At 40.1% G+C, this 240,515-nt stretch overlaps 2 protein-coding genes across 3 annotated transcripts; one reads left to right on the top strand and one right to left on the bottom strand.

Annotated features, from left to right (window-relative positions):
• Window positions 1-28,354: 28,354 nt before the first annotated feature.
• Window positions 28,355-93,858, bottom strand: LOC124716921 (acyl-CoA:lysophosphatidylglycerol acyltransferase 1-like). 2 transcript variants are annotated; one of them, XM_047243492.1, is made up of 8 exons: window positions 93,645-93,858; window positions 92,806-92,977; window positions 87,794-88,002; window positions 67,664-67,878; window positions 67,035-67,171; window positions 55,447-55,664; window positions 47,044-47,189; window positions 28,355-33,335 (listed from the first exon to the last, which is right to left on the bottom strand). In XM_047243492.1, the coding sequence occupies exons 2-8, from the start codon at window positions 92,850-92,852 to the stop codon at window positions 33,093-33,095; spliced, it is 1,215 nt and encodes a 404-aa protein (XP_047099448.1). In that variant the 5' UTR covers window positions 92,853-92,977; window positions 93,645-93,858; the 3' UTR covers window positions 28,355-33,092. The 2 variants fall into 2 exon arrangements, with proteins under 2 accessions (XP_047099448.1, XP_047099450.1); XM_047243494.1 differs by lacking the exon at window positions 93,645-93,858 and adding an exon at window positions 93,439-93,548.
• Window positions 93,859-94,178: 320 nt separating this feature from the next.
• On the top strand, window positions 94,179-176,803 carry LOC124716920 (fumarate hydratase, mitochondrial-like). Its single transcript, XM_047243491.1, has 8 exons — window positions 94,179-94,489; window positions 107,582-107,716; window positions 107,949-108,149; window positions 123,377-123,574; window positions 156,819-157,059; window positions 159,506-159,709; window positions 169,805-170,097; window positions 176,239-176,803. Exons 1-8 carry the CDS (start codon window positions 94,367-94,369, stop codon window positions 176,368-176,370), a joined length of 1,527 nt encoding a protein of 508 aa, XP_047099447.1. The 5' UTR covers window positions 94,179-94,366; the 3' UTR covers window positions 176,371-176,803.
• The last annotated feature ends 63,712 nt before the right edge of the window (window positions 176,804-240,515 follow it).

The following is a 240,515-nucleotide window of genomic DNA, read 5'->3' as shown; positions in this document are numbered from 1 at the left end:
CATTTGTACACTTAGAGAAAGTTTTTGACAACATTGACTGGAATACTCTCTTTAAAATTCTAAAGGTGGCAGGGGTAAAATACAGGGAGCGAAAGACTATTTACAATTTGCACAGAAACCACAGGAAAGGGAAGCAGTGGTTGAGACGGGAGTGAGACAGGGTCGTTACATTTGAAAGGCTGATGTAATATCCTTAGCAAGCAAATACAGATTGTTCATAGTTCCTTTGTCTCTACTGCAGCCATATTGACTCCGAGGCATCAAATTACAATTTTCAAGTCACCATTTCAATCTCATTTTAACCATTCATTCCAGAGTTTTGGCAACACATGGTGACAAAGCAATCAATTGCTAATTAGAATCCAAATTTCGATCTTTTCCACTTTTCAGAATTAGAATTATTACTTGGTCTTCCATGTTGCTAAGAGGTCCTTGCGCATCCAGTACCGATTACAAATGTAAAAGGGAAAACCTTTCTCTTCTGTGGTCAGATACACAGGCATAGAATAATGAATAAAATAAGTACCAGGACAACTGTCACTCGATAATTTAATAACTTCATTGAGTTATTTTGTGTCAGTCTTCTTCAATAGGAGATGGAAGATGCAAGAATGGGGCAGTGGGAGAGCAAGTGTATCTATAAATTCTTCTAGCCAGGCAGCGGCAGCAGGGGACAGGGAGGGCGGGAGAGACAATCGACTCATTCTGTTAGCCTTTCTTTTACGCCAGATGCTTACACAGTCCTCCAACCTCGGATTCCTTCACAGCCATGGTTCATGAGGACACATTTGGACTGATCCACAATTTCTACTACCATACAACTTTGCTTCAATCACACCTGTTTTCCTCAACATCTACATCAGATCAATGTTTACGCTTTTCCTGCATGTGAGTTTGATTCTGAGTCAGAAGCTGATGTCAACTACAGCTTGTTTATCTGTCCCAAATTTGACTGGGAACAGTTGGACTTTCTGAAGACATTGCTGAGTATGGCATATCATCTTCCCCAATCAGCTTTTTCTTTTATTTACCAAAGACATTCGTCATTATAAAGTGATTGTTACGTTCCTTAAGAGCATGGGCCACAATCTGTAGGTTTTAATGGTGTATATATTCACTTTTTCTGTCTTGTTTCTGAAGATATTTCAGGAATGTTGTGAATGGTAACTGAACACAATTTTAACTAGGTACCTTTTAATCTAGTTGTTGCACAAATATAGTTGACACAGCTGTGATGATATGAGCTTTCTCTACTTGTAAATATGTGTTTCTCTATTCTTTTATTCAATTATATGTACAATGTAACTATGAATTATTGATGGCTAAACCAAGATGCTACTCAGAAGGCCAAATAAATAAAAAATGGTTATTAACTGTTTTTATACACTAAGTGCACATATGCTGAAGTCCGCATTTGTATGAAAATGACATTTATTGGACCCAAATGATTTACAGCACACATCTTAGAGAAAGAAGACAGAAATGCAAAACAACACTAAAAGAGTGTGGGTCCAAAAAACATCTTTAAATGGCACAGAAGAGGAATTTCACACATACACAAAGAGCTTGAAGAAGAGCATCTTCATTTTATATTTTAGGAAGTCAAAGCATTAGTTTTTTCATTTGTTATGTCTGACTGCACCCAGAATTACTAAAAGGAACACAGAAGCTGCCATTACATCTCACAAAAAATTGGTTTGTTTAAGGTTAAATTTAGATGCTGGTCCAATTTTAGTGCAATAGTCATATCTCCCTCAACACCTTTCCCTTCAAGATTTATAGATTTTCTTTAAGTCTTGTTTTTGGCTTTGGCTTGTACTGGGTTAGCTAGTGAAACCACATAAATATTGACACTTGCTAAACTGTTTCATACACAGTCCAGAGAGCTCCTTAACAATAAAGAAGACTGTTACAAAAATATACTTAAACAGACAACTTGCAGTGTCTAGATGTTTCAGTCTAGAGTTTAGGAAATGGTAAAAATGCCAGACAAGATAGAAATAATCCACTTACTAATCAATCTGATTCTACCCACAGTACTTTTTTCACTTCAAATTGGAGCCATATTGCAATGCATTTCATTGTAAGGTCTTAAATATTGTATCAGAATGATGCATAAAAATACACTTTCTATTTGTAATTGAGAGCAAGTAATTTAGTACCTTCATCTTGTACAATTCAGATTGCTGGCTCACTGCTTCAATTAATCTTTCATCATTTATTATAAGTTTTAACAAAGGAAAAACAAAACAATTTATAACAAACCATGAACAAAAAACTGATATTTACCATGAAAACTACAATGAAACAGAATACAGACATTTTGCATGGCCTTGTATCGAGAAGAAAAAGGAATGATCTTGGGGGGATCATGTGATCAGCAATGGACGGATGATATCAGTTGGCAAAACTTACTTCCCAAGAAACCATAACAGTGCTATGATACCACATGACGGGACAGCCAGCCATAGCTAGTGTGAATTAGCCTTAACTGAGTAGACAGGATTAATGGATAATGAACTGTATGGTCTGTGCTTAAATAAGTCAAATGCAGCTTCTAACCATTCCAGAGACAGTTTATTGAATATTTTCATACTCACCACTTAATAGTTGTTCATGATTTAAGGCCAATTCACACTGTCTGTCACTGCACCATTGTATCACTGCACCATCACATTACAGGACCATCAAGTACAGATATATTCACACTGTCCATCATGGGACAGCACGTCAAGTCAATTCAATTCACATGATCTCAAGTCACATGGCCAACTGGCATTCTCAACTGTTCTTTTGCAGGCCTTGCAATCTTCACAAGGTGATTTTCAACTGTTTTTATGCACGAAGAGCATATACATAATGTGGTAGCATATGTTGTAGCCCATATTTCTATGAAAATAACATGTATTGGGATCAAATGGTTTGCAACTTGCAGGGTTAAGTTGCCAGTTGCCAGTACAGTGCAAATTTTTGAATAATATTCATATCTCCCTTAATACCTCTCCCTTGAAGACATATAGGTACTTTTTCTGTCTTGTATTCGGCTTTTAATACACCAAGGGCCTTTTTTGTGCTGAGGTTGGTTAGTGAAACCACATAAATATTGACCACTTATGCTTGCAAAACTGTTTCACACACAGTTCAGAGAGCAACTTCACAATAAAAAGCCTGTCACCAGCACTTATTTAAACAAACAACTTCAATACATTACTTGAAGTATACTTGGCACAAAAAGGCATTTTTCCACTGTTGGAGTGCCTGATGGTTTCAGTCGATTTATTTGTGGATTCCACTTACTAATCAGATTTTATCCACAGTACTTTTTTCAGTTCATGTTGCAGCCATATTGCTATCCATTACATTGTAAAATGTACAATGCTGTACTGGTATGATTAAAATTCCACTTTTAAGTGTAGTAGAGGGCAAGTAATTTAGCACACTCATATCCTAAAATTCAGACTGCTTCAATTAATCTTTCATTATTTATTACATATATTAACAAAAGAAGTAATGAAACAAAATAATTTATAACAAATAATGAACAACATACAACTGATGTCAACATTAAAACAAAATATTGAAACCTGAGCCTGGCTGTGTATCACTAGGAAATGAGCTTGGGGGTTTGGTCAACAACGGAAAGGTGACGTCAGTCGTCCAAACTTTCTTCCCGAGATACCTTGATGGTGACATGACATGACAAGACGAGGTGGCACCATTTCAAATGCCTTGCAGAATGTTTGGACGTGATGTGATGTCACGGACAGTGCAAACTGGCCATTTTTAGACAGTCTGCACTAAGGTATGTCAATTTCTAGGTTGGTAGTTCTGCCGGCAGTATCAGGAAGTTCCAAATCAGCAGCGGTGGAAAGAGAGCAAAGTGTAGGAAAGAACTGGATCTAAGCAAGCGTTCACAGATATTAAGTGTTTTAGAGCTATAAAAATACTAAATGTTTCGCATTCCTATTTCTTTGTTACAAGTGAAGTAAATTGACACTTTCCTTACCATTATAAGAAATAAGCTAGTTTCATTGTAACCTCAGTGTTCAATATTTTCAAGGTATATTTGACATTGAAGTGAATTTTCTTTTTTTTACACCTCTCTTTCACATGACTGCTTACACTCCATGATTATTGTAAGGTTCAGTATTCAACATATGTGCACAAGTGTAAGATAAAGACTTATTGTTGGAATTTCCTCCCAGAGAGAAATAATAAGCAATACTTGTTCTTATTTAATCGCCTAGACCCACTGGGAATGACAGTTCAACAGTTTTATTTCGATGCTTATGCACTAATGGTAAAGTTTCTCCTGATGCTACCTGTTCCTACCTGCCTGATTGCAACTTTGTTCTGCAGTGGTCCTTTCTAAGTTACAGATGTTATTCACTATCTGTCTTAGAGTCTTAATTATTTATGTCAACACCAATTCCTCTATTCTGTGCTTGCACAGAGGTGGTGTGGCATTTTTTTAGTTACTTGATCAGGTGGTTGGCAAATGGAGGTAATTTTTTCAGTGACTGTTCTGGTACGACGCTCCGCAGCATTTGAATACACGCCCAGACGTCATGGACGTCGAAGACCCATAGAGGTCTCTGCACCATCGCGCCGTAAGGTGTGGCGGCATGTGCCTCTTTGCCCGCTTTTAGAGTGAGGGTGTCACAGTGGAACACGTGGTCCCAGCGGCCAACAACGGCACCCCCGATAGCGTACTTAAGCGCCTGCCTCTCGCTCAGTCAGTCAGTCTAATCTCACGCATGTCGGTTTACATCTCGCTTCGCATTAGACAGCTTATTTCCTTGTTCTGTGTATGAGTGGACATGTTTGTTTCCTTGTGACTCCGTTGTTCAATCTGGTTGTATTCGTTCTGTCCTTCATTGGTCATGTGCGTCCTCTCCCGTTGTGTTGTTGTTTATGGGCCTCTCCGCAGGTCCTGCCGTGCTTTCCGTCACTGCTACCCAGCGACCGCCCTGGTCGCAGTTACAACATTTTGGCGACTAGGTAAACGGTGGTCTTTGTTGGTATGGAGGCAAAGTTGGTCTGTCTGTTGGAGCAACAGCAGCAGCTCATGCAGCAGCAGCAGTTCCAGTTAGACATCTTACAAAAGTTGCTGCAGTCGCTAACGGACAACGTCGATGCCTGGGACACGTTATCGCACCAGCTTCAGAGTCCTCGGGTGTCCAATGTTTTCCCGCGTCCGCCGTCGTTTCCACCCTTTAATGACGTTAAAGAGGACTGGGAAACCAGCTTACATCGGCTGAAACATTTCGCGGCTTTTCAAGTCATGGACGACCCCTTGCAGCGGTCGTTGTTTTTGTCTTGGGCCTCTCTGGACACGTTCTTTCTTCTCTGCAACTTGGCACTGTTGCTCTCTCTTTCCAGGAGATCTACCTTTTGCTGACAAACTATTATTCCCAACGCTACCATGTAATTGCCTCTCGGCTGGAGTTCCACCAGTACCATAAACAGCCTGGTCAACCGTATTATTCTTGGGTCACGGACTTGCAGGGTCTCAGCCGTCGATGCGATTTTACGTGCACTAATCAGCAGTGTAAGGCTTTGTATGCAGACTCCCTGATCCAGGATGTGTTGGTTCAGCTGGCTCCCGACCCTGAGGTCCGTGCTGCAGTATTGAAACTCGACAACCCCTCCTTGGAAGAGATTCTCCGCATTGCCCACTCCTTTGAAATTGCTCAAGCGGCTAACGGGCATCATATGGCGCGACCGCAGGTGGCAGCGATAACGGCGTCACAGCGGGTTCTGCCCTCACGACATCGACGTGGCCCAGCCGACAGGGGCCAGTGCCGTCGGGACTCCTCGTGTTCCAATGTCTCTATGGCGTCGGCGCCTTTGGTCGCCCATTGCTGCCGGTCGCACAGCCCACTGCCAGCTTACCACAGTGCTTTACTGTCCATTTGTGGGTTGATTGTCCCCACTGCAGGAAAACGTGCATGCTGTGTAACAAGGAGGGCCACATCCGATCGTTTTGTCGTAGTCACTCGACTCGAACCAGTCCTGCCCCTCCTGGGCCTCAAGATACCGTACATGCTCTGCACTCAGTCGTCCCACAGGATGACCCATCAGCGCGGAAGCTTTTCCTCACACTCCGCATTTTCACAGAGGATGTCAGTTTTCAGGTCGACACTGGGGCCACCGTCTCCCTCATTAATTTGGCACTGTCGCCTCTCTCTCGGCGTTTGGTCTCCTATGGAGATGGTTCCATTCCCCTTTGTGGGCAGTTCGTCACCCAGGTGACGTACAAGCATGTTCCACGGCTCCTTACCCTCTTTGTCGTTGACCATCCGTTGGCTTCGAATATTTTTGGCCTGGATGCACTTCAACTGTTTGGCTTTTCAATTTCCGATGAAGTTAACGTCATTTCCACGGCTGTTCCCTTTCAGGACTTGGATGATCTGTGCTCTGCTTTTGCGTCGTTGTTTGCACCAGATCTCGGATGTGCTTCCGGCTTTCAGGCACACATCATCCTACGGCCGGATGCACAGCCTTGCTTTTTCTGGACTTGGCCCCTTCCGGTGGCCTTACAGCCAGCTTCAAGTAGGAACTGCTGTAGGAACCTGTAACTTACAATGCATGGGCGACACCACTGGTAGTCATATGGAAACCCAGTGGGTCCCTTCGGCTGTGTGGGGACTTTGGCGCTACAGTCAATGCTCAGTTCCTCGTTGATACTTACCCCATTCCCCGACAGGAAGACCTTCTTGCCAAGCTTGCTGGGGGAGAGTATTTTTCCAAGATCGACCTGGCTGAGAGGCATACCACCAGTTGCCCTTGGATGCCAAATCTCAGGACATCATGGTTATCAACACGCCTTTCAGGTTGTATGAGTACAAGCACCTTCCCTTTGGTGTCTCTTCGGTGCCGACATTTTCCAGCGATTCCTGGAGCAGCTTACACAGCCTATCCCTGCATGTGTGAATTATCCGGATGACATCTTGGTCACCGGGCATTCCCGCCAAGAACATCTGCAAAACTTCAGTGCCTTATTTCACGCTCTGCAGTCTGCTGGTCTACGCTGTCAGCTGGACAAGTGTTGTTTTTTTTTCAACCAGAAGTGGAACACTTAGGCCACTGGCATAGCAAAGATGGCATTCGCCCTTCGGGCCGTAATGTCACAGCCATTGATGCCCTTCCTCATCCCAAGGACTTATCTGAACTGCAGGTGTTTTTGGGCAAGGTTACTTATTACTTAAAGTTCTTGCCCCAGGCTGCCTCCGTTGCTCAACCCCTCAATCACTTGCGTCGCAAAGGGGTACCTTTTGTTTGGACTCTTGCCTGTGACCAGACTTTTCTCCATTTAAAGGCAATGCTGAAGTCCGCCCCTTGCCGTACTCCCTGCCCCTTGGTTGTGGCAGCTGATGCGTCGGCATATGGCATTGGGGCCGTCCTCACCCACCGGGATTCCGATGACTCCAAACAGCCCATCGCTTATGCCTCTAAGACGTTGACCCCAGTACAATGGAACTACTCCCAGATTGAAAAGGAGGCCCTGGCGATCGTGTTCGCCGTTCAAAAATTTCACACCTATCTCTTTCGGGCAAAATTCACCCTTCTGACGGACCATAAACCCTTGGTTGCACTTTTCGGACCCCACTTTCACCTTCCCGAGTGGACGGCTCAACGTCTCCATTGCTGGGCATTGTTTTTACGTAATTACGCTTACACCATCCAGTATAAGACCACCATGCTAATGCGGACGCTGTGTCACATTTCCCAGCAGGCCCCAGTCCTGCCTTTGACCAACAGGAGGTCTTCTGCTTTCACATTGATTCCGACCGGCGGGATGCGATGGACAGTCTTCCTCTTATGGCTGCTGACGTTGCTGCGGCTACCTGCCGCCACTCTGTCTTGTGGCAGGTTCTCAACTACGTGGTCCACGGGTGGCCATCCTATGTTACTCATCGGATGCAGTCCAATTTTGGCCCCTGGCGCCACCTGTCCCACGGGCTATCTATGATCGATGATGTCCTCCTGTTGGCCACAGAGTCGGATGCCCACCGGGTGGTCATCCATCCGGAATTGCGGCTGCGGGTGCTCAGTTTGTTACACCGTGGGCACTGGGGTGTGTCCCATATGAAAGTTTTGGCTCGCCGGCACGTGTATTGGCCCGGCATGGTTGGCGATATTGAGTGCCTGGCCCGTGGGTGTACTGTCTGTGCATGTCACCAGGCAGGCCCCCCTCAGTGTTTGCACCCTGGCCTGTGCCTCGCCAGCCCTGGGATCGCATCCATATCAATTTTGCAGGCCCGTTTTTGGGGTCCATGTGGTTACTCATCGTTGATGCCTACTCCAAATACCCATATGTTGTCCAAATGGCATCCACCGCCACGGAGGCTACACCCACGGCCGTGGCCCAGGTTCTCGGTATTGAGGGCCTGCCCCACACGTTGGTCTCTGATAATGGTCCCCAATTCACAGCATCCTCCTTCCACTACTTCTGTCAGGCCAACAGTATCAAACATATCCATAGCCCCCCTTTCCACCCTTCGTCCAATGGCGCGGCGGAAAGGCTTGTTCGCACTTTTAAACACCAGATGACTAAGGTGGTCGACACATCTCCAACCATGTTGGCCCTCACCCTGTTTTTGAGCATCTATCACACTACGCCAATTGACGGACACAGTCTGGAAGGGCTCCTTCAAGGGTGACAGCCGTGGACCCTGCTCCATTTGCTGATACCGTCCTCCTCCCACCCCCACTCCCGGCCCTTGCAGCGGTATGTCCCTGGCACGGCCGTGTTGGCTCGCGAGTACGGGCGCAAGGCGGGTTAGACACCCGCCACGGTCCTCGCGGCCCATGGGCGGCGTGTGACGGTGGTGCAGACGTCGAAAGTGTTGGAGCGCCGCCATTATAATCAGCTCCGCCCTCGTGCTGCCACAGGACTCGCGCCGCCGCCTCTTTCCCTACCTCCTTCGGGTACGGACATGGTCCTCGAGTCACCATCCCAGCCACCAGTTGCTGTCTCCCCGCGGGCCTGCTGCCGACCCTCTCCTCCTCCGGGTGGATCGGCGGCTCCCTCCCCTGCCCTGGACTCTGGATCGGCTGTAACGGATATCTCGGGCGTCCCTTCCTCCCCGCCCAGTTCCTCTTTCCACTGCTGTCCACCTTAGCACTGTCCAGGGCATTTCCGCCCCTATGTGCAAGTTTCTGTGAGGGATCTGGTACCGCACGCTGCGGAATTTGAATCGGCGCCAGACGTCATGGACATCGAAGACCCATAGAGGTCTCTGCACCATCGCGCCGTAAGCTGTGGTGGTGCGCGCCTCCTGGCCCGCTTTTAGTGTGAGGGCGCTACAGTGGAACACGTGGTCCCAGCGGCCAATAGCGGTGCCCCTGATAGCGTACTTAAGTGCCTGCCTCTCACTCAGCCAGCCAGTCTAATCTCGCGTACATCGGTTTACAGCTGGCTTTGCGCTAGACAGCTTATTTCCTTGTTCTGTGTATGAGTGGACGTGTTTGTTTCCGTGTGACTCCATTGTTCAATCTGGTTGTATTCGTTCTGTCCTTCATTGGTCGTGTCCATCCTCTCCCGTTGTGTTGTTGTTTGCAGGCCTCTCCGTGGGTCCCGCCGTGCTTTCCGTCATTGCTACCCCGCGACCGCCCTGGTCGCAGTTACAAGTGTAGTGCCCCATATTCATTTCTGCAAGTTACATAAATCCTACAATGAGGAGAAGAGGCCAGGGGGCACACCCTAAATGAAATGTGTGAAATTTGTAGGCATACCAATGACTAACAAACCAGTGGCCCCAGCATGTATATCACTTAACCAAAATGATCAGTTCATTGTGTTCCACAGATCATATACACAATAAATGTTACAATATGGAATATGTCAACTGAACAAACATGGAATGTATTTTCAAAAACATGAAAAACTTATTTATGTGGCTCCATATTGGGCCATTGTAACTGGAAGCATCTGATTCTACCCATCTGCCTTGACCCATGACATAATGGTGTTGTGGTGTGGAGTCACTACGGTGTGTATTTGTGAATGTTGTGTTGTCATATTTGATGATACCCTTTGATGGTTGATGTTGACTTTAATGTGTGGTATTGTGGGAACATGAGTTATATGTCAACCATGTTGGACTGTTTTTTAAGGAAAACTGCGACTGTTTTGACAACAAAAGTTTAAATAAAACAATTTCTCTGTGTCAGTCACTTTTTATTTCTCCCATGATGAATTTTGAGACTTTATGATGTCTGTTCAAAAAATTCCAGAACTTTATCCACAAAATTTTTCTACGCTTACCTTTTACTCATTGTGCATGGTCTCCTTTGAATACTCTCTTCTACAATTGATACACTGCTCCCAGCAGCATTTCTACTTCTGAAAGCAGTCTTACTATGCTTCTTGCTAGATTGCATAAAGTGCCATCTGAGAATTTTCTTTTGTCTCCTCTACTGTTGCAAATCTTTGTCCTTTCAATGGGTTTTTCAACTTTAAAAAGTCCTCAGGGGCCAGGTCTGGGGAGTAGGGAAGATGAGATGGCACAATGATTTTGTTTTTTGTGCAATAGTCACACACCAACAGAGATGAATGTGTGGGTACGTTATCATGATGCAAAAGCCATGAAGTGTCTCGGCACATTTCAGCTCAATACCGTCTCACATTTTTTTGCAGGTGTTGCAACACATCCCAACAGTATAATTGATTAACAGACTGTCCCTGTGCCATTAATTCATGATGAACTATTTCACAGTCAAAAAGAACTATCAGAATGGCTTTGACATTTGACCTGACCTGACGAGCTTTTTTTGGTCTTGGAAAAACTTTCCTGACCAGTTGTGAAGATTAAACCGTTGTCTCAACATCATAACCCTAGACCCATACCTCATCATCAGTTACGATTCTCTTGAGGGACGTTTCGTTCTCATTTGTGCGATCCACAAGCTCTTCACAGATTGTGAGGCAGAGGTCTTTCTCATCTTGACTCGTGAGCCATGGGACCAACTTGGATGCAACACGATGCATTCTAAGATGTTGTGTCAGGATTTCATTACATGATCAAACTGAAATGTTACATTCTTCTGCAATCTCTTTGGACAGTCGGTTTTCCATTGGCATGCACAATTTTGTTGACGTTCCTGACATGAGCGTCATTGGTAGACATCGAAGGCCTCCTGAATGAGTATCGTCTTTAACTTCCATCCGGCCATTTGTAAACCGTGTCCATTAAACACAACGTATGTGCAGGCATGTCAGCCGCATTTCACTCCAACACACCATTGGTGCGAAATGATGACTGTTCTGGAATTTTTTGGACAGACCTTGGATACTTTCATCTAAAAGTGGAAAACAGCAATATCTTGTTACATGTGTACCAGCTGGATGCAGCGAGCTGCCACATCACCTCTGATGCAGACACAGAATAAAGGAATTAGGTTTGACTTAAATAATTAGGACTGTAAGGCAGATAGTGAATAATATCCACCACGTAGAAAGAACAACTGCAAAACAAAGTTGCAATTGGTCAGACAGGAATGGGTAGCATCAGGAGAAACTGTGTGAATGTCAAAATAAAACTGATGAACAAATGTTTTTCCTAGTGGAATGAGAGTATACACTGAAGATGAGAGTATAAACACGTGAAACGCTTTGTGGGAAAAAATAAAAAGTTACTGACACACAAAAATTAATTTATTTGAACTTGTATTAAAGTGTGTTTGTTTGAGCCCAGGTCATCAGTGCTGTAATGAGGGTTTGGAAGTGTTTGCTTTGCTTCCAGTGAGCAGTTTTTTTTATGTGTTTGGTGTTTTTGTTAGGTCTGATCAGTCTGGTGTTTGTCATCGTATTTTGGGACGTTTGGGGAGTGACCGATTCCACCTGTCTGGTTTGACCCGGAATGTCATCAATATGGCGAAAAAACCTACATCCAGCATATACAAAATGGTGACAATGTTGTCATTATATAAAGACCCCAGCAAATGCGACCAAAAATAAAAACAATACAAGAATTTTCCAATCCAAGAATAAAATGCAAGTAATGGGACAAGTGTGGGAAACAGGGGCTTTAGGACAAGCTAAATATATAGCAATACAAAACACCGCACCATCCAAAAAAAATATTATTAAAAAGCCTCAGCTTATGACATAATGCTGTAACCACAAAACCAATAGTAATCACATACTTTACTCGACCTATATAGCTCAAGTTAAGCCCAAGATACAAAAAACCGTCTGCAATTTCAGAAAGTGGAATCGGTCATTTCCCTTGTCCTAGGTAGATCAAACGCAGCTCTTGACACCTAATGGCAAATCACAAATAAAAAAATCACAGCCACAAAGTTCACATACCTGCAGCATAGCTCGCAAAACACCACCAAAACCCAAAAAACTTGTATACCCAAAAACCTCCATATTCACTAGATCAATTAAAACACAGCTGAAATACCATAAATATAAAAAAAACACAAAACATTGCAATCACTATAGGATTGTAAAATGGCATAATCAACTAACGTCAAAAAAGTATTTATTCTACAGTAGTGTCCGATAAGAACATTACAGAAAGTTGATAAACAAACAGCTTTATTTATTTATTTGTCCTTTGACCATTCAAGACAAGAGTTTAAGACATCTCAGATATGTTATGGAAATAATATATATATATGCAAAACAAGATACGATTATGCAAGGGTAGGACAGGATGTTGGCCAAGGCCACCAGCAGAAATATTCTATTACAAAAACACACACATCATAGATGGTACACTTCATGAAAGATTAAAAGGTGCTCAACAGTAAATGAGGGCCTTGTGGCGACGCTGCAGCGCGCTAATTCAAGCTCGCCCGTGTGTGTGTGTGCTGTGCGCGTGTGTCAGTGCAGTGGTGTGCGGTCGCAATTACTTTACGCGACGTTGGTGTAGTTCCGCGCCCAGCCTCTAGAGGCGCTGTGTTTTCTATCTTTTATATACGTTCGGTTTATTGTTATTATTCCTTGTTTTTTTGAGTGAGTAGTTCCTTGCCTCCTGACTTGTGTGGACGAGTACTGTTTCCTCTCCTAATTACGGAAGTTTTCCGAGGATTAAGGATACTCTGTATAGGCCGGAAGCAAATTTTATAGCTCCGATCTGTCCATGCATGCCGGGCGTCACAAGATACGCGCTCGCAATAAAGTTATTGTTACTCAACTGAAGGTCTTCATTTTTCCGAATCACGTTAAGCAAAGGTCGGACAGCCACCAGTTTAGCTGTACCCGACAAGTGGTGACCCCGCCGTGATCCAAGCAGAGACCGACGTGATTAAGAAGAAGCAGCCGTGAGCTACGTACGTAACGAGCACATAATGACCGAACAGCAGGCCGTCTCCAGGATTGCAGTCCGTTTGCCGCCGTTCTGGCCCGACAACCCGGTACTCTGGTTCGCGCAGGCAGAGGCAAGTTTTAGCTGCGCTGGAATAACGGTCGAAGCAACTAAATTTGCGCTGATTGTGAGCCAACTCGACCAACGTTATGCAGCCGAGGTGCAGGACATAATCACAGCACCGCCCGAGGCTGGAGCTTATGCCAGGCTAAAATCAGAGATGATTCGACGGGTGGCCGCGTCACAAGAGGACCGGATACGTCAGGTTCTGACACAGGAAGAAATTGGCGACAGGAAGCCTTCTCAATACCTGCGACATCTACGCAGCAAAGTTGACACCGTTACTGTGCCAGACAGTCTGCTCAGAACACTGTGGAGCAGTAGGTTGCCGCCGCAAATAAAAGCCATAATCGCCTCACAAACGGACATGCCGCTGGATGACGTGGCGCAGCTAGCAGACCGGATTCAGGACGCGATCACACCGGCTCCGGTCAGTGCAGTCGCGGCGTTGGACAACAGTGCAAACAGTACCGCGTCTGTAGCACGAGCCGACCATGATTCTCTCGCTGCCAAGGTTGAGCTTTTGTGCGCCCAGGTCAGTGCGCTGCTGGCACGTGACGACGACAATAATAGAAGAAGCCGATACAGACGGCGGCGTTCGAGAAGCAGATCTTCCGGCGGTACTACCACTCCGCAAGGCGAGGTACCGTTGTGCTGGTACCACCGACGATTCGGCGATCAGGCAAGGAAGTGCACATCGCCATGCTCGCACCCAAACGCCACCGGCGGTCGACAATAGGCGCAACCGACTGCCAATTATCCTCCAAGCGCCTGTTCGTTACCGATAGGAGTTCCGGCGTTAAGTTTTTAATAGACACGGGGTCGGACCTGAGTATCATACCACGAACAGCCATACATCGTTGCCGGCCGCCAACTGCCTTCCGTCTGACGGCTGCCAACAATTCTTCCATCGCAACATATGGCACACAGAGGATGGAGCTTAATCTCGGCCTACGTCGCGCGTACGGGTGGAATTTTACAGTGGCTGACGTCACGGAGGCGATCGTCGGGGCTGATCTTCTCGCACACTACCACCTGCTGCCGGACGTCGCGAACGCACGCTTGGTAGACAGCGTCACTGGCTTAGCAGTCACGGGTTTCCGTCGCGACACCGCAACGCACAGTGCCAAGTTGGTCCATGCTACGGAGGGTGAGTACACTGAATTACTGCTTAACTATCCGAACTTGACCAGGCCGCCCGGCGCTCCCAGGTTCATACCACATGACACGGTGCATCACATTCAAACGACGGATGGTCCCCCAGTAGCATGCCGACCTAGGCGTCTCGCTCCGGACCGATTGAAGATAGCGAAGGCAGAATTTGACGCCATGATTCGCGAGGGCATAATGCGGCCATCTAAGAGCCCGTGGTCCTCCGCATTACATCTTGTTCCGAAGAAGGGTGGAGCTTGGCGCCCATGCGGTGACTACCGTGCGCTTAACGCGCGAACAGTGCCGGACAGATATCCCGTTCCGTTACTGAGGGATTATAATCACGCTTTACATGGTGCCACGGTGTTCACAGTTCTGGACTGCGCTAAAGCGTATACACAGATTCCGGTGGCCAATGACGACATTCCAAAGACTGCAATAATAACGCCTTTCGGTTTATTTGAAAGCAAATTTATGACTTTCGGTTTACGCAATGCCGCTCAGACCTGGCAAAGGTTTATAGACTCGGTTCTCCAGGGGCTGCCGTTCTGTTTCGCCTACCTGGACGATGTGTTAGTGTTCTCTGCTGACCACGATCAACACCGACAACATCTGCGAGAGATTTTCGAGCGGTTGGAGCGTTACAGTGTCGTCTTGAACGTGGACAAGTGTGTTTTTGGGCAGTCAGAGGTGACATTTCTTGGCCATAAGATTTCTGCTGAAGGCTCTCTTCCTCTGTCCGAGAAGGTGGACGCTATCTTGCAGCTACCCCGACCAACTACGATCAAAGAATTACGTCGTTTTTTGGGGATGCTCAATTTTTATCGACGACACCTTCCTCACGCTGCGGAGCTGCAGGAACCTTTGACGGCGGCATTATCGCGCCCTAAAGTAAATAGCAAGTCTCTGATACAGTGGACAGAGGACATGTGTTCTGCATTCGAGGCAACAAAGAGGAGCATGGCCGACGCGGCGCTTCTCGCACACCCACGGCTCGACGCGCCATTAGCAATTGTCGTAGATGCGAGCCAGACGGCGATCGGTGCCGCGTTACAACAATGGTCCGACAACGCATGGCAGCCACTGGCGTATTATTCCCACAAGCTTTCGCCTGCACAGAGAAAATGGAGCACATATGACCGTGAGCTCCTGGCAGTATACCAGGCAGTGAAATATTTTCGCCCCCAAGTGGAAGCGCGAACTTTCACGATATATACAGACCACAAGCCACTCACGTTCGCCTTCCGTCGGAATAGTGTCAACTGCTCTCCCCGTCAATTTCATCACCTTGAGTTCGTGGCCCAGTTTACTACCGACATTAGACATATTTCTGGGATCGACAACATTGTTGCGGATTGCCTTTCACGGATCAGCAGTGTTTCCAGTACCATAGACTTTCCTGCACTGGCACAGGCACAGAGAGACGACGAAGAACTCCTTGCCTATGTCAAAGACACGGCTTCCGCATTGCAACTGAAACTCGTTGATGTTCCGGGGGAAGATACACAGCTATACTGCGACGTTTCTCGCGGCCGACCTCGTCCCTTTCTGACGCCGGCTTTTAGAAGACAAGCCTTTGATATAGTACATGGATTGTGCCATCCCGGGGTACGCCCGACATTCCGCCTAGTATCGCAACGTTTCGTGTGGCCAGGCATGCAAAAAGACTGCCGCGAGTGGGTCCAATCTTGTCTTCAGTGCCAACGCTGCAAGATTAACCGCCATGTACACGCACCGATCGGCGATTTTCCGGATACCACCGCCCGCTTTGCCCACGTTCATTTAGATGTAGTCGGACCACTTCCACCTTCGAACGGGCAAAGATATCTGTTTACAATGATCAACCGTTTTACACGTTGGCCGGAGGCAGTGCCGGTGGATAATATCACAGCAGACACATTAGCTTCCGCTTTTGCAATGACTTGGTTGGCAAGATTTGGATGCCCACTACATATTACCACTGACCGCGGACGGCAATTTGAATCAGACCTGTTCTCACAGCTGGCCAAGTTTTGTGGTTACACCCACCATAAGACCACAAGTTATCACCCAGCAAGCAACGGAATGATCGAACGCTGGCACCGTTGTTTGAAGGCCGCGCTGATGTGCCACGAAGAAACCTGGACAACCGCACTACCAGTGGTCTTGTTAGGCTTACGGACGACTTTCAAACCAGACCTGGGGTCGTCAGCGGCAGAACTGGTTTATGGAGAAACACTGCGCCTTCCTGGTGACTTTGTAGACGCTGATGCCACAGAGACAGTGTCTACTGGCCAGCCGGATTTCTTGCGACGATTGAGGGACCATGTATCAAAGATTCGCCCTCCGAAAGCCACACGTCATGGCAAGCCGCCCACTTTCGTGCACCAGGACCTGGAACAATGTCGTCACGTCATGCTCCGCACTGAGGGCGTTAAACCGCCTCTACAAGCTCCTTATTCTGGTCCATATGAAGTGCTACGGCGCGGTGCCCACACCATGGATATCCTAGTGAACGGCAAAACTACGAATGTCGCGTTGAATCGGGTTAAACCTGCGTATGTTTTTCCTGACACCCCACTAGCGGCACCTCGTCGCAGGCATTCACCTACCGCTGTTCCAGACACTGACGCCACATCTCCGGCGCCGGCTCTTCAACATCCGCCGCCCAACGCAGCACAACATCCACCTCCTGACGTTGTTCCTCCTCCTCCGACGAGGACGACCCGTTCTGGACGTCGGGTGCACTTTCCGGCGCGGTATCTCGACGCCGACGCTCCGCTTCCGCCCGGGGGGCTGATGTGGCGACGCTGCAGCGCGCTAATTCAAGCTCGCCCGTGTGTGTGTGTGCTGTGCGCGTGTGTCAGTGCAGTGGTGTGCGGTCGCAATTACTTTACGCGACGTTGGTGTAGTTCCGCGCCCAGCCTCTAGAGGCGCTGTGTTTTCTATCTTTTATATACGTTCGGTTTATTGTTATTATTCCTTGTTTTTTTGAGTGAGTAGTTCCTTGCCTCCTGACTTGTGTGGACGAGTACTGTTTCCTCTCCTAATTACGGAAGTTTTCCGAGGATTAAGGATACTCTGTATAGGCCGGAAGCAAATTTTATAGCTCCGATCTGTCCATGCATGCCGGGCGTCACAAGATACGCGCTCGCAATAAAGTTATTGTTACTCAACTGAAGGTCTTCATTTTTCCGAATCACGTTAAGCAAAGGTCGGACAGCCACCAGTTTAGCTGTACCCGACAGCCTAATATTTCTGTAAGCTAATTTATTCACTTAAACTATAGGAACATTTCTCAAAAGGGTATGTTTTTAGCTCTGCTCTACAAACCACTGTCTTCTAAAACTTCATTATCTATGTTGACAATGTATGATAAGGAATGACGCCAAAGTGGCTCACAGGTCTGTGAGCACGAGTTGTCATACTTATTCTGCACAGAGGAGCCCACCACAGAAAGCGTTATAACTATGTTGTAATCAATGTTGGTTTGCAGGTATAAAAATTTAATTCTTGTCATCAAACCACATTTATATTTGCAGGTATCAAAGTACAGTTCTTGTCATCAATGCACGTTTCTATCCATAGGAAGTGCATAGTAAGCATGCACAAGTTTTCAAATAGGGACTTGCAGAGAGTCCTTGTAGAGTTGTGTGACAAGATTCAAATAGACCTTTTCCATAAAGTAAAAATTTCATTTAATTGACAACTAGTTTACCCCAAGAACTATTTCATAAGCTGCAAAGGAATGGAAGTAACCAAAAGATGCCATCGTAGCATCTTCTGAGGAGCATACTTGGATATATTTGGCTGTAGGATAGCACCCTGTACTTTCACCTGAGCTGTAGTTGTGAGCTGTGCTGTTTGATTTACAGTGGAAGCGAAATCATGTAGAGGGCGCAGGGTATGTGGTGGCAATGTGGTTGGAGGTATGTTATTATGTCATTTAGTGTGCTACTATCGTAATGATGGGGAGTGTATAGAATTACACAGTGGCACAATGGAATATACTGTACAGAATGTTGTCATATTAAACAGAGTATGTTGTAAACTTTAAATTGTTCTCTTTTTAATTAAATCATGGGAGAAGGTGGGTGGATCAATGTTTATTAATATATCAAACATGTGACAGTTGCTAATAAACGGTGATCCACTTACCTTCTCCCAAGATTTAATTAAAACAAATGATCCACCTATTCATATTCATGATCTCACATTTTCATTGAAAAAAAAACCATTGATTCTCCTACCTTCTGCCAAGAGTTAATTATAAAACATTGATCCACTTATGACATTTTTTTATTTTCTCATCCTATCCAACTGATGATTCGTCATATTCATTTCCCACAATTCACCGCTCATACTGTTACCAACTGCAAAAAGCAACAGAAAAGTCACCAACACCGTAAGTGCTCTTTTACTCTAGGGTTGAGCTATACAAGTGAACTGGAGATTTGGATGCTGGTTTTTGTAATTTTGTGTGTGTCGTTTTCTTTTTATGGTGTTGGGGGGGGGGGGGGGGGGGGAGGGTGAGGGTGGGCCTCTTATTGGCGTACTGGTTCCAGGTCTAGGGTTGAGCTATATGGGTGAACTGGAAATTAGGAGTCTGGCTTTTGTAGTTGTGGAGAGGGTTTATTGGCATCCTGGTCTAGAGAAGTTAACTGGAGATTGGGGTACCAAGGTCTTATGGTGTGTTTTGTGTGGTTCTGTCAAGTTTTATTTTTTGGTAGTTTCAAGTGGTTTTTTTTCAGATTTGCGCCCTGAATGGAGGTGGTGTTTTTAATTATAGAATTTTTAGCTTGCCATCCCCAAAGCCCTCTTACTTTCCCACAGTTGTCCCACTAATTTCATTGAGTTCAGTCAGTGTATTGGTTCGCATGGTATTTGTATTTTTGCGAGTTTTGTGGTCGATGTGTTAGTCACAGTGTTGGATACGCATGGAATACGAGTTTTCGGCATGGTGATGATGTCATTGATCACGCATACTTCTGAAATGATTCTGAGAACAAGAAAAGATTAACCAAGTATCTTGGAGTTTTTTTTGCTTGGTCTTTCATTTTTTAAGTCTAGATCAACAGACATTTTTAAAAGTTTTGTACATTGAACTCTATCTCATTTCCACCCAGTACCATATGGAGATCTTGGTTTCGATTTGTTTTTCCAAATTTAATGTCAATTTTAGTTGCAGTTTCTGAGGACTGTTTGTTGTTTATATAAATAAGGAACAGAGGGGGCCCTAAGACAGTACCCTGTTTGACTTTCTTTGCATGAGATCTGTGTTTACTTCACCCAAATATGAATCATTGCTTATTGCTGATAGAAAACTCTCCCGAGGAAAGTAAATACAATGGGTGGATTCAATTCCGTTATGAAACTACACATAATGTTACACATTCTGTTTGTAGACTCTGTTTTTGATGTGTTACAGAATTTTCTGTATAACTAGCATCCGTAAGAATTAATGTAGTTATTAAAGTGTTATCAGATTGTTTTTCATATCACAAACATAATTTGTTGTATGGCACCCACAGACCACAGGGTTTCGACTATAAGAGGTAGGAAATTGCTGTACCGAAACAAGTTAGCATAATTTGAACTCACATCTCACTGCCGACAATAATGATATGATGGTATAAGAAACTATTTAGGACCTATACTGGAATCTGAATGTAAGCTTGTGAAGATCAAAACTGTTAATGTCTATATTTGTATGAGATAAAAAGGAGCAAATAACTGTAGCTTGCTATTGACAGTTAAGATAAGATTCTGCTGTTTCTAACCTTACTGATATACACCTGCTCACGATATCTCAACCAATACCACAAATTGCCATAAAAACTACGTGTGTGTGTGTGTGTGTTTGTGTGTGTGTCAGGGAATTAAAATTATTCATTCACTTATTTATGATGTACTGGAATGAATGAATGAATCAATCAATCACTCTGGTAGGCCTATGGATGCTTTAGTATGGCCTAGTCCAGAAGATGACCATATCAACCGAAAACCTATGCTACTCAGTATTTTTGAAACCATTATCTGAAGAGTGGCAACGATTATTAAAAAGCTAGAAACAGCAAACTGTGCTGGTAATGATGAGACGGCAAACTACCCAATCGAGCAAATGGCAGCAGGGATAATTAGATCACTATTGGATATCATCAACTGTTCATTCCAGAAAGGTGTATTTCGAGACTGACTGACACTAAAAAAGAACCTGTGCACTAAAACATAAATAATAATTATCCTAACAATTACAGACCAATATTTCTAGTACTGGACTTCTAAAAATAACAGAAATGCCAATGCTTAATGTACTTATTGCTTTTATGAGGAAAAAGCACAACATAATGCAATAATTATGGCATAGTACGGATGCCAAAAAGAGAACTCAACATACAGTAATTGAACATTCAACAAAATTCAGTGTTCATGCTTTGGCTATTGTTGTTGATATGGCCTTCAGTCCAAAGACTGGTTTTACATAACTCTCCGTGCTAGTCTATCCTACGCAAGTCTCTTCATCTCCCCCCAAAACTTTGTCATGTGAAAAATATAAATAAAGATGTTGATATCACAAATATTATGAGGATAATGCTGGTTTCACACCACTTTCTGCAATTGTGATATAATTTTGACATCACGAGCAATATCGGTGGCAGTACGATCAGTTATCAATTTTTTTAGCATTTGATACGGGCCTCTCACAAGACTTCATGTGCACATACCAAAGATTTAATACAAGTACGTTCTGCAATATTCGACGTTATTTACATTCCGTCTGATTTGAGAAGAAGGATAAAATAAATATCTAACAATTTCCAAGTTTATGGTTAGGCAGGAACCTAAGAGGGCAGCTTAAACTGCTGCTACTAAAATGAGCATCAATAAAATTCATATTCTGTCTTCACACAAATACTTGGCTCTTTATTTCTGATATGTTATGACTTCTGGGTCTGTGGTTAGGCAGGAACCTAAGAGGACAGCTTAAATTATTGTGAGTGATTCGAGAAGCAACAACATTCGTATTCTTCCTTGTCACAAAGTCGAAAGCCAGTCATGTGACCGTCGATGTTGCACATGACGTAAACATGATGTCACGCTTGTGGGAAATGTTGTGAAATGAGCATTACCCATCTACGCCCACTATCTGTTTATTCTCAATGGACAAAGATGTGTTTTGGTTCGGACTTACACCATACACTGTCCAGCCACATTAATGTGACCACTGCCTATGTTCGACATCAGTGTGCAATAACCACTCACATATGACAGGTGGCTACTCTAGCAGTGGAGGGTATATAAAGCATGTATGGGGATACAGAAAATAGTGCAGACGTTTCTGTAATGTGGAAATGGAGGCATTTCCGTAACATCCAAAAGGGCATGATCACTGGCTTTCAGGCCAAAGGTGGAAGCATTTCTGAAATGGTTACATTTGTACTGTTCGTGTGTTGCTATGGCTACAGTATATCATGCAATGCCACTATCCAAAACTGGCACTGAGGCAACTGTAGTGCACCACAGGCCGTAGATAGTAGGGGCAAACACAGCTGTGGACATGTGGTTGCACGAACAGACATGCAGCTGTTGAGAAACTGATTACCCAGATGAACCAAGGAGCTACCAACAGTGTCACCTTAATGACTGTTCAGTGGATGTTGCTGCATATGGGCCTCCACACCAGGCACATGGTTCGTGCACCCATACCAACTGCTGTTCATTGGCAATGAAGTCTGCAACTTGCACACCACTACTGTAACTAGACATCCACCGAGTAGCAACAGCTGGCCTTTTCATACGAATCACATTTTAAACATTATCCTCCATAAGACATATTGCCATTGGCACGAATTGCGTGAAACATGTAAAAGCAAACACTCTGCAACCACAAGGGAGTGTTATGGACTGGAGAATGTTTTCATAGTATTTCCTAGGTGATCTTGTCATTTTGGAAGACACACTGGATAAACACAAGTATGCCTCTATCCTTGGGGACTGTGTCCACCTCTACATGCAAGTTTTGTTTCCTCAGCAAAATGACATCTCCCAGAAAGACGATACAACATGTCACACAGCTAGCAGTGGATGTGCGTGGTTCAAAGCACACCAGGATCAGTTTACCGTAACCCCTGGGCCACCAAACTCCCCGGATTTAAACCCAATTGAGAATCTGTGGGACCATCTTGATTGGGCTGTTGGCACCACGGATACTCAATGGAGAAATCTATCGCAGCTGACCAAGACACTGGAGTCAAAATGGCTCTGCATCCCTGTCAGTACCTTACAGGACCTCACTGACACTCAATATGCACATCTCACACTGAAAATGCTGGTTATTCTGTCTTTTGACAGGCAGGCGGTCATATTAATGTGACTGGACAGTGTCATAATATGTGGAAATAATTACAAAATACAATGTAACTAAATTCCTGGTAATTAAAAACAAGAGAAAAAAATGGTACAAATGAAGGAAGTCCTCTACTCTGAAAGGAATTGTTTAGAAACTTTTATTACAAAGAAATACTTCAAAGCCACTTCCTTTTAAACTTTTGAAGTGCTTTGGAAGATTGCTACACATTTTTATACTCACATAATATGGATTGTTGTCTGCACAGTTTCTATTATGCCCTGCCAGTTGATGAACACAATCTATTTAGTGTTGCAAATATGTACATTGTTGTTTAGACTGTTCTGCTACCTGTATTTTAAATTTAGTTCCTGGTCATTAAAACTATGACAGAAGCAAGGGTATCAGATAAATTTTTCTGTTCGTGAGTATTCAATACAATAAGGTATACCTTACATGGAAGAACCCTGGAGATACTAAAAGGTATCAGATAGATTATATAATGGTAAGACAGAGATTTAGGAACCAGGTTTTAAATTGTAAGACATTTCCAGGGGCAGATGTGGACTCTGACCACAATCTATTGGTTATGACCTGTAGATTAAAACTGAAGAAACTGCAAAAAGGTGGGAATTTAAGGAGATGGGACCTGGATAAACTAAAAGAACCAGAGGTTGTACAGAGATTCAGGGAGAGCATAAGGGAGCAATTGACAGGAATGGGGGAAATAAATACAGTAGAAGAAGAATGGGTAGCTTTGAGGGATGAAGTAGTGAAGGCAGCAGAGGATCAAGTAGGTAAAAAGACGAGGGCTAGTAGAAATCCTTGGGTAACAGAAGAAATATTGAATTTAATTGATGAAAGGAGAAAATATAAAAATGCAGTAAGTGAAACAGGCAAAAAGGAATACAAACGTCTCAAAAATGAGATCGACAGGAAGTGCAAAATGGCTAAGCAGGGATGGCTAGAGGACAAATGTAAGGATGTAGAGGCCTATCTCACTAGGGGTAAGATAGATACCGCCTACAGGAAAATTAAAGAGACCTTTGGAGATAAGAGAATGACTTGTATGAATATCAAGAGTTCAGATGGCAACCCAGTTCTAAGCAAAGAAGGGAAAGCAGAAAGGTGGAAGGAGTATATAGAGGATCTATACAAGGGCGATGTACTTGAGGACAATATTATGGAAATGGAAGAGGATGTAGATGAAGATGAAATGGGAGATATGATACTGTGTGAAGAGTTTGACAGAGCACTGAAAGACCTGAGTCGAAACAAGGCCCCCGGAGTAGACAATATTCCATTGGAACTACTGACGGCCGTGGGAGAGCCAGTCCTGACAAAACTCTACCATCTGGTGAGCAAGATGTATGAAACAGGCGAAATACCCTCAGACTTCAAGAAGAATATAATAATTCCAATCCCAAAGAAAGCAGGTGTTGACAGATGTGAAAATTACCGAACTATCAGCTTAATAAGTCACAGCTGCAAAATACTAACACGAATTCTTTACAGACGAATGGAAAAACTAGTAGAAGCCAACCTCGGGGAAGATCAGTTTGGATTCCGTAGAAACACTGGAACACGTGAGGCAATACTGACCTTACGACTTATCTTAGAAGAAAGATTAAGGAAAGGCAAAACCACGTTTCTAGCATTTGTAGACTTAGAGAAAGCTTTTGGCAATGTTGGCTGGAATACTCTCTTTCAAATTCTAAAGGTGGCAGGGGTAAAATACAGGGAGCGAAAGGCTATTTACAATTTGTACAGAAACCAGATGGCAGTTATAAGAGTCGAGGGACAGGAAAGGGAAGCGGTGGTTGGGAAGGGAGTAAGACAGGGTTGTAGCCTCTCCCCGATGTTGTTCAATCTGTATATTGAGCAAGCAGTAAAGGAAACAAAAGAAAAATTCGGAGTAGGTATTAAAATTCATGGAGAAGAAATAAAAACTTTGAGGTTCGCCGATGACATTGTAATTCTGTCAGAGACAGCAAAGGACTTGGAAGAGCAGTTGAATGGAATGGACAGTGTCTTGAAAGGAGGATATAAGATGAATATCAACAAAAGCAAAACAAGGATAATGGAATGTAGTCTAATTAAGTCGGGTGATGCTGAGGGAATTAGATTAGGAAATGAGGCACTTAAAGTAGTAAAGGAGTTTTGCTATTTGGGGAGCAAAATAACTGATGATGGTCGAAGTAGAGAGGATATAAAATGTAGGCTGGCAATGGCAAGGAAAGCGTTTCTGAAGAAGAGAAATTTGTTAACATCCAGTATTGATTTAAGTGTCAGGAAGTCATTTCTGAAAGTATTCGTATGGAGTGTAGCCATGTATGGAAGTGAAACATGGACGATAAATAGTTTGGACAAGAAGAGAATAGAAGCTTTCGAAATGTGGTGCTACAGAAGAATGCTGAAGATTAGATGGGTAGATCACATAACTAATGAGGAAGTATTGAATAGGATTGGGGAGAAGAGAAGTTTGTGGCACAACTTGACCAGAAGAAGGGATCGGTTGGTAGGACATGTTCTGAGGCATCAAGGGATCACCAATTTAGTATTGGAGGGCAGCGTGGAGGGTAAAAATCGTAGAGGGAGACCAAGAGATGAATACACTAAGCAGATTCAGAAGGATGTAGGTTGCAGTAGGTACTGGGAGATGAAAAAGCTTGCACAGGATAGAGTAGCATGGAGAGCTGCATCAAACCAGTCTCAGGACTGAAGACCACAACAACAACAACAACAAGGTATACCGTGATTCATTCCACACACCTCAAGGTTCTTCTTCTTGGTGAACTGTATGGAACGTGGTGAACAAATGTACGAATACATGATTATATTAGGTGATTTGGGAGTGTAGAGGAAATTTAGTAAATAGGGCTGCCACCTCTAGCAGCATCAGTGGCTCTAATTCAGTTGTTTATCAAGTTGAACTCAGATGGATGACAGACAGAGCTACATCATTCAGTGCTGCTTGAAACCAATGCCAGGTGACGTCAGTCATAGTAGGTGTCCAGAAATGGCAAGCTAGTCTCTTAGTGAGTTGTGACCAGATGGTTCAATGAATGGCATCTGGGTGTGGTGCAGAATGACTTCCCAACCCACCTTTTGTATAGTATTTTTTGTTAGTCTGGCAGAATGCAGGTGGGCATTATCATGGAGTAACGTCACTTCACGTAGTTTTCCTGGTCATTGTTCTTGGACTGTGTTCGATAATAAATGTCAGCAGTTATGGTTACACTTTGGGGAACCAATTCAAAGTACACCACATTGTCACTGTTCATCAAAATGTATAACATTATTTTTTGTCGAAGTGCGCTGGTGTTTGTATGGGGAGTTGCTGCTTTGTTTGGGCTCAACCATTTCTTTCTGTTCCTTACATTGGCATAAAGGGACCATTTCTCATCACTAGTAATGCTATAGGATAGGAATGATCGTTGTTGTTTATCAGCCAATTGATGACGAGGAAGTAGAGATGCACATGTGGCGACCTGTTGATTTTTGTGGTTCTGGCTTAGAGCATGCAGTGTCTATACACTGATTTTTTTAACCTTACACGTTGTATGCAAATATTGCACGAAGGTGTAATGATCACAGCTCATCCCATATGCCAGTTCTCGAGTATACTGACATTGATCATTGTGGATTAAGGCATTTCAACAATCTTCATCAAACCCCAAAGGTCTTCCCGAGTGTGGAGAGTGGCTAATAATGTCAAAATAATCCTGCTTAAATTTAGGAAACCACTTCCTTGCCGTGCTCCGTCCCACGGCATTATCCACAATGCATGGTGTAAATGTTTCTGGCTGCCTCTGCTGCTGTCACCCCTCGATTGAACTTAAAACTGAAGAATATGTTGCAAATGGTCCGACTACTCCACTTGGCACACCTTTTCCAAGTGTCCACAGCTCCATTCTCATCTCCAAATGACAATATGTAAGCTCAAATAGCAGTGAATTACAAATAAAAAATGGTAATTGATAAATAAACTTCATAGTGACTGGAATAAATAAAAAACTGTAAACTCATTCAACAACCTAATACTTCATCTCATCATGTATAATCTAGTCTTATGTCATGCATTCACTGGATGAGACATTATTTCCATGCCCAGTGGAGCCATACCACTTGAGGCTACACCATGTGGTTATCACTGGAGTTGTAAGGATAATTGCTGAATGGTATAAAACAATTAGTTTGCCAAATGCCATATGTTAAATAAGGAATTTACAAAAATTGGAAAAAGGAGGTTAAATGTTTTTGTGAATAGATTTGTCAGAATGTAAGAAATAAAAGATTAGAGAAACATTTGACACACCTGTGAATGATGTTTGAAATGATGTACAGCTGCTGAGTGACGTAAGAAGGCCACTGAGTGAAATTCTACCAGACAAAATATCCTGTACTACCCTCTGAGATTCTAAGTTCAACATTGACCTTAAAATTCTCTGTCAGCACATTTTATGTACATGATTTCAGTTATCATTCAAAGGCAAAACAAAAGTTTCTCTAACTTATTTTATTTCACATTTGTAGCAAAATCATTTCATAAAGCATGACCTTTTTATCAAAATTATTTTTTTACTTTCAAGTTTTGTTCAGATAGCATGAAATACAATTATTTAAATATTGATCCAACGGTCCATTATTATTAGGAGTATATAGATCTAGAGAAAGCAGAGAAGTTTCAATTTGTGCTTTGATTTGATATATTTAGACATTTTATTTAACTACCACGCCACAACTGTTAGAGAAATATTTCTATACACCCTCAGATCACTAATTAAGTTTTCTAAATTAACATGATTACTGCAAAGTAATTAAATCTTCTGTTGCGAAACAAGATGACATACGGGTCAATTTGGTACCTCATTTGCCCATTTCCCACTCTTTGTTTGGCTATGAAAATTCCACAAAATCCATTATGTTATTTCTAGGGAGTCTTTTTTTCGTCCAGTCAAATGCAGCTGTCATGCAATTGATTATTTGGGGAAAAAAGCCACACTGACACATTACCTCATCACCCGCATTCACCTGGCTTATTGTGTAACTTACTTTCTGTTCCCTTATGTAAAACAAAAAATGCAGAAAGGACGAAGTTCATCACCTGTTTAGTTCCACTTGTACTGAGGTTTGGATGTGAACTTCAATGAGCTGGTTGCCAATGGTGGTTGAGGCGGCTTTAGATTTAGACAGGATCAGGTATGTTGGGGTTTGGGAAAGGAGTTTAGTTATTGCAGGAGTCAGTTTTTTCAATGACAGTCCACACCACTTGACCCAGCTTGTGGGTGTTGAAGGATCCTCTTCCATGTGCCTCATGAATAACATGGCATACAATGAAGTCCTACTGGTTCCCATAACAGTACCCCTAATTTGTTTGTAGATCTGGCATTACATAGTGAAGCAGTTATGGATAAGGATGATGATGGCTCGTGCAACAATAGTTAGTCATGTAGTTTGCATACTACTGCAAAAGAATATCAAGCATAAAAAAAATTTACCACAGTTTTATTGTTTTTTCCTCCAGAACTTAAAAACAATATTTTCATATGCAGCAACAGATTTTAAGTCAAAAATGTACACAGTCCCATTATTTTCAACAAGCTATGTCAATTTTATTCAGAAAGCCAGTACTTTAAACACACAAAAAACATACTTTTGCAAAAACTCACAAGAGGGGAAACAATAGCTGAACTACTTAAAATGGCTAGTTTCTAAATGTGGCAGGAGCTCACACAGTTCAATGTGATTCTCGAATAATGGCAAGATGGAAAATACATAATATTCAGTTATTTTGGGTGAGCTATTCTAAGTGCCACACGTATTTTCCCAACCATAAATTGTTGTGAAATTCGTGAATTAAATTGTGGAATGTGGCGCAATTGTAAATCTTGTTTAAGACATTTAATTAATCTAAAATCATTTAGTCTAAGAAAGTTTATTTTTCTCTAACTGTGAAGAGTCTTCACTCTTGTGAGCACAATTTTCGAAACTTTTACGTCACAAGCCAATTTCAAAATCAGTTCTAGAAGTTTGCTTCTAATAACCATTAACGACTGTTTATTTCTATACTTAAAATGTCTGATGCAGACACTTCCAACTGCACAAGAAAATATAACTCACTTTCCTTTATAATTTCCACATAACTAATAACATTGCATAGCATGTATATGCTACTGGCAAGATACAGAACTTTTTAACAGGAAGCTCTGACATGCTTTTGCATCCTTTTGTTTTCTTCTCCCAGCTACCACATGATTTTGTAAGTGGCATTACATGTGTCCTTTTTACTGTCCCAGACCACACAGTTATTCGAAATCCAGTGGTAATGCTTCAACAGCTCTCTTTACTGTTGCACTTACTGCCCAAGTCTACATTCTGTTAGAAGGTGTCAAGCTGACAGAATGAACTTTACAGTGATATCAGAAGCGTATCTGCACCAGATTTATAGCACCAGGGACATTACGTCTATTTACACAGTTAAAATTACAGTATTTGCCCTCCTTTTTTCCACAATAAATATCATTACAGTCATAAAATAACTTATTACCCAATATACAACAAGCACATCACAAAAAATTACCATATTCCCATAAGACTTTCACTAAAAACACAAGTTCTAGATCGATATGTACAAATAATAGTGTATCACAAGCAAGAACGGGGGAAAATGTAATTTGTACATGGTCTCCAAAAATTACAAAACTACATTAAGTCCAATTATTAAACACAATCTATATCCTGGTCAGTCAACATTCTGCAGTAATTTCTTTCCACACAGGTAAATAAACACAGAAAGTAATCACTTGAATGACTAGCATTGCAGAAATGAACACTGATCTAAATCAAGTGTTTGCAGATTAATTTTATATCCCATGCCACCATTTTTTTTACTTCTGTTATCTCATTGCTGAATTTCAGAATAAGAAAAAAGTTGTAAAAATGCTGCTAATTTTATATGGAATGTACAAATTAAAATGTTTAACTATGCCCTTCATGCACATGAGAAATGTTAAAAATGCTTCAAACCATCATACCTCATAGTATATTTGCCCCACTGTCAAATACATATCCCACGACTCATGACATTCAAATCTGCTGGACGACCTTACACACAATTTGTGTAATATAATAGCAAATTTCTAGTCTATTCCTATACAAATACCAAGTGAAACACAGATGCCCGAAGAATGCAATTTTCCCCCTCCAACTAATTATGCAATTATTCCAGAAGCGAACCGAAACTACACCACCAAACATCACTTTAACATGGAACTGTAGCCAGTAATAAGAAATTATATTCCATATAAGGCACTCGACTGCTATGTCATAAGATTAACTGTCATCTGTGTCACAAATTGTAAGTGCAGCAACTTCTCGTGCAAGATGGGCATAGTTGCAGCACAAGATATTCCAAACTTACATTAAGGCACCAGAGTACAGAGTACACAATTTTGAACCTATCTGCAATCATCACTGTGACAGTCAGTATTTATAAACAACTTCTCATGGAGGGAAACAATATTGGCAGCCTATGGATCTCAACTCAAAGTAGCAAATGTACAAAACTATATTAAAATTTTTTATTCAACACTGCCACTGACTGGACTGTTCATCATACTGCAACATATGCTGCAAGGAGCACATTGGATCAGACCAAGCATTTTATGCCCACTGCTTGCATTAAAATTCAATTAAAACTGTCAATCTTCCACAAAAAATATTTTAAAATTAGTCTGGTCAGCTGACAATCAACAAAACTACTTTCAACACTAAATCATTTACGCATTGAAGTCATGAGTCTATTCTCTTTTCCCCTGTAGATTATAGTATTTCAGCAAGAAAAAAGTATTTTGTAATGAAATTAGGTATATAGTTTTCTGGCTCTGATAACATCTAGTCCACTCTGGCTGCATCTCATTCTCACAAGTTTCACTTCCAGTGATAGCACTGTTGTATTCATCAACCTCAGAATTTTTTGTCTCTGACTAGGCAACGTGAAAATTACACATCACAAGAAATGTAATAAGTGATATAATGCACAATATTACTAGGAATTGATATTTATAAATAATTCCAGCAAATAAAGCATATTATAAATGTGAAAGTTATTTAGAGTCATTTTCCATACCAAACAGCTAGTACCACTTACATTCTTCAACAATATTATATCTAACTTCCAAATAGGATGAACAAAACAATTTCACAAAATTGTCTTTTTCACATACAGCTTGAATCCTTATCAGTTTGTCTACTAATAGTGTAAAACACTTTAGGACGGCAATACTATTTTCAACCACAGAAGCAGTAAGATAATAAATAAATAATAACAATAATAATAAACGTTTCCGTCCCAACACTGAAGTGGGTATAAGGAACACTTCGCGCAAAGTTTAGCAGACATGTTTCTTGTACAGATACTGATTTCACTCAGCAGTCTCATTTACCATTCATCTTCCAATTTAACGCATCGTTATTAACACTATGAATCTATCTGCTACTGGACTACAATTTGGGCAGAGCATCACTGCAACAAAATTCATTACATAATAATTCAGTTGGGTAGAGGGAGGAGACATTGTTTGTTCGGCCACACTCGTACATACATGACCGGCGGGAGGGAGGGGTTGAGATACCTAAGGCTATGTGATGTATGCTTCCGAACTCATTACAATACCAATGTTAAAGCAATGTTGTATGACAGTTTTGTAACCACACAATGTATAAACAATAAGGAAAGTTCAATTTGCAGCTGTAGTATTTCTGATAACTACAGACTGAGGTCTAAAACTTAACAAGACTTTTGTACAAATGACCAAGTTTTCATAGCATTAGCACAAACCATCACCAATCTTTGCTATCGTTCATCTACAGTTCCCAAATGTAAAATAGCTTTGTGGTTAACATTATTGTTATTAGAGAAGAAGAAAGTATTATTTATAAAGGTGAAAACTTAAAAGGAGTAAGTATTCATACCAATCAACAATGAGATTTTAACAGATACGCAGCAATTTCTGAACATTACTTACTATATGATGCTAACAGGAACGTGGTAACAATAATGTTAGGAAAAAAGGGGCTACGAATATAAGATAGATTGATTTTTTCTACTACAGAATATTCTGTATCACTTTCTCAATGATACAACACAATGTTGCACAACACCATTAAAATTTCATCTACAAAAACATGAAAACCCATCTTAATGTCCATTGTGATGTCCCACACTACACAATATGAGAGCTGTGGAAATAATTTACAGAAGTGTAAAATTGTGGATCTAAGTTAATGAGCAAATCAGCATAATTAAGATCAGGTTATTGCACATTTCATTTGTCACTATTCCCATGAACACAACAAACATGTTTCCTTACAAAATGTATTCCATTTTATGTTACAGCACAGGAATTAACACAAATGTTCTCCCATACAGCACTGTTCTGTCTCCAAAACAAAACATACTCCATGTCTAAAGCACAAATATTTTTCCTGCTTTTAATATAATCATAAATTAATTTTACAGCAATCTGACAGACTCTTTCCTACAAGTACGTATATACAATCCTCATCACAGAAATTTTCTCAGTTTTTCTCCCAACTGGTCTTTTCCTACCGTGATAAAGATTCTACTTAAATCACATATGATCCCACCACAATCTTGCCAGCCAATAACAAATCACCTGCACATCAAAAGGAACACCGAATGTTTATTCACAAAGTATAATTAACTTAAGTGTAGATATTCCATCACATTCCATGTATTTACAGCTCATGACAACATTTTCTGTGCTTCTGCATGATTGATGTAATTTAATATACGGCTGCTGCCAAGTTCCAGTCTCAACAATTACTCCACCCAAAATGATACAAACAATCTGATCAATTATCGGTATTAAAATCCAAAGCAACATCTACACAGTGTGTGGGTGATGTGTGGTGGGTTGCAACAATATACCAGCTATGTGCCTCTACATAACAGTACTGCAGGACTTTACAAGTGATAAAACAAACAAAAAAGTAATTTACCATCACAGTCGCTGCACCCAATACGAGAGTCTCGCCAATAAGGACAACTCAGTATCTCTAAATGTCAAAAACGTTAGTATCAAATGAGGTGTAAACCGACAGTTACACCTCGTAATCGGTCCTTTCCTTTCCTTCTCCGTTTTACAGGAATTGCGAGACTCGGCGAGACTGTTGAAAAATGACTAAAGTAAGGCCAGCATTCACTACCACACAAAAGATGCTGCATACGATAACAACCGCAAATGCAGAATTGTGGACGTAATGAACAACACATGCAGCACAAAAAATCTGAAACCATCTTGCTGAACTTCCTGTGGTGGCTTCGGATGGGAGCAGAACTCTTGGCTAGGAAATTCTCCTGTTCTGTAGAAAGCTTCCAGCAGTTTCTCCTTCTCTGCAAAACGATCATACAGCCAATGAGCCATGGCATCGTGTTCCTGAGGTACCTGCAAAAGGAAATGAGAGCACAATTGAAAGAGAGCAATGTGTGGAATCTTCTATTTGCCCTTGTTGCACCTTCACTAATAATGAACCCATTTTTAACTTTTTAGTCAAGTATCTACAATAAGTAATAAGTACTTTCACTGAACTTTGCCTCACTAAAATTCATTATTCAGGCTTTTCTGTTCAATGTCCTGCTTTTATTGGGGTAATTAATTTTGCTGAAGCCAGCATTAACTAAAAATTATTAACACCTGAAAACTTAACGACAGTATGATACAGGTAGCTTTGACTGAGCTAATACGTCGAGTTAGGTACATTGACACCACGCATTCAGACTTTGTAGTAGCACAATACTTTGATTTTCCTGAAACTAGTTAACTTGAGAATACAGGCCACTCCAATTATTTGGGGTAATGTGGGGGAGAAGATGTACAAATAATCGAAAAACACAAATAACCAAGATATTCTGAAGCGTGTATTAGGGATGATGTCTGGAAAGGTAATAGCAGCAGCGTTGGTGGCCGATGTCGGCGCACACGCTCATGTGCATCTCGACACAGTCGTCTTTCACTTCTGGCCACACAGCTTCTCCCACTAATATTTCAACTTTGCTGTGTGCTTGGCATGGGCCTGATGGGCATGTATGCAGCACTTTGTTCAAAAGACTGCCTATCTAAGTTTATACTGATCCATGTTTAGCATGCCCTTATGTCCAGACCTTTGTCCTGCTCTGCGAGAGGCTTTCAGCCAGGCCTATGTTTTGAGAGGGACTCCTGTTTTATGCCATCTACCACGAATGTGCCATTTAAAACTAATTTGACCTCTGTTGTTTAACTTTTATGGGTTCACATTTTATACACATCTGAAGATTGGACACAGGCCCTGGAACTGGGTTGTGCATTCCTTCTAGGAAATAAAAATGTTTACAACAGTGGCGGGTCTTGTCACTGATGATTAAGGAAATCAGCACTAATGATATTCTTGAAAATAAGTTTTATCATCAGAAACATTATACAATCTTATATCATTAACAGTTACTGAAAACGAAGAACATGTACCTTTCAATTTTTACTTTTATACTTCAATAGACCCAGTGCATTCCTCATGGCGATATCACAAAAACGTCCAAAGTATAAAAATTTGGAGGCACACGAGCATTGTGTAAATGCACATATTCTGCAGTCACATCTTTTATTATGAATATTATTATGAAAAGCAACCTCGTTAATGTTCCTGAATGCGTTGCGATCTGTCAATTATTTTGAAGCAAATAGCACGTGTTTCAAAGCATTTTCTACAAAGCTGGAGCCTACAGCTGACAATGGTCGACGCATGTATTTTAGTTGCATTGCTTCTATTTGTGACTTTCCTTTGCCGTGCCATGGGCATAGGCACTTCAGTAATAAGCGGATGTAATTCTTCACTCGCCAGTGAAAGTCGCAGGGCTGAAGCAATGGTGTACAATTTAATGGAATTACTTTTAACACTTGAGCAGCAGTGCTGGTGCAAATATACTACCAGCTTTGCCCCCCCCCCCCTCCCCCCACCCCCTGCCCCATAAAGCTTTAACAATGAAGCTAGTGAAGTTTCTGATTTTCTTGTGTGTCTGCCTAAATAAAGTTGAATTAGAAAATGCACAACTGGTGCAGATTTGCACTGCACTGTCTGTCATGAAAGTAGATTTAAACTGTTTAACAATGTGTATAGTTTTCCTTGCAAATCGATTTTGTGGCTCTGTTTAGTAATTACTCATTATAGAAAATTTAAATATATATTAGGATGCTCCAAAAATTAACTTCATTTCATAAAGATATGTTTAACTCTTCACAAATTTCTTACACAATGCAAAAATGAATATTACCCTACTGTACAATTTCCTCATCAGATCCCACAGAAACTGTATGGGTCTGCCAGATGACGAAATACAAAATCTTTTGACAACTAATGAAGATCTTCGTCAAATTTGTCTGGACTCCTTATCAGATGACCAGGAGGAAATTGTAATTCATGATAATAATTCATAATTTGGATTATGAACAGTTTTTCAGTGGCAATGAATCTGATTAGAAGACCATGCCAATATTTACCGTATTTACTCGAATCTAAGCCGCACTTTTTTTCCGGTTTTTGTAATCCAAAAAACCGCCTGCGGCTTAGAATCGAGTGCAAAGCAAGCGGAAGTTCTGAAAAATGTTGGTAGGTGCCGCCACAACTAACTTCTGCCGCCGAATATATGTAGCGCTACACAGGCATGGTTTGTGGGCACAAAGATAAATACTGGCGCCAAAACCTCTTCGTCAGTAAATAAATTTAAAAAAAAGTGGAAGACGAGCTTTTTTTCTCCGCCCCGAGTTTCAATCACTACATTTTCATACATTATCCAACGAAGGAAATACAAATTCCGTATTGTTCATCTTCTAATGTAGCAGAATTTCAATGTACTACGAAAATCCGACTGGCAAGACTGTTTGGGATGTTTGTGAATATGGCCAACTCTACGTTCTGAATTTTTTCCTACCTGTGAGAGGAGATGGTTGCTAATAGGAACCTGATGAAATGTGAATCACATACAGTATTCTCTTCACCATAAGAATAATACGAATATAAACATTTTGCCATGTATTCTTTCGTGTTTGCTGCTACCTCATTTAAATCCTGTCTGCCTAATAAACTACGAAACTAGAGTGAGACAACAGCAAACGCGGAAGAATATACGTATCGTGTCATGTTTATATTCGTATTATTCTTATGCCTCATAGTGATACAGTCAGAAATGAAGCACGGCAACTGACTAGATTTTTAAATCTTAAGATGACTCTAATTTCAGTGCAGAATTTGATGTACTAAAGAAGCGGCCGCAAAGATTTTCAAACGGAGAAAAATTTTCGCCTAACTCTCGTTCAGAACATATTCTATCATACGTAGTCTATTATTTGGTTCTTGTTGATCATTATCAAAGAAAGCAGCAGTGTAAGTAACAACAAATAGCCGTCTCTTGCCATTGTTTCGCTAATGAGACGATTCCTCTCTTTTTTTTTTAATTGTAAGCGGCGGTAGCGCGCACAAAAGCAAGCCATGCCGTGAGCGGCGACAGGCCGTAAACACACACTATCAGAATGCGACAAACAATGCATGACACAGTACAGTAATGCATTTTCAGCTTTGAGTGACGTGAACACCTATAACAAAGAAAACGGCACTTATCAGATCAAAGAAAAATAAGCAATCCATTCAAACCAGACGAAGCACGTGAAAAAGGAAGGGTACCCGTATAAATACGGAGCACCTGACGCATATGCAAGGGCTACCTGGCAAAGCGTAACTGCTAAGCTTACAACTCTAACCAAACTACTGTAGGTGTATCATCATTCATTCGACCTAAATTGTGTCTCATATTACAATGGACCAACTTTATTTCGATTGGAGGTGCGGCCTAAAACACTTTTCTCTCCTTGAATTTCGAGTCTCAAATTTCAGGTGCGGCTTAGATTCGGGAAATTTTTTTCCCTTTATTTTGAGTCTCATTTTTCAGGTGTGGCTTAGATTCAAGTGCGGCTTGGATTCGAGTAAATACGGTATGTGCTACTCTGTGGAGTAAAACTCCAGACAAGCAGTAATCCCAAACACTGAAAAAGAAAGCAGGAAAATCTTCCCCAGTCCAGGAGAGAAAGCAAGTGGGAATGAGGTCAGAGACGCAAACACTCTCATTTGTGATAGATTCTAATATGAGTGGTGCAGTAATTACATCTACTACATATGACAAAAACAGACACTAATTATTCAAAAGATAGGGACTTATGAGAAGTAACAAAAGAGGAAATCAAAGCAGTAATGGGTTTACTCTGTATGACAGGAATGAAGAAAGGAAAGGAAATGTATGAGCTATGGAAGATTTTTACAAGTTTTGACATCCATAAAGTTTAATGATAAAGAACTACTCAGAAGCTAGCACCATTACAAAAAAATCCTTGATCTACTTACACAAAATTGTCAGAGCTATTACTACTCTAGCAGATATTTAACAATCTTTTTTAAGTCATCAGTCTTCTGATTGGTTTCATGTGGCCCGCCACAAGTTCCTCTCTGTGCCAACCTTTTGATCTCAGAGTAGCACTGGTAAGCTACGTCCTCCATTACTTGCAGGATGTATCCCCATCTCTGTCTTCATCTACAGGTTTTGCCCTCTACAGCTTCTTCTAGAACCGTGGAAGTTATTCTCTGATGTCTTAACAGATGCCCTATCATCCTGTTTCTTCTTCCGTCAGTGTTTTCTGTATATTCCTTTCCTTGCCGATTTCGTAGAGAACCACCTCATTCCTCACCTTATCAGTCTACCTGATTTTCAACATTCTTCTGTAGCACCACATCTCAAATACATCTATTCTCTTCGGTTCTGATTTTCCCACAATCAATGTCTCACTACCATACAATGCCATGTCCCAAACATACAGTCTCAGAAATTTCTACCTCAAATTATAACCTATCCTTGATACTGGTAGACTTCTCATGGCCTGGAATGCCCTTTCTACCAGTGCTAGTCTGCTTTTTATCTACTCCTTGCTCCATTTGTCATGTGTTATTTTGCTGCCTATGTAGCAGAATTCCTTAACTTCACCTAATTCGTGCTCACCAATTATGATGTCAAGTTTCTCACTGTTCTCATTACTTCCTATCTTTCTTCGATTACTCTCAATCAATATTCTGTACTCATTATCCTGTTCATTCCATTCAACAGGTTCTGTAATTTTTCACATTCAAAACATGGCTCCAAGCACTATGGGACTGAACATCTGAGGTCATCAGTCCCCTAGACTTAGAACTACTTAAACCTAACTAACCTAAGGACATCACACACATCCATGCCCGAGGCAGGATTCGAACCTACAACCGTAGCAGTAGTGACATTCCGGACTGAAACGCTTAGAACCGCTCGGATACAGCGGCCGGCCTTCACATTCACTGAGGATAACAATGACACTGGGGAATCTCAACATGGACATTCATTCACCTTGGATTTTAATCCTACTCTTGAACCTTTCTTTTATTTTCATCGTTGTTTCTTTGGTGTACAGATTGAACAGCAGGGGCAGAAGACTACAGACACCCTTTTTAATTCATGCACTTTGTTCTAAGTCTTCCGATCTTATTGTTCCTTCTTGGTTATTGTTGATATGGCATATTATCTTGACTTTCCCTACAGCTTAGCCCTTTCCCTGTCTTGCATTCTAAATAAACCTACCAAGTGTGACATGAATTTTTATGCTCTATGTGATACTAAAACTTTCTTTATTTCCAATTTAGAAGTTTGTTGTGGGAAACAACCAGATGTACCTTTCTGCCAATCAAATAAGCCCCCTGATGATGTACAGACAGACAAAGCCAATTTCAAGGTCAAACAGAAATATGACTACTGATAATTGGTACACTGATTATTCATTAGCTTTCTATCTCCAACAGAAAGGCATTGTTACTTTTGGTACACTGCATAAGACGATAAGTGTCTACGCAGTTTCCACCATACAAAGATCGTGCAGTTGCTTCTAACATTTTTGGCTTTCAGAAAGCCATAACTCTAGCCTCGCATGTTTCTAAAAAGAATCTGTGTTATTCCTTTCAATGATGCATGATGATGAAGCTGAGGATGAAGAGAGTGGGAAGCCTACCATAATTTTAGATTATAATTTGATGAAGGCAGACGCATTATACCAGTTATGTGGCACACACAGCATTTCCTGAATCACAAGCAGCATTTCGAAGTGACAAGGAAATGGACACTGGCACTACTCAACATAGCATAATCTACAAAACCAATCATAAAAATGAACCAGTCGTACAAAAACATTCACAAAAATTTGGCTTTCAGATGATGAAATCTTACTAATTGTTACATCAACTATTGTGGTTCTGTCACTAGGTGTGGAGGCATTTTTGAGGTGGTTAGGCCACACGATGAAGAAGTACAAGAAACTTCACCAGCAAGGAAGAGAGGAAGATGTGCTAAGCACACATTTACACCTATAAAATGTAGTACCTGTCATCGTTTCAGGTATGCAGATCACTTGAACACTACTACTGAAAGTGAAAATTGTGAGGATGGCACCAAATACCAGATTCTGAATAAAATCATTGTATCTGACAAAATGTGTAACAAGTGAATGGTATAGTTCTGTTCTGTTCATGGATTATATGGTTTTCTTTCCATATAAGCCTAATAAAAAATAATTCTGTTTTTCTTATTAGTAAATACTATTACCTTTTGTTATATTTACTGCTTTATTGTGCTTTTAAGTTTACTTAAATATCTTATACGTAAAGATTACTGTCCAATTTTGGAATAATGTTACATTTCTTTTATTTATAGGTCTAACATAATTTTTGTACCAATTCAGACACTATTAAATATTATATGCCCACATTTACATTAAACTGTTCTTTGATTATGTTTATTTTGTAGCTACATCTTATGTTTATAACTCTGAAAACACAGCTGTAGCTAATTTGCACCCTGCTGGTACCGCTGAAGTCATAACTGTAGATGCTGCTGAGTGAGGGTTACTGAAAAATATCAGTATTCCTATTTCATCAACAAACAATCCATTGTTTAATAATAGTATAAAGTTACATATGATTTTTGATGATGAAATCTGTTTTTAGTGAGTTTTCAAATACTTATTTCTTTTGTCAATAATTCCACTGTATTTCACAGTGTGTCTAAGAAATATTGATGTCACTTCCTTCTGCAACAACAGAAGCTAGATAGACAGACAGATAGAGAGAGAGAGAGAGAGAGAGAGAGAGAGAGAGAGAGGAAGGAGGGCACACGTAAGATTGGATTTAAACATGGGGCACAAAATCCTGAAACTGTGTCCTTAGCCACTATACTACCAACTTACTTGTTTTTACACTGTACGAGCAGACTGATAAACTGGTACTGAAACTTTAACGATCATTTTCTTGGAAACTATTGAGTGTTGGCACCAAAATAGGTGTTCCTTTACTTTTTCATTTCTTTCACCGTGCTAAGGTTAGTCTAAGCTTCATCTGTGTCAGAGTGACCTATGCAGGGTTTCCCTTGTAAGACCCATTGCTCATCTAATTACAGTCCTTTTTCGCTTCTATTAAAGCTTTTTTGTTTCTCTTAATTTCTACAGGCTCTCTCTACATGTTATCACATCAATGATTGAACCTCAATAAAACTTTAGCATTGAGGAACCGTATGTGGCGATTCCCTAGTCCCAGTTAACAATCTCTTACTTTCAATTTACCTGTGTAATTGCTACCCCCCCCCCCCCCCCCACCAACCACTTGGTAATGCACAGAAGAGGGTACTTCTATTCCACCAATTATTAAGGCTTCTTCTCATTCCATACGTGTCTGGAGCACCGGGAGGAATGACTGCTTAAACATCTCCATGAACACTCAATTAGTCTAATCTAATTTCCTTGACTCCTACAAGAGTGATACGTAGGAAGTTGTAGTTTGGGTTGTCTCCTAAGTTTGTTCGCTTTTTGTTACAGTGCAATCACAAAGAATGTCTGGGAACACACCTCCCTGCAGCACAGTTGTTTTGTAAAAACCAATCTGCCTATATTGTGCATGACCTTTTGAGTGAAGTGTGTAAGCAGACAGGCCGGCAACCACTCTGTTGTATCTGTGCTGCAGGGAGGTGTGTTCCCAGACATTCTTATTTCCTACTGTATACACGGTTATTGCCAACAATACACTCCCCTGGAAGCTTATAAATGCCAGCATTCGAAAATGTGGGGATTTACAGGTTGGCAAACTCTTCAAAGTTCAGTCTGCAGTCCTCCAAGGAGCTGATAAGTTCAGTCTGCAGTCCTCCAAGGAGCTGATAAGTTTATCATTTACGAAATTTTGCAGGGAACGGTATAGGTGAAAGTTGGAAGGAGCAACATCTGGCAAATATAATGGTTGGAGTAACAATCCCACTCAAAAGAACACAGCTTTTGATGAATCACCATAGAGGTATGTGGTCCGGTGTTGTTGTGTCGAAGGACGACAGTGTCCCAAATCCGGTTGTTTCTCACCAATGGCTCCCTTGAGATCATCCAATATGAATAGTATCGCTCAGGAGTGATAGTCTCATTTGGACAAAGTTCGTAATGCAGCACACATTTAAATCCCACCAGATGCATAACAGAGCCTTTCTCGAATGCAGCTCTGGTTTAGGAACCAATAGTAGTGGCTGCCCTGTCTTGCACCACAATTTACTCTTCCAGGCATTGCTGTACGCGATCCACTTCTCATCTCCAGTTACCAGTCATTTCAGGAAAGGAGCATTCTGGTTGTGTCTCGATAAGGAGTCATAGATGGACACACGCTACATGAAATTCACTATAGTTCACAAGGACCCCACACATTACGAATATTTATTTACCACAATTTCTTCAAGTCCCTGGCTACAATAGCACGAACAACTGAGCTCCAATGCCAACATCTGTGTTGTCACTCATAGACTGTTGACTATCATGTCATTAAGCCATGCCATGCCATGCCATGCCTGTACCCATCGGCTGTCCAGACTGAGGTTTAGCTGCTAGGATGAAATTCCCAGCCCGAAATCAACTAAACTACTTTTGATGCATTTGTGTCATTACTGCATTGTCACCGTATTCAGCACAATCTTCTACCAGCATTGTGAGAGAGTTTCCCCCTTATGATAGTAAAATAGCATAAGATATTGGAAATGTTCCCTCTTGCTTTCCATAGCTTGTAAACGCACGTTCACGCTGTTCCAGCCAACACCGGGAACAAAACACAGAATTGTATCGCAACTGCGTATGCACAACATATTAATTAGGTGACACTGTGTTAACTCCACTGTGTTTTGGCAAAAGAAGCAAATTTTAACAAAGCAACAAGAGAAATGTAGGTTTTACTCAAAATACACCATTCATGATGCTTCTCTGAAAGTTACAAATGGTTAACAAGTCAGGTGAAAATAAATTGCTGCCTTTGTTCCATTTTCAGTGAAATTTTAACCAAAGCAGAGCTGACTGTAGGTCTTCTTGAATGGTCACCATTTAACTTTGTTGCACTTTCAGTGGAATTTTAACCAAAGCAAAGCTGACTGTATATCTTCTTTGAACGGTCACCATTCAAGTACGGGCTTGGAGGTGCTCCATTTAACATTTACAAAAAAATGTGAGCATAGGCTTCAGTTTAGAATGGCACTTCCCCTCTAGCGCTCGACATTTCCCCCACAGTGCCCGCCCACAACAACCCCCCCCCCCTCCCCCACCACTGCTCTCCGCACTCATTCCATGCCGACAGCAAATGGCCATGTTATTCTGCGCACACTCTACCAATGAGACAGAAAAGTACAAGATGATGAAATAGATGAAATACTATGATGAATAGGCGAGGAAAGAAGTCTGTGCGGGACTGACTTAGAAGAAGGCATCCGTAGTAGCATCCATAACAATTAATTGGGAGATGTAAGCAGCTGTAGAGGGGGAGGGGAGGGAGGGGGGGGAGGGGGAATACGGATGGTAGTCAAATGAAAGCCGAACACCTGCCAAAACAGAACTGTGGAATGTCACTCTAAAGTTATCACCACATGTGTTAAAGACATTTATCCTGCTGAGATACATGACAATCTGTTCCTGTTCAACAGAATGTGGTTGGATATTGAAGGATCCATAACCACACCCATCAGTGGTCGACCATGTTCTATGAAACAGGGATCAATCATCTCGTCTCCCACTGGGATAAATGTCTACACTTGAGCAGTGATGGCGGGTGTCTGGTTTTCATTTGGCTGCTACATATAGTAATGCAAGAGAGATTATAAAAGGGGTTGAGTATAGAAGAAAACATTAGCACAAGATAAGAAAATGTGGAGAGTAGCATCAAACCACTGAAAGACTGAAGAACTACAAATAGTCCTGTCTCTGCAAATGGTTAACTTCATATTTTCAATTTTTCTACGCTGTCTCTCCCAGGTTTTCTCAGAACGACTCATTAATGGTGTGCTACCTTGTATTCAGCCAAGCTGTCATTTCCATTTTACGCACAATATTTTGACAATAAGTAGCTTTCTTGACATGCTGCTAGGGTTGTGTCAGTACCTGTAGTTGATCTGGGTCTCCAAAAGCTGGTCTTGTACTGCATTCCATGCAAACGTGGCACGACTACAAGAGCAGCTGAGGAGGGATATGAGGAAATTCAGCAAAACAACCAAATAAAACAACTGAGCAAATCAGCTGTCATTGAGGGTTGCCACAAATATAATCAACACACGAAATATGACGAGACTACGGGAGGGCATTCAATAAGTAATGAAACACTTTTTCTGAGACGAGATTGATTTTATTCAGAATTCCAATACACCACATTATTCCTCAATCGTTTGGCTACAAAGCCTATTTTTCAACATAATCTCCATTCTATGTGACAGCCTTATGCCAACATACTGGGAAGGCCTGTATGGCTGCATGGTGCCAAACTACTAACATCTCAGCCAATGTCTTGCTGTGTCAGTAACCTTCCCATCTCCCATGTACTGCTCCCCATAAAATGCATCATTCACTGGACCAGACAGATGGAAGTTAGAAGCTGCAAGATCCAAGCTGTAGGGTGAATGAGGAAGAACAGTCCAATTAAGTTTTATGAACGCCTTTTGGGTGTGCAGACTTTTATGGACAAGACGAAGTTTCCAGAATGAGAGTTTCACTCTGCAGCTGAGTGTGCACTGACATGAAACTAGCTGCCAGATTAAAACTGTGTGCCGGACGGAGACTGTAACTCATGACCTTTGCCTTTTGCAGGCAAGTGCTCTACCATCTGAGCTACCCAACCACGACTCACGCCCCATCCTCACAGCTTTACTACTGCCAGTACCTCGTCTCCTATCTTCCAAGCTGTGAGGACGGGGCATGAATCTTGCTTGGGTAGCTCAGATGGTAGAGAATTTGCCCACAAAAGGAAAAGGTATGGAGTTTGAGTCTCGGTCCGGCACACAGTTTTAATTTGCCAGGAAGTTTCAAGGAGAACTTTGTTTCAATTTTTGTGGCGATGAACATGCTGAATGAACTTCCAGCATGCTGGAGTTATTTCCGGGCAGCACCTTGTTTTAACCGGTACACTGGAAAACAGCCAAAGATGTGAGTTTTACTTTTTATTTTATTGAGAGTAGTTTTGGGGTGGGACCCATTTTCAAATTATCTATATAAACAAAATGATATTTCCCAAAATTTAAGAACTATGACAAGATAACAAATATATTATACATATAGCAGAGTGCAAATGAGAAGTTATAGTGAATATATATAATAAAAAGTGAAATTTGCAACTTTGGCTGTTTTTCCATTGTACTGAACACACACTGAAGCCGTTCCTTCAATTTCCTGAGAGCAGCAAAATACACTTCAAGAGTTGATCATTGCACTACCAGCAGATACCCCTAGTTGTGCAGTGAGGTGTGTGTGTGTGTGTGTGTGTGTGTGTGTGTGTGTGTGTCGATCGCTTCGGATGAGTGTGTTTGCACATTCCAACATTGGATGAGCCACAGCTGTGTGCGGCCGGCTTGCACGTGGAACATCAGACATGTTTACATGACCCAGTTGTGGTGATTGCAGACACTGTGCTTTCATGCAGTGGCAGTCTCCGTAGACATTCTGGAAGTGCCTAAGAATATCGGCTGTCTTCTTGTTTTCTGCCAAAAGAAACTCGATGGTAGAACTCTGCTTGGAATGCACTGATATTACAGATGACATTTTGAAGGCTATGTATAGTGCCACCACCTACTGGAACTTCATGAAACTACAGGAGCTGAAGCTGTAGTATTTCACGATGTCCCATAACAAATCCTGAATTTTTTCAACCTAAATAGGATGAGAAAAAAAGTGTTGCTTTGCTTATTGAATGGTCCTCATAATATCGCGATTCAAACTCAAAGTTCCTGGGACAGTGTAATTGAGGAATCTTTCGAAATAAAGATGCTGGAAAATCTAATAAATACAAATAGAAGTTTCAATTTAAACAAAGTTTGCATTCCGCACTTTATTTATATGCCCACCAGAACTGGGAACCATTGACAGCTAATGTTTATTTCATGGATTATCAGCGCGAGTTCTGAAAAACAGATGAACCTTAAAAGGCGTAGTGTGTGTCAGAAGTTGAGTTCACAATGAGCTATAAACAGCATGCGAAACCGACAATAGTTTGTTGTGTGGCTAGAATCCAAGCAGAGTGTACACATAATACCACAACTCACAGCATGCAAATAAAACATGTCGGATGTTCACATATTGGGCATAAAATGGAAACAGCGACTTGGCTGAACACCTGGAACTATGCCATAAATTTTTCCATGCTGTTTCCATCCTGGAATTTCCATTTTGTAAACAAGTTTGTCACAAAAAAGGAACCTAACCTACTGATTTTTAAAAAATAAAATTTATTCCACACACACGATAAAGTGACATTGTACAGCTATTTATTTTAAAGTTCCCAAAATTGCACTCCTTCAACAAGAAAAATGATTCTTCTTCTTCTTTCATATATATGTTCTATACTGACATTTCCTCAAAACCAAATTTGCTTTTGTTTTACTAGTCCACTACTCCCATTTTGCTATTTTTTTCCAAATTAACTATTTTATCCAACATTAAAATAATCTGATCTAATTTTTTTACACGGAGATACTGTGTTTTCCTGAACATAATGTTACCTGCAACTTGATACTCAAACATGTGCAAATATAGTACGAAACAATTTTGTCTTTAGGTTTACTATTCATACTAATTGCATGCATAACAATGGGGAAGCCAGATGTTACATGTAGGAAATTACAGAAACCTTTGCAGACAAGAGAAGCAGTTGTATGAATATCAAGAGCCCACATAACAAGCCCATACAACACAAAGAAAGGAAGACTGAAAGGTGGAAGGAGTATATAGCAACAAAGGAAATAAACCTGAAAGGCAATACTCTGGAAAGGAAAGAGGAAGTATATGAAAGTGTGATGAACAGTATTGGACCCCACACCATTTTCTTCGGGTACGCTCAAAGTATGACGATGCCAACTGGAATACACCTTTTTCTAGAAAAATTCTGGAGATAGCAAGGATAAAATACAGGTATCAAAAGTTAATCTACAAAGATTATCAATAAAAGCAAAATAAAGGTATTGGAAGCTTTTTTGAATTAAATAAGGAGATGCTTAGGAAACTAGACAATGAAGGAGATGACTACAGGACAACTTTTCTGAAAGAATTTATTTGGAGGTAGCCTTGTATGGCAGTGCAACATGGGCAATAAATGATTCTGACAAGAAGAGGATAAACGGCTTTGAGATGTGTTGCTGCAGAAGAATGCTGAAGATTGGGGGACCGGGTAGAATGTATAACTAACGAAAAGGTGCTGTATCGAATTGGGGAGAAAATAATGTTATGGCTCAACTTGACTAAGGCATCAATGAGGCATATATGTGTGATGGGGGGGACTGTGTGTGTATGGGGGGAGGATTGTAGAGGCCAAGATGTGACTACAGCAAACAGGTCAAAATGGATGTAGGCCGCAGTAGTTACGCTGACGTGAAAGGACTTACACAGGACAGACTTTATGGAGACCTGTATCAAACCAATCTTCAGATTACGGATCATAACAAAAAGAACTGTTTTACTAAGTTAAGAAATATGGTTGACAAAGTACTGGAGCAAATACTCAGTAAAAACCAATACTTACCTCACTGCAACGAAACAATCTGTAAAACATAAATGTTTTACAAGGTTTTCGATACCCAGTTATAATGTCACTCAAGTCCAATGGCTTGCCTTCAGGATATGCAATTGTGATATCCAGCACCCAATTCAGCTTTCCACTAGTGTTCCCTTAAGCAATAAGAAAGGCACATATTAATTCAATATGAAGTTCTGAATAAATTACTGTAAGTATTAACAATATTAAATGTTTAACATATGACAGTACCACAAATATAATGGAACTTAACACCACAACCAGAAGCATGCTTTGAAGATTTAAAACTGGTGTCCTTTCTATGGGTAATGGTGCGATAAGCTTTTTGGGGCTTGTTGTTGTTGTTGTTGTTGTGGTCTTCAGTCCTGAGACTGGTTTGATGCAGTTCTCCATGCTACTCTATCCTGTGCAAGCTTTTTCATCTCCCAGTACCTACTGCAACCTACATCCTTCTGAATCTGCTTAGTGTATTCATCTCTTGGTCTCCCCCTACGATTTTTACCCTCCACGCTGCCCTCCAATACTAAATTGGTGATCCCTTGATGTCTCAGAACATGTCCTACCAACCGATCCCTTCTTTTGGTCAAGTTGTGCCACAAACTTCTCTTCTCCCTAATCCTATTCAATACATCCTCATTAGTTATGTGATCTACCCATCTAATCTTCAGCATTCTTCTGTAGCACCACATTTCAAAAGCTTCTATTCTCTTCTTGTCCAAACTATTTACCGTCCATGTTTCGCTTCCATACATGGCTACACTCCATACAAATACTTTCAGAAATGACTTCCTGACACTTAAATCTATACTCGATGTTAACAAATTTCTCTTCTTCAGAAACGCTTTCCTTGCCATTGCCAGTCTACATTTTATATCCTCTCTACTTCGACCATCATCAGTTATCTTGCTCCCCAAATAGCAAAACTCCTTTACTACTTTAAGTGTCTCATTTCCTAATCTAATACCCTCAACATCACCCAACTTATTCGACTACATTCAATTATCCTCGTTTTGCTTTTGTTGATGTTCATCTTATATCCTCCCTTCAAGACACCATCCATTCCGTTCAACTGCTCTTCCAAGTCCTTTGCTGTCTCTGACAGAATTACAATGTCATCGGCGAACCTCAACATTTTTATTTCTTCTCCATGGATTTTAATACCTACTCCAAATTTTTCTTTTGTTTCCTTTACTGCTTGCTCAATATACAGATTGAATAACATCGGGGAGAGGCTACAACCCTGTCTTACTCCCTTCCCAACCACTACTTCCCTTTCTTGTCCCTCGACTCTTATAACTGCCATCTGGTTTCTGTACAAATTGTAAATAGCCTTTTGCTCCCTGTATTTTACCCTTGCCACCTTTAGAATTTGAAAGAGAGTATTCCAGTCAACATTGTCAAAAGCTTTCTCTAAGTCTACAAATGCTAGAAACGTAGGTTTGCCTTTCCTTAATCTTTCTTCTAAGATAAGTCGTAAGGTCAGTATTGCCTCACGTGTTCCAGTGTTTCTACGGAATCCAAACTGATCTTCCCCGAGGTTGGCTTCTACTAGTTTTTCCATTCGTCTGTAAAGAATTCGTGTTAGTATTTTGCAGCTGTGACTTATTAAGCTGATAGTTCGGTAATTTTCACATCTGTCAACACCTGCTTTCTTTGGGATTGGAATTATTATATTCTTCTTGAAGTCTGAAGGTATTTCGCCTGTTTCATACATCTTGCTCACCAGATGGTAGAGTTTTGTCAGGACTGGCTCTCCCAAGGCCGTCAGTACTTCCAATGGAATGTTGTCTACTCCGGGGGCCTTGTTTCGACTCAGGTCTTTCAGTGCTCTGTCAAACTCTTCACGCAGTATCGTATCTCCCATTTCATCTTCATCTACATCCTCTTCCATTTCCATAATATTGTCCTCAAGTGCATCGCTCTTGTATAGACCCTCTATATACTCCTTCCTCCTTTCTGCTTTCCCTTCTTTGCTTAGAACTGGGTTTCCATCTGAGATCTTGATGTTCATACAAGTGGTTCTCTTATCTCCAAAGGTCTCTTTAATTTTCCTGTAGGCTGTATCTATCTTACCCCTAGTGAGATAAGCCTCTACATCCTTACATTTGTCCTCTAGCCATCGCTGCTTAGCCATTTTGCACTTCCTGTCGCTCTCATTTTTGAGACGTTTGTACTCCTCTTTGCCTGCTTCATTTACTGCATTTTTATATTTTCTCCTTTCATCAATTAAATTCAATATTTCTTCTGTTACCCAAGGATTTCTACTAGCCCTCATCTTTTTACCTACTTGATCCTCTGCTGCCTTCACTACTTCATCCCTCAAAGCTACCCATTCTTCTTCTACTGTATTTCTTTCCCCCATTCCTGTCAATTGTTCCCTTATGCTCTCCCTGAAACTCTGTACAACCTCTGGTTCTTTCAGTTTATCCAGGTCCCATCTCCTTAAATTCCCACCTTTTTGCAGTTCCTTCAGTTTTAATCTACAGGTCATAACCAATAGATTGTGGTCAGAGTCCACATCTGCCCCTGGAAATGTCTTACAATTTAAAACCTGGTTCCTAAATCTCTGTCTTACCATTATATGATCTATCTGATACCTTTTAGTATCTCCAGGGTTCTTCCATGTATACAACCTTCTATCATGATTCTTAAACCAAGTGTTAGCTATGATTAAGTTGTGCTCTGTGCAAAATTCTACCAGGTGGCTTCCTCTTTCATTTCTTAGCCCCAATCCATATTCACCTACTACGTTTCCTTCTCTCCCTTTTCCTACACTCGAATTCCAGTCACCCATGACTATTAAATTTTCATCTCCCTTCACTATCTGAATAATTTCTTTTATTTCATCACACATTTCTTTAATTTCTTCGTCATCTGCAGAGCTAGTTGGCATATAAACTTGTACTACTGTAGTAGGCATGGGCTTCGTGTCTATCTTGGCCACAATAATGCGTTCACTATGCTGTTTGTAGTAGCTTACCCGCATTCCTATTTTCCTATTCATTATTAAACCTACTCCTGCATTACCCCTATTTGACTTTGTGTTTATAACCCTGTAGTCACCTGACCAGAAGCCTTGTTCCTCCTGCCACCGAACTTCACTAATTCCCACTATATCTAACTTTAACCTATCCATTTCCCTTTTTAAATTTTCTAACCTACCTGCCCGATTAAGGGATCTGACATTCCACGCTCCGATCCGTAGAACGCCAGTTTTCTTTCTCCTGATAACGACATCCTCTTGAGTAGTCCCCGCCCGGAGATCCGAATGGGGGACTATTTTACCTCTATTTTGGGGCTTATGTGAAGCAAATCATGTCCATTACTTTTTTAGTTCTAAATGTAATTTGCATTTGATGGATAACAAAGATATAAATTTCTACATAACACTTTACTTAAGGAAACAACCTTTAAGATTCAGTAAAACCATGTGTTGTCAAAACTTAACATGTTTCAGGACTGATATACCCCGTCCCCATTTTGAAGTCTTATTTTTCTTCTTTCGCAATTTTGTTTAGGAAATACTGTAATTCAGAACTATTCTTGTCTAAAGACACAGCATTCAAATTTTACAAAGGATTGCTTTCAAAAATCCAGTGCTATTATTTTGCAGCCATGGATTTTCTGTCTCTACATACGAATATTATAGCTGGAAAGATGTTTGTTAATGAAATGTCTAAAATATAGGATACTGTGTCTATAACAGTCTTGGAGGGCTCGATTGGATAAGAATGTTAATGCTACTTCGAGAATGAAGAGTCAATAGTCAAGATAAAAGAACTTCATTGCTGAATATATTGGAGTGTAACCTATGATTACTGTCTATATTACTATTATTAAAAATGTAAGTCACCAGTATTTTAACCTTTTGTAAAACCTTAACTATATGAGTGGGCAGTGGAGCTGTTCAAGATAGTCACTGATGAACAATGGTAATTCAATATCAAATCTTTACAGCCGTAATCATATTCTACTGCTACATCATACTCTGCAAGTCACCTAATGATATGTGGCAGAGGATACTTCTGGTACCACTAACTGATCCCTCTTTCCCTGCTCCTATCATGAATGGCGCACTGGAAGAGTGATTGTCGGAAAGCATATGTACTCGATCTAATTTTTTGACCTATTTTTTTCCATCGTGGTCATTTCATGAGAGTAATATGTTGTCCTACTCTTCCCGAGAAGTGTTCTCTCAAAATTTCAATAGTAAACCTCTTCACGATGCACAATGCCTCTCTTTTAATGTATGCCACTGGAGTTTATTAAGCATCTCTGTAATGCTCTCACACTGTCCAAACGATATGGTGATGAAACCACCCTACTATCTTCTCTACCTCATGTATCAGTCCTACCTGGTAAGGATCCCAGATTTATAAACAACACCCAGGAATCAGTCAAACAAGTGCCTTGTAAGCCACTTCTTTTGTGGACAATTTACATTTCCTTCACACTCTTCATACGGTTCTCAGTCTGGCATCCCCTTTTCCTACTATTTGTTTTATGTGGTCACTCCACTTAAGGTTGCTCTTGATAGTTATGCCTGGTTACAGTAGATACTGTTTCCAACAATTCGTCATCAATAGTGTAGTTGTACAGTAGATTTCTTTTTTTACCTACGCGTAATATGTTATTCACGTCCAGGGTCAACTGCCAGAGCCTGCACAATGCATCAACCCTCTGTATGTCATTCTGCAAAATGATACTCTCTTATGGTATTGCTACTTTATTATTGTCAACTGCCCATTGCGAACAGTCTTCAAGAGCTTCTGATGCTTTCTACTACATCATTTATTTACAATACGAACAGTAATGGTCTAGCACACTGCATTGTGGTACTCTGAAAATTACCTTTACATCTGTCAATTTTGATCCATTAAGAGAGACGTGTCAAGTTCGATCTGCAAGAAGTCTCGAATCAAGTCGCAAATGTGGTTCGATACTCGATAAGCTCATTTTTTTTTCGCTAACTGGCACAGTGAGACGCTGTAAAATGCCTTTCTGTAGTCAAGGAACACAGCATCAACCTGACTGGCATTGTCTACATCAGTATGGATCTCAAGGAGAAACAGAGAGCCAAGTTTCGCAAGATCCACGGCATTCAGTCATGTGCTGTAAAATCGCCACAAATTATAATGTACTCAGTTACAAGAATATCAGAACAAGCACTATAAATTGCCATTCACATAAATATGCCAACTTGTGAAGGATTTGTAGATTACTGACCCAATTATGTGGCAATTAAAAGAAAATGTGAGCTGCAAGCTGACCAATATATAGGGCTACTACAAATGATCCATTCCTTTCAAAGCTCTATATTTTCCAAAGCATTAAGTACAAGTATAACTCTTGCATGAATAGACCCATTACCACACAGAGTCTGCATTGCACCCACCAGTTGGTGTCAGTGCAGTGCCTTGACAAAATGATGACAAAGTAAAAAAAGATTTTTTGTCTGTTGGAATATGAGGGGCATTTGAAAAGTCCATGCAAATTCCGAGAGATGGCACCACTGGCGCGTATTGAAGTCATGTTTAGTTAGTAGCATCTTTGGAAAGAACGCACACCAAATTTCAGCCATATTGGTCTATTTCTTTGTGTTTGGCATTCGTGTGAATCAAAGAAGTTGAATGATTGTCATAAAATGGACAAAACAGAATTTCATGTGATGATTAAACATTACTTTATGAAAGGCAAAATGCCTCAGGAGACTAAAGAGAAGCTTAATAGACATTACGATGACTCTGCACTTTCGATTAGAACAGTTTATACGTGGTTTTAAACTTTTCGGAGTGGCCATATGGGCACATGTGATGCTGAACGTTCTGGATGCCCTGTGGAGGGTACGAATCCAGAAATCATTGATAAAATTTATGATATGGTGATGGATGACAGAAGAGTTAAGGTGCATGAGATAGCTAGTGCTGTGGGCATCTCAAATGAATGGGTACGTAATATTTTGCATACACATTTGGACATGAGAAAGCTATTCACAAGATGGGTTCTGCGATTGCTCACACTTTACCAAAAATGGAACTGTGTGAAGTGTTGCAAGGATTGTTTGCAGCTGCTCAGGAAGAATCCGCAGGACTTTAAGCATCATTTTGTCACTGTGGATGAAACATGGATACATTACTATACTCCTGAGACCAAACAACAATCTAAACAATGGGTTACCAAGGGAGAATCAGCAACAAAAAAGGCGACGACCATTCCTTCGGCCGGAAAGGTTATAGCGACTGTTTTTTGGGATTCACAAGTGATAATCCTCATCGACTATCTGGAAAAGGGTAAAACTATTACAGGTGCATATTATTCATCGTTATTGGATCATTTGAAATCAAGGCTGCAAGAAAAACACCAGCGATTGGACTGCAAAACTCGCTTTTCCATTACAACAACGCACCAGCACACACCTCAGAAGTTGTGGTCACAAAATTAATGGAAATAGGATTCCAACTGATTTCACATCCACCCTATTCTCCAGAATTGGCTCCCTCAGACTACTATTTGTTCCCCAATTTGAAGAAATGGTTGGTGGGGCAAAGAGTTTATTCAAAGGAGGTGGTGATTGCAGTAACTAATAGCTATTTTGTAAACTTGTACAATTCCTATTATTCGGAATGGATCAACAAATTAGAAAAGTGTTGGACAAAGTGTATAAGTCTAAAAGAAAACTATGCTGAAAAATAAAAAAGATTTACCCCAAACATGTAAGTAGTTTTTATTTTTGCATGGACTTTTCAAACGCCCTCGTATGTGAGATGTTTACCTGTTATGACAGTGCAGCATGCATTCAGAAGGAATTATAGAAAAGAACAGCCAAATAAGCAGAGGATTGTACATTGGTACTGACAATTTACAGACACTAGTTTTGTCTGTAAACACAAAAGAACTAACAGCAGTCTGTGCAAGCCACAAATTTGGAATACTGCAGCAAGTTGAGTGGAAGATTTTGTAATGGCAAGTACTTTTCAAACCATACACCTGCAGGCCATGCAACAATTAAAGTCCGAAGATTATGGCCAGCACCTTCAATTTTGCATCACCCTGTAGGAAGTGCTTGAGGATACTCCAAGATGATATTCAGCAATGGAGCAACCTTCCATTTAGCTGGAAATATAAATCACCACAATGTGAGTGTGGGGCAAGAAATTGTGGTGCATAAACGAGATTTGACAAAGGTTAATGTTTTCTGAGGAATGTCACACATGAAGTTGAACATGCTATTTTTCTTCTGTTTCCGCAACTAACTGGTGAGTCTGAGAATTCAATCTTCGAACAAGATGAGGCACCTCGTCCCCCTCATTCGAGCATAAATGTTTGTTGCTACCTGAATGACGAACTTCCGCTGGGTTGGGCACCACTGTGAAGATGATGTGGCTCTATTCCCTTGGCTCCCCAGGTTGCATGACCAAATGCCTTGTGACTTTTTCCTTCGGGGGATACAGTAAGGACTATCTCTACATACCCCCACTGTCAAGAACACTGGAATAACTCAAACAATGCATCAATACTGCTGTGATGACTGCTGACAGGATATTGCTACATACAGTATGGAATAAACTTTACTACCACTTGGACATGTGTCATGTGCCCAGACGGGCACTCATGAAACTTTTGTAGAGTACAAAATACAAACTTTGTGAGTTTATGGTTCTATTCAAGCATCAGTCATACTAGTACATGTAATACACCGAAAAATATAGAGCTTTATAAATGAATGTATCATTTGTAGTAACCACGTATGTCAGTGCGAATGTAATATATATATCAAGTAATTTTAATATATACGCATCATCACACCGGTTATTTCAATGTTGACAGTGTCTGTTCCTTCAGACATGCAATACAGACACGGGGAAAACAGAGACACTGTAACCATCAAAGATGTACCCACGTCTCAACGGGTTAAAATGTTAAAATGGGGACATAGTATTTGTCTCTGCGTGGGAATCAGGAATTGTGCAAGCATAATGGCTTTGACTACCAGACACATGGTAGTATGGAGATGTGTTCAGATAGCTGAAGTGGTTAGGGTGACCTCTCGTGGTAAGCAAGAAACCCACATTCGAGTCCCAGTCTGCTACAAATTATCACGTGTCGTAAACAGCTAAAAACAATGCATTGTTTCAGAATGCTAATCTATTTTGTAAGACACTGTAAGATCACAATCTTACAATCATAACAACACAGTAACATGTTATAAAAATTTTGGTAGCGCCGATCATTAGTAGGGTTAATAGGAATGTTATAATGCAAGGAAAATCAAAAGTCAAAATCAGTCTGTTAGAGTTAAGGTTGTAAACAAGCTCTTTAATGTGTGTCCTCATTTGCTGTATCCCACAGAGCAAGGCTTGTTAATCAGATTCCACAGAAGCATTAGCTCACCTTCTGATGTCTGCAATGCAGCCAGAATTTCAGCAGGGTCAGAAGTAACTTTAGCCATTACATCATTCTCTATAGAGTTGGGTATATCTGATTTCTTTTCACTTTGGCGTACACTCGCACTCTCCACTGGACCCACCACGTCGATAATTGTTTGGAGGGCGCCCACTCGGGGCAGCGACACGTGTTGGAGGACGGGCAGGTTGTTTTTCAGAGCGTACCTGAAATTTATATGCACGAAAGTGAAGATCTCTGTTAGAATTATACATATGGATTCAAAAGCAAAACCACATTATAGGACTCTGAAAAATGAGAAATTAATTGTTTCTCTTATAATTATGCTGACAATTACAACAACATTTAATACTTATTTGTTAACTTGGAAAAGCAGTGGTTTCTGTTATTGTCTTCTGTCCGAGGTCTGGTTTGATTTAGCTATATATGCTAGTCTATCTTGTAAAAGCTTAATCATTTCTCAATAGCTACCACAACCTACATGCTTTTGAATATGCTCACTGTATCCAAGCCTTGGTCCTCATCTATAATTTTAACTCCCCCCTCTCCCCCCCCCCTTCCAGCCCCCTCCCCCAAACACGCTTCCCTCCACTGCCAAATTGACAATTCCTTGATACCTCACGGTATGTGCTATCAATCAATTGCTTCCTTTAGCCAAGTTGTGTGATAAATCTCCCCCCCCCCCCCCCCCCCAATTCACAAACCTGATTCACCATCTCTTAATTTTTTACATAATCTACTCACCTAACCTTCAGCATTCTTTGATCTGCCCACCTAATCTTCAGCATTCTTCTGCAAGACAAAAAATTTCAAAAACTTCTGTTCTCTTCTTGTCTGCAGTATTTACTGCCTATGTTTCTATTTCATACAAGGCACTGCTCCAGACAAATAGCTTTAGCAAAGGTTTCCTTACATTTCAATTTATATTCAATGATAAAATATTTTATCTTCTTCAGGAAAGGCTTTTCTTGCTACTCCCAGTCTGTATTTGTGTATCACCTGTACTTCTACCATTGTCACTTATTTTGCTGCTCAGACAGAATAACTCACCTACTATTTTCAGTGTCTCATTTACTAATCCAGTTCCTTGAGCATTACCTTATTTAATTCGACAACTTTTCAATACAGTTATTTTACTTTTGTTGATATACATCTTACAATTTCTTCTCAAGACACGATCAATTCCGTTCAACTTATCTTTCAAGGTCTTTGCCTTCCTAAACTGCTGTTGCAAAAATAAGATCAGCAGTTTTATACAATGCTCCTCTTGGTCAGCGAGCAAGCTGGTAGTGGGGGGGGGGTCATTAGTTTCCCAACATGACCATCCCCAGTTTCCTCTGAGAACCCAGATGAGCCGTGGCAGATCGTTTCTCCTTCCCACTATTGATAACTTTTAGCTGACCTCTCACCAAGGGATGTGGGTTACTCCTTTATGCGGCTATTGCTGCCTCGTCTAGTCTTCAAAAAATGCCACTAGAGTCACATATGTGGAGAGGCCTCCAAAGAGCACAGCAGTCAGCTGACTGGTAATTTTCGCACAGTGTGGAGTGGGGGGCAGCAACAGTGCTCTTGGAGCAAGGAACAAGCTGTGCAGGTTTTCACGACCCTTTTTCTGGATCACTGTCCACTTTTCTTTGCCAGGACTGGACAGCAGGCAAAGGCCTGGTTTGCTTATGTTGTGTGCAACCAGTTGTTAGTTCTGTGCACGGATTTCCCACTCCATGAGTTGTCTGACTGAATGTTCATGTTTATGTTCATTCAGTCTTCATGCACGTTGGTTCTGTGATTCTAGGACTAGTGTATTGTCCTGCCTGCTCTGTGTGATTTTGAAGTAACTTGTCTTAATCTGCTGGCCAGCAATCTCTCTCAAAAAATTTGCCGTGGTTAAATGTTGCTATAGTTATGTAATGTGCCCAGTTGTCATGCATAGCTATGGCTTATGCCTGACCTCCTTTTTCTTTTTTTAAAACTGTGTTTGTTTGAAAATTCTTATGTACGAAAACCACCTGTTTCTAAATTTTAATATTTGTTTTTACAATATTTTAAAAGTTGATGGGATCTCTGGTATCTTTATTATCCAGACCCCCTTAAGCATGTTGTGAGTTCCGGCTACTTGTAAAACCCTTGGGAGTTGTTTATTGTAATCCTTCCTAGAAGAAATTACAGTTCTCTTTCTGTATTTCCCTGGTAGCGGAGCTTACTTCCTAGGGCATACCAACTTATCGCAATCACGGTTACATCATAACTTTACTACTAGTATAATCCAATCAGATGCTTATCTATCTTATTTGTTAACAGCAGTTACTAAGTTGCTGGGAGAGAGTTCTGTGTCGGCAGCTTCTTGACGCATGGACCTGGCTTGCCTGGTGTGCACAGCTCTTGAGCATTAACTAGTGCAGCTTGCTATTTATTTGCAGTAGCGCATTCTGGCTGGCTGTGCTCAAGCTGAGTTTCTTATGTTATCTGACTTGCATTGTAAACAAAATTTTGTCATCGGCTAAGAGCCCTTTGATTAATTGCCTTCACACAAGAAATTTTTCCTGTAACGTTTAAAATGTATTGTATCCTTGTTCTAAGTCTTATTGTAAATTTTTTGGTGTTAACCTCTTGGAGATCTGCCTAATGTCTTGAAGAAATTAATATAGAACTATTTTGTTTTAATTTTCTTGTTTATTTAGAATTGTTTAATTCAAAAATTTTAAAAAGGTCAATATTTTGCTAAGGACTTATTTCTTGAATTTTATTATTATTATTATTATTATTATAGTAATTCAACTGCTGTCTCATTCACCATTTTGAATGCTTTCATTTTTCTAATGGTAAATTAACTTCAATTTTCCTACATGTTTTTCAAATGGGACCTGTTGTTAAAAAAAATGTTGTTGTCCAAGGATAAGTGATGTTAGTTAACACTAGAAGTACTAGACTTCACTATACCTCTTGAAGTATCATGTGGGCTATCTTTGACCTGAAGTAGGAACCACCTTTTTATTGATATCTGAGTTAACAATACGTCCAGGAAGATTCTAAACTGTAACCGAAGGATAATTTGATCTCTAAAATGAATACTGAACTGTCATAAATAAATTTTCAGGAGTAAACTTTTCTTTTTATTTTAAATTTAACAGAATAAATTGCACGAACTTTTGTTAAACATCATTAAAACAAGTAAATAAAACAATGTTACACATTTTTTCTTTATAAAAAGATCACCACAGCAGCAAAACATACTGTTTATTGAGAGTTCTAAAACTACTTTTACAGACAAATGAGGTAAGTACCGAGTATTTATAAAAGATTTTAAAATTAAGCATGTGACTTAAATGCTCTGAGTGTTTTCTTGCTTGTTGCACTCAAAAAACAAAAACATCAGAACTAACAATTTCACCTTAGAATTCTAAATATTTGGAAATATTTACGGACAATGGAGTGGACAGAACTGTCTAAGCTTATGTTTGATACGAGGGCACTGGTGCAGAGAACTCGACAAACCTTCATGAGTAAAAAAATGACCCGTGTCGTACTCTTAGTGTTAAAGGTGCCTGGTCCTCCCACATCGGTTCCTTCCAGATCATTTCCTCCAGCATCTTTGTGACCATTCATGCCATCCTTCTCTGTATGCATTCATTACCACCATTTGTCCTATATGATACAGTACCCACACACCTGAGCAATATTTACACATTTACACAGGTTGAACGAGTGATTTGTAAGCACTCTCCTTTGTAAACTGATCCCACTTCGCAGTATTCTACCAATATACTGAATTTTACCACCTGCTTTACCCACAACTGAGCCTGTGTGATCCTTCCATTTCATACCCCTACAAAGTGTTACACCAAGTGTTTGTATGAGTTGGCCGATTCCAACAGTGACTTGTTGATATTATAATCATAGAATACTACATTTTTTCATTTTGCGAAGTGCAAAAATGTATATTTCTGAACATTTAAAGCAAGGTGCCAGTCTCTGCACCACTTTCAAAGCTTATCAAGTTCTGACTGAATATTTACGAAACTTCTTTCAGACAGTACTTCATTATAGATAACTGCATTATCTCCAAAAAGCCTGAAGTTAGCATTAATACTGTCTGCAAGGTCATTACTATACAACATGAACAGCAAAGGTCATAACACTATTCCCTGGGGCACACCCAAAGTTATTTCTACATTTGACAATGACTATGCATTGAAGATAACATGCTGTATCCTCCCTACCAAAAAGTCCTCAACCCAGCCACAAATTTCAATTGATAGCCCGTATGATTGTATTTTTGGCAATAAATGTAGGTGTGGTACTGAGTCAAATGCTTTTCAGAAATCAAGAGATACTGCATCTACCTGACTGGCTGGTTTCAAAGCTTTCAGCATGTCACGTAAGCACAGTGCATGTTGGCTTTTTGACACAACCGCTTTTTATGATGCAGTCTTAACCAGTGTCAGCTCACAATGGCTACCTTCAGATGCTACAGGGACAGCATTTGTTGAACAAACATTGTAAAAGCATGAATGTTTGTTCACCAAATGCAACTAATGATATCCAGTGATGACCACTTGTGCCTAAATCAATAATAAAAATGTCATTTTTTATGACTATGCAAAAATAAACAAAGCTATAAATGAAGGCAATGCTCATTGTGTTTTTCAGTTCTAGTGGTATCATCCACCACAAGTTTGTACTTGGGTGACATAACGACAGCATTGCCTTTTATGTGGAAGCACTCAAAAGGCAGAAACAGCGTCGTGCACTTGACGCCACACATTGCCAGTCCAAGGAAGCTTAATCAAGACAATGTGTACAGCCACACTGCCTCCTCAGCGACAGACTGTCTGGTCACAAATGATGTGGCACTGCTGCTCTGGTGGCCCCTCTAAAGTCCTGACCTCATTCCAGCAGATTCGACCTCACTCTGCCCCCCTCCCCCCCCTCCCCATTGACATCATCTAAAGAGCACATTTTTTGGGGTCACTGACAGCAAGAAAGCTGCTGTTACACGTGCCCTCAAGGACATTCCAACACAAGCCTTCCAGAATACCTACAAATCTTAGAAAACTCGCAGGCAGAAAATATTGTATCATGAGGGCCCCATTCTGAAGAATTTTAATGTGGCGTACCATTCTCAAAAATAAAATAGTTTTTATAGACTAAGTGATATTACTCCCCGGACAAACCTTATTATTCATACTATAACTAGTAATTATGTCAGCTGTACAGACAATTATGAGCTTGTGCACATACAATGTAGCAATGAAGAAAACATACTTTATCAACCACTTTAAAAGTGAAACTTCAGCATCTCACTTCTCCTTCCCTAAACCCTTTTTACAACTTTCCCAAGTTTCCTTCCACTGACTTCTTATTCCTCTTACACTTTGATCTAGCTTCTTTTCTACTGCTGTAAGCATTGCCATCTTATTTTTCCTAGACAACAAAAAAACAGCAACAACACAAATCACTACCACCAATCAACTCAGTTTGTTGGCAAGATCATGAAGTTAGAGGTACTCAGGTTGAAATTACATTTACTAACTTACAGAAGACATTTGGTACATATACACACATTCATCTGTGTAACGAACTGCAAGCTTGATGACTGGATTCCAATTTCACAGTAAGCTGAACTCTGTGCATCTTAATCTTCTGATGTGGAAATAGCTTTGACATTTGTCATCTTCAGCAGAAGACTTGGCTTGATGCAGCTCTCTACACCAATTCATCCCATGCAAGTCTCTTCATCTCTGCATAATTACTGAAACCTGTACACACTTAAATCCATCTACTATAGACAAACCTTGGTCTCCCTCTGCAGTTTTCAAGCCCCCACTCCCCCTATCACTAAACCAAAATCCTACACACACGCCTCAAAGAGGAGTTCTGCTGCCCACCTACCTAAAGAATATCCTTGTGCATCCCTATTCCAATTCTACTCCCAATTCTATATACATGAACCACTCAAACATATCGCTTCAAGGTCACTCCCCAAGTGCTATACAGTTGGCAATATAACTAACAATTGAGGAATGTGAGGTGCTGTGTCTTCTGAACCAATAACAACACCGCAACAAAAGCAGGTTCAAGCGTCAAGGCTCCCATGTTGCTGGCTTCTGTGTAAACAATGGATGTTAGTGCGTGACTGCCTGCTTTTGTGTTGTGTTACCACCTCGATTACAGTTTCTGTTTACGAAACAATGTCACCAAAACGACGATGTTCACCAAGTGACAATCCATTGCATCGTAGAGTGCCATTAAATAGTCAGGCTTATTGCTACAGAGGATGTGCAAGTTTTACAAGCAAGAAAAAGTATTTGTTTCCATTCATGAGCATGCAGCGATTTCTGCCGATAAAGTTTTAGAGCGTACCTCGAAAACTCTACGACTCAGTCAAAGAATGGTTGTAAGGAAAGTGTGCTACTTCAAGGCCTACCAGATACTGAAGTAAATAGTGTGGAACAAAGCACCTGTGTGAAATACAGTGTGTTTTTAGGTACTCCTGGAAAGAAAAAAAGCAGCCTCATCCAGTTACAAATATTGATTCTTTCCAATCTGACGCAATTTGTTGATACATATATAGATACTATAGAAGAAAAGAATACCCCACAACAGCAAAGTTGCTAATTTCTTTAAAAGAAAGTGAACTTTGCCCCGGGGAGGGGGAATGTCATTTAAGATGGTATTAGAAAGTATAGGCCTCTGTTTTAAAAAGTTAGATGGAAGAAAACAGTTACTTGAATAAGCTCGCGTCATTTCAGCTCGTAGCATTTTCTTACACAAAATTGTAGGAAAGGATAAATACTCAGTCATATGGTTAGACGAAACCTGGAGAACCAGTTGATAAATGCTGGACAAATTATACTCCAAATAGCAGTGGTCATCAGCCAACAGGAAGAGTATCCTGATTAATTGTGACCCATGCAGGATCTTCAAACGTCAATGTGCCTGAAGGACTTTTAGTTTTTCGATTGAGAAAAACCGGTGACTATCAGAGGATATGGAGATATGGACCACTCACAGTTTCTACAGTGGTTTAAAAAGTTGTTGCTTCAGTTTAGTGTTCCTACAGTGTTTGTGAAGGACAATGCACCGTACCATTCTTTGATTTTAAACAAAGCTCCCATCACTAGTGACTGTAAAGAAACTTTGGCGCATTGTTTGCACGCGAGACACATGGCTGCTAACATGAGCATGACAAAACTGTTGTTACATTCGTTCGTAAAACAAAATAAGCCTGTGATGCTTAAATACGTTGTAGATGAAATTGCAAGTGAACAGTGTCACATGGTAATTAGCCTACCACCTCATCACTGCCATTTTAACCCAAGTGAATTGGTTTGGAATGATATCAAGATACACATTAGAAGTAACTACAAGAATTTTACAATAACAGAAGTGGAAAGACTGCTATGTGAAGGTCTTACTACTGTAGACACTACCTCATGGAGGAAGAAAGTAGACCATACCGCTAAACTCCTAAGAGAAGCTAAGACTATAGATGGTTATAATAGTGGGAAACATTCCACGTAGGAAAAATATATTTAAAAACAAAGATGATGTGACTTACCAAATGAAAGTGCTGGCAGGTCGACAGACACACAAACAAACACAAACATACACACAAAATTCAAGCTTTCGCAACAAACTGTTGCCTCATCAGGGAAGAGGGAAGGAGAGGGAAAGACGAAAGGATGTAGAGGGTAAGGAGTCATTCCAATCCCAGGAGCAGAAAGACTTACCTTATGGGGAAAAAAGGACGGGTATACACTCCCACACACACACACACATATCCATCCGATGGATATGTGTGTGTGTGGGAGTGTATACCCGTCCTTTTTTCCCCATAAGGTAAGTCTTTCCGCTCCCGGGATTGGAATGACTCCTTACCCTCTCCCTTAAAACCCACATCCTTTCGTCTTTCCCTCTCCTTCCCTCTTTCCTGATGAGGCAACAGTTTGTTGCGATAGCTTGAATTTTGTGTGTATGTTTGTGTGTCTGTCGACCTGCCAGCACTTTCATTTGGTAAGTCACATCACCTTTGTTTTTAAATATATAAGACTATAGATGGAATCATAAACAAAAACCAACAATTAAAGATTTCTCTTGATGATGATGAAGACAACTGATTTTGGCACCGATTCCAATGATAGTGAAGGAGAACTGGATGGATTGTGCCACTGACATCGGAAACTGGTGAGTGTAAATGTTAACAGAATTTATTCTTTCTCTCTGCAACTGAGTAGGCTTTGCATGTTTTGCTTTATTTCTTTCAACGAGTACGGATAGCGTGTTCTTTGGTACGCTTAGGTTTACATTATTATATGATGTTTTATATGCAGCTATTACAGTAACAATTTGGAATGACTTTTCATAGATATCGTCATTAACTTTGGGTGTTTATATTTCCCGGCTTCGTCTCCATCGTTGTTCTCTCCATTCTTAGAAAAACATACTTTGATGTGCTTACATATAAACGTTGGTTGTAGCTTACATTTTCAAAATGTACTTTGGTGCTGTGGCTGTGTGCAGTGGCAGCTATTGCAACCTCACAATCGCAGTACAGCCAACGATACGCAAACTGCCAAGTGACATGTTTCCCCAGACCAGGTATACATCCCACCGATCATTCCCTTGCGGTTAGCCTAAGTGCAAGATCTGCCCACAGGCCCACCCGTCACCACCAACTGCAGTCAACTCCAGGCATTTACCATCTAATTAAAAAGGTATAGCCACAAACGAAAGCAGTCATGTTATGTATCAGCTACACTGCAATTACTATGCAGCGTTCTATGTGGGCTTGACTAGTAACCAACTGTCTGCTTGCACAAATCTCCACTGCCGAAGTAAGGCAAATGGTAAAGTTGACCATCTGGTTGGTGAACATGTTGTGCACCACAACTCTAATGGCTTCAACAGCTGCTTCACTACGCGAGTTATTTGGATACTCCCTTCCCACACTAATTTCTCTGAACTACACATGTGAGTATTGTCTTGCCAGCATTCTCTGTGGCCTTGCAGTTCCCCTGTCCTAAATCTCTACTAACCTGTTCCCTCTGCCTCACCTTACCTTTCTCCTTCTCTCATGTTCACATAACACCTCCACCATCCGGATCACGCACCGTCTTCTCCTCGTACTCTTTCCCTCCTTCTATCTCCCTACCACCTTTTCAACCACTTTCCCTTCTCCCTATCTCCTCCTCCTTTCTCTCTCCCTCTTCCTACATATCTTTTTGCTTTACCCTCTGTACTCCTTTTGCCCATCGTGTGGCCGTCGTATGTCCGGGGCCTGCCTCTTTGCCACTACTCCCTCCTTGCATTCCCCATTCCCCCCCCCCCCCTTTTCCCACTTTCATCGCCTCATGCAACTGTTTGCAACAACTTTATGGTAGTGTGCGCGAACGTGTGTGCTTTTGCTAAAGAAAGAGCTAGTACTCGAAAGCTAGTGTGAATGTTGTTTTCCGATATTTGTTTCTGTGCTCCACACATTCACCTGCTATAAATGAGTGGTTGCTTTTCCCTGATTTTACATATTGTTGAAATTCCTAAATTAATTATTCCTTAAAGCCTTGGGATGTACCCATCAACAAACACCTTCTCTTACTCCAGTTACACCATAAATTTATTTCTCCCTGATTCAATTCAGTACCAGCTCGGCCGGCCGGTGTGGCCGTGCGGTTAAAGGCGCTTCAGTCGGGAACCGCGTGACCGCTACGGTCGCAGGTTCGAATCCTGCCTCGGGCATGGATGTGTGTGATGTCCTTAGGTTAGTTAGGTTTAATTAGTTCTAAGTTCTAGGCGACTGATGACCTCAGAAGTTAAGTCGCACAGTGCTCAGAGCCATTTGAACCATTTGAAGTACCAGCTCATTTGTTACGCACACTACCTATCTAATCTTCAGTATTCTTCTGTAGCACCACATTTCAAAAGCTTTTGTTCCCTTCCTGTCAGAACAGTTTATCATCCACATGTTACCTCCACACAAAGATACACACCAGAGCAATACCTTCAGAAAGGCTTCCCTTCACTTTAATTTCTATTCAATGGTAACAATTCTCTTGTTTTCAGAAACAACTTTCCTGCTATTGTTACTCTTGAGACTATATCCTCATTTGCATCAAATCAGCCTCTGGACCGAATACCACAGCACAACACATTGATACCATGTTTTTTATTTGTATGAGGGTGGATCAAATATAAACCAGCAATTTTTTAAAAAATTATTTAAGATTAAAAAAATCACACATGCAAACTTATTTTCCTATATAGTCTCCTGAACAGGAAACGTGTTTTTCCCTGTAGATACACAATTTCTTGATCCCATTTTTGTAAAATGAACGTGGCTGTGACACCAGCCAGCTGTGCACGAATACTTTGACAGGTGTGTTGTTGCCATATCATGTGTCCTCTGACTGCTTCCTTTAGAGCCCAAATACATTAAAATCACGGGATGACAAGTTCAGACTGTAGGAAGGATGTTCTAGCATGCTCCACAACTATTCCTGAGTTTTTTGTCGAGTATGGCTAGCTATGTAGTATGTGGTGTTGTCACAAAGCACTAGTTATTGGTTGTTCAGTCAGTATCTAGTGTACTTTTAATAGGTACAAGATATCTGCTGCCGGGAAGTTCTTGTTTCTGTTTAGTTCAAAAGAGTAACAGTCTGCTATATTCTGAGTTAACTGTATAACCATTCATTTATCCACAAATAGCTTACCAGTCTGTTCTTCCATAATTTTTTTAACTAGCACAGCAAATCCAGCTTGCACTCTTTGACAGTGTTCTACCCCATTATATATTATAGTGTAATTTCATGTATCACAAGTTCCATTCGTTTTCTTCTTGGACTCTCTAATGACTGCTGTATCATCTCTTCTCCTATTATTTTTTGTAATTCCCTTCTTTTATGGATACACTTCTGACTTTCATGTTATTAAGTTTATCTGTTCCACTGTACTGAAGTCCTCGTCCTTTTTCTTTCTGACATGCATGTTTTTGTCTGTCTTTTTCTTTTATGTAGCTTGCCAATAATATTTTTGAATTCACCTTGGCACATTACAAAGGTATAATAGGATAGTGCAACTCCAAATTTATGGCCTTCCAACCTGGCTGATTCTCTTGTAAGGGTTTACTCCCCTCAGGAAGTAGCCTCTTCTACACCGCTTCACGACTCAGAGCAGCCCAACCCACTATTTTGTGGGGAACTTCATACGGCTCCTCTGCCAAGGCCTACCCAGCTCAGGTGACCCTGCTCACAGCCGGCACAGCCCTCAGCCTCACAGAAGCTCGCATTTCTCACATCCAGCATAGAAAGTGCTTTCATTAAGGACGTGTCCTCTGGCAAGACCCTGAGATTTATTTGTACTTTATAAAACCTGTGATGACGAAGAAGCAGTCTCTTACTTCCACGTTAAATGTAGTTAACTACACAATATGCTGTATTTATTCTATTTCACTAATACCACCACCACCACCAGCAGCAGCAGCACAAATTATATTTGGAACAGGGTTAATATAGGTTTCTGATTCTCATGGCACAATAAAACTTTTAAAATAGATCTCTGTATTTACCATTATTTTTGTCACTAACCTCTGGCTCGTTTCTCTGCGTTTCCGCAGGAAGCCTCCTTCTGGGAAGAGAACCATCCACTTGCGGCCACGTGGAATGTACGACTCATACAAATGCCGCCTCAGCCCCTCCAGTGACTCCAACCGCTTCTCCTTTCCCTAAAGAGAAATTTCTGTTAAGTTAACAGATTACTTGATGTGCTCTATCCACACAGTTTTGGGATTAACTTCATTACCAATACAAGATAAAAAATCCTTAAGAGTGCAACACAGAAAATAACCTTGTTAAATGGTCTTTCATATATGGCATCAAACATGCACTCTTGCCTAAGTAAACAAATTCCAAAAACATGATTCATCCAAAATAAATGAATTGCAATTAACAGTAATTTCACTGCTTCTTTTTGAGCCTGCTGGTTTCAGGGAAAATTTCACAAGCATTTTTACCTATAGTGCATATGTAATCTTTATAAAATTATGTACTGGAGGTTATTAATGTGTTTCATCACTATTTTCTATCACAAATGCCAAGAGTTTCATTACCAGCCTTATAAAGAAATCTCTCTCTCTCTCTCTCTCTCTCTCTCTCTCTCTCTCTGGAATCTCAGTTTTCTGCAATAAAAGCCATGCAATATCTCTCCCTCCACTTACAGAAACAATAAAGAAATCCTGGTGAATGATGGAGACTATACCAAAATTGGTATATTTGAAGATACGATCCATTATCCACATGAGGTTTGGCAGGACATTTGGTTTAGCATTAAACGTTGCCATAAGCAAAGGCACATCAGCAGTCGACTGATGATTTGCTATCACCAACGTCCGTTCCTCGAGGCACGTCTGGATATCGTCACCTTGCTCCACAACTGGAAAATAAAAGTAAATACTGCATAAGCATAACAAAAAAGCTTTACTGATTAAAACACAGATTTTTCTTAATTTCCTAGAATATGTCATTTAATGTCTTTCTAGTGACCATTCCATTTTTACAACTGTTTTGTGAGAGGGGGCTATAAATACACAATCTGATTTACTTTAAATGATTTTGACCCATCAGATGCTGCCTAGAGATTGATTGCACACTGCTGAAAAATTATTCCTATTTGAAAGAAATTGACAACTGCATGTAGCATTCGTCCTCTGAGTGTTCTATAGACACAATTATTTATGTACAGTATGTTTCAGAATTCATGTTACACACTTCAAGAGGTTGTAGAGGGGACTTAATAGATCAAGTTTTAGATAGGAATCCATGTCTGGAAATGTCATCCAACTATACTAAAGAATGTCAACGTTACAGTCACCGGCACCTGTAAATACATGTATATAGAGGATAATTCCATGATCATGTTTCAAACTTTGAAGAGTGATGGAGAAGGTATCAATTTGAAGTAAGGGTACCTATACCAGAAACAAATAAGTTTAAAGTTCTAAGCGAAAACCATTCTGATATCTCTGACAGTGGAGTACATGTACTGGTACTGTTGTTGCTAAGATTGTAGGGAAGGCTGATGGTAGTATGGTCCAAAACAAGAAAAAAATATCTAGTAAACATGGGCTCTAAAATGCATAAGTTAAAGAGCTATGAGCTGTTCAGTAGAGGAGATGTATTTTACAGTAGTGAAGATGAATGGTGCTCATAGCTCCACAGGTACGCATTTTAGAGCCCATGTTTACCAGACTTTTGTCCTTGTTTTGGTCCATACTACTGCCTCTGACAGTTGAGTACTCTACAATCCTAGCAACAAAAATACCAATACATGTATGTGTTCCACTGTCAGAGGTATCAGAACGGTTTTCGCTTATAACTTTCAGCTCTGTTTGTTTCCAGTACAGGGACCCTTACCTCAAATCGAAACACTTATCCTTCTCCATGATCCCAAAAGGTTTGTAATATCAAGGTATCACCCTGTATATACATACATTTACAGGCACCAGCACCTATAACTATTTACACTCTGTGGTATTGTTGGAGGAAGTTTCCAGACATGTGTTCCTACGTAAGACTTGATCTACAAAGTCACCTCTACAATCTCCAGAGGTGTGTAACATGAATTTTGAAATATCTTGTAGATAACAGTTATACTTTGTATGGCTCAATGGCTTTGTGCGCGTATCAAAATATGTGGTATAAATGGCCATATCTTTTGATAATATCGACTTAGAATCGTATATCTTTTACAGTAGAAAAAGACTATAGATCTTATTATGTGATATAAATTTCAACTTGATACCTCTAACTGTTCCTGTGAAAAAGGGGTCTTAACAGACAGACAGACAGACATACAGATGGAAGGCAGGCAGACAGGCAACAAATGGAAAAGAATGTGATATAATTACGAATTAAAATTTTTTGTATTTTTTTCCTTTACTTGTACTGTGAGACCTTGGTTCTTGTGAAATTTCATCATTCTAGATCAGCAGGAAGTACCATATAGGTTTTGACGAGTTGATTTGTGAGTATCAAATGTACAACGAAGTGATCTCTTAAGGATTCCATTTCTACCAATAAATGAGGTACAGAACTCTAAAAATGTCAAGTTTATAAAGTTTTTTGCGGGCTTTGTAACTGCATTGTAAATAAATAAATGTATCTGCAGTTGCAATATTATGAGAAGGAAAGTTGCCACTCGCCATATAGCGGAGATGCTGAGTCGCAGATAGGCACAACAAAAAGATTTTCACACTTAAAGCTTTTGGCCAACGGCCTTTGTCAACAATAGACTCACAAATGCGAGCGCGCGCACACACACACACACACACACACGACTGCAGTCTCAGGCAACTGTAACCACACTACATAAATTCTGGATTAACAGTGTGTGTGTGTGTGTGTGTGTGTGTGTGTGTGTGTGAGAGAGAGAGAGAGAGAGAGAGTTGTGTGTCTATTGTTAACAAAGGCCACTGGCTGACAGCACTAAGTGTGAAAACCTTTTTGTTGTGCCTATCTGTGACTCAGCATCTCTGCTATATGGTGAGCGGCAACTTTCCTTCTCATAATATTGTTACATTCCATCCTGGATTTTCCACTGTTTGATTGTATCTGCAGTTGATTTTATCAAATGAGCAAAGCAACACAAGGGATTACTTTTAATTATGATAGTTTATTCATTAAAAGACAACTCTGTTGTTAGTAGCTAGCTCAGCAGCGCTAACTGACACCCAAATTCGCAACAGCTGACTCAAAATGTCCCTCACAATTCTTGAATAACTAATAAAACTGTGAATTAACTTCCCCTAAAAAACTCTCACGTCCCTCTATGACCTCACATATGGAATAATTCTAAGTCACAATTTGAATTTTAATCGCAAAATAACATAAGACCCAACATTTGCAATATGCGCCTGGCCACGCGCCACTCAGAAATCACCTCGAACACAAACTTATGTAAATTACAACATTTTGGTCTTAAAAGGACCAGCAATTCAAAGTGTACATTAGTCTTTTGAATGTACCTCTTCTGTATTATGGTCATACCATTTCCATATTATGCCCATACCACATCTGTTATATGGATCTGTATTATCAGTGGAATTATCCTTTAACAAACAGGTGAAACGCCCACTATGGTTTGAGAAGGAATGTTAATGTTCAAGACACAGTCACCACTAAGAAACTGTACACAACTATGACAGAAACCCGAATAAATAATAAACACAAACTTCATAATACGTGTCCTCAAGGCAGAGCACACACACCCAGTTCTTCACAATCTCATCCACCAAGTATTGACACCCAAGTCTGGCTTACTACATTTTCCCCCACTATTTCTATTAGTTTGCTTCCCACTATTCTGCTCCATTCTAGCGACACACATTACATTATAAATTAACATTAAATCTTTTGAATCAGTCAGCCAACATTAACGTAAGGAGTTTCATAAAAATTGAGCTCAAATGTGGATCAAAACGATATCAAACTTAATACACCATCCATCTATAAAAAGTTCAAAAACTGCTTTTATTCCTGGAGTGTAAGTGAAATCAGAGCTGTGACTATCGTGGAACTTGAACTAACAACTGTAAACAAAAGATGTGCATTTGACTAGTCAGCTGTGAGTAAGGACTGTTAAATAGTGTTGTGTCACAAATCAAAGTGGCGCAAAATCTCTAAATCAAGTGTTCAACACAGTCTACAGAATGTTTCGAAGAAGAGAAAAGTGTTTGCAAAGTCTGCCCTGCACACCTCAACACCCAAGCAAAAAACAAGTGAACACACGCTGCAACTTGCTTGAAATGCAAAACATAGACAATTCTTTTCTGAAAAAATTCAACAATAGTGACTTGGCTCTGTCATATCAATACGGACCTACCATAAAATGACAAGGTGAAGAAATTCACATGAAGGTCAAAACATTGATGACGTAAGTAACATTCAAGCAAATGTGAGATGTGAGTCAAACAACATCCAAAAGAATGACTTTTCTGACAGTTTCATATGGTCATATGAACGTCCTGTGCATTGTACTCAGACGGAAATACTATGTAGAACACCTGAAGCACTAAAACCACCATCTTAATGTTTCCCTATTTTTTATTAATCCAATCTCTGAACTTTCTGAATTGACAGAGTATATCTAAATGAACTGCTTCTCATGAAACATTACGTTAATGTGAATATACATCTGGGAAAACCAGCACATTTTCAATATTAAGTAAGGATGAGGAAATTTAGAATTAAGGTGACCAAGTTTTGCATACTGTGGTGGGCGCATTCAATGTTTGTAAGTTTGCTATTGAGTAAATACTATCAGGGATTCTGATAATGAACGGGACCCCTAGATACAGGTGTATGCCTTACTGAATCAGCTTTCCTGTGGCTTGCTACGATCAGATGCCACAACCTGCCTTTAAGCACCTTCTTGACTGCTTGAAACTGCACACCAGAGCACATTCAGTACAACAGCAGTCCTTTCCATCTTCCATACAGGAATTACTTTTGTCACATTTGCACACAAACATCCTGTCTTCTTGTATTTCAAAAGGAAACTGGCATCAAAATTTTATAAGTTGGGCTATGAGCTTGTGGCTTAACTTGTGCACTGTCTCAAAAGGGTTGAAACCACAACAAAATGAATCATTCACAAGAAGAGTCACCTTCATCATTATCGCCAGACTCTTTTGAAAACATTGCCACTTTCATTTCTTTACAGATCTAATGATTCCACTCTCACTTAAAATGTCCTCAAAACCACAAAAACTCACATTTGCAGTCATCCAGATCTTCATTATCATTATGAACATCTGCATAGTCATTGTCAATAACCTCTGAATGTGCTTCAGATTCATTCATTTCCTTCTGATTTCTAGGCTGGCTACTCAGACTTACAGCCCCCCCCCCCCTCTCCCCGAGAATTCCAGGTACAGGGGAGGAAGATTATGTCATGTGAAGCTCCTAGAGGGAGAGGGGGGAGGGAGATGGTTAGCATTTCACAGTAACAACTTTTCTTTCCTCTCAGCTGTAGCTTAATCACAGTTTTTAAACATCACAAATTTATATAGTATTATTTTCAAATAATCAACACACTTTGAAATATTGATATTTTAAAACTTATGATTTATAAAGCTCAATAAAATTAAATTCCAATGTTAGGTCCAAAGTACAAAATTTCTGAAATTCCCCGAGATTTTCCTGATTTTTTCCTTGTAAAATGTAATAATCTGAGTTTATCAGGAGAATCACCATACTGGTTTTCTTAACAGGGCCATCTCTAAAAGCAGGAATATCAAAATATGATCAAAATAATAGAAGGAAACATTCCACGTGGGAAAAATTATATATAAAAACAAAGATGAGGTGACTTACCGAACGAAAGCGCTGGCAGGTCGATAGACACACAAACAAACACAAACATACACACAAAATTCAAGCTTTCGCAACAAACTGTTGCCTCATCAGGAAAGAGGGAAGGAGAGGGAAAGACGAAAGGATGTAGAGGGTAAGGAGTCATTCCAATCCCAGGAGCGGAAAGACTTACCTTATGGGGAAAAAAGGACGGGTATACACTCCCACACACACACACACATATCCATCCGATGGATATGTGTGTGTGTGTGTGTGTGGGAGTGTATACCCGTCCTTTTTTCCCCATAAGGTAAGTCTTTCCGCTCCCGGGATTGGAATGACTCCTTACCCTCTCCCTTAAAACCCACATCCTTTCGTCTTTCCCTCTCCTTCCCTCTTTCCTGATGAGGCAACAGTTTGTTGCGAAAGCTTGAATTTTGTGTGTATGTTTGTGTTTGTTTGTGTGTCTATCGACCTGCCAGCGCTTTCGTTCGGTAAGTCACCTCATCTTTGTTTTTATATATAAAAAAATATGATCAAATTGCTAAATAAACAAAAAAATACATTAAAGGCAATCAAATTTCATAAAAACGACTACAGTATTCACGTAAAAACCTAAATATACAAAATAGTTAAAATATATCACAGCAAATAGCATCTACAGACAGTGTGCACAAAACACTAGTTACCTCGAGATCTGTCCATAATGGATGATACATGGATCCCAAGTAAACTCAGGACCTGTTGACAAAGTGTTAAGTTTGTTCTCTAAAGTGCTCTGTATTCAGCATTCCTGTCAGAAATTTTGAACATACTGAAATCCACATCCAAGAGTTCCCCCAACTTCCATTTGCATTGCTTGGTTTAGCTGGCAAAAAAACTCGGCACATCATTCTTCATAGTGAAATCACTCTTGGAAATTTTCAGTTCCATTCGAAACCAGACTCAGGGATTCATACTGTAACCATTCACCCAATTATTGCGACCATCTTTTCAGCAGCCTGTTAAAATACAGTGTTCATTCCACTACTTCTGTTTTCTCGTGCATGTGCATTTTTTTGATTAATTTGGGGAACAAAAGGGACTCAAGTCTCATATGGAGGACAAGGATATGACATCTGTGTTTACTTGCCTTGGAGAGTTATATACACCTCACCTACAGATAGCTGCTACCTGAATCACATTCAACAAACAGCAAACTATTTCTTTCTGTAGTTCAGTTAAGGTTCAACATGTCCCATTTATGAGTGGATTATGAGGAACAAAGCCAGGTAGAACATTCTCACTCTCTCCGATACAATTCTTTGGGTAAGTAAATACTATTTTTTTTTTGGTAGTTTACTTCAAACAACAGTTACAAAATAAATACAAAAATTCTTTTACAGCCTATTTATTCCAGCTTATTCATACATTAATTCATGTGGTGCTAAATTCTAAGGTGGGGTTAGTTTACCAGAAACAGAATGATTTTAATGACAAACTTGATACATATTTAAAATTCCATAGTATCAAATGCTCAGAAAGTTTTGACCCCATTAAAAATATTTTGCTGTAACACTAGTGCTTGCTGATTCAAAATATTCAGTTTTTCCATCATATAAATTTGTGTGGTTTTATTTAACAAGCAATTATTTGCAATTAATTTAAACATTTCATTATTTATATAAAATAAATGAACAATGTTAGAATGACACCCCAAAAAAGTAGGATCTGTATACAAGGTGGTCCACTGATTGTGACCACGCCAAATAACTCACAAAATAAGCATCAAACAAAAAAAGTACAAAGAACAAAACTCGGCTAGCTTGAAGGGGGAAACCAGGTGGCGCTATGGTTGGCCCGCTAGATGGCGCTGCCATAGGTCAAACGGATATCAACTGCGTTCTTTTAAATAGGGACCCCCATTTTTTATTACATATTCATGTAGTACATAAAGAAATGTGAATGTTTTAGTTGGACCACTTTTTTGCTGTGTGATAGATGATGCTGTAATAGTCATGAACATATGGCTCACAATTTTAGACAAACTGTTGGTAACAATAGGTTTTTTAAATTAAAATACAGAACATTTTATTTCGGTTGTTCCAGTGTGATACATGTACCTTTGTGAACTTATCATTTCTGAGAACGCATGCTGTTACAGCGTGATTACCTGTAAATACCACATTAATGCAATAAATGCTCAAAATGATGTCTGCCAACCTCAGAGCATTTGGCAAGACATGTAACAACATTCCTCTCAACAGCGAGTAGTTCACCTTCCGTAACGTTCGCACATGCATTGACAACGCGCTGACGCATGTTGTCGGGCATTATCGGTGGATCACAACAGCAAATATACTTTTAAATATGTTATCTGCAACTGAGTTAGCATAAACCATATAAACTCTAACCCATTTAAATAATTTTTGAAGTAATTCAAAAATTAATTTCAGTTTAGGCTATGTATAGAAAAAGACACAAGATGGATTGTGAGTAGTTGTACAGTACTGTTCGTAGCAGCACGTAATGCTCCATATGTGGGTCTCTGCAGAAATATACTTAAAGGTAGGAGAAACAGAAAGTAGTGAGAAAGAGTAAAACAAGGTACTTTCTTTGCAAGTCATTCTCACTTCCACATTTTGAGCTCACTGCTGCTACATGCAACATAGGAAGCTACGGAAAAAAGTCATGCTATGGTGCCACTGCCATTTTCAATTATTTGACACACTGTTGTTAACTTGACTATCAGCACAGCTAGACTGCTGTGCAATCAAATTCCCCATATTGTTCATCGCTAAAACATAATGTGGAATATAGTACATCCTACATCGTTTCTTAAGTCCGAGTTGTTAGCTAAGCATGTACTACATTACACTCTCTAAGAAGATTCTTGGCAAGTTGGCCAAAGGGACTATTTGACTCATCAGAAATAAAATGAAGTCTACCAATGTTGACCGATTTCTGACTGCTGCTATCGTGAACTGACAGAAGACAATTTTCAGTGCATCTATATCTACAGGAGCAGAAATGCTTTGTGTAATTGATTGTGGAACCATGTTGATATGTTGGAGCCATTACACACAGAGTTGTTTGTTGTCTAAAGTTGGTAGCAACTGGAAAGGAATCAGTACTAAATATCAGCGTTCAATTGCAATCGAAGCAGCTATTCCCACCAGTTACCTATCAAGCGTCTTCTTACAGTGTGAATATACCACTATTACCAACAAATGACACACTAAGCAATAAAATAAAGCTTCCTTTGCTGAAGATATTGTTTCAGGCTCACTTACAGCCTTTCAAAAATAATTAACGATGATAAGAAGTATATTTCACAGTCAGGTCACAAGTAAACAATGAGATCTATTGCAACACCCCTCCCAGCTCTCACTGTATAAATGGCTACACAAAGCATAAAAAGTGGTTAATTACATTTAGTTGCAAAAATAGAGCAAAACAATTGACAGCAAGTTGTAAACTATGATTTTTTTCTGCAACCTCAGGAAAATTAAAACTTTTGAGCAGTATCAACAATATTGCAAATGCTATGGACTATACATTATACAAAATGTGTGTATTAATGTTTCAGAATATACGTACTACCTTACAGGCAGCTGATGAGTTTGCACAAAAGCCCTGTTGTGACTGAAACATGCACAACTTACAGTATAACACAAAAATGTTTTTCAGAAGCCAGTACAATGATGTCCCATCTAAAACTGAAGAGATTCTACACGATGGGCCTACACCCAACAACAGTGGGTGCAAGAAATTGACAGAAAAATGCTTGGGGGCTCTGATTCAGCACTGTTCTGCAGATGTTCGCATCGACCTCATATTTAAGTCGACACAAGAGTGCTCCTGGTCACGTGTTTCCAAGTTACTGCTATGTTAGTGACAACTTGAGAACAGTGACCATGAGAGCCATGGAAATGGAGGCACCCCAGCGCATCACAACGAGACTGCCAGCCAGAAGAAAAATGTGAATGACCATTCAAAACATTTTCATGCAAACATCAGTCCTGCTTCCAAAGTGACATCACCTCTTACTAAGTTTTCTCTTCTTCCACAGGATGACCACAGCATTTACAAAAAGACTACGTAACATCAGTATGGCCTTATTGTAAAGTTGTTTTTGTAATGCAATTTAGCCTGAAGATGAGGTATTACCTGGAAACATGTCACTAAATAAATCAGTAATACAATAGTTGACAAAGTTTGTGACTGGTAGCAGGAATTAAAAAAAAATAAAAAAAATTTACATATGATATGACTACTATGATAAGTGAAAAAAATTGAGACGGGACATTACACACTTTTCTCTCAATTTACTGAATAGTTACAAAATCAACATTTCTTGAGTAATAATTTGATAAAATACTGTATTGTAAGCAAAATGTATTGCTGGTATTTGTATTCATTCGCACCCAAAAATACATATCAGATTCGATTCCATAGGGAATTGGGGTACTCAGCGACTGCACAAGGTAGGTGCTATTTATAGTGACTAGTCCTATAGCAGTTTGGTTCTATTGCAGACCTAGACTTCAGCTACCCTATAGCTAATGTCAGTGCGTTAAGAATATTTAACACAGACCAATTACGCAGAGCCTAAATCAATACTTCACCGCAAAAATGTAATTATATTGCTTTGTACCAGTGCAGAGACTATTACAATGAGTAGCAGAGGCCTATGTGACTATGAAGTGCAAGTGACTTATGACCCGGAAACACTGAACTAACAGCCACCAGCCAGTATGACTGACCAGGGCTACTGTAACCATCACTGCTTAGCCATAAAGATTCTCAAAAAAGTATGGATTAATGGTGCCAAATGAAACCATGCAACACCACGCAGCCACACGTTCATGCTGCCGACATTGATCACCTCCACTGTGTAGTGTTCAGCACCTGAAATTCTATTTATTAACATCACCGTCTAGATGAAAATGGGCCTCACCCAACATCACTATGTTGTTTCACATCTGCTAAATGTTCTAAGCACAATGCAAAGCCTCATTGGCCAACTTTATTCAGTTTATTGAGCTTCTGTAAAGCCTGAAATTTTTATGGATGGAAGTGCAGGTTATCACCGATAATGATCTGACACTATCAGGGCCAAGGTACATCTGACAACAGAAGGGTGAGGACTTCGGATGAGTACTTTATGCATCACCTCCACTCACTCCACAATATGTCCTTTGTCACTCTGGGCTTTCCTTCTTTGCACAAGATGCAGTAGTCCTGAATCGTCGTACCCACCGTACTGTCCTCCAATGATTTTGGACTTTATCATGTTGTTTTAATTCAAAATGGTGAGGAACAAGTTGTTGAGCAGTGATGGGGACACGTATTATCTTGAAATATGCCTCAATGGTGAATGCTCAATGCTCTGAACTCTACAAGGGCATATTTACAAATGACCATCCTTCCTCAATGCAGTAAACGAATTATTCTTTCACGCAGACAAAACAGTGACACCATAATACGTGATTGAAACCCTACTGTCCATTCTATCAGACCCCTTATGAAGATTTCTGTGGACAGCAATGTCTAGTTGACTATTCAATTACTTAACAAAATGTGATTGTGGAACTCAGCAATGAGTAAACCTTCTAATGAATGGAAATGCCAATTAAATATTTAATCATAATTTTTAATAACAGTAACATATATTTATTGTAATCAATCATCAAAATTCACTCTAGTCATTGCTGAGTGTCATGACCCCAGAAACCAAGAATCTCCAACATGGACAGTTAACAGATTATCTCAATTTGGTCCATCCACCTGCTCACTGTACCCCTTCCCCCAGTGTCATGCACTCTTATCTTTCCCACTGTGATTTTTTTTTTTACTCATTTTCTCTGCCTCTTCTCACAACATGCCCAAATAATTGGAGAATTTTTTAATTTAACCCAAGAAGAAAGGTGATGTTAAGTTGCTTAATAATGGGCACATTTATTGAAGAGTCTGGTCCATTTTATGTGCAGCATTCTCTGCCAGCACCAAAGCTTGAAGGCATCAGTGCTCTGCCTTTCTCTAGACTTGAGGGTCCATGTCTCACAAGCGTAAAAGAAGGCTAGCCGGATCTTTTTACAGTACATTGTCACTCTGTTCTGATATATCTTGGCGAGCTGCTTGGTAGCTATTTGCCCTAGTGTGATCCACTTTTCCCTCTCATCTTCACAACTTCCTGTGTCGCAAATGGCTGACTCGGGATATGGGACAGAATGCACAATATTCAGTTCCTTTAATCTACCTGTGATTTAGACATGTGCTCCTCAATCAATTATTACAAGTTTCGACTTTCTGAGATTGATGTTTAATAAATACAGTAGACTAACATCCTTTACTTTTGTTATTAGTTGAGCAAGTTCATCTTCGCTGCTGGCTAAATGCACAGTGAAAAGTCACAAATCCAACATGAGAGAGGCCTTTAGTCCTACCACTGACAGCTTTCACAATTACTAATTAGTAATAACACAAAAATGCAAGTGTTCACAATAATTTAAAATTTTGTATAAAAATGTAAAACATTATATATAAAAACAAAGATGAGGTGACTTACCGAACAAAAGCGCTGGCAGGTCGATAGACACACAAACAAACACAAACATACACACAAAATTCAAGCTTTCGCAACAAACTGTTGCCTCATCAGGAAAGAGGGAAGGAGAGGGAAAGACGAAAGGATGTAGAGGGTAAGGAGTCATTCCAATCCCAGGAGCGGAAAGACTTACCTTATGGGGAAAAAAGGACGGGTATACACTCCCACACACACACACATATCCATCCATTAGATTAGTACTTGTTCCATAGATCATGAATACGACACTTCGTAATGATGTGGAACGTGTCAGGTTAATAAAAGGTGTCTATACAAGATATTACATTACACAAAATATTACATGACACTTAATTTTTTTATTTTGTGTGTGTGTGTGTGTGTGTGTGTGTGTGTGTGTGTGTGTGTGTGTGTGTGTGTGTGTGTGTGTGTGTGGAGAGGGGGGGGGGGGGGGTTGGGAAATTACCCACTTACTATATCCAAAAATTCATCTAATGAATAGAAGGAGTTGCCATTAAGAAATTCTTTTAATTTCCTTTTAAATGCTATATGGCTATCTGTCAGACTTTTGATGCTATTAGGTAAGTGACCAAAGACTTTTTTGGCAGCATAATTAACCCCCTTATGAGCTAAAGTTAGATTTAACCTTGAGTAGTGAAGATCATCCTTTCTCCTAGTGCTGTAGCCATGTACACTGCTATTACTTTTGAATTCGTTTGGATTGTTAATAACAAATTTCATATGTGAATATATATATTGTGAGGCTACAGTGAAGATCTCTAGTTCTATAAATAAGTGTCTGCAGGATGATCATGGATGAGCTCCAGCAATTATTCTGATTACACGCTTTTGTGCAATGAACACTCTTTTACTCGATGATGAGTTACCCCGGAATATGAAGCCATACGAAAGCAGAGAATGAAAATAGGCGTGGTAAGCTAATTTACTCAGATGTATATTGCCAAAATTTGCAATGACCCTAATAGCATAAGTAGCTGAACTCAAACGTTTCACCAGATCCTCAGTGTGTTTTTTTCCAGTTCAACCCCTCATCAATGCATACACCTAGAAATTTTGAATATTCTACCTTAGCTACCGATTTCTGATCAAAGTCTGTATTTATTAATGGTGTCATTCCATTTACTGCGTGGAACTGTATATACTGTGTTTTGTCAAAGTTTAATGAGAGCCCATTTGCAGAGAACCACTTAATGATTTTCTGAAAATCATCATTTACAATTTCACCAGTTAATCCTTGAGTATTGGGTGTGATAGCTATACTTGTATCATTGGCAAAAAGTACAAGCTTTGCATCTTTGTGAATACAGAATGGCAAGTCATTAATATATATTAAGAACAGCAGAGGACCCAAGACCGAACCTTGCGGCACCCCATTCTTGATCGTTCCCCAGTTTGAGAAATCACCAGTTTTTTGCATATTATGTGAACTGTTTACTTCAACTTTCTGCGCTCTTCCAGTTAGGTATGATTTAAACCATTTGAGCACTGTCCCATTCATACCACAGTACTTGAGCTTATCTAGAAGTATTCCACGATTTACACAATCCTTTGATAGATCACAAAAAATCCCAACGGGTGACTTCCGGTTACTCAGAGCATTTAATATTTCATTAGTGAAAGTATAGATAGCATTTTCCGTTGAAAAACCCTTCTGGAAACCAAACTGACATTTTGTTAAAATTTTATTTTTACAAAGGTTTGAAGCTACTCTATAATACATTACTTTTTCAAGAATTTGGATAAGGCAGTCAGAAGAGAGATTGGGCGCTAGTTGTTGACATCAGACGTATCCCCTTTTTTATGCAGTGGTTTAACAATGGCATACTTCGGTCTATCTGGGAAAATACCCACTTCAGAGAGCTATTACATATGTGGCTAAGAATCCCACTTATTTCTTGGGAACAGGTTTTTATTATCCTGCTGGAAATGCCATTAATTCCATGTGAGCTTTTATTTTTGGGAGAGTTTATTATCTTCCTAATTTCAGAAGGAGAGGTAGGTGGAATTTCAATTGTATCAAATGGTGTGGGTAAGGCCTCTTCCATTAAATGCCTTGCTTCTTCTAATGAACATTTAGATCCTATTTTGTCTACAACATTTAAAAAATGATTATTCAAAATATTTTCGACTTCCAGCTTGTTGTTTATCAAGCTTCCATTCTCTTTGATGGTGATGCCATCATCCTGTACTCTTGGTTGCCCTGTCTCCCTTGTAATAATATTCCAAATTGTTTTGATTTTGTTATCAGACATGATGCACATGCTTCTAGACTTTTTAATAACCTTTCTTAATGTAGCACAGTAGTTTTTATAATATTTAGCTGTTTCAGGGTCATTACTCTTTCTTGTTGTTCGATACAGTTCCCTTTTGTGGTTACAAGATATTTTTATTCCTTTAGTAAGCCAAGGTTTCTCGCATGGTTTCTTATAATTATATTTAACTACTTTCTTGGGGAAACAGTTTTCAAATTCTCTTAGAAATGTATCATGAAATAAGTCATATTTTAAATTAGCATCGGGTTCCTTGTACACCTCATCCCAGTCTAACTGCTGAAGATTTTCTCTGAAACACCTAATTGTTGAGTCATTAATTGAACGCACAACTTTGGAGGGTAGTTTTGAATTACTGAATGGAGCTATGTCATATACTGTAACTAGCTGAGCACCATGATCAGAAACGCCATTCTCAACAGGACAAGAATTTATGTTTTTAAACCTATCTTGGTCTATAAAAGTGTAATCTATCAATGTGCTCCTGTCCTTTACTACCCGAGTAGGAAAATTAATGACAGATGTCAAATTGAAAGTACCGAGCAAGCCTTCCAGATCATTCTTCCTATTACACTCTTTAAGTGAATCAACATTGAAGTCCCCACAAATAATAATTTGCTTTCCCCTATCTGACAGATAGCACAACAAGGCATCCAAGTTTTCCAGGAATAAATGAAAGTTTCCTGAAGAGGACCTAGATACTGTTACAATTATAAAAGAGCCCTCCTTCAGTTTAAGTTGACAGGCACATGCTTCTATATGTTGCTCTAGACAAAACTTTTTTGTATCTAAGCTTTCTACACAGTGATAACTTTTGACATATATGGCAACTCCTCCTCCCACCTTATTCTCTCTACTCATATGTGCAGCTAGTTTATAACCACTGATATTTACCTTTTCCATATCAGACACAATGTGATGCTCAGACAGGCATATTACATTATCAGATTCAATGTCATCTAAACAAACCAGGAGCTCATTTACTTTATTCTTCAATCCCGGAATATTTTGGTGAAAAATGGTAACATTAGGTTTTACTTTACTTTTGTGAGAATCTACTTTTTTCTTTAATCCACTAATATTTTGGTTAAATGTGGTAACATTATTATTTACTTTCCTGTTGTGAGAATTTTGAGAGTTTTGGATCTCTTTAGCACCTGCCTGCCTGCCTGAATTTCTCATTGGCCACTGAAAAAAAGAGGTACATCCATGAGTACTAGTGTCCCACCTTATGGATTTCGCTAACAACCCTGCCAGTTTACCCTTCCCTTTCCTATTGGGATGTAGGCCATACGTTGTGAAATCCCCTATATCAATAGCCTCGACAGGAACCAATCCAATGTCTGACAGAGTGGCCGCCCTACGCAACTGATCCAACTCCATATTTACCCTCCTGACAGAGCGGTTCAACCGGGGCTGATCATGGCACACAAAAGCAGGCACCAGCCCAACACTGGTATGGGTCATTACCGAGGCTATTTTCACCACAATGGGGAAGAAGTAAAGAAATCGGTTCTTGAAAATTGCCGAATCACCATTAGAGATGTAGCTGGTGATGCTGACATATCCTTTGGCTCATGTCAAGCATTCTTTTGGAAGCTTTGGGTGTGAAACACATAGCAGCACAGTTTTGTTACAAAAGTGTTGAATTTCGATCAAAAGTGACGTCATGCAGACATTGCTTAGGAATTGCTGAATGAAGTAGACAATGATCCAGAACTTCCAAAGAAGGTTATAACGGGTAACAAAACTTGAGTATACCGATATGATGTTGAAACCAAGGCTCAATCATCCCAAATGAAACTGCCTGAAGAGCCAAGGTCAAATGAAATTCAACAAGTTTGATCACATATGAACATTCTTCTCACTGTGTTCTTCAATTACAAGGGATAGTGCATCAGAAGTTCCTGCCTTGTAATCATATGGTCAATAAGAGATATTAAATGGAAGCTATGCGCCATTTGCATGAAGCAATCCTAAGAAAACTATGACTGTGGCAAAGCCATTTTTATAATGCCAATGTTTTCATGTGATGAGAGTGTGAATTATTGGAGATTTTGGACCTTCATTTCAACTAAATGGCTGGTAAGAATTAGCATATCTTTATTTATATTACTGTTACATGCCCTAATGAACTGCAGAACGAGTGAAAAACTGAAGTGGGTAAATTAATGGTTGGGATAAATAATATAATACAACAGCGTGAATTTTCATGTACCACGAGTCACTTTAATGTAATTTTTATACCAAGAGAGATATTAGAATTATCTTTATCTTGTTCAGTAATTTACTTCTTAGTGTGAATGTATAAAAGTATATTACTAAAAATTTCCCATTTTCAACCAATATTGTAAACACAGAAAATTAAATGTGTAACCTGAGTCACGTAATCCGAGTCACAGTTGTATTATTTTAAGGTTAGAAGAAGAGGATGCCCTTAGTAGCAGCAGAAAGACAGAGTAGGAGGAGCGAAAAGTTAAAGAGTGAAGGAAAATATGAAGAATTTGAGAAGAAGCGTCTGGAAGAAGCTCAAACAAGCCAGCAGAAGCAGAAACAAAAGTTTCTACAGTTGAGTCAACATAAGCAAGGACTGTTGTTAGAAGAAACAAGAGCTAAAAATAGGAAGATAGATAGAAAACATTGGCAACATAAGATGTGAGACCAACAACCTAGTAAAGCGAATTTGTTACCGTATAAGACACTTAGTGGTCTGGATAAAGCCATGGCTTGAGTGCTGCAATTGGTTACATTAGCAAGGTACTGTCAACTATACCGGAAAATATGAAGGTACTTTCAATCTGGTCCATCAATCTGGTCAGATGGACCTGCCTCCTAATTTAAAAACAAATATATTACTGCTGCTGTACCTCAATTTCAGTAATTTCATAATTTGGAAACTTATTGGAACTTATTTGCTACATCCCATGGTAAAGGAGTCGTAGATTGAATTGGTGCAGTTGCCAAATGGCTAGTGGGGAATGCAGTAAAAAAGCAAAAATTCACAGTAGGTGATGCATCAACTTACGCTCAGGTAGCTGCAAGTACCACAACTATGCAGGTCTTTCATGGTCTGTTAAAGCAATTCAAGGATCAATGTGAAACTTAATCTGGCTTAAATATTTTCTTCAGCACCATCAGTACCAAACACAAAAAGCATTCACTGCTTTCACTACAAGAAAGGAGTGCTGCAAACATATCTGCTGTCTCCAAAGAATTTTGCTGCTGCAGATCATCATACTGAAGAAACTATAGTAAGTGTGAAAACTGGAGACTGGTACAAAGTAGAATATGACAGTAAATTCAGTGCTGGAGAAGTACATGCAGTTTTTGGAAATTCTTACTTAATCAGCGCAATGGAGTGTGCTGGTCACTATTGGAAATGTGATGAAATTATGAAGAAAATTAATACACTTGATGTTGTCAATGCAAGAGGATATTTTCATTTCTCTGACTTAATTGAATTTACACCAGTTGTCATGCTCTTATAATTTCTCATAGTGTTTGAAAAATGAAATGTTAATGTTAAGTTTATCTTATTTGGCACATAGTGTCATATTTTCATTTCTCTGCTTGCAGGAAAAAAGTTTTTCCAACAACAAGTAGCAAGTAACATTGAGTCACGTATAACATTGAGTCACGTGTCTTTTTCAATATATTATAGTATTTGTCATGGTATAATTCTTTTTTAAAAAAATCTGTAACTCTGTCATTTGAATGCCAACCTAATACGCATTTTCTGTGATAAAAACCAGATCCATACTCCTAATAGTTTGCGGACACTTTTGACCCAAAATGCACATTAGGAATAGGATGTCCCAAATTTGTAACACGAGTCACAACATAAATTACATTCTTGTTCTTTAATTTTAATACTCTTCCCTGCTTAAATAACACTAAGATCTTTGCCTGAATGACACAATTTACAATGATACTATAAAAAAAGAAAATATGGGTTTATAGATTGATAATAAGTCAACATAATAAAATATTGGTTTCAAAATGTACTGTGGGTTACCACGGAATCCCCTTGTACGTGATTTTTTGACAAAAAAACGAAACCATTATGTTGCCTCAGCCATCATATTCACTGCACATGGACCACTGCATCTTCTTTCTAGTACCGACACTGAAGAAAATCGTGAAAGGACGTAGTTTTGCCACAACTGATGAGATAAAAACAGAATTTCTGAAAGAGCTGAACACCATAACAAAGAGAGTGTTCCAGAAGTGCTTCCAAGATTGGAAAAAAAGCACTCGCAGAAGTGTATTACATCTGAGGATGATTACTCTGAAGTGGACAAAGTTGATGTAGTTCAATAAATACAGATTTTCAAAGAAACACAAAAATTCCTGTTACTTTCTGATCACACCTCATATTGCACAAGCCACCATATGCTGCACAGCAGGTGGTGCCTCATACCAATACCACCCATTCGCTTTGCTGTTCGACTCGCAAGTGGACCAAGCAAAAAATAACTGCCTATATATTTCCGTATGAGTCCTTATCTTGTCTTCAAGATCCTTAGACAAAATGTACAATGACAACAGTAGAACTGTTCTGTGGTCAGACGCAAGTGCCTATTCTCTAAATTTTCTTAACACCATCTTTGCTATATAGATTCCCATCCTAGTTCCTGAAGCATCTCCATAATACATGCATGTTGGCTTAACCTACCAGTAACAAATCTAGCAACATGCCTCTGGACTGGGTTCTGATGTCTTGCTTCAATAGAACTTGGTGGGAATCCCAAACATTCTAGCAGTAGTCAAGAACGGATCATATTAGCTTTCTGTACAGTGTCTCCTTCACAGACGAGCAACACTTTCCTAGAATTCTTCCAATAAACAGATGTTGACCATTTGCCTTCCCTACAGCCTATCTTACACGCTACTTCCATTTAAAGTCACCGAATGAGGTGCATGCAGGGGTTAGCACACTGGACTTACATCGGGAGGACGATGGTTCAAACCCACGTCTGGCCATCCTGATTTAGTATTTCTGTGATTTCCCTAAATCACTTCAGGCAAATGCTGGGATGGTTCATGTGAAAGGGCATGGTAGATTTACTTCCCCATCTTTCCCTAACCCAATGGGACCAGTGACCTAGCTGTTTGGTCCCTTCTCCCAAATCAACCAACCATTTCACATCACTTTGCCCCTCCTAACAGTCTCTGATGAACACTTGTGTCCAGGGTAACATACTGGGTTCTATTGCTTAAGAAGTCTTAGAGTCAACTCATGTACCTGGGAACCTATTCTGTATGCTCAGACCTTTATTAACAGTTTGCAATGGGCACTGCATCCAGTTCTTTCCAGAAATATAGGAATATGGAGTCTGCTGACTGGCCTTTATTTGTGATTATCAGGAAATTGTGCATGAGTGATGCTTTATAAATCCATGCTGATTTGAAGACAGAAGCTTTCATGTATCACAGAAATTCATCATATTCAAACTTAGAATATACTCAAGGATTATGTGGCAAACTGATTCGACGACTTTTACCACTCTACCAGTAGTCACCTGTGATTTTTTCCACGCATTTGAAATTTTCCACTAAGTGAGTGATTTGCAATAAACAGATATCCATGAGACTTGTATTTTATATACAAAACAACAAATAAAAGTAAATATTAGCAAAATCCAATCAGTTTACAAAGCATACTGCTAACAAAACTGTTAAGAAACTCATCCTAGAATACTGCTGAAGTGTGGGGGGACCCACACTAAAATAGGACTAACGGGGGACATTGGATGCATACAGAGAAAGGCAGCACAAATAAAAAACAACTGAAGGTATGCGCAAACTGTGAAACACTATTTACGAAATTTAAAGAACCAGTTTTGACTGAAAATCTAGAGATATTCTTGAGCCCCCTAGATCTTGCTCCCATAATCTAGTCATGTTACTAATTACAACTGTCCAAACTCTGTATTATAAGTGAGATACATATTTTATTTGTAATATATAGTTCAAAATTTTCTTAATGGCAGGTATTTCATCAAATGTAAGATACAAAGTACTAGACTCACACCTGAACGTGCTAGCATGAATTTCTGTATATACTGGTACAGCACCTTGTGAGCTGTCGGAACACAAAAACATCAGTATCACCATGAACAAACAACAATCACAATGGAAAGTGAATTTTCACCTACTATCATATCCTGCTGACCAACTCCACATAGCAACCATAGCAAGGAGCCCATGAAAAAATTGGCCTTCTATTTTCCAGTAAAGATCCGGATTGCATTTCCTCAAGGGTGCAAACAGCACCATCCACAGAACATATGTTGGTATGCAGTATATATTGTTCAGTAGCACGAACAAGATCCGCACCAAGGACTTGCAAACTGCTGCGACTTTACTGTAAATAAGTTTAAAAGAGATTTCAACATTGTTCCACAGTAAAAAAACTGTTAGTTCTAATTTACAATCAGAAGTTCTAAAGCTACATTTCATATGACAACTTACTGGAAATGTTAACAATACATACAGGGTGACAATTATTGAACTATATGAAATAAAAGTGTCATAACTTCTGAATGGTTTGCGTTAGGATGCTTAAATTGCATAGTTGACCACAGAGCATGATGAGAATTTGTATGCGCTGTATGGTTTGGTTTAGTGATGAAGCACCTCTCTCATTTGGAGTGTTTTGTCAATATGCAAAACTGGCACATTTGGGGGACTGAGAAACTGTATTTCATGATTGAGAAGTCTCTTCACCCTCAACAGGTGACTATGTGGTGGCAATGTCCAGTCACAGAATAATATTCCTTGATCGCTTGGTTTTGAAAGATGACTTCATCCCCATCATCCAAAGTGATCCTGATTTTGACAAGATGTGCTTCATGCAAGATGCAGATCAACTCCAACAAAGCAGGAGAGTGCTTGATATCCTGGAGGATCAATCTGGGGACCGCATTCTGTCTCTGAGGTACCACTAGCATGGCCCTTGATTGGCCGCCCTATTCTCCGGATCTGAACACATGCTACTCCTTTTTGTGCAGCTATATTAAAGACAAAGTGTACAGCAATAACTCCAAAATCATTGCAGAGCTGAAAACAGCCATTCGCCAGAGGTCATCGACACTTCAGCGGGCCATGCAGAATTTTGCTATTTGTCTGCGCCACATCATCGCCAATGATGGCATGCATGTTGAACATGTCATAACCTCAATCCGAATATCTGTAGTGATGTTTACATATTGAATAAAGTGTGTGCACACTGTAGCATGTAACTAATTAACGTTTTTTCATATAGTTCAGTAATTGCCCCCCTGTACAAACCTGTGCTAAAATGTCTATTAGCAAAACATTTACACGATAATGTTCGTATTGGTGAAACTCAACTAATCTTTGTACCACAGCTGCATTTTCCTTATGCAGTGATTTGATTAGTGAGTGGATCTCTATAATTGGGTTGGCGTAAGTTGATCTCTGACAGCTGTAGTGGAATGAGTATGGCAGCTTCGTGGGCCTACCTCAACCAATAACATAATATGATTTTGTAAATGTCTCTATGGTAATGCTCAGTGTTGTCACAGCTCTGTAGATGTGTAACATTTTTGCCTGCAGCCGTTAGTGCTTTGCAGTTGAAAGCTGGCAACAGTGCTGCGAACTGTCAAGGATTGTTATGTAGGATGCAGTGGAAGGTGTGAGCATGAGAGGAGCGCAGCAAACCTACCACAAATAATAATTTAACACTATTATGACAGGATAGATTGCTACTCACTGTAAAGAGACACATCGAATTGCAGATAGGAAAACAAAAGGACTATTACACACTGAACTTCCGGCCAAAGCCTTCTCCAGAAACGAAAACCACAAAAGCGAGAAAACCTCGTGCACAAATCGGCAAGAGACAGTGGTCGTTTGTGCATGAGTGTGCTTCCTTCTGTAAATGTACGTGTGTGCGCATGTGTTTTACTTTTTGGAGAAGGCTTTGGCTGAAAGCTTGATGGGAAGTAGTCTTTTTGTTGTGCCTGTCTGCAACACACCGTGTCATCTTTACGGTGAGCTGTGAGCTATCCTTTCATAACACTGTTGAAATTCCAACCTGGACACTCAATGATTTGCCACAAGAGGGGGTATGCAAAAATACTGATGCTGAAAGTACATTTCTAGTGCCAGATTTCTTTTTTATCGAAAAGGTAGGAACTTAAGGAGGTGGACTGAACAAAGGGGAGCAGGGACAGAAAATTCTGACAGGAAGAAAACAACAAAGACCGTTTTACACTGGGAAAAATCAATTTCTATCTTGATCTTCCCTTAATTTCTTTAAACCGCTAATCGGTAAATAAAACAATGAAAAACCTAAAAATCAAGAATGGAATAAGACAGTATTATGAAAAGGATAGATTGATATTCACCTTACAGCAGAGATGGTGAGTCACAGACATGCACAACAAAAAGAGACTACTAAACATGCACGCTTTTGGTCAGAAGGTGATCTTCCAAAACACACAACAAACACGCACACATACACAGCTCACATGTACATGACCACTGTCTGGCTGCCAGGGTAATAAATAGTTTGAAATATGAATGAAGGAACAAAGCTGTTGAAATGCTGTTACTATCTCTTTTATAAACATACAATATTAAATTACTTTTGAGATATAGGACTAGAAAAGAGGATTAGTTGTCAATCAAAAATGATTTCTAGTTTAAGGTGTATTGTGATAAAGCCACTTCAGAATTCTGCTTACTTCATTAACTTAGCAGAGTCCAGGATGTAAATAATTTTGTTTATGATGATAGAATTTTATTGGTCATCTGTCTTCTTCTTCTTCTCCTGTGCAAACCTCTCCCTCTCATTGTAGCACTTCCATTTAACACCCTCAATTATTTGTCACAAATATTCCAATTTCTGCTTGCCCTCAAATTTTTGTCCTTCTACAGTTTCCTTCACTCAGAGCCATGGAAGCTATTCTTCAATACCTTAATACATGTCCTATCAGCTTGTGCCTTCCCACAGTAAATTTATTCCACATGTTCCTTTCCTTGCAAATTCCATAAAGAACTTCTTGAGTTCTTATCAGACAACTCAATTTTCAACATCCTTCTGAAACATCTTATTTGAAACACTCACGCTCTTCTTTTCTGGGTTCCCTCACCTGTAAAATGCTGGGGTCTAGTGCAGCAGGGGATACAACCCGTCGGCTTTGGACAAGGACGTCACAAGCCGCCAGAGAGCAGTTTACCATTTTCGCTTTTGCTGTTATGTTTCAGTTTAGTTTTTTTACTGATTGCTTAATAAAGTGGATCTGTTTATTCTATCTCGTGAGATTTTTTTTTAAAAAGTCAAAAAACACTTATCAGCCACTGAAGGGAGCTACAACACTAAGAAGAATCGCTTCTCGATTGGCCACTTGTGACGTCATTGTCCAAAGCCGACGGGTTGTATCCCCTGCTGCACTAGTCCCAAATGCTGTGCTCTAAAAAAAAAAAAAAAAAACACACACACACACACACACACACACACACACACACACACACACACACACAGATATGTTTTTCTTACATTAAGATCTACGCTCGATGCTAGTACATTTTTTTGGGAACGAATGCATTTTTGCCTACACTAGTCTGCTTCCAATATCCCCCTCGATTTGTCTGATTATTACATTCTTATCTGGGTAGAAGACTTTCTGCACTGAGTCTATTATGAAGTCCCCAGTCCTGATTATCTCATTTCTGCTCCTCTTCAATACTTCGAATTCTTCTAGTTTACTTTCAAATCATATTTTGTGCACAGTAGACTGCCATTCCATTCAGCAGCTCCTGTAATTCTTCCTCATTTTAAAAGAGAATAGTAATGGCATTGCTGATATTTTTCTTCAATAAACAGGTTTAAAGTAGAAGAGACAAGATTCTATCTGTGCATTTACATCGTTTATTTATTTACTAATCTAAATACTTGTCCAGAGAGCAGTTATTTCAATCACATTTCAAGCTGTAGGTAGCAAGCTAATTTTAAGCTTGGCTTGTTCTCTATGTTCACATATCAACACAGTAATTCTTACATGTCGTCTTTAATTTCTTTTCTTAAAGTCTTACAACAGAATACTTTTATCCAAACGAATTTACTTTGAATTTTGATTTTGCTTTTTATTTTATCTGATCTCTTCAAAATTCTTCCAATGCCATATGCAATGCAGCAAACTTAATAGGAAGGGAGATAAGAATGCATTGAGGCATGTGAGTTGCCATTAATGTCATAGCATTTTACATTCCTAAGTAGGCTATAAGATAACAGTGCAGACAACCAAAAGCCATGGTAAGGTCACAGTGCACTACAACACAATAGTGTCTATTTAACTCTGTCAAAACTTAATATGTGAGATCATGGACTTCGAGTTAGGCCTATTACAAGACATACGGTTTACTTACTGAAAGAGTAGTTTCAAAGTGTAGCTGCAAACTATCAATGTTTTTCCCATTACAATGAATACTTTGTACCGGAATGTTTAACACCCCCTCACACAACTTTACATATTATCAATTAATTATAATACATAAAGCCTACTGATAACTAAAATGAGCGAAAACGCACTGAGAACTCTTGGACTGCATTTAAGAAGACCCATAATAAGTGATTGTTAGCTCAAATCCTTCAATCAATACGTGTTACAGTAAGTACAACCTTTAACATTAACTGAACTACATTTTGAATTGCTATTCCATTCATTCAGAAAACACTGTAATAGAGGAAGTTCATTTCGTAGATATGTCTATCATGAAATCCACATGTTACACAATGTAATTACCTATTTTTATCATTAATGCCGAGCATTTAAAAAATGTCACATTCGCCACTACCTTTCCTCTCCTCATTTAACACGTCTATTTGTACATATTTGTTTGAACGACTCACATTTTCCTTGGATTAAGCTGACAATCTATATCACTGCAATATCATTCATGTACAAATAAATTATTAGGCCTCTACTAAACTAAATAGGTGTACAGCTGGAATGCACAAGTCAAAAGTTCAGTTATTCATTTAACATTTCTGGCATTTGTATTACCCTGTCCTCACTACTTGCTCTATATACCTACATTTTCAAGCAATGACAATTTACTTATGCAACATGTTTAAACAAATAATATGTATCAACATGTCCAGTTCTGTAAGAGGCACACACAAGTAATATTATCTTACCTTAAGTTCTCCATTTCAAGTACTTGCTTAAATCTCTCAATAAACATACTAAAGTCAGCTACTGTCAACCAAGACAAAACACTAAATTTCACGTTCCTGTCATTCGCATGTCAATAAAGGAGGCTTCTGTAATGATGAGAGCTTTTAGAAGCCATGGCACCTTGACTGCAACCTGTAAATAAATAATTATCATTGTCACTGGTGTTTTTTGATTTAATGCAAATCTTGCACTATATACATCCCAGACTGAGGATGTCTATCATCATATTTCAATTAATATAATGTATAATTTCGAATTGTTGCTTCAAACAGAGCATGTGCTTCTCACAAGTTCCTAGCCGGTCTGGCAAAATTAAAATGTAACATGTTATACATGGGTGTCAAATTAAATTCCCATGCGATCGCAAACTCTTCTGAGCAAGGAATCAAAATTGATCTGTGCCAAGCATGGAGCCAATAGATATAATACACGTAATCTAACGCATCAGTCCAAAAGCCGACACACGAGTTACAGCGTTGCATTGAAAATCACATTCCCTTTTTCCTTCACTTCGATCTGTACACTGCGTTAGAACGCGGCTGTCGTATTTATACACACTCGAATTATGTACAGAAGTAACTTGCCTTTCATACCTGCAAAATGTCGCCGATATTTTGGAAACCGTCAACTGACCGCGAACACACACTGTAGCATGTAACACATGAGCGCGGGTATTATCTCGCGCTGGTGGAGGAGGGGGGACCGATGGGATGAAAAAATTTACATCTATTCTTCGGTTGATAAGACGGCTTATCGCTGTGGCACTCACATTTAAAGGACTTGATTTAACAGTACATACCTTATCTCGGCAACGCTATGCCAGTCCTATAAGTGAGTACCAGAAACCACCTTGTCTTTTCAGCAGAGCTCTGTCATTCATTATTAGCCTTTATTTGATATGTTTACGTTAATCTTATGTTTTGTTTCCTTCTTGATAACTCTGACTTCAGATCAAGTTGTTATTTTTCTCATTGCAATTCCGATCTCGTAACAAACGTCACAGGAAAAGGAAGAACAATTGAATAACACATTTCTAAAGGGAGGCATTCCTAGTAAGCTAGCCATAACATTATAGTTTTATTATATTACGCTGACGGAGTCGAATTTTTCTACATATAAATAATTTCAAATACACAGTGTAATTTGTGATTAGACAGAAAAGGCTGGTGCTGAATTCCGTAATATATGAATGTGCCAGGTACAAGGAAAGTGGCACGTGCCTTTATCGCCCAATACGCGTATGAACGATGACAAGTAAATGTATTTTTGTATTTAGTTGTCTTTAATCTGTTTACGTTATTCATTCACATCTTTCATTTCCCTCAGAGACTTTTCCCCTTTGGTAGGCCACACTGGAAAGTCTCCAGTGCTACACATCTTTGGACGCCGTGTGTTTCAACTGCCCTCTATCGCCGAACACAGGCAACAAACCGGTTAAGGCTGTCTGCTGCTGGTGACCTGCTGACCTCGGAATATCTTTGTCCTTCCTCAAATCAGCGTTAAACACCATTTAATCCAACTATGGCAACGAGAATCAGTTATCTGTCGCGTCTATGTCGCAGGGCAGCGGTTGCCAGGGAGCATCTGCACGAGATTGGTGTGCAGGATTGGAACAGGGTCCTCCTCATCGGTTGTGTCAGAATGGTAAGTATTTATTCCGCTAGAGTGTTAATTAAACTGTTTTTAATTGCCTTAATAAATAAATTCGGTTATAGAGCTGAATCGTGTGAACTAAAACTTTGTAATATGGCACCCGGGCTCACTGAATTTCGCTGGGTGCGACTCTGTTATTGTGAGGCAAAAAGGAGCAAAGGAGTGTCATTACGTTAGCAACAAATTAATGAATTCGCGAAACGGAAAATTTTGTTTCTGTGTCAATAACTATTGTTCAAAATTTACGATAAATGAAAGTGCGTCTCCCAAGTCACTTGGACATAGATGCTACACATCTAGTTTTTCCATCTAGATCGTTTGTATTAACTTTAGTGAGATGACTGTCATCAAGAAGAAATTTAGTGTAATTCATTTGTGGAAATGGGTATATGCTTCCAGTGTACCACTGAACTGTACAGCTGAATATGTATACAGTACAAAATTTTTAACAGCGTTTAAGACTAATTCGTGTTGTAGTGACTGTATTACAAAATTGCCGGCATGAATGGAGTATGCTAGCATAGTTTTCAGTTGCATCAGCAGCACCAAAATTTTCTACAGAATTATTAGCAAGCATCAAACAAAAAATAAAATTTCTGGACATTGCAGAGAAATTTTGAAAAACTCGGGTTTTAATGTTTTTCAGACGGATTATTATGTGAGTGGCCTTATAAAATAAGCTTGATTTATTTTCAGCACAAAGTATCAGTCTTTGTTCTAAAGTCCATGAACATACAGCAGAAAAGTAGGCCTAAATCCACTCAGAAAATAAGCTACTAAGAATGACTAAAGAAGTAAATGAAAATCCTGTAATAAGCCTAAGAAATGTTGCCTGCAGAATGGCTTGTTATTTCTTTATATTAAAGGACAAGGAGGTGACACAACTGGAAGGAACACAATTAGCCCATTCTAGAAAATTAAATATATGATGAAATGAGAATTCGAACTAACAAAAGAAGAGAAAGGCACTGTATAAATATGTACCTGAAAATAACATTTTTACTTTGTTTACTAACAACAGACCAGGAAATGACCAATGGCAAAACTTTAACAAATGATATGATTTGACAGTGAAGAAAATAGGGCCCATACAAGAAGCAAGAAGAAATGTCACAAATGATCCTTTCACAGTTTACATAATTTATTATTTCCTAAAAGACAAAATGGAGTGACTCAGTGTAAAAGATTATCAGAATGTAGGCCTACACAGTTTGAGAAGACCAGTTTCTGCATAATTCCATCCAAAACAAAAATAATTATCAGAAGTTGATGTGGGATTGTTTAAGAAGTTGGGAAAGCATAGATATTGATGGCTATAGATAGTAAACGTAAAATTTGTTGGAGAACCCTTGTTTTCTGTGTTAGCCGTGACACTCAATGTACCCCTCTCATGTTCAAGCCATTGATGATGTGAAACAACTCTACAGCACTGTCATAAATATAACAGAGAGCTCTACAGAGTTTTGAAACATACGTTGTTCTGAAATACTATTTATGTTTTAAAGGTCCACATCTTTTAATGCCAGTTAATTCATAATTATCTAATAAATATGCCAATATAGTGTTCACCAGAACACAGTTTGTCTTGCTATTATTCCAGTTTGTACTCATAGTCCTGTAAATAATGCAGGAACCAGCTGCCTGGAAATGACCCCTTGAGTAAGATTTATCCCATTCTTTGGGGTAATTTCCAGGCCCTGTTTCAATTTTCTGTAGGATCCTGTGTGAGGCAACAGTGTGAAATTTTGTCCAGATGTTTGGTTATGTGGGAACATCACAGGAAACATGCTTATTAAAAAAGAACAGGTACCAGAATTATAGCGAAAATCACATTTTTGTCAGATAATCACCCCTCGATGCCATACCTTCATAGGTTTCTGTATACAAAGCCTATGTGTACACATTTCAAACTCATATCAGCAGCTATAATACAGTAGCCCACAAGTATGATACTGCATCACTACACATATTGTACGTAAAACTTTCTTGCAGTTTATTACCATTGCTAAGAGGAGTAGTGATTACAGAAGTGTAAGATTCCACCAGTATGCTTTGATTCATGATGTCACCAGTATGGCGAAAACGACCACTCTCAATGCCTCATATATGGTGCCTACGATGTCATTACATAAACATGGCAACAAACGCGAAAATATATATAAAAGCAACAAACAAAACTCCCTCCAAAAATATAATCAAACTAATGGGATCAGCTTGGGAAATTAGGGGTTTTTGGGTGGGGACAAACTAAATATAAACACACAAAGACACACACCAGGACCCCAAACTGCGCAAAACGACGACATAAAAACAACACAAAATTCCCACATTCCACTACACTCACAATATCCACAGGAATCGGTCATTTCCCTTCACATACATAGCTCAGGTGCAGTTGTCGGTACCACAAAATAAAAACCAGCAACACCCAAAAATTATAATCAGACCGCAAAAATCGATACCACAAAACCAACAACAAAAACTGGAATCGGACACTTCCCGTGACCTATGTAAGTCAACAACTACTGACCAAAACATATTGAGCTACGACAAATGGGAATCGGACACTTCTCATGACCCATATAGGTCAATTAGAACTGACGATACAAAAACCTACCGAGCGAGGTGGCGCAGTGGTTAGCACACTGGACTCGCATTCGGGAGGACGACGGTTCAATCCCGCGTCCGGCCATCCTGATTTAGGTTTTCCGTGATTTCCCTAAATCGCTCCAGGCAAATGCCGGGATGGTTCTTCTGAAAGGGCACGGCCGACTTCCTTCCCTGTCCTTCCCTACTCCGATGAGACCGATGACCTCGCTGTTTGGTCTCTTCCTCCAAAAACCAACCAACCAACCAACAAAAACCTATGACAACATACATAGGAATCGTGATATGTGAACAAACACTTTCCAGCATGCATAGTGGTGCACAAGATATGATGTACAGACTGCATTAGACTGTTGAATATGCAAATTCCGTGTTTGCTGTGCAACTTAATATATGTGCATAGCCAAATGTATTAATATGTGTTGTGCAAATAAAGCATAAGTTTATTTTGCCCCTTAAATAGTTGTTATTTGTCACTTAGCTGCGTTAATCTACATAAACTGCAACAGGTTATAGGCCCAGTTACTGGATTAAAGTGAAATAATAAGCTTTAAGATGACATGTATTTGCACAAAAGGTGCGCAGAAGTTCATATAAAAAAATAACTGTAAAATGAGTACAACACAGATACCGCAAATAGATCGGCTTGTAGGGTGTGAAAATTACGCGACCTGGAAATTTGCTGTTGAGGCGTATTTGCACTTGGATGACTCATGGGACGTCGTAAACGATAAATTAGAGCCTACGGAATCAAGTTTTGCTACTAAGGATCAGAAGACGAAATCAAAACTAAGCCTTTTGATTGATCCAGTGAATTATGTTCACATAGAAATGGCTACGTCAGCAAAGGATGTATGGGACAAACTGAAAAATGCATTTGAAGATGAAGATGGCGGTTTAATCAGAAAAGTAGGATTAATTTGTGAGCTGATGTTTTGAATAAGTGTAAAAGCGTGGATGAATATGTGAATCTCCAATCATCTGAGGAATATTGGTTTTGAAATTGCGGATGAATGTATTGGAACTTTGTTAGTTGGATTACCAGAGAAATATTCGCCAATCATTATGGTTTTGGAAAATTATGGTTTAAGGAACAGTTGAATGGAATGGGTATTAGGCATCAGACTACCATTCGATACAGTCCTAGGAATGGAGTTGCAGAACGAGCCAACAGAACCATTGTAGAAAAGGCAAGAAGTATCTTAAGCAATGTTGAGCTACCTAGGTGTTTTCGGGCAGAGGCTGTGTCGACAGCAGTGTATTTAATTAACAGATCACCTACCAAAGCTGTGAAACATAAGACACCTTATTAAGTATGGACTGGGAAGAAACTGGATCTAAAGCGCTTAAATCTTTGGATGTGAAGCCATGGTTCAGATTTCGAAACCATTAAGAGGAAAATGGGGTGCAAAATCTCAAATATATTTTTGTTGGCTACTGTGAGGATTCAAAAGGCTACAGATTTTGTAATCCTGTGAATAAGAATATAATAAGTAGTAGAGATGTAGTATTTTTAGAGGATTATAGACCTAAAATAAAGTAGTCAAAATGATACAGTAATGCAACCAAGCATAATGTGTGATGGTGCTGAAACAGAGTTGGAAACTGAATCAGAGGAAGCTGATGTGCTACCTGAGAATCAAATTGAGAAAGTAGATTCAACAGAGGAAGTCAGTTTAAGGCGTTCTTCACGTATAGCAAAACCAAAAGAATATCCAGAGTATGAAATGTATGCTGCCCAAACAATCAATGAACCAATCAGTTGATGAAGCTTTAGCAAGTTCAAATGCTCAAGATTGGAAAAAGGCTATTGAAAAGGAGCTGCAATCTTTTGTGGACAATGATACATATGAGTGGGTTGACATGTCTGAAAATAAAAAGCCACTAAGAACAAGATGGGTGTTTAATATTAAAAATCCTGAGAGTGCAATACCAAAATTCAAAGCCAGATTGGCAGTTAAAGGATATTCCCAGAAAGAAGGAATAGATTACAATGAAACTTTCTCATTAGTGGTGAAGTATTCATCATTAAGATACCTTTTAGCTCTTGCAGTAATTTATTTTAAGCAATAGTGAAAGCCAGTTGGACTTTTTTTTTTAAAAAATAAACAGTTACAGTCAGAATTTAATATGCATGATTTAGGGGAAATTAATCAATACTTAGGCATGAAGATTCTAAGAAGTGCCATCAGAGAAGAATTATGGCTTGATCAACCTCTGTACACAAGGAAAATCTTAGAAAAGCTCAGTATGGAAAATTGTAGACCTATTTCTGCTCCTGTGGAAAATAATGCAAATGTATTAATATGTGTTGTGCAAATAGAGCAAAAGTTTATTTTGTCCCTTAAATTCATGTTACTTGTCATTTAGCTGTGATAATTTGCATAATCTGCATAAATTAAAACACTATATAGGTCAGTTACAACTGACTATCCCAAAACCTACGACGACATGCATAGGAATTGTACACTTACCTTGACCTATATAGGTCAACAACAGCTCACGATACCAAAATGCATCTACAACTAAAACATTGGAATCGGATACTTCCCGTAAGTTCCTTAAATCAACCACAAGAGGCGAAACCAAAACATCAAACACCTACACCTGCGATAAATAACACTGAACCAACAACACATGAAAAACCCCACAAAACATCACAACTCGCGAACAATAGACCCGAAAAAAGAGACTATCCTAAAAAAAATTCGGTGGTACACACTAGGTCAGCCACCCCAATCAAACGCACACACACACACACACACACACACACACACACACAAAACAACAACGAAAAACTCTCAACTGCCCACAACCTACCAATTATCAACCCCTCCGCCCACCAACCTTCACCCTCCCCTCAAAATAAAAAATCTGACGACAAATAAAAAATCAGAAAATAAACAAAACTCGATCACACACTCAAAAACAACTGCAATGAAACAGATCCTCCGCAACATAATCATAAAACTCTCTGTCCCATTGTAAGTAACATAGGAGCATCTACTTCTTTTTGTTGCCAAATATCTGACATCACTATTGGGACCTCTCGTAGGCAAGTGCGACCATCATATTCGAAACTCTGAAGATTTCATAGGTTGCCTGAAAACTCTTAGATTGCAATCGTTGAATCTCTTTGTAAGTTTTGATGTTATGTCTTTATTTGCAAAGGTGCCCTTGCAGGACTCCTTGGAGCTCATTAGCAACAAGTTTGAGGAGAACATAGTAGTGTTATTTAAACACTTCCTTCAATGCACCGGTACTTTGTATTTCATGACCAATATTTTGAACAAGTGTAGCCATGGAAAGCCCTCTCTCCTGTGGTGGCCAATTATTTTATGGAGCACTTTGAAGAATGCGGTATGTGGGTGGTACATTTGTGGTGTGGCCACATGGACTTCATACTCTGCCTGCGTTTCTTCAGTAACTGAATTCGCTCCATCCAAATATAAACTTCACAGTGGAAGTGGAAATAGATGGTACTTTACCTTTTCTTGATGTTCTGGTACGAAGGAAAACAGATGGAACCTTGGGACACAGTGTCTACAGCAAGCCCACACATGCTGCCATCATCCTGCACAATGCGGTATTGCACTACATATGTTAGTTCATAGAGCACATGTGGTATCTGATCCTGAAAGTCTGTCGAGTGAAATAAAACATTTGAAGACAGTGATCTGACAAAATGGTTATTCTGAGAGACAGATATGTAATGTATTCAGGCGCAGGCGAGTTCAGTCTATGGAGCAGAATGAAGATACGAAGACACCCACCACTTTTGCCTTTTTGCCATATTTTGCTGCCATGTCGTCAAGAATCAGAAGAGTCCTTGGAAGATATGGAATTAAGTGTGTTTTTCAACCATCTGCACAACTGAGAAACCTGTTGTGTTCGGTTAAGGATGACCTTGGCCTGAGGAAATGTGGTATGTACAGGATTCCTTGTCAGTGTGGGGTAGCATATATAGGCCAGACTTGCCGCACAGTACAAGAACGCTGTGATGAACATCAGCGTCATACACGCCTTCATCAACTGGAAAAGTTGGCAGTTGTGAAACACTGTCTGAATACAGGACATTGCATGATTTATGAAAAGATGGAAGTTTTATCCCGGGCATCATCTTTCTGGGATTGCATCATTAAGGATGCAATACATATCCGTACCGCTGATAATCTCATCAACAAGGATGTGGGATTTCAACTGAGCACAGCCTGGAACCTTGCATTTGCTGCTATTAAATCATGGTGTGAAAATAAAGATTCTTCGATAACATTGGTCTAGTACGCTTGTCGGTGAGTAATGTCTGGCTGTACTGTTGGCAAACGCAGCGTACAGTGCATGCGCAGGAGAGCCGCTCTGCAAGTTTCGGTAGAGGGAGTTTGAAAATGGCACCATCTACCCGCAAGTCATTGCGCATGCGCAAGTTCCGCATCTGTGTATTCTTCGCGCACGTTCTACAAACGGGGCATCTACGTTTGGATCCCATCAGTTGTGCCTAGCCACCAGCAAGGTTGAACCACCTGAAGATGAAGATGTCGGACAGTTGCTCCAAGGAAATATTGTGGAATTTGTACAACGTGATCTGGTGGAAAACCCGTGAAGTCTATTTACAATACTGAAGTTGCTAATTCATGACTACCATGTCACCACTACATTGCTAAAGTTGGCTACACTGAATTTCCTTAGGAACAAATCATATCTGAGAACACTGTTTTAATGCCACTACATGTATAGCATCATCCAGTTCCTTTGTTTTGAATTGTGTGTTCTGAGCTCTTGTACTGAGTTGTGTCCAGAGTCAGTTACTGGTTAGAGATTCAATTGTTGCGGTTTTTAACTATTCATTCAAAAACAAAAGTAAGTTCCCTAAGGTTACAATAATAATGTGAAATACTTTTGTAATGAAACAATGGGATGGAATGCATTTTTAATATTTAATTACTTTTTAGGTTACACCAATCATCTTTTGAATTATTTAAGACAAATGTTGGTTTTATGACTGAAGCAGTATGGGAAATATAAGTAGACAGTGTTTTCTTGGACGGTATCTACAAGATATATGTGATAATACCCTGACTTTTGTGAATGAACTGACCAGTGAAGTATAAGAACTTTTATTGTGATGAAGCAACAGCCATTCATACTGTGATCTAAGTGTTTCATAAACACAAAGACAGATACCTGCATCGATTCTCTCTACATAAGAAAGCACCATAAGCAGATTTGTTTCATCTGGATTGTGTGAAATTAGTTTAGAAAAGGCAAAGACATTCAGAATGAGGGGATTTAGCATTACTCCTGGGGAGAAGATATGCCCAACCTCCATCAAACTTATTAATGAAAAACAAGCAGGTGACGACTCATCACCAGACTATATAAATGACAATAATGTGAAGACTCCTGAAAAATCTGTGCTCAATACTAGCTTAACTAGTTTCGGGGTATCTCCTGCAAAGTTGCATTCAGTTGCTCAGCATAGTCGGTATGGAGCAGCCAAACAAAAATTGGAATCAGCAGCTGAGGCTCTAAAAACTAAAATTTCATATTTATATCAAGTTGAGCTGGCTGCTGATGCAAGCACTATCCCTGAGACAGTGATTTAACAGAACTGGAAGAAAAGGCAAAACATCATGTTGAACTTATGGACAAAATCAAATAGAAAATTGAATATGCAAATAATTGGGGAAAATTCAATTACTTACTCTTGTGCCACCAACTTGGTCTCAACAGAAAGTCAGTTCCAAATTTCAGGTTTTTGAATATTTGGTACGACAAGCAAGAGCTCTTTTAACGGAGAAGGGTATTTTATCAATGGCTGAGCACTAAAGGGAAAGACATTGCCTCATGATACAGTGCAGAAAGAAAAAAAAGTTTTTATTTGGATGACAAAAACACAAGAATAATGCCTGGAAAAAAGACAAAAGTGATCACCAACAAAAATGCCAATGAACAAAAGTGCCTTGTTTTAAGTAATTTAACTGAACTGTATTCTCTCGATAAAAAAAGAAGTATCCTGAAGACAAAGTAGGAGTCTCAAAATTTGCTTCTCCTCGAACAAAACAATGTATACTTGCAGGATCATCAGGAACACATACTGTATGTGTGTGCATTTACCACCAAAACGTTAAATTGCTTCTAAATTCCATTTCTATTAAAGAAACATACCAAGATCTAATTAAAATAATATCATGTGATATAAATAACCAAGCCTGTATGCGTCGTCTGTGTGAAAAATGCCCCACCAGTTCATTGCTTCAAACCAACTTAGAAAATGAAGAAATAGAAGACTATGATTCTGATGAGATGGTTCAGCACAGTCAATGGGTATCAACTGATAGTATGACTTTGTGTTCAGGTCACTTCTCTATCAGAATTCTGTGACACACTGATTAAGAACATTGAAAAACTTACTCCATGCTCTTTTATATCTCAATCAAAATCTGAATATCTGAAAATGAAGAAGGAAAAATTTGAAGGAACAGTGTTAATTTTAATGGATTTCAGTGAAAATCTCAATTTTGTTTTTGAAGATGAAGTACAGGGGTACCAATGGAACAGTGGCAGCTGCACCCTTCACACTGCCCATATATATTACAAAAAGGACAAACAGTTGCATGCAAAAAGTATTTGTATTGTTTCTGCTAATCTAGAACATGATGTTGCCTTGGTGTACCGGACTCAGAAGACTGTGTTGAATCTTTTTATGTGTGAGTTTCCAGAAATTCATCTTGCGTACGTTGAATATTTCACTGATTGTTGTGCTGCACAATATAAAAATTGTAAGAATTTCGGAAATATCTGCTACCATGAACACAACTTTAACATAAAGTGCAGCTGGTTCTTTTTTGTTACCTGCCATGGCAAATCTCCCTGTGATGGTATTGGGGGCACTGTTAAAAGACTGGCCAAAAAAAAAAAAAGTTTGCAGAGAGTTTATAAACGTCAAATACTTACAGCTTCACAGGTATTTGAATTCTGTCGTGAGAACCTGCAGTGCATTTCAGTTCTTTGTTTCAAAATATGAAGTGGTACGAGTCAGACATTATCTTTCTCAGTGCTTCCCAAGTGCAAAAACAATTCCTGGAACACGGTCTATACATCACATTGTACCAATTTGCTCCAACCAAGATTGGAGCAAAAAGGCTGAGCTGTGATACAGATTTCAGTATCGTGCATGTTTTCACAGATGCACTTTCGCCACTAATGCCAGAATGCACTGTGCAGCGCAACTGCTGTGTTACGTGTGCATATGACTCTTCTTGGTATTTGGAAATTGTTGAGAAGGTGAATTGTGAAAGAGGAGATGGTACAGTAAGGTTCATGCATCTTCATGGACCATCCCCATCCTTCTATTGGCCTGATAATGATATTTGTGATGTTTATTTCTCTCTTATTCTGTGTGATGCTGATATCACCACAGCAACAAGCTGTGCTTATTCTCTGAGCAAAGAGTCCTCAAAGTTGGTGGAAGAAAAGTGGTTCTCATACAAAAAAATGTTATCTAAGCATCAAAGTGTCTCGTCACATGTGTAGTTCCTAATCAACTTGAATGCAGTGTTCATATGTCATGTAATGTACAAGTTGCCCTATATTTTATACTGTGCAATTTTGTTTCCTATATAGATAGTAATTGTATTTCTCTCCATATAAAATTTTTCCCCAGTGCCATTCATTTCTCAAAACTGATTTTTTGTGTGATGAAACTTTACTATTTGTAGATCACTTTCTAATTTTTTCAGTGTTTCCCAGAGGGGGGGGGGGGGCAATTGTCCAAAATATTTTTCTAATTTAACAATAAAATTAAAGTACAAAAATTTAATTGGGCATTTCTAACATGTTCTCAGAAACTACTTCTTGTCCAAAAGGATATTGGGGGGGGGGGGGGGGGGGGAATTGTCAGCATACCATTTTTTGTTTAAAACCTGCACCCAGTTTTCAAATTTTTACAGTTTGCTGTGAAGTAACGCATTGCATCAAACTTTCAGCAATTGCTACCAACAGAATGTATATAAAGCAATAAAAATTGGCAATAGTTCATGATATTAGATACAAAAGCTCTACACAAAATCCCATTTCACAAGTAGATAATAAGTCTCATGGCCTGGATGACTTGACATGGAATAACCCATTGGCTTTCTCTCTTTCTTGGCCTCAGCAGTGTGTTCACAGTGCTGCACACATTCCCATTTTCATGTTCTTTGATAGACCTGCTGCTTCGTTACCACTATCTGGGCTATAGATAGAGGTATGCTGAATGAAATGCATTTGAGTTTCAAGAGAGCAATGTGTTATGCCTTCAGTGACTACCATAGCAGAATATTGTCAAATGATCTTTCATAAAATCCAAAGAAATTCTGGTCATATGTAGAGACTGTTAGCTGCACCAAAGTTAGTGTCCATTCCTTAGTGAATGAGACAGGAACTGAAATTGAGGGTAGCAAAGCAAAAGCTGAAATGCTTAACATTTTCAAACGTTCCTTTACAGAGGAAAATTCAGGTGAATTGTCCCAATTTAATCCTTGTGCCACTGAAAAGATGAATAAAATAAGAATCACTGTTAGTGGCATCAAGAAACAGCTGAAATCGATAAAAGTGAACAAAGCTCCAGGGCCCGATGGAATGACTATTGTATTCTATACTGAATTTGTGGATGAGTTAGCCCCTGTTCTAACTATAATATATCGTAGATCCCTCGAACAAAAAAATGTGTCCAGATGTTGGAAGGAAGCACAGATCACACCCGTCTACAGGAAGGGTAGTAGGAGTGACTATTGTCAAATATCCTTGACACTGATTTGTTGTAGTATCTTAGAACATGTTCTGAGCTCAAATGTAATGAGGTATCTTGAAGAGAATGACGTCCTCCGTGTCAACCAGCACAAATTCCAAAGATCTCGGTCTTGTAAACCCGATTCGCACTCTTCTCGTGTGAGATGCTGAAAGCTATGGACCAAGGCAGTCAGATAGATGCAGTATTTCTTCACTTCCAAAAAGCATTTGTCTCAGTACCACACCTACTCCTATTGTCAAAAGTATGATTATATAGGGTCTCAAGTAAAATTTATGACTGGATTGAGGACTTTTTTGTAGAGAGGACACTGCATATTATCTTGGATAGAATGTCGTTGTCAGATGTAGAAGTAAAGTTGGATGTTCCCCAGGTAAGTGTGTTGGGACCATTGCTGTTCATGTTGTGTATTAATGATCTTGCAGGCTGTATTAATAGTGACCTCAGACTTCTCACAGATGATGCAGCTATTCTCTGAAGTATTCTCTGCAAGGAGATCTGACTGTTTTGTATCATTTCAAGCGAGTTCCTGGCTTATGCCTAGTAATAATAATAATAATAATAATAATAGGAATGGCCATCACTGTATCACATCTCCCACCAATTTTTAGTCATTTCACATTAACATATAATTTTAAATTATTGTTTTTAATGTATTTATTATTATTTAATGTTTTCTGTCAGCAAGATGCTGTGGTTCAGTGTAAACGAAATTTGTTTCTCAAGTAATCATTGAGACCTTGGATGTGAGACAAAGTGATTTTGTGCAGTCCTAAGGTATTAGACTCATATTCAGGAAGACAGCGGTTCAAAATCCCATTTGACCATCCTGATTTAGGTTTCCTGTGATTTCTGTAAATCACTTGCAGCAAATGGTTGCTCTGAAAGGGCATGGCCAATTTATTTCTCCAACCTGAGCACGAGCTGTGCTTGTAATGTTCTCATTGTTAATAGGACCTTAAACCCTAATCTTCATTCTCATTAGGATGCTAAGTACAGTGGTTGAAATGTTTTTTGACTAGAAATTGCTCATCTACACTGCTAATTACCGTGGAAAGGCAATCACTCAGAAGAGCTGCATGTACACACAGACTCTGCCTGCAAGGTCAACTTCAGTCCACCATGAGCAGTGGAGTCAATTCTTTAAGAATGCCTACTGACAGAAGTCAATTATGGACGAAACTTGTCAGTGGCTAAAGAACTCAAAACAAAGCCCTTCATGTGAAATTAGTTGGTTTTTCTGTTACAGTATACATGTTAAAAGTTAAATTCTAAAACATTAGCTTTGCTTTAGGCTGGAGGAATTGACAAGAAAATAGTTCAGTTTGTTTATAAAGTTGTCTTTGCTGTCTGTTGGGCATTTTACATTTTGAGCTAGTCACCCGGAAGGTTTTATTGAAGATTAATTCATCTGTTTCAGTGGTGAATTTCAATATTGCTAAAACGAGTGAGAATCTTTTGTTGTACTGTACAGAAACATGTAATAAATTGTTGTTGTATGTGGGAAATAATCTTGGAGTTATTAATTACTGTTACTGATGATATGAACATTTTGTTGTGATGAAAAATATTGTGAACATTGAAATTATTTCTAAATAGAAACTGTATGGTGTAATTAATCACATTTTTTATTGGCTTTCAAGTATAAAGTTTTGCGTACTTTAAGAAATACAATCTTTCTGCTATAGGCGTCGTCATCCTCGCACAGAGTCGAGAGAGATACATTTGGGGAGCTTCAAGTACCTGCTGATAAATACTATGGAGCACAGACTTTGCGTTCTGTCATGAACTTTCCAATTGGAGGTGAAACGGAGAGAATGCCAGTGAGTGAGTTTACGCATATATCAATGATCTTGTTACCATGAACAGATTTTAATCTAATACTGAGTAATGACTCTAAATGATGAATTTAGTGACCACATTTTTTTTTATTTTCTGAGGACTGTGATAGGTCGCTTAAATCTGATTGCCCTAACATTTGTTTTCTCACAAACTTGCAAATCTATACAGTGTTACTATATAGTTTACTCACATTTTGTCTTTTATATTTAACAGAAACCTGTGATTGTCGCTATGGGGATTTTGAAGAAGGCAGCAGCCATTGTTAATAAAGAGTACGGCCTGGACCCAAAGATTGCAGATGCGATTGCGAAGGCGGCAGACGAAGTGATCAGTGGGGAGTTGTATGACCAACACTTCCCCCTTGTTATATGGCAAACAGGGTCTGGCACACAAAGTAACATGAACACAAATGAGGTGAGTTGCTACGTGTTTGAATGAGTGTTTCTTAACTGTGCAGCTCTGGTTTGCTGAAGTTCACCCAAAACTATAAGGTTGAGAATTTTCCTGATGTATTTGTAATTTAAATTCTTCTCAAGTAGAGTATTTTGCATTAAATTTTGACAAAGGGTCATTTGGCCGTTTCATCTCTCTAGATGAATATTTAATTTCACCAGTGGGATGTCCTATACACATATCACTGTACGTGATACATTTATCATGTTACCTATATGGTGCAAAATTGTAGATAATTTTCTGCAGCATTTGATTTCACTTCATAACAGTATAGAGGTCACTGTACATGTGGGACGATGTGGAGCCAGGGTTTTTGTCCCTATGAAGAAATCTTGTATGTACGTGAAGCATTATGTCAGCATGCTCAGAATTTGATGTACTCAGAATGTGGAATTTAAAATTTCCCCAGTGAATTGAGTCTTCAAAGAAATTTCAGTCTTGCATCTGGTCATCATAAAGTACATTCAGCAATATTTCCACTGGACACTTGCTAATCATCCTCAGTTGACAATCAAAGACTGGCAGAAGTCTTCCATTCTGCAATATGTAGTGCACTATGAGTATTCCATGTGTGCATCAAAATTGTGTTGACAGACAGACCACACTACCTGGTGGCAGCTCCTTACTGACGGCACTGCGAAACTCAGCTGCCCTTTGCATTACCACTTACCACTCACCGTGATCATCAGTGTGCTCTGTCATCTTTGATTTGAGCAAATCGTGTAGCTTATGGTATTCCACACATCATCCACCTGGTAGCTGTTGTCGCAGTTCATCAGATTTTCAATTGTGCACATTTTCTTGGGTTCTTTAGCAGTGGTGTCCAAAAAGATGTTACTGTGACCAAAATTATTGCTTTTTTGTAATCCATTGAATGTCCAATGGAGATGCAGTGTTCAGCAATAGCAGACTTGCTTGGTTGCTAAAATGAGTCATGTTCAGCTGACAAAGACTATCTCCATTCTGCCTTATGTAGTGCGCTGCAAGATTCCACATGCATCAAAATTCAAGTTCTTCCATGGTGCGGGTGATCTAGGTTGCACAAATGAATCTGCACTGTGAGGTGTTTTGTAAATTCCAGCCTTCTGAAATAATAAATTATCCTTCACAGATCAGCAATCTTTAGATGGTATAAAGAGTTCAGAATATTCAGTCATCTTTGATGTACGAGAGCCTTCCGGAATGTAAAGAACATTTTGGTATAACTAAATAAAAATGAAAGATATCAACACAAAACTTTATTTGCAAAGGTTCAAAAACATTTTGGCCTATTTGCAAAAGTTCAAAAACATTTTGGCCCTGCAGCCAGTCTTCGTTAAATTCATAATACGATATGTAGACTGTGCGACTGCCAGTCAGCATGAGGTGAGCCATTGAAGACTGACGAAGACTTTCTCCATTCCGCCATATAGTGTGTGCAGTGAGTATTCCGTGCATGTATCAAATTCAAATTGACAAACGGATCACACTTTCCAACAGCAGCACTCTCACTGATGGACCCGTGGAACTCAGTCAACCATGTGTTATCATGCTCTGCAGCCATTATTGCACTCTGTCATCTTCGATTAGAACAAATCGTGGAGATTACGGGGTTCCACACATTGTCCAACTGGAAGCCGCTATCATGATTGGTTGGATTTTTAACCAGGCGTATTTACATGGATTCTTTAATAGTCAAGTCCTAAAAAGATGTTGCTATGAATAGAATCATAGTTCTATCATACCATTGAATGTGCAATGGAAATACAGTGTTCAGCAACAGCAAACTTGCTTGGTTGCAAAAGGCAAGTACAACATTGATGTTCAATGCAGCATTTTTAACAGTATGTGTAGTCTGTCCAATGTAAGCCACATCACACTGGCAAGGCAATCTGCTGGGGAATACCCATTTCTTCTGAACATTTTCTTTAGATGGGTGAGCTCTTTAGGTGATCTATCTAGATCGGAGAAGGTGTGATCTCTGTGTAAGACTTTTAAGCATGCTCATAGTTTGTGAAGGGTGATGTCAGTTTGACTCTTGCAAAAACGGTGTACGAGAAACTGAATGGCCCAGAGAGCCATCATTCTTTCGTTTAACCAAGACATCCAAGAATGGGAGGCAGCCATCTTTCTCTATTTCCATAGTGGACGGAATGTTGTTATGAATGGAGTTGGGGTGGTGAAGAAACTCCATCAGTTTGTCTTCTCTATGAGACTATGCTATGAAAGTATTGTTGACACGGCTACAAAATACAGTTGGTTCAAGAGCAGCTGACTCATTTCTGTTCTTGAAATCCTCATAAAAAGTTAGGCCTCCAAGGGAGACTGAGCACTGCCCATGGCAATGCCATCAGTCTGTTCAAAACATTTTAAGTTGAACATAAAATAGGTTGAGGATAGAGCTAGCTGAAACAAAGCAGTGGTGTCTCCTTGAAATTTTTTGCCACTTAGTACCAAAGAATCTCTTGAGAGGTTCCTCTGTAAAAGTGATATCACATCAAAGCTAACTGAAAGGTCAGAACTGCTTAGATGGAGAGCCCACAGTGTGTTGATAAGGTCAGCTGGGTTACGGATTTGATGTGGGCATTTTCCCAAATTAGCATTTATTTACAAAGTACCTTACTGTATTTTTCAATGTAGTCGCCATATCAAAGCACTTCTTGTAACATGGGATCAGTTTATCAGTTCCCGTATTGTAGTCCTGTACCGCTAAAGATCTGAGCTAGGATGTCTCTGCATGTTTGAGGACTTTTTCATTTACAAACTGTTTTCCACCAAAAGATTCCCATAGTTTCAGTAATGGGTGAAATTTATTGGTGCGAAGTCAGTTCTGTAAGGATGGGTGTCCAATAATTTCCCACGTAAGACATCAAAAGTTCCTCCTGTCATGAAGCTGATGCACAAGGCTGCATGTTGTCCTGAATCAAAAAATCTTTGCCAATCATATTCCATGTCACTGAAATCTTTTTCATTGCACTATCACCAAATACATTCTTCGTTTGTCTATAAATTTTAATAGATTGAACATTTTATGCATTCAGAAAATGAATGACAGTATGCACTTCGCACCTGGTGGGATTTTCAATGGATGTTGTTATTTTGAAAGCTTACAGAACAAAGAGGGGTGACCGCTTGGCAACAAAACTCTTTAAACACTAAGATGAGGAAAGAAGCTAACCAGTACGCTAGCAATTATGGTGGTGGAGGATAGGCCCCAGGCGTGGTACACAATTCTTATTTACATTCTGGATGAGACTCATAGTACCTTCTTTTGCAAATGTCCTCTCACAGATTCTTTGTCTATAATCAGCAATAAGTTTCAGGTAGGCATCACTGCTTTGTTTCGGTATGTTCTGTCCTCAACTTATTATGTTCAGTCATGGATATTTTTAGCAGGCTTATGGCTATCCCACAGTCTCCAATGGCAGCTAACATTTTTATGGATGACTTTAAGGACAGAGTGCTTGAATCAGCTTACCACGAACCAACTGTGTTTTGGAGGTATGTGGGTGATAGTTTCATAGTGTGGCCTCATGGAGAAGATGAATTAATGGAGTTTTACACCACTTCATCCCCATTAATAACATCTAGTTCAATAGGGAATTACATAAAGATGGTTTTCTGCCTTTCCTGAATGTTTTGGTCTGCTTATTCTAAGTCCACACATGCCAACTTGTATTTGAAATCGCAAAGTTATCTTAACAAGTTGCAAACTGGATTCTTAAATACTTGTACACAGAACTCGTGCAGTCTCGGTTGTAGATAATTTGCCTAAAGAGCATGCCCTCCTAAAGACAGTTTTGAAGGAAAATAATATTTTACATGACATTTAAACAGTGCACTGTCGGTTGAAACAGAGAACCAGGAAGTGCATAAAGATGAGAACATGTTGGCAAAATCTCTAGCTTTTCCGCCCTGTGTTAGCAATATTTCATTTGAAGTAGCAAGAATCCTCGTTAATTTTCAGGTGAAAGTGGTTTTCTGCCCACCATCTGAGTTTGCCTACCTTCGGGGATCAGTGAAGGACAATTTTTTATTGCATATGGCTGGAATGTACAAAATAGCTTGATAGTGTGGTATGTCTTACAAAAGCCAGACCACACGGAGAACAGTGTACCAAACTCAGGGTTGCCACAGGTTCTGGAAATCGGGGAAATTTGGAATGGCAGGGAAAGGGGGGTGGGGGGTGGAATTGTCAAAATCTTGTTTTTCCTCCCATGGATGAAATGATTTGTTTACTGAGGTGTCATGCATCGTCACTGGCTGGATGCAGCCGAGTATGTGCACCGCTTCCCTACTCCCTCATTCCTATTGCTTCTCCCCTTCCTACCACTCCCCTCAGCTTGCAGTCAGTGCTGTCACCACATCTTTCTGCTAACCTAGCAGCTGCCGACGAAGGGTATGGAGGCATGAGAACTGGTTTGTTTGGATTTGATTCTCAGAGACTGTAGACGCACCAGCCAGAGACAATGGTCATGTGTGTTTGAATTGTCTGAGTGATTTTTTGTTCTCATTTCCTGACAAAAGTTATGGCTAACAATTCAGTTGTGAGAGTGTGATTGTCTTTTGTAAATGCCTGTCTGCAGCTCAGCATTCATCTTTACGATATGTTGCTACCTATCCTCATTATTATTGATTCGCAGAGTATTTGAACACGTTACCTGTTGCATGGATAGATCACCTTGGTCTCATTTCATCAACTTGCTGTGTGTGGCTTGTGAATAGCTGGTCACACAAGTGGATTTCCGTGACAGGCCAAAACAGGAGGCCGTTTCTGCGGGTATCTGTAATGGATTGGGCTTGCCGATCTGGAACTTCAGCCGTGTGTGTGTGTGTGTGTGTGTGTGTGTGTGTGTGTGTGTGTGTGTGTGTGGATTTCCATGGTTTATCCATGGACCCAGGACTGCAGTGCTTCTCAGCAGGCCGGAGGCCATGGGCGATGGATTTAAGGAATTGCAACTGTCTCACTGCAAGTAATTTGTACAGTGTGGCTTTGTTATAGATGTTTTAGGTGTTCTAGTATATTTTGGCACTTCAAAAGTAGTTTATATGTTAGGAAGTATGGACCATAAAAAGAAGAAAATTGTCAGTAGCTGGTGGTTTGCACACTACGTACTCGTATGTTTCTTGGAAGAAAAACCACACAATACCGGTAAAATAATAGATGTAACACAGTGGGTAATAACCGACAATAAAGAACATAGTAGAATCAACATTTTATTTGTGGTCTCCTACAGTGTTAGTTTACGCAATTCTTCCCCTCCTTAAAACACACTTCTTTCAAGAGGCATTCTTGTTTCTGAGGTTATTTCTGATATCAGTGAAAGTATTTTAAATCCGTCATGCAACTCCATGGAAATGTGTGGTTTTGTCACCAATGTGTTTTGTTTTACTGAAATAAAATAACCTCAGTGGTCTTAATGAAACACACATACTATTTGTCTTGCTCTTTCCACCTAAAAACAATTCATTACAAAAGATGTTGATGTTAGCACTTAAGATTTTTTTCTCACACCAGGAAATGCCATCTGCTTGCCAGTTTGTTTTAGATATTTACTCGTTTGAACTATTGTTTCTTGTACTGTAGCTGCAAAGACAGATTGTCAACCTATGTTTTAACTTACCTTTGAGATCTCAAAATTTGTCAGGGAAAAATGCTAAAACCTGTCTGGAAATTGGGGGAAATAACAGGGAATCTCACTTGGGGAAACTTGTGGCAACCCTGGAACATCAACACATCACTCACCGTGTGCGAACAAGTGAGTCTGCTATTGCCAAACATTGTATATCCACTGGACGTTCAGTGAAGTATGATAAAACAATAATTTTGGCAACAGCAACATCTTTCTCGAATTAGCATTATTGAAGAATGCTTGGAAATATGTGTGGCAGAAAATCTGATGAGATATGACAATGTGTGCAAGCCTGTCATCAAATCAAAGGCAAAGGAATGTGCTGATGGCTGTGGTGAGTGGTAGTGCAGAGGACAGTTTAGTTCTGCAGTTTCAGTAATGGTGTCAGCTGCGTGGTGTCGTCTGTATGTGAACACTATTTTGACACACATGCAGAACACTCCCAGCATGCTATATGTTATGGAATTGAGAATGTCTTCACCAGTCCTGGATGGCTCACCTGAGGATGATTGGTAGGTGCCCATTTGAAATATTGTAAATTGATTTTTTTTTTACAGAAGGTATGAGTGCAGGTGTGTATTTGACCATTAAACATAGGTTCTGTGACACTGATCATTGCTTCTTCAACTACTTCATTGTCACTGAAAGCCTTTTTCCTTTTTGCAAAAACATAACAAGCTTTGTAAGAGGCCATTTTCACATTACTGGTTTGTTGATCTGGCTTTGTAAACACACTTAGCTGTAATGTTAATGTAGATTTTAAGTCTCTGGCGTTACATTTTCGTAACTCAGTATTAACAGGGAAGTCACCATTAAAGTTTGTGTGAAACTTCCTGGCAGCTTAAAATTATGTATTGGCCCAAGACTTGAGCTCAGCACCATTGTGGGCTAGTGCCTAGGTTATGAGGTTGAGTACCAGTCTGGCACATAGTTATAATATGCCAGGAAGTTCCATATCTTTACACACTGTTATAGAGTGAGAAATGGTGGTCTACATTGCTTTTCTTGGGATCGGGCACACTACTGTTACACGGAAAATACATGAGTTTTCCTCTGAATTTGACAAAACAATACTGCTCCTTCTTGTCACCGTTAAAACTGAATGTTCTTTGTCTTTTGGCCATAACGTATTAAGAATAATCCATTAGACGCAAGACATGTAACTGAACCTACACTAACCAGCTCTCAAGTTATACTCGATACGGACTAAAACACTGCACAGAAGGAAGCAATTTGATTTAACAGTTGACCTCTTTACATTGCTGCACAGGTGATCAGAGATTTTTATGGGAAATTTTCGCGCTCCTTTCTGTTTCACACTAAGGCCGAGTGATGGAATGTGTAATTAATTTCTGCTTATTGAATCATATTTCTGAATGTTGCTGCTGTTTTCATCTGTGCTTGATTGTTGACAACAGACTTCATAAATTTACTCTGAGACTGTTGTTAGTAAGCTCAGCTGTTTAGAGTAGTCAACAAGAGGTTCTAGAGAGGACACCACATAATTTCCACCCCCCACCCCCTCCCCTCCCCTCTCCCCCCCTTGGTGAGTTATCCTCAGAATGGTACTGCAAGACATCAGAGAATGAAAATAAGAAAAGTCAGTCAATTTTGTCATTTTCAGTGCCAAATCTGATGACAACTATATGATTTGTTAAATAAACAAAAATGTTGCAATGATGTAAAAACATTACACATTATAAGCTATACAATGTAAAGGTCCAGTAACATCATGTGACGAATTATGTCCAGAAAGTTCACCGAATGGTGACATACTGCTCACAGTTGTAAGTGTGTGCCACTGTCAAATCCTTGCTTATCATGTGAAACGACACATCGTAGAGTGAAGGTGTAGTGTGCATGGTCTAAAGCCAAAATGGCTCAGCAGATGAGTATGCCATTCTGTTAAAATCTGGAAAATAACAAAAAAACATTTGGGAAATGCTGACAAGAGTTAACGAAGAAGTTGCTGTCTTCTTGAAGTGTGTTGAGTGGTTTAAACACTTCAGAGGGGGCAACACACTGTAGAAGACATCTCCCGAACTGGCTGGCCTGCAACTACGTGCACCATGTGCAACGTACAAAAGTAATGTAACGTTTGTCCCAGAATTGTCATGTGACAGTGTGAATGATAGCAGGGGAAGTATGTGAAAATACTGAAACGTCAGCTGCATCAGATCAAGTGGGTACACCCCAGGTACATCAAACTATGTGACTTAGTGTAAGGAGGGCTATAGACAAATATGAAATTGAAACTATCTACCATCTTAACTGAAAATCTTGTTAAGTTCTGGTCTTATGTGAAATTGGTAAATAGACTGAAGCCATCTCCAGACACACTGTGAGGGTAATGGAATTCAGAGAATGACATAGTAAAGGCCAGAATACCAAATGTCTTCATACATAATTGTTTCAGTATGATCAGACTGTAGTTGCTCCTCTAAATCACTGCATAAACAACATAATGACAGATATCAAAATCAGTGGCTAGAAAGCCAGCTGAAATTGCTCAACAGAGAAAAAACCACTGGACCTATTGGGATACCAGTCTGATTCTACACAGGGTCTGCAAAAGAACTTGCCCCTCTTCTAGCAGCAGTGTGCCATAGGTCTCCAGAGGAGTGAAGCATTCCTAATGTTTGGAATTTTGGAACATGTTTTGTGCTTGTGTTTTCTGACATTTCTGGAGACCGAAGATCACCTCTACATAAACCAACACGGGTTCAGGAAACAACACTCACATGAAACCCAGCTCGCTCTCTTTTGTCTGTGAGACCCAGGAAGCAGTAGATACAGGTTTTGTGTAGATGCCGTGTTCCTTGACTTCCGGAAGGCATTTGATACAGTCTTCAGTGCTACCCAGTGAACAAAATGAGCATACAGAATATCAGACAAGCAGTGTGATTGAATTGAAGAGTTTTTAGCAAACAGAATTATATGTATTTTGTAGCAAAATACAAAAAGACCTGCAGAGGTTCTATGCTTGGTGCAGGGAGTGACTTTTAACCCTCAGTGAAAGCAAATGTAATGTACTGCAAATACATAGACAGAAAGCCCCTTTATTGCAGGATTACACAATTGCTGAACAATCACAGGAAGAAGTTACTTCCACAAAATATCTTGGAGTATGCGTACAGAATGTTTTTGAAGTGGAATGACCACATAACATTAATCACAAGTAAGGCAGATGCCAGACTGAGATTCATTGGAAGAATCCTTAGGAAATGTATTCCATCAACAAAGGAAGTAGCTTACAAAACACTTGTTCACACAATACTGCAGTATTACTTATCAGTATGTGATCCATACCAGATAGGACTGATAGAGGAAATAGAAAAGATACCAAGAAGAGCAGCGCGTTTTATTAGAGGTTCATGTAGTAAGCACAAAAGTGTCACGAAGATGCTCAGCAGACTCCAGTGGCAGATGCTACAAGAGAGACATTCTGCCCCACAGTACAGTCTGCTATTGATATTCTGAGAGTGTATGTTCCTAGAAGTGTCAAGCAGAATATTGCTTCCTCTTACGTATATTTTGCGAAAACATCAGGAAGACAAAATTAGAGTGTCAAACACATCCGGAGGCTTACAGTCGTTCGTCACATGAACCGTATGTGCATGAATTTGCAGCTGAGTTATCCTCTCTTCTAACTATAGTCTATTGTAGATCCCTTGAACAAAAAACTGTGCCCATTTCTTGGAAAAAAAGCATAAGTCACACCCATCTACAGGAAGGGTAGTAGAAGAGATCCACAAAACTACCATCAAATATCCTTGCCATTGATTTGTTGTAGAATCTTAGAACACCCTTTGAGCTCAAATGTAATGAGGTATCTTGAACAGAATGACGTCCTCCATGCTACCCAGCACAAATTCCAAAAAAACGCCGATCTTGTAAACCTGACTCGCACTCTTCTCACGTGGCATACTGAAAGCTATGTAGCAAGGCAGTCAGATGCAGTATTTCTTCACTTCCAAAAAGCATTCGTCTCAGTACCACACCTACCCCTGTTGTCAAAAGTATGATTATATGGGGTCTCAAGTGAAATTGATGACTGGATAGAGGACACAGCATGTTATCTCGGATAGTGTGTAATTGTCAGATATAGAAGTAATGTTGGTTGTGCCTCAGGTAAGTGTGTTGGGACCCTTGCTGTTCATGTTGTGTATTAATGACCTTGCAGACAGTATTAATAGTAATCTCAGTCTTTTCACAGATGATGCTGTTACGCATAATGAAGTAGTGTCTGAAAGAAGCTGTTAAATGTTTAGTCAGACCTTGATAAGATTTCAAGGTGGTGCAGAGATTGGCAACTTCCTTTAAATGTTCTGGAATGTAAAACTGTGCACTTCACAGAAAGAAAAAAACCTAGTATGCTATGACTATAATATTAATGAGTCACTGTGGGAATCGGCCAACTCATAAAAATACGTGGGTGTAACACTTTGTAGAGGTATAAAGTGGAATGATCACATAGTCTCAGCCTTGGGTAAAGTAGGTGGTAGTCTTTGGTTTATTGTTAGAATACTGGGAAATGCAATCAGTCTGTCAAGAAGATTGCTTACAAATCTCTTGTGTGACCAGTTCTAAAATATTTCTCGGCTGTGTGGAACCCACACCAAATATGGGATTATTAAGGGACATTGAGAGTATACAGACAAGGGCAGGACAAATGGTCACGGGTTTGTTTGGTCCATGGGAGAATGTCATAGACACTGAAGGAATGGAACTGAACTGGAAGGATCTTAAAGATAGATGTAAGCTGTCTGTAGAAAATCTGCTAGCAAAGTTTCAAGAACTGGCTTTAATTGATGACATTAGGAATATACTACAACCCATTATGCAACGCTCACATAGGGATTGTGAGGATAAGATTAAAATAATTACAGCAAGCACAGAGGCATGCAAACGATCGTTCTTCCTGTGCTTCTTATGTAAATGAAACAGAAGAAACCCTAAGAACTAGTGGAGCATACCCTCTGCCATACATTTCACAGTGGTTTTCAGAGTATAGATGCATGTGTAGAACAGGAAAAGTGACATCTGCCACACACTGTAAGGTAGGTTGCACAGTATAGATACAGATGGACCCTGCAACATAACATTGCCCAACCATGTGCTGCCTTTCTGGTGCAGCAGTTCCTGGCCAGCAGGGTAGTTAAGTCACTTAATCCACCCTATTCCCCACACTTGTCTCTCTGACTTCTTCTTGCTCCACAAATTGAATACAGTCTTGAAAGGCTAGAGTTTTTCAGGCCTTTTGGACATCTGACATAATATTATGATCCAACTGAAGGCTATCACTAAAGATGACTACACTAGGAGTTTCTGGGACTCGTACAGCCGTTCCTAGAAGTGCATTACCTTTGATGGGGATTACTTCGAAGGAGAGTAATGGCTATTTCAGGTAAGCCAAAAATTCATTTGCAATGTACACACATTCACCAAAATTTCTGGACAGAGGTTGTAGTACATGATCCTCTCATAACCACCTTTTTAAAGTCAGAAAAAGAATCCTCAACCACTAACTGAAAATTTTTTATTGTAACACAGCAGTACACTCGGACAATCCTCTAAATCTATATGCTTCCATTGATTTTTTTTTTTTTTATTTCTTTGTCATAAAGTTTGTGCAGTGCAGTATTTACAACATTGCTTTTACAGTTAATTTTCTCTACTAGTAGTGTCTTCATTATTTGGCAACATAATTGCCTGCAAAATAACTTCTACTTCGCAGTAAGTTTATTTTTGTGGCAGTATTTTTCTCTCACTTATAGGCTAGTTACTGTTCTCTAAATAAATTCCGGTGGATGAGAGGTATAGATTTGGAGCAGCATCAGACTACAGCTTGTGTTTCAGAGAAGGGTTCAACAGGTCACATTTCAAATACGTTGTATTCTAAATCGGAAAAATGTATTGATCCCACACAAGCATTAGCAATTGGCACATTTAGAACCATTTGTCCATTTTTGTTTCATCCCGTTGTTCTTAGAAATTATATGAAACTTAATACCTGACATTAGGTTGTTGTTTGCAGTGGTTAGTAGAACTTACTTTTCGGCAAATGTTAGAGCATCAAGGGGCACATATGTTTTTGTTTGGTCAATGTTTTTAACACTGGTATCAATGGAGATATTGAAACAAGTACTTTTTTAAATGGAACTTTATACGCCTTGAAACTTCATTTAATCCTCTTTAGAAGACAGTTACAGTGATATAGCATTTGTTAATGTTGGAGGTGAAACCTGCCAAAAAAAAAATCCGAGAAATGTCGTTGAATGTGAGAGCACAGTTGCCGGAAATAACATTTGCGGGCAAACACTGCGAAGCAGGCATCTTGGATCAGGCTGCATAGTTGTATACTGTAAGGTAGGTGTGCACTACAAGAATAAAGCTTTATTTTTCCTTGAACCAACTTAGACCTAGGTGCAAGTTCACCAACAAATGTTGTATACGGAAATAAGACAAGGGCTAGAATCTATTGTATCACAAAGGGCTTAGGAGTACTATTTTACATGTGTGTATTCTCCCAACTTTATGTGAGACGAGACAGAAAAATAAAAGAGGTCTCATAAGCAGCAAAAAGCAACTAAATATTAGAAGAAGGAAGATTTGACCCCTCTTTTCCTGTGCATGGCTGTGTGCAGAAAATACGAGAGTAAAATACATGCTGTCAGACAACTGTCTCTACAAGATATGGGATACATCCATTGAACTAAACATTTTATTAAAAATACTTTTGTGACCACCTGTACACTGCAAAATAAATATTCTTCTTAATGAAACGTTGTTTCATGCTGAATGTAAGCACCTAATGACGGTGTTACCAGCTACATGCAATGTATGCTATAAACTTATTTGACATTACAGTAAAATTTTGTACACAAGTAAATGGAATAAACAATTTACTAACAATGATTTGTTAACCACCCAAATCACATAACATAAATTTTGTCTTAAAAGTATCTTATTCTTTATTTAACCATGTGTTCGAACTGTTGACCATGGGCTGAAAGGCACATTTGCAATTGCCTGTCAAAAGAACGGTGAACTACAGATGCATATCATCTGGTGTAGTAGGGGCTTCATCATAGACTGCATCATTTAGTGCTCCCCAAAGAAAGAAATAAAGAGGCGGCAAATCGGGGACCTCAGAGACTATTTGACAACAGAATGTCGTCGTATCCAATGCCCAGGAAAGTTCTCATTCAGTATTTGTGTTGCAACACGGGACGAGTGAGCTGGATGACCGTTGTGTTGCAGCCATATACACTGTCAAACATCCAATGGTATCTTTTCTAGAAGATATGGTAGAATGTTTGCCAGCAAGTATGCATACAAATGTCCATTTAGAATGCCTGAGATGAAGTAAGGTCCCACAATCTTAATTTCTTACGATGGCGCACCATACGTTTATGTTCCATGGCCATCGATGTTGCACCTGACAGAGCCAGCATGGATTTTCGGCTGCGCGTAGTGCATGTTATGTAAATTTACAGTAGTGTGGTTAGTAAATGTCGCTTCATCAGTAAAGACCACTCGCTGGAAAAAACATAGGGTCATCTCTCACTCGCTGAAGGGCAAATTGACAAAATTCTGTATGACATTCAAAATCGTGATCATAGAGTGCCTGATGTGATGACAGATAATAGATGGAAATTCTGTCATGCAGGATGCGAGTGAGACTTGTCTGGTTGATTCCACAATCCTTGGCAATATGTCTCATACTACTGTGTGGATTCATTAAGTGTCATAACCAGAACAGCTTCTTCTTATTCTGTCAGTTGCAGCCTTCTTTCGTGTCCTGTTTTAGATGTTCCAGCAACCTGTCTTCACTAGCCTCTTAATAATTCATGCAATTATCTGGTGCACCATACATTGGGAATCCGTATAAATAGCCCTGTATTGCTGTATTGTTTCTACAACATTTCTTTTATATTCACCACATAAAGGTAGTATATCCAGCTTCTCCTCATTGGTATACATGCCTGCACACACCAAATGTTGCAACAGATATAAGCAGTGCAAACAAGTAAACAGTCAAATGTGTTGACATTCTGACATAGTGTAGCATAAGAGCTCTGCTTGGTGGTCTTTACACTACTAATGCCGATTCCAGCCACAGTGCTCTCAAATTCTTAGACATTTCTCAAATTTTCTTATGAAAGGTTGCAGTGTCAACATTAACAAATGCTAATCAGTGTAACTGTCTTCTCAAGAGCTATTGAATGCAGTTATAAAAGGCACACGGTACCATCTAAAAAAATGTATTTGCTTCAATGTCTCCATTGACACCAGTGCTAAAAACATTAGCCAAACAAAAAAGTATGTGTCCCTTGATGCTATAACATTTGCTGAAAACTGCATTTTGATATGTGTAACTGTTCATAAAATAAAAGGGTTGCCATGTGTTACATTATTCACCCTGTATATACAGGGTGAACCTTAATAAAACGGACAAACTGCAGGTCCTATGAACACAAGTCTGGGAATGGATGGTGTGCTTGCAATGACAAAAAATCCTCCCAGAACACAGCACAGAGCTGCATCACATCCATGCAACAACAGGCGTGCAAAAGTGGCCTTCATTGTATTGCAGGTGATAAGGGTAGTAGGGGTTGTCATGCATTATACACAAAATCATACTTTGCCTTAGACCACGTTGGCGGGCCAGTTGCGTGGAGCTTGTACTAGGGATTGCCTCAATATTCTGTAGAACCTTGTCCTCCAGATCTGGTGTATACACAGTCCACCATTTTTCTGCACATTTATCTATTTGAAAGGACTCGTGATTACACAGATACCCAAAAAAGGCTCGAAATGTTTTGTGATGTGATTGGTGTCTGTGAGGGTACTTGTTTTGATATAGCCATGCTGCATCTTGTCCATTTCCATCTCCTTGGCCATACACAAACACAGTCTCAGCTTGTTCCCAACATGAATGCCGTACTATTCTGCTGCTTACAATATGCTGCGTCAAATGCACATGCTGCAACGCACAAGGAACGTGCGATACGTGGCCAGAGGAACAGTCATACGTCAGCGCCATCTACTGGGGCAGTGACGCATTTCCAAAGACGTGTTCATAGGACCTTTCTTCCTCCATTTCCAGTCAGTAGTCTGTCCCTATAGTTTGTCAGTGTTATTAATGTTCACTCTGTGTAAGGAAACTACAGTGCTATAAAATTGCTGCAAAGGAAACGAGCAGAGGAGCAATGCTTGGAGGGACTGACAGTAGATCCCCAATATAAACAAATGTAACATATTACTCACAACTAGGTAGCAAGAGGTCCATTATATGGTCACATGAACAATCACTGGAAGCAATCAGATCCATTAAAATTATGTATTCACCCGAAAACACATAGACAACACTGTTGATTGTGGCAGTGGTGGACTAAGAGTGGTGCTGGGTCAGTTGTGGTGTCAGCAGTCACAGCTTGCTACTGCACACACATACCCCTGCAATACCTACTGTGAATTCTAGCAATTGTGATTAGAGATGTATAATCAGCCTTATTTGTAGTGAGATTAATACTGCCGAAGTATTCTGAAGGTCTGCTTTCTATCTTGCAGGTGATCAGCAACAGAGCCATAGAGCTATTAGGAGGTGTTCTTGGGTCGAAGAACCCTGTTCACCCAAATGATCATGTAAACAAGAGTCAGAGCTCCAACGATACATTCCCTACAGCAATGCACATTGCTGTCGCAACTGAAATAAACAAGTCACTCATTCCTGCCCTTGAGGTCCTGCACAAGGCTTTGGATAACAAGGTAAGTAATTCAAAATTGTGCGCCGTTTGTTGCATCTTTTCTGAGGTATGGTAAAAGAATAATTCTTTGTCTTTTTTTATGGTTTCATTCCATGAACCACAAGCCAGGAATAAGAAAGTAAATTCATCAGATAGGCATTCAATATAGCCACTACAGCTGGTGAACTTTCTTCGAATAAGAGTTTTGTTGTAGTGTAAAGCGAGTGTGTGTTTAACACCAGCACTTTGAGAACACTACAGACATGAGGAACTCTCCTCCCTCCCTGCCTTGCCACCTCACAGTTGGTGTGCGTATACAAGAGTACGGAGATAGGCTAAAGTGGTACAAACAAAATAACAACATTTAAACATTTGTAAAGTGATCGGCAGCAACAAAGCGCGGAATTGGGTAGCAAAAATAGCCTAGCAGAGTATTCATTAAGTTACCGGAGCTTGTAATAGAAAAGTATAGCCCACCAAGATATGAGGCCCAGTCCAAAAGAAAAGCACAATGTTTTGTTAAACATCAAATTTATTTTCTGTATTTTTTGATATTTTTATATAGGGTGTACATGTCCCAGGAAATCTGGGAAAAACGCAACAATTTTTTAGAGCACCAGGAATTTTTCGTAGTTTCAGTTTCCAGTTAAATTTTTGTACTTGTGACTTGTAAAAACTGACAGTCTACTTTAGCCCTCAACTGCAGAATAATACTGCACCGATAAAACCTAAATGAGAGAATAACAGCTAAATAAAATTGTAGTTGCAAAGAAAATGTGCCATTTACAAAAAACTGTGCACATGCAAGTGACTGCAGACAGCAAAATGTGTCAAAAGCTTTAGGATGAAGACTGTGCAATGCTTTGTAACAACGAACTACTTTCAATAATGGTGATGTTTAGATTTCTAACAAGTTGCAAGAAAATATTATAAATAGTGGTTTGAGAAACGTGACTTCAGAAGTAAATTTCATTTCGTCAAAGATAAATTGTGTTATGTGTGAGAATGTGCAATGAATTTCTTAAATCACAGAGAATTTGACTGTAAGTCAAAACTGAACATTTTTTATACCATTATTTAATATTTTACTGGCACATTTGTGTTTGATATATCTGTAAAGGTAACACACGCACTATAAAAGACCAGTATTATGTGTGAAAGCCTAGCTTTTCTTGTAGCTATACTGCATGTATGTTAATTTAAACAGTGAACTTTTTGTATTTGTGTATTCATGTTACTTAAGTCACAGTACTATTGGCTGACTACGTCACATGTTCCATTCTCTGAATATCTGCTGTCATTAGCTGGTGAGATGTCGTGACATGATCTTCAACTGGCTGACAAAAGTGCATTGCAATCAAGATTTCCGTTTTTGGGAGCTACTGTGCTGTATTTGGTGGAATTCATATTGACATGTTGCCACACATCAAAAAGCTTTCCAACATGCATTGTATTTTACTGGGCTTCGTTTTGCAAAGTGCCAAAAATTTCTACGCCACTGTATAAAACCTTTGCCATTCAAATGATTTAATTTTGCAGCTCCAAGGGAAAGTATGTTGCCACAAAGAAAGTATTTTCATCTGGGATATTGTGTATTTTCACCCTGGAAACAGTGTATTTTTAACTGGGAAATCCGAAAATTCTTTTTTTCTTTTCTGCATATACACATTGTTATAGTACAGTGATATATATTCTTGAGACAGAATGCCAATTTTTATGTTATGTCCATTGCGTTCAGCTGTCTTATACCACTGTGGAACTGAGACATGTGTACTTACAAGGTAGAAGTCAGGAGCAGCATGTTTGAGCCACTATTCAGCAGTCTTAAGAAGAGTCATTGTCTTCAAATCTTGTTTTGCGAAGGGATTCCTTCAGTTCGCCAGAGAGGTGGTAATCGCACAGTGTCAGATTGAGGCAGTGGGGTGGATGTTTGTGTTGCCGCCTAAGTTTTGTGATTTTTGTGGTGGTTTTATCACTATATGTGATGCACTGTCATGCAACAGCAAAACATTGTGCTTTTGCCAATGTTGTATTACACAACACATGAAAATTTTTAAGGGTTACCATGTACACGTGGCAGTCAATAGTGGTTTCATGAGGTGTGATGTCCACTGTCCACAAGCAGCAGTCCTTCTGAATAAAAAAGAAACCATTAGTCACCACTCTTCCTCCTGAAGATGCAGTTTTGAATTCCTTCTTCTTCAGCGAATTTGCATGATGCCGTTCCAGCGATGGCATTTTCATATCCAATTCAAAGTGACACAACCAAGTTTCATCTCCTATAGCAGTCGTTGCAATAAAGTCAGCTCCAGAATTATCGTACTATCCCAAAAGTTGGCTTGCCTTGTTTTGTGGCGGTGTTCGTAGCGACAAACACTTGGCTGTAGAAATGGCTTACGAAGTCACCGCCACACTTTTAATAGCGGGCCGACCGGTCCGCTGGAACAGTGAACAGAAAGATGAAAGCCCAAACACTCATATTAAATAAAAGTCGGTACTTATCTTTTATTACAGAAGATACAGAAACACAATAGTGAACTCGGTGTCTACAGAAATCTGTCTAGTTCGAGTCGGAGCGGCTAGGTCAGCGTCGGCTGACGACAAACAACAACTCTGCCGCGATGAACACACAACTGACTAGCAAGTACACAATTCGGTGGCGAGTATACAACTGAGCGGCGAATACAGAACTGTCCTAGCGCTCGCGACTCCAGCGCTTAAGAAGCCAGAAGCCAGCGGTGGCGCGCGCAGACTTGCGGCGATTTCCTGTCTCGCTGGCGCTGCTTATGCGGACGGCGTCCGAACTTTGATGCTGCCAACCTTTTGGCAGCGGGCTCGGTTGGCATTACTGGCTAGGACATAACACTCCTCCCCCCCAAATCGCCGCACCGTCGTTGAATAATGACGTGGCGAGCGTCGACGGCGGGGGAGGGGTCTGGCCGCAGGCATAGCAGAAGAGACCGGGACGGAGACTGTTGTCGGTGGCAGTCCCCGGTCCGCACCCCAGCATTGGCTGCGTGGGGCCTCGGGAAACACCGACTGAAAACCGAGGTCAGGGTGCACGCCTGTGACCACGGGCGCAGCTTCTGGTACTGGACGCGACGGGGCGTCGGGGCCCACGAAGAGAGGCAGCGTCTCCTGACGCTGCGTCTACGGCTGCTGAGTGGGCGCCGGACAAGGCGCTGCGGTGTCAGACTCCTTGGGGGTGCCCAAGGAAAGCGGCTGCAGGACAGGCTGCACAGCCACCGCTTGGGAAGGCGGCCCGGCTGAGGGGTCGACGTCCATCAGCTCCGAAGGCGGTGGCGACTGAAGAGGGACTGCAGGCGGCGGAGGAAGCTGCGCGGGAGGCATCAACAGGACGGGCTATCGGCGTGGTAGCGGCGACCGCTGCTGCTGCTGCCCCGGGGGCGGCAGCGAAGTCGGAAGGCGCGGCTGGAACCCGCCGCGGACCAAATCTGTGGACAAAGAACGAGCGGCAGAATCCTGGCGGCCAGCGCGGCGCAACTGGTTCTGATGCCTCCTGTGCACCCCAGTAGCACCTTGAACAGTATAAAAACCGCGACCCTGGACACTTATCACGGTACCACGTTCCCAACGACGGCGACCGTGATAAACTCTGAAAAAAACAGCGTCGTCGCGCTGAAAACGCGTGCGATGCTCAGAAGCGGCGGGTCGATCCGGGGGGTGCAACAACCGTAGTAGGGTGCGATGACGACGGCCGTGGAGAAGCTCCGCAGGCGAAGGGCCGTCGCGTGGCGTGGTCCGGTACGACGACAGGAACGTGATGAGGGCCTGCTGACGAGAGTGCGTAGCACGAAGGCGGTCCATATGATCCTTGAATGTGCGTACAAAACGTTCCGCTGCACCATTCGATTGAGGGTGGAACGGCGGAGTAAGAACATGGCGAATGCCATTGGCAGAACAAAAACTTTCAAATTCAGCAGAGGTAAATTGTGGACCATTGTCAGACACTAAAACTTCTGGAAGACCCTCAATACAAAAAATTGAAGTCAACGCCTGTATAGTTTGTGCAGACGTTGTAGACTGCATGGGCACAACAAACGGAAAATTACTAAATGCATCTATCACGATGAGCCAACGAGAATTCCAATATGGACCAGCGAAATCAATATGCACTCGCTGCCAGGGACCGGCAGGGCGTGCCCACTCAAAATAGCGTTGAGGCGGAGCAGCTTGGTGTTCGGCACACGTCGAACAATCTGTAGACATCTGCGTAATCTGCTTATCAATGCCGATCCATGTACAATGACGGCGGGCAAGCTGCTTGGTGCGGACCACTCCCCAATGACCTTGATGCAACAAGTCGAGGACCTTGGATTGGAGCACTTGGGGAACCACTACACGAAGCTGGTCATTCTCGGTGCGTAACAGCAAAACTCCGTGCGAAACAGACAACAGATGACGTTGCGGATAATAGCGACGAACCACAGGATCCGATATGTCCTTTGCCTTGGACGGCCAACCACGTTGAACAAAACGTAATAGTAAACTCAGATGAGGATCCGTAGCTGTCTCACGTGCCACCTGACGATAATCAATCGGAAAATCCCGGAGGGATTGATGCTCATCGGCGTCAATCTGATGGCACGAGTCTTCAGAGGAATCGAAGACATCATCCGCAGCAATCGGCAATCTAGAAAGCGCGTCAGCGTTTGCATGCTGAGCTGTAGGGCGATACAGTATCTCATACTGGTATTGTGATAACAAAAGAGCCCAACGTTGTAGTCTCTGAGCTGTCCGCTGAGGAACTGGTTTAGACGGATGAAACAGTGACGTCAGGGGCTTGTGATCTGTTACTAAATAGAATGGTCTACCATAGAGGTAGTGATGGAATTTTGTGACACCGAACACAATAGCCAACGCTTCCTTGTCCAATTGGCTATAATTACACTGAGCTTTGTTTAGCAATTTAGATGCGAACGCAATAGGACGTTCGGTGTTACCAACTCGGTGAGACAACACAGCACCGAGGCCGAAAGAAGAGGCATCACAAGCTAACACCAGAGGCTTGTTAGGGTCGTAATGGACCAGACAACGATCATTCAATAAAGCCTCTTTAAGCTGCTGAAAGGCTGATTGGCAATCAGCTGACCACACAAACGGAACATTCTTACGGCGGACACGATGCAACGGTGCAGCAATCTGTGATGCATTAGGTATAAACCTAATATAATATGTCAATTTGCCAAGAACTGCTTGCAATTCATTCAGATTGCGAGGGGCGGGCAAATCACGAATAGCTGCTAAATGTGACTGGGAGGGATGAATGCCTTGAGCATTAATAACATGTCCCAGATACTCCAACTCCGTAAGGAAAAATGAACATTTATCGATGTTGCAACGTAGGCCTGCCTGAGACAACACTTTAAACAAACACTCCAAATTACAGAAATGTTCAGCAGGCGTCCGACCGGACACAACAATATCGTCTAAATAGTTGCAACACGATGGCACATTAGCCAGAAGTTGTGACAAAAAACGCTGAAAAACAGCTGGAGCTGACGCACAACCAAAAGGCAAACGCAGAAAACGGAACAACCCCAACGACGTGTTTATGACAAAATACTGTTGTGATTGCTCGTCGAGGGGCAATTGCAAGTATGCTTCACGGAGATCAATTTTGGAAAAGAAACGAGCTTCCCCTAACTTATCCATCAGCTCGTCCGGTCTAGGCAAAGGAAAAGAATCAATGACAGTCTGAGGATTCACTGTCGACTTAAAATCAGCACACAAACGTAACTTGCCAGACGGTTTCTTTATAATAACTAAGGGAGAAGCCCACTGGCTCGCTGAAACGGGTTGAATAACACCGTTGTTTTGCCAACGATGAAGTTCATCTTCTACTGGTGCCCGGAGGGCGTGAGGCACTGGACGAGCACGACAAAATCGAGGCTGAGCATTACCTTTTAACGTAATATGAGCGGCAAAGTTCGCAGCACAACCTAGTTCGTCTTTAAATATGTCACTGTATCGTTTACACAAATCGGTTATGCTGTCTTGAGGAACAACAACAGAATTAATTTGCAATACATTGTCTTGGATAGACAGGCCAAACAAGTCAAAACAGTCCAATCCGAAAATGTTTACACTGTCTGTAGCGCGGAGCACTGTGAATGAAACTGTTTTCGTATTGCCACGGAATGTGGCTGGCACGCTACATACACCTAACACAGGAATTCGTTCTCCACTATAAGTAGCCAAAGAATGTTTTGCCGCTGAAAGTTTAGGGCGGCCGATAGCCGCATACGTAGCACTATTTATGAGAGTCACAGATGCACCAGTGTCTAATTGAAAATTGAAGGTCTTATCCTGGATGCGTAGCTTCACATATAGTTTATTACACTGTCTGTAGATCGGTGCAGTGGAGGCGGAAGACACAAAATCAGCGCGTTTAGCGCGTGTTCGCTGCTTACGACATCTCGTGGGTTGGGCGGGTGGAACAACAACTCCCGCTTCACTTGCAGACTGTACATTACTTTTTACAGCGTTTGAATTACGCTTGGGTCGCATAGCAGAGGGCTGGGTGGGTGGCTTATTGCGAACAAGTTTATTACCCACACGAACCGTGGAAGAGTCTTGAAACGTGACCTTCTGGGCGGGCTGGCTTTGAAGAACATGAATATCCATGGGCTGGGCAGCATTATAATTGTTCTTGCGTTTACGCAAACAAACGGTCTGGATGTGTCCTTTCATTTGACAGAAGTGACAAACCGCGTTTCTTAACGGGCAACGTTCACGAGGATGAGCAAGAACACACCTAGGGCAAGACTTAACTCTATTATTTTGCACACGCGGCTGACGAATGTGTTTAACATGACGCGGCCGGCTAGTGTTTACAGTCTGACTCTGCCGGTGGGGCCGCGTGCGTGACGTAACTTGCTTAGCACAGGCAATTTGAGAAACACATGGCTGATCTAACTCACACTCAGCATAGTCAAAAGTATCTTGGGCTTCAATGATGTTCATCACAGTCTCTAATGACGGGTCAGGCAACTTTAAGATAGCAGCACGAATACGAGAATCTGCAATGTTTTGCGTAATAGCGTCTCGTAACATGACATCACTGTAGGAAGCTCCACACACACAATTAAATCGGCACTGACGGGTGAGGCCCCGTAAATCTGTTAACCACTGTTTATTAGATTGATGTGGCAGTTTCTTTAATCTGAAGAACTTGAATCTGGCTGCTGCCACATGAACTCGCGACTCGAAATACTCAGCAAGCTTGTTAACAACAACGTCATAGTCTAAAGCTTCTGGCTGGGATTCCGGGAACAACTTACAAAGGAGTCGATAGATTTGCACGCCTGCAGTGGAAATTAAATAAAGCTGCCGCTCAGTACCTGTGATTTTGTAGACTGTCATGTGCGCCTGCAACTGCGCGAAATATTCTTGCCATTCTTCTCTGGATTCATCAAAAGCCCTGAACGGTGGTGCTGCCTGTGCTTGTTCCGTTTGCGTTGGAGGATTAGCCGCTTGTTTGGCGATTGCTTCCACCAGACTTTGTATTTGCTGACTCTGTAACAAGATCAACTGTTGTAATTCGGCAGACATAGTGAACACAAATTAAACCAGCCCCCAAAAGTTTATCGCTATAATTAGGAGAACCAGAAACAAGTTGAACCAGCCCTGCACACGAGTTCGGACGTCCTCGTCGCCAGTTTTGTGGCGGTGTTCGTAGCGACAAACACTTTGCTGTAGAAATGGCTTACGAAGTCACCGCCACACTTTTAATAGCGGGCCGACCGGTCCGCTGGAACAGTGAACAGAAAGATGAAAGCCCAAACACTCATATTAAATAAAAGTCGGTACTTATCTTTTATTACAGAAGATACAGAAACACAATAGTGAACTCGGTGTCTACAGAAATCTGTCTAGTTCGAGTCGGAGCGGCTAGGTCAGCGTCGGCTGATGACAAACAACAACTCTGCCGCGATGAACACACAACTGACTAGCAAGTACACAATTCGGTGGCGAGTATACAACTGAGCGGCGAATACAGAACTGTCCTAGCGCTCGCGACTCCAGCGCTTAAGAAGCCAGAAGCCAGCGGTGGCGCGCGCAGACTTGCGGCGATTTCCTGTCTCGCTGGCGCTGCTTATGCGGACGGCGTCCGAACTTTGATGCTGCCAACCTTTTGGCAGCGGGCTCGGTTGGCATTACTGGCTAGGACATAACACCTTGTTTTTCATGTTATTTCGTGGGCATCTGATGACATTCTCAGAACTCATCTGGAGTAAAGCTCTGTCAGCTTCACCTGTCTATATGTTCGTTACACACTCGCTGTTCCTATTTCGAGTAGGATTTACAGTTCATTCACTATTACGTATTAGTCAGCCAAACTAGGATTGTGAATACACTGCATGTTTCAGGAGTCTGTGCAATGCTCGTTCTACAGCTGCATGTTAGGTCCAGAATGTTGGTGTGGTGTCATTCACCAGATGATCTGATTATCTTGCAACTAACTTTCAATCAGCATTGTCATACACACTTCCTTTAATCTCATGTGAATGTTGCACCATCCCATTGCCACAACACAGAAACTCTGTAACAGCATGTCAGTTCAGGTGAACATAAAGTGGGACACCATCTTTACAGTGTGGTACGGCAGTGTGAATTATGGAAACAGGTCGAATTAAGTTTGAACACAGGTGGACCTCTGTGGGTATCGAAAATTTAGAGCAGATGTTGGACTAATACATAAAATAAAACACACCTAGAGCTGATTGATGTATGGCACACAGGAACATGCAACAGGAAACAGTATTCGTACTCACTTTCGAGCTCTTGCTGTTTCTCTAATAAAGGTACACACATTCACAGATAGCCACAACCACACAGACACCCAAACATGCACATGCCTGTTTCCACGAGACAGTCTCACCACTGCCGAGGTTTGTGTGTGCTTGGGTGTTTTTCTTTCATTACAGAAAGAGAGTGAGCTCTAAATTTAGTGTGAATACTGTTTTAAGTTAAGGGAGACGAAAATTTAATAGTCATGGGGACTGTAATTCAATTGTAGGAAAAGGAAGAGAAGGAAAAGTAGTAGGTAAATATGAACTGGGGGTAAGGAATGAAAGAGGAAGCAGCCTGATAGAATTTTGCACAGAGCATAACTTAATCCTAGCCAACACTTGGTTTAAGGGGACCACACCCTGCCTATCTAACCCGTGTTAATTTAGGCAAGTATTTGACCCATTTCTGAAAAAAAACTATTTGATGCAGGATCTTAATATTTTTACTGTGTGTTACATGATGCTAATAGTCAACTGTACTAAAACCTACTTTATCCATGTTATAGTTTTTAAGAAATACTTTTTTAAATTTATTAACAAAAAATATTAAGTTTTTTCTGCAGAAAATATTTTTTTGTGAACTTCTTAATGAGGGAATATTAATGAATGTTGTACCAGAGGTGGCTTTTTATGTTATGCAGAGTCTCTGAAAATTTCATTCATTTATCTATGATAGTTTCTGGTATAATGGGGCATATGTACTGAAAATTTTAGTTTGTGGAAAATTGACTTTTGAAATTTTTTACTTACAGTTAATTAAAACTGTCCTGCTGCATATGATGGCCCTTCATTGGCCACTAGCATGTCTTCCAGCTTCTTTTTCACCTTCCTGGATGTTTGCCTTGCTTTCTTGGCCATATTAGACGCAGACCTGTCTGCATCGGCTATCCTCATTTTATCGCAGTGTTGTAGGCCAGTGATCATATTTTCACCAGGATTAATTCCCAGCTTTTTCAGTACCCAACACTTTACAATATTACCACAATTGAATGTAACAACAGCATCATGAACTCCTAGTTTCATTGTATGCATGCGTACAATTACAGTTTTAGGAAGGCGGTTCCAAATTATGCTGTTGAAACATTCATTTGGATTCTGTGTCTGTCCATGCAGATATTTCCTTAGGTCAGGATGAGCGAAGTCTCCGAAAATAGGTTTAATTGCTGTAATAACAGCAGCAGGAAGAGAATGCTGGTGAGAATAAGATTCTCCAGTTGCCTGAGCCCTATTGTATTTGCACCACAAATTTTCTCCTGATGGACACAACCCATGACATGGCTTATCATCAGTCGAGGACTTGTGGAAGAATATGGCTGAAACATCTCTCTTCATTGCCTCCAGATTTTCTTTATTTCTCCTAATTGCCTGCAAGTTTTCTACTTCAGTTTTAGTTAACTGACCCTGTCCTGTCAACAATTTTCCATCTTTTAATTTTTTTTTCCTCATATCAGCAGTTAGTTTTCTCACCCTTGTTCCCAAACGTTTTTGAACGTGGGCTACACATTCTGTTATGCTAATAATGGCATCTCCATATTTCTTAGAGTTCACCACATTGTTGTGTGCCTTACTGTCATCATTGCCCAAATATTTGGTGTACCGTATGCCTCTTGTTTCTAAGGAGCGATGAAATATTTGTTGTACTCCATGAACTTCCATACCACCAGTTGCTCATATAAAATTAGTCACACAGTTGTGTTCTTTATGTTCATTAACTTTACAACATTTGCAATTTTTAGACATTATCTCCACATCTAACACTTTACCGGTGTCAACACTCGTGGCAGTCACTACTCCATTCAGAGAAGTATGTCCTCTTTTCTGCCAACTTCCATCAAGTGCAACTGCAATATCCAAAAATCCCTCATTTTCTTCCACTGCTTCCCTAGCAGCCAGTTTCATGCTTTCCTCACTGACCTCACATACAGCTTTCTCTAATATTGCAGTCAGTTTTTCAAATTTATTTGGTGGTTGATATAAGTTCATCACTAAACAAAATGTTCTCCCTGCAGCCATGCCCTTGACAATGGATCGTAAGGCATAAACTAATCTAGTGTTGATTTCATAAGGACCACTTGCATCTGGTTTTAAAGAACTCATAAATGAAATCACAGCTGAGCATTTAGTGCAAATTAAATCCAATGCAATTGCTAGGTCTTTTCTCCCACTGGCACTCTCACAAATTTTCACACTCTGTGACTCACCACACTGTCTACATTGTACAAATTTAAAAATTTACATCTGATAATATTCTCAGGTTTATAATAATGTTACTGCACCCCTTGTCACTTACAGTAAATTCATTGTAACTCTCTTGAAATGATGTGAGCTTCTTTGATGATGCACGTGGTGAAGAATTACAATTAGAAACATTGTTGCCAGGTGACATAACCTCTTGTACAGAAAGCTTTCTGAACTTGTTTCCTCTAAATTGTCGTTTCTTGAAAATGCCTTTACATTTCGTCATCTTCAATAAACACAACAAACTCACGTAAACAAGCACTTCTAACGTAAGTATAACAACTATTTGCAATCACAGTTGAACAAAACTAACCATGTGTTTGAAAGCGTGTTGTTTACAAACAGCAGAAACAAAAGAATGCAGACCATTGCATTCCAAGGATAGCCAACACACTCGGGAGTAAAAAAAAAAAAAAAAAAAAAAAAAAAAAAAAAAAAACTAACGTGCAATGTAGGGGATATAAAGATCTAAAATATATGCAGAAAAGTCGATGACAGAAAAGTGGGCATGACACATAAACACACATGGTAGGAAAACACACTTAGATTTTTTCGACTTGAACCATGGTGTGGTCCCCTAAAGAATCATGAAAGAAGGTTGTATACATGGAAGAAGCGTGGAGACACTGGAAGGTCTTAGATAGATTATATAATGGTGAGACAGAGATTTAGAAATCAGGTTTTAAACTGTAAGACATTTCCAGGGGCAGACGTGGACTCTGACCACAATTTATCGGTTATGAACTGTAGACTAAAACTGAAGAAACTGCAAAAAGGTAGGAATTTAAGGAAATGGGATCTGGATAAACTGAAAGAACCAGAGGGTCTAGAGTGTTTCAGAGAGAGGGTTAGGGAATTATTGGCAAGAACAGGCGAAAGAGATACAGTAGGAGAAGAATGGGTAGCTTTGAGAGATGAAATAGTGAAGGCAGCAGAGGATCAAGTAGGTAAAGAGATGAGGGCTAGTAGAAATCCATGGGTAACAGAAGAGATACTGAATTTAATTGATGAAAGGAGAGAATATAAAAAGGTGGTAAATGAAACAGGTGGGAAGGAATACAAAAATCTCAAAAATGAGATCGACTGGAAGTGCAAAATGGCTAAGCAGTGGTAGCTGGAGGACAAATGTAAGGATGTAAAAGCATTTATCACTAGTGTTAAGATAGATACTGTCTACAGGAAAATTAAAGAGGCCTTTGGAGAAAAGAGAACCATCTGTATTAATACCAAGAGTTCAGATGGGACCAAGCGAGATGGTTCAGTGGTTAGCACACAAATTCGGGAGGACGACTGTTCAATCCTGCGTCTGGTCATCCTGATTTAGGTTTTCTGTGATTTCCCTGAATTGCTTCAGGCAAATGCCGGGATGGTTCCTTTTGAAAGGGCGCTACCGACATTCGTCTCCATCCTTCCATAATCCGATGAGACTGATGACCTCGCTGTTCGGTCTCTTCTGCCAAATCAATCCAACCCCAGCTCAGATGGAAAACTGGTCCTAAGCAAAGAAGGGAAAGCAGAAAGTTGGAAGGAGTATATAGAGCAATGTACTGAGGGCAATCTTAAGGAAATGGAAGAGTATGTAGATGAAGATGAAATGGGAGATATGATACTGCGTGAATTTGACAGAGCACTGAAAGACTAAGTCAAAACAAGGCCCTGGGAGTAGACAATATTCCATTAGAACTACCGATAGCCCTGAGAGACCCAGCGCTGACAAAACTCTTCCATCTGATGAGCAAGATGTTTGAGACAGGCAAAATACCCTCAGGCTTTAAGAAGAATATAATAATTCCAATCCCCAAGAAAACAGATGCTGACGGGTGTGAAAATTACCAGACTATCAGTTTTATGAGTTACGGTTTTAAAATACTAATGTGAATTCTTTACAGACAAATTGAAAAACTGATAGAAGCCGACCTTGGGAAAGATCAGTTTAGATTCTGTAGAAATGTTGGAACACGCTAGGCAATACTGACCCTATGACTTATCTTAGAAGATAGATTAAGGAAAGGCAAACCTCTGTTTCTAGCATTTGTAGACTTAAGAGAAAGCTTTTGACAATGTTGGCTGGAATACTCCTGTTTCAAATTCTGAAGGCAGCAGGGGTCAAATACAGGGAGTGAAAGGCTATTTCCAATTTGTACAGAAACTAGATGGCAGTCATAAGTGTCGAGCGGCATGAAAGGGAAGTGATGGTCGAGAAGGGAGTGAGACAGGGTTGTAGGCTATCCCCGATGTTATTCAGTCTGTATATTAAGCAAACATAAACAAAAGAAAAGTTTGGAGCAAGAATTAAATTTGATGGAGGAGAAATAAAAAAAATGAGGTTTGCTGACAACATTGCAATTCTGTCAGACAGCAAAGGACCTGGAAGAGCAGCTGAATGGAATGGGCAGTGTCTTGAAAAGAGGGTATAAGATGAACATCAACAAAAGCAAAATGAGGATAATGGAATGTAGTCAAGTTACATCAGGTGACGCTGAAGGAGTTAGACTGGGAAATGAAACACTTGAAGTAGTAAATGAGTTTTGCTATTTGGGAAGCAAAGTAACTGGTGACTGTCAAAGTAGGGAGGATATAAAATGTAGACTGGCAATGGCAAGGAAAGTGTTTCAGAAGAAGAATTTATTAACATCATATATAGATGTGTGTGTCAGGAAGTCTTTTCTGAAAGTATTTGTATGGAGTGTAGCCATGTACGGAAGTGAAACATGGACGATAACTAGTTTAGACAAGAAGATAATAGAAGCTTTCAAAATGTGCTGCCACAGAATGTTAAAGATTAGATGGCTAGCTCACATAACAAATGAGGAGGTACTGTATAGAATTAGGGAGAAGAGGAATTTGTGGCACAACTTGACTAGAAGAAGGGATTGGTTTGTAGGACACATTCTGAGGCATCAAGGGATCACCAATTTAGTATTGGAGGGAAAGATGAATGGTAAAAATTGTAGTGAGAGGCCAAGAGATGAATACACTAAGCAGATTCAGGAGAATGTAGGTTGCAGTAGTTACTTGAAGATGAAGAGGCTTGCACAGGATAGAGTAGCATGGAGAGCTGCATCAAACCAGTCTCTGGACTGAAGACCGCAGCAGAACAGCAGCAGCAGCAGCAGCAGCAGCAGTAACAACTGTTTTCTGTTGCATGTTCCTATCTGGCACTCTCAAATCAGCTCTAGCTGAGTGATTGCCTTTATTTTACCTGTTAGAGTGAAAGTAGAATTTTTGGCAAAAACTGTGCATCTCATTTGGAGTGATCCTTATAATTGCATTGGAAGGATGCTAGTTATAGAAAAGTCTAAAAACCTTTAGTGAAATTATAAATAAGAGTGGTAACGATAAGAGTGCAATTGGATTTCCTCTGTTAAATGTAGAGAACAGAGCAGACAGGCGGAAAGAGTACATTGAAGGCCTCTTTGAGAGGAAAGACTTGTCTGATGATGTGATAGAACAAGAAACAGGAGTCGATGTAGAAGAGAGAGGGGATCCAGTCTTAGAAGCAGAAGTTAAGAGCTGTGAAAGACAAAAGACTGAATATGGCAGATGGGGTAGATAACATTCAATCAGAAGCTCTAAAATCATTGGGATGTGGCAATAAAAAGACTATTCACTTTCATGTGCAGAATGTATGAGACTGGCGATATACCATTTGACTTTAGGTAAAATAATCATCGTCCACGCGATTCCCAAGATTGCAAGAGGGGACTAGTGTGAGAATTATTGCACAGTCATCGCAGTAGCTTGTGCATCCATGTTGCTGACATGAATAACATACAGAAGAATGGAAAGGAAAATTGAGAATATGTTAGGTGATGATCAGCTTGCCTTCAGGAAAATAAAGGCATGAGAGGCAATTCTGATATTGAGGTTGTTAATGGAAAGACTACTAAAGAAAAGTTAACACATGTACATACGATTTGTTGACCTGGGAAAAGTGTTCAACAATGTCAAATTGTGCAAGTGTTAGACATTCTGATAAAAATAAGATTAAGTTATAGGAAAAGAAGGATAATATATATAGTATGTCCAAGAACCAAGAGGGAGCAGTAAGAGTGGAAGATAAGAATGAAGTGCTCGGATTAAAAAGGGTGTAAGACAGGGATGTTGCTATTCGCCTGTACTGTTCAATCTGTACATTGAAGAAGCAGTGATGTAAATAAAAGGTAGGTTCAAGAGGGGAATGAAAATTAAAGATGAAAAGATATGTAGGATGCAACTTGCTGCTGATATCACTAGCCTCAGTGAAACTGATGAAGAATTACAGGTTATAGAATGAACAGTCTAATAAGTACAGAATATGGATTGAGAGTAAATCAAAGAAAGATTAAAGTAATCAGAAGCAGCAGAAATGAGAACAGTGAGAAACTTATAAGAGTAGATGAAGTTAAGGAATTCTGCTACCTTGGCAGCAAAATAACACATGACGAATAGAACAAGAAAGACATAAAAAGCATACTAACATTGGCAAAAAGGGCATTCCTGGCCATAGAAGTCTACTAGTACCAAACATAGGCCATAATTTGAGGAAAAAATTTCTGAGAATGTATGTTTGGGACATGGCTTGTATGGTAATGAGACATGGAGTGTGGGAAAACCAGAACAGAAGAGAATAGAAGCTTTTGAGATGTAGTGCTACTGAAGAATGCTGAAAGTCAGGTGGACTGATACGGTGAGGAATGAGGAGATTCTGTAGAGACTCAGTAAGGAAAGGAATATGTGGCAGTACTGACAAGAAGAATGGAAAGGATGGTAGGACATTTGTTAAGACATCAGGGAATAACTTCCATGGTTCTAGAGGGACTGTAGAGGACAAAAACTGTACAGGAAGACATTGGAATATGTCCACAAATAGTTGAGGACACAGGTTGTAAGTGGTACTCTGAGATGAAGATGTTGAAAGAGGAGAGTAATTTGTGGTGAGCCACGTGAAACCAGTCAGAAGACTGATGACTCAAAAAGATTTTTTGCAGGTGCATGTCAGCATTCCTGGCACACATTTAAATTGCTCTGCCACTGTACCATAGCACTCGGCTAGAAAGCCAAAACAGTGGAGTCCCCATCACCAAAATGGAGAATCGTGTGGTAAATTCTTTTTGACAGCAGCATAAGTGCTGCATTTGAGCAAATGAATCGAGAAGGCTGAGAGAGCCATTTGGGTCACCCAGACACAGTTGCAACAATTCCGCTGCTGCCTCAGTTTGGCTGGCTTTTTGAACTGGTGCGGGCAGTTGTGAAACATGGCAGGCGGAAATCTTTGTCGCTTTCAATATATTGTGTAATATGTTGGAAACTGATCTGTGGCTCAATTTTCACTTTTCAAGTATTGCCTCAATTTTGCCGGTCTTCAAGCACCAGTATGTCTGCTCCTCTTTCTTGTTATTTAGAGAGATGGTCTACTACTTAGTTCTTTGTCATTCAGTCATGTTTGTCCACACTGTCAGCATCTGTGCCACACTGTCAGCCCTCCACCCCCACCTTTTGACCACTGTGTCATACGATGGTACATTGTTGCTGTACACTTTCACAAACTCGTTGTGGATTGTTTTGGCATTGTTTCCCTTTGAATGAAGAAAACTAATGACTGCACAATAAAGTTGTTGGATTACATATCCAAATGCAGTGTTGCATTGTCGTTTGGAGTTCACTGTAACTGTACATCCCCATAACTGACAGAGGTGGGCAAGTGCATGCCACTTCCAATAGAACTGTGCCTAGTAAACCTCTGCTATATTGGGCTAACGTATACGATTTTGTTTTGTCTTCTAATTGCATGCTATACCATATTTTACAGTCTATAAGACACTATAGACTATAAGCTGCACCTTAATCTTTAAGCAGTTTTTGAGAAAAACTACATTTTTACCATTTCTGTTATGAGAGTGCAAAGCCAGACTAAAAAAAAAAAAACATAGTGTAAAAAATGGAAGTAACCTTTAAAATCCCTAAAAATCATCATTTGTTCTTTCTTCCTCTTCTTCTTTGTTGTTGTCATTGTCCTCTTCGTATATAGCATGGTCTTAACTGCCACTGAGTGTGTTACTTATGCCACACTTCTTTAATGATTTAACAATAATGTCGTCTCTTACTCTAGACCACAATTGTTTTATCCACTGACACGCTTATTTGATTGTATGCTGATTTAAAGCTTTCTTACACATGAATTCATGTTGGGCTTCATCCATGGCTCTCGGACTGACTGTGGGGTTAGGTGTGCCTTTGTCATTGGCACCAGTGTCTTTCGATATCAGCTTCCGGCACACTGCTCAGCATTTACAGCCAAGCTCTTGGCCCTGTATCAGGCCACAGAGTGCATCTGGTGACACAGCCTTTTCAATTGTGTCCTCTGCTCAGACTCACTCAGCGCTCTTCAAAGTCCATGTGCACTGTACACTGCTCACCCTTTAGTGCAGGAGCCAGTGTGATGTTTCTGTGGGTTCCTGGTCATGGCGGTCTGTCAGGAAATGAGGCTGCTGACACTGCTGTCCTCATATCTCGACCCGCTAGTTCCTATATTCCCTCTGATGTTCTCTGTGTTGCCACCTGTCAGGAGGTAGTGTCCCTTTGGCATTGGCAATAGTCCTTCTTCATGGGAATAAGCTCCGACTCATTAAGCCTCTCCCAGCAGATTGGCCGGCCTCCTCTCAGCGCTCTTGCCGGGAGGAGGTCATTTGAACTAGGCTGTGTATTGGGCACTGCTGTTTTAGCCATTGTCATTTGATAAGTGGCTCTCCCCCACCACTTTGTACACATTGTGCCCAAGTTTTAACTGTTCACCATTTCCTTATGGAATGCCCATTTTTTAATTGTTTACGTTCCCATTTGGGTTTTCCGTCTGAGTTATTGGCTTTTTCAGCAAATGACGTGTGGGCTGTCAACCGTGTTTTACTTTTTATCTGCCAAAACAATATGGCAGAGGCAATTTAATTTTTAGTTTTGGTCTGTTTCTGTATGGTGTCTCTTTTAGCCCTTTCTCCACGTGCCTGTTTTTAACTATCTTCTCTTATGTCAATTGGGACTGACGTATAGTCTTTTTTTAACTCCTCTGTCTTCATGTTCTATAGTTTTGACTTGGGTGCATATAACCCAAGTTGTTTTTTGCGCCTTAAAGCAAAAAAAAAAAAAAAAAAAACAAACCAATCGTCCATTTGTTCCATTCCTATCTCTCAGATATACTTTAAATGGTTTATTGTCTTTCACAGAATTTTTCAGCTAACTGCTAAAGTGATTGAACACAAGAGGAGAACGCTTCTTCAATAAAGCACCTTTCCCCCCCCCCCCCCTCTCTCTCTCTCTCTCTCTCTCTCTCTCTCTCTCTCTCTCTCTCTCTCTCTCTCTCTCTCTTTTACACACACACACACACACACACACACACACACACACACACACACACACAGAGTTAATCCAGAATTTATCAGCCTCGTCCCTCCAGCCCCAGTCATGTACATGAATACCACCATCTGGCAGTATTTCAGAAGGTTTTAGCATTGTATTGTGCTTGAAAATGATCGCTGAATTAAGTTTAGTGCCGTCAGTACATGGAAGGACAATAGCGTAGTGCATTTTTTCAGTCCACTTGTTTTTATAGTTACAGTTTTAGTAGCACTTTTCATGAAAACAGTTCTGTTACTTGGCTCATCAAATGTCAGAGGAGTTCCGCCCATATTCGCTATTTGGTGTAGTTTCACAATGGTTTTCTTTCAGTGTTGAATGATAAAGCGATGGAAAAACAATATTTTCTCTTCATACTCTTGTGTCATTTTCTGAGATATTTTGGTTTGCTTTCAGTCCTCTATTGACACCTTTAGTCTTCCTCATTCTTCAGTTCTGTGCTAGCTCACCAATGGCGAATGGTTTTTTTCTGTTGTTGGAGAGCCAAAATACCACTCAGCTGCTCTGTTTACATGTTCTTCTGCATACACTATGACTCTGTCTTTATAGCCTGTGTCGTATGAATATCTTCAATTTTTTTTCCATTATGATACTGGCTACTAACAAAAATATTGTACTGTTACAATAACACAAATTGCTTTCAATTCACTGGCACTGTAGACTGTAATGACGCATCATATGGTAGATACTGTTCCGGGTTTATGATGGCGGGGCGAGAGGGTGGCAGTGTTTGCAAGCTTGCAAATCTCTGCAACACAGGTTCGATGCGTCGGTGCACTGCTGTTGCCAGCTGAATCCATTGCTGCATTGCTATCATATAGAGATAGGTTTTCCGCGGCATTGAATATATGGCCCGTTTTTGAGACTGGCAGGAATTTTAAATGAAAAACTGGACATTTTAATTTTAATTTAAAGTATGAGATGCACCTGAATTTTTACAGTCCATAAAATACGGTTGTACTGTGGTATGCAGATTTTAATGTCTATCAGGACTTCAGGAAAAAAACGTTAATCAAACTGTTGATTACCCCCCCTTGTACACCCTGTTCCTGAATCATAAAACTAAGTATCAGATTGGCCTTAATACCCACAGTACATATTGTCACACTGTAGATTGTTACCTTGAGTAGTTATCCATTTGGCCAACCAAATTTAGATTAGTTATTTTCTAATTCGCTGAAGACCAATGTTGGGGCAGTTCCTTTGGATAGGCCACAGTGGCTTAGGCAGGTCATCGATCATAAATTTTTAATGATTTTTGTGTATTTACATGTTCCATAGTGTGAAATCTTGCTATCAACTTGATTCTGTTAGCTCTCCTCCATAGCTGTTCAGAGGTTGTATGTAGTCTGGGTGACTAGGTAAGTATCAGGCTACAAATCCAAAAGCCGGCAGTTAGGTCCCAAGTCAGTCTGTCACTTATCTTTCGCTTCTACCACTGATTTGTGTAAGTGAGAAATGCTAAATGGCTCTGTGGTTTGGAGTATAGTTTAAATTTTAAAACCACCTCCACTCCCACCCCGTAACTGGCTACTAAATGCTTTCAAAAGTCACATCCAAGTAAAGCCGAATGTCCCTCAGTATAATCTGCCCAATAGAACATTGAAGTGTTTGAAGGAAGATTCTGGCTTTGGGGTATTGGACAGGATAACATGACTAGATTTATCTTCAGATGTAGGAGAATAGAGTTGCTTTATATATAGGGTGCCCATAATTAAAGTTAGTTTCAAAAAGGTGTAGATAGTGAACCACTGTCAAATTTGAACAGCATATTGTTGATGCAGGTACAAATGTTGATGAACAAAAATAACAACAATTTTACCGATAGATGGCACTGTAAGTGTCTTAATGAAAATGGGGTTGGCTACAAATGACAAATGAATCACAAAATGCCAGCTATGGTTTGAATCGCACATAACACCATCCATGCTGTTCAATGTGCATGACTGTACAAGTTAAGCAGTAAACAGTTGTGGCACTGTTAGGCAAGCCAGTTCGCCATGGCAAAGTTATACCATGTCAGATGAGAAAAATCTGTTTTTAATTGTTCTGGGGCCAGAAACAACATAAAAAGCAAAATGTTATGTTCTAATTGTTGCGAGACTTGCAGAAGACATGTCTGATATGCTGTCCAATGTTTTCTGCCACAACTTGATATAGATAAACAGCACATCCACAACAGATCGGAGTGTCTCAGGGGTCATGATCAGAATTCGTTGCACAGTGTGTGCCTTCAGTTCAGCTATGCTTTCAAGTAAACCCATAGCCAGAAGTTGCACGGATTAAGATCAGGCGGTCTGGACGGCCAGACTGTAGGGATATGACAGCTGATAATTCTAACATTTCCATAATGCCTCTCAGCATCTGCTTCACTGGCTGTGTGATGTTTGAAGGAGTGCCATTTTGTCCAAAAATGGTCCTACCTGTACATCCATGCTGTTGAGGGTTTGGAATGATGTCGGTGTGCAAAAGACTCTCATAATATTAACAAGTGATGTTACAGGTAACAGGATCTGCAAAACTGATTTCCTCAAAATACTATAGTCTTACAGTAAACAATGCCATCACCCTGCACCACTCTGTCACCTTTTGCAGAATGAAGTCATGCTGTGTGTGTGTGTGTGTGTGTGTTTTCTGTTGCCTATATTCTGCAATTCTGTGTATTGATGTGTCCTTGAAGAGGGAAATGGGGTTTGTCTGTCCACAGAATGTTCCAAGACCATTCATTGTCCACTTCCATGTGAGCAAGAAATACCAGAGCGAAAATTTGTCTTGCTGGCAGGTCAGCAGGAAGCAACTCATGGACACTGGTGATTTCTTATGGCTGGCAATTCAGGAGGATGTTTTGTAGGATTTTATGCACTGTGCATGCAGGCATGTCTAAACATTGGGCAGTTCCTCACGCACTGCATGTTTACAGGCACCACTCGACCTCTACCGCAGTGCTGTGGCCACATATTCGACAGATGTCAGATACACGAGAGTCACCATTCTTGTAAGAGCGATACCAGCAGCACACAATCCTTCATGCAGACAGTCGTGTTGGGTGTCTCAGATGCAGACTAAGGAACAGTTGTGTGCTGGTTGTCTGTTGGTGTTTATATTCTGATGCTCATCTGTTGATAAAATTTTTGTTAAACCTTCTTCTGTTCCATGACATTTCACTGTGTGTCAATAATATACTGTTCAAATATGACATCATATTGAGTAGTGGTTGTCTTTTACACTGTTTTGAAATTGGAACTGTAATTATGGACACCCTGTACTTAATAATTTGTTTGCACTGTGCATTTTGATATTAGGCCAGTTAATACATTCAGTCTAAAGTTTATGAAGTGAAGTGCGGAGGGACAGAATGGTCATCAGTCAGAATATTGTTGTGTATCCCACGGAGCATTATTAACATTGAATCTACTGAAGTTATTATGTGAGGGCAACACAGAAAACTTTTAGAAAATCAGACAGATTAATTTTTTTAAAAAATAAATTAATTTTGTGTTCAAAATATTCTCTTCTAACATTAATACATTTCTGTATTAAAGCAGTGATCAACTCTTCCTGGGGCATTTCAGAAATCAGGTTTTTATAATGTTCCACTGTTTCGTTTTATACAAAAAAGTGATTTCAAGCATTCTGTCTTTAATTTTTGGAAACAAAAGGAAGTTGTAAGGTGCAAGGCCTGGGGTGTTTGGTTTACAGTCCGTGGTGTTCACCTTTAGAGCATCTTGGTACTCATTTGTGAGTTTTTCTGCGTGCGACGATGCATCATCCTGATGTAAAACTCTAGTTGTGGACATTTATTGCAAACTTTTTCAAAACTTTGCAATAAACACACATTTCTGTTCCAGTCATCAGTAACAGTACATCTGTCTTCTAGTGCTATAATGTTTATACAATCAGTTTTAGAGGGGGAAAAATAAAGAACACTAGCAACCACCTTCTTTCTACCACTGCGAATTTGTTGGACTTCTGTAGCCTTAGCTTCTGTTAGAGAGACCCATTGAGCCACTTGGTTTTTCCTTTCAGGATAATAATTATAAAGATTCATCGCCAGTAACAATATTCTGAACCATATGTGGAATTCCACGAAGGAATGTTTGCGGGGTTTCCTGTATGAGTCGATGCATTGCTCCCAATTGGGAATCAGTTAATGTGGGATCTGTAAACAATTTTTGGGCAATGTTTTGGATTTAACTTGTACCAATGCCCAGTGTTGCCTGAATAAATTTGTTTGATGTTCGTAAATCATCTTTGAGCATTGCTTGAACAGGGGCAATATCTTCATCAGTAAGAGCTAAGAAAATGCCAACTCACTCACTTACACACACACACACACACACACACACACACACACACACACACACACACACACACACACTAGAGAGCTGTTCACTCAGCCAGTTACTGAGGATCTTCACCTTATGCGTAATCTGTTGTTTTAACTTTTCACAAATTGCATATACAAAAGTGTTTCGGAGGCAGATGTCTCATTCAGATGCATATGAAATGAAGCCAAATATTGCATCTGGCTCACATAATTGTAATTTGGGCCTTTGTGAGCAGTTGATAGATGAAAGTATTCAGCACTCAAGCAGCCACATTAGAAAATGGTACTTACTTCCAAAAAGCATTGTATCTACATTTCCCTTACTGTGTCAGGGGTTGCGGCGTGTCAGGAAGTACGTAATACCTGTACAAAATACCTTATGCTATGCTTTGTATTTTGCCTTGTAGATTATAGAAGTCCATGTACGAGGATCATTCAGATATAAAATGGGATATCGTAACATTGCTGTATTGGTGACTCGTACCAATAAAAATGGAGTGCCTTATTGTTCTGCATAGCTTCCAACAACATAAGTATATTTTCTGTATCCAATAGGAAACTTTCTTGTCCATTGAGGGAAGAAAGAAGCTGGTTGTCCCAGTAGCCAGTTGGATTTATACTGTTCGACTGCATACTGTGTTTGAAATGTTCTCTTCCTAAAGCTGCCTCCAGTGGACCAGCTCTGTGGAGGTCACTAGAGATCAGGAACTGAGCGAGTACGAGTCTGGTGTTGAGGGCTGCATATATTAGAAATTAAAGTGCCATTTTTAAGTTAGTGCTAAACTGGAATACTTCCAGTCTCTGTGTGTCCATCTTTTCAGAGATCAGCTGTTCGACATGGGATGTCAAATTAAACATATTTAAGCCGTATGGTTTCCAAACTTATTTTATTTGGGTACCAGTTTTGGCAATTTCGAAGATGATGTAGTAAACTGCCAAAACTGATAGGCAAATAAAATAAGTTTGGAAACTAGAATGCTGAAAGGTGTTTAATTTGACATCCTTCCTTTCACTATACTTGTGCAACACACAAATCTATATAAATATGTTCTGCTGAGTGCCCTCAGTGCTTCTTGCAAACTTGTGGATGTGTTCTCCTTTCTAAGCTGGTATAGTCCACTTGTGCCGATAACAGACTCAATTTTCAGTTAAATAGGCAGCAGTAGAATCTGGAAAGTTGAGTCTTGAGTTGTCAGTGATGGTGAATTCGAAGATGACGTCATCGGACCTGCTGGTGGATAACGTGTGTTGTCCATTAGAACCTCTTGAAGACAGTTCAGTAAACAGTTTGGCATACTGACAACAGCCTCACAGTACATTTATTACCATATGAAGTTGTTCAGCGATAAATTGCAATTTGAAAACGGCAGTAACATTCATTACAATAGTAGGAAGAGACATTTTTTACACTGATCATCAATCATCCACAATGTGATGCAGAGACGAGGTATTTCACCACAAAAATCTGTGACAACTACCGTATTTACTCGAATCTAAGCCGCACTTTTTTTCCGATTTTTGTAATCCAAAAAACCACCTGCGGCTTAGAATCAAGTGCAAAGCCAGCGGAAATTCTGAAAAAAGTTGGTGGGTGCCGTCACAACTTACTTCTGCCGTCGAATATATGTAGCGCTACACAGGCATGCTTTGTAGACACAAAGATAAATACTGGCGCCAAAACCTCTGCGGCAGTAAATAAAAAAGGTGGAAGACGTGCTATTTTCAATGTACTACGAAAATCAGACTGGCAAGACTGTTTGGGATGTTAGTCAATATGGCCAACTCTACGTTCTGAATTTTTTCCTATTTGTGAGAAGAGATGGTAGCTATAATAGGAACTTTTATAAATTGTGAATCACATGCAATATTCTCGTCACCATAAGAATAATACGCATATAAACATTTTGCCATGTATTGTTTCATGTTTGCTGCTATCTCATTTAAATCCGGTCTGCCTAATAAACTACCAAACTAGAGTGAGACAACAGCAAACATATCATGTCATGTTTATATTCGTATTATTCTTATGCTTAATAGTGATACAGTCAGAAATGAATCACGGCAATTGACTAGATTTCTAAATCTAAGATGACTCTAATTTCTGTGTAGAATGTAATGTACTAAAGAGGCGCCTGCAAAGATTTTCAAACGGAGAAAAATTTTTGCTAAAGTCTCGTTCAGAACATATTCTATCTTGTTGATCATTATCAAAGATCATTATCAAAGAAAGCAGCAGTGTAAGTAACAACAAATAGCTGTTTCTTGCCATTGTTTCGCTAATGAGACGATTCTTCTTTTTTAAAAAAAAAAAAAAAGCGGCGGTAGCACGCACAAAAGCAAGCCATGCCGCGAGCGGCGACAGGCCGTAAACACGCACTATCAGAAAGCGATAAACAATGCATGACACAGTACAGTAACGCATTTTCAGCTTAGAGTGACGTTAACACCTTTAACAAAGAAAACTGCGCTTATCAGATCAAAGAAAAATAGGCTATCAATCCAAACCAGACGAAGCTCGTGGAAAAGGAAGGGTATCCGTATAAATACTGACGCATAGCAATGGCTACCTGGTAAAGCTTAACTGATAACTTATGACTCGAACCAAACTACTGTAGCTGTATCGTCATTCATTCGACCTAAATTGTGTCTCATATTACAATGGACCAACTTTGTTTCGATTTGGAGATGCGGCCTATAATTTTTCTCTCCCCTTGAATTTTGTATCTCAAATTTCAGGTGCGGCTTAGATTCGGGAAAATATTTTTTCCTTGATTTCGAGTCTTATTTTTCAGGTGCGGCTTAGATTCGAGTAAATACGGTAGCCCTTTAAAGTGAAGAATCTAGTGGATGACAAAATTAACTTCAAACACAAACTAAAATCATTATATTTCCAATTAAACAAGATTTTTTTTAAAGAAATATGCGAATTTCATAATTCGTGTGTACGTGGGTGTGTTTGAATATAACAAAATGTAAATCACTGTGTGTTGGCAGAGGTTAATGTAAAAGACTGTAATGTAAATGAGTAGTATGTTGTAATTTTTTTCAGTGGCAGAGAGCATTATGAGTGTTCACTCATTCCATATTACAGTGAGAGAACACACGTTATCCATACAACAACAGACAAACAACTTACCACCTTCTTCAAAACTCGAGGGAGTAGCGGCTGACAAGTATGTCAAAAACCACCGATATCTCAACAGGTGACCCTCCCTGTTATTTTAAGACAAGTTTCCAATTCGTGCCTTGAAAATGAAAGGGGTGTTACCCGTTGAATACTGGACCATTCTGCTGCTTACAGTATGCTGTGTCAAACGCACATGCTGCAGCACAAAAGGAACATGTGGTTCATGGTCAGAGGAACCGTTATTAGTCAGTGCTATCTACCGCGGCAGTGGTGCATTTCCAGACACATATTCGTAGGACCTTTCTTTCTCTATTTCCAATCAACAATCCGTCCTTGCAGTTTTTCAGTTTTGTTAATGTTCACTCAGTTTTTGGCGAATTTATCTTGCTACATTCTTCAATTATTAGAGTATAGTAAACACTGGGGGAAGCTTGAAGTTACAACTACCCATCTGCTTCTCCTCGAGCAATTTATCTGAAATTATAAGTGGGTAGATAAAAAATCTACTCGCCAAGTGGCAGCAGGAGAACACACATGTATATGAAAGTTATTATAATTTGCTAGCTTTTGGAGCCAGTGGCTCTCCTTTTAGTAGAAGGATTGAAGGGGAAGGAAGAAGGTGAAGGAAAAGAACTGGTGACGTTTATGAAAAGGGGCAGAGTTCAGAATAGCCTCCCAGAACCGTGGGTCAGAGGACATTTACAGGATGGGACGAGAAGAAAAGATCTCATCCTGTCTGATAAGTCACCCTCAATTCAGGGTTCTGGGTGACTTCTCTGAACTCTGGTCCTTTCCCTAAACCTCACCAGTTCTTTTCGTTCACCCTCTCACTTCCCCTTCAACCCTTCTGCTAAAAGCTAGCAAATTATATGTGTATTCACCTGATGCTGCTTGGTGAGTAAAATTTTTTATCTATCAAATTACTTTCATTTTCAAACACTGATTAATTTTATTAAAAATTATAGTTATGTTACTGGTAACAAGTGATTGTGTGCATACTTTTTAGGATGCAGATTCTATATCAATAAAGACTAGGTTGTTTTCATATAACGGTTAAATTATAAATGACATTGTCCATTACTGTGACAGATTTCGGAGCAAGGTATGGCAAAAACTGTTCAAGAAACCACTTCTTGAAAGTGACAGTGTTCATTTCTAGATGGTACTCACTGCCGATTTTCTTGCACTTAACTTCAAGTTTGTTCTCAGGAACAAAAACAGAAGAGCCAGCATGCATTACTTGAGAACTTTTTTCTATCAGAACTTTAAAACCACCAGCACCATCACTCATTTACCAACGGGTTTCCATGGGGTGACTTGGATTACCAATGTTTCATCTAGGTAATACACTTTTGAACTACCTTCCTCCATTATTTCATGCATTGTTGTCAGGAATGTGACTTGTGCTGCAGCTGTGTCAGTCTTTCCAGCAAAATCTTTCTTCGATAATTACTTTGAATATATTTGAAACTGATGACTTTTAAAATTCTTTGCATTGTCAAAGCACTACCTTTTTAGGCAATTTGCTCAGGCTTCATTGTAACAGGTTTTTGTGACTTGGGATGTTCACCATTTATAGACATTTGAAAGACAGAATGCCTTAAGGGGAGTTGGGAAGTATTTTATTTTATTTTTTAAATATAATCTACAACAGTTGAAAATGTTAAAATCGGTAATTTTTCTGTACAGAAGGCTGTGGATTGCTGTGTTATAAAGGTTAAATTGCGTGTTTGTATTGGTAGCACTGTCAAAAACAGTATCGAATCGTTTCATAGTATAAACATGCATTGTATGTCGAAGTGCTAACGTTATTCTGAGAAAGAGTGACAAATAGATTGGTAAATCTCTCAAAAAGTAAAGTATGACACCAAAACGAAGTGCTTTTAAGAAACGTGGGTTTCATGGTAATAGATTTTTGAATAAAGGGAAACATTGTGTTAAACATGTGGCATGTGAAGTTACAGACAATGAAATAGTCAAACTCGTCAGTGTCTAGAGAAACACCCACTAGTCCTTCGAAGATTAAAATAAAACGATGTGATACACAGTTTTCTCAAAATGAGTGATGTAAATGGTAGGTTAGGTTATATTCTGATGGATTTACACACCCTGATAAGGGTGTTAGTTGAGTGTGTGTGTGTGTGTGTGTGTGTGTGTGTGTGTGTGTGTGTGTGTGTGTTTTGTGAAATATGTGGATGGCCAGTTAGTTTACATGAAGACAGTGAGGTATTGAACGGACTAGCCAGGAAACTTGTCATTATTTGTGTCAGTTGTAAATATACTCATTCATTTTGGAATGTTGATAAATGTAAAGATAATTATTTTACAGTAAATGTTAGATAGTTTTATGGATTGAGAGCTATTGGCAAAGAACACACTGCAACAGAAACAATGTGTACCATGATGAATATTCCACACCCATCTTGTAAAATCAACAAGTATGCAGGATTTATTGGAGCTGCTGTGGAATTTGTTGCACGTGAGTCAATGAAGGCTGCTGCAAACGTAGCTGTTGAAATAAATGATGGTATGACTGATGTACCGGTAGCTTTTGATGGCACTTGGCCGAAGCATGGCTACAGTTCTAAGAATACAGTGACTAGTGTGGATACTGGAAAGATAACAGATTTCCAGATTTCAACCAAACATTGTTATCATTGTAAATCAGGGAATGAAGAAGGAACAAGTGGTGGTATGGAGGCCTCTGCAGCTATTGAAAATTTTAGTCGATCTTTGAACAAAAGGGGAGTGTGTCACATTAAGTTCTTAGGTGATGGAGACTCAAAAGCCTATAACAGTGTAGTAGCCGCTCAGCCTTATGGTGAGAAGATTACCACAAAACTGAAATGTGTTGGTCATGTCCAGAAGAGCATGGGCACCAGGTTGAGGAAGTTGAAACAAAGTTTGAGAGACAGACTTTCTGATGGTAAAACAATAAGAGGCAGGCTGACAGACAAAATAATTGATGAACTACAGCAGTATTATGGGATGGCCATTAGAAATAATATTGTGGATTTGTTGAAAATGAAGCAGGCACTATGGGCTACCTTCTTCCACAGATTAACAGATGAAAAACTTGTACACCACCTTTGCCCTCGTGGACCTGATTCATGGTGGAATTTAACTGCAATGCCCAGTACTCAAACAGTTCATACAGCCATATAAACATTCCATCCCAGCAGCAGTCACGGATATCAGAGACCTGGCAAATCCTGAATTACTGAGTAAGTGTGTGCATGGTCAGACTCAAAATCCCAATGAGTCATTCAATAATCTTATATGGACTCACTCACCAAAAATGATATGGACTCGCTTACCAAAAAATGTTTTTGTTGGAATGAAGACACTAAATTGAGGGGTCAGTGATGATATTGCAACATTGGTAGGGAGAAAGTGCTACAGCATATGGGAATTAATCCTGGAGCTAACAGCATCAGAGAACTTGAACGAATCGACAAGATTTGTATTGATAAAGCAAAGTATGCTGCAAAGTTGGCCACTAAGGAGTCCAGAAAGAAAAAAAGACTTGGAAAAAGATCAAGAGGGTGCTTCTGAGTGACTGAAAATAAAAATTAAGCACATATTAAGTGAGTCACAGTCTTTTGAAACTTTTGAAGCTGTTCCTGAACATTTACATTTTCTGTTGCATTTTTCCCTAAATATCAGAAACCACTTTGAGTATTCAGATTTTCAGGGAGTAATAACAATCATATCCTGAGTCTACTGAACTAAAAGAAGAACATAATGTTAGGTATAATTAAAATTATTTGGGATAACATACAAAAAATACACAAAATTGTGTTTCCGAAAGCAGTGGCTGAAATGCAATTATTGTAGTTCAGTAGACTCAGAACATACAGTTTAATGTTCTGTAAAATTTTCATGTCAATAGCTACAGCAGTTCCTGAAATATGGGGAAGCCAAGTCACTAAATTTAACACTGTCGGGGTAGAGCAATCCAAATTCCCTCAAAATGTCCTCGTCAAAACCATCCATTTGTGATACAGGTTATTTGAATTTTTTATGCTTTCCATGTGACACAAAACCTATTTTTCAGAATGTTCCTGCTGCTCCGACACTTTTGTCTACAATTCACTGTACTGTTCTCTTGCTGACACCGCATACTTGAGCAGTCCATTGTTGTGCCTTCAAAATTTAATCGATAGAAGGCTTGCTTTCAGATATATATTTCAAAAAGTTGTAAACATGGTAAATAATCCCCATTGCCTGTTCGTGAAGCAGTTAAGGTTATTGCTACCACCTGACTTATTTATTTGGAAATCACACTAACATATTTACCGATACACATTCACAACTATACTGCTGCAAGAAAACAACATTTACAATAGAGTGAATTATTCAGTTACATAATGAAAGAAAGTACGGCAACACCACAACCTGCAGGAGAGATTCTTGTAACTTGTGGATAGCCAATTGGAAAGAGAGTGGATCTTATTGGATCACAGTGTTTGACAGAAGGGAATGTGTTGTATGTAAAGGCTTTTAGTGGCATCAGAGTTAGTGTTAAGTCCGTAATGAATGAGACAAGAACTGAAAGGGTAGTGAAGCAAAAGCTGAAATGCGCAACCTTGTTTGCAGATGTTCCTTTAAAAAGGAAAACCCAGGAGAATTGCGCCAATTAAATCCTCGAACCACTGAAAAGATGAATGAAATAAATAGTGTTGAGTAACAGCTGAAATAGTTAAAATTGAACCAAGCTTCAAGGCCCAATGCAGTTACTATCAGATTCTATACTGAATTTGTGGCTGAGTTAGCTGCTCTTCTAACTATAAGCTGTTGTAGATTCCTTGAACAAAAAACTGTGTGCAGTTCTTGGAAAAAGGCACACATCGCCCCAATCTACAAGAAGGGTAGTTGAAGTGACCCACAAAACTACTCTTCAATATCCTTGACATTGATTTGTTGTAGAATGTTAGAACATATTCAGTGATCAAAAATAATGAATTATCTTGAACAGAATGACGTTGATACCAATCAGCTTGGATTCTGAAAATGTCGATCATGTAAAAAACAACTCGCACATCTCTCACGTGACATACTGAATGGTTTGGATCGAGGGAATCAAGTAGATGCAGTATTTCTTGACTTCTGAAAAGCATTTGACTCAGTACCACGCCTAGACTTATTGTCAAGAGTAAGATCATATTGGGGTATCAAGTGAAATTTGTGACTGGATTGAGACCTTTTTGTTAGGGAGGACACAGCATATTATCTTGGATGGAGAGTCATTGTCAGATATAGAAGTAACTTTGGGTGTGCCCCAGGAAAGTGCATTGGGGTCGTTGCTGTTTCTTGTATATTAATGACCTTTCAGACAATATTAATAGTAACATCAGGCTTTTTGTATATGATGCAGTTATCTATAATGGAGTACTATCTGAAAGAAGGTGCATAAATAGTCAGATCTTAATAAGATTTCAAAGTAGTGCAGAGATTGACAACTTGCTCTGAATGTTCAGAAATGTAAAATTTTGCACATCACAAATTGAAAAAAAAAAAAAGTAGTATCCTACAACCATAATGTCAATGCATCACAGTTGGAATTGGCCAACACGTACAAATACCTAGGTGTAAGACTTTGTAGGGATATGAAATGGAATGATCACATAGGTTTAATCATGGGTAAAGCAGGTAGCAGACTTCAGTTTATTGGTGGAATACTGAGGAAGTGCAGCCAATCTACAAAGTACATTGCGTACAAATCACTCATGCGACCAGTTGTAGAATATTGCTCATGTGTGTTTGACCCACACCAAATAGGACTAAGTGGGGATATTGAACGTATAGAGAGAAGGGCAGCACGAATGGTCACAGGTTTGTTTGATCTGTGAGAGAGTGTTAGAGATATACTGAAGGAACTGAACTGGCAGAATCTTGAAGATAGACGTGAAACTATCCCCAGAAAGTCTATTAGCAAAGTTTCAAGAACCAGCTTTAAATTATACTCCAGGAATATACTAAAACCCCTATGTATTGCTCACATAGGGATTGTGAAGATAAGATTAATTAGTGCATGCACAGAGGCATTCAATCTGCCATTCTTCCTGCCTTCCATACTTGAATGGAACAGGAAGAGACCCTAATAACTGGTACAGTGGGATGTGCACTCTGCCATAGACCTCACGGTGGTTTGCAGACTATAGATGTAGATGTAGATGGCTGAAACTTGGTCTGCCTTCTTGAGTATGGTGGAGTAGAGTAGTCACATAGGGAAAAGTCTGCCCTGTGAGGTGGGTGCTCAAGAGGCTGCCAGTGTAGCTAGGTTAGTTAGAGCTGCTGTACATGGCCATGCGTTTTCCTGCGAAAGGACATTGTGCATTGGTTACCAGCGTTGTTTGTTGCAATAAGCAGTTTTAGCATCATACAATAGCATGCAGTCTTTAATAGGCCACAGTCACTGTTCTTTGTCCTTGCAGGTAGTCAAGAGGTTACAAACCTTTTGAGACGCAAAACTAATTTGCCAAAAATTTCCTATCCGATATTTGAATCTTGACCTCAATCGGTGTCCCCTCTCCAGCTTCCAACCACTCTGTACTCGTCCTTGTTTTCTGAGGTTTAGCGACAGACCCACATTTTACCACAAGTCACAATAAGGTGCAGAAAAGCTTCTCCTCTTTATTCAAAGTAATTTAGAAGTCATTGACAAATATCTTTCACATCTGGGTGAGAAGACATAGAACGTATATTGTCAATATTTTCCCGTATCCGCGTATGTCCAGTGAAATGGTACTACAGACAGTTCCGACACTTATTCCTATGTGTGATGCAATCTCAGCAGCAGTAATGTAGCAGTCACTTCCCACAAGCTTGTGTACAGCTCAAAAATTTTCTTCATTAATGCTGGCCACTTTTTGCTTTCATTTTCCACTTTAATATGACTATCTCGATGCTTCTGGGTCCAGTTAAACATTTGGATTTGACTCAGAGTAGCATCATTGAATTGTGCTTGGAACCTCTTCAAAAGTTTGTTTTCAATTTCACTCTTTCGCACTTTTCTTGGTGAGAAAACAAACAGTGGTGCATTGTGCAGCGGTCACGGGTACTCCTGGTTCACTTATAGCAATTCTAAGGTTACGGACCGTAATGTGTGGGCCATGTGCACAGCTGTCCCTTCTCCATTCTCCTACAAGCAGTGCCCCAGGGCACCACAGTGTTCACATTGCTACACAAGTCAAATGAACAAAATTCTAGTTTACATTTGAATGGCGCTTGTAGAGGACATCAGTGAAAAAGCTTTCTTAGTTTGTAATTTCAGAAATGAAAATTCGTAATAAGATCATTCCTGTTTCTACGCAATTGAAGTACAATTATGTGTTTTAGTAAATGTAAAATACCTACTCGTTTTCAGGCAAAGGAGTTTGAGGACATAATAAAGATAGGACGCACTCACCTGATGGACGCTGTGCCTCTGACACTGGGACAGGAGTTCAGTGGATACGTGACACAGTTGGCCAACTCGATAGATCGCGTCAAGGCGGCACTGCCGAGGCTGTACCAGCTGGCTCTGGGAGGCACGGCAGTCGGAACTGGACTCAACACACGCATCGGTTTTGCTGAGAAATGTGCAGCGAAGATCAGTGAGCTGACATGTAAGGCCACTAAGATTTTTTTGTTTTTACAAACATTTCAGTTTTAATTTCTGTCTGAAGAATAGTTTGGTGTAACACTCTATGCTAGTATGTCTTGTGCGAGCCTCATCATTTCCAGGTGACTACTGCAATCTACACTTAGGTGACAAGTCATGAGATAGCTGTATGTACATATTCAGCTGGTGGTGGTATCACGTTCACGAGGTATAAAAGGGCAGTGCTTTGGCAGAGGTCATTTTATCCAGGAGATTCGTGTAAAAAGTTTAACAATGTAATTATGGTCGTACGATGGGAATTAACAGACTTTGAATGCAGAATGGTTGTTGGAGCTAGATGTGTGGGACATTCCATTTCGGAAATTATTAGGGAACTCAATATTCCAAGACCTGCATTGTCAGAAGTGTGCTGAGAATACAAAATTTCTGGCATTACCTCTCGCTGTAGACAATCTGTGGCCGACGGCCTTGATGTACTGACCAAGAACAGCGGTGTTAGTGTCAAGTTCTCAGTACTGACAGGAAGTAACACTGTGTGAAGTAACCGCAGAAGTTAATGTTGGATGTATGACAAATATAGCTGTTGAGATAGTGTGGTGAAATTTGGCATTAATGGGCTCTGGCAGCAGACGATTGATGAGAGTGCCTTTGCTAACAGCACGTCACCTGCAGCACCCCTCCTGGACTCGTGACCATATCAGTTGGACGCTAGATGACTTTAAAACTGTGGCTCGGTCAGATAAGTCTAGATTTCAATTGATAAGAGTTGATGGTAGGGGTCAAGTGTGGTGCAGACCCCACGAAGTAGTGGACCCAAGTTGTCAGTGAGACACTGTGCAATCTGATGGTGATTCCATAATGTTGTGGATTGTATTTACATGGAAAGTGGTCCAGCTGAACCAATCGCCGACTGGAAATAACTACACTTGACTAAATGGAGACCATTTTCAGCCATTTATGGACTTCATATTCCCAAACTGCGATGGAATTTTTATGGATGACAGCAGGCCCCAATTGGTTTGAAGAGCAATTGATTTGGTGACCCAGATTGTCCAACCTGAATCCGATCAAACATTTTTCGGACATACAGAGGTTAGTTCGTGCTCAAAATCCTGCACTGCCAACACTTTCGCAATTATGGATGGCTATTTGAGGCAGCATGGCTCAGAATATCTGCAAGATCCTTCCAGTGACTTGTCAAGTCCCTGCCACATCAAGTTAATGCACTCTGCCGGTCAGAAGGAGATCTGACACAATATTAGCAGGTATCCCATAACTTTTTGTCACCTCAGTGTATAACCATTTGAGGCTGCTTGCTGTATTTCAGCCTTGGTCTCCCTCTACAATTTTTACTCTCCACACTTCCCTCTATTACCAAACTGACAATTCCTGGATGCAGTAGTATCGCTTCTTTTAATCAGGTTGTACCATAAATTTCTTCCTTCAGAATTCAGTTTTTTACTTCCTCATTAGTTATTCCATCTGCTCATCTAATCTTAACCATTCTTCTGTTTTACCAAATTTCTAATGCTACTATTCTTTTGCCTGAACTGTTTTATCATCCATATTTCACTTTTCTACAATCTGCACTCCAGTCTATTGCCTTCAATTCCCCTAGCACTGTCATTTTATTCACTACATTCTATTATCCAAGTTTCACCGTTGTTAATATTCATCCTATATCTTATAGTAATATTACCCTCCCACACATCACTACTAAAATTCTCTTAGTCTCTGTACTATTTTCAAAAGCTTCATGAGGCATAAGATATACAAAAGAAAAAATTTTTACTTATCTTCATTATCTCACTGTTGTTGGCTTCAGGTCTTGCATCTAGGTTATACATTCTCGAGTCTGTAATTTTTATAACACTGTGGGTTCTTGTTGAACTGAACTGAATAACTGATGATTTGCGTGTTGTTATGAATGTCTTTTTATTTTATCCCATTCTTTTATGTCACACCAGCTTTACAATTCCACTTCAGAACACGAATTCACATTGTTGTTGACAAAATAAGAAATTAGTCTACTTCCATTAGAGGCATGCTCACAACTACTTTACATTCTGCGGTATTCACAATATTCCAAAGAGTTTACAAAGCAGAAGAGTTTACAAACTTTCTTGATAAAAGAAGAATCTTTGCTAAGTTATATTATCCTCATTATTTTTCTGTAAAAGTTGTAAATAACTGTTCAGTCCCTGCATTTTTCCCTGCTACCTTCAGAATTTTGAAGATTGTTTTCCAGTTTACATTCTTTAAATCTACAAATGATGTGAACATAGGTTTGCCTTTCCTTAACCTACTTTTCAGATAAGTCATTGGATCGATATTGCCTTGTGTTCTCCTACATTTATTTGTTGTTTAAATGTTTTGTATTCTATTGTTTTCATGTGGTAGAGTCAGTCATTTGAATAGACTGTCAGCAGTTTTTTTTTAATTATTTACAGGTCTTCCATTTGTGACAGCACCGAACAAGTTCGAAGCCTTGGCTGCGCATGATGCCTTGGTGGAGGTCTCGGGTGCTCTGAATGTGGTTGCTTGTAGCATTATGAAGATTGCAAACGACATCAGGTTTCTGGCGTCAGGTCCGCGCTGCGGTCTTGGTGAAATCAGCTTGCCAGAGAATGAACCTGGCAGCAGTATTATGCCAGGTAGGTATTGCTCCGAAGCAGTTTAAAAGCATCTTATTGGCGAACTGGGATGGTGTAATAACTTAAATTCCTCTTTCTTTGATGCTGCTTATTTTTCCAGTACTCGTCATCTTCTCTCTGTGTTGTCTTTTCCTTTCTCCCTATATTGTCCCTGATTTCTTTTTTCTGCTTTGAAAGCCTTCCAAATTTGGTACTTTATACTTTAAAAAGTTTTTTTCAGTTGTTTACTTTTGATATTGTTAATTTCTAGTCCCCGTCTTATTTCTCTAGTCTGTGATAATGTTTACTTTTTTCCAGAAATACAGGAACATTTGTGTTGTTAGTTTGTTCTCACACTCTGTAGACATCTCCAGAAGAGGTTAACCTTAGCTTTGTCATTTATTCTGATGTTTTCTTTATACAAAGACTGTCTAGAAAGTTTTTGGCTTCAACCAGAGATCACAGCACTACTCATGTAACCTCCCCCCTTCCCATGTCAGTGAAATGGTAGTAGACACTATGTAAAATTGCAAGTTGTTCCAGGCAGAGTTGACTGTAGGCAATTGTCTGAAGCAGTTGTGGTGCACGTGGTGTGGAAAAGGGAAAAAATTGAATATCGTGCAGTGATTCAATTCTTCATAAAAGAGTGTTTAACACCAACCAAAATTCATTTGTGGCTTGTACATGTATATGGCAGCTCTTCACCTTCAATTTCCACCTTGAAGAAATGAGCAGTAAGTTAAAAGTGACCGTGAAAGCATCAAAGATGATCCACGCAAAGGACATCGAAAAATTGCGAGCACACTGGAAATCGTTGACAAAGTACACAATATGATTTGGAAGGTTGCGTATAAAGGTGCATGAAATTGCTAATTCTCTAGGGATATCAAAAGAATTTGTGGGTCACTTTGCGCCAGGAACTGAACACAAGAAAGCTTTGCGCAAGATGGGTGCAATGTGTGCTCGCAAATGCATTCACGTGACACTTTCTGAAAAGTGTTTGATGCATTTTAAGTGAAACAGAAGTGACTTTTCACATTGATGCATGATGGTGGATGAAACACGAATTCACCACTACACATCTGAATTTAAAGAGCTGCTGTCTGTGCAGTGGATAGAATCAGATTCTGCCACTCGAAAGAAGGCAAGAACGGTGCCGTCAGTAGGAAAGATCATAGGCATCAGTGTTTTGAGATGCAAAAGGAATTTTGTTGATTGACTACTTTGAAAGAAGGTAAAATCATAAAAGGAGAATACTACTCTCAACTTATAACAAAACTGGATGCATTTGTGAAAACAGACCTGGTGTGAACAAGGAAAAAGTCTTTCATCAGGACAAGGCACCACCTCCAAAAGTGTCTTGGCAATGGGGAAATTGAATGATTTGCCCAATGAAGTGCCGAAACATCCATTCTGTTCCCGAGATTTGGCTCTCCTGAACTTCCACCTATTCTCAGAACAGGAGAATTTCCTCGCTACTCAGTGCTTTTTGTCCATTCAAGAAGCAGTTGTTACTGTAAGTGGGTATTTTGTAGAACTTAGAGGAACATTAGATAGAGGGGATAGTGGTACTGGAACACTGATGAATGAAATGCATTGATATTAGAGAAGATTTTGTTGGAAAATGAAACTTAATTGAAAGCATAAGCTGTTGTTTTCACTATCAGGTCGACAACTTCTCAGATCACCCTCATACTTTGGCAGATCTCCTAATTTTTATATTGCGTTCTTATTTTTCTAATAATCCATCTTCTATATCTATTTCGCTCAGCTTAGAATTCATGGTTAAGAATTGACATGCATATAAACATTTAGGTGTCATCACCATCGTGTAGTATTTTAGTTTCGTACTTCTAGACGGGCATCTCTTGCCCATATATTTATAGTTGAACCATATGCTCTTTTCTTTATTAACTCTTAAATCTATAGCTAATATTTCTAGTATATTACGCTATGTCCTCTCTCAAATGTATTTAAATTTACTAATTTGTTATATTTTATCTATTTGTGTGTGTGTGTGTGTGTGTGTGTGTGTGTGTGTGTGTGTGTATTTTGGTGCATTTTTATATTTTTCGTGAATTATGTTCTTTCAGCTGAAATTCGAAGGCCAAATCTATTGACCATTCATTCCAACAGATTTTCTGAAAGCACTACAAAATCACCTGCAAGAGCTACACACTTTACTTAATATCCCCTCCCTCCCTCCCTCCCAGACACACACACACACACACACACACCAACCAACCAACCAACCAACCAACCAACCAAGACGGTACGTCCACGTGCATGCACGTGCTGTTAGAATGTCACCGGCTCACCAGCTGAGTTGACGAATGTTGTGATAGCTGAGTGTGTGTGTTTCTACAGCTGTGGGGGCCTTGCTGGATTGGAAAAGCTTTGGTTGTTATCCATACGTGGCAGCAGCCGCCACGACAAAACTGACTGAATAATGAAAATATTAAATAAGGGAAACTCTAAAAACTAAACCAAACTAGTGACAGAAGCCAGTCCCACAGCTTAAAAGACAAAATGTAGGCAAGTGTGTGAATAGACATGCCCTCACTATGAGATTCAGCTTTCAAGTTATTTAATGTTAAATATTTTGGGTATAAAATGATGCATAAAAATTAATAACTCACTAATGCCACAAGTGATTCATACAGATGTAGTGTCAGTGGACAGGTCTCAGTGAGTGAATGGTGATGGTAGATTGTTTTGAATGGTTATGGCATATTTTTTTTAATGTTATGCAGTTTAAATTGCAGGTGGAGTGTGTATTCTACACATGAAAAAGTAAACTGTCTCACAAATAAAACATGAAATAGTGAAAGTGGCAGCGACATTAGTAAACATATGTTATTAGTGATGTATGATTGCATTTAGTTTTACTTGTTTATTTGAATTCAAGACATTGTGATCTAAAATACATCCACATGGACAAAAGCACTGTTTGTGACCAATCAATTATAGCTAAAGAAAAACTACAATCAGCATTGAAAAGCTGATGAAATTTGCATCCAAATTCTTGTATATATCAACACAAATACCATGGATAGATAAAAAATCTGTTCATCAAGCATAGGCATGTAAAAGTATTAAAGTTTGCAAGCTTTCGGAACCAGTGGGCCTTCTGGCAGAAGGATTGAAGGGGAAGGGAAAGGGGTGAAGGAAAAGGACTAATGAGGTTCAGAGCAAGGTAGAAGAGTTAAAAAAGTCACCCATAACCTCCCATCAAGAGGCTTATCACATGAGATAAGAAGGAAAGACTGATTGCTGGGTGCAGTGCCCAATAGTCTGTCTTCCCTTCTCATCCCGTCTGGTAAGTCTTCGCTGACCTGAGGTTCTGAGCGACTTTTTATGTGTGTGTTTCTTCTGCCACTATTTGGCAAGAAGATTTGTTACCTATCCAATTACAAGTTCATGTATATGTAACATTAAATTTATAATTTAAGTATATGTACAGAAGTCAGAAGTTTATGGCTTCCACACAAGTCTATGCGAGGCTCTAAGCAACAGAGGCTATTTTCGTCACGGGCACTTTGCATTCGTCCAGCAGTTAAAGCGGAAAACAGACAAGACTTACACTATGTGATCAAAAGTATCCGCACACCTGGCTGAAAATGACTTAAAAGTTTGTGGTGCCCTCCATCGGTAATCCTGGAATTCAGCATGTTGGTGCCTTGATGACAGCTTCTACTTTCGCAGGCATCCATTCAATCAGGGGCTGGAAGGTTTCTTGGGAATGGTAGACCATTTTTCACTGAGTGTTGCAATGAGTAGAGGTATTGATCTTGGTTGGTGAGGCCTGGCACGAAGTCGGTGTTCCAAAATGATCGCAAAAGTGTTCTTTAGGATTCAGGTCAGGGCTCTGAGCAGGTTAGTCCATTACAGGGATGTTATTGTCATGTAACCACTCTGCCACAGGCCGTGCATCATTATACACAGGCGCTCAATCATGTTGAAAGATGCAGTCACCATCCCCGAATTGCTTTTCATCAGTGGGAAGCAAGAAGGTGCTTAAAACATAATGCAGACCTGTTCTGTGATAGTGCCATGCAAAACAGCAAGGGGTGCAAGCCCCCTCCATGAAAAACACAACCACACCATAACACCACCGCCTCCGAATTTTATTGTTGGCACTACATACACTGGCAAACGATGTTCACTGGGCATTCACCATACCCACACCACGCCATCAGATCGCCACATTGTGTACCGTGATTCATCACTCCACACAATGTTTTCCCACTGTTCAATCGTCCCATGTTTACATTTCATACACCAAGCGAGGCATCGTTTGGCTTTTACCAGCATGATGTGTGACTTAACGAGCAGCCGCTCGACCACGAAATCCAAGTTTTCTCACCTCCCGCCTAACTGTCATAGCACTTGCAGTCATTCGTGCTGCAGTTTGGAATTGCTGTGTGAGGGTCTGGGTAGATCTCTGCATATTATACATTACAACCCTCATAACTGTCAGCAGTCTCTGTCAGTCAACAGAGGTGGTCAGCCTGTACAGTTTTGTCCCTTCACATTTCCACTTCACGGTCGCATCAGAAACAGTGGACCTAGGGAGTTTAGGAGTGTGGAAATCTTGAGTACAGACGTATGACCCAAGTGACACACAATCACCTGACCACGTTCGAAGTCCATGAGTTCTATGGAGTGCCCCATTCTGCTGTCTCACAATGTCTAATGATTACTGAGGTTGCTGATCTGGAGTAGGTGGCAGCCCAATGCACCTAATATGAAAAACGTATGTTTTTGGGGATGTCCGGATACTTTTGATCACATAGTGTATGCACGACTGTACAGAAATATTTATGAATATTTGATTGTGGCCTTGTAATATTTAGCTTGTGTTGATCGCAAAGACTCTGAAACATTTTTAATTCACATGGACTTGGAAAATTTAGTATTTTATCTATCCTCAGTAACTTTAGTTGTATATATCAAAATAATAAGCCATCAGTTGCATGAAAGAAATTTAATTTCTTCACTGGTTTTTGGGCACTTAGTGCCCTTCTTCAGAAGGTTATACTTACTGCGTTATTTGCAAGTGTCAACAATAATATGCATAAAGAAAAATGCCATTGTCATGTGGTTCATAGTGCACTATGCATGTGTTATTGTTGACACTTGAAAATAATGTGATCAGTATAATTTTCTGATGAAGGACACTAAATGCCCAAAACAGATTCAGAAATTAAATTTCTTTTATAAAACTCATTGCAAATTATTTTGATATATAGTTACAAAATTGTACATCAGTTGAACTGGTTGCATTGGTAGGTCTAATATTTTGTGAGAGTTGATCGCAGATACTTGGAAATATTTTTGGCATGTGGACTCTGAATATTTTGGGTTAGGTGATATAGTCTTAACTCCTGCAGTTGACTGGTGATGAACTGCACATAGAATATCATTAGTTCGTGATTACGGAACTTCAGCTTTAGACTTTGGCAAAAGCAACGAATGCATAATGCTGGTCAGCCTATTTAAATATTTGCACATGTGTATATCATTTCTGTAATAATTGAAGATGAAATGTGAGAAGTGATACTTTGTTTTCCCAAATAAACTGTCTGTTGAAAAATTAAAATCCCATATGAAATGAAATTTGTTCCACTGCATTATTTCTGTGTGCATTGAACTTCACTTAATTTATTTAGGGTTAATGCAACAGATGCATTAGTTGGCCCCTGGATAGAAACATAGCCAATATTTTGAAATCTGACTGTGCATTACAGAGGCCATTCAGACAGTTTTTTTTCTTGCTTTTCAATTTTTTTATTCATGCTGACACATGCAGGGGCTCGAGCCATTATTTGGTGGAAGCACCAATGCTGAGCTTAACCATTCATCAGTCATTTATCCATCATGGATCAGCAAGAAGAGCAGAGTCAACACTCACATTTACAAGGGGTAGTCAATAAGTAATGCCTGTTTTGGTTTTAAAAAATCTGGAATTTGTTATGGGACATGGTGAAATATTCCTACTTCAGCCATACAGCCACGTGGAGTGGCCGCACGGTTAGAAGCACCATGTCATTAATCGTGTGGCCCCTCCTGCTGGAGGTTCGAGTCCTCCCTCGGGCATGGGTGTGAGTGTTATTCTTAGCGTTAAGTAGTGTCTAAGTCTAGGGACTGATGACCTCAGCAGTTTGGTCCCTTAGGCATTCACACACGTTTGAACATTTGAATAGCCACTATAGTTTCATGAGGTTGCGATTGATGGTGGCACTATACACAGCCTTCAAAATGGCGTCTGTAAGGGAGGTGTGTTCCAAGCAGAAAGCTATCACCGAGCTTCTTGCTTTGGAAAACCAGAGCATCGCATATATTCATAGGCATTTGCAGACTGTGTACTGAGTCCTGCTTGTGAAAAAAGCTCGATGACTCATTGAGCGAGGTGCCTGTCGTCATTGCAACCAGGTCGCACAAAACTGTGCGATCTCCTGCGTGCTGGCCAGCTACACACAGCTGTGACTCCTGCAATATTGGAACATGTGGGCAATCACATTTGAGGTGATTCTGGATCATAATCAAATGCCTCGCTGTTCGACTGAATGTCTGTTGATAGAACTAGCACATTCGTCCACCAGTTGGTCCAAAAATCTGTGCCTCCCTAACAGAAGAGCGTAAAGAACAATGAAGGATCCTCTCTGCGAAACTGCTTGCACATTACGAGACTGATCATGACAATTTGTCGAGCATGGTCAGAGACAGTGAAGCAAAATGTGAATTTGTGGAGTGGTGCCACATCAGCTCTACTTTGTAAACAAGTTCAAAGCCACATATTCAGCCGGTAAGGTCATGGCAATGGTCTTCCAGGATTCTGAAGGGGTTATTCCATTTAATGTCCTTCTCCATGCTTCAGTGATCAACTCACATGTGTATTGTGCTACCCATAGGAAACTGAAGAAATCACTTCAGTATATTCATCACCACAAAAATGCAAATGAACTTTTCCTTCTCTATGATGATGCAACATCCCATACAAGTCTGCACAGTTGAGAGGAGCTCACAAAACTTCATTGGACTGTTCTTCCTCATCCTCCCTGCACAACATCAGACTTCTATCTGATTGACCCAATGAAGGGTGCACTCTGCAGGAAATGGTACATCAATGATGGGGAGGTTATTGATGCAGTGAGATGTTGGGTCTCATGTGTACCAGTAGTGTGTACCATGCAAATATATGGGCCCACCAGTAATGTGGCTTAAGACCATTGCATTGAATGGAGATTATATTGAAAAATAGGGATTTTTAGCCAAAAGAGTGGGGAATAATATGGTGTATTGGAATCCTGAATAAAAGTAACCTGCTTTCAGAAAAAAAGTGTTACCTTACTTATTGAATGCCCCTCGTACATTCCAAATATATCCATAAGATCACACCACTGTCTCTGGCTGCTGTGGCCAAACTGTGGGCTCCAGCTGCATCTGACATGAGCAACGATCCCCTGAAACACAGTAAAGGTGAGAGGCCGTACCCTTGTCTTACAACAGTTTTTACTTTAATTTACTGAGATATTTCTCCCATAAATTTCGCTTTGGATGTCGTATTGTTAGTTTCACAGATTGTTTTCTGGTTCTGCTTCAAAACCAAATAGTTTTATCCATAATTATTTTCAGAATGTTTCGAAAAAAAAAAAAAAAAAAAATCCTCAAAATAGAGTGAAGGTGGCAATTATTCTACTTCTCGAGATAGGAAACAGAAGGCATCTAAAACAGCTCATCAGTCTCCTATCCCACTGTACAGATACATGCAGTTGATCCAAAGCCAATTATTCTCCTTCCGAATACTCATCACCTTCTCCTTCGATTTGATTATCTTTATTACATGGGCATCTCTAAATAAATTGTAGAGTAATTAAGTTGAAGAGTAAGGTGTCATCTTTTCTGGCCACAGAGCTGGCAGGAACCAGCTATAGTCCTCAATTGGATTATGATTATTTGATGTTTTGCTTGTGGGAAACTGTTCTAAAAATCCCCATTCTTATTATTGTTACGGTAGTGACAAAGAGTAACCATTACAGTAGTGATGGTGACTGTGTGTAAAAATAATGATAGTGGGTGTAAATTGTAGTAAATGTATTAGTGTAATCAAAGCAAAAATATGCATTTTGTGGGTATGTAAGTGAACGTAGTTGCAGTTCTCTGTAATGGGTATAATGGCCACCAGATTATATTAGTTTTTTTTCATCTTTTGTGTTGTTACCACACCTGGTGTATAGAAAGATGTGAGCAGCATCTTATGTAGAATGATGAGCACTGTGAATGACACAGAGGTGCCGTGTACACGTATTTGACAGGGGTGTTGTCGCCTGACTGAGTTTCAAAGAGGCATCATTGTGAGTCTCCATTGTTTGACCAGCCAATCGAATTGTGCAATATCGTGCAGACCGATGTGACAATGGTCTGATATCAGACTGCACAAGAATGTCAGGGCAGGCATACTAGTCATTGAGGTTCCAGTTGGGTCACCACGAGATAGGATCACCGTATTGTGCACCGACCACAGTGTAACTGCTTCAGATCTGCACCTACCACCTGAGAACGAGTAATGGACTCTGTGCAACATTCTGTCATGTCGTAGCAGTGGTGGGAGACAGGCAGCAGCTGGACTAGGGAATTGCCATCCCATGGGTAGGCTGATAAAACCACCAAAGCATAAATGGCTGTGTTTGACCAGGAAATGTGGACCACTGATGAATGGCATGGAATTGTGTTCAGGAGAGAATTATGGTTCTACACTACCCCAGGTGAACATTGGCAAGTGTAGTGACAACCTGTGAAAATGTTCTTTTCTTCAAGTGTTCAGGTGAGGCACTGTCGTGTTACTTCTGGCATTGTGCTGTGAGGAGCCGTTGGGTGTGACTCCAGGTTGTAACTGGTAGTGACTGAGGGAATTTTGAAGGCATAGCTGTATGTTAATCATTCTCTGGCCTCGTGTGTTACCTCTCGTTTGACAGTATTGTGGTGCAATTTTTCAGCAGAACAATGTTCATTCATACATGGCATGTGGTCTATGAATTGTCCTGCAAGATCCCCAAATCTATCCCTGATAGACACATGTGTGTGAGCTCGGACATCAACTCTATCCCATTGCCAGTATGCAGGATATCAAGAACCAGTTACAGTGGTTGTGTGCTAGCTTGCCTCAGTTGTTTTATGTTATACCCTTCCGAACCAAATCAGTGGGTGCGTCCAGGCCCAAGGGTGTGCAGTATCATATTGATAAGTGGCTCATACTGCAAAGTTCTTTCTAAATTTAGCTCGATTTTGTCACTAAAATATCACCACATATCCTTTCAACCTGTGATGTATCATTTCATTTCCTCCTCCTCCTCTTATTCTGAGTGTTTAATGCTATTTGTAGAATTCAGTACAATGGTGTAGCATAAATAAATGTGATGTATGAATGTAATATAATACTCAATTTAAAAAATTATTACAAAGATATTTACGATGCTGGTTTCAGAAAAGTGTGCATGGAAAAAAAAAAAAAAAACTTTCTCAAATCTAAAGAAAAAAGTTCTGTGTACATGAACATCATCAAGATTGAGGAACATAAGTTTTGTAAAATAAGGGTACCTTTTTGTGAACAGTCATACCACTTACGTCAAAAGTAAAGACTTGCTGAAACTGGTGATGTAAGCAGTCATGAAGTAAGCAGTGATTGTGACTAAACAAAAAAATATGTATATATATTTTGTACAATTTCAGTTGAATGTCACTTCACACAAAGGAATGTAATAGTATCTAATTTATGCAGGTTGCTGAACATCTGCAGTGTGCAGCCAGTGTTGCACATCCAGAAAAGTTTGAAATAACTGTACCTATTTCAGTAATCAATCATTTAATTCCAGAAATTCATGAGATATATTGGTTCCTCAGTCAAAAAGTATGCAAATACCTTAATGCTGGTTTCTTAGACCAGACCTGTCTCGTTTCACAATTGATCAGTAGTGTTTGAACTATTTGGATGCACTAAATATGAGGTATTGTGGTGGGTACATTTATATCTTATAAAAGTGTTTAAAATATTTATAGCATTTGAGAGAATTGCTTTGAGGGACATAAAACTTGATAATGTCATTTTGTTGACAGGAAAGGTCAACCCCACTCAGTGTGAGGCAATCACGATGGTTGCAGCTCAGGTGATGGGTAACCATGTAGCAGTGACTGTGGGTGGCTCAAACGGCCACTTTGAGCTGAACGTATTCAAGCCAATGATGGTTGCCAATGTCCTGCGCTCCATTCGGCTGCTGGCTGACTCTTCTTGTGCATTTACAAACAACTGTGTTGTTGGCATCAAAGCGAATAAAGAAAGGATTGCCAAACTGATGAACGAATCTCTTATGCTGGTCACCGCTCTCAATCCTCATATTGGCTATGATAAGGTTTGTAGAATGAAACTCTATTCTTCAGTTCAGTCATACAGGTCTTGAAGAACTATGATTTGTTGTCACGTATTTAAAGTGTTTTTTAATAGATTCAGTCCATTTACGTATGGGATTAGGGTGTAGGAAGAAGTCTGTAAATCATTTTAAAGTAAGGTTAAGATGAGAAAAGTTTCTAAAAAAGAAGAAATTCAGAAAGCTAAAAATGTTGTGAAGCAGTAGGCTCAAATATATCTAAATTTATAACACAGGTGCAACAGAGAGGGTGTCAGCAAGTTGGGAGTTATTGAAAAGAAAAATATATGCAGGAACATATAATGGGCAGAGATGATAATAGAAAGTGAATTTGAGAAAAACAAATGGAAAAATTAAAAGCAGTCAGAATAGGTAAGAATAAATCAAAGTAAAAAGGAGGATGGAAAAGAGACAAAACATTCACGATAACTGGTGTGGGAATAAGAGGCATGTAAGTTGGCAAATACTATCCTCTGCCAGGCACTTAAATGTGATTTGCAGAGTATCCATGTAGATGTAGATGTAGACTTAACCACCCATAATGAAATGTTTGCAAGGACACCAATAGATGTGACAGGAAAAAGGAGAAAGTTGTGAGAAAGCTGGAGAAAATACATGGAAAAATAAACATGATGATGGCTGAGCTTTTTCATTTGTTTGGGGACAAGCTATGCCATGTGAAAACGTAGTGTGTAGATTTGAAGAGAATGTTAAAAATTATAGTACATGCTGACCTTGGCTATCCAGTCTAATTTAAAAATTCGTGTTAGCCATAGCAATGTAACAGAGCTGACACTAAATAAGAGTTGTATAATAACTTGTGTGCCTTAGTGCCCTTCACACAGGGCTCAGCTTTTTATTAATTGCACATGTAAACTACTTCACAGCTCACCTGATTAGCAGCTGATTGCTAATGGTCTCTGTACATGATGGAGCTGGATTTTGTGTCAAGAATGAGATGCACTGGACCACTGCATTGAATCTCATTCTGTTTAGTCAAACACTGTGAAGTCCAAGGTGGATTAGCAATAATGTGGAAAGGATAGATTGCTGCTCACTGTGTAGAGGGGGCAGACAGGCTCGATAATGAATGCTAAAATGTCTAAGCTGTAGGACTAAGTCTTTCTTCCAAAGAAGACAACACACACAAATTCACACAGCACAGCTTATGCACACACAATGCCACTGTGTCCATACCTCGAGGACCAACTTGATAGCCTCAGTGCTACAGTACTTCCATCATGGCAAATGCTACATTGTACTTAGACTCTTTATCCAAGATATTCATTTGTATTTGGGGTAGACAGTTAGATGTTTCTCCAACTGATTTGTGGAGTACACAAACTTAAGCAAGAACTGTAAATTCTGATTCACTGCACATGTACAAAACTGCAATCGTAACACTAACAGCATCAATGGATCTTTAAAGGTGCTATGTAGGATAGAAAAGGGCAGAGTAATCAGTGCTCTAGAAGAAACTGAGATTTATAGCTCCTTCAAAAAATGACCACAATACACACTTGTGAGCAAACTGGCCTCAGAAATAAAAAAAAATGGCTGGGGTATTTTAGGCATTTATTCTAATGATTTGAACAGCAAATTTTAGATATGTAAACCTGTTCCCTTCTATATAACCCCTCAAAACTGCAGTACATAAAACAGTGTGTCATGATCAGTAATGTACTGCTGACTGGCTGCTGTTTATTGTGCTTGCATATTACATTGTTATCTCTGCCCTTTGAAATCCAGCATATCTAAAAACTTGAATTCCACCAGTACCAATGGAGGGCGCCAGGAACTTTTAAGTCATTTTCAGACGGGTGTCCAGATACTTTTCATCACATAGTGTAGATACAGGATCACCCACTCTTTAAGGTAGGCCTACAGTAGCAACCTGCACATTCATGTGATGATAGCACTATATGCTGAAATTCATCATGTCTGCACCAATGCTCCATAATGTGTACTACCATGTTGCTGAAAGACTTTAATTCATCTTTAAGCTGGTGTACTTCATTTTTAATAGGCTGCCCATTTTGATGAATAATGATACTTCTGAGCAAATTTTCGTGGTGCTTGCACACTATAGTGTTACATTCCATTGCCCACATACACAGTGTGGAAATCTATAGGTTGGTTGAGATACTTTGAAGAAAAGTGAGCCATTTCTCATGGTTTATTCTAAGAAGACCTAGAGTTCCCCTACCCTTGGCAACAAGTATTTAACTAAGTGTGACCCCACATCACTCCGCTGTACTCTCACTAGTAAATTCCGCCAACGGCCCTTTCCCAAACATGTCGAGGTGCAGACTGTTCCTAGTGTAGCCCAATATCCCAGTAGTCCCCACTGGCTCCAGCACTGCATTGACATGCCTTACAGCAGTGCCAAGATTAGGTCAATTGCGCTGCTGGAACAGTCACACTGTGCTCACATTTGTGGCACAAGTTAGGGAAGCTGTCTTATCAGGTCACCACCTATTGTGTACACCCTCTCCATGTCAAGGCTGTTTCCTGCCCCCACAATCACTACCTGATCATCTTTCATAAAATTCTTATACAAAGGCCCTAAAACAGTCTCCTGATCCAGCCCAGCATTCGGTTAGAAAATACTGGTGACATGATACTTCTCCCCTAACTTGCCTCGTAATTGAAGGGCTACACTACTTCTGTGACTGCTATGTAAGACCATTCTCTCTTTTTCCTAATAGTGTTATTTGTAACCTTCCTAATCACTGGCAGAGTCTATTGCACATTTACGACTCCTGCATCATCCCGAGGCTCCTCTCCTCTCCTCTCAACTCTGGCAGCTGAAACATATTGCTGGTAACAACAAAAGTATCAGGTCACATCCTCCTCCTGCTAGCCTTCCTACTAACTGTCATTTCTCAACCACCCACCCCCTTGTCATCCTCAGGAGTTTCCTCCTACCTTGATCCAACTGTGCCTGAAGGGCACAGATCTGCTACATTTCTACAGTTCCAGGAGAGGGCCTCAGTGATTTCCCTAGTGTCCTCCCCACTACATCCCCCACTGTGAAACCATTTACTACCACTCCCACAATGCATCCCACTTTCCTACAACAGCTCCCACAGTTCCCACTCATGGTCAAATAATATTTATAGCAACAGAAAAAAGCTTGAATATGAAACACTAAGAGAATATTATGAAATATGTTATGTTTATTTCACTAATGTGGTAGATTTTGGTTTATTGGTAGAATACTGGGGAAGTGCAATCAGTCTACAATGGAGATTGCTTAAAAATCACTTGTGTGACCGGTTCTAGAATATTGCTCAAGTATGTAGGACAGACCACACAGGACTAACAGAGGATCTTTAAACATATTCCTAGAAGGGTGGCACAGATGGTAAGAAGTTTGTGTGATCCGTGGGAGAAAATTACAGAGATACAGAAGGAACTGAACTGCCAGACCTTTGAACATACATATAAACTAGCCCAAGAAAGTGTATTAGTAAAGTTTCGAGAACTGGCTTTAAATGATTAATTTAGGAATATACTACAACCCCCTATGTATTGCTCACATAGGGATTGTGAGGATAAGATTGGAATAATTACGGCACACACAGAGGCAATCAATCAATATTTCTTCCCACGCTCCATATGTGAATGGAATGGGTATAAATCTAATTTAGGAATATACAACAACCCCCTATGTATTGCTCACATAGGGATTGTGAGGATAAGATTGGAATAATTACGGCACACACAGAGGCAATCAATCAATATTTCTTCCCACGCTCCATATGTGAATGGAATGGGTATAAATCCTAATAACTGGTACAATGGGATGTACCCTCTGCCATGCACTTTGCAGTGATTGCAGAGAATAGGTGCATATGTAGAAGGTTGTTAATACTGTAAGTTCTGAAATGTCAGGTAAATGTAAACTAATGTTTGTCAGAAGTCACACCTAACAGCAATTTAAACCAACTTGAGATAGTTCCGAAATATAACACAGAGATGCCACAACTTCTCATTTGTGATGGGAAAATACGCACTAATATGGCTATTTGCAGATAAAGCTATTTATAAAAATATGCGTGAATATACAAGTTACAAACGTTAAGTTCATACAAGTTACAAACGTTAAGTTCAGTATGTAAACAAATGTAAGATTTTTAAAACAACTATTGGAAGTTCATTGTACAGGCAAATCGACAATATAATATGCACTAAATATACTGCAAAAGGTATTCAGAATGGAAAAACAGACAGAAAAGAACAAAAATACAATCAAGGAATATTTGATGAGCACTATAATCACACTTGTCACTTGGCTGCTATCTTATCAAATTTATTAAAAAGGAACAGCACAATAAATTTCACTGAAAGTAAATTGATTTGAATATATATCTATTATGCTGTTTAACATTAAAAACTGTTTACTCACTAATACCCTACTTGCTGCCCTCTAAAAAGCTATATCGTGTCTTAGGAGGAATTGTAGGTGTTGAGAGGAGGACAGGAATGATCATTCAAAGCAAAATGTTCTAGTAAACACTGGCTATAAAATGCATAACTTAAGACCTACGAGCACTTCATCATCAATGCTGTAAAACAAATCTCTTCTAGTGCAAGCTGTTTGCTTTCCATGTGTTGGGGGAAGGTAGTATGGACCAGAGCAAGGAAAAAAGTCCAATAAACATGTGAATACTTTAAGAGCTACAAGCTCTTCTTCAGTAGAAGACATTGTTTTACAGTAATAAAGAGGAAAAAGTGCTTATAGTTCTTAAGGTATGCATTTTGGAGCGAATGGTTACCAGATTCCTTGGATATCCTGTACAGTAGATACTATCAAGTAGTCTGTGACAGGTTTTACATATATTTCACATTTCATTAATCATATTTTATTGACCCTACCTTCCTTATATGTACTGTAATCAAATTCTTGAACTTTTCCACTTACTGCAAACATCAGAAACTATCTGATACATAGCAGCTATTGAAATGTGAAACAATCATTACCATCAATGTCTCCAGTTGTCTGTAATGAGGGTGTAACCAGTAAGTGCTTGATTTTCTTCAGGCTATGTTTGTTAGCATTCTGCTTTCAGATTTCCTCCTCAGTTGTAATGAGAAACAAGTGAAAATTTTGAAACAATACTACGGAAAGCTGGAGTCATAGTTCAGTTTTAAAGACACTACCTGGATGCATTTCATACTTGCTAGTGAATTAAGACACCTGAATTCTTCTTTGTGTATGTAATTTTGCTTGCTTCTTCAAAAACTGTGTACCTGACATGCAAAATAATCTTCTCTTGAATATCAAAGTCTTACTTCATGGCTCTAAAGCTAGTGTTGTGGCTATAGTCCGATTAAAATTACTTGATAGTCTCTCACTTGCTGCTACAGTGTTGCCACATCGGCTGCCGGCTACCATTCAGTTATGAGTGACACAGGAACATGGTGGGTCAATTCACAAATCCTGTTAATGTGTAACACACAGAAATGTTGGAATCAGCCACTGGGAGGTATCACAGAAATGCGAGATGCTCTGCTGACAGTTGATTGTAAGTGACCAGTGACTGAACTGTGGCAGAGTATGAGTTTTGTAGCACTGAATTTAAACTTGTGACTTAACCTAACCATAACCTTATGATGTGCAATATATCCAAGAAAACAGCGATTAGCCATCTTTGGCAGAACTAAAATTGTGATTGCTTTGTTTGTGGCTTCTAAGGCTAACCTCTATGAGCATACTCAAGATGGGAAAGTTTCAGTTTCAGCACTAAATGCAAACTAATTTCTTGCTATCATTGGTTACCTGAAACTATCTTTATACTGGCTACATGAGCTGCCATGTTACCAACCAGTGAGCAGTCCTGGTTGGCACTTGGTTGCAGATTACAGGCAGCACAGGCAGATTCCAGACAAAAAAAGAATGATGATTATAAAAATAGAGCAAATAAAAAAGTTGATACAGCGTAAAAAATGATGCAGCAATGTATTAGAAATTAAAAATAGGTTTAAACAAATTAATTGAATAAAAATAATAATCACTCTTTTTATTACACTTAGAAATAACAAAAAAGTACCTGCAATTGTCAAGATTCTAACCTAAGACCTTCCAAATGACAGGTTTAATTTTCTTTTTTTCTGTTTCAGGCTGCCTTGATAGCAAAGACTGCCCACAAAGAAGGCACAACCCTGAAGGAAGCTGCCTTGAAGCTGGGATACCTCACAGAGGCAGACTTCGAGAGCTGGGTGAGGCCGCAAGACATGTTGGGCCCGAAGTAAAAGGACCATAACAATAGCTGCAGCATTAACCTGGTGCAATTCCATGTTGTGGGGATACAATTTAGCCTCATGTATTCCAGAACACATTTTCTGATAATGTTGGAGAAACATGAGCATCATCAGTTCATAGGGACTTCTGCAACCGTATCCAAATGAAAAGCCACTCTGTTGTCCACTCAGTTTGTGCTAAAGCCTGTTGCTTAAGGCAGTGAGGAGCAGGACATTGTATTCTGACCACTGAGTCACTTGCCACGAGCTGTCACCATATATTATTTTTCAAGTGTTTTCCTTGTGTTTGTCACTCATTTTTAATTAAAAATTTGTAACTAATTTTTAATTAAAAAACAACTGTAGCTAAAGATCTGTATTGTTGTAGTGATTGTGTATGTTGGTTCTATTGTACAGAGATTTTTAATAAATATGTTGTCTTTAATCATGTCAGCATACTTAAAAGTAGACTGTAACTGGACTACTACTTGTGAAAAATAGATTCTGTGTAGTCCACAGTATACACTGCAAAAAAAAAAAAAAGTACTATATACCTTTAGAGGTTTCAAATTCACTCAAGATTTGTTGTTGCAACTGTGCATATGGTGTCACCTCCATTGGCAGCAATGTAGGAGCTGACTCTAGCACCCAGTTGATTGTGCAATGCAAATACTGCAACGCTATATGCTATGCCATGTCTGCCCAACCTTTCCATGTAGTTCTGTAAGAGTTTTTGGTTGATGAATTGCACGAGTCCCTTCTCGTCCCATCGTATCACACACATGCTCAATTGGAGATGAGTCTGGAGATTGTGCTCCCAAGGAAGTTGCTGCACTTCTTGCAGAGCATTTGTAGTTTCACAGGTCTTGTGTGGGTGAGCATTATCCAGTTGGAAGAACACATCACCTACCTGTTGCAAGAATAGTAAAGGAACAGGTCTAACAATATTTTGCATGCACCAAGTGGTGGTTAGCATCACCGTCAGAAACTCCAAAGATGAATGAGAGTTGTAGCTCATCGCACCCCAGACCATAAAGTGTGGGGTATGCCCAGTGTGTGTTGGACAAATGCATTCTATAAGACAAAGCTCACCAGGTCTACATTGTATGTGCAAATGACCATCACTTGTGTGCAGGCAGAATCTGCTTTCGTCACTGAAGACTGTGGCACACCATTCCATCTTCCAAGTGATCCTGTGATGGCACCAGTCCAGCTGTGCATGTTGATACTGTGGCACGAGTGGAAGAGAGGTTAGAGGTGTGTGTGCCCGTAGTACCACTGCTAATAACCCATTCGTAACAGTTCTTGTTGACAAGTCTGGGTTCACAAGTCATCTTATCTGTGCTGTGGTAGCTGTATAATTGGCCACTGCTGCCCTCACAATATGATGATCCTGGTGGGTGACAGTGCTGTGTGGATGTCCAGAACCTCGTCTATGGGTGTGAAAATGTTCATGTGACCACAGATACCAGCACTGTTGCCCAACGGAAACAGCACATCCAACTTTTGTGGCAGTTCTCCAAAAGCACCATCCCCCCACGCCCCCCCCCCCCCTTTTGGAAGGTCACAGTTTGTCCCCTTTCAAACTCACTCATTCAGCTGTAGAAAGCACGAGTGCATCTCCGGGTGATGGTTGCCTGCTTGCTTCACATATTTGCACCAAATGCAGCCCTCTAGCTGTGAGCAATCCCTATTAAAGGAGAGATACAGATTGCATTCCAGTAGCTGTGCCCCTGTGCTACCTCTTTGCGGACGACACTGAACCATTTCAATACGTTTACTCCCTCCAGATGGTTTATGCCATCATCCCATCAAAAATGACGTAGTTTTCCCATTGGCAGCGTACAATGTAACACCTGCTAAATAACAAGATCCACTGCAGCATTTTGTAGCACTCCACAGAAAGTGCTACAGAAATATGCCTAATTCACTTCCCTCTTTAATTTTTATTTATTTATTTTTTAAATGAAGCAGTAAGAGACGTATAAAACTAAGACAGATTCAGCTAGACAAATCTCCCAGTATAGGCAGTTGTTGCAATAGGGGCGTCACTATTTCACAGAGAAATTCTCAGAGTAAATAGTTGAGGTTTTATTTCAGTCTTAGTCCAAAAATCATCGTATCTACTTTCAGTGTTATTCTGTACCATAACAAGTCTTGTGGGGCAGCTGCAAGCTAACAGTGAAGTCATTTTCCTGTAAGAAACTGAATTTTTATTTGAAGCAAATATTTATTTGCTTAGCAGTTAGCTAATTTCTATCCCTTGGTTGTTACCCAGCACCATGGTGCCAGAAACAATATCAGAAGTTAAGATTGCTGTCATGTATATTATGACAAAGCATTTGCCTTACCAACAATCAAACAAAAGGTGGCAAAATGCAAGCATTAATTACTTGAATCATTTAAAAAATGTGTTAAAAGTTGCATATTATCAGCATGTCCCATATTACGGATTGTTTTGCCCAGCTGGAAGCCAGCCGTTGGCGGGGAGTATATTTCCCCTCCACTGTGAGGCATTTATTTGTGTAGAAATCTTGTGCAGGTAGCAGGTGCGTGTTAGGTGACACAGTACAATGTAGTGAGTGAAAGCGTTTCAATTGAAATGGCAAAATGCAGTATTCTTTTCACCTAAAAGTATTCACGTATGATTCATAGTGTGTGCAGTAAGGAGATTATTTCAAGAGGAATTACATAAATTTTGTGAAATGGGAAGTGTTCCTTACAGGGAACATAGACAACCACATACATTACTCACAGAAGAAGCAAAGTAACATTGTGTATGCTCTGGAGCAGTCTCCTAGAAAATCAGTTCGACATCTTTCACAGCAAATAGGAATCTCCTGTGGCTCTGTTTAAACAGCTACAAAGTTACTGTGGTACAAAATAACTGCAGTGCAAGAACTTAAACTACTGACCCTGCAAAAAGGTTGTAGTTTTATTAATGGAATTTTGAACAGAGTGCATGGTGGAGAAATTGATAGTCTCCTAACTTTCTTTTTGGACGAATTGTGATTTGACCTAAGCGGATACGTTATTTCACAAAACACTGTTATTGGAATTCTGAGAAGCCTACCACAATACACAAGTCACCCCAGCATGATAAAAAAAAATATGGAAGTGTGGTGTGCTATTGGTAGTGAGAGAATAATAGGCCATCTTTTTTTGCCCGTGTAATATTTTACAGTGGGAGATATATGAAAATGGTTTTTTTGCCAGTTAACTGAATTTCCTGATATGTTTGGAGTTTATCACTAACAACATATGGTCTTCTCCTTCCCCAGATTTAACCCACTGCGATTTTTATCTTATCTTGGGTGGGGGGGGGGGGGGGGTGCGGGCAACTCAAATCCACACACTTTAGACGAACTTAAATTTTAACATTTTTCAAGAAATTGCTGCCATGTCTTAAAGAAGACACGGCAGAGTGTAATGAGAAATTTCCTAAGCAGGTGTCAGAAATGCTTGGATAATGAAGGGAGGCAGTTCTAGCATCTTCTTGCTTAAAATATGGAATTTACTTTTAAGGGTTTACATTATGTATGTAAGAAATAACTTACATGACAAACTATACTACGTTTACTGTGGAGGACTTCACGTCATCCGAACCGTGGGCACAGCAGCCAGCCGGCCGCACGCCATGAAAGCAGTTGGGCTAATGATTTATCACCCTGTAGTATGTTCACGGATACCAGATTATCTATTTAGAATGGACCCATAATTCTGGTGTAGTTGTAGTACTACCACACAGTATACTACATTAAAAGAGATCAGCATGTCTTAAAAGAAACCCACACTAGGTGTGGTGATAATACTGCGAAAAAAAAGTCTAACCTGAATTACAGGTTGCACTTTTTCGTTGTAGATATACTATAGTAACTAACTTACCACCAACACCTTTAGTAAAAAGACTGATTTCTATGCTAGTGTATTCTGTGTGAGCCTCTTCATCTTTGCATAGATACTGCAACCTACATCCATAAAGCCCTCTATAATGTTTACCCATACAGCAGCCCAGTTGAGAGTCTGTCTGCTAAAGCTGCTGAACTACCACTGTCCTACCGCTGTGACTTTCTCCTCAACAGGTATGCATGCCGTTTGTCTGCCATGCATGGCCACCCCTCCTATGCCGCCTCCTTTGACGATTCCTTAGATCATTAGTATGGGGCTCGTCCCTCTTCTCTGTTACCTCCTGCCGTCCACTTTCGCCACTTGCTGCGGCGGCTTAACTTCACGCTCCCTGCAACTTCCACTGTGGGTGTGAACCCTTCACCACCTTGGCTTCATGAAGAGGCCCATGTTAACCTTGATCTTCATTCGCTTCCTAAGGACACTACTGCAGCCTCGGTCTATTGCCTCCAGTTTCACAACCTTCGCATGGAACTTAGCGATAGAACCTTTGTATACACTGATGGCTCTCGGACTGACCATGGGGTCAGGTGTGCATTCGTCATTGGCACCCGTGTCATTAGATACTGGCTTCTGGCCCACTCCTCAATATTTACAGCCGAGCTTTTCACCTTTTATCAGGCTGTGGAGTACATCTGGTAACACAGCCTTTCCAATTGTGTCCTCTGCTCAGACTCACTCAGCGCCTTCACAGTCTGTGTCTGCTGTACACTGATCATCTCTCAGTGCAGCAGGTACAGGAAAACTGTCACTTGCTCACTCTTGGTGGAGCCAATGTCATGTGTCTGTGGGTCCCTGATCATGTCGGTCTGCCAGGAAGTGAGGCTGCTGACTTTGCTGCCAAGGCTGCAGTTCTCTTACCTCAGCCCGTGAGTCCCTCTATTCCCTTCAATGATCTCTGCGTTACCGTCTGTCAGGTGCTGATGTCCTTTTGGCATCGCCTCCATTCACGGGAATAAGCTTCAGCTTCTGAAGCCTCTCCCGGCACCTTGGATGACCACCTCTCGGCCCTTCCACTGGGAAGAGATTATTTTAACTCAGCTGCGTATTGAGTACTGCCTTTTTAGCCATCATCATTTGCTCAATGCCACTGCTCCACCACTATGTATGCATTGCGCCAAAATTGTAACTGTCTGCCACTACCTGCTGGAATGCCCCTTTTTACTAATTTACATTCCATCTTAGGTTTGCTATCAGCTGTTTTAGCCAATGACTTTTGGGCTGTTGCCCACGTTTTACTTTTTATCCACCGAAGAAATATGGTGAAGACCATTTAATTTTTAGTTTTTGATCTCCATTTTTTTAAAGCCCTTTTTCTTTGTTTAGATGTCTCCTATTCTTGAAGTTGGGACTGACATAGTCATTTTCTGTGTCTCTGTGTTTGCTTTCTACAGTTTTGACTTGGGCGCATATGACCTCAGTTGTTTTTTGCACCCTAAAAACAAAACAAACAGTTTTTACCCACCACACTTTCCTCTATTACATAATTAATGATTCTTTGATGATACCTCAGTCTCCTCTCGTCAATTCAATTCCATATCTCTTCATGAGTTATCCAGTTTGTCAATCTAACATTCTCCTGTAGCTCCACAATTCGAAAGCTTCTATTCTCTTCTTGTCTGTACTGTTCATTCTCAATGTTTCACTTCCAAATGAGGCTACAATCCAGGTATACCATCAGAAAAAACACTACACTTAAACTTATATTCAGTGTTAAACAATTGCTCTTTTTCAGAAAAGCTTTTCTTGTTATTGCTAGTCTGCATTTTATACCATCTTTACTTCTGCAGTCATCAGCAATTTCACTACCCAAAAATTCATTCATAAATTAAATATAATTCTCCCAGTGCAATGTGTCTTGCTTGGGTGCTCTTTTTTACCTTAATTTTACATTTGTTGATCTTCATCACATAATGTCTTTCCAAGACACTATCCATTCTGTTCAGCTGCTGTTAGAGGTCCTTCACTGTCTCTGATAGAATTACAATTTCATTGCCAAATGTAAAAGTGTTTATTTCATCTCCCTGACCTATAACCCCCTTTCAAAACCACCTTCGTTTCCTTTAAAAATGCTAGCTCTATGTACAGAACAACATGGGGAGTAGATAGATTGCAACTGTGTATCACGTCTTTCTCAACTACTGGCTACCCTCCATGTTCATAGTCTTAATAACTACAGTCTGGTTTCAGTATAATTTGTACACAGCCTTTCGCTCCTGTATTTTAGCCTTGGAAGCTTGCAACATCTATTTATGTAAATCGGGTATCTATTTTGTTACGTCTTGTTTGGAAGTCATATTCCTTATAAGTGTACAATGATTCTGCTTATACATGGGCCTTTCCCCCCACTAGATTGCTTGATAATACCAAAGTTTTCAAATTGGATGGTTACCAATATAATGTTGGCTTTAAAGTTTTAAAAAAACCTGATGCAGGGATTTTTTTTTTTCCTCTCCAATAGTTTTAATGCAGCTGTGGCCCAGACCGTAACAAATATGTTAATGACAACTGTGTCACAGCATTCTCCATGCATTGTGACTTTTCTTCTTGTCAATGTAGTTGAATGAGCTTTATAAGTTGAAGCTTTCAGCTGACATGACTTTCCCATTATATAAAGGATAGTCAAATGAAATCAAGGCAGATGGGAAAAAATAAGTAAACTGTTTATTTCAAATGGAACCACAACAACTGTTAAATATATTTATCCCACTGTGAGAGAAGATGTCAATGCCTTCATGGAAAATGTTTGCAGTTGCCTATAGAAACATCGTTGTACCCAGGTGTCTGAAGTAAATTGACAACCAGCAGCAAATGTCTGTCTTCAGGGCTCCAAAAATATAGAGATTACATGGGGAGAGATTGGGAATGTATGGAGGACATGTCAAGGCTTCCCAGCAAAAGAAGATATATATTTGTAGCCATCAGTTTGCTTTGGATGAAGAGGTGCATGCCTGGGTACAATTATTGTGGTTCTGTAAGGCAATCACAAACATTTTTCATGAAGATATTGATAGTCTTGTCTCAAAGTAGGATGAGTGTTTCAACAGTTATGGTGATTACTTTTGAAATAATAAACAGTTTTCTTACTTTTTTCCATTTGTCTTTTATTTCAAATACACATCCTAGAAATCTCTAAGTACTTTTAATGTCATATTCTAGAACAGGGAGCCGGTCTAAAGTTTTGTTATTGAACTTTTCAGTTTTATCTCCATTTATTCTGACCTACTTGGAGCATTCTTTATGTCATCATTACTGTGCACACCGCTTTTATATCTGCCTTTACTGCTATACAGATTCAACTGGCTTTGTATGTGTGTACACCTGTGTGTGTCGTTTTGACATCATACCATATATCGAAGTTTAGTTACTTGTTATAACGGCCTCAGGAGTTCTGAAACATTGTAGACTTTATTCAGCAATTCCTGAGTGATGTGCACGTGGCATCGTTTTTGGACAAAATTCAGCTGTTTCAGAACAAACTTTGCTGCTACATCTGAAAAAAAAATTATTAGGCATGAGCCAAAATATACCCTGACATCATCATCAACCACCCTGTGATAGTGATATGGCAAGTTTCCACAACCATTTTCTTTACATTTTCCACATTTTCATCAGTAAGTGATGTGCTACCTTTCATCTCCAGTTGGTGTCCTGAGGTTTCATTTTACACAATATGTTACAGAAAGAAAACTATTTGTTAGTCAAAGGATAGAAAAGGAAAGCAGCTGAGAACTGAGTGAGATAGGGTTGTAGCATCTCTTAACACATTTTTCAGACTGTACACTGAACAAGTGATAAAGTACATGAGCAGCAATTTGGAAAAGTATTAAAATTCAAGAAACAGAAGCTCTGAGGTTTGCTGATGACGTAATTCTGTGGGATACAGAAAAGGACCACAAACATCAGGTGCAAAGATAGCATATCGAAAAGATATATTATGATGATGATGATAAAAGGAAAACTAGGGTAATATGGATTCCATTATCAATTAGGTGTGCAACCTCGGACACCAATAGTTCGTCTTCCATTGTTGTTAACCTTACAGCCATCTTGATGGATCAGTGACAATTCTGAATGACTGAGAATGGTTATTCATATGCTGAAGTGGTAAAACTGTGCAACACGAAAATACATATAACGTGCAGTTACAGATGCATGTGTCCTAGACAAGTCTTGCATAAATATTTTGTCTGTATGGAGCTAGCACTGATTCAGCAAATCCCCACTACTTACAAATTGCAGGGTTTCGAATTGCCAGGCAGAGAAAATTTCATTAACGACAATGGTAATGGGCTTAGTCAAATTAAATCATATGATGCTGAGGAAAGAACTGGATATTTTTGTTCCAATTTACAGCAGTTGCCAGGTACAATTGTTTGACTATACAAAATGGTACTTTTTGCAAGCTGTTCTATTTTTACATATAACCATAAATAAAGTGCTGGCAGGTCGATAGAAACACAAACAGACACATACATACACACAAAATTCAAGCTTTCGCAACAAACTGTTGCCTCATCAGGAAAGAGGGAATTAGAGGGAAAGACGAAAGGAAGTGGATTTTAAGGGAGAGGGTAAGGAGTCATTCCAATCCCGGGAGCGGAAAGACTTACCTTAGGGGGAAAAAAGGAAGGGTATGCGCGCGCGCGCGCGCGCGCGCGCCCACACACACACACACACACACACACACACACACACACACACACACACACATATCCATCCACACATATACAGACACAAGCAGACATATTTAAAGACAAATATATTTTTCCCACGTGGAATGTTTCCCTCTATTATATTAACCATAAATAAATGTACATCTCGTCAGCTTTGCATTATTTTCATTCTAAATGTTCGGTGTTTGAACATAAAACATTCCTCCACATCATGAAACACCAATTTTTAATGCATCCAGAAAAGTACTAATATTTGTACACTATGATAGTGATGTAACTGTAAACTATATGGAAAAATAATCATAATAATCCACCATAGTAGGGACATGGCAATAAATGGATTATATCACACAAATAAAAAATACAGCTATTTCTGCAGTGTCTAATAGTTGATTTCTTCCTTTGTCATAAAACACCATAAACTGTTTATATTTTGATATCCCACTTGTCTTTCCCTACGAGTAGAATGATGTCACATTTTCTGCTGCAAACTGTCACCTTTCTTCATCCTTGATGTTTCAGGTTCGAGTTTGCTGCGAACTTCTGTTTACCCAAATAGTACCACAGTCTCTGGTTTTGTTTTTCAGTAGTAACCAAGAATGCCTATATGATTGTAGGGGGGTGCAAATATATGGAGCCAAGGAGTATTTTTAATATTTTGGAAGACAAATGATGACTTGCAGGTAGCCATTAGAAAGGTCCAGCTCCAATCCTGTTAAATGCCTTTGTGACAATGACTTTAGAATCATGTTATTCAAAGAAAACCATCTGACTGCACTATATTTTTCCTTTACCGAGAGCTAGGGGGCCGTCCCCCCTCCCTCCCCCTCCCCCCTTGCCCACGGGTGTGGGTGCCCTTGATAATAGCTCTGTAGTAGAGGTATTGTTATAACACCACCACATAACAAGATGAGGACGAAGAACTGAGAGAACAGGTTCTTTCAATTTTTTTTCTCACTAGTGTAAATCTCCATATTGCAGATGTAGCCTGCCACTCACACACACCATCCTACAGGTAATCTGTACTTTGCAATCTTTGCAAGGTTGTAAATTCAAAACTTCAGGCTTCCTCTCCACAGAATCATCCCCTTGGCCAAAGATAGATGGTGCTTTGGTTTTTGAAGTGTCTTGAATTTACTGATTTTATATGTCTCCCAGAAGATTTCCTCAATTTCATGTTGTCATTAAAGTGACAGAATGACCAAATCTGTTGTGACTCAGTGATAATACTGGGGTTGCTGTTGGACATTCTGTTGACCAATGACATTTCCATCTATCTTTTCTTGTTTGTTCTATTAGAAGACATAGACCAAAGGATTTCTTTGTTTCTCTTGGGGCATTTGTCATATTCTCTGGCACTGCTGTGCTTCACCATACTTGACACCAGGTATAACACCACTTTCTCTTTAGATGGTTGAATTTACAATATGTTAACACTGAATAGACAGTTGCCTTTAATAATAGTTATGATGTGGACCTGCTAGTCAATTCCAATGTGACTTCTTGCAATACTTGGCAACTTCTTTCCCAAAGTGTGATTGCTTCACTGAGAGAGAGTAGGGTTTCTGCTACTGTTAGCTATGTAAATTATTTTTGACAGGTACTTTGCTGTAAACACTGTATTTTCTTCCATGAGCTTACACAATTACAATTCACAACCGTATAACAATTACTTTTAGTCTGGACCTTCACCCAAAATCAACCAGCCTGTTTTGTGTCTTTACTATTATTGACATTCTTGGAGAGGTCTGCTTGCATATCCTACAGTGGTCCCTCCAAGCACCTTTAACTGGTGGCAGCATAGCATAGTGCATTCCAGCAGGAAGTGTAGACACCCACTCACCACTCAGTCTGGGCACACCTCTCATCAATATACTATTTTCAGTGCACATCTAAGTTATATATAGTTTTTTGTATTTCGTTCATGCAGCTATTCTCCATACTATGAAGAGCCTTTTTCATGGAAATGTTATGGGATGCCACATACTCCCCAACTTCGAATGAAGGATGTCACTTTAACAATCCTTATACTTCTTTATGTCAGTCCAGCATACATTTCTAAAGTCTTAGATACAACTGAAAATTTACCATTGAACATTTTCTTTAATCTGTAGTAATACTCTGAATTTGTTTTCTTTAGGTATCTCATCAACATTTTTATTTAAGATAAAAATTTATCATATCCAATTTTCTTTTTATTTACAATTATTCATTAAATTACAATCTATTGGCCAAAGTGAAATGTCAGTTCCAAAACTGATAAAGATTCCGAACAGTATTTAATATTTCTCATATGAGAATACCATAAACATTGCATTGTACCCCAAATATGGCAGATTCAGAGATGCACCAACACTTCAACATTACATTTCAGGACCAAATCTCAGCACACAGTACAGCCAGCACAGTGAAGCTCAGAAACAGGTAAGTCTTATAATTCCCGTATTATTGTTATGTCATACTTTCTTCACTCCACAGGAAAACTCATTTCAAATAAAACATTTGCCTGTTGCTAAGCTTTCCTCACTCTACAGCATTTCCAGGGGTAGGTACTCTTTCCCCCAATACACAAGTTCGATGCAATGCACACCCCTCACCTTCTCCCGCCATCCTTAAAAATGTTGTGGAGCTATACATGGGTCCACCCTAACATAACATAGGTTACCATCTGTGGAGTAACCTACCCTACAAACCTCTCTTCTCTCTCTTTTCGCAAGGTGCATCACATCACACAACTACCACTATGAGCACTAAAATATCCTAAACCTTTTATTACTCTTCACCCTTCTTGCCACAAGACTAGAAGGAACTTCAGGACAGAAATGGTAACTATTTGAAATAACAAAGTACAGTCACAATGCTGAATAAAGAAAAGGTACCTGAAGACAATCATGTCTGCTATGTTGTCTGTGGGTGTAAATACATAACTAGATGAAATCCAGAGGCAGTGTGTAGTAAAAACGACGTCTCGTGACCTGTACACAACAAATGACATTGGAAATACAAGTACACTCATGATCCTTCTGCAATGTGTTAAGAATTATTTTCTGTAGGTATTTGTGAGGAACATAGCTTTGTATGGAAGGGAAAGGTGGATGATAAACTGTACAGAGAAGAGGAGGATAGAATCTTCTGAAATGTAATGTTACAGATGACTGTTGAGGATTATATGGGTGGATCAGATAACTAGTAAATGGAGAGAAAAGAAATTTATCGCACAGCTTGTACAAAAGAAAGGATATGTTGGCTGGACACATCTGGAGGTGACAAGGAAGTATTAAATTGGTAATTAGGGGTGTAAAAATTGTAGAGTGAGAGCAAGACCTGACAATATCCAGCACATTCAAATGTCTGTCAGTTACAGTAGTTTTGAAAAGGTGAAGAGAGTTGCGCTGGGTGGATTAATGTGGAGAACTGCATCATACAGTCTTCGGATTGAAGATAACTGCAACATCATACATGTCAACTGAAAGCTGACTTAGCTGTGACCATTTGATACTCATCTTTTTGCAACAAATGTGGGATCTTCTCCATAGGCAGATGTTACTAAAAAATAGGGTATTATTTTACCTAAGGCCAGAGTTGAGCTACAGTGGTTTGAGGAACTTGCTAATAAACTCACAGTGATATCTCACCCACTGAATATGCATAACCTGAATGCAATGGAACACATTTATGGCACTAATCAATTGTACATATCTATAAAATGCTTATAAAATATGAGGTGTGATCGAAAAGTAATGGTACTCATGTTCGTGGTGTCTGTTTACATTTTCAGCTGTTTTGAATATTTAGTTTATTGTTGACAGTCAAAAAGGTTGTGTGTTTTCAAGTGCTCCATGAATTTTTACTTTTGAAAAAGTTGGATCCAAGAATTTCTATTAAATTTTGGTTGAAAAATGGAATAAAGTACAGCACTGCAGTCGAAATATTGACTGTGGCTTTTGGCAACTCTACTATGAGTAAGACGAGAGTTCATGAATGGTAAACATTTTAGAGGGTCGAAAAGACATAGATGACAACCACCTGGGAAGCTTTAGCACATCACTTACTGATGAAAATGTGGAAAATGTAAAGAAAATGGTTGTGGAAACTTGCCATATCACTATCACAGGGTGGTTGATGATGATGTCAGGGTATATTTTGGCTCATGCCTAATAATTTTTTTTTCAGATGTAGCAGCAAAGTTTGTTCTGAAACAGCTGAATTTTGTCCAAAAACGATGCCACGTGCACATCACTCAGGAATTGCTGAATGAAGTCTACAATGTTTCAGAACTCCTGAGGCCGTTATAACAAGTAACTAAACTTCGATATATGGTATGATGTCGAAACCGAGGCCTGATTGTCCCTGTGGAAACTGCCTGAAGAGTCAAGAGAGGGGGGAGGGGGGAAATTGACATGTTCGATTACCTGCGAATATTCATCACACTATTTTCTTGGATTACAATGCGATAGTGCAACACGAGTTCCTGCCTTATGGTTGTATGCTCAATAACGAATACTACCTGGAAGTTATGCGCCTTTGTGTGAAGCAGTCCTAAGAAATTGACCAGAATTATGGCAAAACCACCCATGGAAATTGCACCATGACAGTGCTCTGATTCACATCTCAATGTTTGTCCGTGATTTATTGGCAAAACAACAAAACTGGTACATTGCCTCAGCCACCGTTTTTCCAGAGCTGCGCCCCCCCCCCCCCTCCCCCCTGCGACTTCTATTTCCGAGGCTGAAGAGAACTGTGAAAGGTAGTCATATGTCATTTTGTCACCATTTATGAAATAAAAACAGAATCACTGAAGTAGCTGTCTACCATAATGAACAGTGAGTTCCAAGATTGGAAAAAGCACTGGCACAAGTGTGTTATATCTGAGGGGGATTATATTGAAGAGGACAAAGTTGATTATGAATAAATAAAGATTCTTTAAGAAAAACAAAAATTCCCATTTCTTTTTGATCACACCTCTTATCAGTCTATTTACTCATTTGTTACAGTTAGTTATTCCCCATTCATCTGTGCTCCGCTTATACAGGGTGTTACAAAAAGGTACAACCAAACTTTCAGGAAACATTCCTCACACACAAATAAAGAAAAGATGTTATGTGGACATGTGACTGGAAACGCTTAATTTCCATGTTAGAGCTCATTTTAGTTTCATCGGTATGTACTGTACTTCCTTGATTCACGGCCATGACTTCGGTGCTTGTGTCGACATGTGACTCATTGCTCTACAGTGCATCTACTCTGCATCAAGCACATCAGTATGTAGCATCAACAGGTTAGTGTTCATCACGAATGTGCTTTTGCAGTCAGTGGAATATTTACAAATGCAGAGTTGGCAGATGCCCATTTGATGTATGGATTAGCACGGGGCAATAGCCTTGGTGCGGTACGTTTGTATCGAGACAGATTTCCAGAACGAAGGTGTCCCGACAGGAAGACGTTCGAAGCAATTGATCGGTACCTTAGGGAGCACGGAACATTCCAGCCTATGATTCGCGACTGGGGAAGGCCTAGAACGATGAGGACACCTGCAATGGATGAGGCAGTTCTTCGTGCAGTTGACGATAACCCTAATGTCAGCATCAGAGAAGTTGCTGCTGTACAAGGTAATGTTGACCACGTCACTGTATGGAGAGTGCTACGGGAGAACCAGTTGTTTCCGTACCATGTACAGCGTGTGCAGGCACTATCAGCAGCTGATTGGCCTCCATGGGTACACTTCTGCGAATGATTCATCCAACAATGTGTCAATCCTCATTTCAGTGCAAATGTTCTCTTTACGGATGTTGCTTCATTCCAACGTTATCAAATTGTAAATTTTCACAATCAACATGTGTGGGCTGACGAGAATTCGCACGCAATTGTGCAATCACGTCATCAACACAGATTTTCTGTGAACGTTTGGGCAGGCACTGTTGGTGATGTCTTGATTGGGCCCCATGTTCTTCCACCTACGCTCAATGGGGCACGTTATCATGATTTAATACGGGATACTCTACCTGTGCTGCTAGAACATGTGCCTTTACAAGTACGACACAACATGTGGTTCATGCACGATGGAGCTCCTGCACATTTCAGTCAAAGTGTTCGTACGCTTCTCAGCAACAGGTTCGGTGACCGATGGATTGGCAGAGGTGGACCAATTCCATGGCCTCCACGCTCTCCTGACCTCAACCCTCTTGACTTTCATTTATGGGGGCATTTGAAAGCTCTTTGTCTACACAATCCCGGTACCAAATGTAGAGATTCTTTGTGCTCGTATTGTGGACGGCTGTGATACAATACGCCATTCTCCAGTGCTGCATCAGCGCATCAGGGATTCCATGCGACGGAGGGTGGATGCATGTATCCTCGCTAACGGAGGACATTTTGAACATTTCCTCTAACAAAGTGTTTGAAGTCACGCTGGTACGTTCTGTTGCTGTGTGTTTCCATTCCATGATTAATGTGATTTGAAGAGAAGTAATAAAATGAGCTGTAACATGGAAATTAAGCGTTTCCGGACACATGTCCACATAACATATTTTCTTTCTTTGTGTGTGAGGAATGTTTCCTGAAAGTTTGGCCGTACCTTTTTGTAACACCCTGTATACAGCGGTTTCCTTATGTGCACTGATATTCTTTCCTTACCCTGTCACATGCCCACAGCACCACCAGGCACCATTCAGTCTTGCAGCGGGCAGTGATTGTAATATTTTGGTTCATCTTCATCTGTCTGCTTTGAAACATATGTTCTGGAGATTTCAACAGGAAACTTCTCTGTGATGTACAGCATCTCTCTTGTAATGTCTGTCACCACACACTGACAGGGATCTCCGTAATGCTGTTGTGCTTACTAAACAAACCTGTGACAAAACTTGCTACTCTCCATTGGATTTTCTGTACCTAAACAATTACTTCTAACCATTAAGGGTCTCAGCCTAACAAGTAATTATCGGTCTATTAGTGTTTTGTATGCCATATATTTTGTGAATGAATCAAGTTTCCTTAGGATTCTTTGAACGAATCCCAGCCTGCATCTGCTTTATCCTTTGATTAGTTTTATTGGTCATTCAATTTCAGGTTTGTCCTGAGGGTAACTCCTAACTATTGTGATGGTGCAAATGTTTGTAGTATTTTTCATAAATTCAATGAACACAACAGATACATATAACAGAGACTTTAGTCATCAATACTATATTCTCCTTCACTATTCACAACAGCCTGCCAATGCTGGGGTAACTTTTCAGCTCCCCAATTGTAGAAATAGCATGGTTTCCAGGCGAAGACCTTGTCGAGCCATATTAGGAGTGCATTTTCACCCAGAAACAAGTTCCTCTAAAGGTTGTTAGACAGAGGGCAGAAAATCTGGAAATCTGAGGGCACAAGATCAGATGAAATAGGTGGAAGTGGAATGACTTCCAACCCAATTGCAATATAGTGTTTTATGTCAGTGTAGCAGAATGTGGGTAGCCATTATTGTGGAGTACCATCACTTCATGCAGTCTTCCTTGTCATCGTCCTTGGACTGCATGTGCAACACCTTGGGGAAGCAATTCATAGTACACCACACCATCGCTGTTCCACCAGATGCATAGCATTATCTTTTGTGGATGTGCACAGGTCTTTGTACGTGTAGTTGCTGCTATGTTTGGGTTCAGTCATTCCATTCTTTTCGTTATGTTAACATAAAAGACACAATTTTTTGTTACCAGTATGATACAGGACAGGAGTGCTCAGTGTTGTTCACGAGCCAGTTGATGATGAGCAAGCAGAGATGCAGCTATGGGCACCCCCAAAATATTGTGATTTTGGTTTAGAGTATGTGGTATCCATACACCCAATTTTTGAACCTTCCCTACTACATGCAAATGTCAAACGATGGTGGAACAATCACAATTCATTGCATTTGTTAGTTCTTGAGTAAATCAATGTGCGTCATTGTGGATTAATGCATTTAAATCCCCAAAGATCTTCCTGAATGTTGAGTCATTAATGTCAAAATGTTCTTCCTTAAAATGAGAAAACCATTTTCTTGCTGTGCTCTGTCCAATGGCATCATGACACTCCATTTCTAACATCTTCAGCTCCTTTCACTATCACCAAATGACAAAATGTAAACTCAAACAGTAACAGCGACCTAAAAATAAATAATGAAAATCGATAAACAAACCCATAACAACTGGAATACCAACATGCAAAAAAAAATGATAGGAACTTATGCACCAACATAATATTTTCCAATAGTCACTGTTGCCCACGATTTGTCACCCTTAGGGTAATGGAACAGTAGTGGATGTCTTTGCTTATTTATGTGCAATATATTACATTATTTTTGTTTAGTGTCAACTACCAGTCTCTGCACCAATCATCGATCATTTGCAGATGTTCCTGCATTATGCAAGTCTTCTGGCACTGCAACATTCCCATAGACAATAGCGTCATCTGTGGACAGCCTCGCAGAGTTTTTGATGTTATCAAACTGATCATATATATGCCATCTGATCAAAAATATCCTGACTCCTATTAAGGGACATTAATATGGCATGCCTCTGCTCTTCACGTTTCCAACAGTTTGAAATCTGCCTGGGACACTTTCAATGAGGTGTTTGAATGTCTGCTCATCTTCCTAAAGAGCCAAAACCTAAGTAGGTAGTGATGTCGTTGTTGGACGCTGGAATTTGGAATGATGTCGACATTCTAACTCATTCCAATGGTATTCCCCTGGTTTCAGGTTAGGACTCTGGGTGAGTCAGTCCATTTCAGGAATCACTGCCTCGCTGGCAATGCTTTATGAAAGGGTGAATTGTCATACTGATAACAGTGCATGAGATGTGCCTTGTCTCGGTTTTGCAGCGGTTGTTCCTTTGCATTTCCATTTCACAGTCATGTCACCATCCATCACCTTTGGCAGCTTTAGAAGGGTTGAGATGTCCCTGATGGATCTGTGATTTAGGTGACATCCGATCACTACTCTATGATCGAAGCCACTGAGCTTTCCTGGCTGACCCATTCTGCTGTCACTGCCTCTCTAGTGACAACACAATACTCTGCAGTTCCTTTTATACTGATGGTGCTGCCTCTTGTGACATCTAGTGGTCAATTTTGCATTACATAGAGGTTCCCCCATAATTTTGATCAGATGCTGTAACAGCCCTAAAACAGTTCTTTGGGGTACTTCCAAAAGTACTTTCCCATCTATCAATTTTGCCCCGCTAAGAATGATGTATTGAATTCAATCTGATAAGAGCTACATATTGATTAAGTGCTGTTCAGCACTCTGTCTCACACTACATTTGCATGAGGTGCCCAAATACAGTTTTTTTTCTGTAAACATATTACCCAGATCTCCTTCTGGTCGTTCCTTTAACAGTTCAATATCTATTCCGGAAATGCTGTTTTGGTGTCTGGATTCAGCTCCCACAACTGGTTTCCAGCTACATGTAAATACACTACTGCATTTGACTGGCAGCTCGATTGTCAGATGCTACATTTAAAACATCGGTTAATGTAGACTATGTGGGGGCTAAAGGAAGAGGACTACAGGACTGACCAGGTAACTGTTAATTTCCTTTATTTAACTAGTGAGATCCAAATTGTTTCTTTATAACATGGAAGTTTACATGTGAGTGATAATATTTTGACTGAATTAGCAACTCCAAACTGTTTGCCAACAATGCCTGCATAGTAAACTGATTTTTAATCTGTTATACACACACACTTGCTTTAGGGTACAATAGCTCTTGTACACAGCCCATGGGTGGAGGTGAAATATTTCCAAATTCAGTGCACAGTATTCAAAAGAAGTCTTTACTCACCAGGAAGTTTCCTAACAATTTCAAGACTCCAAAACATTGGAGTGTATTTATCTCTGACCATTTATTCCTTAGCACTTTTCCTGCTACAGGCATGATCTGAGTGTAATAAACCAGTTTTTCACACATCAATTGATATGGTTAGGGTTTTTAAACGTTTTTCATTCAAAATGTTTAAATATGTTTTTGATCTATCATATCCTCCTTGGCAGTTCATTGAGATCATAAGGAAATCGTACTGTCTCTTTATTAAAAAGTAGATGACGAACCTGGCATTGCACAGGTATTCATTTCGCCAGTTTTCTATTAGAAATGAAAATAAAAAATCCCAGTACTTTCCATATGCTGGGCGCAGCTGTTTCACACTTCTACAACACAATATGGCAAACATTCTGTGTTGCAACGTCTCTTCATAGCTCTATAGACTGCTGTTGTTTTCACTTACAGCTAGTTGAAGGATGTAAAAAGTGCTGGGAGATGTCAGGGATTTCCTTAAGTTGACTTGACTGTAGTAGCGTCATAGTAGTAAAGAAAAAATGTGTTAGGACTTTTTGCATGATGAAAAAATGCTGCAAGCATCTCAGTGTTTGACATATTATCTGTTTAACTGTATGTTGTACAATGATATATTTGTCTAGCTACATTTAATGGCATATATGAATAATGTCTGTAAAATGTGTTGGAAATAGAGTTAGTAGCAAAGAAGTAATAAATTTAAATGTTATGCACAATGACACAATTTTTCAGGTATTTGTCTTTATGACAGCGTATACCTGAACTATGATAGTAGGTAGGGAGATGTGGATGTGGAAAACACACTCTTTCTCTCTCTCTCTCTCTCTCTCTCTCTCTCTCTCTCTCTCTGCTAATAATTTGAATGGAACTGGATGACCAATAAAAAGTGAATAAATATTATTGAATATGCTTTAGGTTTGAATTTAACTCACAACTTCATTTCTTTATTATACATGCAGGTCTGTAATGTACACTGAGGAGATAAAAGCCATGGCATAGCGATATGTGGTATACAGGTGGTGGTAGTATCATGAAAAAAAGGTATAAAATGGCAATGCATTGGCAGAACTGTCAATTGTACTCACATGATCAGAGTGAAAAGGTTTCTAGTATGATTATGGACACACAATGGGAAGTAACAGACTTTGAAGGTGGAATGGTAGTAAGTGCTATAGGCATGGGACATTCAATTTCGGAAATTGTTAGGCAGTTCAATGTTTCAAGATCCCTTGTGTCAACAGTGCCAAGGATACCAAATGCCTGGCATTACCTCTCACTACAAACGACACAGAGGCCAAAGACCTTCGCTTAATGATCAACAACATTAACAACTGTGTAGAGTTGTCAGTGCTAACACACAAGCAACACTGCATGAAGTAAATTCAGAAATAAATGTGGGACATTCAACAAACATATCTATTAGGACAGTCTGGCAAAATTTGGCATTAAAGGGCTATGGCAGCAAACAATTGACACGAGTGCCTTTGCTAACAGCATGACATCGCTTGCAGTGGCTCTCCTGGGCTCATGACCATAAAAGTTGGACCCTAGACAGCTGCAGAATTGTGGCCTAGTCAGATGAGTCCTGATTTCAGTTGGTAAGAGCTGATGCTAGGGTTCAAGTGTGGCGCAGGCCCTCATGAAGCTGTGGACCCAAATTGTCAACAAGGCACTGTGGACGCTGGCTGTGGATCCATTATGGTGTCAGCTGTGTTTACATGGAATGGAGTGGGTCCTCTGGTCCAATTGAACCAATCGTTGACTGGAAATGGTTATATTCAGCTACCTGGTGACCATTTCCAGCCATTCCTGTACTTTACGTTCCAAAAAAAAGCAATTTTTGTGGATGACAATATGCCCTGCCATCAGGCCACAATTGTTCGTGACTGATTTGAAGAAAATTCTGGACAACTGGAGCAAATGATTTGGCCATCCAGATCGCCAGACATGAATCCTGTCAAATATTTTTGGGACATAATCACAAAATCAGTTTGTGTATACCAGCACCACTTTCACAGCTATGTTTATTTGTCTGTCTGTCTGTTTTGTTTTAGGGTGCAAAAATAACTAGGATCATATGCACCAATGTCATAACTATAGAACACAAAGTCAGAGAGAGGAGTTAAAAATGACTAAATGTTAATCCCAATCGATGGAAGAGAAAACAGCTAAAAACAGGGATGAGGAAAAAGGTCTATAAAATACGCCATAGAAAAATGGATGTCCTCAACTAAAAATTTAATGGCCTTTGCCATATTGCTACGATGTAGTAAAATGTGGTCAATAGTCCACGCGTCATTTGCCAAAACAGCTGATAACTCAAATGGCAAACACAACCAGGAACGTAAGCTGTTAAAAAAAGGGCATTCCATCAGAAAATGGCAGGCTGTCACAGGTTGAGTGCAATGAGCACAAAATGGTGGGGGAACACCACTTTAGCGATGGCTAAAAAGACAGTGCCCGATACGCAGTCTAGCTAGAATGATCTCCTCATGGCGAGAGGGCACAGAGGATGTTGTCTAAACTGCCGGGAGACATTTAACAACCAGGAGCTTGTTCCCATGAAGGGAGGACCTGTGGTGATGCCTAAGTGACACCACCTGCTGACTCACAGCAACACAGAGATCATCAGGGAGAGTAGACGAACTAGTGGGCTGAGGTACGAGGGCTGCAACCTTGGCAGCTGCGCCAGCGGCCTTGTTTCACATCAGACTGACGTGATCAAGAATCCACATAAACATCACAGTGGTTCCATCAAGAGTGAGCAAGTTACAGGTTTCCTGGACCTGTTGTACTATGGGATAGATGCGGTACAGTACACACAGGCTTTGAAGGACAGTTTCACCAGATGTAATGCATGGCCTGATACAGGGCAAAGAGCTCTGCTGAAAATACTGAGCAGTGTTCAGTAAGCCGATACCGAAAAATGTCCGTTCCAATGATGAAGGCTTACCCAACACCACCGTCAGTCCAAGAGCCATCATTGTACACAAAGGTACTATCGCAAAGTTACACACAGAGGTCATGAAACTAAGGTGACAGACTGAGTCTGGAGCAGTGTTCTTAGGAAGTGAATGAAGAACAAGGTGAACATGGGCCGCCAAGCCAAGGTGGTGTAGGGTTCACACCCACTGGGAAAGTGGCAGGTACTGGGAAGTTAAGCTGCTGGAGCAAGAGCCAAAAGTGAACTCCAGAAGGTAACGGAGAAGAGGGATGTGCCTCATACTGAAGATGAAACCAGTCATACAAGAATGAGGCATAGGATGGGTGGTCATGCATGGCAGACAAATGGCATGCATACCTGCTAAAGAGAAAGTCACAGCGGCAGGACAACGGTAGTTCGGCAGCTTCTGCATACATCCTCTGAACCGGGCTAGTGTAAAAGGATACAGTGGTCAAATGGATGCCATGATCATGGATAGTATTGAGCTGGTGTTAAAAGGATGGATGTGCAGATTCAAAAATGGAACACTTATAGTCTAGTTTCAAACAGACAAGGGACAGGTACAAACAGAGGAAGGTGGTTCGATCCACCCGAGGAAGTACAACTGAGGACATGTGGGACTGCATACAGCTGGCTGCCAATTGAGGCACATGGTAGGACCAAGAGTGTTTCCTATTGAGCATGAGCCCCAGAAATTTTGTAGTTTCAATGAACAGAAGAGCAACAGGCACAAGATGAAAAGACCATGGAAGAACCCAATTGGACCACCAGAAATGCATACAAGTGGTTTTGTGAGTGGAAAATGAAAGCCACTGTTGATGCTCCATGAGTAAAGGTGATCAAGACATTGCTGAAGATGACACTGAATGAGACAAGTCCATGGAGTGAAAAGGGAGCCGGAAATGCCTGGCAGGAGACAGGCCATTATACAGTTAATGGCAACAGCAAAGAGGATGACACTCAGAATGGAATCCTGTGGCACACTGGACAAGGCAGAACCCACATGTACCTTGAAAACTTGGGCCCCTACAAATTCCTGAAGGAAAAGGGGCATATGGCCATGGAAGGCCCACGTGTAGAGAGTATGGAGGATACTAGTCCTCCAGCAGGTGTCATAGGCTTTCTCCAGATTGAAAAACATGGCCACAGTTTGGGATTTCCACAGAAAACCATTCATGACATGGGTGGACAAAGTGACAATATGGTCAACTGCAGAATGGCACACTCGAAGTCCACACTGTGCAGTGTTTAGTAAATTGTGATACTCGAGCCACCACACCAGTGGGGCATGAATCATACATTCCATCACCTCGCATACACAGCTGGTGAGAGAAATAGGGCAGTAGCTAGAAGGAAAGTGTTTGTCCTTACCAGGCTTAAGTATGGGTATGACAGTTGCTTCTGCCCAGTGTTTGGTAAATGTGCCCTTTGCCCAGATTTGACTGTACGTGTGAAGCAGAAAGTGCCTGACCACAAGAGAAAGGTGTTGCAACATCTGAATGTGAACATTGTCTGGCCCTGGGGTGAAGGATTGGAATGAAGCGAGAGCATGATCTAGCTTGCTCATAGTAAAGGTGGCATTGTAGCACTCACGATTCTGAGAAGAGAAGGGTATCGCCCAAGCCTCCTCCACTCGTTTCTGATGGAGGAAGGCAGGGTGATAGTGGGACCATCTCAAAATCTCCACAGAATGGCAGTCCAAGGCATTGGAGATAGCAATAGGGTCCACTATGACATTGTCTGCTACTGTCAGGCTGGAAACTGGGGAATGGATCTTGGTCCCAGAGAGCCATTGAAGGTTTGCCCACATGATGGAAGAGGAACTGTTAAAAGAACTAGTGAATGAAGGTCCAGGTAGCTTTTTGCTATCCCAAATTACACGACAACACTGTACACACAACTGTTTATAATGTACGCAGTTTGCCATCATAGGATGATGATGGTTAAAAGCACAAAAATTGCATCACGGCATGCCTCACTGTGCCAAGGGACCAGGACATTCACAGTTATGGACAGCTATAGAGACATCATGGCTCAATATTTCTGCAAAGACTTGTTCAGTCCAAACCACATTGAGTTATTGCACAATGCTGGGCAAAAGGAGGTCCAACACAATAATAAGAGGTATCCCATAATTTTTATCACCTTAGTGTATGTCTGCCTGTATGTGAGGATGAACATAAAAATAACTTTATAAAATTCACAACACCCCTCTCCCTGCAGCAGTGGTCACTAAAATATGCAGAAATCACAAACTCTTAAACATAGAACAGGAGTAACTGGCCAATGCATCTTGGTTGGATTATGAAATGAGCAAAAGACCAATCTTTTATCTTTTGTTTTACTGTCATAACTTGACATTGTACTTCAAATACTTCTGAAAGCTCAAATACTGATTCAGAGATCCAGTATTTGATACAGCAAACTAGCAACTTCAGGAGTAGCAGCTAGAATTGGTACTGCTTGTGACATAATGACACCAAAATATATAGTTAAACATAAATTTTTTAAAAAATTTTCTTGATTATATTGCATTGTAAATATCAATATTGTGATCATTGATCCTAACCTGTATGTGAAACTGTGTGTTTTCTTCAATCTTAAATATATGGAAGATTTATTAATATGTATAAATTTATAATTTGAATGTCATACAAAAATAAGTTGTTAATTATAAATGACTGTTCAACTCCCAAGGGGACTTTATTATTTGCAATAGCCATTCAAGTTTAATTCAGAGAACTACATTGTCTTATCCCCTGGTGCCTTTTTTGGATGACCTTTGTGTGCTTTTAGAAGCAATAGCAGAACAGCTGCAGGTGCAAACGCTGTGTAGGGTCACACGCAAACATGAAATAGTTCATTAAATACTAATAGTAATCAGTGATTTAATATCATTTCCATATCTAATTCAGGTAAGGCGAATACTACAAATTGTTCTGACTTGAGAAAGTCTAGTTACCAGAAAATGAAGTTGTATAAGTGATGCTCTCATGTGTATAGCTAAAAATGTGCATTTACATGCAACGAAATGTTAATCAAATTATCTAAAAAGTGGTGTGCACAATGCTAAGTTGTGTCTAAAAATTACTGGTCATGGATGCAAGAACTTCAGGACATACATTGTGGTGAAATAATTATATACTAAGCACTGCAAGAACTGTGGCACTGGTTGGCAACAATGCAAGCCATTATTAATCCTCAGTATTTGAGACTTGAAGAAATTATGTAACAAATCTGTCACACCAGGGATGACTGCTCAACTACTCCAAGGAAAGAACTTTCATGTAATTTAACAATTAACTTTGTATAGGGAGCAACGGTCATCTCAATCACATGTTCTGTTTTTTGAATTATGAACTTGATTTAATTTTGGCTCTTATATGTTAGCTATGAACATTCATATTCCTTTTCTTTTGCCATTTTGAAAAAAAAAGTAATTTGTTGCTAAAATATGTCCTCACAATTCACAAAGTGTAGGAATCTGAAATGGCAATGTCAAAATGTCATAATATTTAAAAAAATACTGAATGGAACCAAATACCTCCGATGATAGCATATGAGTGAAATTTATCTCCTTCTTTTCAACTTGCTACAGTTAAATTTGCATGCGGGTGAATCAATATTTAACATAAATTGTTTTCAGTAGTTACACCAGATTAAATTTCTAAATGGTAGCCATAGCCAACATGCTACACAGTCACAGTGTCTGTTTGCATTCATCTTGTTTTCAAATAACTTTGCACCAATAAAAGAAAACATTGTATTAATTCTTTCAGTCATTATTTTTCATTTCTGGGAAGAAAATTTTGTAATTTGGTACCCAAGCAGAATTTAGTTTTAGAAAATTTTTCATAGAGCACAAATCAAAATTAGACTATCCAAATGCAAATTATGGATCATCCAGTACAGGGGACACTGTGGCTTAGAGACACAATTCTTCATAGTTTTCAGAATTTTTTATTGCGTTCTTTTAATTTCTAAACTTACTGTGACACCTGTTTTCAAAGGAATGGAACATTTAGATAATACCTTTGTAAAATAGTTATGAAAATATATTAGTAAAAGCTTTACAAAAGTTAAATGATGTTGGTAAATGTTTCTTCATGCAAAGTTTACTTATATGGAATTGTAGAAAGCAGCTGTACTCTCTTGTTATGCAAAGAAGGACACTGAATTTGGTACAAGGTGTGAGGTCCTGCCCACTCATCTCATACAGGGCGCCAAAGGATGCTGCGTTCTCAGAATGCTGTATAACAATTCAAGCAAATCACATTAATAGGTTTTATTACAATAAAGAAGATTGAGAATACTTAGCTTGTATTTATAAGAACATGTTACAAGTGATGGGTCACATGCAAATAAGTCAGAGTCCTTTGCTATGTACAATGTTCATGCAAGTTTGTCACACAGTTTCTCAATCACTAATAACGGCTTTCGTAGTGCTCTCTTCTAGGGCCGGGCTAGTACTGTCTGGTCGAGGCTGGCAGGAGCGGTGCTTATATTTTCTACTTGTAGAGGCCATTCCAGTCATGGTGCGGTCCTTGTCAGTGGGCTATTGGCTGATGTCATCTCACAGACTTCTCTCCAGTTATGTTCTCAATCTTCGTGCTGGCACTTTCCTTATGCCAGAACACAAGGCATGTGCATCTTAGCTTTGAACCCAGGATTTTCACATCTAGATGCTGATTTACGCTGATCAAAGCATTGTAAATGGTCCACAGTATCATATCTGGTATCCTCTACTATTTTCAGTTCATAGCTATGCTTTGCAGGCATATATACTGGGGTAGCTTCATTTCAGGGTCTGCCTCTCTTTTTTTGTAATCTGGTGTTCTGTCATACTCCATGATTCCACAATATACTGATGAAAACTGTGTGGAGCCAAAGCTTTTTTTTTTCTCCTCCCCACCCTCCAGGAAGCCCAAAACATTTTGCCTCATCCTCATGCACATGCTGTGGCCGTGAATTGCTTATGGTTACAGCCTACAGGTAAAATAAAGAAGCCTGTAGGGAAAAGAGAAGTCTGTATGAAAATCAAGAGCTCAGATGGAAATCTAGTCTTAAGGGGGGAAACCACATTAGGATATTCAAAAAATCTGATTTTTTTTTATTGCATAGATCATTAGCTTAACTGTCCAAGAACACGCTGTCAACATTTCAAAGTGAAATTCGCGTTCTTTTTGATTTTATGAGCATAGAACCGATGTACAGAAGGAAATTCTTCCAGTATATGAATATTTATCAAGGGATGAATTACTGGAGAGATGTTTAGGTGGCCACACAGAAAATGCAAATGAAAGTTTTATTTCCTCTATTTGGCAATCAGCTTCTAAACACTTGCTCTCCTGACTAAAAGTAATTGAATTGGCATCGTATTTAGCAGCAGACTTATTCAATGAAGGAAATGCATCCCTTCTGATGGTCATGAACAAGGTGGGAATTGTAGTAGACATTCAAAGCTTCAATAATGCTGAACAAATGGACAACAAGTGTGCGAGCTGGCAAAATCGACATAGTTCATCAGAATCGAAGGAAGGTCGGAAAGCTCGAAAGGCACTGCTGCAAGTGCACAATGAAGCCTATTAGGAAGAAGAAGGATTACTAATCACAGATTAATTGGTAAGCATTTTACATTATTGTTAATTTCCTTGAATTTTTAGTTTCCGAGAATTTATTTTTTCAAATGCATTTATCTCGACATGATTTTTTTCTCATTTGCGCACGTCTAACACAAAAAGTAAAGAACCAATCATTATGAAAGTTGCTAGTATGATTCTTTATAAAATTACAAATTATATGAACCAACTTGTGAGATATTATCATGATTATAAGGGTATTTTTCTTTGCATAATTAGAGAAAAAAATCATGAAAAATCAAAGTAAATTGTTCCAACTCCTGCAAAATTTTTAATTTTCATTATTTTCATCTGCATTGAGGTTAATATTCTCAGAAAATAAGTTATTAATGTAAAATGAAAACCTTTTTGATTTCAGATGAAAATCAGAATGGCTACACGCAATTGGAGAACTATACTCATAACCTTCAGTGGACATCACAGCGTAACTTTGTTATTTTTGGCTGAAATTATTCGAAAAATCCCAAAAAATTTTAAAAATATGAGTGAAATGATGTCAAAATTTGATTAAATTCTAATTAATTCTTCCACCCAAAAAAATCCAAAAAATCTGTGTCAAACAGCCTCTTAATTTGGTTTCCCCCCTCAAGCGAAGAAGGGAGGGCGGAAAGGTGGGTCTATGCAAGGGAGATGTACTTCAAGGCAATATTATAGAAACAGATCTGGATGTAGATGAAGATAAGATGGGAGATATACTGTAAGAATAATTTGACAGAGCTCTGAAGGATCTAAGTCAAAGCAAAGCCCCAAGGGTATATGATATTCTGTCAGAATTATTGATAGCCTTGGGAGAGCAAGCTACAACAAAATTCTTCTATCTGGTGTACAAAAGGTATGAGAGAGGCAAAATACCCTCAGACTTCAAGAAGAATGTAGTAATCCCAATTCCAAAGAAAGCAATTGCTGACAGGTGTGAAAATTACAGAACTATCAGTTTAATAAATGATGGTTGCAAAATACTAATACCAGTTCCTTACAGAAGAATGTAAAAACTGGTAGAAGGTGACCTTGGGAAAGATCAGCTTTGCTCCAAAGAAATGCAGGAACATGTGAGGCAATACTGGTCCCATGACTTATCTTAGAAGATAGGTTAAGGAAAGGAAAACTTATGTTTATAGCATTTTTAGACTTATGGAAAGCTTTTGACAATGTTGACTGGAATACTCTCTTTCAGATACTAAAGGTGGTAGGTGTAAAATGTAGGCAGCGAAGGGCTATTTACAACTTGTATGGAAACCAGATGGCAGTTATAAGAGTCAAGAGGAATGAAAGGGAAGCAGTGGCTGAGAAGGGAGTTAGACAGGATTGTAGCCTGTCCCCAATTAAATCTGTACATTGAACAAGCAGTAAAGGAAACCAAAGAAAAATTTGGAGTAGGAATTAAGGTTCAGGGGGAAAAAATGAAAGCTTTGAGGTTTGCCGATGACATTGTAGTTCTGTCAGAGGCAGCAATGGACATGGAAGAGCAGTTGAACAGGATGGACAGTGTCTTGAAAGGAGAATGTAAGATGAACATCAACAAAAGCAAAACAAGGATAATGGAATGAAGTCAAATTAAATCAGGTGATGCTAAGAAAATTAAATTAGGAAACAAAACACTTAAAGTAGTATATGAGTTTTGCTATTTTGGGAGAAAAATAACTGATGATGGCCAAATTAGAGTGGATATAAAATGCAGACAGGCAATGGAAAGGAAAGCATATCTGAAGATGAGACATTTGTTAACATTGAATGTAGATTTAAGTCTTAGGAAGTTTTTTCTGAAGATATTTGTCTGAAATATAGCCATGTATGGAAGTGCAACATGGACGATAAACATTTTAGATAAAAATACAATAGAAGGTTTTGAAATGTGGTGCTACAGAAGAATGTTTAAGATTAGATGGGTCAGTCACATAACTAATGAGGAGGTACTGAATAGAATTGGCACAGCTTGGTCAAAGGAAGGGATCATTTGATAGGACACACTCTGAGATGCCAAAGCATCACCAATTTAGTATCAGAGAGAAGTGTGGAGGGTAAAAATCACAGAGGGAGACCAGCAGATGAATACAGTAAGCAGATTCAGAAATACATAGGTTGCAAAAGTTGTTTGGAGATGAAGCTGCTTGCACAGGATAGAATAGTACAGAGAGCTGCATCGAAGTAGTCATCAGACTGGAAATAACAACAACAACAACAACCATGTCAAGGGCCTGAGTAAACGTGCTCTGTTGACTTTTGTGATTGAACAAATGTTCTATAAACTGAAATCTGAGTGTCATAGTTGTCAACATGACTTATGCCACAGTTTTTTTATTTATTATGTAGACTAAAGGTGGAAGGAGGAGAAAGGGAAGGGAAGAAACTGATGATATCAGCTGCATCTGGACTTTGTGCAGAATCAGTGGCGACGAGTGAAAATATGTGCAGGACTGGGATTCAAACCAGAAACCTCCTGCTTACTAAGCGCTTGCAATAACCACTGCACCACTCAGACACAATGTTTACTCCAAATATGTGGACTATCTCGGCACGCTCCACAGCTGACCAACACTCTCGCCTAGCACCACCTATCCACAGGCCCATCCATGTCCTCCACGCTTGCTAATTTTAGATCCCCCTCTGGAGGTCAAATGTAGGTGTGCATCCACACTATAGGTTGTGGATTCATAGTCCATTGAGGTGAATCAATTGTATGAATGTATGGATCTGTCCTTTCAGACATGTCCGAAACAACAGGCACCCCACATTCATACAGTTGTTCAATTTCACAACCTCAAGTCTCAGAACATCAATATACAACTTATGCTTCTTACCCCAACATCTACAGCCACCCTTGGTTCCCATGTCTTTGAAGTTTCAGCCCAAAGTCACTTAACTGTTGTCAAATCATTTTGAGAACATTACAGCACTATCATTGTTGATAACCTCCTGCATAAATCCTTGTGGTTCATTTTTCTTTATGTCTCCATCAGTATATCAAAATGAGGCTGATCGTTATGATTATCTTCATCTAAATCTTCCTCCTCAAGGCAATTCATCATCTGGGAAAGGTCATCATTGCTGTCAGCCTCTGAAGAAGATCATCATATTCAATTTCCTCAATGTCAGATATACCACTATTTTCCAGAACTACAAATCTCTTGCACACTAAGGTTTTCTGCATAATTCCTGACTACTGTTGAAATAATTCGAAGTACTTACTAAGAACAAGCTATTGTAAAACAAGAGAACAATCACTTAGAACTGGCACATCATCAAAACATGGATTGGCATAGGAAACCAAACATGAGGATGGCTATTGACACTTTCTCCAGAATTGTTGACAATTTTTTGAAAATTTTCCAGATTGCTGTAATTCTGCTAACTTATGATGGTAATTAGTTTTGAAATTATGGAAACCTCTTTCAACAAGAAAAAAAAATCAGAACCTCACTGAACATTTAGAAAATATACTATTCTAAAAGCTAAGCAATCACACTCAGCCATATATTTGCATGGCGGACACTTTGTGCATGCTGTGGAAGTTCAGCAGATGGCACTGGGATGCAGACTCATAGAACAGTCCACTGTAAAGTACCCTATGCCCAGTGCCTCACAAATATTTTAGAATGCATGCATCGATACAGTAAAATCGCCCACTACAGTGGCTGAACACACTAAAATGCTTAAAGTAATTCATTTCACTTCAGATGAGTATTCAGAAATTGTTCCATAAGGCCTGGCATGTATCTTATTTGTTTTAGCATTTATTTCAGAAGGATATGGTAATGGTAAGGTAAGATACTACTCTTGCCTTGATGCTAATTAATCACTGTTGGTTTGGTGGATATTTCTAAGTATCAAAATAATACTGAAGGTTGGAAATGAAGTGTATCTATGTGTGTGTGCTGGGTACATGACTGAACCCCATATCCACCTTAAGCTTTGGAATTAAATCTAAAATTGCCTTAAACAATATCTTTGGTACTGGCTTGCATGTGGTTATAAACATTCAGTATTGCTACTGGTAGTGTATTTTCCTGGTGTAGTAATGATTCAACAATAGAAATAGTGTCAACTTTAAAGTAGCAGTTCATTGCAAGTTTATATTTACTGCACACTCTGAAGTCAAGATCACGAAGCAGAGCATGCATTTGGACACACTCAGATGGCCGAAGCATAACCGTAACAGCCCATATCATTATAAAACGTCCACCCCTGGTAGCCGAGCAGTCAGCACAATGGAATGTCATACCTAATGGCCCAGATTCAATTCCTGGCTGGGTTGAAGATTTTCTCCACTCAGGGACTGGGTGTTGTGTTGTCCTTATCATCATCATTTCATTCTCATTGACACACAAGTTGCCGAAGTGACATCAACTCGAAAGACTAATGTGCTGTGAACACATAGAAAGAAAGATCCTTTATCATTTAGCTACAATATAGCAGGTCAGCAACTGGAAGCAGTTACTTCCATAAATTACCTGGGAGTAGGCATTAGGAGTGATTTAAAATGGAATGACCATATAAAATTAATCGTTGGTAAAGCAGATGCCAGACAGATACATTGGAAGAATCCTAAGGAAATGCAATCCGAAAACAAAGGAAGTAGGTTACAGTACACTTGTTCGCCCACTGCTTGAATATTGTTCACTGGTGTGGGATCCGTACCAGATAGGGTTGATAGAAGAGAGAGAGAAGAGCCAACGGAGAGCAGCGTGTTTTGTTACAGGATCATTTAGTAATCATGAAAGCATTACGGAGATGATAGATAATCTCCAGTGGAAGACTCTGCAAGAGAGATGCTCAGTAGCTCGGTACAGGCTTTTGTTGAAGTTTCGAGAACATACCTTCACTGAGGAGTCAAGCAGTATATTGCTCCCTCCTACATATATCTTGCGAAGAGACCATTGAGTATAAAATCAGAGAGATTCGAGCCCACACGGAGGCATACCGACAGTCTTTCTTTCCACGAACAGTACGAGAGTGGAATAGAAGGGAGAACCGATAGAGGTACTCAAAGTACCCTCCGCCACACACCGTCAAGTGGCTTGTGGAGTATGGAGGTAGATGTAGATGTAGATGCAGACGTGCACCAGGTGAATGGTCTAACTGACGGGAAGCCCTAGCCACACGGCCTTTACATTTTATTATAGAACGAGTTTACTCGTGATTTGTTGCTGGAGACCATAGCATATAAGTTACTAAATATTTGTCAAGAGGGAAGCTGGTGGGGTTATATGCTTTCTCTTAGATCATGTAGATGACTGACTGAGTGATGAATAAAATTTGAGTATTGGAACCAGGATTGCCACAGGAAACACAATATCTTTGTTGTCAAAAACCACAATGTTAATTACAGAGATATGGTTTTGTAATGAAAATAACTTCATAAAAAAATTCAGTTGAATGGAATTAAGAACACCAAAGTGGGTACTATGCTATGGTCATCTGATGCAGACAGTCATGGTGTAACACTGGCCTCCAGAAGTACTACTAACCTGTTACAAATCAGGGGCATTAAATACTAAAAACCAAGCACTTTACGAAATGTAAACCATGTGTCTTGAAGTTCTCATCAGGTCTGCAGTAAGAGCTTCCTATGGTGTTCTAGATGACAAATATTAGTGTGTGTTGAATGTGCATGATTTTTTCCCCCAGATTCGAGGAAATTCAGAGACCCTCAGTAGAAAAAGCAGCCAGCATTAGACAAACCAACTATCTGAACATAGCATATAACAAAATCAAAGGGAGAGAATCTCACAATATTACTTGTTAACTGCCAGAGTAACCACAGTAAAGTGCCAGAGCTCATTTTGTAGCATGCAGTTGCTCCCACACCCCGCTAGAAACTGAGAGTTCACTTAAACTCAAAGAGGGCTGGCAAATTTTCAACAATACATGGAACCTATCTCAGAAAGATACATTAGGTTTTCCAAGAGGAAAAATATTTATACAACAAGAAAAAACATTAGGAATCTTAAACATGGCTGAGAATCAGCAACTGTATAAATCTGAAGAGGTTGAAAAAAGTCAGCCAGCCAGTGGCAAATTAGCCATTGATCTAGGTTTCAATAGTTCTAAAAATATCTTCTTCAGAAGAAGTGGTCCTAAAATGTATATAACTGGTTAAACAATTATTTTTATAAACATAACAAAATATTAATAATGGAAAAAATATTTGTGTGGTAAGTGTACTCACTTGATTTATAGATTTATTTATTGATCCTTTTCCATCTACAGCTGCACAATGTGCAAGAGATATTTGGATTTTGATGTTAATATTAACAATTTTATATATAATTATTCCTTTGTTCTTAATAACACACATTAATATATCAGTTAATGATGGATACTTAAATACATGTTGTTATGCTATATACAGAGACATAATAATACACAAATGTTCTTCTGTATGAGATTACATACGGTTAAACATGGAAACATTTATTTTTGTAGATATTCATTTACTGTGTAAAAGCAGTGATCAACCAAGTACGACTTCAATTTAGATTTGAAGAGACCAATGTTCTGTATGTGTTTAATGGTACATGGTAAGGCATTGTATAATTTTATACTATGATGGCTAAGACTTTTTGTTGGCACTTTGAAAATGTATATGCAATTTTTGCCTTATATCACCTGTGTATTGTGTGATTTTGAGTGATGAGTGGTCTTTTTGTGTGTAAGTTATTCTCAGGTATACACATACAAGGAAGAGGCAGGATCATCCTCTTTTGAAACAAAGATCTACATGATTTGTGATTATCTACCCCTTCCATTATTCTCATAATTTTTTGATGGCATCGGGGAAGGCTTTTGACACTGTACCACACAAGCGGCTCATAGTAAAATTGCGTGCTTATGGAATATCGTCTCAGTTATGTTCAAATGGTTCAAATGGCTCTGAGCACTATGGGACTTACCAGCTGTGGTCATCAGTCCCCTAGAACTTAGAACTACTTAAACCTAACTAACCTAAGGACATCACACACATCCATGCCCGAGGCAGGATTCGAACCTGCAACCGTAGCAGTCGCGTGGTTCCGGACTGCGCGCCTAGAACCGTGAGACCACCGCGGCCGGCACTCAGTTATGTAACTGGATCTGTGATTTCCTGTCAGAGGGGTCACAGTTCTTAGTAATTGACAGAAAGTCATCGAGTAAAACAGAAGTGATTTCTGGTGTTCCCCAAGGTAGTGTTATAGGCCCTTTGCTGTTCCTTATCTATACAGGGTGTTACAAAAAGGTACGGCCAAACATTCCTCACACACAAAGAAAGCAAATATGTTATGTGGACATGTGTCTGGAAACGCTTACTTTCCATGTTAGAGCTCATTTTATTACTTCTCTTCAAACCACATTAATCATGGAATGGAAACACACAGCAACAGAACGTACGTAGCGTGACTTCAAACAATTTGTTAAAGGAAATGTTCAAAATGTCCTCCGTTAGCGAGGATACATGCATCCACCCTCTGTTGCATGGAATCCCTGATGCGCTGATGCAGCCCTGGAGAATGGCATATTGTATCACAGCCGTCCACAATACGAGCACGAACAGTCTCTACATTTGTTACCGGGGTTGCGTAGACAAGAGCTTCCAAATGCCCCCATAAATGAAAGTCAAGAGGGTTGAGGTCAGGAGAGCGTGGAGGCCATGGAATTGGTCCACCTCTACCAATCCATTGGTCACCGAATCTGTTGATGAGAAGCATAGGAACACTTCGACTGAAATGTGCAGGAGCTCCATCGTGCATGAACCACATGTTGTGTCGTACTTGTAAAGGCACACGTTCTAGCAGCACAGGTAGAGTATCCCGTATGAAATCATGATAACATGCTCCATTGAGCGTAGGTGGTAGAACATGGGGCCCAATCAAGACATCACCAACAATGCCTGCCCAAACGTTCACAGAAAATCTGTGTTGATGACGTGATTGCACAATTGCGTGCGGATTCTCGTCAGCCCACACATGTTGATTGTGAAAATTTACAATTTGATCACGTTCGAATGAAGCCTCGTGGTACGGAAACAACTGGTTCTCCCGTAGCACCCTCCATACAGTGACGTGGTCAACGTTACCGTGTACAGCAGCAACTTCTCTGACGCTGACATTAGGGTTATCGTCAACTGCACGAAGAATTGCCTCGTCCATTGCAGGTGTCCTCGTCGTTCTAGGTCTTCCCCAGTTGCGAGTCATAGGCTGGAATGTTCCGTGCTCCCCAAGTCGCCGATCAATTGCTTCGAACGTTTTCCTGTCGGGACACCTTCGTTCTGGAAACCTGTCTCGATACAAACGTACCGCGCCACGGCTATTGCCCCGTGCTAATCCATACACCAAATGGGCATCTGCCAACTCCGCATTTGTAAACATTACACTGACTGCAAAACCACGTTCGTGATGAACACTAACCTGTTGATGCTACGTACTGATGTGCTCGATGCTAGTACTGTAGATCAATGAGTCGCATGTCAACACAAGCACTGAAGTCAACATTACCTTCCTTCAATTGGGCCAACTGGCAGTGAATCGAGGAAGTACAGTACATACTGACGAAACTAAAATGAGCTCTAACATGGAAATTAAGCGTTTCGGGACACATGTCCACATAACATCTTTTCTTTATTTGTGTGTGAGGAATGTTTCCTGAAAGTCTGGCCGTACCTTTTTGTAACACCCTGTATAAACGATTTGGGAGACAATCTGAGCAGCCGTCTTCGGTTGTTTGCAGATGACGCTGTCTTTTATCGACTAATAAAGTCATCAGAAGATCAAAACAAACTGCAATACGATTTAGAAGAAATATCGGAATGGTGCGAAAAGTGGCAGTTGACCTTAAATAACGAAAAGTGTGAGGTCATCCACATGAGTGCTAAAAGGAACTAGTTCAACTTCGGTTACACAATAAATCAGTCTAATCTAAAAGTCGTAAATTCAACTAAATACCTAGATATTACAATTACGAACAACTTAAATAGGAAGGAACACACAGAAAATGTTGTGGGGAAGGCAAACCAAAGACTGCGTTTTATTGGCACGACACTCGAAAATGTGACAGACCTACTAAGGAGACTGCCTACGTCTCTTGTCCGTCCTCTTTTTTAGAATACTGCTGCTCAGTGTGGGATCCTTACCAGATAGGACTGACGGAGTACATCGAAAAAGTTCAAAGAAAGGCAGCACGTTTTGTATTATCGCGAATATGGGAGAGAGTGTCACAGAAATGATACAGGATTTGGGGTGGAAATCATTAAAAGAAAGGCGTTTTTCGTTGCGACGGAATCTTCTCACGAAATTTCAATCACCAACTTTCTCCTCCGAATGCGAAAATATTTTGTTGACATCAACTTACATAGGGAGGAACGATCACAAAGATAAAATAAGGGAAATCAGAACTCGTACCGAAAGATATAGGTGTTCATTCTCTCCGCGTGCTATACGAGAATGGAATAATAGAGAATTGTGCAGGTGGTTTGATGAACCCTCTGCCAGGCACTTAAATGTGACTTGCAGAGTATCCATGTAGATGTAGATCTCCAGAATTTCCCCAGAACATAAGCCCATCCCTGAGATAAGATTGCACAACTGCATAATATGCACACTGAAGAGTGCTGTAGTTGGTACAATTTTTTAATGTACACAATACAAAACAAAAAGCACTTAATTTTTTCTTCATGCATCCATATTTAAATTGGATGATGGTGGGACATCAGCTGGTATAATTTTTATTAAAAATGAAACTCCTCCAGCTGTACTTAAGATTTCATGTTTGTTTGGCTACTAGTTTCGATGTTGCATCAACGCCATCTTCAGGCATGTATACTTTGATGATATCAGTTGCGTGTTGCTGAGCATTAGAAGTCAGCGGTGAGACCAATACATGCTCGCCCAACTGTACTCCTATCAACTGCAGCATTACCATACACTGCACAAAAACGTTTATGTATTTTCACCACAGTTTCTCTTTCTGCACCCAAGAATACAATAACAGCAGCTGCTTGTAACGTGAGTCGTATGTAGACGTCATTTGACGCTGTACTACGGCTCTGCTATCTGCCAGAACGGTTTGAAACTTCATTGGCGCACAGAACAAACATCAAATGTGAAGCACCAAGGACGAAAATGGTTCAAATGGCTCTGAGCACTATGGGACTTAACATCTGAGGTCATCAGTCCCCTAGACTTAGAACTACATAAACCTAACTAACCTAAGGACATCACACACATCCGTGCCTGAGGCAGGATTCGAACCTGCGACCTTTGCAGCAGCGCGGTTCCGGACTGAAGCGCCTAGAACCGCTCGGCCACAGCGGACAGCCAACAAGGACATTTGTGTGTGTATATTAATGGCTGTCTTAAAAAATGTGGGGCATTACTAATTGAACAACCCTCATATAAAAGGATCGCAATAGCAGCAGGTAAAGCAGGACTACTCACCAATAAAAAACAGAACATATGCAATTAGGTAGAAATAGATGTGCACAAGAACATTCCATATTTAACAGAGAGAAGTTCAGCTTCGCTAATTTGTTCAAGTAACTGGCAAATTGATGCTGTTGATGTATTCAACGAGATGTAGATGTAAATCTGCATCTAGGTCAACGTCTATACTCTGCAAACCACTGTGAACTGCATGGCAAAGTGTACATCGAATTGTTCCAGTTATTAGGTTTTCTTCCCGTCCCATTCACGTATGGAACCCAGAAAGAATAATTGTTTAGATGCCTCCGTGCATGCTGTAATTAATCTAATTTTTTCTTGGGAGTGGTAAGTAGGGGGTTGTGGTATATTCCTAGAGTCATCTTTTAAAGCCAATTCTTGAAGCTTTGTACCCAAGCTTTCGCAAGATAGTTTGTCATCTTCAAGAAGCTGCTCCTCAGCATCTTCAGTGTCTCTGTGACACTCTCCCATGGATCAAATACACCTGTACTCATTCGTACTGCCCTTCTCTGCATACATTCAATATCACTTGTTAGTCCTATCTGGTACAGGTCCCACACACTGGAGCAATATTCTAGAGTGGGTCACACAAGTGATTTGTAAGCAGTCTCCTTTGTAGATTGATTGCATTTTCCCAGTATTCTACCAACAAACTGAAATCTATCACCCGCTGTGCCTACGGCTGAGCTTATGTGAGCACTCCATTTCTCATCCCTACAAATTGTTAGCCCCAGGTATTTGTTTGAGTTTGCTGAATCAAACTGTGTTTCATTGATGTTACAGCCAATGGATAATATGTTGTTTCGTTTTATAAAATGCACAGTTTTACATTTCTGAACATTTAAAGCAAGTTGCCAAACTTTGCACTACTTTGAAATCTTGCCGAGATCTGACCTTACATTTATGCCCGTTCTTCCAGGCAATGCTTCGTTATACAGGGTGAGTCACCTAACATTACCGCTGGATATATTTCGTAAACCACAACAAATACTGACGAATCGATTCCACAGACCGAACGTGAGGAGAGGGGCTAGTGTAATTGGTTAATACAAACTATAAAAAAAATGCACGGAAGTATGTTTTTTAACACAAACCTACGTTTTTTTAAATGGAACCCCGTTAGTTTTGTTAGCACATCTGAACATATACACAAATACGTAATCAGTGCCGTTTGTTGCATTGTAAAATGTTAATTACATCCGGAGATATTGTAACCTAAAGTTGACGCTTGAGTACCACTCCTCCGCTGTTCGACCGTGTGTATCGGAGAGCACCGAATTACGTAGGGATCCAAAGCGAACGGTGATGGACCTTAGGTACAGAAGAGACTGGAACAGCACAATACGTCCACATGCTAACACCTTTTTATTGGTCTTTTTCACCGACGCACACGTACATTACCATGAGGGGTGAGGTACACGTTCGACGGGCGTTTCATAGGACGTGGAGGATGCATAAATTGGCCAGCACGTTCTCCTGATCTTACACCTCTGGACTTCTTTCTGTAGGGTACGTTAAAGGAGAATGTGTACCGTGATGTGCCTACAGCCCCAGAGGACATGAAACAACGTATTGTGGCAGCCTGCGGCGACATTACACCAGATGTACTGCGGCGTGTACGACATTCATTACGCCAGAGATTGCAATTGTGTGCAGCAAATGATGGCCACCACATTGAACATCTATTGGCCTGACATGTCGGGACACACTCTATTCCACTCCGTAATTGAAAACGGAAACCACGTGTGTACGTGTACCTCACCCCTCATGGTAATGTACATGTGCGTCAGTGAAAAAGACCAATAAAAAGGTGTTAGCATGTGGACGTAATGTGCTGTTCCAGTCTCTTCTGTACCTAAGGTCCATCACCGTTCCCTTTGGATCCCTACGTAATTCGGTGCTCTCCGATACACACGATCGAACAGCGGAGGAGTGGTACTCAAGCGTCAACTTTAGGTTACAATATCTCCGGATGTAATTAACATTTTACAATGCAACAAACGGCACTGATTACGTATTTGTTTATATGTTCAGATGTGCCAACAAAACTAACGGGGTTCCATTAAAAAAAACGTAGGTTTGTGTTAAAAAAACATACTTCCGTGCATTTTTTTTAATGGTTTGTATTAACCAATTACACTAGCCCCTCTTCTCACGTTCGGTCTGGGGAATCGATTCGTCAGTATTTGATGTGGTTTACGAAATATAACCAGCGGTAACGTTAGGTGACTCACCCTGTATATAACTACATCATTTACAAAAAGTCTGAGGTTACTATTAATACGGTTCGCAAGGTCGTTAATATACAACATGAACAGCAAGGGTCCCAACACACTTTCCTGGGGGCATACACAAAGTTAGTCCTACATCTGACGATTACTCTCCATCCAAGATAACATTCTGCGTCCTCTCTTCCAAAAAATCCTCAACACAGTCACAAATTTCGCTTGATACCCCATATGATGGCACTTTTGACAATAAGTGTGGATGTGGTACTCTTTCGTAAAACAAGAAATACTGCAACTACCTAACCACATTGATCCAAAGCTTTCAGTATGTCATGTGAGAAAAGTGTGAGTTGGGTTTCGTATGATCAATGTTTTCGAAATCCATGCTGATTGGCATACAGGAGGTAATTCTATTCGAGATACCTCATTGTTTGAGCTCACAATATGTTCTAATATTCTACAAGAAATCAACGTTAAGGATATTGGACGGTAGTTTCGTGGATCACTTCTACGACCGTTCTTGTAAAAGGGGGTGACATGTGCTTTCTTCTAACCACTGGGCACTGTATTTTGTTCGCGAGGAATCTACGACATATTACAGTTAGAAGCAAGGCTAGCTCAGCCGCAAATTCAGTATAGAATCTGATAGGGATTCCATCAGGGCCTGGAGCTTTACTCAATTTTAACAATTTCAGCTGTTTCTCAATACCACTGACACTAACACTTATTGCACTCATCTTTGCAGTGGTACGAGGATTAAACTACGGTAATTCTCGTGGGTTTTTCTTTGTAAAGGAACATTTGAAAACGAAGTTGTGCATTCCAGCTTTTGCTTTGTTACCCTCAGTTTCAGTTCCTGCCTCATTCGCAAGTGACTGGACATTAACTTAGGTGCCACTAAGAGCCTTTATATGTCCAGTATTTCTTTGAAAGAATTTCTACTGGTTCCAGATGTCTAATTACCCACAGAGACGTGTTCAATTCTAAGGCTATATCAAATGCTGCGAAAATGAAGATCTGCAAGGCCGTCATATACCTGATCGTCCTCTATGGGTCGTAAAGCTGAGCACTAGCAAAAAAGTCGTTGCGAAAGCTTCTAACATTTGAAAGAAAGGCTATGAGAACAATGTCGGCCTTAGTGTAAGATGGAGATAATTGGAGAGCAAGAAAGACAATGCAATCAGAAACCCAACTTCTCAAGCAAGCCGTCATCGTTCACATTACAACAAAAAGACCCCCGGGCAGTCCAAGAAATAGATGGGAAGACGGCATCCAAAGATGCACAACACATGGTCTATAGTACTGCTGGATCAGTAATTATACAAGGGAGGGTTGAATAGTTTGTCAAATTTCCGTGCATGAATGGAACATTTTTGTTGTACCTTCATGGTTGTTAGGCCTTATTGTTCAACAATGTACAGCATACAGTTCATTGTTGACAGCCATCTGGATTGGTCAGTATGTCAACTGCAATTGAAAATGTATGAATCCGAGTTCCTTGTTGATATTAAACACTTTCATTTGAAGGGTTGAACTAGCACAAATCAAATAGGATTGCATAAAGTTCATGCGGACTCTGCACCATCATCGAAGACCATTCATTCACTTTTGGATTAATGAATTCAAACGTGGTCAGACGAGCAACAAAGACAAAGTGCCTTCCGGCCGTGCAATTGGGATCACCACAAAGAAACGATTGACAAAATCTATGTTATAGTAACGCAAGACCGCCGAATAAAAATTTGTGTGATTGCCGGCCGCGCTGGTCTAGCGGTTCTAGGCGCTCAGTCCGGAACCGCGTGACTGCTACGGTCGCAGGTTCGAATCCTGCCTCGGGCATGGATGTGTGTGATGTCCTTAGGTTAGTTAGGTTCAAGTAGTTCTAAGTTCTAGGGGACTGATGACCACAGATGTTTAGTCCCATAGTGCTCAGAGCCATTTGAACCAATTTGTGTGATTGCTGAGACTGTAGGCAACTCAACAGAGCAAGTGAATAATATCCTGCATGGAGAACTAACGCTAAGAAAGTTGTGCGATAGATGCCGCAATTGCTCACAAATGACCAAAAGCGCATCCAGCACAACATTTCAGCACAATATCTGTCGATGTTTAATCGCAATTCGCAAGACTTTTTGCGCCGATTTGTGACTGTTGATGGAACCTGGATCCAACATTACACACCAGAATCAAAACGGCAGTCAGAACAATGGACCAAGGCTGGTGAAAGTCCACTGAAGAAGTCAAAGACACTTTGCATTTTGTGGTGGCCATTATTTTTTGGGATGTCCAAGGAATAATCCTCAAAGATTACTCGGAAGAAACATTATTGGACCCTATTACGCTTCATTGTTGGATCGTTTGAAACTTGCGTTGACTGAAAAAAAACAAGGTTGACACGCAAAAAAAGTGCTGTTTCACCAGGATACTGCCCCTACCCACACATCAGTGATAACATTGGCGAAACTGTATGAATCGGGCTTTCAATTGCGTCGTCATCCACCTTGTTCACCAGACTTAGCCTCAAGTGACTTCTTACTTTCGATAACTTGAAGCTTTACCTTGCTGGGAAGAAATTTTAATCAAACGAGAAGCGATGGCGGCAGACAACGAGTATTTTGCGGAATTTCACAGAACCTGTTTTTCCAGTGGATGGAAAAGCTGGAGTATCACTGGACAATTGTATGTCCCTCAAACGAGATTGTCGAGAAGATAGGTGAGTTGTTTGCGAAACAACATTTTTTCTTTCTTTTGTATCAGACTTATAAAACCACCTTCGTACTGTAAACAGCAAGGTCCTACCACACTTCTTTGGGATCTCCTGAATCGCCTTTATATCTGTGGATCTTGTTTCGTTAATAGCGACGTGTTGAGTTCTATCTGCAAGGATGTCTTGAATCCAGTCACAAATCTGGTTCGATATTCGGTAAGCTCGTATTTCTTTTCTTACCAAATGATAGGGCGGGACAATGTCAAATGCCTTCCTGAAGTAAAGAAACATGGCATGAACCTGGGCGTCGACGACTACAACGCAGTGAATCTCATGAAGGAGTGAGCGAACTGAGTTTCACAAGATCTCTATTTGCGGAATCGATTTTGATTTTTGTAGAGGAAATTTTCGTTCTCCAAACACTTCCTAATGCGTGAGCGTAAAACATGTCCCATAATTCTACGACAGATTGACGTAGGGATATGGGTTTATAATGTGTACAACTTTTCTACGACCCTTCTTCGTAACGTGAATGATCTACGCTTTTTTCTCTGTCGCTAGGCGTCTTTTGTTACTCCAGCGACCTACACAAACTGCTGCTAGAAAGAGGGCAAGTTCTTTCATATAATCTCTGTAGAATCTTAGGACTATCTCGTCTGCCCCTGAAACCTTTGCACTACAAAGCAACTGTAGTTGCTTTCTTCTATTCCACGATCACTTATCCCAATCTCTGCCATTTTAGTGGTCGTGCGATGATTGAAACTGACTGTTTCTCCAAAACAACGCCTTCAGCTTTGCTTTCGACACACAAGCGTGACTTCTGTAAGTTTCCAGCCGTTGTGTTTAGTCAACAGAAGCACGCGCTGTGATATGGTGAGTTCAGTTAAATTGTTAGGGAACACCTTTAGCCGTAGTCAACTTTCTACTTCACGATGCAGGTAAGACGTCGATACCTTGTTGTCCCTCTAACTTCTTGATTCTACTCTTGTTTCACTTGATACAGATCGAGATTGGCTTTTCTCTCAACTGCCTTTTTTTCTGTTGGCTAAGACTGGCACAGTAATTCACTCTTTGTACTTTGAATCATGATGAGTGAATAATTGATATAGCTCAGGGGATACACCCGAAGTTAATGACTCCATTTCACTGTCAATATTTCGGAAAACCTAAATATCTGAGATTGAGTTTTCAAATTAAAAAGGCTTGGAGTCTGTCACTCAGCTTATTAAGATCTCACCAGCCATCACATCCACCACAGCTGAGAGGCTGTGCGTTTCACGGAAGAAAAACAGACGGGAATTAAAGGGCAGCGAGTACACGCAACAGCACAACTCACAGCGCCCTAAGAAGACGGTAGTATCGGTTGTTCAGTAGAAGAGATGTGTTTCACAGTAGCGAAGACAAACAAGTGCCCATAACTCTTGAGCTATGCACTTTACAGCCCATGTTAAAAGAGTTTGCTGTAGAAGAGCTTTGGTTCACATTATTTGGTTCTTAAGGCACCGTAAACCAGGATTACTTGTCCAGTTTTTCCATACATCTCATACACGTTATCGTAAAATCACAATTATAAAAAAACTGGTACTCGTAATTATATTGTTCTTTATTCGATACTTTCTTTTTGTGACAGTTATAACATTTTTATTGCATTTCACGATTTTTAAAAAATAAAACGAAATTTGGTTCAAGTAGCCCTTAGGCTGGGTTACTTGAACTCATATTCTACTTTTCCATGCAAATCCATTGTGGTCTTGAGTCCAGAGACTGGTTTGATGCAGCTCTCCATGCTACTCTATCCTGTGCAAACTTCTTCATCTCCCAGTACCTACTGCAACCTACATCCTTCTGAATCTGTTAAGTGTATTCATCTCTTGGTCTCCCTCTACGATTTTTACTCTCCACGCTGCCGTCCAATACTAAATTGGTGATCCCTTGATGCCTCAGAAGATGTCCTACCAAGCGATCCCTTCTGCTAGTCAAGTTGTGCCACAAATTTCTCTTCTCCCCAATTCTATTCAATACCTCCTCCTTAGTTATGTGATCTACCCATCTAATCTTCAGCAGTCTTCTGTAGTACCACATTTCAAAGGCTTCTATTCTCTTCTTGTCTAAACTATTTATTGTCTACATTTCACTTCCATACATGGCTACACTCCATACAAATACTTTCAGAAACGACTTCCTGACACTTAAATCTATACTAGATGCTAACAAATTTCTCTTCTTCAGAAACGCTTTCCTTGCCATTGCCAATCTACATTTTATACCCTCTCTACTTCGACCATCATGAGTTATTTTGCTCCCCAGATAGCAAAACTCATTTACTACTTTAAACATCTTGTTTCCTAGTCTAATTCCCTCAGCATCACCCGATTTAATTCGACTACATTCCATTATCCTCGTTTTGCTTTTGTTGATGTTCATCTTGTATCCTCCTTTCAAGACACTGTCCATTCCGTTCAGCTGCTCTTCCAGGTCCTTTGCTGTCTCTGACAGAATTACAATGTCATCGGTGAACCTCATAAATCTGTTTTGTGTTTAAGTAAGTCTTATGGTCTCTCAATAATACCTGGATGTGCATTTACAAAATAATTTTATTCGGAAAATTCTTTTAACAACACAATAAAACAATGAAAAAAGTAGAGTTGTGAACAAATTACAGAACATTAAACAACTCTAAACATTTTCTTTGAGTGATACAGAAAATAAGTCACTTTTGATAAGTTTTGGCGGGTAAATTTTCTCCTTAATGTCGCGCCATTTATAGTACAGAATGTCTTTTCGTTCAGGCCACTTTCAGGATTTTTTCTTTTATGCGTATACTCGATGACAGCTCCGTTATTGTCCACACTTGACACAATACCAGGAAATTCAATATTCTGCCATAAAACGATTACAGTGTTGCCTCCTTCTAAGGCTACTCTCATTTGAAGCTGTCTTCTTTTTTTCTTCCTTCTTTTTGCACTTTCCAGCTTAGAGTCTGCACAGGATGTGGCAGCCGATGTGCAGTGAGCAGTTTTCGTCCAAAGCAGTGGGCGAGTTCATTAGTTTTTTCGGAAGAGGAGGACGACAGTGTTCACCATCTTTTGGCAGGTCGGTGATAACAGAGTCGAGGCGCATGCACTGCAGTCTTTCTCAAACGATTTTGCGGAAACTATTCAGTACTAATATTTCATTTTTTCTTTGCTTATAGCATTATATGCGAGGTTCATGATGATGTGCCCATCGTTTCGTTAATGGTCATAGTTATTGTGATATCTACCTGGAAGTAAGACACTGCGCGAAATTCGAAAAAAGTTTGCGATGAAAAATAGAGGTCGCTATGTTTTTGCATTTGGTGCATCTCGTCTACATCTGCATCTACATCTACGTGATTACTCTGCTATTCTCAATAAAATGCCTGGCAGTGGGTTCAATGTACCACCTTCAAGCTGTCTCTCTACCGTTCCACTCTCGAACGGTACGCGGGAAAAACGAGCACTTAAATTTTTCTGTGCGAGCCCTGCTTTTCTTATTTTATCGTGATGATCATTTCTCCTATGTAGGTGGGTGCCAACAGAATGTTTTCGCAATCGGAGGAGAAAACTGGTGATTGAAATTTCATGAGAAGATCCCGTAGCAACTAAAAACTCCTTTGTTTTAATGATTGCCACTCCAATTCACGTACGATGTATGTGGCACTATATCCCCTACTTCGCGATAATACAAAACGAGCTGCTCTTCTTTGTAGTTTTTCGATGTCATCCGTCAGTCCCATGTCATGTGGATCCCACATCACACAGCAATACTCCAGAATAGAGCGGACAAGTATGGTGTAAGCAGTCTCTTTAGTAGACCTGTTTCACCTTCTAAGTGTTCAGCAGTTTTTGGTTGGATCTACCCACAACACTATCTATGTGATCGTTCCAATTTAGGTTATTTGTAATTGTAATCCCTAAGTAGTTAGTTGAATTTACAGCCTTCAGATTTGTGTGACTTATCGTGTAATCGAAATTTAGCGGATTTCTTTTAGTACTCATGTGAATAACTTCACACTTTTCTTTATTCAGCATCAATTGCCACTTTTCGCACCATACAGATATCTTATCTAAATCATTTTGCAATTCGTTTTGGTCATCTGATGACTTTACAAGGCGGAAATGACAGCATCGTCTGCAAACAATCTATGACAGCTACTGAGATTGTCTCCTATGCCGTTAATACAGATCAGGAACAATAGAGGGCCTATAAGACTTCCTTGGGGAACGCCGCATATTATTTCTGTTTTACTCGATGACTTTCCGTCTGTTACTACGAAATGTGACGTTTCTGACAGGAAATCACGAATCCAGTCGCACAACTGAGGCGATATTCCATAGGCACTTGTGAGGAACGGTGTTGAAAGCGTTCTGGAAATAAAAAAAATATGGAATAAACTTGACATCCACTGTCGATAGTACTCATTATTTCATGAGTATAAAGAGCTAGTTGTGTTTCACAAGAACGATGTTTTCTGAATCTGTGCTGACTACGTGTCAATAAATCGTTTTCTTCGAGGTACTTCATAATGTTCGAATACAGTATCTGTTACAAAACCCTACTGCAAATCTACGATAGTGATATGGGCCTGTAATTCAACGGATGATTCCTACTTCACTTTTTGGACCTTGGTGTGACATGAGCAATTTTCCACTCTTTAGGTACGGATCTTTCTGTGAGCTAGCGGTTATATATAATTACTAAATATGGAGCTATTGTATCAGCATACTCTGAGAGGAACATGACTAGTACACAATCTGGACCGGAAGCCTTGCTTTTATTAAGTGATTTAAGCTGCTTTGCGACACCGAGGACATCTATTTCTATGTTTCTCATCTTGGCAGTTGTTCTTGATTGGAATTCAGGAATATTTACTTCGTCTTCTTTGGTGATGGAGTTTCGGAAAATCGTGTTTAATAACTCTGCATTAGTGGCACTGTCAGATTACATAATATGTTGTGTGTGAAATTTAGCTAACAATGTTGAATTTTTCTTTAGACGTGGACAGAGGTTTCGCTCTGTTACCAACCTCGAGAATGCTGATGTGACATAGCACACCCATTTGCATCACACAACACTAGCAATAAAGCCAGTGTGAAATATTCACTACATTGCTCATGTTTCATAAACGATTTGAGATACTGAAACGAGATTTTGGCAAATGACAGCCCAGAAAGAGGAGAGTATTTTGCCATATGATTATTATGGTAAACTTTATTACCTACTTTGTTATCCCACTAACTGCAGATTTTTTCGATGAAAGAAAGAATAATTTTTAAGGGCAATCGATAGTTGGTGGAATGAGAAATGCTGTGGGTTTTTAAACCACATAAGTGAAGATATTACGTATTTATTTTGTACTGAGGATGTGCTTTCTCACAAGCTATTGACCTTAGTCTTCCTCAGTTCCCCATTTAATAGATTTAATAAAACCACTGTTCAGAATCTGTCATATCTGTGTATGCACAACATGTTAGTGAGGTAAGACTGTGTAAATTCTGCTGTGTTTTGGCAAAAAGAAGCAAATTTTAACATTTCTACCAGGAAAACGTGTAAGTTTTACTCAAGGTTCGCCACTCATAACACTTCTCTTAAAGTTGCAAAAGGTTAACAAGCCAGGCGAAAATAAATCGCTGCATTTTCGGCGAATTCTTTTTTGATACCAACCAAATCTTTTTAAATTCCCACCGCACAAGTGTGGGTGTGGGAATGCTCCACTTCATACTTACAAAAAATCTGGGCATAGGCTTCATTTAAGAATGGCATTTCCACTCCCGCACTCAGCATTTCCCCTAAAACCCCCACCACCGCCACTCTCCCCGTGCATGCCCTGCCAACTGCGCATCTTCCGGCCGTGGTATTCTGTGCAGACTCAGCTTGTCCATCTATAGGCCTACCGCGAGATGGCAAATCAAGGTCCCTCAGATCACACACTTCATCCTCATTGTTAAACAAATTGAAATCACTTTCTCCTGACGACAGGAGAATCAGTGATTCTTAACGCATCGTCAATGCAGTGTGGGTCAAAAGAGTAGAGCGAAATGAAAGAAGTAAGCGGTTTTACAGAATGACAGCCCAGAGAAGATCCGTCAGTTGTAGAGGAGTGAGATGAGCAATCGAAGGGCGAACTCACTGACGCTGTTAGATAGGGCGACATACTGATTCACGATTTGCATGGCGCGCTATTTAGTTATATTCTGAGCTATGGAACCGAAGAAATGTAGAGTTCTTGGGCAGGATTTGCACCCGCACCGCCCGCGCCAGAGTGTCAGCTACCGAATTCATCCGCTGCGCTACACTCGTTCGCTTGAAATACGGGCAATACCGTTTGTAGCGACACCGCTCTTAACGCAGTGTTGCCAACTCATTTTCGACCATGTCACTACACGAGATTTGAGAAGTCTCTACGTTCACCTTGAAAGTCTTTTGGACGAAAAAAATTCTAGACTGGCGACAAAAAAAGTAACATTTCTCATTTACTAATAATTCTGTACACCGTTCTCAAACAAAATATACAAAATCTTATCTGGGAAGCTTTTCGCTGTTACTCTCTTCGCCATATGCGACAGTATATCATTTGTGCTTCCTACTAAAGGCGCCAACAGATCCAGCGAAATGGAGTCTTTCTTTTGGAAATGACGCACTGTTTTCAGCAATTCTCCATGGGAGGTGTCTGAAAAGGAAAGTCTCATTTTTAGTTTCTATTTTTAATTTGTTATATTTTTCTTCTAACCATTGTGCTGTGTGGCTTCAGATTTAGTTTAATTTACGTCCTTTGCTACAGATAAGTACAGCATTTGAAAATGATTGTATCATAATTCGCATACCCGAATCTATGTTACTTCCCCGCGGAATTTGTACCTTAGGAGGCAGCAGCTCATCGGCACGAGAAACGCCAAGCAACGAAGACGTCAGTATTTCCCTTGTTACGTGGCTCTGCACAGGGCCTAAAATACTTCCCTTCAGCACATCATTACGTTTTACAGAGGAATCGGAAGTCTGTGCCTACGTTTTGGAGAGAAGAGCGAAAAGCCCCTAAGGGTAGGCACATGTCCCGACGGTTGGCGTTTATGTTTCAACGACCTACTACTGTCTATTAACAGCAAAATCTGACAGTCATGGCTAAATCCTATGTAATAGCTATTTTTTAAAAATCACTTAGTACGGTACCACTTATTGCGACTTATCGTATAAAACGACGTGTTTTTTCTTACATTTTCAGAGAAACATATCGGGTAGAACGGCCAACGTTCATTTTTGTTTGCTACGTATTTCAGGATTACTAGCGCCAATGTTACGCTTATTTTTTGTTATATAGAGAACGCTGGTTTCAAATCAGGAGTAAAAACGAATGTGACGTCAAATACAAAATGCGTACGCACATCTTAAATACAAAAATCAAACAAAAATAACTGATTACTTTAAGTAAAGTAGTACACTGTAGTATGCATTAGTGTATTGCATTTTAAAGTTAAAGCAACTGGTTAAAAAACTAAACAACACTGCCTCTCCTGTGTTTTTATATATATATATATATATATATATATATATATATATATATGGTGCAGAAATTAGAGTGTTCTGCACCATTTCAGTGCAGTAATGTGTTCATTGTAGATCAGATTGTTAGTTCTATTATATCTTTATTACCTTATAAATAAATAAAAACATGTTTTTAAATTTTAAATTCAGTGCATATATATACAAAATCAGTAGGTTCTACTGAGAAATTCATCAATGGAGTAGAAAGAGTTAGCCACCAATATATCCTTAGACTTGTCTCAAACCGAATTTCATTGGTTGTTAAGCTTTTTATGGCTGCTGGCAAGTTATTGAAAATGTGTGTTCCTTAATAATGTACACCCTTTTGTACAAGAGTAAGTGACTTTAAATCCTTGTGAAGATTATTCTTATTTCTAGTATTGATTCCATGAACTGAGCTGTTGGTTTGAAAAAGTGATATATTTTTAATGATAAATTTCATTAAGGAATAAATATACTGGGAAGCAGTAGTTAGTATCCCTAGTTCCCTAAACAGGCCTCTGCAGGATGTTCTTGAGTCCACACCACTCTTATTGCACACTTTTGTGCCCGGAAAACTTTAGCTTGGCTTGATGAATTACCCCAAAAAAGAATCCCACATGATATTATGGAATGAAAGTAAGCGTAGTATGCCAGCTTTTTCATATTTATATCCCCTATGTCTGACAGAATTCGCATTGCAAATAGAGATTTGTTTAGACAGTTCAGAAGTTCTGTGGTGTGCTCGTCCCAGTTGAATTTATTATCAAGCTGTAATCCCAGGAATTTAACACTGCCCACTTCTTCTATCTGCTCGTCATCATATGTTAGGCATATAGTCGTGGACACCCATTACAAGTTATGAAATGCATGTAATGTGTTTTTTCAAAGTTTAGCGACAAGGAATTGGCTAGGAACCAGTGATTAATGTCTACAAATATTTTATTAGCCGATCTTTCGAAGACTACACTTGATTTGCTATTTATTGCAATGTTTGTATCATTGGCAAACAAAACAAATTTGTCATCTGGTAATGTTACTGATGAAAGGTCATTGATATACACAAGAAAAAGTGAAGGCCCTAAGATGGAACATTGTGGGACCCCACATGTAATTAGTTCCCAATTGGATGATGCCTGAGGGCTTAATACATGTCTCTTTCCTAATAACACCTTTTGTTTCCTGCCAGACATATAAGATTTGAACCATTGTGCAAGATTGCTGTTGCACCATAATATTCTAATTTACTTAAAAGGATATTGTGATTTACAGAGTTAAATGCCTTTGACAGATCACCAAATATACCAGTTGCCTGCAATTTTTTTGTCTAGGGAATTAAGTGCATTTTCACTGTAAGTGTAGATAGCCTTCTCATTATGAGAACACTTTAGAAATCCGAACTGCGACTTTGACAGTATATTATTCGGGATAACATGGTTATATAGTCGATTGTACATTACCTATTCTAAAATTTTTGAGAATGCTGTCAAAAGTGAAATTGGACGGAAAGTTGATGCTATTTTTTTACCTCCCTTCTTAAACATCGGCTTAACTTCAGCATATTTCAAGCATTCAGGAAATATTCCACTGATAAACGACTGGTTACACAGATAGTTTAATATGTTACATAAATCATAATCACATTCTTTAATTAACATTGTTGATATTTCATCACACCCACTAGATGTTTTTGATTTTAAAGATTTTATGATGGGCGTTACTTCTCCTGGGGTAGTGACGGTCAAGTACATATTATGGAAGTAAAACTTTGAACCTAGCTGCTAAGGTTCAGTGACTGTGTCAGAATTATATTAGAACAAATAAGCCCTCGGTCACAAATATTAAATCAAAATTGACTAGGTTTCGACGCTACTAGGAGCGTCGTCTTCAGAATTAAACTAACTGTTCTAAAACATAATAGGTATATAACACATTAAGAAACTAAAGTGTGTACTGACTGGAAAGAGATGCAGTACTTACAAGTCAAAAATGTGACTTGTAAGTACTGCATCTCTTTCCAGTCAGTACACACTTTAGTTTCTTAATGTATTATATACCTATTATGTTTTAGAACAGTTAGTTTAATTCTGAAGACGAGCTCCTAGTAGCGTCGAAACCTGGTCAATTTTGACTTAATATTTGTGACCGAGGGCTTATTTGTTCTAATATATTATGGAAGTTACTTGAAATGTCTGGTCTTAGGTATCCCATGGCAGCATCTACAGAACCTGAAAACCCCACCTTTAGCAGATGCGCATAAAGCTTCGACATCGACATTCTCGGAAACTGACTACCGTCACATGGATGCCATTACCCAGGTACTCAGGACAGGTCCCTGCACAACATAAATAAAACTCATCAAAATCTGTGATTAAATGTCTGATGGTCCCCTTGTAAGTCAACCAAAAGAAACAATCTCTGGTAGCCAGTCTTGTCTGTGTACAAAGCGCAGCGAGTTAACATACAGTATACTGCAGTCAGAATGGCAGGCCGTAGACTTTGTACAGAGGCGGTCCCCTCTCACTCTAGAAAAGATAAACACGCTATGGCCTCTGCCCTGTCCGCAACCTTGAGACATTCTCGCTATCTCAGAGGCAGCAACGTCCCCATCAAGGCCGCAAAAGCGCTTCAGTTTACCCGGACTGGAGGAAAACTAGGTTCTCACACAGAGTAAGCACGATTTGAGAGAGAGAGAGAGAGAGAGAGAGAGAAAGAGAGAGAGAAAGATACTCGTGTGAAATACAGCTTGCTTTATTCATGCACATCTCGCAGACAATAGTTGCAGGCGAACAAATAGATCCCGTCTTTCCAGATTTCCAGAAGGCGTTCGACACTGTACCCCATAGTCCAACTCTAAACAAGACAACCCCTTACGGGGTGCCTCCATAAATATGTGATGAGCCAGAGGAGTATTTGGCTAACAGAACGCAGAACATTCTACTGGGCGATCAGTGTATCACAGAAACGAAGGAACATCAGGTGCGCTCCAAGGAAGCGTAGTAGAACATCTAATGTTCCAATGTGCTTCAAAATGAACATGGGGCTTTTAAGGCTTCTTGGCATTTATTAAATTCAAATTACTTATTTACTTTCTTACTGACTCTACTGGCCCCTTAAACCGCAGTCGGTTTTCAGCTTTGTCAAGTAGCGTTCTCCAGATCCACACAGCGTTCTGTTCTTGGCATCTTCTTCCCTATCCTGAAGGTCGTTGGCCACCTCGTCTCTCCATATTATTTTCGGTCTGCCTAAAGGTCTTCACTCTTTGGCTTTCTTCTCTGACACTTCTCTCAATCTTGATCTCTCTTCTACCGACATGGTTGATTGGGTGGTTGGTTTTGGGGAAGGAGACCAGACAGCGTGGTCATCGGTCTCATCGGATTAGGGAAGGACGGGGAAGGAAGTCGGCCATGCCCTTTCAGAGGAACCATCCCGGCATTTGCCTGGAGTGATTTAGGGAAATCACGGAAAACCTAAATCAGGATGGCCGGATGCGGGATTGAACCGTCGTCCTCCTGGATGCGAGTCCAGTGTCTAACCACTGCGCCACCTCGCTCGGTCTACAGACATGTCCGGCCCATCTCAGACCTTGTTTCATATTGCCTGCACGTTCACTCGATCTGAAACCATGCGATTCTCAGCCGGCCGGGGTGACCGAGCGGTTCTAGGCACTACACTCTGGAACCGCGAGACCTCTACGGCCGCAAGTTCGAACCCTACCTCGGGCATGGTTGTGTGTGATGTCCTTAGGTTAGTTAGGTTTAAGTAATTCTAAGTTCTAGGGTACTGATGACCTCAGAAGTTAACGCAGTTGATATCCGTTTGATCTATGGCAGCGCCATCTAGCGGGCTAACCATAGCGCCATCTGGTTTCCCCCTTCAAGCTAGACAAGTTTAGTTCTTTGTAGTTTTTTCGTTTGACGCTTATTTCGTGAGATATTTGGCCCGGTCACGATCAATGGACCACCCTGCATAGAACAGGTAGAATACGGCGCTGAAGTCGGCAAAGCCTGTATAAAACAAGTGTCTGCCGCAGTTGTTAGATCGGTTACTGCTGCTACAGTGGCAGGTTATCAAGATTTAAGTGAGTTTGAACGTGTTGTTATAGTAGGCGCACGAGCCATGGAATACAGCATCTCCGAGGCAGCGATGAAGTGGGGATTTTCCCGTATGAGCATTTCACGAGTGTACCGTGAATATCAGGAATCCGGTAAAACACCAAATCTCCTACATCGCTGGGGCCGGAAAAAGATCATGCAAGAACGGGACCAACGACGAATGAAGAGATCTTTCAACGTGACAGAAGTACAACCCTTCCGCAAATTGCTGCAGACTTCAGTGCTGGGCCATCTGCAAGTGTCAGCGTGCGAACCATTCAACGAAACATAATCAATATGGGCTTTCGGAGTCGAAGGCCAACTCGTATATCCTTGACGACACAGAGCTTTACTCCTCGCCTGAGCCCGTCAACAGCGACATTGGCTGTTGATGACTGGAAACATGTTGCCTGATCGGACGAGTCTCTTTTCAAATTGTATCAAGTGGATGGACATGTACAGGTATGGCGAAAACCTCATGAATCCACGGACCCTGCATGTCAGCAGGGGACTGTTCAAGCTAGTTAAGGCTCTGTAATGGTGTGAGGCGTGTGCAGTTGGAGTGATACGGGACCGCTGATACGTCAAGATACGACTTTGACGGGTGACACGTATGTAAACATCCTGTGTGATCACCTGCATCCATTCATGTCCACTGTGCATTCCGACGGACTTGGACAATTCCAGCAGGACAATGCGGCACCACACATGTCCAAAACTGCTACAGAGTGGCTCCAGTAATACTCTTTTGAGTTTAAACACTTCCACTGGCCTCTAAAGTCCCCAGAAATGAACATTATTGAACAACGTGCTGTTCAGAAGAGATCTCCACTCCCTCGTACTCTTACGAATTTATGGACATCCCCGCTCGATTCATGGTGCCAATTCCTTCCAGCACTACTTGAGACATTAGTACAGTCCATGCCACGGCGTGTTGTGGCACTTCTGTTAGTTCACACGATGTTAGGCTCTATAGTGTATACAGGACGGAAATATGGAGAATAGGTACATATACGGAGGGATAGAAGGATAGATAAAGGTTTCCGAAAATAAAATCCTGTGGAAGATATTTGGACCAAATTATGGGGGAGGACAATGACGAAGAAAAAAATAAATAAATAGGAAGCTAAGGGAGGTGTATAATGAATCAGATATTGTTGTGGAAGCCAAGGCTGAGATGAAGTGGGCATGCCTGTAGAAGAGAGGAGGGATGATCCACTTGACAGTGGCAGAGTAGATCTCTGCCGAAAGCTCGTGGGCAGTAAACCACTTGCCGCAGCTTGAAAGCCCAGAACGTTTTATTAGAGGAGGGATCAAGATTGGGAGAATTGTCAGAGAAGGAACCTGAAGGTTGAAGACTTTTAGGCAGACCGAAAATAAGATGGGAAGATCAGGTGGTCAAGGATCTTTAGAACTTGGAGCAAGGGAAGAAGATACCAAGGAAAGAACGCTGTGGGGGGGAGCTACTTGGCGAGCCCAAAGCTGACTGCGGTTTTTGGGGTCAGAAGAGCGAGAGTAAGCGAGTAACTAAGCAAGTTCAATGTAATAGACGTATTTTTTTTGTCATCGGTCTCCTGGCTGGTTTGATGCGGCCCGCCACGAATTCCTCTCCTGCACTAACTTCTTCATCTCAGAGTAGCACTTGCAACCTGTGTCCTCAATTATTTGGTGGATGTATTCCAATCTCTATCATCCTCTACAGCTTTGTCCTCTACAGCTCCCTGTGGTACCATGGAAGTCATTCCCTCATGTCTTAGCAGATGTCTTATCATCCTGTTCCTTCTCATTGTCAGTGTTTTCCATATGTTTCTCTCCTCTCGCATTGTGTGCGGAACCTCCTCATTCCTTACCTAATCATTACACCTAATTTTCAACATCCGTCTGTAGCGCCACACCTCCAATGCTTCGATTCTCGCCTATTCCGGTTTTCCCACAGTCCATGTTTCACCATCATGCAATGTTGTACTCCAGACGTACATTCTCAGAAATTTCTTCCTCAAATTAAGGCCGATATCTGATATTAGTAACTTCTCTTGGACAGGAATACCCTTTTTACCATTGCTATTCTGCTGTTGATGTCCAGCTTGACCCGTCCGCCTTTGGTTATTTTACAGTCTAGATAGCAGAATTCCTTAACTTCATCTACGTCGTGACCATCAATCCTACTGTTAATTTTCTCACTGTTCTCATTTCTACTACTTCTCATTACCTTCGTATTTCTTCGATTTACTCTCAATCCATACTCTGTACTCATTAGACTGTTCATTCCGTTCAGCAGATCATGTAATTTTCTTCACTTTCACTCAGGATAGCAGTGTCATCAGCGAATCGTATCATTGGTACCATTTCCCCTTGAATTTTAATTCCACTCCTGAACCTTTCTTTTATTTCCATCATTGCTTCCTCGATGTACAGATTGAACAGGAGGGGCGAAAGGCTACATCCTTATCTTACAGCCTTTTTAATACGAGCACTTCATTCTTGTCCGTCCACTCTTATTATTCCCTCTTGACTGTTGTACATATTGTTCATCACCCGTCTTGCCCTATAGCTTATCCCTACTTTTTTCAGAATTTCGCTCATTTTGTACCATTTTACATTGTCGAACGCTTTTTCCAGATCGACAAATACTTTAAATGAGTCTTGATTTTTCTTTAGTCCTGCTTTCATTATTAACCGCAGCTTCAGAATTGCCTCTCTCGTGCCTTTACCTTTCCTAAAGCCAAACTGATCGTCATCTAGAGCATCCACAATTTTCTTTTCGATGCTTCTGTATATTATTCTTGTAAGCAACTTGGATGCATGAACTGTTAAGCTGATTGTGCGATAATTCTCGCACTTGTCAGCTCTTGCCGTCTACGGAATTGTGTGGATGATGCTTATCCCAAAGTCAGATGGTATTTCGCCAGACACACATTCTACGCACCAACGTGAATAGTCGTTTTGTTGCCACTTCCCCAAATGATTTTAGAAATTCTGATGGAATGTTATTTTTCTCTTCTGCCTTATTTGATCTTAAGTCCTCCAAAGCTCTTTTAAATTCTGGATCCCCTATCTCTTCTAAATCGACTCCCGTTTCTTTATCACATCAGACACATCTTCCCACTCACAGAGGCCTTCAATGTATTTTTTCCATCTATCTGCCCTCTCCTCTGCGTTTAATAGTGGAATTCCCGTTGCACTCTTAATGTTATCAACCTTGTTTTTAATGTCACCGAAAGTTGTTTTGACGTTCCTGTATGCTGAGTCTGGCCTTCCGACAATCATTTCATTTTCGATTTCTTCACATTTTTCCTGTAGCCATTTCGTCTTAGCTTCCCTGCACTTCCTATTTATTTCATTCCTCAGCGACTTGTATTCCTGTATTCCTGAGTTTCCCAGAACATATTTTTACTTCCTCCTTTCAGTGATCAATTGAAGTATTTCTTCTGTTACCCATGGTTTCTTTGCAGTCACCTTCTTTGTACCTATGTTTTCCTTCCCTTTTTAGAGATGTACGTTCCTCTTCAACTGTACTGAATACTGGGATATTCCTTATTGCTGTATCTATCGCGTCAGAGAACTTCAACAGCATCTCGTCATTCCTTAGTACTTCCGTATTCCACTTCTTTGAGTATTGACTCTTTCTGGCTAATGTCTTAAACTTTAGCCTACTCTTCAGCTCCTGGGTACGCCTTACAATCCAGTATCTGATTTCGGAATCTCTGTCTGACCATGATGTAATCTAACTATCACCCGGCCTTTTTCAAGTATACTTCCTCCTCTCGCGATTCTTGAACAGAGTATTCGCTATTAACAACTGAAACTTGTTACAGAACTCAACTAGTCTTTCTTCTCTCTCATTCCTTGTCCCGAGCCCATATTCTCCTGTAACGTTTTGTTTCACTCCTTCCCCTACAACTGCATTCCAGTCCCCCATGACTATTAGATTTTCGTCCCCCTTTACATACTGTATTACCCTTTCAATTCCCTCATACGCTTTCTCTATCTCTTCATCTTCAGCTTGCAACGTCGGCATGTATACCTGAACCATTGTTGTCCATGTTGGTTTGCTGCCGATTCTGTTAAGAACAACCCTGTCACTGAATTGTTCGCAGTAACACACTCTCTGCCCTACCTTTCTGTTCATGACGAATCCTAGTCCCGTGCTGCTGTTGACATTACCCTATACTCATCTGACCAGAAATCTTTGTATTCTTTCCACTTTACTTCACTGACCCCTACTATATCTAGACTGAGACTTTGCATTTCCCTTTTCAGATTTAGTGACTTCCGTACCACGTTCAAGCTTCTGACATTCCATGCCCCGACTCGTAGAACATTATCCTTTCGTTGGTTATTCAGTGTTTTTCTCATGGTAACCTTCCTCTTGGTAGTCCCTCCTAGAGATCCGAATGGGGAACTATTCCGGAATCTTTTGTCAATGGAGAGATGATGATGACACTTCTTCAGTCAAAGGCCACATGTCCTGTGGATACATTTTATGTGTCTTTAATGCAGTCGTTTGTATTGCTTTCTACATTCTTACGCCGTTGATCAATGCTGGTTCTTCCGCCTTTAGGGGCAGTTTTCCACACCTAGGACAAGAGTGTGCCCTGAACGTCTGTTCCTTCCTCCACCCTTTTACAAGGCCATTGGCAAAATGAGGGCGACTTCTTATGCCGGAAGCCTTAAAACCGCGACCTTCAATTTGGAGCAACCGTTATATTGAAACATTTGAAGTCCCTGTACACTTCCTTGGGGCACACCTGATGTTCCTTTCGTGTCTGTATAACACCAGTCGCCCAGTATATCGTTCTGCGTTCTGTTAGGCAAATACTCCTCCAGCGAATCACATACAGAGTCGGAAAAAAATTAGTATACCCTTTTAGAGGTTCCAGTTCGCTCAAGATTAATTGTTGCAACAGTGGATACAGATCAATAGCACAAGCCGTTTCGAGGCATCAGTCATCGATCCATGCTGAAACATTCATATTAGTACGTAGTGTAGCGTCCACGGGCCGCAATGCAGGCGCTGACGCCGGCACTAAGTCTGTCGTACTGTCCAGGGACACGTTATGCCATGCTTGCTCGACTTGTTCACAAAGCTCTGTAAGAGTTTTGGTTGACGAGTCGCAAGAGTCACTTCTCATACGCGCTCGATTGGAGATCGTACTGGCCAGGGAAGTTGGTGCACGCCCTACAGAGCACGTTGCGTTTCACAGGCAGTGTGTGGGGGAGCAATATCCTTTAGGAACAACAAAGCAACTCATCACCTTCCTGTTGCAACAACGGCAAAAAAAAAAGACGGGTCTAACAACATTCTACAGATACTGAACACTGGTTAGCGCCCCATCCTGAAACACCAAAGGTGAACGAGAGTTGTATCTTATCGAACCCCAGACCACAAGGCCTGTTGTGGGGGCAGTGTGTCTTGGACATGGTGCACTCTATAAGACAGCACTCACCAGGTCTACGTCGTACGTGCAAACGAACGTCACCTGCATGCAGGCAGAATCTGCTTTCATTGCGGAAGGCCACCGCCCGCCATTTCATCTTCAAAGTGATCCTCTGACGGCACCAGTCGAACCATGCACGACGATGGTGTGGTGTGAGTGGAAGAAGAGCTGGAGGTGTGCGTGCCCGTAGTCCCACTGCTGATAACCGGTTCGCAACAGTTCGTGTTGACACCTGCCATCTCACAAGTCATCTGTGATCTGTGCTGCGGTAGCTGTACGGTGTGCCACTGCTGCCCTTACAGTACGACGATCCTAGCAGGCGTCTGTGCTGCATGGATGTGCAGAACCTCGTCTTCAGGTGTGAGAATGTTCATTTGACCATTGACACCGCCATCGTTGCACAACTGAAAGATCACGTCCAACTAGCTTCAATTTTCCGAAATGAGCATCCCGCAATTCGGCTGTAGGAAGCACGAGTCATCCACATGGCATGGCTACTGTTTTCACACGTTTGCACCACTCTGAGCGTTCTGGCTCTGAGCATTTCCTATTGAAGGGTAGACACAGATGCCGGCCGGTGTGGCCGTGCGGTTAAAGGCGCTTCAGTCTGGAACCGCGTGACCGCTATGGTCGCAGGTTCGAATCCTGCCTCGGGCATGGATGTGTGTGATGTCCTTAGGTTAGTTAGGTTTAATTAGTTCTAAGTTCTAGGCGACTGATGACCTCAGAAGTTAAGTCGCATAGTGCTCAGAGCCATTTTTTAGACACAGATGGCGCTCTGGTAGCTATGAGACAATACTATCTGTTGTCGGGTGATGATGAAACCATTATCAGTACATCTATTATCCCCCCGGGTGGCAATATGCCGTCATCGGACCAAAATCAACGTCGTCTTCCAGGTGTACTAATTTTTGTCGGGCAGTGTATTTACGGAATACCGCGCAAGATGGCATCTTGTCCTGTAGTGGACTTCGGCCCATTTCTAACGCCTTCCGGCAATCTGAGAAGTTGGCATCTACCCGCACACCTGAATCTATTGTCTGCAAGGTGTCGCGTACGAATGAAAGTAGCCGTGTTCCTCAATTCGTGCTGGTTCTTCCTGAGAATCTTGTTTTCCTTCAGGAACGAATTTTTACTATGAACTCAGGTAAACTGAAGCAATTGTGCGGCATGAGATAACGAGATGTCTCTGTAAGACGTTATGGACCGGGCAATGAGCCGTGGGACGTTTGTCTCCTCTGAGGTGAGACAGGACTGCCTCGGTGCAAAGTCTGTGGCCCGCCATTCCCAAAGCGGTACACGAACAAGACTGGGTACCAGAGCTTGTGAAACGCCTACACTCTTTTGTTTGGCTTACAAGGCGACCATCAGATATGTCAATCACGGATTTCGATTAGTTTTATGAAGCAGTTATGATGGTCGATTTCCGATTTTAGAAGAGACGCTAATACCTACACAGGGTGATTATTTATTCTAGGGATTGATTCATGAGAGGGTGCGGAACAAAAAAGGTCTAACGAACTTATATCCTGACGTGCATGGTTTCGATGCTAGAGACCATTTACTCTGTGGTGTCACCGCCAGACACCACACTTGCTAGGTGGTAGCCTTTAAATCGGCCGCGGTCCGTTAGTATACGTCGGACCCGCGTGTCGCCACTGTCAGTGATTGCAGACCGAGCGCCGCCACACTGCAGGTCTAGACAGACTTCCTAGCACTCGCCCCAGTTGTACAGCCGACTTTGCTAGCGATGGTTCACTGACAAAATACGCTCTCATTTGCCGAGACGATAGTTATCATAGCCTTCAGCTACGTCATTTGCTACGACCTAGCAAGGCGCCTTTACCAGTTGTTATTGATGCTGTAAAACATGTACCGTCAACAGCGATGTTCACCAATTATGGATTAAAGTTAAGTATTCCAGTAGCTACGTACGGTTTTTGTTAGTCTCATTTCCTTGACCTGTTCCAGACCTCACGCCAGCCTGCATGAGCTAAAACGCGTGCCTTTCGGCTTCCTCTCATAGTGGGTTGGCTGTCTTGCCAATCCACAACATACTCAATCATAGTTTGTCACAGAGACTGCAGTCTAATTAGCACTGTAGCATGTAGCCACAGTTACAGTGTGCTGAAAATGGTTTCCATGTGCCTCAATGTATGCTACTATGCGCCATAGCATGTTGTGACTCATACATTCACATCGACCAGGCTGCATCCGAGCAGTGTCAAAGGGAGAATGAATACGCTGATCCACTGTCTCCACATCTAGAATGGGCTCTGCATACACGATATTTCTGAGATGGCCCCATGACCAGAAATCTTACTGGTTGGGATCCATACAATGACGAGGCCATGCAATTGGACCTCCTCGTCCGATCCATCGACCAGGAAAGACACGAACGAGACGGGTCCGGACGTTAACGGCGAAGTGGGTTGGAGCACCATCGTGTAGCAGCCACAAAGCCGTGCGAATCATCAATGGCACTTCTTCCAGCAGGGGAAGCAAAGTCAACCCCAAGAAACGCCGATAGTTCCAGCGACTTTGAAGGAAGAGTGGTCCCAAAATACGGTCGCCAATTATCCAACCCACACATTCTGGCCCGCCGATGCTGATGTTTCGCTGTCACCATACCATTGGCACTCTGCATATTATCCCACGGATGACTGCTACGAAAGTTGAAGATATCAGTCTGCTTAAAGGTGACCTCATCTGTGAATAGGAAGGACGACACAAATCCTGGACTCGTGGTTGCTTAATGAAGAAACCAGTGTCAAAACTGCCCTCGATTGTAAAGTCTGTCGCTAGTAAGCCGTGCGGACGCTGTAAGTGATAAGTGTAGCACCAATTGTCGTGGAGACTGTTGCACACGGACGTCTGGCTTACCCTGTACTGGTTGACCAGCTGCCTGTTAACTGATACGCCTTTCGCCTTCCACAGCGTTAATTGTATTTTCCTCCAAGTCTGGAGGATGTTGTAAACATTAAATATGTGGCTGTTGTCGGCGGGGATAGGTCTCCTGATACAACTTTCTTGCCTGTCACCCATTGCCATTTGCCTTTTCTCCAGTAATCACCATGTCGGCAAGCTCTCAATTCGAATACTGATCCATTGTGTTGAAAGGTGGCTACACTGAGCCACTGCGCCAGAGATTGCGCCAAAGAGTATTATTAAGCCGCCTACACAGTTCTTGGGGAGAGCTCGTAGTAGAGTGTTTGTTGAGATGTGCTAGTAGGCAGTGCTTGCTGAGATGTGATATTGGAGAGTTCTGGTTGAGATGTGGTAGTAGCGAGTCGGTGTGGAGAGATTGTAATGTTTAGAGTGCTTTTCATCAATATAAATTAAGGTAACAAACTACTGTTCTTTTTTTTCTCATTATTTCAATGTCCTAAGTAATGCGTCATTACAGGTTCAGTCAACAAAGCATCTGGCTTGTGTTCTTGTATTAGAGTGTAATTCTGCTTTCCTTACGCAATTATAGTATTTCTAATTTTTAGTTACTTCAGTATAAATGGTATTTAAAATTTCTTGTCTTGTTGAAGAAGAACCGTGCCAGATGTGTACGTTGAGTCACACTCCTACACACAGAACAATTACACTTGTGCTTTGGTTTAGTAGGTTTTATAGTTGCTGGGGACTTAATTAATTAACTGTGTTAACGAAAATTTTCTTTCATTGTCTGTTGTTATTCTATGCAGTCAGATTGCGTACAAATACTAGTCAGGGCCAACCGTTTACGAGACTTGCGTAATCGGACCTACAGCTACTAAAAGTATTTTCAATCATATTTAATTAAGCCCCCATGCAGTGTTCAACGCTGTATCACATCCACTAAAAATTGAGGTAGCAAGAGAAATCAATCGGACACATCATTACCAATTACTATGACACTAGAGCATGACATACGAGGAACAGTACCACCCTCTAGGAGGAAACCACACATACTTTAACTGTGGCAGCATGGTACAGGACGTGTTACACCACAGTCTCTGTAACAAATTATGATTGTGGAAGGGGTTTCTTTCAATAAAATGATGATTAGGGACCCTAGGCGGGTCAGCCAAATGTCGGGGGGTTTTAACAAGAATGCTTTTACTTGTTCACTTCGCCTACTGGATCGGGTCGTTGGCTCTGGCTGAAGGCCTGTTATGAGACCCAACCTGTTAATTAAAACTGCCCCTTCACTAATTTTGATTAATATTTAATAACTAAATAGTGTTCAGGCACTGATCACTACTAAACAAACAAGGATAGCATTGAACACTTCTATTGAACACCAATCTTCCTAACGTCAAACTGAACAATGACATACATTTATAAGTGATAAAATTAAGCTAGTAATGGCAATGGCCCTTAAACTCCAAAACTAACTCTTAATGTCGGATAACACATCTGTACTTGTTATTTTCTACTCTCTTCCCTTGTCAGACGGCATAAAATACGTCAGACAAACCTACTGCAATTAACAAATTCTCAATAAGAGCGTGGCTGGAAAACTGAGCTCTGGTAATCACAGGCGTGCGTAATATCGGATTAAATGCCGAAACTGAGCATCATGTTACGAAATGCAGCATCGTGGAAAGGTCAGCAAGCTGCCGATGGCGTCTGCGTCATCGTGGAACCTCAATTGCAACAAAAATGAATTTATTTTCGCGAACAGGCTTCCTGTTTGTAAACTCCTATTCAAAAGCTAATACTGCTTTCTTTCCAATCGTCTCGCACTCGTTAAGACGGGACTCACCAGCCCAAAGGCGCAATCCAGTAAGGT

The sequence above is a fragment of the Schistocerca piceifrons genome, chromosome 9, assembly GCF_021461385.2.
Source record: "Schistocerca piceifrons isolate TAMUIC-IGC-003096 chromosome 9, iqSchPice1.1, whole genome shotgun sequence".
Classification (NCBI taxonomy): Eukaryota; Metazoa; Arthropoda; class Insecta; order Orthoptera; family Acrididae; genus Schistocerca; species Schistocerca piceifrons.
This window is presented reverse-complemented; position numbering and strand designations above follow the sequence as displayed.

Excerpts from the sequence above, each read along its gene's own strand:
- LOC124716921 (XM_047243492.1), bottom strand. The coding sequence starts at position 92,852 with ATGTTTATTGAGAGATTTAAGCAAGTACTTGAAATGGAGAACTTAAG. Across the intron at positions 88,003-92,805 it reads CTTGAAATGGAGAACTTAAG|TAAAGTCGCAGCAGTTTGCA; the intron begins GTAAGATAATAT and ends ACTTATTTACAG. Across the intron at positions 47,190-55,446 it reads TGCATTGCAGACATCAGAAG|GGAACACTAGTGGAAAGCTG; the intron begins GTGAGCTAATGC and ends TTATTGCTTAAG.
- LOC124716920 (XM_047243491.1), top strand. The coding sequence starts at position 94,367 with ATGGCAACGAGAATCAGTTATCTGTCGCGTCTATGTCGCAGGGCAGCG. Across the intron at positions 107,717-107,948 it reads GTGAAACGGAGAGAATGCCA|AAACCTGTGATTGTCGCTAT; the intron begins GTGAGTGAGTTT and ends TATATTTAACAG. Across the intron at positions 170,098-176,238 it reads CTCATATTGGCTATGATAAG|GCTGCCTTGATAGCAAAGAC; the intron begins GTTTGTAGAATG and ends TTTCTGTTTCAG.